General features: G+C 46.2%; 13 protein-coding genes, 1 long non-coding RNA gene and 4 pseudogenes across 42 annotated transcripts; 9 read left to right on the top strand and 9 right to left on the bottom strand.

Moving 5' to 3' along the window:
- Positions 1 to 7,522: 7,522 nt before the first annotated feature.
- Positions 7,523 to 83,696, top strand: ATP6V0A1 (ATPase H+ transporting V0 subunit a1). 21 transcript variants are annotated; one of them, XM_058284277.2, is made up of 24 exons: positions 7,680 to 7,788; positions 8,095 to 8,165; positions 9,623 to 9,787; positions 29,252 to 29,330; positions 32,116 to 32,213; positions 32,783 to 32,911; positions 38,462 to 38,565; positions 38,872 to 38,998; positions 43,949 to 44,031; positions 44,646 to 44,739; positions 47,026 to 47,238; positions 49,531 to 49,681; positions 50,556 to 50,695; positions 51,015 to 51,172; positions 52,263 to 52,353; positions 63,730 to 63,848; positions 64,482 to 64,698; positions 65,086 to 65,193; positions 66,009 to 66,083; positions 69,944 to 70,051; positions 70,979 to 70,996; positions 75,631 to 75,748; positions 76,056 to 76,227; positions 82,123 to 83,696. In XM_058284277.2, exons 2-24 carry the CDS (start codon positions 8,157 to 8,159, stop codon positions 82,214 to 82,216), a joined length of 2,670 nt encoding a protein of 889 aa, XP_058140260.1. In that variant the 5' UTR covers positions 7,680 to 7,788; positions 8,095 to 8,156; the 3' UTR covers positions 82,217 to 83,696. The 21 variants fall into 21 exon arrangements, 14 of the variants coding, with proteins under 14 accessions (XP_058140268.1, XP_058140263.1, XP_058140264.1 ...); XM_058284279.2 differs by having other exon boundaries at positions 38,483 to 38,565; XM_058284280.1 differs by lacking the exon at positions 8,095 to 8,165 and having other exon boundaries at positions 7,663 to 7,788.
- Positions 30,272 to 31,132, bottom strand: LOC139437222 (mitochondrial nicotinamide adenine dinucleotide transporter SLC25A51-like; annotated as a pseudogene).
- Positions 83,697 to 91,704: 8,008 nt separating the features above from the next.
- On the top strand, positions 91,705 to 97,732 carry NAGLU (N-acetyl-alpha-glucosaminidase). Of its 2 annotated transcripts, none has more exons than XM_012530620.4 (6): positions 91,705 to 92,132; positions 92,861 to 93,008; positions 93,851 to 93,997; positions 94,193 to 94,278; positions 95,253 to 95,509; positions 96,284 to 97,732. In XM_012530620.4, the coding sequence occupies exons 1-6, from the start codon at positions 91,747 to 91,749 to the stop codon at positions 97,492 to 97,494; spliced, it is 2,235 nt and encodes a 744-aa protein (XP_012386074.2). In that variant the 5' UTR covers positions 91,705 to 91,746; the 3' UTR covers positions 97,495 to 97,732. The 2 variants fall into 2 exon arrangements, with proteins under 2 accessions (XP_012386074.2, XP_058140270.1); XM_058284287.2 differs by lacking the exon at positions 91,705 to 92,132 and adding an exon at positions 92,292 to 92,390.
- Positions 97,733 to 98,221: 489 nt separating this feature from the next.
- On the top strand, positions 98,222 to 100,170 carry HSD17B1 (hydroxysteroid 17-beta dehydrogenase 1). Its single transcript, XM_004472460.3, has 6 exons — positions 98,222 to 98,348; positions 98,454 to 98,621; positions 98,773 to 98,952; positions 99,113 to 99,206; positions 99,655 to 99,832; positions 99,919 to 100,170. The coding sequence occupies exons 1-6, from the start codon at positions 98,252 to 98,254 to the stop codon at positions 100,156 to 100,158; spliced, it is 957 nt and encodes a 318-aa protein (XP_004472517.2). The 5' UTR covers positions 98,222 to 98,251; the 3' UTR covers positions 100,159 to 100,170.
- Positions 100,171 to 107,327: 7,157 nt separating this feature from the next.
- On the top strand, positions 107,328 to 111,459 carry COASY (Coenzyme A synthase). The gene is made up of 10 exons (XM_058284288.2): positions 107,328 to 107,404; positions 107,760 to 108,467; positions 109,086 to 109,300; positions 109,575 to 109,706; positions 109,829 to 110,018; positions 110,121 to 110,185; positions 110,367 to 110,451; positions 110,611 to 110,708; positions 110,815 to 110,961; positions 111,066 to 111,459. The coding sequence occupies exons 2-10, from the start codon at positions 107,771 to 107,773 to the stop codon at positions 111,123 to 111,125; spliced, it is 1,689 nt and encodes a 562-aa protein (XP_058140271.1). The 5' UTR covers positions 107,328 to 107,404; positions 107,760 to 107,770; the 3' UTR covers positions 111,126 to 111,459.
- A 591-nt stretch (positions 111,460 to 112,050) lies between these two features.
- On the top strand, positions 112,051 to 117,737 carry MLX (MAX dimerization protein MLX). 4 transcript variants are annotated; one of them, XM_004472466.5, is made up of 8 exons: positions 112,051 to 112,156; positions 112,517 to 112,595; positions 112,997 to 113,086; positions 113,378 to 113,484; positions 113,642 to 113,741; positions 113,914 to 114,013; positions 114,413 to 114,614; positions 116,636 to 117,737. In XM_004472466.5, exons 1-8 carry the CDS (start codon positions 112,115 to 112,117, stop codon positions 116,690 to 116,692), a joined length of 777 nt encoding a protein of 258 aa, XP_004472523.1. In that variant the 5' UTR covers positions 112,051 to 112,114; the 3' UTR covers positions 116,693 to 117,737. The 4 variants fall into 4 exon arrangements, with proteins under 4 accessions (XP_004472523.1, XP_004472525.1, XP_004472524.1 ...); XM_004472467.5 differs by having other exon boundaries at positions 112,055 to 112,156; positions 112,559 to 112,595; XM_004472468.5 differs by lacking the exon at positions 112,997 to 113,086.
- A 133-nt stretch (positions 117,738 to 117,870) lies between these two features.
- PSMC3IP (PSMC3 interacting protein) lies at positions 117,871 to 120,688 on the bottom strand. Its single transcript, XM_004472462.5, has 8 exons — positions 120,576 to 120,688; positions 120,385 to 120,485; positions 120,112 to 120,201; positions 119,116 to 119,227; positions 118,501 to 118,646; positions 118,320 to 118,373; positions 118,131 to 118,190; positions 117,871 to 118,049 (listed from the first exon to the last, which is right to left on the bottom strand). The coding sequence occupies exons 1-8, from the start codon at positions 120,607 to 120,609 to the stop codon at positions 117,993 to 117,995; spliced, it is 654 nt and encodes a 217-aa protein (XP_004472519.1). The 5' UTR covers positions 120,610 to 120,688; the 3' UTR covers positions 117,871 to 117,992.
- Positions 120,689 to 121,769: 1,081 nt separating this feature from the next.
- On the bottom strand, positions 121,770 to 145,149 carry RETREG3 (reticulophagy regulator family member 3). Its single transcript, XM_058284289.2, has 9 exons — positions 144,850 to 145,149; positions 131,892 to 131,998; positions 130,089 to 130,119; positions 129,033 to 129,159; positions 127,616 to 127,700; positions 126,646 to 126,783; positions 125,430 to 125,512; positions 124,323 to 124,455; positions 121,770 to 123,950 (listed from the first exon to the last, which is right to left on the bottom strand). The coding sequence occupies exons 1-9, from the start codon at positions 145,095 to 145,097 to the stop codon at positions 123,493 to 123,495; spliced, it is 1,410 nt and encodes a 469-aa protein (XP_058140272.1). The 5' UTR covers positions 145,098 to 145,149; the 3' UTR covers positions 121,770 to 123,492.
- A 53-nt stretch (positions 145,150 to 145,202) lies between these two features.
- Positions 145,203 to 150,167, top strand: TUBG1 (tubulin gamma 1). The gene is made up of 11 exons (XM_004484607.5): positions 145,203 to 145,545; positions 145,852 to 145,964; positions 146,161 to 146,328; positions 147,170 to 147,238; positions 147,491 to 147,570; positions 147,975 to 148,101; positions 148,467 to 148,553; positions 148,668 to 148,817; positions 149,185 to 149,337; positions 149,420 to 149,581; positions 149,776 to 150,167. Exons 1-11 carry the CDS (start codon positions 145,497 to 145,499, stop codon positions 149,971 to 149,973), a joined length of 1,356 nt encoding a protein of 451 aa, XP_004484664.1. The 5' UTR covers positions 145,203 to 145,496; the 3' UTR covers positions 149,974 to 150,167.
- A 12,834-nt stretch (positions 150,168 to 163,001) lies between these two features.
- LOC101443576 (putative protein-lysine deacylase ABHD14B pseudogene) lies at positions 163,002 to 163,528 on the bottom strand (annotated as a pseudogene).
- A 23,339-nt stretch (positions 163,529 to 186,867) lies between these two features.
- Positions 186,868 to 192,788, top strand: TUBG2 (tubulin gamma 2). Its single transcript, XM_004484604.5, has 11 exons — positions 186,868 to 187,300; positions 187,583 to 187,695; positions 187,892 to 188,059; positions 188,901 to 188,969; positions 189,222 to 189,301; positions 189,706 to 189,832; positions 190,198 to 190,284; positions 190,399 to 190,548; positions 190,919 to 191,071; positions 191,154 to 191,315; positions 191,436 to 192,788. Exons 1-11 carry the CDS (start codon positions 187,252 to 187,254, stop codon positions 191,631 to 191,633), a joined length of 1,356 nt encoding a protein of 451 aa, XP_004484661.1. The 5' UTR covers positions 186,868 to 187,251; the 3' UTR covers positions 191,634 to 192,788.
- Positions 192,719 to 201,222, bottom strand: PLEKHH3 (pleckstrin homology, MyTH4 and FERM domain containing H3). The gene is given in 14 exon segments (XM_004484606.5): positions 192,719 to 193,103; positions 193,668 to 193,724; positions 193,726 to 193,860; positions 194,183 to 194,641; positions 194,788 to 194,920; positions 195,236 to 195,372; positions 195,593 to 195,800; positions 196,264 to 196,570; positions 197,370 to 197,490; positions 197,601 to 197,758; positions 197,846 to 198,037; positions 198,146 to 198,225; positions 198,579 to 198,634; positions 200,586 to 201,222. Coding segments are annotated over 14 exon segments (2,382 nt in total). The 5' UTR covers positions 200,748 to 201,222; the 3' UTR covers positions 192,719 to 192,926.
- Positions 199,754 to 202,805, top strand: LOC111762197 (uncharacterized). The gene is made up of 2 exons (XR_009182476.2): positions 199,754 to 199,891; positions 202,635 to 202,805. It is a non-coding gene; the product is annotated as an uncharacterized lncRNA (long non-coding RNA).
- A 496-nt stretch (positions 202,806 to 203,301) lies between these two features.
- On the bottom strand, positions 203,302 to 205,474 carry CCR10 (C-C motif chemokine receptor 10). The gene is given in 4 exon segments (XM_058285003.2): positions 203,302 to 203,748; positions 203,750 to 203,845; positions 203,847 to 204,503; positions 205,313 to 205,474. Coding segments are annotated over 4 exon segments (1,218 nt in total). The 3' UTR covers positions 203,302 to 203,445.
- Positions 203,834 to 219,738, top strand: CNTNAP1 (contactin associated protein 1). 4 transcript variants are annotated; one of them, XM_071210672.1, is made up of 24 exons: positions 203,834 to 205,060; positions 207,175 to 207,276; positions 207,419 to 207,562; positions 208,016 to 208,163; positions 208,262 to 208,465; positions 209,046 to 209,230; positions 209,734 to 209,877; positions 210,557 to 210,818; positions 211,251 to 211,400; positions 211,653 to 211,824; positions 212,286 to 212,392; positions 212,540 to 212,659; positions 213,027 to 213,230; positions 213,454 to 213,610; positions 213,699 to 213,826; positions 214,122 to 214,307; positions 214,791 to 215,012; positions 215,250 to 215,489; positions 216,177 to 216,530; positions 216,702 to 216,829; positions 217,242 to 217,335; positions 217,534 to 217,779; positions 217,887 to 217,934; positions 218,406 to 219,738. In XM_071210672.1, exons 2-24 carry the CDS (start codon positions 207,238 to 207,240, stop codon positions 218,696 to 218,698), a joined length of 3,975 nt encoding a protein of 1,324 aa, XP_071066773.1. In that variant the 5' UTR covers positions 203,834 to 205,060; positions 207,175 to 207,237; the 3' UTR covers positions 218,699 to 219,738. The 4 variants fall into 4 exon arrangements, with proteins under 4 accessions (XP_071066773.1, XP_004484658.1, XP_058140273.1 ...); XM_004484601.5 differs by lacking the exon at positions 203,834 to 205,060 and adding an exon at positions 205,854 to 206,270 and having other exon boundaries at positions 207,369 to 207,562; XM_058284290.1 differs by lacking the exon at positions 203,834 to 205,060 and adding an exon at positions 205,969 to 206,270.
- Positions 219,739 to 220,057: 319 nt separating this feature from the next.
- EZH1 (enhancer of zeste 1 polycomb repressive complex 2 subunit) lies at positions 220,058 to 253,751 on the bottom strand. 2 transcript variants are annotated; one of them, XM_058284292.1, is made up of 21 exons: positions 253,559 to 253,751; positions 243,912 to 244,002; positions 243,215 to 243,342; positions 242,620 to 242,748; positions 241,512 to 241,631; positions 240,021 to 240,141; positions 238,404 to 238,580; positions 236,582 to 236,684; positions 235,952 to 236,115; positions 235,475 to 235,566; positions 231,827 to 232,007; positions 231,367 to 231,563; positions 229,916 to 230,007; positions 228,857 to 228,897; positions 228,269 to 228,394; positions 225,391 to 225,569; positions 224,152 to 224,247; positions 223,666 to 223,747; positions 223,119 to 223,199; positions 222,643 to 222,727; positions 220,058 to 222,358 (listed from the first exon to the last, which is right to left on the bottom strand). In XM_058284292.1, exons 3-21 carry the CDS (start codon positions 243,329 to 243,331, stop codon positions 222,298 to 222,300), a joined length of 2,244 nt encoding a protein of 747 aa, XP_058140275.1. In that variant the 5' UTR covers positions 243,332 to 243,342; positions 243,912 to 244,002; positions 253,559 to 253,751; the 3' UTR covers positions 220,058 to 222,297. The 2 variants fall into 2 exon arrangements, with proteins under 2 accessions (XP_058140275.1, XP_058140274.1); XM_058284291.2 differs by having other exon boundaries at positions 229,910 to 230,007; positions 253,559 to 253,643.
- LOC101439646 (5'-3' exonuclease PLD3 pseudogene) lies at positions 226,053 to 227,217 on the bottom strand (annotated as a pseudogene).
- On the bottom strand, positions 245,727 to 247,066 carry LOC101447622 (nucleosome assembly protein 1-like 1 pseudogene; annotated as a pseudogene).
- Positions 253,752 to 279,946: the final 26,195 nt, after the last annotated feature.

A 279,946-nucleotide genomic window follows, 5' to 3' on the forward strand; every position in this document is an offset into this window, starting at 1 on the left:
AAAAGACCTTTATTCTAAATACTCACAGGCTTTGAAAGAAAGAGCAGAAGGGTTGTTTTGAGGACCTCAGAATGAAATTCTAAAAAGGACTACTTCTATGGAAACTGCTAACCAACATTTCAAGAACAAGGGTCAAAGGTGATTAAAAAAAAAAAAGGTGATAAAAAGGTTGTGGTAGAAGAATTCTCTCTTTTTTTTAATATTTATTTTTTATTTATTTCTCTCCCCTTCCCCCCACCCCCACAGTTGTCCGCTCTCTGTATCCATTTTCTGTGTGTTCTGTGGCTGCTTGTATTCTTGTCAGCGGCACCAGGAATCTGTGCCTTTTTTTATTGCTGATCTTGCTGCATCAGCTCTCCATGTGTGCCGTGCCACTCCTGGGCAGGCTGCATTTTTTTTCACATGGGATGGCTCTCCTTATGGGGCGCACTCCTTGCGCATGGGGCTCCCCTACATGGGGGACACCCCTGCGTGGCACAGCACTCTGTGCGCTCATTAGCACTGTGCATGGGCCAGCTCATCACATGGGTCAGGAGGCCCTGGGTTTGAACCCTGGACCTCCTATGTGGTAGGCGGACGCCCTATCAGTTGAACCAAATCTGCTTCCCAGAATTCTCTTATTGAACACTCAAATCAGATCCTTGGTAGAATAGTTTAAGAATAGAGTTCAATTTTACATAAAAAGAAAAAACAAAAAAAAATTATTTGACTAGACACAGATGATCACTGAATTGAACTACTGTCATCTTAAAAAAGCACACAAACAGAAGGAAAATTTTAAAACAAAATTTTATCTTTTGCTGTCAGCCCCTTGCAGGTGAGCAGATGGAAACTGTGGACAGCAAAATTCCCTCCTCAAAATTAAAAAGAGAAGCATATAGAAGAGAGGGGCATGAGCAAATACATATCTCAAAACACTTGGTTTAACTTTTCCATTCTCTTCTAGGTCCTATCTAGGAATCTGAATTAGATGAGCAAACAGGATCTGATCCTTCACCAGTAGGAATTTGGACAATCACTGTGTGTGTGTTCAAACAAAAGTAAAGAAATGGAATTTTTAAAAAGGAAAAAAGCCAGGGAAAAATCCACATTCATTTGAATCATTCTACTACACTGATGAAACTTGTAACTTTTTTTTAATTTTGAGACTTCATAGATCACTTTCTCTGTTCTCTATTTTGTCTTAGAAGTGAAGAGCTAAGTTTTGTAACTGTAGACATTTTCATAAATGCTAAAGAAAAACTCAGTTTAGACACCCAGAACTACATTACTGCCTAAGCCTCCTATGGAATTGCTCACATCTTCTAGGACTTCTAGGTGTGGCAGCAACATTTTTTACTTGTTCTTGTGGGATATATGCTGTACTTGTGGTAATAATCTGATGATACTATCTGATAATTGTAACAAATGTTCTACACAATGTAGCGAGTTGGTGCAGGGGTGTTGTATGGGAATTCCACACATGTGCATGATTGTTTTATAAGTTCACAACTTCCCTAATAAAAATATATTTTAAAAATTATTTCAGTCACTTTTGGGCTAAGTTAATGTATTTCCTGACAGTGATGAAAACTAAACTAAATTTGATTTTAGTCTAAAATTAGCACCATTTCTGTTCTATTTTATTAGCCTCTTTACCCTTTCCTCCAAACAAATATCTATTCATCCTTTAATGCCCATCTTAAATGCCATGTTCTATTAAAGCCTTCCTTGAACCTAGACAGTATTAATAACTCTCTTTTCTGAGTATCCATCACCTTCCCTTCCAATCATTGGAGTATTATGTGTATCATGTTACATTTAGTGGCTTATTTGCCTCTCTTGATAGACTTTGAGCTTCTTATTCATCTTTGTGTTCCCAGTTTCTAGCATTATGCCTGTTATGTAGGATGCACTTACTAAATGTTAGCTGAAGGAATAATAGACTTTTGGTGACTGAAAGCTATTTTTTTTTTCAAAGATTTATTTTATTTATTTTGCTCCCCATCCGCCCCCCCGTGTCTGCTCTCTGTGTCCATTTGCTGTGTGTTCTTGTGTCCGCTTGCATTCTTTTTTTTTTTTAATATTTATTTATTATTTTTTTAAATTACATTAAAAAAAATATATGAGGTCCCATTCAACCCCACCGCCCCCACAGCAACACTCTCTCCCATTATCGTGATACATCCATTGCACCTGGTAAGTTCATCTCTGAGCATCACTGCACCCCATAGTCAATGGTCCACATCATAGCCCAGACTCTCTCACGTTCCATCCAGTGGGCCCTGGGGGGATCTACAATGTCCCGTAATTGTCCGTGAAGCACTATCCAGGACAACTCCACGTCCCGAAAACGCCTCCACATCTCATCTCTTCCTCCCGTTCCCCACACCCAGCAGCCCCCATGGCTACCGTTCCCACACCCATTCCACATTTTCTCTGTGGACATTGGATTGGTGTGTCCATTGCACACCTATGTCAAGTGAGGGCTTAGATTGCACATGGGTACTGGATGCACTCTTCCCGCTTCTAGTTGTAGACACTCTAGGCTCCATGTTGTGGTGTTTGACCTTCTTCAACTCCATGTTAGCTGAGTGGAGTATGAAAGCTATTTATAAAAGTATTCTTGAGAAGTGGATGTGGCTCAAGCAATTGGGCTCCCGTCTACAATATGGGAGGTCCAGGGTTCAATGCCCAGGGCCTCCTGGTGAAAGCACGGTGGCCCATGTGGCGAGCTGGCCCACGTGGAGTGCTGGCCTGCATGGAGTACTGCTCTACACGGGAGTGCTGCCCCATGCAGGAGTGCTGGCCCACATAGACAGCTGGCACAGCAAGATGATGCAACTAAAAGAGACAGGGAGGAGAGAGAATAAGAGACTCAGCAGATCAGGGAGCTGAGGTGGTGCAAGAGAATGATTGCCTCTCTTCCTCTCTGGAAGGTCCCAGGATCAGTTCCTGAAGCTGCCTAATGAGAGTACAAGCAGACACAGAAGAACACACAGCAAATGGACACAGAGAGCAGACAATGGAGGGAGGGGGGGAGAAATAAATAAATAAATACATCTTTTAAAAAAAGCTTACAGTTACAAGGCCCTAAAAAGTCCAACAAGGTTACTTCCCTACTAAACTCTGCTGCCATATGTTGAAGCAAGATGGCTGCCAATCTCTGTGACAGTTCAGCCTTCTTCTTCCCTCTTAAAGCTCCATGGATTCAGCTTCTTCCGATCTCAGCTATATGCTGGCAGAGGGCTCATCTCTCTTCCTGGGTCGCCTTTCTTTCTGGGCTCAGCTGCTCTGTTCTCTTCACAAGGTTAGCTGTAAACTGTCAGGTGGATGGCTCATCTCATTGCTCTGGGCCTCTGCTGTGTCTACGGAGCTGTCTTTCTTCCTCTGTGTATCTTCTTTGTGTATTAACTTCTGTGTTCTTGACTGAATGTCCATTTATGTAGCCCACCAAGGGGGCAGGGACTCAACCCTGCATACCCTAATGAAGTAGTTGAATCAAAGCCCTAATCTTAATTTAATCCAGTAAATGTAAAGTCTTTGAATTTCAACCAGTCAAAAGGTGTTATGCTCAGAGGAACAGACTAGTTTTCTAATATAATCAATATCTTTTCGGAATTCATAAATAATATCAAACTGCCACAGCAATAGAAAAAAAAAGTCAGATTGAAAGAACTGCATACCATGAAAGTGATAAAAAGTCCCAAGAGAGTTCTAGTGAGGAAAGTGAAGCTCATGGAAGTGAACTAACTTTTTCTTAATGAATATTATTATAATTATAGTATTAACTAAGTCCATGGTTTACATTAAGTTTCACTCTTTGTTTTACACAGTTGTATGGGTTTAATTTTTTTTTATTCTGGTAATATATATACAACATAAAATTTTCCATTTTAACCACTTTCAACTATACAATTCAGTGGTGTTAGAACTGATATCTATTCCTTTTACATTTGATATCAGGTAGACCAGATGAAGGAATTAGGATTCAAGGTCGTTCAGGCTGGTACAAAAGCTTGTGGTCTACTACACCACACCATGCTGCCTCCTAATAGACTATTCCTTTAGTTATCTGAGAGAGATGGAAAATGGACCTATGTTATGTCAGCAGCAATGAAAATAAAAAGGATGGGGTAGAGGCAAGAAATAATGCAGGATACACAATTAACAAGACAGGGCAGCTGATTAGATGTGGAAAGAAAGGAAAGGAAAAGAATGGAATTAAAGATGGTTTAGGTTTGGTACCATGGTAAGAGGGAAAACAGTGACATCATTAGTGGGATTAAAAATCTCAGGAGAAGGGACAATTTTCATCTGATAAAAGCTCTAAACCTTCAAAACACTGCTCAAATGTCACCTCCTGATGGAAACTTTTGTGACACCCTCAGGGCTATTATATAGTATTTTGTATCTCAACAACAACAACAATGATGATGATGATGGTGTCAGTTAATAGTTTTTGTTTTTGCTTTATTTCTCCCTCCTTCACCCCGCCCCCCGCCCCGTTGTCTGCTCTCTGTGTCCATTCTCTGTGTGTTCTTCTGTGTCTGCTTGTGTTCTTGTCAGCAGCACCCAGAATCTGTGTCTCGTTTTGTTGCATCAGCTCTCTGTGTGTGGGGCGCCATTCCTGGTCAGGCACTGGGCGGCTCTCCTTATGGGACACACTCCTTGTGCATGGGATCCCCTATGCGGGGGACACCCCTGCATGGCACGGCACTCCTTGCATGCATCAGCACTGCGTGTGGACCAGTTCATCACACGGGTCAGGAGGCCCTGGGTTTGAACCGCAGACCTCCCATGTGGTAGGCGGACACCCTATCCATTGGGCCAAATCCACTTCCCAGATAATAGTTTTTGAATGCTTACTGAGTGCCAGGCATATGACAAGTCCCTTTTATTCCTCACAATAACTATATGGGTAAGTACTATTATTAACCCCTTTTTACAGATGAGGAAAACTGAGGCATAGAGATTCCCAAGGTTATAGCTATTAAATAGCAAGTTAAGCTTTGAATTCAGGCGGGATTCAGAGATAGCACTCTTCAGAGAGGCAGGAATTGGGGCTAAACTGGCTGGGTTTGAATCCAGCTCTGTTATTTATCAACTGAGTGACCTTAGACCAATTATTGTGCCTCCATTTCATCATCTGTTAAATAGGGATAATATTACCTGTCTCCTAGAAGTGTACTGAGGATTAAATGAGTTTATATACATAATGCACTTAGAAAGTGCCTGGAACATAGTAAGTAGTAATCATTGTACTCCTCTCTCTCTCATGACTGTTGGAATGCTATTTCTTACTGAACTGTGAGCTCCTCTAGGAGAGGAAGTGTGTCTGTTTCATTTTCCTATGCCCAGCACGTAGCATCCCGTCTGGTACATAGTAGCTCCTCAGCAAGCATTTCTTTTTTTTTTTTTTAACTTTTACTTTTGCTTTTTTTAATCTTATTTTTTTAATTTAATTTAATTTTTTAATTATCTTTTTAAACAGTGAATAGATCACACAAAATCAGCAAGCATTTCTTGCCTGGAAGATAATATCCAGCAGACTGCTGAAATTCCATCCTGGAACCTTGCAGAAGGGAGATAGATGGAAAAATAGTCAAGATACCTACACGTAGACATTTAAGCCTGGCACAGACAAGACTGGCAAAGAAGAGAACATGAAAAGAAATGTTACACTAGGGAAGGGTTGATGGCAGGGGATGGAAGGACACAGAAAAGGGGCTCTGAGAGCATATACTTTCTTACCAGATTTTGTCTAGGTTCTTGACTATGCTGCAGAAATGAATTTCAAGAGAGCATTGGGTGAATTAGGCCAGTAATTTATTCAGGCAGGGAGGGACGAGAAATGGGAGAAGATAACAGAGTATAGGTCCCAGGTAGAGAGGAAGGGGCTGATTTACAGACTACAATTCCCCATTATAGGTTATAAATGCCCAGGTTTACTTGCGTGGCCATCATGGCAGAGGAAAAATGGCAAGAGCAGGGCGCAGAAGGCAGGCACAGGGGTCCAAAAGTGAGAGAAAGCATGCGAATTCAGGCCTTGCACCTGCTTTTTGAACCATTAATTGTTCTACCCCTTCGCTAATGGCAGGGGAGGAGTTTCAACAGTTTGCTGTTTTGATTGATTACCCCACTCATCAATCCCCTGGGAGGGTCCAATGATAAAGCTTTTGAGGAATTTCAGGGGCTTCTCCTGGCTTCCAGAGGAAGTCTTTGGTCTGAAGGGCAGAATCTTGGGGAGGGTCTTCCAGCCGCCATCTTGGGGGTTATTGATGTCTGCGTGGACTTCATGCCAGATTCCAGATCCATCTATTGATTCCCTATCTTACTAACCAGCTTCACTTTCAAGGAAGCCAAGGAAAGAGAGTTCAAGGCAAATAGGTGAGAACAGAGGAAAGGTTATCTTAGGAGGAGTATGAAAAATGTGTGGTTAGCAAGCAGCTGATTCTGAGGTTAAATATTTTTTCAGTCTCAGAGGAAGGAAGTGACGATCATTGTGTAATAGTTCTCTAAAACTTGGCAGGCTTTCAAATGTGGATCCCTATCTGCCTTGTTGAGAAAGATGAGACAGCTGGGCAGCATTTAAGATCCCAGGGTCTTTCCAAGGAGCTTCTCAAGAAAATCTTAAAGTCATGTTGTATCTTCAGTCATCATGTGAGGTAGAAACATTAAGTAAAACATCCATTCTTGTCCTTCATTATTTAGTTTAGGCTGTTAACACAGGATTGATGATGTTTCTGCCAGGGTGACAAAATTAGCATCAAGTTTTAAACTGAAATATCTATTACACTTGAATCTAAATAGGCTTCTACCACCCACAGACTGAGTAACCAGTTTTCCGAGTTTTTCCAGATACAGTTCTGGTTATTACAACAACCTGGGATCCCTACTGCTTCCTTAAAAGAAGGGGAAGAAAAGGGAATCAACAATACTTGAGGATGGGGTTTTTAAGAATAATGAGCATTACACTTGCATTTCTTAAAGTTTTGTTTTTTAACTTGAGGAATAAAAGTGTCTAATTAGTCAAATGTGTCCAAAGGAGTCCACCAAGCAAGGTGAAAATTTACTTTCACAACATGATTTTAAGAGGTTATCCCCACTATTTATCCGGGAAAAACAGACTCTGCGTTGTTGCTACGGTAATGAATCAAGTACTTTTTAGAGAAGAGTTTTCATACTTAAGTGAAAGAGATCCTATTTAAGGGCCTGTTTACGACTAGCTATATCACCGTAAGCAAGTCACTCCCTCTCTGAAGCTCAAATGTTCCCATCCGTAAAATTAAAAAAAAAAATTGTGTTTGGTGTGTGTGTGTGTGCGCGCGCGCGCTCACGGGCGCTCCCAGATCATTTTTACAATGATTTCTTCCTTTCCTTCATGCTACTTCCGAGGAGACAGTTGTGACTTAATTCTCTGGACATAACTAGAGGATAAAGTGTTACAGAAAGAGATTCTGAAAGGCCCAGGAACAAAAGGTCCCGACCACCTGCACCCCCAGCCCCTCCCACAGGCCCTTCCCGACTGCGAGCCACAGAAGCGGGAACAAGATGGCGTCAGCACTACTGTCCGCCGGCGCCCCTGCGACTCCGCACTGCGGCAACCCGGGCGAGGCCGTACCCGATTGGCCGACTGCGATGAGGTCATCGTGGGGGTGGAGGCGGCGGCGGCGGCGCAGGGACGGGGTTTGGGGACGCAAGCACGTAAGGCGGTGCTTCGCAGAGCCGCGAGGCTGGGGGCTTGTTCTGCCTCAGCTGGTGTGGCGGCGTCCGGGTCCGCGGCCGGAGCTTAACCGTGGGCTGCAGGTACAGCGCGGCAGGGACTGGCCTCCGAGGGGCGCAGGAAATCCTTCTAATAACCCCCTTGATTGTCAAAGGAATTAACAGAGATCTTAGGTCTCCGGAAGGAAATGAGGGTTTTTACCCCCTTTGGGGCACCCCTCCTGTAGGCAGAGGCATTCGAGGTTTACTTCTCTTTGGAGGACCTGAATCCGTTCCATCATTTAAGGGGTAGAAGAAAGAACTGAAGGTTATTGGGTAGACAGAAGAATTTGGGGGACATCTTAAGGCTCTCCAATTTGGGGATTTCTCCCATTTTATTTCCCACCCCAGGAGGTGTATCTGGACTCGGAGAAAAGAAGCAGCTGAATACCATGTTAGGAGGCGAGGATTGAATGGCAGACGTAAGATTCCTCGAGGCAGGGCCTCTGTTTTTGGACTCATATTTTGCAGAATTGCTGTTTCTTCGTATTTTGTTTTGTGGCCCCAGAACCATTTTGATCTAGTTTTCTTATTGGACCTATCGAAATAGAGATGCTTTAAGGAGACTTGTAATCATTAAAGAACGGGAGGAAGGGGGGCCACTCATTGGAGGCTGTCATTATTGCCAGCCCCTGACCTAGGCTGATCAGGCATTTTATGTTTTTAGAGGTTATGGAATCTGTCCTTGTCGAAGGGGCGATGAGGCGGCTAACTACTGTTTTGGATTATCCAGGTATAGACAATTTTAACGTAAAGCTAGATAATCTCTTGAGAGGTCGTTCTTCATATCTAAGCGTGTTGTTTTGCGGCCTTCAATATCGGATACACAAAGGTTTTGTCATTCAGATTTCTCAAATTATCTCCCAACCTTCCAGAAGATTAAATCTTCTTTTGATGCCAGTCTCACCTTATCAACAATGAATGTGGATGCTCTCATGGCACTAAAAATACCTGTTGTACATTATACGGAGTTCAGATACTGCAGTTTGTACCTTAGCTAATTGAGTATAAATAATTGCAGTTTCAGGACCACTGATAGCGCCGGTTGTCTTTCCTGCCCGGCTTCAGTACGACAGCCCTAAAACGAAACCATTATTGGCTAGTGCATGAGAAGATTTGACAGATGGAAGAATTTAATTAATCTTGAAGGTGGGGGAAAGACACAAAGCTGCAGGGGTGGAAAGCTTGTTCTCTGTGATGTGATAAAACTGCTTTGTCATTATCGATGTATTCTTTTTATGCTTCATTTGAAATTGAGCTTTAATATGCAAGTTGTCCTTTGTTTAAAATAATGGTATGTAAGTACCATTTGGGAGGAAATGGTGTGTTCTGAGGAGTTTGGAAGATTAACATCTTTAATAGTTTTAGGGAAGTGCCTGAACTTTGGCTGTTAGGGATGGGCATTCTCTGGAGAGGATAGAAAACTATGACGATATCCTTTGTGAGAGGGTAATTAAGGTCTCTTCCGTTTGTTTCCTGAATGTCAATGCCTCATAAATATTATCCAGGGTATTTAAAGAGCTCTTTTGGGTTTCCCAGTTCCTATCTTTAATCTGGATACAGTCTCATGATTGAGTTGTCCCAAAACATTGTCATTTGATTCTGATGTTGATTGTAAAGGAAGTGACTTTTCATCTGATTCTCTGTGGGACAGGATTCATTATCTGCTTTTGCAATTGCTCCCTTCCGTCTTTCTAAGCAGGATGTCAAAACAGTTGTTAAAGACCTGTCAGCAAAAAAAAAAAAAAAAAAAAAGGACCTGTCAGTATGGGGTGGAAGAAATCAAAATCTAAAATGAAAGAACCTTGCTGGGGTGTTTTTTTTTCCTTAGCCCCCTTGGTAATTCCCAGAGTCATGTAATTTTCCCTTTTTGCCTCAGGTTGGAGAGAAATCCAGGTACTCAGTTAATTACCTACCACCTACCACCATGGGGGAACTTTTCCGGAGTGAAGAGATGACACTGGCTCAGCTTTTTCTACAGTCCGAAGCCGCTTATTGTTGTGTCAGTGAATTAGGAGAACTTGGAAAGGTTCAGTTTCGTGATGTAAGTAGTTCTGGGGCTACTTCTTGATTACTGCTGAACTCTGTTTTTCTGGTTGTGGCCACTTGCCTTATGATGAATCTTTTGTTTTTTATTTGCAAAAATAACATTACAATGTGGCTTACTACTGGTAGAATGTACACCTTGAGTTGCCTTTAGAGGTGAGAATGTTTTGCACCAATCCTTCACACTTTTGCTAGCACCCTCTTTGTAAAATAATCCTAAGCATCTCAAGATAATTGCTTGGGATGTAGGTAGAGGACACTAAACTAACGTATTCAAGGCTTTCACCTTATCTTTTGGCACCTTAACATTTCACATAAAAAGAAATGATCTCAACTCTTCCATACAAAAGGGCATATTTATTACAAAATCTGAGGCATCCAGCCATAGATATATGGTATATATTAATAAGTAAGTGAATACTGAATATCCATTATCTTGGAACATTATACTGGATACTTGGAGAAGAGATTTCAATAGAAAATCTCATCAGTTGTACAAAGGTACAACACTAATGCAAAATATTGAAAATGGGGACAGGTATATGTGTATTTTCCACATTATCTTTCTGTAAACCTATGATTTCTCAAATCAAAAAAGAAGAAATGTACAATCTAAGAGTCAGAAATTATGCCCTATGGCACTTAAAGTCTGATCAGGAAGGCAACATATAAGGAGAGGGGAATTAATAATCAGTGTTCCCCAACTAAGTCACGTCCTTTTGTATATTGATCCTTTTTATGCATTCTCAAAACCCCATGTACCTCTCTTTCATAGCACTCATTATAGTTCTGATTTTACATTTATCAGTGTGAGTAGTTGATTAAAATATCTCTTCTTCACTTTGCTCTTAGCAACATGGAAACAGGGGCATTCTCTGTTTTGTAAATTGTTGTATCCTTAGTCCCTAGCACATATGAAGTACTTAATATTTGTTAGAATGAATGGATAAATGAAAGAAGATTGGTCAGAAAGAGGTTGAATTAATCAGTATAGGCTTCCTGGAATCAGTAAACTTTTAGGAAGTTTTGGGTCTGAGCAGAAATTGCACAAATATTATCCAGTGATGTGGTCTTATTCCTCATTCTCTTTGAACTGTTTTATACCATCTCTTTTTCAGATGTTCACCCTGACTCTGATTCCTCTCCTTACCTTTCTGAGGACTTATTATTTTCCACTAGCCTTTTATCTTTCCTGCCCTAGGTGTTTGTGTTTTCTAAGCTCTCTTTTCTCTGCTCTTTGGGTAAGCTCCTCTACACCCACATCTTTCTTTTATCACCTTGTTGGTGATTTTATCTCTTCTCAAGTCTTCCATCTTTATTCATTGACTCCCAAACCTGTATCTCAGGCCCTGACCTCTAAAATTCCTTCCCTGTATTTCCAACTCTCTGAGATTATTGTCATCATCTGGTAATTCTCTTTACTTCTTTTTTTTTTTATTTATTTAAAGATTTGATTATTTATTTATCTCCCTTTCCCCCTGGTCCCCGCCCCCCGCCGCCCCAGTTGTCTGTTCTCTGTGTCTATTTGCTGCGTCGTCTTCTTTGCCTGCTTCTGTTGGTATCAGCAGCACTGGAATCTCTGTTTCTTTTTGTTGAGTCATCTTGTTGTGTCAGCTCTCTGTGTAGGCAGTGCCATTCTTAGGCAGGCTGCACTTTCTTTCGCGCTGGGCGGCTCTCCTTATGGGGCGCACTCCTTGCACATGGGGCTCCCCTACGCGGGGGACACCCCTGCGTGGCAGGGCACTCCTTGCGCACATCAGCACTGCGCATGGGCCAGCTCCACACGGGTCAAGGAGGCCCAGGGTTTGAACCATGGACCTCCCATGTGGTAGACGGATGCCCTAACCACTGGGCCAAGTCCGCTTCCCTCCCTTTACTTCTTAAACTCAGTATTTCTAAATCCTAATACTTCACCTTTTCACATACTATTTCCTCATCCTGAGGTCCTTGATATGAGCTAATACACCAATATTCTTCCAGTTTTCTAGGCTTGAAATCTAAGTCAAAACTAAGTCACCCTTAACTTGGAATCCTTCATCTGGTCCTGTGGTATCTCCCTTTTTAATACCTACTTTATCTATGTAGCTTCTTTCCTTTTAGTTGCAAGGTATTCCAGTCATATGAAAATGGTAAAAGGAATAATATAATGAACACCCAGCCTCTACTACCTACTAGAAATAAACATTTCCAGGAAGCAGCTGTGGCTGAATCAGATGAGCTCCCATCTACCATATGGGAGGCCCTCAGTCCCTGTCCCAGGGCCTCCTTGTGAAGACAGGCTTGCCTGCAGGCGCCGCGGAGCGCTAACTCAGCAGAAGTGATGCAACAAGGAGAAGGGAGTCAAGCAAGAACCCAGAAGAGCTGACAGCGAATGAACACCGAGAGCAGACAGCAAGCAAGCCGTACGGGGGAGGGGAAAATAAAATACAGACACAGAAGAACGTACAGCCAAATGGACAAAGAAAGCAGACAGCATGCAAAAAAGTTGCAAGGGGGGAATATAAATAAATAAATAAATAAATAAATAAGCCAGCATCAGGAATTTATTTTTTAAAAAATAATAAATAAATAAATAAATAAGCCAGCATCAGGAATTTATTTTTAAAAAATTAATTAATAAACATTTCCCATGTAATTGAAGCCTCCTGTGTATGCTTTCCCTATGCCATTTTTCTCCCTCCCGCAAGGTAATCTCTATAATAATTTTTGCTTTTGTCAGTGCTATGTTGCTTTTTAACTTTTGCTGTGTATATTGATCACTAAATATAGAGTATAGTTTTGTATTTTTTAAAACTATTTGCATGATATCATACAGTATGTATCCTTCAGCAAGTACTTTTTTAAAAAAATAATTTTATTGACATATAGTTCACAAACCTTATAATTCACACATTTTTTAAGTGTACAATTCAGTTTTAAAATATTTTTTTGCTCATTGTCTGCTCGTTGTCCTTAGGAGGCATCAGGAACTGAACCTGGGACCTCCCATATGGGAGGTTCAACTGCTTGGGCTACATCCTCTCCCCTCAGCAAGTGCTTTGTAAATTCAACATTGTTTCTAAAATTTGATTATGTTGATACAGGTAGTTCTAGTTGATTTCTTTTATTATTATTTTATTTTTTATTTTTTAAAAGATTTTATTTTTCCCCTTTCCCCTCCCCCTCCCCCTGCCCTGCTGTTTTTGCTGCCTGTGTCCATTTGCTGTGTAATCTTCTGTGTCTGTTTCTTTTTGTCTTCTCTTTTTCGCTTTTTCTGCTCTATAATTCACCGGGATTTGATCCTGGGGACCTCTAATGTGGAGAGAGGTTCCCTGTCAGTGCGCCACCTCAGTTCCTGGTTTCTACTGCACTTCACATTGACTCTCCCCTTCGTCTCTCTTTTGAGCCATCATCTTGCTGTGTGTCTCACTTGCATGGGCACTAGCTCACAGCACGGGGACTTGGGCTCGCCACGTGGGCACGTGATTTACCACATGGGCACTGGCTTGCACAGGCACGCTTTCTCTCTTTCGTTTTCACCAGGAGGCCCCAGGGATTGAATCCAGGTCCTCCCATATGGTAGGCGGAAGCCCTACCCCCTGAGCCACATCCACTTCCCTTGATTCCTTTTAATTGTTATATACTTATTGTAAGTATATATGTAGTTTATCAGTTTGTCCTGCTGATGAACATGTAGGGCAATTCCAGTTCTTTGCTATTACAGTGTTACAGTGAAGATTCTTGAACATGTTTCCTGGTGTACATATATGAGCATTTCTCTAGGGCAGTGAATTTCAAACTTTTAATACTCATAAAAATTATTGAGGACTCCAAAGAGCTTTTATTTATGTGAGTCATAGCTATCAATATTTACCATATTGGAAATTAAAACTGAGAAATGTTTTAAATATATAGCTATGAAATCATTTTAAAATTACGATAATAAACCAACTACATGTTGTAAAGAACAAGTTTTTATTTTAAAAAAACTTTTTTTTAAAATTAGCAAGATAGGTAATTGTTTTTATGTTTTTGCAAATCTGTTTAATGTCTGTGACAGTTTTACGCTTTTTGTGGACCCCAGAGAAGATCACATCCTTGAAGCTAATTCACTCCTTTGGGTATGGGACCCTTTGATTGGATTGCTTCAGTGAGGTGTGACCCAGCCCAGAGATAGAAGGAGACGTCCTGGAGCCAGTGACAGTTATCAGCAGAGCAGAGAGGCATGGAAAGAGGCCCCCAAGAGGCTAGGCCTATGGAGCAACTTGAAGCTGAAGAGACTAGACCCAGAGGAACAAGGAGCCTTTGGCAGACTGTCATTTTGCCCTACTTATGTGCCTCATCAACCACTCTGAGCTCCAAGAGAGAGCATATTTAGATGATACCACCATGTGCCTGATTGCCCACACTGCAACTTGGTGAGACAGCATCTCTTGATGACACTTTTGATTTGAACACTTTCATGATCTCAGAACTATAAACTTTTAACCTAATACATTCCCATTATAAAAGCCAACCCATTTCTGGTATATTGCTCCCAAAAGCTTTTACCAAACTAAGACAATGTCTGAATAGAAGACAGCTGAATTCTTATATTTGCTTCTGCCTTCTGTGTGTTGTGATATCATACATCATGAGCCTCTGGAAAACACCACTGAACACTAGTGAGAAAATGAGAGTGAAAAATGCAAATGATGTCTTAGTGTTGTTATGAAAATAGTTTTGATCACCACTGCTCCTTTAGGGATTATAACTAGGAGAGGGCAGTGCTGAGTACTGTATGCATCTTTACCTTTGTTAGATGTTCCCCAAGTGTACTTCACAGACAAAGCACCTGTTCATCTTCCCATCATGTTGTTCCACAATTATGTCAACACGACTGTGCTCAGACTTAAAGAATTTTGTCAAAAAAAAAAAAAAAAAAAAAAGAATTTTGTCAATCAGATCAGTGTGAAGTGGTGTCTTGTTTTAAGTCGCATTTCCTTTATTATTAGTGCAGTTGGCATTGTTCCATTTGTTTATTAGTTATATGGATTTCTTCTTCATGAAATGTCTGTTTATATTATAACATCTGCCTGTTTTTCTATTGGATTGCTTGTCTCTTACATATTGACTTGTAGGATTGGTGAAAATGCGTATATTCTAGAAGCTAATCTTTTTTTAATCCTTTACCGATAACTTCTTCCAGGCTGTGGCTTTTCTTTTCTTCCTTAAAAAAAAAAAAAGTATATATATATATGTATGTATGTATGTATGTATGTATCAAATTTATTACCTAGTATAAAAATGTATGTACAGATAAATTAGGGTTATTTATTTTATTAAAGAAGTTACAGATTTACAGAACAATCATGCATAAAATACAGAATTTCCACATCCTACCCTGTTATTAATACCTTGCTTTGGTCTGGTATATTTGTTACAATTGGTGAAAGTACATTTTCATAATTGTGCTATTAATTATAGTCCATGGTTTAACTTAGGGTTCACTGTTTGCATTGTTTAGTTCCATGAATTTTTAAAAAAATGTATTCTAATACTGTATAAACAACTTAAAATTTCCCTTTTAACCATATTTAAATATATAATTAAGTGCTGTTAATTACATTTACAATATTGTATTACCATCATTAGTGTGGCAGTTCAATATTATTTATGAATTCCAAAAAGAGATATTGATTATATTTGTAAACTGATCTATTCCTCTGATACCCCTTTAATTGTATTAAATTCAGAGGTTTCACTTTTACTTTATTAAATCAAAATTAGGGCTTTGATTTAACCACATCATAAGGGTGTGCAGTGTTGAGTCCCAGCCCCCTGGATGGGCTATATAAACGGATGCTCAGTCAAGAACACAAGAGAAGTGTTTTCTTGCCATTTGTATTTCTTCTTTGGACAAATATCTATTGAAGTTTTTGCCTATTTTTCAATTGGGTCATTTGTCTTTTTATTGTTGTTGTAACATCCCTTTGTATATCCTGGATATTAAACCCTTATCAGATATGTGATTTCCAAATATTTTCTCCCTTTGAGTCAGCTGCCTTTTCACCTTTTTGATAAAGTCCTGTAGGTACAAAAGTGCTTAATCTTGAGAGGTCCCATTTATCTATTTTTTTCTTTTCTTGCTTGTGCTTTAGGTATAAGGTCCAAAAAACCACCACCTACCACAAGTTCTCTAAGATGTCTCCCTACATTTTGTTCTAGTAGTTTTATGGTCCTGACTTTTATATGGATCTCTGATCCATTTTGAGTTGATTCCTGTATAGAGAGTGAGATAGGGGTCTTCTTTCATTCTTTTGGTTATAGATAGCTAGTTCTCTGAGCACCATTTATTGAAAAGACTGTTTTGTCCTGTTAACATGGACTTGGTGTTTGTAAAACACCAGTTGACTGTTTAGGTAAGGGTTTATTTCTGGATTCTTAGTTCTGTTCCACTGATAAATGGGTCTGTCTTTATGGCAGTACCATGCTGTTTTGACCACTGTAGCTTTGTAATGTTTCAAGGTCAGGCAGAGAAATTCCTCCCTTGTCGCTCTTCTTTTTTAGAATGCTTTTGGCTATTTAGTTGCACTTTCCCTTCCAAATGAATTTGTTAATTGCCTTTTCTAATTCTGTAAAGTAGGCTTTTGGAGTTTTGATTGGTATTGCATTGAATCCATAAATAAGTTTGGGTAAAATTGACATCTTCATGGTATTTATTCTTCCAAACCATAAACATGGAATGTCTTTCCATTTGTTTACATCTTTTTTACTTCCTTTTGCATTATTTTGTAGTTTTCTGCATATAGGTCTATGCTTTGGTTAAATGAGTCTTTTTGTTGCTATTGTAAATGGACTTTTTGCCCTGATTTCCTCTTCAGATTGTTCAGTACTAGTGTACAAAAACATTACTGATTTTTGTGTGTTGATCTTGTGTCCTGACACATTGCTGAACTCCTTTATTACCTCAAGTAACTTTGTCATGGATACTTCAGAATTTTCTAAGTACAGGATCTTGTCATCCACAAAAAGTGAGAGTTTTGCTTCCTCTTTTCCTATTTGGATGCCCTAGCCAGAACTTCTAGTACAATATTGAGTAACAATGGTGACAGTGGGCATCTTGTCTTGTTCCTGATCATAGAGGGAAAGCTTTCCCCATTGCGTGTGATATTGGCTGTGGGTTTTTCATTTCTGCCTTTTATCATATTGAGGAATTTCCCTCTTTTTCTATCTTCTGAAGTGTTTCTATCAAGAAAGAATGCTGGATTTTGTTGAATGCCTTTTCTGTATCGATTGAGATGATCATGTGTTTTTTTTCCTTCAATTTGGTTAATGCAGTGTGTATTAGACAACCAAAGGGGTGCTGATGCAAAATACCAGAAACCTGTTGGCTTTTATAAAGGGTATTTATTTGGGGTAGGAGCTTACCGTTACCAGGCCATTAAGCATAAGTTACTTCCCTCACCAAAGCCTATTTCCACGTGTTGGAGCAAGATGGCTGCTGATGTCTCTGAGGGTTCAGGCTTCCTGAGTTCCTCTGGGCTCAGCTCCTCTGATTTTTCCACAAGGTCAAATGTAGACTATGAGGCTTTCTAGACCTTGCCTCTCTCCACAGGGTCAACTGTAGACTGTCAGGTGAACAGCTCTGTCTCTCTCCCTGGGGTTTCTGCTGTGTCTAAGGAGCTGTCTTTATTCCTCTGTGTTCTTCTCCTGGCTCAGGTCCTCTCTTTCCCGGGCTTCTCTTTCCTCTGAGTGCTTACTTCCTGGGGCTCCAGCTTAAGACTTCAGCATCACACTTCAACATCAAAACTCCAACATCAGAAACCCCTAACTCTGTCCTTTGCCATGCCTTTTATCCACCCCTGATGGGTGGGGACTCAATGCCCTAATGACGTGGCCCAATCAAAGCCCTAATCATAACTTAATCACGCCCAGGTACAGACCAGATTACAAACATAATCCAATATCTATTTTTGAAATTCATAACCATATCAAACTGCTACATGGTGTATTACATTGATTGATTTTCCTCATTCCAGGAATATATCCCACTTGGTCATGATGTATAAGTCTTTTGATATGCTGTTGGATTGGATTTGCCAGTATTTTGTTGAGAATTTTTGCATCTATGTTCATTAGTAAAATTGGTCTTTAATTTTCTTTTCTTGTGGTATCTTTATTTGGCTTTGGTATTAGGGTGATATTGGCTTCATAAAATGTGTTGAGTAATTTTCCCTCTTCAGTTTTTTGGAAAAGGTTAAATAGGGTTGGTGTTAATTCTTTTTGAAATGCCTGGTAGAATTCATCTGAAGTCATCTGACCCTGGACTTTTCTTTGCTGGGAATTTTTTTTTTAAGATTTATTTTATTTATTTATACTCCCCCCACCACCACCACATTGTTTGTGGTCGCGTTCAGCTCTCAGTGTCCATTTGCTGTGTACTCTGTTTCTGCTTATCTTCTCTTTAGGAGGTATTGGGAACCAAACCTGAGACCTCCCATATGGAAGAGGTGCTCAGTTACCTGAGTCACCTCAGCCCCCTGGTTTGTTGTGTCTCTCATTGTCTTTCCTCTTTGTGTCTCTTTTGTTGCATCAGCTTGCTGTGCCTGCCTGCCATGCCAGCTTGCCTTCTCCAGGAGGTACCGGGAACCGAACCCAGGACCTCCCATGTGGTAGGCAGAAGCCCAATTGCCTGAGCCACCTCCACTTCCCTACTAGGAGATTTTTGATGATAGATTCAATCTCTTTAAATGTGATTGGTTTGTTAAGTTTTTGTATTTCTTGTAGCATCAGTGTAGGTCGTTTGTGTATTTCTAGGAATTTGTCCATTTCATCTAGGTTGCCTAGTTTGTTGGCATACAGTTTCTCATAATATCCTCTTATGATCCTTTTTATTTCTGTGAGGTCAATCAAATATCCCCTCTTTCATTTCTGATTGTATTTATTTGCATCTTCTCTGTCTCTCTCTCTTTTTTTTTTTTTTTTTGTTAATCTAGCTAGGGCATTGTCCATTTTATTGATCTTTTTTTTTTTTTTTTAAAGATTTATTTAATTTCCCCCCCTCCCCTGGTTGTCTGTTCTTGGTGTCTATTTGCTGCGTCGTTTCTTTGTCCGCTTCTGTTGTCGTCAGCGGCACGGGAAGTGTGGGCGGCACCATTCGTGGGCAGGCTGCTCTTTCCTTTCATGCTGGGCGGCTCTCCTTATGGGGCGCACTCCGTGGGGCTCCCCCACGCGGGGGACACCCTTGCGTGGCACTGCACTCCTTGCGCGCATGAGCGCTGCACATGGCCAGCTCCACACGGGTCAAGGAGGCCCGGGGTTTGAACCGCGGACCTCCCATATGGTAGACGGATGCCCTAACCACTGGGCCAAAGTCCGTTTCCCTTATTGATCTTAAAGAACCAGCTTTTGGTTTTGTTGATTTTCTCTTTTTTGTGTATGTTCTCAATTTCATTTATTTCCACTCTAATCTTTATTGTTTCTTTCCTTTTGCTTGCCTTGGGATTGGCTTGCTGTTCTTTTTCTAGTTTCTTTAGTTGTTCAGTTAAATCTAAGTTTGGCTCCTTCTTTTTTATTATAGGTGTCTAGGGCTATAAATTTCCTTCCCAAGACTGCCTTTGCTCTATCCCACTTTTTCGCGCTTGGCGGCTCTCCCTATGGGGTGCACTCTTTGCACGTAGGGCTCCCCTATGTGGGGGACACCCCTGTGTGGCACAGCACTCCTTGCACACATCATCACTGCACATGGGCCAGCTCATCACACGGGTCAGGAGGCCCTGAGTTTGAACCTTGGACCTCCCATGTGGTAGGCAGATGCCCTATCCACTGGGCCAAATCCACTTCCCAGCCTGTATCTTTTGACTGGGGAGTTTATTCCATTCATATTCAGTGATATTACTGTAAATGCATTATTTACTTCCACCATTTTGTTATTTGATTTTCTTATGTCATATCATATTTTTGTCTGTTTACTCTTTTAGTTATCCTTTCTCTATTCTCTCTTCTATACTCTCCTCCAAGCCCCTCTCCTGTCTTTTTATTTAAGGTTCTAAGGCTTCCTTTAATGTTTCCTGCAAAGGTAGATTCTTTTTGCAAACTCTTCTAGTTTCTGTTTGTGAATATTTTATACTCACCTTCATATTTGAAGGACAACTTTGCTGATAAAGAATTCTCAGCTGGCAGTGTTTCTCTTTCAGGATCCTAATTGTATCATACCACTGTCTTCTCACCTGCATGGTTTCTGATGATAAATCTGTGCTAAGTCTTACTGGCTATCCCTTGTATGTGATAGTTTGCTCCTCCCTTGCTGCTTGGAGAATTTTCTCTCTATCTTTGACATTTGACATTTTGAGTAGTATGTGTCTTGGAGTAGGTCTATTCGGATTTATTCTGATTGGGGTATGGATGCTTCGTGGACATGTAAGTTCATTTCTTTTATGAGAGTTGGGAAATTTGCAGCTATTATTTCCTCAGAAACTCTTTCTGCTCCTTTTCCCTTCTCTTCTCCTTCTGGAACTCCCATGACACTTATGTTCTTGAGTTTTGTGTTGTCATTAAACTCTCTGAACCCCTGCTCAATTTTTTCCATTCTTTTCTCTCTTCAATTTCAGTTGTTCTGTCTTTGATATCACTTGTTCTTTCTTCTATCATTTTGAGTCTGTTGATATGTGCCTCTAGTGTGTTTTTTTTTAAAGATTTATTTATTTTATTTTTATTTCTCCTCCCAACCCCCCACCCCACCCCAGTTGTCTGCTCTCTGCATCTATTCGCTGCATCTTCTTCTTTGTCCACTTCCGTTGTTGTCAGCGGCACGGGAATTCGTATTTCTTCTAGCTGTGTCATCTTGTTGTGTCAGCCCTCCATGCATGCGGTGCCATTCCTGGACAGGCTGCACCCTCTTTCGCACTGGGCAGCCCTCCCCACGGGGAGCACTCCCTGCATGCATCAGCACCGCGCATGGGCCAGCTCCACACAGGTCAAGGAGGCCTGGGGCCTGAACCATGGACCTCCTATGTGGTAGACGGACGCCCTAACGACTGGGCCAAGTCTGCTCCTCTCTAATATGTTTTTGATCTCACTTACTGTGTCTTTCGTTCTCATGAGCTCTGTTACTTTTCTGTTCAGGATTTCAAATTCTTCTTTGCGCTTGCTCAGTGTCTTCTTTTTCTTTGTTAATTTTTCATTGTCTTCTTGATGTCATTTATCTCTAGCCATATTGTCCTTTAACTCATTAATTTCATTTTGGATGTGTCCATTTTGCTAATTCTCTCAAATCCTGCATCTCTTCTGGGGCTTTGATATATTCCTTTTCTTGGGACATGTCTTATATTTTTTTTAATATGGCTTGTGATTTTTTTGCTTACATTAAGGTTTCTGCTTAGGATGTAGTTTACTCAGATGCCCAATTTCTTTCTTGTAGGGATTTAGTGACAGGAGCTGTGTGTTACCACTGCTCTTTGATTTTTGGTTCAACCTAGATTGTTAGGATTGTTCCTGCTAGTTGCTCAAACTGGGCTCTGAACCCAGTAATTGGTTGTAGATCTGCTTCCTCGGGCCTTTGGGAGGGAGGCTATAGAGGTGGGATAAGGCCTCACTTGCTTAGTTTTTATTTTCTCACATGCACTTCCTTGGCCTGCCAGGAGACTATACTTTTTGGCAACTTTTAGGTCAATGCCTTGTCAGAGTGTATTTGTTGCAACACAGATTGGATCAATTTGATAGATCTTCTGCCTGGAGGCTAAGAGCCTTGTAATTCAAATTTTCTCTGAAACAGTTCTTCAGCCTTCTCAGGCAGCCCCCTCGCTTTTCCTGGGAAGGAAACATATCCACTCCCCTCTGAGTCCTCAACAAATCAATCCTTGTTAGTAGAGAAGGAGATTGGGAGGGTTATATATCTTTAGCCCCTTGTGGGCTTCCAAGGCAAACGATGATGTATCCCCACCTGGTTTGGCAGGTCTCCTGGGACACAGCAGACAAAATTTGTCAGTCAAAAGCTGAGTCAGCCTTAGGCTGTGTGTGTCTCTCTCTCCCCTTTTCTGGGGTGGTGGATCCCTGGAGACCCCTTTGTCTGTAGCCACAGATCCATAGTCCAGAGAATTCTAAAGTGTCTTTAGTGTGGGAGAAGGTGCTGGCAGTAGTAACTGCTGGTTTCAACTCACAGTTCTGTGGTCACGATTTCCCACCTTTGTCCCTCCTCCTCTGGGCGATGTCTAGCCTTTGCCTACTGCCCTAAACTCTAGAAGATTTTTTTCCGGGCTGTTTCAGCCTGCCTCTAGCTATTTTTCTATAGGAGAATAGAGCCCATGTCTTTCTAGTCTGCCATCTTCCTGGAAGTCCCCAGCCACCTTTATGAATTATCTTTTTTAAAATTCTAGTAGTTTGTCCTTAGAGGTCTTTGAATTTCTGTTTAATCAATTTATTGTTTACAATCTCCTTTGTTAATTTGGTGAATTTCATGTCTAGATTTTTTACCTACCATTCTCTTCTTAACAGCTTCATTGTGATATAATTCATATACCATATAGTTCCCCCATTTAAAGTATACAATCCAGTGATTTTTAGTGTAGTCACAGAGTTGTACAGCCATCACGAGTCAATTTTGGAATATTTCATTATCCCAATAAGATACCTTATACTCATTAGAAGTCCCCATTTCCCTTTCCCCACAGACGCTGGCAATCACAGTTCTGTTTCTGTAGGTTTGCCTATTCTGATATTTCATATAAATGGAATCATACAGTAGGTAGCCCTTTGTAACTGGCCAATTTCAATTAGCATATTGTTTTCTAGGTTCATCCATATTATAGCATGTATTAGAACTCCCTTCATTTTTATGGATGAATAGTATTCCATTGTATGAATATACCATTGTTTGCTAATCCATTATGAGTTGGTGGACATTTGGGTTGTTTCCATTTTGGGCTATTATGAATAATGCCGCTATGAACATTTGTGTATATGTTTTCACTTCTTTCAGTTGTGTACTTAGGAGTGGAATCATGCATACATGATTAAGCTCATTACTTGTGTCCACATTTTCTCTCTTTATTAATATTTAGTCGACTTGATCCATCAATAAAAAGATACTAAAATCTACGTAGGCAGATATGTCCGTTTCTCTTTATAGTTCTGTTAATTTTATTAAAAATATGTATTTTTATCATAGTAACATATATATAACATAAAATTTGCCATTTTAACCATTATCAAGTATACAGTTTAGTGGCATTAATTACATTTACAATATTGTATTACCATTACCATCATCTATTACCAAAACTTTTTGATCACCCCAAACAAAAACTCTGTACCCATGTTGTGGCATGTATCAGAACTTTCGGGGTCACATCATCTGTATATAGAGATAGTTTTACTTCTTCCTTTCCAATTTGGATGCCTTTTATTCCTTTTTCTAGGCTAATTGTTCTGGCTATAAATTCCAGTACGATGTTGAATAGCAGTGGTGAAAGTGGGCCTCTTTGTCTTGTGACCAATCTAGAAGAAAAGCATTTTATCTTTCACCTTTAAGTATAATGTTAGCTGTGGCTTTTTCATATATGCCCGTTATCATGTTCCCTTCTAGTCCTTGTTTTCTGAGTGCTTTTATCAAAAAAGGGTGCTGGGTGTCATAAGTTTACAACTTTTGCTATATATATTTATAGTTTATGTATGTTCATGTATAAAAGATAAACTTCAATTTTAAAAAAAGGTAAAAAATAAAAAGAGATGATGGATTTTTTCAAATGCCTTTTCTGCATCAATTGAGATGATCATGTGTTTTTCTTGCATTCCTGGAATAAATCCTACTTGTCATGATATGTAATCCTTTTAATGTTCTCTTGGATTTGGTTTCCTAGTATTTTGTTGAGGATTTTTGCATCTGTGTTCATAAGGGATGTTAATCTGTAATTATCTTTTCTTGTGGTATCTTTATCTGACTTTGATATTACCTTTTTTTTTTAAAGATTTATTTTCTATTAATTTCTCTCCCCTTCCCCCCCATTGTCTGCTCTCTCTGTCCATTTCCTGTGTATTCTTCTGCGTCTGTTTGCATTATCCAGCGGCACTGGGAAACCGTGTCTATTTTTTGTTGTTGTGTCATCTTGCTGTGTCAGCTCTCTGTGTATGCGGTGCCACTCCTGGGTGGGCTGTGCTTTTTTCATGTAGGGGTGGCTCTCCTTGCGGGGCACACTCCTTGCGCGTGGGGCACCCCTGCACAGGGGCGCCCCTGCGTGGCACAGCACTCCTTGCGCACAGCAGCACTGCGCATAGGCCAGCTTACCACACAGGTCAAGAGGCCCTGGGGATCGAACCCTGGACCCTTCATATGGTAGATGGATGCCCTATCAGTTGAGCCATGTCCACTTCTGATATTATCTTATATTTCATTCTTCACACACTTTATTATGCTTCAAAACAGTAAATCTTTAAAAAGTATTTTTTTAAAATCAGAGAACTTGATTTCTTATTGTTTATAGGACCAAGTTTTCTAGTACTTCCTGTTCCTTACATCCCTTCTCTATTCTATCATAGTACAGGTATATCTCAGAGATATTGCAAGTTCAATTCTAGACCACTGCAATAAAACAAATGTTGTAATAAAGCAAGTTGCACAAAATTTTTGGTTTCCTAGTGCATATAAAAGTTACATCTGAGAAAACAATGTACATACCTGAATTTAAAAATACTTTATGGCTAAAAAATGCCAGTCATCTTCTGAGTCTTCAGTGAGTCATAATCTTTTTGCTGGTGGAGGGTCTTGCTTCAGTGTTGATGGCTGCTGACTGATCAGGGTAGTGGTTGCTGAAGGATGGGGTGGCTGTGGCAATTTCTTAATATAAAATAACAGTGAAGTTTGCTGGATTGATTGATTCTTCCTTTCAAAAAATATTTCTCTGTAGCTTACAATGCTGTTTGATAGCATATTACCCACTGTAGAATTACTTTCAAAATCGGAGTCAATCCTCTCAAACCCTGCCCCTGTTTAATCAGTAAGTTTACTAGTGGCATTCTAAATCCTTTGTTATCATTTCAACAATGTTCACAGCATATTCACTAGGAGTAGATTCCATTGCAAGAAACCACTTTCTTTGCTCATTGCTAAGAAGCAACTCCTCATCCATTCAAGTTTTATCATGAGATTTTAGCAATTCAGTCATATCTTCAGGCTCCACTCCTAGTTCTAGTTCTCTTGCTGTTTCTACCACATCTGCACTTACTTCCTCCACTGAAGTCCTTTTTTTTTTTCTAGGAGGTCCTAGGGATTGAACACAGGACCTTGTATATGGGAAGCAGGTGCTCAAACCCCTGAGCTAAACTCCCTCCCTCCACTGAAGTCTTGAATCCCTCAAAGTCATCCATGAGGGTTGGAATCAATTTCTTTCAAACTGTTAATGTTGATATATTGCCCTCTTCCCATGAATCACAAATACTTTTCTTTCCAGAAGGTTTTCAATTTACTTTGCCCAGATCCACCAGGGGAATCACTATCTATGGCAGCTGTAACCTTATGAAATGCATTTTTTAAATAATAAGACTTGGAAGTCAAAATTACTCCTTGATCCATGGACTGCAGAATGGATACTGTGTTAGCAGGCATGAAAACAACATTAATCTCATTGTACATCTCCATCAGAGCTCTTGGGTGATAAGGTGCATTGTGAATGAGCAATAATATTTTGAAAGGGAATATTTTTTTCCGAGCAGTAGGTCTCAGCAGTAGGCTTAAAATATTCTGTAAACCATGTTGTAAACAGATGTGTTGTCACCCAGTTTTATTCCATTTATAGAGCACAGGCAGTGTAGAAATAGCGTATTTCTTAAGGGCCCTAGGATATTCAGAATGGTAAATAACATTGGTTTCAACTTCAAGTCACCAGCTGCTTTAGCACCTAACAAGAAAGTCATCCTATCCTTTGTAACTTTGAAGCCAGGCATTGACTTCTCCTCTCCAGCAATGAATGCCCTAGATGATATTTTCTTCCATTGTAAGTCTGTCTACATTGAAAATCTATTGTTTAGTGTAGCCACCTTCATGGCTAGATCTTCTGTATAACTTGCTTCAGCTTTCTACATCAGCACTGCTGCTTCCCCTTGTACTTTTATGTTACAGACATGGCTACTTTCCTTAAATTTCATGAACCAGCCTCTGCTAGCGTCAGACTTTTCTTCTGCAGCTTCCTTACCTCTCTCAGCCTTCACAGAATTGAAGAGAATTAGGGCCTTGCCCTGGATTAGGCTTTGGCTTAAGGGAAATCTTCTGTCCAGACCACTAAAACTTTCTCCATATCAGCAATAAGGCTGTTTTGCTTTCTTGTTATTCACGTATTCACTGGAGTAGCACTTTACTTTAATTTGGGAACTTTTCCTTTGCATTTACTACTTGACTAATTATTGCAAGAGACCTAGCTTTCAACCTGTCTCAACTTTCAATGTGCCTTCCTCATTAAGCTTAATCATCTCTAGCTTTGATTTAAAGTGAGAGACAAGCGACTCTTCCTTTCATTTGAACACTTAGAGGCCATTATAGGGCTATTAATTGGCCTAATTTCAATATTGTTGTGTCTCAGGGAATAGGGAGGGGGGAGAGACAGGGAACAGCCAGTCAGTCGAGCAGTCAGAAAGCACACATTAATCGATTAAGTTCATTGTCTTATATGGGTATGGTTCATGGTGCCTGAAAACAATTACAGAATCACTAGATCACTGATCGCAGATCACTATAACAGATATAATAATAATGAAAAAGTTTGATATATTGTAAGAATTACCAGAATGTAACATAGAGACATGAAATGAGCACACGCTATTGGAAAAATTGTATTAGTAGACTTGCTCAATGCAGAGTTGCCACAAACCTTCAATTTGTAAAAAATGCAATATCTGCTAAGGTATGCCTATAAATGTCTCCCTTTCTGTGAATTTACATGATTTCTTCATGTCTCTGAGTCTTCTGTTCTTTCATCTTAGCTTGATGAACTCCACCTTATCCCTCTTAGTCCCAGCTCAAGTATTACCTTTGTAAAATTTTTCTTATTTTTCCCCAGATAGAATTAGTTATTCTTCCTCCATGTATTCGTTCTTTATATACTTTTTAAAAAATGGAGGTAAAATCTATATTCAGTGAAATATACATATCTTAAAAGTACAGTTTGTTGATTTTGATATATTTATATACTTCTGTAACTACTACCCCAATCGAGATATGAGACATTTGCATCAGCCCAGAAAATTATCTTGTGCCCATTTCTGGTCAATCCCCACTCTCCATAAGTTACCTCTGTTTTGATTTCTAACATCATTTCTAATATTTCTACCATATTCTTGAACTTTGTGAAATGGAATCATATATTACAAACTCATATATGACTTGTTTCCCTCAACCCTGTGTTTTTGAGATTTTTCTATATTGTTGTCTCTATCAGTAGATCATCCTTTTTTACTGCTGAGTAGTAGTTTATTGTATGGATATACTACAGTGTCTTTATCCATTCTCCCATGGATTAACATTCGGATCATTCCTAGTTTGTGGCTATTCTGAATAAAGCTGCTATACAGAATTTTTTTTTTTAAGATTTATTTATTGCTCCTCCCCCGCTCCTGTGTCTGCTCTCTGTGTCCATTTGCTGTGTGTTTTTCTGTGTCTGCTTGTCTTCTCTTTAGGCGGCGCCAGGAACCGATCCTGGGACCTTCCTGAGTTGGAGAGAGGTGCTCAATCTCTTGCGCCACCTTAGCTCCCTGGTCTGCTGCATCCCTTATTGTCTCTCCTCTGTGGCTCTTTTTGTTATTTCATCATGCTGCACCAGTGTTCCTGTGCGGGCCAGCACTCCGCTCGGGTCAGCACTCCATATGGGCCAGCACTCCGCACGGGCCAGCTCACCATGCAGACCTGCTTGCCTTCATTAGGAGGCCCTGAGAATCGAACCCTAGACCTACCATATGGTAGATGGGAGCCCAGTTGCTTGAGCCATATCTGCTTCCCTGTACAGATTCTTGTACAAGTCTTTTTGTGGACATGTTTTTGTTTTTGTTACATAGTATTAGAATGCTCAGTTATGGGGTAGGTAGGCATATATTTAACTTCATAAGAAACTACCAACAATTTTTCATATCTTTAATTCAGCACTTACCACAACAGATTGTAGTTATTGGTTTCTGTCTTTTTCTTCTGTGGAACTGATAGCCCCTTGTATTAGTCAGCCAAAAGGCGCTGATGCAAAATACCAGAAATCTGTTGACTTTTATAAAAGGTATTTATATGGGGTAGAAGCTTACAGTTATCAGGCCATAAAGCATAAGTTACTTCCCTCACCAAAGTCTTTTGCCATGTGTTGGAACAAGATGGCTGCCGACGTCTGCAAGGGTTCAGGCTTTCTCTTCCTCTTAAGGCTCTGTGGTCCCAGCTTCTTCCAGGATCAGCTCTAGGCTGGGATAAGTCTCATTTCTCTCCAGGCTCAGCTGCTTTGCTGTCTCCACACGGCCAGCTGTAGACTATCAGGCTAACTGCTTGTCTCTCTTCCTGGTGCCTCTGCTGTGTCTAATGGAGTCTTCTCTCCTTCCTCACATATCTGCTTCTCTGTGTGTTTACTTTCTGGGACTCCAATCTCAAAACTCAAAACTCTCTCCTCTGCCATGTGGTTTTTTCTGGTGAGCAGGGACTCAAAATCCTACTGACCTGGCCCAATCAAAGCCTTAATCATAACTGAATCAAGTAAAAGTGAAACCTCTGAATCCAATACAATATAATATGCCCAGAGGAATAGACCAGTTTACAAACATAATCCAATATTTATTTTTGGAATTCATAAACAATACCAAACTGCTACACTCCTCAAGGATAGGACTTATATCTGTATTTGCCCCAGTGCTTAGTACATATTAAGTGCTCCATATAAATTGAGCAAATAACTTTATTTCTTTATTTGTATGATTTTTATGGAATTTATCACATGCTGTCTAACTGGTTGTGTTCATCTCTCTTCTCTGCTAGATTGCAGCCTCCTTAATGAATAGGAACTTGGTGGGGTTTTTTTTCTGTTCCTATTTCCCAGAATGTCTGTCTCACTGCTTTGAAAATTACTTGTGGTGTCTGAATGAATAAATCAGCCTGTTACAAAGAAGGTGAAGACCTTGAGACAGAAAGAAGAACAAGAAAAGTTTGCCTTTGCCTTTTCTCTCTTCTGCTTGGGAAGGAGAGAAGGAAAGCTAGGCAGAGCCCAAATTTTGGGTGGAGGGGGGCTCACTGAGACTTAGTTTAGGAAAAACACTGTGCTTTATCTAACTTGCCTCCATTTCCAATAATTTGTTACACCAATGAGGGGGTATCTTTTTTTTTAATTTGGTGTGACAGGCAGTTTACGTGGATTAATATGACAATTTTGATTAATGTTGCATCCTACATTGACACAAAATTAGGTTTTCACTTTGCAGGATGTGCTGTTTGCGAAATAGAATAAATCAATGCAGTATTTGAATATTTTTCTGGTATTGTGTTATTTTTCAGTTAAATCCAGATGTGAATGTTTTCCAGCGGAAATTTGTAAATGAAGTTAGACGATGTGAAGAAATGGATCGAAAACTTCGTATGTACAGTTTAGTTTGGTCTTGTGTAATGTTCCTGTCATTTGTCTTTGAGATACTAATCCTCTTAATAAAGGAAGAAAATGCTACAAGAGAAAAAGCAAGGGGGAAAAATCTTGCCATCTTGGTGTAAGATGAATTTTTTATATTCAATCTTGTATACAAAATTTTGTGGTGTTTGAACTAGGTAGTGCTTAATGGAGACATTGTGTGAGGTGACAAGGCTGTGAGCTGAAAACACTGTGGTTGGTTTTTCATGGGAAGGTTTTGTAGCAGAACTACGTTATAGAATTCTGAGAGATAGGACCCAGACTACCAATTTTAGATGTTAGCATAGCCACCTCTTATATTTGAGTTATTTATAAGGAAGGAAACAAACATGTATTGAGGTCTTATTGAGGCTAAGGCTTTCATATACCTTATTTCATTCATTCCTCACAACATTTCTTTAGGATAGGTGTTACTTTATTTAATGAAGAAGGATACCAAAAATCAGAGAGATTAAGGAATTTACCCAAACGGTTGTGATGGAATCGAATCAATATTTGAATGCAGGTTGTTCTGACTGGCTCCAAAACCCATGATCTTGCCATTATACTATGACAGCTATCATAGCTGGTAGGAGAATTTGGTCCTTACTTTTTTAAAAGTCAGTAGTTGTCACCTGAAACACTATTCTCTTCTGGTATTTTGGTGGGGTGAAAAACCTTATTCTGTGTTTTTGTTTTTAACCTAAATCTGACCTGATGGTTTTCAAATTTAATGAAATCCAATTTTTTCCCGCTATTGGAACCTTTTATTCTGGTGGTGGTGGTACTGAAGGAAACCAACTTGCCCATAATTTACTGTGCCCTAAGCCTATGACACCAAATGGTATGTGGCCGATTAGGAACCAGGTCGAAATGCATTCTTATTAGAAGGTCTATTCAGTTTATAAATGAACTTAACTAATGATTTCTTTCATACAACCTTTAACGTGCAACTCATAAGTCACTTCAATTATACCCCAAGATATGAGAGACTATGGTAATTCAGGTGGGCACCTCTGAAAAGGTTTGTCAGTTTCCTATCCTATTCTAGCCAGATTTTTTTTTAAAAGTTGGGGAAAGACTGAAATTCCCCCCCAATTTGAGACTGCATGTGAGTTTTAACAACATTATGTTGAAAAACAAGAATCCCAACATGCACTCAATAGTCCTCCACAGATAAAATGCTTGACCAAATGGTCACTGTGAATTATCACAGTAGGCAAATACTCCATAATGGGACCTTGAAGGCCAAAAAAAAAAAAAAAAAAAGACATTGCTTAATCTGTTATGGAAATGAAAAGGCACCAACCCTTGAGAATTCCAATTCTATGGGATTTAGTGCCTTGAAAGTCTGATAAGTGTGTCTAAATTTCTTATGGTCTTATAGTCTTGAAGCAATGTTTGAACTCTTTCAAATGGTTTGTCCCTGAATATAAATACTGTGATGCTACAAGTTGCAAACTCTGGAATGCTGTCATGATTATGGAGAAGGATGATTATTACAGACCAAATATAAGTGTCAGTCTGGTCGTCTTCTGCATTAACGGGGAAACGATTTTGGGATTCAAGTTTCAGAATCCATCCTTTTCAACTGAAGTATTGCATCCCAGGTTTTGATTCCAAAAGAGTTCTGAATAGGAAATATGATTGCTATATTGTTAAAAGCTGTAGGGCAGCCAATAGGTAATGCTTCATTTCACAAACATTTGTAATATGAGCTGATATACCTCATATTATGATTGGTGCCTCTTTTCATGAGCTTCTGAATCCATCATGTTGCTTAAGATCTTTCTTCCTAATGAAGGATTTTTTTTTTAACCTCTAATACCATCTGGGCCTGATGGTAGCTTTTTGATAACTTTCCCAATTTCATCTGTTGTTAACAGTCTGGGGAAACGGACTTGGCCCAGTGGTTAGGGCATCCGTCTACCACATGGGAAGTCCGCGGTTCAAACCCCGGACCTCCTTGACCTGTGTGGAGCTGACCCATTTGCAGTGCTAATGCGTGCAAGGAGTGCCGTGCCACGCAGGGGTGTCCCCCGTGTAGGGGAGCCCCACGCGCAAGGAGTGCACCCGTAAGGAGAGCCGCCCAGCGCAAAAGGAAGTGCAGCCTGCCCAGGAATGGCGCCGCCCACACTTCCTGTGCCCTGACGACAACAGAAACGGACAAAGAAACAGGACGCAGCAAATAGACACAGAGAACAGACAACCAGGGGAGGGGGGGGAATTAAATAAATAAATAAATAAATCTTTTTAAAAAAAACCAATCTGTTAGATTCTTTCTTCTGGAATCAGTTGTGGTAACTATCACCCCAGGTATACCAACCCATACCCAGTATAGCCCCCTGCCCTCAGGTCTGAGAGCAGGTGAGCCCTAATAAAATTCTTTTGATCTGGATTTGTCTCACTAGTGTAAGGAAATGCATTCTTCTTTTGCTCTGCTTTGCCAACAATATCTGTGACCAGAACTATCATACTTTGGAGTAGTAGTTGCATTTAAGGGTCAGTTTTAAGAACAGAAGAGGGAAAGAAGGCAGTTGTGGGATGACCTCTCTCTTTGGATAGTTATGCTTTGGACAGTGTGAGGTAGTAAAAGAGGAATACGAAAAAAGGGATTTACATGTTGTTTCTTTTATTTAAGTGTTTCTTTCTTAGGATGCAACGTTTTGTAGCCAACTTCTGGGTGTCATTATTTTTTTCCTCAAATACTTCCAGGCATGTGCAGTAAGACATGAATGTTTTGATTCTGTCATTTAAGGATTTGTTGAGAAAGAGATAAGAAAAGCTAACATCCCAATTATGGACACTGGCGAAAACCCAGAGGTACCCTTTCCCCGGGACATGATTGACTTAGAGGTAAACAATTTTCCTGAGAAAGCCAGATAAATTTCTTGCTACTTTTATGCAGAAATTGTTTTCTTGAGTGAATGGAGAATAGAATAATTCTGTCCAGGTTAGCCTTGTCTAGTGATTTTAAGTTTCTTGTAGGTGGGATTGAAGTGAATTCCATTTTTTATGATATCCAACAGTAACTTGAACCGAAGCATGTGCCACTACATAAATGTTTATTGGTTTATTGAAAACCTATTAGATTAACATCAATTTGTGTAGTAGTTTATTAATCTCATAGAATCTGAATGAATAGCCAGTGGGCCCCTCAATAATTATTTTATCCATTTAAAATTTCCCAAAAAAACTTACTGAGTGTTTAATAGAATGTATAGGCAAAGAAAGACGATTTTAAACAAAAAATTTTTTCATAAGGAAAATTGCTGTGATAAAATCACAGTATTTGGTAGGTAGATGTAAGATATTTTTGAACTGTCATGGCAGCAACAGTTCTGTGGGGTGAATTCTTAAAATCTTTCTGAGCAAGTATATATTGACCTCAGTTTGAATTAATAGTTTGATTTTTCCCCCTCTAGGCCAATTTTGAGAAGATTGAAAATGAATTAAAGGAAATCAACACAAACCAGGAAGCTCTGAAGAGAAACTTCCTGGAACTGACTGAATTAAAATTTATTCTTCGCAAAACTCAGCAGTTTTTCGATGAGGTCAGACTATTGTTTTTTTTGTATTTGAGCAGCTGATATTACACCCACACAAATGGGCCATATTTTAATTCCAATAATTATTTTTAATTTGCTAATTTGAAAACAATACCATTTTTGCACCCTATTTTAGTTGATGAAAGTTCCATTTTTCATGCAGTACACAGCCCACCATGGTTTTTGTATATTTTTACATTTTCTGCAATTTTTCATTTCAAGATGGGGAAAGGACTTTATAAGTGGTTGTAAACATACAGTTAGCTGAGATTTTTACTTCTATATTTTAAGGTAAGTATTTGCTTAAGGTTAAATTTGAAGAACCAAGGAAAGATTGGTTATACATGAAATTATAACCAAGTTTTAATCTCCAAAGTTTTTGTCATTAATTTTTTATTTTTATTTTATCCTCCATGTTTGCTTATCAACCTTTGAGCATGCTTTTAAGTACTTTGAACAACACATGCCACACCTTAATTTTATAGGAGTTTTTCTGTATATTGTGTGGAAATATCAGTAGGATGCTTCTTTGAAGCTCATGGATTCTTATATAACTCAACTGCATTACCTCAAAGGAAAAAGTGTTAAATTCCTGGGTTAAAAATGTAGATGACTAAATTGCCAGGTGACCCCATGGAGAAGATTTAGAGCAAGACTTTCAGAAGTCTTCTTTCTAATTAAACCTGGAAGGAGTCTTAACTTTCAGCCTGAATGTGGTTTTTGTGATGGCTTGAAATATAGGTAACTCTTTTTGACAGATGTCTTTGTCATCAGATTAGCAACATTAGATATTTCAGAAGGAAAGACCAAAAAAACCAAAAAAAACAGCAATGATATTTCAGAGATTGTTCCAGTCACTATTCCATGTGCTTTTCCATAAAGTTCCTTATTTCCTTTGCTCAACAAAAAACTTGGCAAAGCTTTTAAATACAAGGACCTATTTTAATTAGCATGTAATATATTCTCAGTTTATTTTAATTTCTGTCTTGTGGAGAGACCAATTCTCCAGAGTTCTCTAGCCTGGAGCAGGGGTTTTCCAGAAAACAGCACCTGCCTCACCTGGGAACGTGTTAGGAGTACATATTCCTTCACCCCAGATCAGCTGGGTCAAAAACTCTGGGGGTGAGACCTAGCAATCTGTTTTAACAAGTTGATTCTAAGACACCTTAAAGTTTAAGAAGCTTGGGCTAGAGAAAGTCTGCTGAAGATGTGACACGTTCCTCAGTAACTAAAAATTTGGTTCAGAGAGGCCAAGTTAATTAAAAAGATATACTGGGACAAGGAAAAGGGGGAAAGCTGGGGTGAATTTAATTGCCTGGTCCTCCCAAGAATCAGAATCTGCTTATATTTGTATGAATATTCAGTTTGCTTACTGAGTTGAGAATTTTAAGACTGATGGTAAATTCTTTCACCAGTCCTCAATATTATTGCATTAGAGGGTGTGAACTATTTATTTCCAGGTGTTCAAGGTTTTTTGCAACAGGCACTACCACTTAGGTTTAATGAACAAATAATTTGAAACTCCAGAATGTTCATTGCCTAAATAACATTGCATTTATTTTCATTAATTCATTGAGCCTTTCATGAGTACCTACTCTTCCAGACACATGAGTTGAGTGAGACATGTCCCTGCATTCAAGGAATGTGTCACTTAGTCATATCAAGAAACATACTGAGGACACAGTGCCTTTATGTGCTCACAGATGTGTCCAAGCTGCCGCCTACAGATCCAATATAAACTTGGCCTCAAGACCAAAGCCCAGCTACTTTTAGCATCATTTGGGGCTTAATTTCTTTACCTCTTCTTACTCTTTTCCCTTGGTATAGCCTTTAGTTTGGTGCTGGAAAATATTGCTGAGATATGTGAAAATGTCTAAGGATTGGAATGAGCTTTCTAGTCTCATTCATTCTGGGAGAAATTCTAGATAAAGATTGACAATGGGCTACCTTAAAGGAAATAATTACTTAAATTATTAATTTTTATAAATAAAAAAGTTAAAATAAGAATTTGAAAGAGGACACAGAATTTAAAAATTGCTAAATTGTTTTGTAATCTCTGGAGAGCCTCTCTGCTGCTTTCCCTGTCAATCCCTCTTTGGTTCCTAGCACCTTCAAAACAGTGTAGGAAGTCCTCCAACAAGAACAACTACTTTTATTTCCAAGTGTGCAGTCAGTGCCTTGCCTGCTCTCCCCACTAGTTCGTAGTTTCAGCCAATCTCATTAAACAGACTTTGCCCTGCTGCTGCTCAACAGCAGTGGCAGATGTCATTGCCGTGGCAGAAGATAAGGCCTCACCCAGTGAATGTCTGTGCATGTGGAATATACATTTAAATGATGCAAAAGGTGGGAAACTTGGGACCCTCACATCTCAAAGTTAGGGTTCCATGAGGTTTTCTTCCATGCCTGAAATTGTAATGTTTGCAAATGACCTAAAACAGTATCAATTTTAAATCCCTGTGCTTTTAAATATATATATAAATACATGTAAAATTTGGTGACTACAATCAGTAATCACAATAATGGGTTAGCAGAATGTGGCTAAATAAAAAAATTATACTATTCATCTTTTGGCAGAAGGTTACGCTTGGCAGGATGTATAGAAGGGGAGAAGTAAACAGATTGAATATTTTTGTAATTTAAGATGATTATAAATTCAACTTAGCCATTTCTTATCCAGAGCATTTAGAATAACTTGTTAATGATTATCCTTTTCTCAGTCTTCTTGCTTATGAAGAACTATAAGAGCTGGAGAGATTTCTCTGCATCTTTAACCATAAGCACCATAACATATGAGAACGTAAAGAAGACTGGAAAAGTAATGGTTAATGGCATGCAGATCCCTGCCTTCCTTCTAAGTTTTCCATCCATCTGCTTTCTTTTTTTTTTTTTCTTTCTTTCTCTTTTCCATCTCTCATCTCCTGTGGGGCTTTGGTGAACATGGGGCTTGGGTGAATATGGAGCTTGGGTGAATACTTTGAGTGATGAAATGTAATTTCTTTCTCAATATAGGTGGAAATAAAAGTGTTTGCTCTTGGTAATTGACCTAGCTTGAACTGGATGTGTTGCTTACCCTTAAGTGCTGTAGAATCAAAACTGCTGAAGTTCTGCTACTTCCTTTTTCAAGGCTTGGTTTTCCGTATTGTGGTTAAGGAAAGGGATAAACTAAAGGGCATAGCAAATAATTTAAAGGAATATTGGCAGTTTTGTTGTTAGAGAACCCAGATATTCCAAGATTAGCATTTAGGTACTCTAGTTTGCTACATGGTTTAGATGCTGCTTTAAAGTCCTAGGTGATTCTGGTAATCCTAATTTCCCATCAGGCACAATTGTTTTACTTAAAATTTTTTAGCTTTCTACTTTAAGACTTAGGATACTTAAGTACATAGTAATGAAATTAGTAATTAGAATATTGTTGCATTTTCTATTTATTTTTAATTCTGCTGATTTTTAAAAATTCACAGTCTTAGGTACAGTCTTTGCATCAGTCTACTTTCTAAGCACTATTTTCTGTCCCAAGAGGTGTCCCCTTTAGATTACATTTGTTTGCATTGAGTCTGATCTTTAGATTTTACTTTAATCAGGTCTTCTGAATGACACTGGGAAGTAGGAGGGTGTCATGTGAGGACTGATCATTTTCACTGGTTTTTGCAAAGGGATATGCAAGAACAAGTTGAAATGTTGTAGCCTTCTGGATCCTCAAAACAATTGTGTGGGGGGGTGTAATCAGCTGATTTGATTTTAAGTAGAAACAAGAAGAACCACCTTAAACCTCCTTTGGGCAGCAGGTAGTAAAGCTATGCCCCCATTATCTTATCAAAGTAAACTTTTCTAAGTCTCAGGACAATGTTCCCTGCCCTTCAGGTACCTATGCCTCCTTTTTTTATTTTTATTTTTTAATAAATCAAAGTTGATCCTGCTTCTGTACTTTACTTCCCAAAACAATTGCTTTCACTTTTTTTTAGACCTTCAAACATATCATCTGTTTATGCTGTTTCCCCCCCTCTTTTTGATTGTTATATTTATGGCCATATGATTTTTTTCCCCCCAAGTACTGGGGGCCAGGGATTTGAACCCAGAGCCTTGTATGTGGGAAGCCAGCACTCAACCACTGAGTTACACCAGCTCCCCTGAGTTGGTTTTTTCATTTATTTGTTTTATTGTTGTTGTTGTTGTTGTTTTTAGGAGGTACTGGGGAATGAACCCAGAACCTCATATGTGGGAAGCAGGTGCTCAACCACTTGAGCTATACCCGCTCCCCATATGGCTAAATGATTTTATTAAGCAAGGTTCCCATGTGGCATTTTTTATTAGTGTTTTGACAGGAGTGGAATAAAATTGAATTTGGAATGAAAATGATAGAGAAAAATTTACCTGACTTGTTTTGTTTTGCTTTTGAAAAAGGAAGATTATTCTGGCTTATTTCTAGTCTTTGGTCAAATGAATAATGTGTGGATATTAAAGTTGGGTAGCTCGGGCAGTGGAAAAGTCAGTCAGACTTTTTTTTTTAAGTGCAACTTTTTTCTGATGGGGGTTAAAGGGTGGTTGGATGAATTGGATAGAGAGAGGTTAGGAAGTATAGGCCTACATCTGGGAAGGTCCCTCTCCTCCATTTCATTGTATAAATTGTCATGGTGGAAATCATTTGCGATCTAACCAATCAGCCCAAAAGCTCTCTTTTGGCTTATCTGCTGCTTTTTCTTCACTTTATTTGATTTAGATTGTTGGCTTGAGCTGTAGTCTCAAGAATCCTTAAACTGTAAAATCTAATGAACTTTTTAATATTTCTAAATTCCTATTCAGAAAATAGGACATTCAGATATGATTTTACTTGTTCTTCCCTTTATGGATACAGAGGAGGTTCAGATCGGTCCAGCTATAGTGTTTCTTACCCCTTTGGGAAAAGAAATACTCTTTAAATCCCATGACTTGGAGTATTTTATGTACAGTAGCATGCTGAAAGTTCTCGTGTTCTGGACTTTCAAGGGCATGAAAACTTAGATGCCTGGAGGTGCCCCTTCCAGATCAGACTGCTCAGGACAGTGACAGTGCCTTCTTTCTAAAAAAGGAGTCTCCATCTTTCACATTCCCACACATGAAAATTCTAGTTTGTACCTGCTTGAAAGTTAAATGTTGAACGTATCTGCAGAACTGCCTTGTTTTTGCTCAAAGGGGAGAAACAGTCCAGCTTTCCACCCACATGCAAAGGTATTTGCTAATACTTTCACGACTCGATCAGGGAAACATAGGAGAGAGAAAAAATGACTTCCACCAAGTTACAAGTTTATACATGATACCATCACTGAATGTTTTTTCTTTATTCCTATTTCTAAAATCATTTCTCCAAATACTTTACTGGGACAATTATGCTTTCTTTACCTTTTGTTTCTTTCCCTTATTTTCTTGCCCAATTCTTTTTGTCTTCTCTTTGTGGGTGTGTCTTATCTTTTGATAGCTTTTTTTTTTCCTCATCTTTATTTTCTGACTTATCTCCTGGTTCCTCGTTCCCTGCATGCCACTAACTATTTTCATTAGATATTAATTGATTTGTGAATTCAGGCTGAATTGCATCATCAGCAGATGGCGGATCCAGACTTGTTGGAAGAGTCCTCATCCCTCTTGGAGCCAAGTGAGATGGGAAGAGGCACGCCTTTAAGACTTGGGTAAGCCCCACTTCAGTCCTTTGGTACTCCGTGAGGTCGTGTTTGATTTGATGTTCGGAAGAAGCAGTGAGGCTGGGGATTCACTTGTTGCCAGGATGTGCTCTCTTCTGAGAGCCTCAGGTGTTCCTGAGTCGTTCTGTCAACTCTCTTGGGTCCAGGAGTAAAGACTTTGGCAGCCCTTTGGACACAATGACTCACAGTCTCGTGTGTACAGTCTTAACCCCTCTCACTTTTCTTCTTTGTCCTCTTACGGCCACCCATCCATGACATGAAATAGAATTCCCAATCTGGCTTTTCTCCCCACAGCTTCGTAGCTGGCGTGATTAACCGAGAGCGCATCCCGACTTTTGAGCGCATGCTGTGGCGGGTGTGCCGGGGGAATGTGTTCCTGCGACAGGCTGAAATCGAGAACCCCCTGGAGGATCCTGTGACTGTAAGACAAGGAAATTGCATCCCGTGGAGTGGGTCTTGCAAAGGAGCCCAGAGCAGTAACACAGCATGGTGCACATGACCTGACCCTCCCACAGAGGAGTCCTTGCTTTGATCTGGGAATTCGAAGGGCTGCTCCTTTCCTCTAATTTCTGTCATATGTATACTTATGATGTATACATAGACATTTATAAGTTTTACCCATGTAGGTATTATTTTGATTGGAAATATGTTTTTTCCAATTATTTTAAACTTTAGCTTTGTATGTTTTCTGTTACTGATCTGGGACCTAAAAAAAATTAGTGTTTTATGAAAATAAACTTTAAAGCAAGACATCTGGTTTTGGGTTTGGTAATATAATACCCATATATTAAAAGAGCAGTAGAGATTTCCTGAACTGTCATCTTTATAAGATGATGAAATTTTAGTTCGTAAGGTTTTGTCTACTTGTTTATTGAAAAAATTAGAACTTTGGTTTAAAAATATATATTGTGCAAGATAAGATGATTATTCTTCCCCACCTAATTATGCTTTGGAAAGTAGGAACAGCTTAATATCTTGGAATTTGATATAAAGAGACAGAGTTCATAATATAAACAAAAGTAAGTATGGTGAGTCCTGAGTTCAGGGATCACGAGCAAAGAACTCTAAGTGTACTGCACAATTTTACTTGACTCTTTAACTTTTATTTGGAAATTATTTCAAATTAACAGGACACTTGCAAAACTAATACAAAACCCATATAGAGAATGCCAATATACCCCACCCCCACCCAGACACCCAGATCCACCAACTTCTAACATGTTTCCACATTTGCCTTATCATTCTATTTATGCTCCTTCCTTCCTTCCTCCCTCCCTCCCTCCTCTTTTTTCTAAACCTTTGAGAGTAGGTTGTACACATTGTGCTCCTTGAACACCTAATACTTCCATGGACATTTACTAAGAACAAGAATAATCACTTATTTAACCACCATAAGTATATTATCAAGTTTAAGAAATTTAACTTTGATGTAAAGAATAAAGTCTATATTACAATTTTTTCATAATGTCCTTTTGAGCTTTTTCTCCATTGTTAGATCCAGTCCAGGCTCATGTATTGTTTGTAATTACCACTGTCTCTGTAGTAAACCTTTTTTTTTTAAATCGTAAAAATGTATGTGCAACTTATACTTTCCCATCTCAACACTCCTAAGCATACCATTCAGTGGAATTAATCACAATCAGTGTTGTGCTACCTTCACTACCATTGATTATCAGACATTTCCATCACCTCAAATGGAAACTGAGCACTCATTATACATTAACTTCCCCTTCCCCCTCCTTCCCACCTCTAGTAACCTGTATGCTACTTTCTGTCTCTATGAATTTGTATATTCTAGTTACTTCATATACTTGAAATCATACAGTATCTAGTATCTGTCCCTTTGTATCTGACTGAATTTACTCAACATGTCTTTTTTTTTTTCATTTCTTTTTTTCTTTTTCTTCTTTAATTTTCTTTTTTTTTTTTTTCAGATACATAGAACACAAAAAATGTTACATTAAAAAATATAAGATGTTCCTATATACCCCACTCTCCTCCCACATCAACAACCTCTTTCATCAGTGTGGCACATTCATTGCATTTGGTGAATACATTTAGGAGGAAGGCTGCACTGCATGAAAGTTTACCCCCAGTCCATTCAGTGGGTTATGGCAGGATATATAATGTCCAGCGTCTATCCCTGCAATATAATTTAGGATAACTCCAAGTCCCGAAAATGCCCCCACTCAATATGATGTCTTCATGGTTCATCTATTTAGTCACGTGCATTAGAACTTCATTCTTTTTTATTTTTGAGGTACGGGGAGCTGGGGATTGAACCTGGGACCTCTTATGTGTGAAACCGGTGCTTAACCACTGAACCACATTGGTTTCCCTAAGTTATTTTTTTGTTTATGTTTTTGTTTTTTTGCTTGTTGTTTGTTTGTTTGCTTGTTTTAGGAGGAACTGGGAACTGAACCTGGGACCTCCCATGTGGGAAGCAGGTGCTCAACAGCTTGAGCCACATCCACTCCCCTCATTCTTTTTTAAGGCTGAGTAATATTCCATTGTAGGCATATACACATTTTGTCTATCTGCTGATGGACATTTTGGCATCCACCTTTTGACTATTATGAATAATGCAGCTATAAACATTGGTATACAGGTATCTATCCAATTCGTGTTTTCAGTTCTTTTAGGTATATACCTAGATGTGGGATTGCCAGATCATAGTACTCATATGTTTAATTTTTTGAGGGACTGCCAAACTTTTACATAGCGACTGTGCCATTTTCCATTCCTTCCACCAAGGTACTAATGTTCCTATGTCTTTGCATCCTTGCCAGCACTTGTTCCTTTCCATTCTTATAATAAAAACCATTCTGGTGGGTATGAGACATTTACTTCACTTTTGATTTACTATTACTTAGAATCCTGGAGTTGGTTTTTCTATTCTAAATTATCTCATGTATTTCTCTTTTTTTAATAGTCTCTTTTAAGCTTTCTTTTGTTTTATTTTTTATTTATTTCTCTCCCTTCCCGCCCTGTTGTCTGCTCTCTGTGTCCACTCGCTGTGTATTCTTCTGTGTCTGCTTGCATTCTTGTCAGTAGCACCAGGATTCTGTGTCTCTTTTTTTATTGCATCATCTTGCTGTGTCAGCTCTCTGTGTGTGCAGTGCCACTCCTGGGCAGGCTGCACTTTTTTTGTGTGGGGCAGCTCTCCTTACAGGGCGCACTCCTTGAACGTGGGCCTCCCCTACGTGGGGGACACCCCTATGTGGCACAGCACTCCTTGCACACATCAACACTGCATGTGGGCCAGCTCACCACAAGGGTCAGGAGGCCCTGGCTTTGAACCCTGGACCTCCCATATGGTAGGCGGATGCTGTATCAGTTGAACCAGATCTGCTTCCCTCATGTATTTCTTAACTCAGCATTCTTCCTCCACCTAAGAGAGATTGAATTTTGGGACTTCTCAGATTGGGTGGGTCATGAAGCTAAAAATGACCTGGTTATATGGCTTTTCTTCTCCATGCTGAGTAGGAATGTGGTGGCACAAGTTACAGTGAATCTGATTACCCAGAGGAGCAATTCTAGTCTTAGACGGCTGTTCTTGGGTTGTGGTAACACTGTGATCTGCAGTCACAACTAATGTGGAGCTGTTCTTAGAAATATGCAGTCATTTCCTCTTGGCAATAGAGACATTTTATCAACAAATCAGGAAAGGGGTCTGGATATCTCTAACAGAGCAGCTGCACATAGAATATGCTCCTGTTTATCTCTGGGGAATTTAGGGCTTTAAGACTCTGAGTCTTGGGAAGTGGATTTGGCTTAATTGATAGAGTGTCCGCCTACCACATGGGAGGTCCAGGGTTCAAAACCAGGGCCTCCTGACGCGTATGGTGATCTGGCCCACGTGCAGTGCTGCTGTGTGCAAGGAGTGCCATGCCACACAGGGGTGTTCCCCGCATAGGGGAGCCCCATGTGCAAGGAGTATGCCCCTGCAAGGAGAGCTTCCCCACACAAAAAAAGTGCAGCCTGCCCAGGAGTGGCACTGCACACACAGAGAGCTGACACAGCAAGATGAGGCAACAAAAAGAGACAGATTCCCGGTGCCGCTGACAAGAATGCAAAGCGGACACAGAAGAACACACAGCGAATGGACACAGAGAGCAGACAACAGGGGGAAAGGGAGAGAAATAAATAAAAATAAATCTTTAAAAAAAAAAAAGACTGAGTCTTCATTAGCTCTCGTGCATCTTGTTTTATCTACTCCTTATCCCCTTTTTCCTTCTAAAATTTGTTCATTTCTTTGTTTTTCTTCTTACAGAAGCAATACATAATACATAATATTTTGTATTACAGAAGCAATATTTTTGCTTACAGAAGCAATACATAATAATACAGAAAATGTAAACAACCAGACACATTGCTGGTTTTTTTTTTTTTGAGGTTTATTTTTTATTTATTTCTCTCCGCCTACCCCCGTTATCTGCTCTCTGTGTCCATTCATTGTGTGTTCTTCTGTGTCCACTTGCATTCTTGCCAGTGGCACTGGGAATCTGTGTCTCTTTTTGTTGCATCATCTTGCTATGTCACCTCTCCGTGTGTGTGGTGCCACTCCTGGGCAGGCTGCCCTTTTTTCGCATGGGTTGTCTCTCCTTGCGGGGCGTACTCCTTGCATGTGGGGCTCCCCTACACGGGGGACACACCTCTATGTGGCACGGCACTCCTTGCACGCATCAGCACTGCGCATGAGCCAGCTCACCACACAGGTCAGGAGGCCCTGGGTTTGAACCCTAGACCACCTTTATGGTAGGCAGATGCTGTATCAGTTGAGCCACATCCACTTCCCACATTCCTGGTTAATACTCCTTATTTTTCTGATCTTTCCTTCTATTCCTAGCATCAGACTCCAGGTACAAACTTAGTATTGGAATGGATTGCTTTCCTCCCTGCCCCATAAAATCAAAATCAGCAGGAATCATGAAATTGTACATCAACATTCTTCCCAACAATTCAATTACTTGTAGTTATTCAGCAGCCTTTTATCTATAAATTTCTAAGCATGTGAACTGGAATGGCTTCCTTCCCTTTCCTCCTCTCTGTACTTTTGTCATTCAGGGCAATATAAGATGTAAAGATAAATTGATAAATTGTGCTAAATAGCACTAAGAGTAGTATTGCCTTAGGCTCCTGGTCAAGTCTAAAAACAAATAAAGAAGGAATTTTATGAATTAGAGATTGCAGGGCAAATGTTCTTATAGCGAAGCTTAAGAAATGGCATGGGGGTAGTGATTAAATACAGGATTGCCATATCTTGAAAGGATTCTCTTGTTCCTATATCACCCAAAAAACAAGTTATTTAAAAAGTTTTCATCTGGCTTCAGAAGTCTGAACTCTTTTGGTTTTTGGTTCTGGGGCCTAGGGCGACTACGTGCACAAGTCTGTGTTTATCATTTTCTTCCAAGGCGATCAGCTGAAAAACAGAGTCAAGAAAATCTGTGAAGGGTAAGAGAAGCAAGCCTTCACCCACGAGAACACAGCCCTGCCAGTGTACCGAAATCTCAGAATAAAGAATAGTGAATCACAAGTCTCTGTTAGTCTACTTTGGCATGATAAATATATCTTTAAATAATGGTAGCACTCCTTTAAACAGAAATGGCCTGAGTTAATTCTTTAAAAATACCAATAAAACCACAGTTTCCTTTCCCTGGGAAAAAGCAATTAGCATTCATGGTTTTTAAATGGCACACTATTCTGGGAGGATGGGTCTGCCCAGCCAGCCTAATGTCATGGCACTGTCTCCTTAAAATTCTTTGAAATTCTGCCTGTAAGATCTTTTTTTTCCATGCTGTTTTTTTTCCTATAAGTCAAAATATAATTTGCTTTCCTTTTTTTTTTTTAATCTCGAGGGATTTAATAGCTACAGAGAATGTCAAGTTAGTTCCAATGTTATTACTCTTTCAGTCCACTCTGCATAAATAATTCTTGTTTGATTAGTACATCAGTCTGAACTAATACTCTTTGCTCCTTTCTAGTAAATTAGGATTACTATCAGCAATTATTTGAACTGGATAGTTGAGAAGCTTCAATGTTCCTCATCCTGTGTCTGTACATTCCAGGTTCCGAGCCTCCCTCTATCCCTGCCCGGAGACACCACAGGAGAGGAAGGAAATGGCTTCTGGAGTTAATACCAGGATTGATGATCTCCAAATGGTACACAGAGGGCTGGAGGGAATTTGTTTTTGTGAAATACTGTAAGAGAAAATAATTCTCCTTCCTTGAAAGACACTTGTAGCAGCCCAGGCTCCCAAAAAAGAAATGTCCATTGGTAATATGTCTACTGGGAGCTGGAGTATAGTCTCAGGGAATGACTATTAAAAATCACATTAGTCATCCCCAAAGGAGACAGGAATGCTCTGCATCTGCAATTGGTCACTTCTCTACCTTGTAAGTCTCAGATATTTTTAAATAATAAAAGTAAGTTTGCTTAGTTAAAAAAAATCAAATACAGAAGTACATATAAAGTAAATTCTGCTCCCTCTCACACACATCTATTCCAGATTCAGCCCCTCTTAACAGCTTTGTGTCACTTGAGATATTAACTATATTCTAACCAAAGAGTCCTGGTATAGTTCTTATACCCAAGAAAAGATTATTATTTTTTAACTAAATTGCAGCATGTGCAGTTTACAGATGCCATGGTTGTCATGGGGTTCTAAGGGAGGAGTCATGGTTATGTGTACATGGAAGGAAAAGGGTGGTAGGTTGGAGCTCTGCTCCCTTTTGAAAGAATTAATGTGATGATTGCCACCTCAACCCGTTAGTAAACATACTTAACCTCAGAGGCAGATCCTTTCTGCAGTGGCAAAATTGTCAAGGGGTTCCATTTCAACTCCCTTTATCAAAATCCTTCCCTCCACCCCACATTGTGTATGACCCACCCACTTGACCTATTGCCAACTCCTTTGAGATGTATGTATCTGTTTAGCCAGAGGAAGAGAGTTTTTAAAGGACTTCCAGTGGGTATTAGATCGTATTCTGGGTTCTAGGCCATCTTATCTCTCCAGGCTTGTAGATGGAGTTAAAGAACACATGCAGTTATCAAGGGTAAACGACAAGATTTGATTTCTAAAAATCCAGTGGTTAGGAACTGAAACTTTAGAAAGGGATTGAATTCCAAGGAGTAGATGGGGAAAGAAAAGCACATAAAACATTGCTTGAAAATTTATTTAGCATACTTCCTTTCAAAAATTTAATAGCAATTTGAAATAGTCAACAACCAGTAGGAGAGAGAGAGTAATTTTGCTCTTTCATTCTCAACTGACACCAGCATTTTTCCTGTATGGCTTTTTATTTCTTCTCTACAGAATTCATCTTCCTCTGCCCAAGATAATTTTTCAGTTAGTAGTTACTACTTTGTTCTGAAGACTCAGCTATAGTGGAGATTTATGATTAAAATAGGCAGTGTAGAGCTTTTTCCTCTTCAAAGAGATGTGGAGATTTAAGTAGACATACCATGCGCATCTCATGCAGAAATATGACTGGTTACTTGCCCAATTTCTTCCAATTAGAAGCAAGGGACTTAACCCCTCTTCTGATATCAAAACCTTCAATATTTGGCAGTAAAAAAGGCAATGGAATGTAAAATATTTTACCCTTTCCTCCAGTCCTAGTCTGGGTGATATGATTCCTTGGAGGGAAATCTCTACTAGTTTCCGACAGATCAAAATGGAAACTGTTTTCCCCAGGAGGCCTCATAGAAAGGGAAAGCCTTGTCTGTTCCCAGATGACAGTGGTAGGTGGCAGTTTTAAATCCACTCTGAAGACCGTGGATCCTCCTGCTCCCACAGTGCTTCCTGCTGTATGTTCCCCCAGCACGGGGTCTCTCCTGGCCTAGGCAGATAGTGGTGCTCAGTACAGCTTCGATCCCACTGTTCTGTGGTGCTGGCTTATATTCACAGATTCTTGCTGTTAAGTGTGGACTTGTTGACTTTGTCTGCTCCTGGACCTGTGATACCCACTTCTTTAAGTCTGAGTTACAGGCTCCATGTGGGAACTCCCTGCTCTTTAATGATCCAGGTAAAAGCCAGTGACCTACATTTGTTTTTTTGTTGGTGGTGGTATTTTGTTTTTGTTTTTGTTCTTATCAATTTTATTGATATATATTAATAAGGCATCAATCCATCCAAAGTATACAATCAATGCTTACATTTGTTTTGCTTTGTCTCCTCTGGATTGGTGATAAGATTAAATATAGAAAGAAGCTAAAAACCGTTTTTTTCAGGTTCCTTTTCAGCTTAAATCTAACTGAACATGAATGTTAGTGACTAGAAATCTACTTTCTTGTAATTTGGCCAAAAAAGAAGCCATTCTAGCCAGAAGAGAAAAACAGATATCCAACTATCCTTTCCAGAAAGCTATGTCTCTTTGCCATTCATATCCTGAAATCTAAGACTGGTGGTAGAAAGGTCTCTATCTTACTCTTTTTTCTCCCAAAAGGTTCTGAATCAAACAGAGGATCACCGTCAGAGGGTCCTGCAGGCAGCTGCAAAGAACATCCGCGTCTGGTTCATCAAGGTGCGGAAGATGAAGGCCATCTACCACACTCTGAACCTGTGCAACATCGACGTGACTCAGAAGTGCCTGATTGCCGAGGTCTGGTGCCCTGTCACTGATCTTGACTCCATCCAGTTTGCACTGAGAAGGGGCACGGTGAGTCCCTCACAGCCAGCGGCCAGGAAGAGAGGTTCCTATCAAAAGTAGCATTAATCAACTTCATTTTTATGGCATTTTTGCTTCCAGAGTTCTTTAATATACTCATCTTATATCCTGACAGTACAGTTCACATATAGGCCTAGAGTACTATCCTTATTTTATATACCTGGAAACTGTGGTTCAGAAAGATTGAATGAATTTGTCTTAGACCCACGATTCTCCAGGATAGCTCACAACTAAAACCTAGATTTCCTGATCCACTCTCTCTACCCAGTGGACCTCTTCTATAGTATAACCCATGCAACTCTCTGTCCAAGACACTAACATGGGCCTGGAAGAGTACAGAGATGTAAAAAAAAAAAAAACATGTCCTTCATTGTCTTACAGTCTATTAGGAAAGGCTGACATGCACAGTCCAAGAAAGTCTGTGCTAAGAGGGGTGTATGTGTGTGGAGGGAGGGTGCTGGTTTCTCCAGCTCCAACTAGGGTGATTAGAAAAGGCTTCAAGAAGTTGGCATTTGATCAAGGCTCTGAAAAATGGATAGGATGTTGATTGACAATGATAAGAAGAAAACATTGTGGACACAGGCAGGAAGTACAATGTGTTAATATGTGATTGGGCAAAAACAGGAATTCTGATAGGTTAGCCCAAAGAGTAGGAGATAAACCTGGATCAGGTGGCTTGGAATCTAACTGTGAAGGTCTTTCAATAGCAAGTTAGAGGATTTGAATTTTATTCCACAGGGAGTAGAGGGGCATCAGAAGTTATTTAGGGGAAACGGACTTTGGCCCAGTGGTTGGGGCGTCCGTCTACCATATGGGAGGTCCGCGGTTCAAACCCCAGGCCTCCTTGACCCGTGTGGAGCTGGCCATGCGCAGCGCTGATGCGCGCAAGGAGTGCCGTGCCACGCAGGGGTGTCCCCCACGTGGGGGAGCCCCACGTGCAAGGAGTGCGCCCATGAGGAAAGCCGCCCAGCATGAAAAGAAAGAGCAGCCTGCCCAGGAGTGGTGCCGCCCACACTTCCCGTGCCGCTGACGACAACAGAAGCGGACAAAGAAACAAGACGCAACAAATAGACACCAAGAACAGACAACCAGGGGAGGGGGGAAATTAAATAAATAAATAAATCTTTAAAAAAAAAAAAGAAGTTATTTAGCAGCTAAAGGACACTATCAGAGCTGTTTAAAGAGGTAATCTGTTGATAGTATCTAGGCTGGACTGAGGAATGGAAAGAGTCTCTCAGGAGATTATTGTTGGCAACTGTAGTAAGTTTTAAGGTCACCTAGGTTAGGACTTGACACTGAGAAAAGAAAATAATGATGGATTTGCAAGACATTCTAAAATGAAGAATCAACAGGTATACTGGGTTCCTAGCACGCTGCAGGAGAAAGAATTTAAAAAAAAAAAAAAAGGTTCTGAGGCATCAAAGTTGAGTGACTGGGAGAATAATGGTTCCATTAATGGAAATAGAAGTTCGTAAGAGAAGCTTATTGGGAAAGATAGTACATTCAGTTTCATTAACACTGAGGTGCTAGATAGAAATGTCAAGCAAGGGGGATTAGAGAAGACAAAACTAAAATGGGAGTCATGAAAGTAGAAGGTAGTAAGACCTTCAAGAGGAAGACTGTAGAGAGAAAATAGGGAAACTGAAGATAGTATGCAAGACTTGCAATGTGATGGGGTAGGTAGGGGAAGAAAAGCCAACAAAGAGAGAGCTTGGAGTGGCTGGTGATCAGGAGAGGAACTCCTAAGGAATAAAGATTTTCACCAAAACGAAGAGGAATATCTCCATTGTCAGAGGCTTGCCTGTGTGAGAAAAGGCCTTTGCATCTGATGATAAGCCAATCCAGCCAAACTTTGTGTGACTGGGAATTAATAGTAGGTGGGGAAGAAGGAAAGGCAATGAATACACTTTGTTTTCTCCATAAAAGGAGGAAGAAACAATAGTAACTCATAGACATAACTCACAGATGAAGATGTCTCCAGAGAGGATATTCCACGTTTTCCTTGGTTATGTATTTTAAAGTTTGATTTTTTTTCATGGTAAGGATGTTCTTCTTGAGATTTAATTTAAATCATTTTAAATTTTATACCTAGTCCAAGTTTCCCCAAAGATGGGGAAGATAACCTAAATTGTAAGTTTTAGTTTTATTGTGATATAAATTACATAAAAGAAAATACATGTATTTTATGTGTATAGTTTGATAAATTTTGATAAATATCTTCACCTGTGTAACCACAATTAAGAGGATAACCTAATTTTGATGTATGTGCTTAATGTTTCCTAGGAACACAGTGGTTCCACCGTGCCCTCCATTTTGAACAGAATGCAGACAAATCAGACTCCCCCAACCTATAACAAAACCAATAAGTTTACATATGGCTTTCAGAATATAGTAGACGCTTATGGAATTGGAACTTACCGAGAGATAAATCCTGGTAAAAAAAAAAAGCTTAAATCTTTTCCCTCTAGCAGATATTTACTTTTTAATGCCTCACTTTAAATGCTGTGACATTTAAATGTTTGAATAACTTTAAACGAGATGTTGTCAGACCTCAGCTCTAGTGTAATTCCTGTAGATGCATCCATTTGTACACGGAGTGAAGTTTATTGCTGGTAACACATTTTTAAGAGGTGGGAATAAGCTCATTGGATTGGATTCTTCCATGTGCCCTCATCACTATAAAACAATTGGCCTAACTCTAGCAAAGCATTTGCAGGAGCTGCTTTAAGCAAAATGTTTTTGATATTTGATATTTTAAAATGCCCTCTTCCAGGCTTCTTTATTCTAGGTGGGATAGAGGAAACAGCAGTTTTTGCCCATTTTAAGCACAAGGCAGATTTCTTCTCTGTTTGGAGAGTTAATTATTACTTTGAGAGTCTGAGAATCCATTTTCAGCTGGAGCCCTCTGCAAAACCTGCTTTTTGCTTCAGGTTAGGGGTTTCTCCCACCATCTGGCAGCTGTATTCATTTTGGAAATGGTTGTTACACAAGAGAAGAAAGCTGGCCTGCTCCAGGAGCAGTTTCCCAGTGGTTAGAAAAAGGGAATTAAAGGAAAAACCATGCTGTTTGCCAAGGCTAGCAACAAAACCTTCATTTCTTGTGTTCATTGTTTGAAATGATAGCAGTAACTCAAATTCTATTAGTATCAGAATATACTCTGATGGTGATTTTCCCTGATAGTCCATCTGACCAGCAGTTCAGGAATAAGTTGCCTTATACTGACCTTGGAGTATGGAGAAGAATATGATGTTTTAGAAATTATTGCAGTTTTCTGTATTAATCCTTTTCCTTATTTGGTTTCTTTTTAGCTCCATATACCATCATCACTTTCCCTTTCCTCTTTGCTGTGATGTTTGGAGACTTTGGCCATGGCATTTTGATGACCCTTTTTGCTGTGTGGATGGTGCTAAGGGAGAGCCGGATCCTCTCTCAGAAGAATGAGAGCGAGGTGATATTTAAGTTACATCTGCTTTGGACTAAAACTTTATAATTGCTTAAGTATTCATTGTGAAAATTATCATCTGTAAGTCTTTAATCCATGAATTTATGCAAAGGAAATAGAGACATTATGTTCATTTTAACACTAAAGAGGCCATGTGCTGTGAAAGGGAATTTGTTAGCATTGTATTTTGATCCTTGCTTCTAGCACTCTGATCCAGGATGGGGTAAAGTGGTGTGAAAGGAAAGGGCTAGTATATTCTAAATAGCATTGTCATAACACACACTGCTGTCAGTACATCCTTATTGACTTCTTTCTTCATTACCAGATGTTTAGCACTGTGTTCAGTGGTCGATACATTATTCTACTGATGGGCGTGTTCTCCATCTACACCGGCCTCATCTACAATGACTGCTTTTCTAAGTCTCTTAATATCTTTGGGTCATCCTGGAGCGTCCGGCCAATGTTCACTATATATAATTGGACGTAAGTTACAGAAGAAGCTAAAAGTCAAAGGTTATTCCTTTCATGTTCAGTTATGATTTTCAAGACAAGCAATAAACTAGCACTGCTTTAGGAAGTGGTTGACAATGTCTCTGTCTCAGGAGAATGTAGAGTCTCCTCTTATTTACGCTCTAACCTATGAAGTACTTTGTGACCTGATTGGCAGAGTCAAGGAATTGAGACTATGAATTAAGAACATTAATTAATTCTTTTTGTAAATTTAAAACAGATTCCCAGAATTCCCTATTTGGGTGTGTGAGTGTGTATTTAATTTTTCTTTTTGTCATCTCTGATTCCTTGTCATTCTCATTCTCAGCTGCAAGTCCCTCCTCTCTTATTGAAGAGACAAGATAACTATGTTTGGGAAAAGAGATAAATGTAGTAATTTCTTTGGGGGGTCAGGTTCTGGACCCCATTAATTTCCCTCTCAATCAAAAATAAATGACTTGAGGGGAGCAGATGTGGCTCAGTGGTTGAACCCCTGCTTCCCATGTATGAGGTCCTGGGTTCAATCCCCAGTACCTCCTAAAAGTAAAAATAAATAAATAAAAATAAATTACTTGGGAAGCAGATGTAGCTTAGTGGTTTAGTGCCTACTTGTATGAGGTCATGGGTATAATCCCCAGTATGTCCTAAAATAAATAAGTAAGTAAGTAAATAAATAAATAACTGGCTTAATGTTCTTAAGAAATGTACATGAAAGTGTTATGTGTTCACAGAGCATGATGTATACAATCTACTCTCAAATATTTAGTAGATAGGTAAATGGATGAATGGATGGATGGATAAGGGAGTGGGGCAGGACAAATGTTGCAAAATCCCCAGTACCTTCTAAAAACAAACAAATGAAAAAACCAACTCTCATTGGGGAGTGGATGTAGCTCAGTGGTTGAGCGCCTGTTTTCTATGTATGAGGACCTGGGTTCAGTCCCTAGTACCTCCTAAAAAAAAAGTTTGTGTATCTAGATATCTGGGTGGAGAGTATATTGGTTGTAATAATTTTTGCAACTGTCCTGTAAGTTTGAAATTATTTTTAAATAAAATAAATGTGACTTTTCTCCTAACACCATAGGGAGGAGACTCTTCGGGGGAACCCTGTTCTCCAGCTGAACCCAGCCGTCCCTGGAGTTTTTGGTGGACCGTACCCTTTTGGCATTGATCCAGTAAGTGTACTTCTTCCTTATATGTCCAGCCCCAAATTTATTAACTGTAACCCTGAAGTGAGAGAATTAAAGTAAAAATTAATAGTCATTTGGTTTTAGCTCACATATTTTTGGAAAATCTTAGTATACATGTCCAGAGCAAATAGAAGCCATAAGGAACCCAAGTATCCTGGGAAGCCAAATATCTTTTCCTATACTGAATATTTCTGTGGTGGCTAATAATATTGATTGGTTTTTTTTTTGTTTGTTTGTTTTTTAATATTGATTGTTATAGGTGAGGAGAAACATGTGCCAAAGCATAGAGATGGAATGTCAGAGTTATTTTAATTATTATAGTAGCTAATGTTTCTTAAATGCTTATCATGTGCCATGCACTGTGCTGAGTCCTTGGCATATCTGTCTAACCCTCAGATACTCTAGCGGAAGCTGAGGTGTGGAGAGATTTAATAAAATGTCAAAGGAGACGATCCAAGATGGCATCATAGCATCATAGCAGGTAGAGGGAAGGTTTGTTGCAAAATAGAGGAGAAGGCATACAAGTAGTCTGAGGGAGCCCTTTAGGAACCCCTGCAGGCCAGGAAAGTGTTGCAAACCTTATCCAGGAGGGACTGGGGACACAGAGACAGAGGCCAAGTGGGAAACTGTGAGTTGATACCCCTGCAGCTGAGATCGCTGCCCATTCTCTCCTCCCCCTGAGGCAAACAGCCTCTGTGAAACCTGCAGCTGAGCAGCCAACAGATGGGAAAGGACAGATTCCTCCCAGGGAAGAGGAAGGTGTGGTGGAGGGCTACTGTGGTTTCTTTTCAGTGAGTGTAACTTCTATAAGCTCAGAAGAGGTAGTGGAATTGAAGGATTCATTTCCGTGGAAGGGTTTGCCAAGGACCGCCATTTGCTGGCCAGCCAGGAAAGTGAAGGAAGACAGATTGGTCTATCTGATTCTTTCTCAGGAATGGTAGACCTGATCGGTCCCCATTAGTGGCTCCCTGACACAATTTTGACTACTTAAACAGGGTGATATTTAAGTTTTTTTTTTAAATTATACTAAAAATCAAAGAAGAGCTGTGATGATGTGGACCATTGACTATGGGGTGCAGTGATGCTCAGAGATGAACTTACCAAGTGCAATGGATGTATCACGATGATGGGAGAGAGTGTTGCTGTGGGGGGAGTGGGGGGCGGGGGCGGTGGGGTTGAATGGGACCTCATATATTTTTTTAATGTAATTTAAAAAAATAATAATAAATAAATATTAAAAAATAAAATAAAATTTAAAACAGTGAAAAAAAACAAACAAAAAAAAATGAGTATTAAAAAAAAAAAAAAAAGAAGAAGAGCTGTGAAATAAAACCACCAGGCAAGAGAAAGAAATTGATCAACAGAGCAAAATCATCAACATAAGCAGACATCTAGGTATCAACAAAAGATAACAACCCATTGTATGAAACAGGAAGATATGGTCCATTCAAAGGAACAAGCCAAAAATCTAGGTGAGACTCAGGATTTAAGACAATAGATGGTATTCAAACAAACCTCCTTAATCAATTTAAGAAGATGAAGAAAAATATAACTAAAGAGATAAAGGATATTAAGGTGATACTATGTGAGCATAAAGAACCATTTGAGGGAAACGGACTTTGGCCCAGTGGTTAGGGCGTCCGTCTACCACATGGGAGGCCCGCGGTTCAAACCCCGGGCCTCCTTGACCCGTGTGGAGCTGGTCCATGCGTAGCGCTGATGCGCGCAAGGAGTGCTGTGCCACACAGGGGTGTCCCCTGCGAAGGGGAGCCCCATGCGTAAGGAGAGCCGCCCAGCGTGAAAGAAAGTGCAGCCTGCTGAGGAATGGCACCGCCCACACTTCCCCTGCCACTGACGACAACAGAAGCGGACAAAGAAACAAGACGCAGCAAAAAGACAGAAAACAGACAACCGGGGGAGGGGAATTAAATAAATAAAAATAAATCTTTAAAAAAAAAAAAAAAAAAACCATTTGAAAGCCTGCAAAAAAAAAAAAAGTAACAGAGCTTGTGGGAATGAAAGACACAATAGATGAAATTAAAAATACATTAGAAGGGGGAAGCAGATGTGGCTCAACCGATTGGGCTCTTGTCTACCATATGGGAGGTGCTGGGTTTGCTTCCCAGGGCCTCCTTGTGAAGGCAAGCTGGCCTGCACCTATGAGAGCTGACAGCCTGCGCCCGCAGAGAGCTGACGCAGCAAGATGACACAACAGGGAAACGGACTTTGGCCCAGTGGTTAGGGCGTCCGTCTACCACATGGGAGGTCCGCGGTTCAAGCCCCGGGCCTCCTTGACCCGTGTAGAGCTGGCCCAAGCGCAGTGCTGATGTGCGCAAGGAGTGCCGTGCTACACAGGGGTGTCCCCCGCGTAGGGGAGCCCCACTCGCAAGGAGTGCACCCATAAGGAGAGCTGCCCAGCGCGAAGGAGGGAGCAGCCTGCCGAGGAATGGCGCCGCCCACACTTCCCGTGCCGCTGAGGACAACAGAAGTGGACAAAGAAACAAGATGCAGCAAAAAGACACAGAAAAAACAGACAACCGGGGGAGGGGAGGGGAATTAAATAAATAAAAAATAAATCTTAAAAAAAAAAAAAAGATGACACAACAAAGAGTGACAAGCAGACACAGAAGAACGCGCAGCTAATGGACACAGAAAGCAGACAGCAAGCAAGTGGCAAGGGGGGGGGAATAAATAAAAATAGAAATAAATCTTTAAAAAAAAAATACATTAGAGGGGAATCAGATGTGGCTCAACCAGTGGGGCACCTGCCTACCACATGGGAGGTCCTGTTGCCTCCTAAAGAAGACAAGCAGATGTCACACCTGTCACAAAAGCAACAGTGGAGCAGATGTAGTTCAGTGGTTGAGCAAGGACAACATACCCTAGTCAGAATAAATCCTAAGAGACCTATACAACACATCTGCTATTCAGATTGTCAAATACCAAAGATAAAGAGCCTTAATAAGACTAAGTGCCAATCTCTGAGAAACTATGGAGGCAAGAAGGCAGTGGTTTGATATATTCAAGGTATGGAGAGAAAAACTGCCAGCCTAGAATTATTTACCTGAAAAAAGTACCTGTCAGAAATGAAGGCGAGTTTAAAGTCTTTACAGGCAAAAACAGTAAAAAAAAAAAAAAAAAAAAGGCAACAACAAAAAGTAATAAAGTAATTTACAGACAAACAAAAACTGAGAAAGTATGTTTCCAAGAGACTGAATCTATAAGAGATATTAAAGGGTGTGTTATAGCCTGATAGGAAAGACAAGGGAGAGAGCCCTGGAGAAGAGTGAGAAATGAAGAACAAAAGTAAGAGAAATTGAAAGGGTGAAAAGACAGACTACAGTAAGATATGACAACAGAAAGCCAAGGGATAAAATGGACAAAGTAAGTAATGCCTTTATCATAGTAACACTGAATATTAATGGATTGAACTCCCTAATTTAAAAACATAGAATGACAGAATGAATAAAAAAACATAAGCCATCTTTTTGGTTTCTACGAGAGACTTGCCTTAGATGCAAGGACACAATCCGGCTGAAAGTGAAAGGTTGGAAAAAGATATTCCACACTAATCGCAATTTAAAAAGAGCAGGTGTGGGAAGTGGATGTGGCTTAAGCCGTTTGGCACCGACCTACCACATGGGAGGTTCTGGGTTCAGTTCCCAGTGCCTTCCTAAAGAAGATGAGCAAAACAATGGGCTTACACAACAAGAGGACGCTATAAAGAGACACAATGAGGAAGCACAATGAGATACAAAGAGCAGGAGTGGCGGTGGCTCAAGACATTGGGAGTCTCCCTCCCACAAGGGAGGTCCTGGTTTCGGTTTCTGGTGCCTCCTAGAAAGAAGATGAGGAGGTGCAGCAGTGCTCAGAGATGTATTCACCAAGTGCAGTGAATGTCTCATGATGATGGAGAGGTTGTTGTTATGGGGGGAGGAGTGGGATGAGGGAGTGAGGGAGGTGGGGGGTATATGGGGACCTCATATTTTTTTAATGTAACATTAAAAAAATAAAGACAAAAAAAGGAAGATGCACACACAATGAACAGACAGCAGACAGCGAGTGCAACGCAGTGGGGTGGGGGGGGATAAATAAATAAAATATTGTTTTTAGAAAAAGAGCAGGTGTAGCAATCCTAACATTGGATAAAATAAATTTGAAAGATAAAACTGTTATAAGTGATGAAGTTGGTTACTATATATTCATAAAAGGGACAATTCACCAAGAAGAAATAAAAATAACAAGTATTTATGCTCCTAACATAGGTGCCCCAAAATACATGAGACACACGCTGGCAAAACTGAAGGGAAAAAGAATCGTCTCTACAATAATAGTTGGAAACTTCAATACTCCACTCTCAGTGTTAGATAAACATCTGGACAGAGGATAAATAAGGAACCTGACAGCTTGAATAATATGATAAATGAACTAGATCTAATAGACATTTATAGAGCATTATACCCCAAAACCGCAGAATAATACATTCTTCTCAAATGCTCATGGCTCTTTCTCCAGGATAGACCATATGTTGGACATAAGTCGGATCTCAATAAATTTAAAACACTGGAATCATACAAAACACTTTTTCTGATCATAATGAAATTAAGTTGGAAATTAATAACAGGTAGAAAAAATGAAAATCCACAAATACATGGACATTAAACAATTTACTCTTAAATAATCAGTGGGTTAAAGAAGAAATTACAAGAGAAATCAGTAAATACCTCATGATGAATGAAAATGAGAACACAAAATACCAAAACTTACAGGATATGGCAAAGGCAGTGCTGAGAGGGAAATCTATAGCCTTCAATACTTATATTAAAGAAAAAAGAGCTTAAATTCAAAGACCTAACTGCACACCTAGAGGAATTAGAAAGAACAACAAATCAATTCCAAAACAAGTGGAAAGAAAGAAATAATAAAGATTAGAGCAGAAAAAATGAAATGGAGGGGGAAAAAAAACAATAGAGAAAATCAACAGAACTTAAAGTTGGTTCTTTGAGAAGATCAATAAAATCAATAAACCTTTAGCTAGATTAACAAAGAAAAGAAGAAGATGTAAATAAATAAAATCAGAAATGAGATGGACGAGATTGCCACTGACCCAGCAGAAGTAAAAGAGATCATAAGAGGATACTATGAACAACTGTGTGCCAACAAAGTAGGCAATACTGATGAAATGGACAAATTTCTGGAAACACATGAACAAACCATACTGACCTTAGAAGAACTATAAGACCTCAACAAAACAATTACAAGTAAAGAAATTGAATCAGTCATCAAAAACCTCCCCAAAATGAAAAGTCCAGGACCAGATGGCTTCACAGGTAAATTCTACCAATAATGTAAAGAAGATCTAATACCAGTCTTGCTCGCACTCTTCCAAAAAACTGAACAGGATGGAATGCTACCAAACTCATTCTGTGAAGCTAACATCACCCTAATACTAAAGCTAAATAAAGATACTATGACATGCAGCAAATAGACACAGAGAACAGACAACTGGGTTGGGGGGAGAAGGGGAGATAAATAGATAGATAGATAGATAAGATACGATGAAAAAAAAATTACAACCAGTTTCTTAAATGAATATGGATGCAAAAATCCTCAACAAAATACTTGCTAACAAATCCAAAAACACGTTAAAAAAAAAAAGTTATATGTCATGATCAGGTGGACTTTATACCAGGAATGCAAGGGTGGTTCAATAAGAAAATCAATCAGTGTAATATACCTTGTTAATAAATTGAAGAAGAAAAATTACAGGGTCATTTCAAGTGATGCAGAAAAGGCATTTGGCAAAATACAGCATCGTTTCTTGATAAAAAAACACTCTGAGAGATAGGGATACAAGGAAACTTTCTCAATATGATAAGGTGCATATATGAAAAACTCACAGCTAACATTAACTTAATAGTGGAAAACTAAAAGCTTTTACACTGAGATTGGGAACAAGACAAGATTGCCCACTCTTCCCACTGATATTCAGCATTGTGCTAGAAGTTCTAGCTATAGCAATTAGGCAAAAAAAAAAAAAAAAGAAAGAAATAAAAGGTACCCAAACAGGAAAGAAGTAAAAAGTAAAAGTTTCATTATTTAATAATGATATGGTCCTATACTTAGAAAATTCAAAAAAAATCCACACGTTCTAATTAGAACTTATTGACAGTTTCAGCAATGTGACAGGATAATAAAATTAATACACAAAAATCAATAGCATTTCTATACACTATTGTAAATGAACAATCTGAGGAGGAAGTCAGAAAAAAATTCCATTTACAATAGCAACTAAAAGAATCAAATACTTAGGGATAAATTTAACCAAGTACAGAAAGGACCTGTATTCAGAACTATAAAACATTTCTAAAAGAAACCAATGATCTAAATAAATGGAAGGCTATTGTGTTTTCATGGACTGGAAGACTAAATATCATTAAGATGTCATTTCTACCCAAACTGATGTACAGATTTAATGCAATCCCAACAGAAATTCCAATTTCCTTCTTTGTAGAATTGTAAAAGTCAATTATTAAATTTATCTGGAAGGGTAAGGGCCCCCAAATAGCCAAAAATATCTTTAAAAAAGAACAAAGTTGGAGGACTATCAGTTCCAGACTTTAATGCATATTATCTAGCTACAGTGGTGAAAACAGCATGGTACTAGCATAAAGATAGACAGATGGACCAATGGAATTGAATAGAGATTTTAGAAATAGACCCTCCCATCTGTGGTCAAGTGATTTTTGACAAGGCTGTCAGACCCACTCAGCAGGGTCAGTATAACCTGTTCAACAAATGGTGCTGGGAAAACTGGATATCCGTATCTAAAAGAAAGAAAGAGGACCCTTTATCTCATACTTTATATAAAAATTAATTCAAAATTGATCAAGGACCTAAATATAAAAACTAGAACCATAAAACTCTTAGAAGAAAATGTAGGGAAACACCTTCAAGATCTTGTGCTTAGTGGTGGCTTACACCTAAAGCATGAGTAACAAAAGACAAAAATGAATAAATGGGACTGCTTCAAAATTAAATAAATACTTTTGCGCTTCAAAAGACTTTGTCAAGAAAGTAAAAAGGCAACCTACTCAATGGGAAAAAAAATCTTTGTAAATCATTTATCTGATAAGGGACTGATCTCCATGTTATATAAAGGGACCACACAACTTAACAACAAAATGACAAGCAACCCTATTGAAACATGGGCAAAAGAATTGGATACTTATTTTCCAAAGTGGAAATACAAATGGCCAAAAGACACGTGAGAAGATCTTCAGCATCACTAGCTATTAGGGAAATGCAGATCAAAGCTGCAATGAGATTCATCTCACACCATACAGAATGGCCATTATTAAAAGAATAGAAAACTTCAAGTGCTAAAGAGGATGTGGAGAAATGTTTAACACTCTTTCACTGTTAGTGGGACTGTAAAATGGTGTAACCTCTGTGGACGATGATCTGGTGGTTCCTTAGGAAACTAAAACACAAAACTACCATATAATCCAGCAGTCCTGCTACTGGGAATATATTCAGAACTGAAAGCAAGGACGTGAACAGATATTTCCAACTGATGTTCATAGTAGCATTATTCACAATTGCTAAAAGATGGAAACAACCTAAGTGTCTGTCAGCCAAATAATGGATAAACAAGATGTGATATATTCAGTGATGGAATATTACTCAGCTGTAGAAAAAAATCAATTGAGGAAGCACACAACAACATGGAGGAATGTTGGTATTTTGAGTGAAATAAGCCAAACACTGAAGGACAAATATTGTTTGGTCTCACTGATAGGAATTAAGTATAGTTAGTAGACTTATGGAGTTAGACCATGAAGGTATAGCTTGGTGGGAGATGGAATGTGGGATGAGAAGTGGAGAAGATCCTGGATTTATGTAGAATGTTTAATAAAGTCAAACATAAATATGTGGTAATGGTTGAACTTGATAATACATTATAATGAATGTAACAAACACTTGATTTATAGATGTGATTATGGCTGAAGAAGTAGTCTAGGAAGATTAATGTTAGTTGGAGGACAGCTGAAGGGTAATATTGGGAATGTATAACAATGATTTTGGACGTAGATGAGGATTGTGGTAAATAACATAAATATAGGAATGTTCTATTACGAGGTGTTAAGAATCTGATGATATATGGGGAAAATGTAACTTATGGACTATAGTTAACAGCATTGTAATTTTTTTTGTAACAAAAGCAAAGTTGGTACTGTATTAATTCTAAAGGTAAAAAAAAGAATATGGAGTTTGGTTTGTGAGATATCAATAAGATTAAACATTTTTTTCTCTTTTTTCATTAATAAGAAGACTTTGTCATTTAACTAATCTGTGTTCATCTGTGTATCATTCTGAGCACTAGAGGAACAACTAAGTTAGCAGTTAGAATTAGATGAGATAAAAGTGTCTGAAAAAGAGCTTTTTAGGAATAATGATTCTATAACTTGTTGAGCTGCCTTTTTCTGTTCTTTTATTTTTGTGAATTTGAAATAAAGTTGCTAATAAAAAATAATAGTTCACATACTCATTTAACAAATGCTTATTGACTCTCTCTTGTCTGCAAGGCATAGTGGCTGCTGGGGGAAATGATTTTAAGATAAAACTCCTGAGCTCAAGGAGCTTGGAGTCAAATAATAATATTACCTTACATGATGTCATGTTCTGTAGTTACAACGTTTTTTTTACAGGCTTCTCACTTGATGCTTTCAGGGTAGATATTAAGTTTGAAGTGCCTCTGAGACACCCATATATAAATGTCCTTTGGGCAGTTAGAGTTGCAGAACTGAATTTCAGGCAAGGCTGGGGACCGGAGAGAAAACTAGTCACAAATTGTCAGGTTAATGCTCACCGAGGATGAACTCATTGTGAAGAGGCCAATTCAGAACAAATTGATGCTGGGCGTAGAGATGACAATGGGGCTTCAAGGGCAGTTTTGGCACAGGGAATTGACTGGATCAGAGTCAAGATTTAGGAGGATTAATCTAGTGGCCAAGTTGAGAAGAACTACCAGGAAAATATTACAGTGTCCAGGCCTTAGGTGACAAGAGCTTGAGGCAATTACTATTTAAAAATACGTGAGGTTGAGATGGTCACCTACCACACCAGGGAACCGAGAGTGCCTACAACTGCAAGCAGGAGAATCACATCCATCAGCCATGTGGGATCTAAGACCTGTTTCGACTTAGAAGTGGAGTGGACATCATCATCCCAGGGTCCATAGGATGGAGGAATAAAATATGGATTAGAGTGGACTTACTGGTATTCTACTATAGAACTATTGTGATTCTAGCAATGGAAGAAATTGTAGCATTGATGGGGAGGCAGTGGCCACAGTAGTTGGTGAGGGCAGGGAGAGGGAAGAAAAGTGATGTAGGGGTATTTTCAGGACTTGGAGTTGTTCTAAATGATATTGCAGGAACAGATGCTGGACATTATATATCCTGTCATAACCCACTGAATGGACTGGGGAAGAATGTAAACTACAGTGTAAACTATAATCCATGCAGTATAGCAGTGCTCCAGAATGTATTCACCAAATGCAGTGAATGTGCCACAATGATGAGAGAGGTTGTTGATGTGGGAGCAGTGTGTGTGGGAGCCTCTAATATTTTTTAATTTAACAGTTTTTGTGATCTATGTACCTTTAAAAAGAAAAGACAATAAAAAAGGATAAATAAAAATAAAAAAATAATAAATAGATGAATAATAGCACCACAGAGTTACAATCAGCAAAACACAGATTGTGGGAAAATCTACAGTATAAATAAGCCAATTTCTTCAAAAATATTTTGTAAGGAACAAAAAAAGAGAGTGCTATATCAACAATCACAGTAAATGGACTTTATCTGGACCCTGGTTTGAGTAAATAAATTATTCAAATATTTCATGATATTAAAGAACTGTTATTAAAGCTTCTGAGTATAATAGTATTGTGATAAAGTTTTTAAAATGAGTCTTGACCATATTTAAATATTTACAAGTAAAATGATAAGATATCTGGACTTTGCTTCAAAATAATATGGTGATAAATGGGGAGTTAATGCTTAAGTTATATGGAATTTCTATTTGATTTGATTGTAAAGTTTTCGTAATAGATGGTGGTGATGACAGCGCAACATTGTGACTGCAGTTAATAGCACTGAATTATAAATGTGAATGTAGTTGAAAGGGAAAATACTAGAATACTAGAATAAAACTGTACACACACCGAACCTTATTGTAAATGATGGACTACAGTTAATAATACAATAACAAAAATGTCCTTTCATGAATTGTAACAATATACCACACTAATACAAGGTATTAATAACAGGGTGGTAGATGGGAACTTTGTATTTTCTATAATTATACATGCTATTTCTGCAAACCTACGACTTCCCTAACAACAGCAAAAAAATTAATAAAAAAAGAGTGATCCGAATCAAAAATAAAAATATTGCATTTTGCAGTTTATAACACATGTACAAGTGGAGGAGGAAAATAAAAGTATATTGTTTTAGGGAAGCGGATTTGGCTCAACTGATAGAGCATCTGCCTACCATATGGGAGATCCAGCGTTCAAAGGAGGTCTAGGGTTCAAACCCAGGGCCTCCTGACCCGTGTGGTGAGCTGGCCCACAGGGAGTGCTGATGCGCGCCAAGGGGTGCCATGCCACACAGGGGTGTCTCCCGTGTAGGGGAATCCCACACACAAGGAGAGCAGCTCCATGCAAAAAAAAAAGTGCAGCATGCCCAGGATTGGCACTGCACACACTGAAAGCTGACGCAACAACAAGATGACACAACAAAAAGAGATGCAGATTCCTGGTGCTGCTGACAAGAATGCAAGTGGACACAGAAGAACACACAGTGAATGGACACAGAGAGCAGGCACGGGGCGGTGAGGGGGGGCAGTGGGAAGGAAAGAGAAATAAATAAATCTTTTTAAAAAAAGGTATATTGTAAATTGTTTTAGGGGAGTGGGTGTAGCTTAATGGTTGAGTACCTGCTTCACATGTACGAGGTTCCAAGTTCAATCTCTGGCACCTCCTAGAAAAAAAAATCATGTGAAAAATATATTGTTTTAAAGTTCTTAAAAAAGAATACAGTGGTGATAAGCTGGTAGGGAAATGGTGAACCAAGATTGACCATCAGTCAATAAGTTAATAGTAATTTTTGAAGCTGGGTGGTGGGTACATAGGTGTTCTTTTTCTACTTAAGATATGCTTCTTTCTCTCTTGAGTATATGTTTGGAATGTTCCATAATTTTTTTAAAAAAACAACCTTTAAAATAGATGAATAGTATTTTTCCATCTCAGACCTCTTTTTGATACCTTCTTGATTTCTTCTGTTCTGACAGATTTGGAACATAGCTACCAATAAACTGACCTTCCTCAATTCCTTTAAGATGAAGATGTCTGTTATCCTTGGTATTTTCCATATGATGTTTGGAGTTACCCTCAGCCTTTTCAACCATGCGTGAGTTTCTCTGTTTCTGTCATAAGAATGCAGATAATTTAGATAATGTTTTTGCCCAAAGAAATTATAACATCTTTGGGGAGGGATTAATTAGTAAGTCAAAACCTCATTCCACATTGAGAAATACTTTTATAAAAATCTCATATTCTTGGAACAATTGAGTTTGTTTGTAGGATTAGATGAAATAGAAGTGCCTGGGCAGAAAGAAATAAAATCTCATGTTCTTAAATGAGGCTTAATAATGATTCTTTAAGGGTTTACAACTGCAGGAAAGCTCTTTGAAAATAACTTGCGCAATTTTTAAAAAAATGAGTGAGTTAATTTTCTTTCTTGACATGTAACTCACATAAAATTGTGAACCGTGGACTCAGAATGTACTAGATTTTCCAGTCTCCTTCTCCCAGGAGAATGGTGGGGGTGATACAGGAGCCGTTCAAGGTCCAAAAGTTTAGATATGATAGTTAATCCTGTTGTGTCTCTGTTGCCTGCAGTGTGGCTGGCTGCTGCTTCTTAAAGTGATAAAGACAAGAATTGGGGGAGCATTAGGGAGAAAGGTCGAATGAGTACTCCACTCAGTTTGGGAGTGGCCCTGTATCTGCTCACTGTTAATATTTTTTCTCTCTCCCTTTTTAGCTATTTCAAGAAGCCCCTGAATATCTACTTTGGATTTATTCCTGAAATAATCTTCATGACCTCTTTGTTTGGCTACTTGGTTATCCTCATTTTTTACAAGTGGACAGCCTATGATGCTCATACATCTAAGGCAGCACCAAGCCTTCTGATCCATTTCATAAACATGTTCCTGTTTTCCTATCCGGAGTCTGGTAATTCAATGCTATATTCTGGACAGGTGAGTCAAAATAGACGCAGGCTGTCCTAGATCAGGAAGCCAGATATTTTTTTTACCCTGAAGAAACCTAGGCAAAAATACTTCCATAGTATTTGGTGTTCATCCCGTATATCCAGATCAAAATCCATCCTACCCTCTTTAGCTAGAGAGGGTCCTCTTAATTTCTGTATCCCAAAAGGGGTAGAATTTATAACTCCCATCTTTAGGGGCAACTCCTGAGTTTTGCCATGATATCTGCTAGTCATTTTGAGAAACTGGTTAGTGTTTTTTGTAGATCAGTCAGAAAGTACTTTACCTGCTTTGGGGAAAATTAGTGCTGGGGTTGGAAACTGCATATTTGATGAATGGACTTTTCTGTGATGTGTCTTGTCCTTCCCTGCTCTGCAGAAAGGAATTCAGTGTTTCCTGGTAGTAGTTGCACTACTGTGTGTACCTTGGATGCTGCTGTTTAAGCCACTGGTCCTGCGCCATCAGTATTTGAGGAGGAAGCATTTGGTAGGTGTATTTCTGTTACTGAAAGTTGCTAAGTTTTTTTTTTTTAATATCAAGACAGTTCCCCATCGGATATAATTAATTGTGCACAAGTCTTGTATATACTTGAAATTCATTTGCATCACATAACCGATTATGAACACTGGACATGTTGACGCCAGAGGAATATGTATTTGCTGCTTAGATGGCAGGATTCAGCTTTGAGTAGAGAAAACAAATTATAAGTTTTTACCTTTCTAGGTTATCATGCCATGTTCAGCAAAATCCAGGCCTGGACCTGTCTAGGTGCAGCATCAGCCAGAGCAAGGCTGCAAGAGCTGCAGACAGGTAAAGCCACTCATGTGGTTTGCCTGGCAACCACAGGGCTGACACCGAGACACTTTCTTTACATGAGACCATGATACTTTCACCAACCAGAACATCCGGGAAAAGGTTTTGATTTAAAAAGCATGTTTTTTTTTTTCTTTTAAAAAAGCAGCACACATACATATGTTTACTTAATGTATGTGTACTTATGAGTTTTCCTCACACACACAAAATTAAGTTGCCAAATGTTCAGTGTTGTACGTGATTTCTGGCTATCCACTAATGCTTGCTTATTACACTGCCTGGGAAAATCCACAAGGTCTTGTTGCATGACTCTTGTACATCTGTTAGGTTATTACTCCTCTTGGAGAGCAGCTGAGTTACAAGACCCTCCTTCTCCCTTTTCTGACCATCTTCATCCTCCCATGTACCCTCCATCCATCTCCCCCTTCACTCCCTTCCTCTTTTGTTTTCTTCTCCCTTCCTTCCTCTTTTCTTCCATTCACTATCAGGAAGGGCAACCTGTGGAGGTCCCAGTCAGCCCAATCCCGAGCCAACAGGGACTAGAGGCAGCAGCGGCTGCAACAGTGAGTGAAATTAAAACCAACAAACCATCACATTATGTTTAAAGAGGTGGCAAACAGTGCAGCAGAATTCTTTTTAACTATATTGAGAGCCTGAGATATTTGTGCTCTTGAGAAGTATATCCTTGTTACTCAGGAGATGATGACAGAAGAGATTTCCACCCCTTACGAACAGATTCTGATATCATCTTTACCATTTTTCTTCTAAGTTTCTATTCAGATATGTAAGTACAATCATGTCCATGGAAGCAAAGTGGCTGTTGTACCTTCTCTGAGTCCCTTTGTCTTAATACAAGATGGAGGCTCTTGGACTCATCTACTTTCATGTCTGTATTTTGTGACCATTTATGGATGGTTTCTCAGCATGGAATGAGAACATCTCTGTGATTCTTGAATTGATTTCTCTGCACTTTAAAATTCTATTTCATAATGATGTTTGGACATTGGTCCTTTTGAGCAGTGTTACTTATGCTCTTTCCAGTGGAAGCTTATACATGTCTACTTTTTTGTGAGAAACTTGGAAGCCTTCTTGTCTTTAGCTGTTCCAGTGAGACCTCCACTCTCCTGTGTGTCTTGTGTGTACTGTTATCTAGTGTAATAACCAAAATCATCTTCTATTTTGAGCTTTCCTTTTTCCACTACTAATTTATGATTCAGCAATACCCTGAATTTTAAGCACTTGAATATTCGTCCTTAAAAGTTCTCTTAACCAAAATCTTACACTAATAATATCCATATTACCACAATATATTCTAGATGATGAATCTATAAGATTTTCAAATTCTCAGCAGTAGTGATTACCCACATAGTTCTATGTTCTAGCAGTACCATATACTCTTTTAAAGAGAGCAAAATATTTAGATGGATGAATATTTCCTTCATTAGGCATTTCTGACCATTGTAAAGTGGGGAAACTACCTGCAATTATCCTTAGAGATCTAGTCTAAAAGAGCTGATAATTTGAGTCAGAAGATATTTTAATGTTGCTGCTTAAAATTAGTTTCAAGTGGGAACTTACCCTCCCCTTACCTAGCCAAATAAATAAGTAAATAAATAAATAAATCCTTAAGGCACACACTACTGATATTCTTTCCATGTTATTCTTCTTTCTGCTAGTCTTAGTATATGTAAGGTGTGCTTCTTAGAAGACCTTGATGCTTTAAATCTGCATCCTCTTCTAGGATAATCTCCAAATATAAAGTCCCCAGCCTGGAAGGCTGCGCTTCCTTAGCCGGCTGGTTCTTTAGCCAAGCATCTGTTTCTGGAGATCAGCCCGAAGGCATCAGGTGATCATTCCACAACAAGGACCCTGGATTTCTCACCTTAAGGGCTCAGGATTTGAACACTGATCTGCTTTTGTTCCGTTTTGTGTCCTCTTGGTTGTCTCTAAGTGTTTTATCAAAGTTTAGTGGTGGTGGTGATGTTTTTCTTTTTAAATCTGCTGGTTGTGTGTCTCTCATCCCTCTTCCTGTAACTCTCATTTCCTGGATTCTGAAGAGATACTTGTTAGTGTCTCCTGGGGAGGTTTCACCTGTCTGTCCTCACTTTATCTGCTGGTTGGGGAAAAATTCAGAAATGGCCTTCTGCTCTAGGAGTTTTGAAGCCTGAAGCCTGCCCTTTCTACCCCATAACCCAGCCCAGGGTACACTGGAGGCCCTGCTGTTACCAGGGCCATTTTGATGCATGTCCAGGCTGCACTTTTTGAGGGTGATCCTGTGTAATATGTTTGTTAACTAGTGATGCTCCAGGGCTTCAGTGGTTCCTGAATCTGACCACATCAGAATCACCTGGTGAACTTTAAAATTTTTTTCTTACCATATTAAAAAACAGATAAGTAGAAGAAAAAACAAAAATGGTCCCTAATTCCATGGCCCAGACATTCCCCTACTACCACTCAAAAATAAAAGTCACAGGTGGGCTTGGTTAGAGAATGCAACTAGTACTAATCGAAAAGCAAAAGCCTCATTGTCCCACCACAGTTCTTCTCCTCAAAAATAGTAACAAGTTTGGGTTTTTTTGTCTGCAAATTTTTTTCTGCACGTAATAGCATATGTCTGTCTATATCTATTGACACAAATATGTATATATGTGTGTACATTATGTATATACACATATATACACATGTATGTGTGTATATATAACACATTAGGAATTGTGCCCTTTAGTTTATTATTTTTTAAACTTAGTACATTTTGGAGATTGTTTCATACTAATACATGTAAAGCTTCTGCATTCTTTTTTTTTTTAAAAAAAAAAGATGTCCTGGGGATTGAACCCAGGACCTCATACATGGGAGATAGGCACTCAAACCATTGGGCTACGCCCATTCCCGTACCTCATTCTTTTTTATGGCTGCCTGGTATTCTAGAGAACATTCTGTTAGATATACCAAATTTATATAATCTCTCTCTTATTAATGAATGTGTTAGTTGTTCCCAGTTTTTTACTATTTCAAATGATGCAGGGCACATCCTTGGCCATGTATCTTAAAATTTTGCAAGCATAGGTGTTCCCAGCAGTAGGAATGAGTTTTACGTTTTGGTAAACCCTTCACAGTGATTATACAATTTAAACTTGGGAAAATATTGTTAAATACCAATTTCCTGGGCCCCACCCCAGACCTATTACATTTACAATTTCTGAGGATGTTATTTGAGAATCTCTATTTAAAATTCAGCTTTCAAGGTGATTCTGATGCAACGGGTTCTCTGACAGCCTTTGAAAACTACTATTGGAAGAAGAGGGAGAATTTGCCCAAACCAGGTCTGAGCTAGTCAGTAAGCTGTGGTAAAACGTACACACCCAAAGGAGAAGCCAAGAACAGGGCCTCAGGGAAGTTAAACAAACCTGCCTGTATGCTGTTTGTACTGCTGCTGGGAAGACACTTTGCTGGAGACCAGTTTTCCAACTCTTGTCTTGTTTGGCTCCCTGGACAGGAACCATGTGAAGTGGTTCTAAGGGCTGTTTCTTCAGCTGCCTTCCCTCTGCCGCAGATTGGCTCTAAATGACTCCTGTGACTTAATCCCAGTTCTACCTCTGTTTTTGTACCCAGAGAGTCCTTTTGCTGCAATAAACCTGAGCTACTCCAAATCAAGTTGATTTCGAATTTCTGTTTATGAACACCCTGCTGAAATATGCACCTTTCAGTGGGAAGGAACAAATACCCAACTTAGGGTCTGCCCACATGCCTATAAAAGAGTTGTTTTAACATTCCAGAAGGTTAAAGGAAAAGATTCTCTCTCTCTGTTTTAACTTGGAATTCCTCTAGCCACAAGCTGATGTACACTGAGTTTGGTTTTTTTTTTTCCTTCTCTGTCCTAGGAAGTCCTTTGTTCCCAGGCAGAGATGGTTACATTTCTGGGAGAGGTTGCTGGAACTCTTGGGTCCCCATTGAAAGCTTATCAGAACAGGGTACAATCCTGTGACAAACCATGTCATTGGGTTCACTTCACTCTTAGAAAGTCTAATCTTTAGTTCCAGAAAAGCTTGAGCCCTTGCAGGCTCTATAGCTAGAGTTACGCTTGTTATGAGAGTCTGTTGTCTTAAGCTCTTCATTCAAATAGGATTCACAGTTAGTGTTGGCTGAGGCAAGTTAGGTGTCTCTCAGTGCAGCAGGAAGGACTGCGTATTTGCTTTCAAGCAGGATGAGGCAGGAAATGTAGGTTGGGTCCTGGTCTGGGAGGTGGTGGTTGGGGTAGGAAGCAATTTGTTTTTACTTAGCCCTTTGATCTGTGGGTTTGGTTTTTGTTGTTAGAATATATGCTTTTCTGAAGTTTGTATTTACTAACCATCACCCTTCCCCACCTCACAGAATGTCACATTAAAGCCCAGGCAAATTCTACTCTTTCTGTTCATCTGTGTAGGGAACTCTCAACTTTGGTGGGATCAGGGTGGGCAACGGACCGACAGAGGAGGATGCTGAGATTATTCAGCATGACCAGCTCTCCACCCATTCCGAGGACACAGAAGAGGTAAGATCCAGTGGTGTGGGCTTTCTCTCCTTCTATCTCAGGCCAGCCCTAGTCTTATATAACATCTAAGAGGCCTCACCCCATTCTTCTTGAAAAATGCTCATACTCAGCCTGCCTTCTGGACTTCTTAGGGCATCACAGCTTTTTCCAGTGGGCCCCTGCTCCAGATTCCAGGAGTGTCTGTAGAGCCCACAGCAGTTTTGTTCTGTTGTTTAACTTCTTAGATTCTGTGTGGCCTGCAGTACTCTGCATGCTGATCTCAATCGCCAGCTCTCCTCAGGACCAGGCGGAGTAAGCCCCAGCACCCCAACTCATTACCAGAAGCACAGGCCATTTATGATAGATCGCTTCTTCATCCCTTGCCCCTTCCAAGAATCCTTTTAATTATGTAGCTGTAATTGCTGGTGCTTTGAAGTCCTGTCCCACTGATGGGCTCTTGTTCCAGATATTTTGTTTGAACCTTTTAAAATAAGTTAATTACCTACTTTTTACAGGGACGGTGAAAAGTAGTAAGGCCAGGCTAGAGTTTTCCTTAATATACCACCTCCAAGCTCATTTTTTAAAAAATCCAGTCTCCTTGCCTAACGACTCATGGCACAAAGCCTCTGAACTGAGCTTTTGCATTTCATCTAATTGTTGTGTTCTTTCTAAAGCAGATAGAATAGGAGTTGAGGACCCAAGTGACTGGACATTTAAGTCTGTCTAACCACTTGCAAGGGTTGGGATACCTTTTAAATAGATATCTTAATGCTCTAAATTGCTGCTGAGTTTGCTTTCCGTGTATGCTGAGGAGGCCTGCCTCCAACAATGCTAGCCCCATTTTACTTTAACAGTCTTCCCCAAGAAGCGGTTGCTAACTTTGTGCTCATGACTTATAACCTTGTGTGTGGTGCAGCTTCCCACTAAGTGTAAACTTGTGTTTTCAAGCCTACAGAGGATGAAGTGGTAAGACAAAGGCGGCTTTGCCTTCATGTTTTTCTGGGGTTTCTCTTCCCATCTTTGTGATCACTCTGCTGACCCTGTGCACCCTGGGGCCACACACATGACACCTGCACCTTGCATCTCACTGGCCATGTCTAAGCAGTTCATGAGCCTGTGTTATGAAAAAGTTCATCTCCATTAACTGCATCTCATGTTGGTCACCTCTGTCTTTGTTTCACTGACCTTGCTGATCTAACACCTCTGAGAATGGCTTTGAAAGGAGCTACAAGTAATGTCTGCATTGGCATTCTTGAAGTGACTCCCTTTGGGGTTTCGATCCCACTGGCCCTGCCTTCCTCTCCTGTGATGCTGTGGTTGCTCTGCCACCGGGAATCGCTGTGTTTCCTCCCTGCTCCTCTGAGCTTAGGAGCAAAGCCACCCTTCCTCCCCGTCAGAAAGGCAGCCAGCCTCTTCCTGTTGTCCTCATCGGCTTGGTGATGCTTGAAGTTAAAATTGCTGGACCCTTGCTTGGGGTCAGCTGTACCTCCATGTGACGCAGGTGAGAGAACTAGGCAGCTTTCAAAAGGAGGCTTTGCCTCTCACGTGCATCTCAGAAAAAAATAATCCATCTGTGTGAGAGGAGTTCATATTATTCGGCCACACATAGGGAGTAGAAAGAAAGTTGGCTAAATATTCAGACCTCATCTGGAGTAGAAGGCCTGATAGTTTAACAATAATTCATTTAGTGAGACACAGCTTTTGAGCTAGGTTTTTAAAAGGCCTTGCTGCACTGTTTGCATCTTCCCCCCAAACTTGTCTCTAAAATACCTAGACCCATGAAATATATACTTTTCCCATCCCGTTCTCCTAGTCCTCTCTGAGGGGGTAGTGGAATATGAGTGGGAAGACCTTTACCGTCCTGTATACAAACAGGTAAAAGCAATTCCTGAAAGCTGGAGAGGCCCCTTTGCTAGCATCAAGGAACCTGTCTTCCCCTGGGTCACCCACCTGTGCACAGATGCTGGCCAAGTTTCCTGGAAGGACAGGATAGGTGCATGCTCCAGGTTAGTGAGGAGCCCAGCCCTCCCCCGGTACCACCACCTTTAATGACACTGCTTTCTAAATGTCTTTTTGGTCCTTGCCAGAATGGTCCTGACTGACCATCCTGTACCAATATCCTCATTTGTAGCTGTATCCCAGGGGGATTGGCCAGCCAGACAACATGGACTGTAATTCAGCTACCCAGTCTCTGGCCATCCAGCTCACTCCGGAATTCAGCTTTCATTGGCTGCATAAGTAGTCATAACATTTTATGTTTATGTTTATCAGGCACACACAGTCATTTCTCTACAGCCAAATTTAGATAATGATGAGATTACCTAAAGATTTCAAACAACCAGGCTTTAAAAAAAAAAAGTTCAGCATACTTCTAGAACTTCCCCCATTTTGCTTTGATTGTGAAAACCTGTTTGCCCCAGGCAGGCTGTTGCTTCAGTTCAGTTGAAGCAACAGCCCCTCTCCCTGGAGGCCACTCAGTCCGTCTGCAAACCAGGGCCAGACTAGTTAATTCTTGGGACATTTTTGAAAGGCGTTAACCACCGAGCAAGGGTCAGCAGCACCTCTCCCTCCCACTGTTTCCTCCCTCCAGGTGTGTTCATCCCCCTCCTCCATCCACTCTCCATGTGTCAAGTGCTGTTTAGTGCTGCAGAAACCTGGAGAGAAAAACTACAGTCCTTGCCTTCAAGGAGCTCCCAGACAAACTAGGGAGACAGTCTCAGCAATAGATGCTGTGATAGAGGGGTGCCCAGGATGCTGTGAGAGCACAGGGGACACGAGGACACCTGACAAACACTGCAGTGGGGTACAGAAGAGGAGGCCAGGAAGGTTGTTCCTAAGCGCAGTTTGATCAAGCAGGATTTTCTGGGGAGGGAGGGGTGGAAAGGCAGATCAGCGGCATGTATAGTTATTATGAAGGGTCCATGGCCCATCATGTTTTGGAGATGAGCAAGTAGTCAGTTTGGTTGGAGCACAGACTCAGAGGTTGGGGGCCTGGTGAGAGGTGAAACAAGGGGTTGGCAGAGACCAGCCATAGTAGAGCGTTTGGGCAGCAAGGAGCCATAAGAAGGAGATAAAGCTAGAAGTGATGCAGCTATGTGTGCACTGCTGAGATACCCCTTGTGGTGGTATTGGGTATATCGGATTGGGGAAGGGGCACAGCCTTCAGGCATGGAGACCAATTAGTCCAATCTGATTCAGGAAAGAATTGGGGGTACGGAGGCTAGTGAAGTAAAGTGTGTGCAGAGGAAGCTGGAAAGGAAGGGACCTCTGTGAGGTCAGAAGGAGGTAAAACTACTCCCTAGTGCCTTAATGGATGCAGGGGTGAGAGCGACCAAAGATTCAAGATTGACTTCCAGCATGGGTGCCTGGGGCCCTGGTAGTGCCACTCTATTAGACATGGGGCATGAAGTAGAAGTAGGTCTTGGTGGGTCAGAGAAGAGCAGTTAATTTGGCTAGTTTCAAGGACATTGAGTTTGAAGTGCCTGTGGCACACCCAGGAGAGTTGTAGCCTAGCCCATGAGAAATAGGTAACACAAATGGGCTGGAGATATCCACTGGGGAGTCACTCCTGGGATGACCGTTGAAGCCCCGAAAGTGGTGATCCCACAGGAAAGATGTAAGGGTTGAGGCTGGAATTCCAAGGAACACTAGCCATTTAGGCAAGGAGAGCCATGGCTTCATGAGCAGGAGTGTTCAGAGAAGTAAGAGGAGAACCAGGGAGTGGCGAGTGTCTCAAGAGGGAAGAAGAGGCAATGGTGCCAAGGACTGCGGTGCTTCAGTCAGGACAGAGTGCCTCTTAACAACAGGAGGGGTTCTTAGCAAGGGCGACCTTGCTAAGAAGGGCTGACTTGGCACAGAGAGGGGAGAAGCCACAGTGCAGTGGGGGGGCAGTGGGGAGAAGGGGAGGAGCCTACGGTGGGGAGTGGAGACCAGGAGTCTGCAGGGTTCATGGTCAGAGGTGTACATTGGTCATATACTGTGACCCCTTCTAAGTGCTCAACTGGATTTCTCATTTAATTCTCACCTGTGAGGTAGGTACCATTTCTTTTCACTGTAGTATAGCTGAGTAAACTTCCCCAGAGTAATAAAGCGTGATGCTGGGAATGAAGGAATTTCTTCCCTCTTCTCCTTTTCCCTTTTTAACAGGAGAAGCTTGAGGCAGAATAAAAATGCTGAAAGGGGCTGGTCCAAACGACCCTGAGCAGTCGCTGTCATTGCCATTGCCGCTCTTAGGGGTAAAGAGCTGCCCCCTTGGGGCCTTCCTTCGAGGACAGCGTCAGGGCAAAGAGCTCCTCACAGGATTGTTGGGACTGAGGTTTTTCAGGGAAACTAGGAGGCTTTGAAGAGCCCGTTCAAGGAGGAAAGTCCAGAAACACACTATGTGTGGCTGGTTCAGAGGCCAGGGAAAAGGAGGCGCTGGCCCAGAGGTGGTGTGTTGGAGCTGGCCCCTCTCCTCTGGCCTGCCCCTCTCTGCCTCCTGTCTCCATGTGATTTCCCGAGACATTTCTGGTGTCCTTTGGAAGTGGAGTCATGTGAGTCTAGAAAGAAATTGCAGTGCAAAGTAGACTGTGCCCTTGGTCCTCAGAGGCCCCAGCCTAGAAGGAGGGGAGGAGAGGATGGAGAGTGCCTGGAGGCTTATCAGGCCTGTGCCCTCTGGCTCTGGGGAGGAGCTGAGAAGGGGAGCTGCCTCCTGTTCTTTCCTGGGCTGTCAGGAGAGAGTGAGGCACTGTGAAAAGCACCCTGTGCTCCTGGGGTCACGGAGGCGCTTTCCCAGCAGAGGCCTGTGCTCACTCCTGGCTGTGCGGGCAGCAGCTCTGAAAGTGAGCTGTGGAGAGCTTGGTCCAGCCCCACCACTGGGTTCTGGAAATAATTCTTGGTATTAAAAGGAAAATGGAAATAAAGGGCTAGGAAAACAAAACACAGAAGATAATCTCTTTGGCCTTAATGAAATTTCCTTGTAGGAATTTGTAAAAATTTTCCCTGTGTGAACTTTTCAGAAGTCACAAAGGAAAAGGAGTGTATCTTGCTCCCAAAAGGCTGTAAAAATAATAATAAATACAGTGGCTCTGGAGGGTTGGTGTCTTCTGCCAGCTATTCCTGACCTGATAGCCTGTCTCCTAAAGCACATTCTGGGGTAAATCCCTTCCTGCTCTTCTGTGGGTTGTTTAGAGCAGGGATGCTTTACTCCATGGCATCTGCAAGGTGGGAATCGGCTAGAGCAGTGCCTGCCAGCAGCTCCTTATAGTACCAGTCCTGGCCATTGTTTACTGAGTGCTGCAACTCAGCAACCCTTCACTCAAGCTCACCACCTACCAGGGAGGAAAAACAAATGCGCTGAGAAAAATCGAATTAAGATGTAATTTATTAAAATGTAGTGTACTGAGGGGAATGCAGGTGTCCAAGGTGGGCTAAGGCAGGCCAGACTGGGGGAAGGCTGAAAGCACCTCCTGAGTTCCACACCAGGTGCTCTGGGCCCCTCCAGAGCCGAGGCACCAGCTGTGAGAAGTGCAGCCCCTGCCCTCATCCGGGCAGCCATCATTGGCTTCTAGTGTATTCCCTTCCCACCCTCACCTCTTCTCTCTTCTCTCCTCCCACAACAGTTTGACTTTGGGGATACCATGGTCCACCAGGCCATCCACACCATTGAGTACTGCCTGGGCTGCATCTCCAACACCGCCTCCTACCTGCGGCTCTGGGCCCTCAGCCTCGCCCATGCACGTGAGTATTTCTTCCCGACCTAGAACTGTGCCTGTCCTTTCTCTGGGCCCTTGGACCCAGGTGGGGGGCTTAAATAGAGTGGAAATACATAGAGGTTCTGGAATTCTTCAGGCTTCTGAATCCAGAGAGGATGTATCAGGTGGGAGGATCAGCACCTTTGCCAGGTTAGCACGGCATGGTGGTCCAGCCAAGGCCGCAGGAGGCAAGGTGCAGCGAACCCTACAGGGAAGGGATGGCAGGGCCAGGTACAAGGCCCCGACCACCTCTTGCCCGGCAACCCAACCTCGTGTCTCTCCGTGTTCCCCAGAGTTGTCCGAAGTGCTTTGGACCATGGTGATCCACATCGGCCTGAGGGTGAAGAGCTTGGCAGGAAGTCTGGCGCTGTTCTTCATCTTCTCCGCCTTTGCCACCCTGACGGTGGCCATCCTCCTGATCATGGAGGGCCTCTCGGCCTTCCTCCACGCGCTGCGGCTACACTGGTGAGGGGCCCCAAGCTGCACACAGAGGGCACCTTTACTCTCCTGGCGGAATCCCAGAGTCCCCTTACTAGAAGGGGGTTTCCAGCAAGGCAGGAAGTACCTGCTTCCACATGCCACACCCCAGGACTCATCCTAGTAGTCAACAGCCAGATGTGTCCTGGGAAGGGAAATCACAGCTCCCTCTGGAGGTGAGCTCCTCTTTTCATAGCCTCCGGGGAGAGTTCTCAGGTTCTCTCCTGCCTTTAGCAGTCCTTAGTCCTCTTGGTGTGGCTTGAAAGAGTTGCTGAGGTTTGGGGGTTTTGTTTGTTTATTTGGGTTTTTCGGCTCTGGCATGTGATTTTCTTCAGTCTTCAGAGCAGTGAAAGCAGCCCTGGATTCTCAGTCCAGGAAAGTGGTAGCACACACTGCATCCCAGCTTTGTCCCTTAGTTCTGTCTTTGTGCTTCGGGAGGGCCCTGGCAGCTTGTTGTGGGGGTGGGAAATGGTGGAAGGGATTCCTGGATCCAAAGTGTGTGACTCAGCACACTGAAGCAACTCTTCAGAAGGGCCGGTTTTGTGTTTTAAACGTGTTTGTTTATTTGCTTTCTTTAGTGGCTCTAAATGGCTCTGCACGAGAGCCTAGTCTCAGAGAGGGGGCGAGCTGGGTGACTGGAACTTTAACCTAGGGTTGTCACATTTAGCCATTGAAAGGGCAGGTTATATTTGAATTGCTGATGAACAGCAGATAACTTAGTAAAAGTGTGTTACAAATGTAGCCTGAGGCATAGTTACACTAAAGCCTGGGTGTTCCGTATTTTATCTGGCAGCTGTACCTCCAATAGGTCACTCTTTGGGTCTCCATTTCCTCCTCTATACTATGATTCTTCCTCTTTTTTTTGTTTCTCAGATCCTGTTCTCTGAAAGTTCTGGGCCCTCTTCCCAGAGAAACACAGACACACACCCGATAGGTGCACACAGTTTACGCCTGCGGGGTTGTGAGCTCATTCACCCCACCTTAGAAACCCCTAGACTAAATGATCTTTGTGGTATTAAAGATCCAGAGGCCAGAAGAGGGCTTTGCTTATCATCTTCCAGCAGCTCTCCGTACCTGAAAGAACAGCCAAAATCTGAACTTGAGAAACCCCTTCCATACTGGGTAGAGGTTGTCTTCCCCTTGTCTTTGATTTTCCTCCTGGCTTGGTTATAGCAGAGCCTCCCCAAAGATGCAGCTGGATTTTACCCCAAATTGTGGAGGAGAAAGGTGAGGCATGCAAGGGTGATACGGCTGGGCCTTTCTTTTCCTTAAAAAGCTCCTTTGGAAGAATCCATCCTGCCGAACACTGAAGTCTTTGCTTTCTAGGGCCTGGCTCTCTCTTCCCATCCAGCTCTTGTGTTTATTGTAGAGCCAGAGAGGGTGGGAGGGGGGTTGTTTCAGGCGGCTGGCGCCCTACGAGGTTCTCTGCTTATCAGCTGGGTGTGAGGGAACGTCTGAGTAATCAGCCAGTGGTGACTCACTTTTTCTTGCCCTCTCAGCTTCCTTCTTTTCTTATTCATTTCTCTGTTTCCTGAGCGGCTGGGCTTGATGGAACAGTTAACCACTTTAATTCCAGCCCACACGGGTAGTGGGTGCCTCCTCCCTGGGCAGGGTGGGGAGCAGTTAAAGAGCTGGACAGAAACCGTCTGGACGAGCTGTGAGCCAGGCACAGTGGGAAGCAAGGAAGGGTTCCTGGGTTTGGGCCTCATCTCCAGAGGGAGCTGAAGTAGTTTTGGAAGTGTGTTTTCTTGCCAGAAGGATGACTGTCTCGCAGGCTGGCCGGTGACCGTCAGGTGAAGGTGTTTTCCTGCATCCTCGTGAATGGCCCTAGGAAGTGATAAGTGACAAGAGAGCAGGCTTCAGAATCATGCCAATGTGGGTTTGAATTCCAGTTGTGTCAGCACTGCCTGGATGACCCTGAGCAAAGGGGGCTCACTGAGCCCCCTTCCCCTCATGTGAAAAAAAAGAGGATAATAGCCACATCACAGAGTTACTGTGATCAAATAGGGAAGAGTGAACGCACCAGAGGTCTGTCACCAAGCCCTGGCCCATTGTAAACGGGCTTAGGTACAGAGCATGGCGGCCCTGCTTTAGATCAGATGGAGAGGGCATCTGACTGTGGGCCCCTGGGAAGAAACTTTATCAGGGAAGGCACATGATAGCCTCTGAATGCCTCTGAATGCTGCTTGGATATTGTTTGCAGGGAACTGGCTTTCCAGACAAAGTATGTGTATCTACCTATATATCTATATATATATTTTTGGTAGCAACCGTATTGTGTAGAGCGGGGAAAAAATGTGAAAACATCTTTTGTGCAACTCCCCATCTTGGGAGGGGTGTGGCCTGTGATGCGGTTGGGACATCTGTTAAACAAAACTGGTGCTTGGACACCCCCTCCTGGCTGACTGCAGACTTCCAGGAGGCGGCCCAGGACTGGGAGAGGAGTTGCCCTGTGGCCATCTAGGGGGCAGGGAACAGCCCAGTCCTGCTAGCAGTGGGGACGTTGCTGTTTCCCAGCATCCAGCCCGGGCATCATCACGTCCCTTACTTTATCCCTGGCTTTCAACTAGTGTTTCCTGGTTCTAATGCAAGGGTTGGCCATTACACGAGCTCTAGGTCTCTACTGGGGACAAGAGGAAAACCATTTCGTTCTATGACAAATATAAACCACTAGTCTGAGATTTATGTGGGAGCATAAGAAGGTGAGTGAAATATTTGAAAACTGTAGTGAGCAAAACTATAGTGAACTGCTAATTCTGCCTTCTTCTAAGTTATGTCTGTCTCTCACTTTTCCTCTCATCTACTATGTAAAGCGTGCTTGGCTCTCTTGACTACCATAATTAGATATCTTTTCCTCATTCGAGAAGGCACGAGGCAGGGATATGTGATCTGTAGTTAGAACTGTGGACACCGAAATGATTTTATGCAGTAAGGCTGTCCTCCCATGGCCTTCCTTCACAGGAACACAATCCCTTCTTATTTGTCATATTTCATATATGGGTGGATGTACACACACACTCACAGGTTGTCCGGTGGTTACAGGGACAGAATTAGGGAACCAGTTGTAAGGCGTTCAGTGGTGCCATAGCATAACAGTGTGGGGTAGCTGAGGTAATGGCTGCCCCAGGAGATGGGAGAACCCCTAAAATGAAGTCCCGGGCCAACATCATGACCCTGACATTTGAGCCATCAGATGGATGGGTGTTCTAGGCCCTGAACTGCTCAAAGAGTGGCAGAAAGGGCCGGTGAAGCAACTCAGCACACATTTTTTTTCCATTGCTGCCTTCACTGTGTCACACCTCCACCAGGAAAGGGAGGAGGCCCCAGAACTCCTCCCCCCTTCACCCACTCAAGGAAATGAAGTTTCCTGTTACGTGCCAGGAGTAACCTCTCTGTGGCACCCCAGTTAGTCCCTTTAGGTCACTGTGGCCTTTGCCAAGTGCTGCCACTGGAAGGGATGACTCAGAAACCCATCTGACTTCTGAAGCTCTCTTCCCAATCTCTGGGTGCTTCCGGTGCGTTTTAGCAGCATTGGGCATGGCGAGGCCTGAGGCTTCCTGAGCAGAGCATGCCCTAAAGAAGGAAGAATTTGCAGGGCGGCCGCAGGCTCTGCTCCACCTCAGCACAGAATTTCATGTTTGTACTTTCTCAGGAAGCACATTTCCCTGGTTGGGGGGAGAAGAGGGTGGGGAGGATGACGGGGAAATTGCTTTTCAGCTTTATGCTGGGAAGGGAGCCCAAGATGTCCCTGGCTGTGGCCATCCTGAGTCCCTGACCTCGAGCAGCAGCTGGTGGGGAAAGGTGATATTCGGTGGCATTTCAGAGGGACCAGCCATCATCTCACACAGCTCTGTGGGTAGAGTGTACCTGCCCCCATCCCAGGCATGTGACTCCCTTTATCCAGGCCAGACTCAGCTGTGGATGAGGCACTCGGAGGGGTGCCAAGAGAAGGGTGGTGACCCCACAAGCATCTGAAAACAAAGCCACTGCTCCGTTCACCCAGGTTGGAGTTAGAATTGTTTGTGTAGTCTCGGCTGTTAGTCAGATGGTCAGAATTCTGGTCAACCTCACTGGGATTGGGGCGTGGGGGTCATACCTCTAAAGGCCGACATTGGTCCCTAAGTTATAGACTAGGACCCTAAGGTGACTTGTCTTGTGTCTGGATCTATATCATTGAACAAAAAGGGGGCATATAAATCTATCTTCTGTTGCTCAGAAATAGCCTTGCCATAGGAGAATACAGCCTACCCAACAGGAAGAATTCAGACCCAAAGGAGCACGTCCTTATCCCTGCCTTACTCCCCCAGTCGGCTTTAGTGGCTGGGACTGTCGGGGAAGGACTTTTCAGGATACTGGGGCCTGGGGGTGAACCAGGCCCTGGTTTGCTCTTTGAATAGCTTTAGCTTGTGTCTCCTTTGTACATGCTCCATCTCCTGTCCCTTGCCCAGATCCTCTGTTCCCTGTGGGGAGCTCTGCCCAGGCGCTAATGGGAATCTTGTAGGGCCTGCGAGGCTTTGGGACCTAGACCAGCTCCTGCAGAATGTGGGGAGAAAGCAGCGTACACAGAAAACTCTGCTTCACTGCCCTCCCCAGGGGGTGGAGCTGGCAGCTTTGCCAGCAACTCAGAACTGAAGGGGCAGCTGAGGAGGGCTCTGAGGATCGCTCAGCGCCGTGGTGGGCAAGGCCTTCTGCTCCGTGGGCCCCAGACCACCTCCCTCCCCTTCCTCTCGTTCTTCCCTCCTGGGCTTGGAGTGTGGAAGCTCTTCTGAAGGCTGAAGGGTGGGCAAGGAGACTAAAGGGGCGACAGCTTCCTAAAGCCTTCTTCCTGCATGAGCCATTCCCTGGAGGCGGTCACAGCCCCTGCTCTGGCTCTCCTCAGCAGGGATGTGGTGCCGCCAGGGTCACACAAAACCAAGTGGAAACTATTCCTCAGGGCAGCTCTCCTTGGCTTTTTTATCCTCTGAATCATGCATTTTTCTGTCCATATTTGGTGGTAGTTTGGTTGCTGGGCAGCCATCCAGGACAAGTTCGCGGGGGGAAGCACAGCCAAGCAGCCTCACAACTGCTCTGCTTACAAGAGGAGTCTTCTTTCCTGCCCCTTCTGACTTTTGAAGGGTCCCAAGGAGACTGTCAAGGATGGATGCTGAACTGCTGGGGCTGGGAGTTGAGGTTCTGTTTTTCCTTTTAGTCCCCAAGTGAAGAAATCTTTCTCTCAAACATTTTTGTGGTTGGCAAGTATTTTTGCCGTTGCTTTAAGACTTCCCCTCCAACTTCCCTTCTGTCCTGCGAATTTCCTCCCCTAAACCGAAAGCCTCCAATATTCACTGGCAATCCCCCATCTCCTCTCTTCCTCCAAGAAAAGAAACACCACACAATGGCGTTTGCCCAGGATCTCATGCTGGGTTCAGACCAAGCTCCAGGGCTTCTCTTCCAGGTCTGCTCTGGGAGCCAGTGGCCAGCGAGGAGGTTTTAGATCAGCTGCAGATTAGGAGGATATACAGAGGAAAATCCAGAAAAATCTGAGAAAGGGAATTTTTTTTATTGTTATTAAAGATTTGAGCTAATGTGACTTTTTACACATGACTCGACCAAGAGTGTTGGATAAACATGCTCTCGGCTCAGCAGCACAAAGCAGGAGCAGAGACCACTGAGGGCGAACAGATTCCTTCCTCTCCTCAGCGCCCTCACTCCCGCGGGGTCAGGCCCTGGGCTTTAAAAGCAGGAGCTGTGGGTCTGAGGGAAGTAGGCCCAGGGAGGCCGAGCTGCTCAGCTGCGGAAAGGGAGGCTGGGGTGGGGATGGGGCCTCTTTCTGGCCCAAACATGATGTCCCAAAAGATTTCATTTGTTTCTGTGGAATGATGACTTTTCTCTTTCTCTCCCCAGGGTCGAGTTCCAGAATAAATTCTACAGTGGGACTGGTTTCAAGTTCCTCCCCTTCTCCTTCGAGCACATTCGGGAAGGGAAGTTTGACCAGTGAAGCCCTCGTGGGCTGTCACGCTCCAGGCCGCCCTCCCTGCCTCCCTCCACAGTGCTCTGCTGTGCTCCTGTCGCCTGTGGGCTGTGAGCTTGGCACCAGGGCATTTGCGTCGTCCCTGACGCCCCTCCCGCAGCTGACTGAGAGTCCTTCCCAGCTTTGTGTGCAGTGTGTTTCTAGGGAGAAGCTGATCTTTGGCTTTCACTCAGCCACCTACTGGGCACTAGCCTTGCCCTCCCGGCTTTGTCAAAGCCAGCCTCTTCTCCATCCCCTAGTGGTAGCCCAGTTTGTAAGTTCACACAGGGCCCAAATCCCCCTCGGGCTTTCCCTGCTCACCTTTGATGGAAGGAGCACCTGTGCCCTCCCACACCCATACTTTGAGCCCCTGCTCCTGCCCTGTGATTACTGGTTTAGAATGCAGAATGGGTGCTTGCGGGTTTTCTCCCAGAAGAGGAAACTGACAGGTTGGGTCCAGAAAGATGGTACTTTTGTCCTCCCTCACAGTCTTCAGAGTCCCTGTTAATCAGGAATTCTGCCAGGCCCACCTGGACCATCGTGGCTAGCTTCTCCCTGTCCCCCCACCCAGGGGTCCCAAGATACCCAACACCACCATCCTAACTGCCCCCACACACACACTCGCCCTCTCCTCCCTCCCACATCTCTCCCTGTCTGCACCCAGCACAGCAGAGCCCGGCTGGGCGTGACCCGAAACAGAGGTCCTGGCTCCTGAGCACACGGCGCTTCCTCCCTCCGGCTGACTGCGTCCTCGCTCTTCCTCCCCCAGGCCCTGCAAGGGCTCTGCCCACAGCGTGCCCTCTCCATGGAGGTTCAGACTGACGCTTTTTCCTGGTGGAGACCCTGAGACCCTTCCCCACCCCCAATCATGATGTCATGGAGCCAGGGATTGCGCCATTGAGGGCTGCAGGCCTGCCTTGCTCTGCCCGCAGGGCCTCTCCCCACTTCTGCACAGATCCCAAGGCGAGGGGGGGTGTCCTGGACAGGGAAGGTCAGCAGCATGGACGGTTTGCCGATTGGCAGCATCTGGCTGTGCTGCCACAAGTTGGCAAGAGGTGCCCAGCCCCGGCCCCGGGGAGCGCCTCCAGGGGCCGCCCTCTGCCGCCCCGCACTGGTTGTGGTCGGGTTCAGGGCCCTTTAATCATGTGTTGGTGCAGCGGCCCTGGCTGCTCTAGCTAAATTGATACCCACTGCCTCGGTGGTGGTGATTCCCTGTTGGCCAGGCTGGTGCCCTCTGCTGGCCCTGGGCACGGGCCACCCTGCCCCAGCTTCCCCAGTGCTCAGTGCTGACCGCTGTGACCCAACGCAGCCCCTGTACACAGCCCCCTCCCTTCTTGTCCCTGAGGTTTACTTGATGGCCTGAGCCCTGTTTACAGCAGGGTTTGAAGTGCAGTTCTTTGTCCGGGTGCCCTGCTTGAGGCCCTGCTGTCCAGTCATTCCCGTGCTGAATAAAGTGTGTTGGACTCCACCGGTCGCTGCCTGTCTGTTCCCACAGCCCTTTGGTGCTCCGGGCTCTCCCTCTTGAACCCATCTGGCCTCCTACACCCTCCACCTCCCTCCAGCATTTCTGCTTTTTTTTCTGATCAAAGGCCACAGCTGCAGTGGCCCTGTCTGGGCCATTTGTGAAATTCTCACCTTATCTTAAGTTTCCCAGGCACTTCCCACCTCTCTGAGCCTAGGCAGCTTTGCAGACACTACTTGGGGTGGGGATGGGGAGAAGTGGGGGCCCTGTCTTCTCTCCCCTTTCCTCAGTGTGCACCCCACTGCGGGGAATAGGGAGTCTGTCTGGCCATGGCCCACCCGCCTCTCCTGCAGGCATGCTCGCCAGGGCGTAGGGGGCTGGCTGTTTGGAGCCCTGATGCCCTTGGCTTTGGTGTAAGTGGAGGCTCAGCGGCCGTTCCTCGGGGCAGCGGGGGAAGCCAGGGGCTGAGGTAGGCAGGTGGCTGAAGAGGTGGGGGGAGGGCGCCTACTGCCCTCCTGACTGCCACTCCCCCCTCCCTCCAGGGGCCCCCAGGGCAGGGGCTGGCAGGAGTGAGAAGCAGGCTGACAACTGCTTCCAAGGGGTGAGGAGGGGCTGAATGCCCAGAAATAAATCCTGATATCTATGGTCAATTGATTTATGGCTAAGAAAATTAAATGGGAGGAAAAAAGTCTTTTCAACAAATGGTGCTGGTACAACATACAAAAGAATGATTGTGAACCCCTATTTCACACCATAGACAAAAATTAACTACACTTAATATAGATTTTATTTTTTTTAAAGATTTCTCTCCCCTTCCCTGCCCCCTCCCCCAGTTTTCTGCTCTCTGTGTCCATTCGCTGTGTGTTCTTCTGTATCTGCTTGTATTCTTGTCAGCAGCACCCAGAATCCGTGTCTCTCTTTATTGCGTCATCTTGCTGCGTCAGTTCTCCATGTGTGCAGTGCCACTCCTGGGCAGGCTGCACTTTTTTCACACTGGGTGGCTCTCCTTACGGGGCGCACTCCTTGCACATAGGGCTCCCCTATGTGGGGGACACCCCTGCGTGGCACGACACTCCTTGCGCGAATCAGCGCTGAGCGTGGGCTAGCTTGTCACATGGGTCGGGAGGCCCGGGGTTTGAACCTTGGAGCTCCCATGTGGTAGGCGGACGCCCTATCCATTGAGCCAAATCCACTTCCCTAGATTTTAATAATAGGTTAAATGTAAGAGCTAACCATAAAACTCTTAGAAGGAAATCAAGGGGGAAATCCTCATAGGCCTTAGGTTAGGCAATGATTTCTTAGATGTGACACCAAAAATAGAAGCAATAACAGAGAAGATAAATAAGTTGGACTGGGAAGCAGATGTGGCTCAAGCAGTTGGATGCCCACCTACTACATGGGAGGTCCCAGGTTTGGTTTCTGGTGTCTCCTAAAGAAGATGAGCGAGATAGCGAGCTGATGCAACAAGATGACACAATGAGGAAAAAGACAGGGAGCAGAGGTGGCTCAAGCGGTTAGGTGCCTCCCTCTCACACAGGATGGTCCTGGGTTTGGTTCCCAGTGCCTCCTAAGAAGAAGACAAGGAACACACAATGAACAGACACAGCAGAGAGCAAGCACAAACAATAGGGGATGAGGGAATAAATATTAAAAAAAAAAATGAACATGTGTACACAAAAGTTTGTACATGAAAGTTCATAACAGCACTATTCATAATAGAGTGGAAGCGACCCAACTGTCCATCAACTGATGAATGGATACAAAAGGTATATCCACGCAATGGAATATTATCTGATACATGGTGCAATATGGGTGGACCTCAAAAACAGGTAAAGGAAGCCAAACATGAAAGACCACATACTGTATGATTCCATTTGTGGGAAATATCCAGAATAGGCAAATTTATAGAGACAAAATAGATTAGTAGTTACCTAGGACTGGACGAAGGTGAAGGGGTAAAATGGGGAGTGACTACTAGTGGGTATGACATTACTTTTAGAGATAATGAAAATGTAAAATTAGATTATGGCAAAGGTTGCACAACTCAATATACTGAGAACATTGAATTGTACCCTTTAAATGGGTAAACTTTATGATATTCAACTATTGCAATCAAGCAGTGGGGAGAAGGGAAGCCTCCCTTATCTGACTGCCAGGCTACTGGGGAGGAAGCAAGGCCCCAGGGTCCTTGGCTAAGCTTAGCTTTCAGGGTCTTGTGGCCTTGGGCTGCTTCCAGCTAAAGATGGAACTATCTAGTGTGGGGAAATCCCAGGGCCCAGTGGGAGTTGGAGGAGGGGTAGTGGGCTGGCATGATGGATCCACTGGCCCTGTTTTTAAGGACCTGCCCTTTACCCTTCTTGTGGAATTCCTGGACCCCAGACATCTGCCGAGTGAGTCTATGCCCCTGTCCAAGGAGCACCCATCATCTTGAGGTCCTGGAATCACCATGGGAGATAGTGGCTTCTCCAACTCATTTGGGGAGTCAACCTTCAGGACCCCTCTCTCCTTCAGTGGAGACCCTGGGTGGAACTGCACTCCTGCCCACTGGAAGTGTCTGCCTGCTTCCCCAGCGCCCCTGCCTACCTTACGCTTGTCCTAGGCATGGGCTGCTCCCTGGTGGCCAGAGAAGGAAGAACTCATTCCTCCTCAGACAAGGTGGGCTAGGCTTCCAGCTGGGCTGCCATAGCTCTGGACAGGCAGACGGAGAAGCCATCCTGGAGGATTCTCGAGTTGATACTCAGGGGTCAGGCTGGCCAGGAGCAGAAGACCAGATGGGCAGGAGATCCCAGCCAACTCGTCTCATACACATGAGTTGAAAAAGTAATAGAACGTGTGCACAGAGTAAAAGGGTCAGAGTACAGAAGCCTATTCTAAACTTAAGTCTTCCTCCTATCCCAGTCCCAGTACTCCCACTCAGGCAGCCACGTTTACAAGTCTTTAAACACACACACACAAATGGGAGTTACTGGGAAATGGACTTGGCCCAGTGGTTAGGGCCGTCTACCACATGGGAGGTCCGCGGTTCAAACCCCGGGCCTCCTTGACCCGTGTGGAGCTGGCCCATGCGCAGCGCTGATGTGCGCAAGGAGTGCCCTGCCACGCAGGGGTGTCCCCACACGCAAGGAGTGCACCCTGTAAGGAGAGCCGCCCAGCGCGAAAGAAGGTGCAGCCTGCCCAAGAATGTCGCCACCCACACGGAGAGCTGACACAAGATGACACAACAAAAAGAGTCACAGATTCCCGTGCCGCTGACAACAACAGAAGCGGGCAAAGAAGCAAGATGCAGCAAATAGACACAGAGAACAGACAACCGGGATGGGGGGGAGGGGAGGGAAATAATAAATAAATCTTTAAAACAAACAAACAAACAAAAAAAAAAAACAAATGGGAGTTACTATACTCACTAGTTTGTATAGTAAAATATTAAAATTTTAATATTGTTTGCAGAACATTCAGCACAAACATTTTTTTTTTCTTACTTCTTTTTAGCAAATGCTTGGTATTTCATCCTATAGGTGTACCTTAATTCCTTCATCCTGCATGTCATCCCATTTCCTTTCTGGAAACTCGTTGAGGAGAGTAGAGGTGGAAGCTCTTGTGCTGATTTGGAACGACAGCGGGGGGAATGAGGACAGGAGAGGGCAGGAGGGTTTAGCTTCCGCCCCAGGGCCCATGGACTCAGGCGACGCAGGTGCTACTACCTCCGCCACGCCACCAGTAGTCCCAGCCTTCTGCCCCTGCCAGGAACCCCGCCACCACTCTGCGTGGATTCAGAGCCAGCAATGAGGCGCCCTAAGCCTAAAGTGGCCCCTCAGTCAAATCCCCCCACCCATGTGTTCCCTAAAATCCAGAAATGCTGGTAAAATGGACAGGGCCGGGGAGGAGAGCCTGACCAATCTCACCAGGAGCCAAAGGATTTTTGGAAGGGTAATGGCAGGGGGCAGGGGGTGGCAGGGCCTGCAGCTATAAGCGTGGTTCCATTAGGACACATTTCTCTGGGCCATCCTTGGAGCCAGAGAAGGCTGAGAATTTTCAGATTCCTGGAGGAGCTGCTAACAGAGCCAGGACTAAGGTAGGGGCGTGGCAGCTGGTGTCTGCAGCTGGGGGCAGGGGGCAGAGGAGCAGGGCAAACTCAGGGGATTCCCACATATTCTTTTAGTCCAGGCTCTGGATTCTCTGGACCAGACAACCCCTACCCCTGCCCCTCCCCTGTCCCCATGCTTCTTCACTCAGGCCTGGCAATCTGGAAAAATCTACACCTGCCACTAAAAGGACTTAGAACTCCTTTAGGTCGCAACAGCCAAAAGGTGGAAACAGCCCAAGTGTCCATCAGCAGATGAGCAGATAAACAAAATGTGGTGTAGGAGAGTGGATGTGGCGCAAGAGATTGAGCACCTACCTCTCACATGCGAGGTCCCAGGTTTGGCTCCCTGTGCCTCCTAGAAAAAGCAAAAACAAACAACAAGCAAAACAAATGAGAAAACCAACTCAGGGGAGCCAATGTGGCTCAGCAATTGAGCACCGGCTTCCCACATCCGAGGTTCTGGGTTCAATCCCCGGCCCCTGGTACCTGGAAAAAAAAAGTGGTATAAACTTACAATGGAATATTATTCAGATGTAAAAAGGAATGAGGTTCTGCTACATACTATAACGTGGATGAATCTTTAGAAAAAAAAAAAGATTTATTTTAGTCTACAATTGCAAGCAGAATTCCATCCATCAGCCATGTGGGATCTAAGCCCCCTCTTGAGTTAGACGTGGAGTGGACATCACCATCCCGGGGTCCTCAGGATGGAGAAATAAAATATGGACTAGAGTGGACTTACTGGTATTCTACTATAGAATTATTGTGATTCTAGCAATGGAAGAAATTGTATCATTGATGTGGAGACAGTGGCCATGGGAGTTGCTGAAGGCAGGGAGAGGGAAAAAGAGGTGTGATATATAGGCATTTTCAGGACTTGGAGTTGTCCTCACTGATATTGCAGGGATAGATAGATGCAGGACATTATGCATTCTTTCATAGCCCACTGAATGGACTGGGAGTATAAACTACTACATAAACTATAATCCATGCGGTGTAGCAATGCTCCAAAATGTACTCATCAAATGCAATGAATGTACCACACCAATGCAAGAAGTTGTCAATGTGGGAGGAGTGGAGGGTGTGGGGAGTGGGGTATACGGGAACCTCTTATATTTTTTAATGTAACATTTTGTGTGATCTATGTAGCCTCAAAAAAAAAAAGATAGTAAAACTTTTTTAAAAGTATTTTACTTTATTTATTTCTCCCCACCCCCTCATTGTTTGTACTTGCTGTATCCTTCATCTTCCTTGTTTCTTTAGGTGCCAGGAACTGAACCCAGGACCTCTGATATGGGAGGGAGGCACCTAATTGCTTAAGCCACCTCCATTCCCTGCTTTGTTGTGTCTCTCATTGTTTTCCTTCTCGCATCTCTTGTTGCATCATCCCATTGTGTCTGCTTGCCACACCTGCCCGTCACATCAGCTCGCTGTCTTGCTCGTCTTCTTTAGGAGGCACCCTGCTTTGTGGTGTCTCTCATTATGTTTTTCTTTTTGTGTCTTTTGTTGCATCAGCTTGCCACTCCTGTCACACCAGCTCGCTGCCTTCTTTAGGAGGCACCAGGAACCAAACCAGGGACCTCCCATGTGGTAGGCAGGAGCTCATTCACTTGAGCCACATCCACTACCTGTGGATGAATCTTGAAATCATTATGTTGAGTGAAATAAGCCAGGCACAAAAGGACAAACATCATAGGATTCCACTTCTCTGAGGTATCCAGAATAGGCAAATTCACAGAGACAGAAAGAAGATTAGGAGCCAGAGGGAGGAGGGAATGGGGAACCATTGCTTCGTGCGTACAGAGTTTCTGTTCGAGGTGATGAAAAGGTTTTGCTAGTGGATGGTGGCAGTGGTAGCACAACATTATGAATGTAATGATAACACTGGATTGTATACTTAACACTGGTTATGTGGGATATTTTGTGTTATATATGTTACTACAATTAAAAAAAATTTTTTTAAAGGCTCCTTTTAGAAAGAGCCACCTTTCCCCACCAACACATGACCCCACGTGCTCTTTCCCTGCCGCTGCAGAGAGGCAGCCTGAAAAGTGACATCAATTGGGGAATAGTGGAAACACTGGTCTAGGCGTTAGGAGTCTCGGGATCCTAGTCCCAGACCTGCTCTCCTACTGGTCATGGATCTTGCCCATGTCACTTCCTTTCTCTGGCCCTCAGTTTCCCAATCTGTAAATGAAGACAGCACAGCTCCCCAGGCCATGCCCCACCGCCAGCTCCAGCTCGCACCACCCATCCCTCCTCAAATCTGTGCCTGGCCTCTAGTTTCTCTAATCTGCCAAGCTCTGACACCTCCCTGGGGACTTCATAAATGCCTTTCCTCTGCCTGGAAGACTCTTCCCCTCCCTCTTCTTCTGGCCAACTCCTGTTCAGCCTTGATGTTGCAGATGAAAGGTCACTTGCTTTGGGACTAGATTAGGAATCAATAGATAGACCTGACCTGGCAGAAAAACCCCTGCCATTAAATCCACAAGGCCATGAACAACTCCACAAGATGGCTGCTGGAAGAACCTGCGAGAATTAAAATTGGGATGAGATTTCCTCCAGAATAAAGAAGCAGCCCTGGATGGGAAGTGGATTTGGCTCCAAGGATAGAGCATCCTCCTACCACATGGGAGGTCCAGGTTTCAAACCCAGGGTCTCCTGACCCATGTGGTGAGCTGACCCACGCGCAGTGCTGATTCGCGCAAGGAGTGCCATGCCACGCAGGGGTGTCCCCTGCTTAGGGGAGCCCCCCGTGCAAGGAGTGTGCCCCGTAAGGAGAGCCGCCCAGTGCAATAAAAGTGCAGCCTGTCCAGGGGGTCAATGCACACATGGAGAGCTGACGCAACAAGATGACGCAACGAAAACAGACACAGATTCCCGGTGCAGCTGACAAGAATACAGGTGGACACAGAAGAACACAAGAACACACAGCGAATGGACACAGAGAGCAGACACCCGGGTGGGGTAGTGTGAAGAGAAATAAATAAAATAATAATCATAATAAATCTTAAAAAAAAAAAGCTGTAGCCCTGGATATTCTCCAGGTGCCTTATCATTGGGCCCTCCCAGGGGATTGAGCGGTGGGCTAATTAAAATAGCAAACAACTGGGATTCTTCCCTCTACATTAGTGTGGCAGTTCAACTGCTGCATTCCTTAGGTTGCACATTAGCAAAGGGGCAGAATAATTGCTGGTTTAAAAAGCAAGCTGGAAATCAAAACAACACTGTTCTTGCCTTTCTCCCCTGCTGGAACAGCATGCAAGTAAAACCAAAACTTGGCCATTTGTAATCAGTAGTGGGGAATTGTAGTCTGTAAATCAGCCCTCTCTCTTTTCAGCTCCTTGCTCTCAATCTGGGACCCTTAGTCTGTTATTTTCTCCCATTTCTCTTCTCTCTATTCTTTAATGCACTACTGGTCTAACCTAACTGGCTTGCTCTTGAAATGCATTTTTTTTGTAGCTTAGCCAAGAACCTAGAGAAAATCCGGCAGCACTAGGCTGGGCATCACAACTAGGTCAATCTCTATTTCTAGAAGTTTCTAGGTGTCCCCCAATAGGGGCGGTGAAGAATGTCTATCCCCTTGCTCGATACCCCAGTAGCTAAGGTAGTGCCTGGTACATATTAAACTACAAAAATTCTTGGATGGCTGGATATGGATAGAAGGAAAGGGATTTGCGAGCGGAAGCGCGTTGTGTCCGAAGGCGCTTTGTGAAGGACAGTGGGTCACACCCAGCCCCGGACGTTTGATGTTACTGGGGTCACGCGCTCCCCTACCACCCGCGGTCAGAAGGCACCCTCCCGGGGCTGCCCGGGACCCGGAAGCTGGGTCTCCCGGCCGAGAGCCGCCAGGCCATCAGTCCCACGTGGCCTGAGGCCCGCAGCTGATTGGCCACGGGCCGTCCCACCCCTTGGCCCGGAGCCCAGAATCGGCGCCCCGCAGCGGCGCGGCGGGCCCGAGACGGCGGGAGCATGGAGACGTCGGCGGTGGCCGCGGCTTTGGGGTTCTTGCTTCTGGCCGGGGCGGCGGGCTCGGCCCGGGACGAGGCCCGGGAGGCGGCAGCCGTGCGGGCCCTCCTGGCCCGGCTGCTGGGCCCGGGGCCGGCGGGCAACTTCTCGGTGTCGGTGGAGCGCGCCCTGGCGGCCGAGTCGGGCTTGGACACCTACCGCCTGAGCGGCGGCGGCGCGGGGACGCGGGTGCGCGTGGCCGGCTCCACGGGCGTGGCGGCCGCCGCGGGGCTGCACCGCTACCTGCGCGACTTCTGCGGCGGCCACGTGGCCTGGTCCGGCGCCCAGCTGCGCCTGCCGCAGCCGCTGCCCGCCGTGCCCGGGGAGCTGACCGAGGCCACGCCCAGCAGGTACCGCGCGCCCCGCGGCTGCCGCCCGCGTCCCGGAGCCGGGCGCCCGCCCCCTCGCCCAGGCCCCCGCCCCACGTCCGCGCTAGGCTGGTGGTCCGGGAACGAGGGCCACTGAGAAGGGCGCGCTGGCCTTCCGGCGACCAGCCGTGGCTTCAGTTCCGAGCCCTGCTGTGTCCTTGAGCAAGTCACTTAGCCCCTGGGAGCCCCAGTTGGAGTCACCTGGAAAATGTTAACAGCCATCTCTACCATGCAGTGCAGGTCCTGAAGGTTTCCCCGAGGATGGGGGTAGAATCGGTGGGGCCTGGTGGGTAAATTGTCCCACCTGCCTCGCCCCACCCTCTCTGGAAGAGGAACTCCGCCCGCCCCTTCTCCCCCGCCCCTTGTTCCAGCACTTGCCACCTTGGAGGAGCTCCATCCACACACTGGGAGAAGAGAGCCCCTCTCCCTTTCCAGGACAGAGACCATCTTTGCCCCGTAACCCTTACTAAGGCTGGGTGAAAGTGAAGAGGCTCACACAAGAGGCCCTGGAGGCGGCTGGGGCAGGGGGGCGGGACCTCAGGAATGCAGTGCCCAGTTGGGACCCTTCCCTCCTTAGGGAGATCCTGGGGCGGGAGCGCTGGTTCCCGGGCGGGGCCTCCCTCTGGCTCTTCCAGGGCCCTTGAACCCTGCGGGGATGGGGGGCCTGCCCTCTGCCCCAAGGTCTCAGCCCGGCCCGGCCCTGCCCGCAGGTACCGCTATTACCAGAACGTCTGCACGCAAAGCTACTCCTTTGTGTGGTGGGACTGGGCCCGCTGGGAGCAGGAGATCGACTGGATGGCACTGAACGGCATCAACCTGGCGCTGGCCTGGAGTGGCCAGGAGGCCATCTGGCAGCGGGTGCGTGCCCACCGGGCCCCTCCACACTCTCCTGCCCGCCACACTGGCCCGCAGCTGGGTGAGCTGCAGGGGCCACCCCAGGGGTCCCCTCCTGCGCAGCGTCAGCACCAGGTGCCGCATCTGGCACACAGAATAAGGGCGCCAGAAGTGGTTTGGTAGTGCCTGATGGCTCCAGCCCTCCGGAAGCTGAGGCATCGGTGCTTGAGACACGCTTGTGCGCAGCACTTCCCGTGCTAGGCCCCAGCCCCCCAGGGCAGGCCCCTCACTCCCCACCTCGCCTGGTCCCGTAGGTCTCATGAGCAGCTCTAGGTCTGCGCCATCTTCCCCGCCCTTACTCTTGGCCTCGGTTCAGGCTCTCACCCTCTCTTTGGATCCCCACAAGAGCCTCTGAACTGGGCTCCTGGCTCCCCAACTTCCTCTGGTGTCCCTTCAGAAATGCAGATCTGGCCGTGACCTCCCACTGCTCACCCCCCCCTCCCAGGAGTCCCCCTCTTGGCCTCAAGCTTTGCCTGGGGCCACCTGCAGCCTCCAGCACCTGGGCCTGGAGTCCCTGGGCTCCAGCTGTCCTTGCCCATCCATCAGGCCAACCTTGTTCCAGGAAGGCCCTGACATGGCCTCTCCGGCTTTGTGCCCCACCAGTCACCTACCTGCCAGAGGTGACACATCAGTGAACTCACCTGTTTACAGGTCTGTTTCTCCTGGACCATGGGCTCCTTGCAGGCAGGGCTCATATTTTGTCTTTGGAGCCCTAGCACCCAGCACAGAGAAGACATGAGTGAATGTTGAATGAATGAGTGAATGGAGATGAATTTATTTATGTGTGGTTGTCACCACCTCCTCAGGTGTACCTGGCCTTGGGCCTGACTCAAGCAGAGATTGATGATTACTTCACTGGTCCTGCCTTCCTGGCCTGGGGGCGCATGGGCAACCTGCACAGCTGGGGTGGCCCCCTGCCCCGCTCATGGCACCTCAAGCAGCTTTACCTGCAAGTAAGAAGATGGGGAAGGGAAGGGGGGCAGAAGAAATGCGGCACAGCCCTTAGCCCAGGGACAGTGATGTCTGGCCAGCCTCAGGGCTCGTGGGTACGGCGTGCCCTGGGTGAGGCAGGGGCCTCACACCCTGGGGGTCGGGTCATGGGGGCTGCAGTGGTGGTGTCACCGGCTTCCCCCTCCCGTTCTTCCCAGCATCGGATCCTGGACCGGATGCGCTCCTTTGGCATGATCCCAGTGTTGCCTGCCTTTGCGGGGCACGTGCCCAAGGCTATCACCAGGTAAGGGGCCCCCTCACCCCCCACCCAGTTCAGAGAAAGACGTTTTTTCCCCTGCAAGACATGATTAAGAAAAAGTTAAGCTCCGAAATTAGTTCTGGGTTTCATTCCTGGCTCTGCCACTGATGGGCTGTGTGACCTTGGACACATTGCATGACTATTCTGTGCCTCCCTTTCTTCGTTTGTAAAACAGGGGTGCTTACGCTTACCTGCTTTGCTGTAAGGGTTTGTAATTACACATATCTGTATTTAATATATCCGGCCTGACACAGTGTTAGCAAATGGCAGCTCTCGTTAGCGGTAGTGGGGCTCGCTGGTCTCCTCTTTCCTTTCTCCCCTCTGTGCCACCCACTCTTGTCTGCCTGGGGAAATTCTTCAAGGTCCCACTGAGACCTTCCTCCTTCAGGAAGCCTTCCCAGTCACTCTGACATTGGCCACCATGTCCTTTATGCCTGTGAGAACCTGCACTCGTCACATCGCTCAGCACAGGCTGCTTCCTTGCTGGCTGCTCCATTGCTCCCCCACTGGGCTACAGGAGCCTCCTTCATTCGTTCATTCGGTGAACATTTGTCCAGCTGTGTAGGGCGAGACCCACCTCTCGGCTGGGCCCAGGGCAGGAGGCAAAAAGGTGCCCTGAGCCCCTGCTCCTGATAGGAGACCCCCTGGCACAGGGTTACAATAAGTGAGAAGGGTGAACTAGATGTGGGCCCACCTTGGGGTCACTTCTGAATGGGGAAGAGGGTCAGAGAGGGCTCAGAGCAGAGGCAGTGTCCAGCCAGGTCTTGAAAAATGAGAGTTGTTTGTTTAGGCCAGTGGGGGGCTGGGGGTGGGGTAGGGAGAGAGAGAGCAAAAGTTTTCCACGATAGGCGCAACTTAAGGTGGGCCAGGAGTCACCGGGTGGACGGCAGGGAGGGACACAGGACGCAGCACGAGCAGGAGCAAGCGAACATCTGAGCTGTCACCCCCCCCCCCCCCAGGGTCTTCCCTCAGGTCAATGTCACCCAGCTGGGTAGCTGGGGACACTTCAACTGCTCCTACTCCTGCTCCTTTCTCCTGGCACCGGGGGACCCCATGTTCCCCATCATCGGGAGCCTCTTCCTGCGGGAGCTGACCAAAGAGTTTGGCACGGACCACATCTACGGGGCCGACACTTTCAACGAGATGCAGCCCCCCTCCTCGGACCCCTCCTACCTCGCCGCTGCCACTGCCGCCGTCTATGAGGCCATGATTGCAGGTAGGGTGCCCGGGCAAGCTCACCGTGACACAGCACTTTACAGTTTACAAAGCCCCTTCTTCACACTCTGTCTGAGAGCATGAGCTCTGGAGCCAGACGCCCAGTGCTGCCCCTTCTGCCCATCCGTGCAATGGGCAGGTAGAGGGCTGCCTGGCCCACCTAGGAGGCCCCTCAAGCGTTGGTATTGAAAATGCTGTGTTTGGTCTCTCCCGCGCTGCTGAGTTAGGTAATGGAGAGCAGGAATTACGGGATGCCCAAAGCCAGTCGTGTTCTTCCTGCTGCACAAATGGGAACCCAGCGCTGCTTCCTGCCACTTTAGCGGGGGGCCGGGGGGTCAGGAATGGCTTGGTGGGAGGCCCCTGTGTCAGCCTGGCGCCTGGCACCATAGTGGCTCAGGCGTCCTTGAGCAGGGCTGATTGAAGCCGACGCAGGCCCGCACATGCAGTGCCAGCATCACCGGGGAGCCTGAGGGACATGCAGATTCTCAGGCCCACCCGAGACCTTCTGAATCAGAACGCCTAGGGCCGGGGCCTGGGAACTGGTGATTAAGACCATGGGGTACTTCTAACGCACCAAGCAGCTTGAGGAATACGCTCCTGGAGCTGCCAGCTGTGGGTCAGGGGTTGGAGAAGATTTGTGTGAGAGAATAATGCCCACTGGCAGGAGGGAACAAGGCAGGGGGTAGGAAAAGCCCTGTAACTTCTCCGGATCTCTGCTGCCTCGTCTGTTCCCCCGGGCCTCCCCTCACCCCTCTTCTCTGCACCCCCACCACAGTGGACCCCGATGCCGTGTGGCTGCTCCAAGGCTGGCTCTTCCAGCACCAACCCCAATTCTGGAGGCCTGCCCAGGTGGAGGCTGTGCTGGGGGCCGTGCCCCGCGGCCGCCTTCTGCTCCTGGACCTGTTTGCTGAGTCGCAGCCCGTGTACAGCCGCACGGCCTCCTTCCAGGGCCAGCCCTTCCTCTGGTGCATGCTGCATAACTTCGGGGGCAACCACGGCCTGTTCGGGAGCCTGGAGGCCGTGAACCAGGGCCCCGCAGCCGCCCGCCTCTTCCCCAACTCCACCATGGTAGGCACGGGCATGGCCCCTGAAGGCATTGGCCAGAACGAAGTGGTCTATGCCCTCATGGCTGAGCTGGGTTGGCGCAAGGAGCCAGTGCCAGATTTGGGGGCCTGGGTGACCAGCTTTGCTGACCGGCGGTATGGGGTTCCCCACGAGGACGCAGAGGCAGCCTGGAGGCTGCTGCTCAGGAGTGTCTACAACTGCTCCGGCGAGGCCTGCAGGGGGCACAACCGCAGCCCGCTGGTGCGGCGGCCCTCCCTGCAGATGGACACCACTGTCTGGTACAACCGATCCGATGTGTTTGAGGCCTGGCAGCTGCTGCTGAAAGCCGCTCCCGCCCTGGCTTCCAGCCCGGCCTTCCGCTATGACCTGCTGGACGTCACCCGCCAGGCAGCCCAGGAACTGGTCAGCTTGTACTACGGGGCGGTGAAGACCGCCTACGTGAACAAGGACCTGGTTGCCCTGCTGAGGGCTGGAGGCATCCTAGTCTACGAGCTCCTGCCCGCCCTGGACGAGGTACTGGCCAGTGACAGCCGCTTCCTGCTGGGCAGCTGGCTGGAGCAGGCCAGGATGGCCGCGGTCAGCGAGGCCGAGGCCCTCTTCTATGAGCAGAACAGCCGCTACCAGCTAACCCTGTGGGGACCAGAGGGCAACATCCTGGACTATGCCAACAAGCAGCTGGCAGGCCTGGTGTCTGACTATTACACTCCCCGCTGGCAGCTCTTCCTGGAGGCGGTGATTGAGAGCCTGGTCCAGGGCACCCCCTTCCAGCAGCACAAGTTTGACCAGAGGGTCTTCCAGCTGGAGCAGGCCTTCGTCCTCAGCACGTGGAGATATCCCAGCCAGCCGCAAGGCGACACCGTGGACCTGGCCAAACGGCTCTTCCTCAAATATTACCCGCGATGGGTGGCTGGCACCTTGTGAAAGACCTCCCACCGCTGGGCTGTGTTCTGCCAAGACTGCAGCCCGGGGCAGGTTCCCGGGGCCTGGAGCTGAACTAGCACACAGATGGTCCCCAGGGGTGGGAGAAGGAACCTGACACCTGCTGGAGGGATCGGGCTTGGGGGAATTAGGAGGGAGGAGCTGCCCTCCACCACCACGCGGAATATGGGATCAAAGTACTGTTTCTGTCAAATCAATAAACTGATGAATCAGCCCTGTCTTTTGGGCCTGTCTGAGTGACGATGCCTGGGAGGGCTCAGGGTGACAGAAGGGGCCCTGGCATTGGGCCTGTACTCCCAGCCCCCTGGCTTCTCCCCTGACCTTTGAACTGAGAGTTCCCTCCTAAAGCATTTACTTTCACACCCTCCGGGACAAACTTTGGAAACACTTATGCCTGTGGGACAAATGCAGTGCCCTGTACCCAGGGTGACGCCCCTCAGTGCCCAGGGGGGAGCCCATACCTTCTGCTTGCAAAGCTAACACCCTCCGCCCCTCCTTCTGACTAGCAGCCAAGGCCGGTGGGTGTTCCAAGCTGTCGCCTCATCTCTGCCTTGACCCAGAGGAGGATGGGGAGAACCGGCCAGCAGGGACCCGCCGCCGACTGGCTCAGCCTTGAGATTGCGCGGCAGACACAACAAGGGGCGGGCCCGGGCGGGCGGGGGCGCGGCGAGGCGGGTGATGCTCGGCTGCGCCACCGAGGCTAGCACTCGGCGCGCGGCTCCCCACGCGGCTGGCTCCCATGGACCGCACCGTGGTGCTCGTCACCGGCTGCTCCTCGGGCATCGGCCTGCACCTGGCCCTGCGTCTGGCGTCCGACCCGTCCCGGCGCTTCAAAGGTGCGTGGGAGTCAGAGATAGAGAAGGGAGCGGCGCCCCCTCGGAGCCGGCCTCGGTAGGGCTAAGCAGGGAATGGAGACTGTCGACCTTTCCCCAAACCTCCAGTGTACGCCACGCTGAGGGACCTGAGAGCGCAGGGCCCGCTGTGGGAGGCGGCGCGGGCCCGGGGGTGTCCTCCCGGCTCCCTGACGACGTTGCAGCTGGACGTGAGGGACTCTGATTCTGTGGCCGCCGCCCGGGCCAGCGTGACCGAGGGCCGCGTGGACGTGCTGGGTGAGCCTCCCAGCCACATGTGCAGGAATCTACACACACACACACACCCGGGTCCAAACCAGGATGCCCCGAGGCCCAGGGATCCCGAGGGGACAGCTGCCCAGCTGCGGGCGGTGTGCGAGGCGGCGGGGTCGGGCCTCTGTCCCCGCAGTGTGTAACGCGGGCCGAGGCCTGCTCGGGCCGCTGGAGGCGCACGTGGCGGGCGCCGTGGGCTCCGTGCTGGACGTGAACGTGGCCGGGACGGTGCGGACGCTGCAGGCCTTCCTGCCCGACATGAAGCGGCGGCGCTCGGGGCGCGTGTTGGTGACGGGAAGCATGGGTGGCTTGATGGGTGAGTGGCCGAGGGCGCGGTCTTCGCGCACCACCCGCGCCTGCAGGCGGGGCTCGCGGCCCTGTGGTGGGCGCTGCGGGCTGGGGCTGCCCTGGCTGGCGCCGGGGAGGGGGTCAAGAGCTGCGCCCACGCCCCTCCTCAACCTCCTCTCCCCTCCCAGGGTTGCCCTTCAATGCTGTTTACTGCGCCAGCAAGTTCGCGCTGGAAGGTTTATGCGAGAGTCTGGCTGTTCTGCTGCCGCCCTTCGGGGTCCAGTGAGTCGCCCCCCAACCCGCCCTGGGGAACCCCGGCGCCCCGGGTGGTTGGAGCCACTCTCAGGCGTGCTCTCCAGCCCCGCCCCGGCTCCCACTTGGTGCGTCCCAGGCGCTGTCCTGGGCACTAGGGCTTCGTCTCACCTCCCGTGCCAACCCGCCGGCGCGGGGTGGGGACTGTCCTCGCGCAGCACAGTCGTGGGCGGTTAGGTGACCGGCCCAAGCCCGCACAGCTGTAAGCGCGGCGCCGCCAGGCTCGCCTTTTGACGCCAGCGTGTCCCGCACCTTCGAAGGGTGTGGAGACGGTTTCAGGGGTTCTGGTTGTGCCCAGCGCCCCGCTGCCCGCTCACAGACCGCTCTCAGTCCTCCCTCCCCAGCCCCGCGGGCCGCTTGGGTGGGCGGGGGGCGCTCCGTGGCTCCCCGCGCCCACCCGCCGCTCTCCCGCCCGCAGCGTGAGCCTCATCGAGTGCGGCCCGGTGCGCACCGCCTTCCAGGAGAAGCTGGAGGGCGGCCCGGGCGGGGCACTGGACGGCGCGGACGCCGAGACCCGCGACCTTTTCTCCCGCTACCAGCGCCACTGCGAGCGGGTCTTCCGCGAGGCGGCGCAGGACCCCGAGGAGGTGGCGGAGGTGGGCGCCGGGCGGGGCTCCGGGCGCGGGGCGGGCCGCGGGCCGCCCTCCCCGCGGGGCCAGCGCGTGTCCTCCCGCCGCCGCAGGTCTTCGTCACCGCGCTGCGCGCCCGCAGGCCGGCCCTGCGCTACTTCAGCACCGAGCGCTTTCTGCCCCTGGCGCGGCTGCGCCTCGCCGACCCCAGCGGCTGCAGCTTCGTCGCCGCCATGCGTCGCGCCGTGTTCGCGGATGAGACCACCCAGGGCCCCGACGGCGCCGAGAGCAAGACCAGAGTCGGAGGACCGGGGGGGCCTGAGCTCAGCGCTCCTCCTGTCGCCCCGCAATAAAAGATTCGTCTCCCGCGGTCTCCCGCGCCTACCCTTTGCGTCCGCAGGGGTGGGGTGGGGGCCCCGGCTGCAGCGCCCTTGCGCGGCGGGTGGTTGTGTTGAGGCTTCCGAGCGCGCGCGGCTGGTCAGGTTAGACCCGGTTATACCTGGGCCCAAACGCAAGCCCAGGGAGCGGCAGGCGCTGGCCCGGGGAGACGCCGCAAGGCCGCCGCAGAGCCAGGACGCGAGCAGACCCTGCATCCCGAGGGCGTCTACAGCAGCAAGTTAGTCCGACCTGGGTGGGGAGGGGGCCAGCCCGTGGCTTGGCTCCATCAGCCATGGGACCTCAGGGAAGCTTCTTCTGTTTTCTTCTCTGTAAAATGGGTATAACAGTACCTACCCCCTGGATTACAATAAGGATTGAGATAATGCCCCAAAATGCTGGTAGAGCAGTCTTCTTAGCTAGCAACAGCTATAATTATTACTAGAGTTACTATTGTTAAGAGTCCCATGCAGAAGCCAGATGTGTAAAGGAGGAACAGGACTAAACGAACCAAAGAAAGACAGCCCCCCGCCCCAACAAAACTCTCAGCAAGAGAGACCCCCACCAGTTCTGGAGCTACTGCTGACTGAGGGCTTCAGCTGCAGCTCCAGGCCTGGCTGATTTGCCCGGTGGGCTGACCCCTTGCCTTGACCCGCAGCTGGGGCTGGGGTGACAGAAGCCATTGAAGTGGGTCTGCAGGGCTGTGGAGCCAATCCTTGGAGCCAATCTCTGGTGCCTGAGAAGTAGTGGCAAACAACAGGCTAGGTGGAAGCAGAGGAGGGAGGAGAGACCCCGGGGGAGGGGGGTGCTGCTGAGGTAGCGAACAGGATGTGTGGGGGAAGGAGAGGGGAGGAGGGGAGATGGTCATGTGGGGTAGGCAGGGCCTGGCCCAGAGAGCCTGGAAAGTGGGGAGAGGAACAGACCAGGGTTCTTGAGGCTCCGACCTGCCCTTACTCTGGAGAAGAGGCTTCCTGGGCCTGTTGGATTGCCTGCTGCCTCTATTCTTGGGGGAAAATCAAGAAGGGGCCTCATAGTCATCCATCCAGCCCTGCCCTGCCTGCCTCACTCTGCTGGCCCAGACTGATCTGCTGTTGCTCTGCCGTCTCTGCGGCATCCAAGAAGGCTGCAGGAAGGGGAAGATGGCCTGAGCCTCGGAGGCGTGGCACCTACTCTCAGAGCTGGGCTCTTCTCCCAGAGGCTGTTGCTTTGGACCTCTTCATGACAGACTCACAAAGTCACCCCTGGGGAGGGACTGCAGTGATGAGAGAGACCAAGTGTGACCCATCTCTCTTCTATACGTTCACACCCGCAATAATTTCATGGAGTCCCATGACTTTGAGTACCATTTACAGGCATGTCTTGAAGATATTATGGGTTCAGTTCCAGACCGCTGCAATAAAACAAGTCACATTTTTTTTTTAGTTTTCCAGTGCATTTAAAAGTTATGTTTACACTATACTGTAGTTTTAACTTTATTTTGTACATTTAATGATTGAAAATCTAAGCAATTAAAAACTAAAAAAACACAAATAAAAACATTTCTTAATTAAATGTACTGGATACACATAAATTTTTTTTTTTAAGATTTATTTCTCTTCCCTTCCTGCCCTCCCCCCGCCCCGGTGTCTGCTCTCTCTGTCCATTCACTGTCCGCTTGCATTCTTGTCGGCAGCACTGGGAATCTATGTCTCTTTTTGTTGCATCATTTTGCTGTGTCAGCTCTCTGTGTGTGTGGCGCCACTACTGGGCAGGTACACTTTTTTTGCATGGGGTGGCTCTCCTTACGGGGCACACTCCTTGCATGTGGAGCTCCCCAACGCAGGGGACACCCCTGCATGGCACGGCACTCCTTGCGCACATCAGCACTGCGCATGGGCCAGCTCCACATGGGTCAGGAGGCTCTGGGTTTGAACTGTGGACCTCCCATGTGGTAGGCAGACACCCTATCAGTTGAGCAAAATCTGCTTCCCTATAAAAAAATTTTTTTGAATCATAAAATGTTACACAATATATTTGGTTCATAGTAACACAATCATACAGTATTTGTCCTTTTCAGTCTGGCTTGCTTCGCTCAACATAATGCCCTCCAGGTTTATCCATGTTATCATATGCTTTACAACTTCATTTCTTCTTACAGCTGCGAAACATTCCATCCTGTGAATAGACCACAGTTTGTTTATCCATTCCTCTGTTGATGGACACCTGGCTTGCTATGAATGAACATTGGTGAGCAGATGTCTTTTCTTGTCACTTCTCTCAGTTCTTCTGGGTATATACCCAGTAGTGGTATTGCAGGGTCACATGGCCTCCATGTGATGGGCCCTGCGCTCTCAGCCTCCACAGTGGCTGTACCATTCTGCATTTCCACCAACAGTGAATAAGTGTCCCTATCTCTCCACATCCTCTCCAACACTTGTAGTTCTCTGTTTTTTTAATAGTGGCCATTCTGATAGGTGTGAAATGATATTTCATTATAGTTTTGATGTACATTTCCCTAATGCTAGTGATGTTGAGCATTTCTTCATGTGTTTTTTTGCCATTTGTATTTCTTCTTTGGACAAATGTCTATTCAAGTTTTTTGCCCATTTTTATATTGGGTCATGTATTAGTCGGCCAAAGGGGTGCTGATGCAAAATACCAGAAATTGGTTGGTTTTTATAAAGGGTATTTATTTGGGGTAGGAGCTTACAGATACCAGGCCATAAAGCATAAGTTACTTCCCTCAACAAAGTCTATTTCCACGGGTTGGAGCAAGATGGCTGCTGATGCCTGCAAGGGTTCAGACGTCCTGGGTTCCTCCCTTCCAGGGTCTTGCTTCTCTCTGGGTTCAGGGTTCCTGTCTTCCTGGGGCTTGCGTCTCTTTCCTCTGTGAGCTTACTTTCCAGGGCTCCAGCTTAAGGCTTCAGCATCAAACTCCAATAACAAAAACCCTCCAACTCTGTGCCATGCCTTTTATTTGTGAGTCCCCACCCACCAGACTCAATGCCCTACTGGCACAAGAGGTTTACATAATTACTTAATCAAGTAAACCTATGAATCCAATATAATCTAATATGCCCAGAGGAAAAGATCAGTTTACAAACATAAACCAATATTTCTTTTTGGAATTATCAATAATATCAAGCTGCTACAGGTCGTTTGTCTTTTTATTGTTTAGTTGTAACATCTCTTTATATATCCTGGATATTAAACCCTTATTGGATATGTGATTTCTAAATATTTGAGTTGGCTGTCTTTTCACCCTTTTGACAAAGTCCTGTGAGGTGCAAAAGTGTTTAATTTTGAGGAGGTCCCACTTATCTATTTTTCCTTTAGTTGCATGTGCTTTGGGTGTATGGTCAAAGAAACCACCACCTACTACAATGTCTTGAAGATGTTTCTCTACATTTTTGTCTAGTAGTTTTATGGTCCTGGCTTTTGTATTTAGGTCTTTGATCCATTTTGTGTTGATCCTTGTATAGGGAGTGAGATAGGGTCCTCTTTCATTGTTTTAGTTATAAACACCCAGTTCTCCCAGCACCATTTCTTGAAGAGACTGTTTTGTCCCGTTAACATTAACTTGGTAGGGAAGCAGACTTGGCCCAGTGGTTAGGGCATCCGTCTACCACATGGGAGGTCCGCGGTTCAAACCCTGGGCCTCCTTGACCCATGTGCAGCTGGCCCATGCACAGTGCTGTTGCGCGCAAGGAGTGCCCTGCCACACAGGGGTGCCCACTGCATAGGGGAGCCCCACGCGCAAGGAGTGCGTCCCATAAGGAGAGCCGCCCAGCGTGAAAGAAAGTGCAGCCTGCCCAGGAATGGTGCTGCACACACAGAAAGCTGACACAGCAAGATGACACAACAACAGAAACACAGATTCCCGTGCCGCTGACAACAGAAGTGGACAAAAAGAAGAACACACAGCAAATGGACACAGAGGACAGACAACTTGGGGGGGGTGGTGGAAGGGGAGAGAAATAAATAAAATAAATCTTAAAAAAAAAAAACATTAACTTGGTAGGTCTGTCAAAAACCATATACTGTACTTTTAAAGTGTGCAAAAAACAATGTATTAAAAATGTAGTGGGAAGCAGACTTGGCCCAATGGACAGGGCATCCACCTACCACACGGAAAGTCCACGGTTCAAACCCTGGGCCTCCTTGACCCATGTGGAGCTGGCCCACACACAGTGCTGATGCATGCAAAGAGTGCCATGCCACACAGGGGTGTCCCCCGCATAGGGGAGCCCAATATGCAAGGAATGCACCCTGTAAGGAGAGCTGCCCAGTGCGAAAAAAGTGCAGCCTGCCCAGGAATGGCGCTGCACACATGGAGAGCTGACACAGCAAGATGACAAAATAACAACAAAATACGAGACACAGATTCTGGGTGCCACTGGCAAGAATACAAGTGGACACAGAAGAACACACAGCAAAAGGACACAGAAAGCAGACAACTGGGGCGGCAGCGGGGAAGGGGAGAGAAATAAATAAAAAATAAAATCTTAAAAAAAAATGTGAAGCGGATGTGGCTCAAGCATTTGGGCGCCTGCCTACCACATGGGAGGTCCTGGGTTCAGTCCCTGGTACTTCTTAAAGACGATGAGCAAGACAGTGAGCTCACACAACAAGATGACACAACGAGATGATGCAACAAGGAGACACAGAGGGGAAACACAATGAGACACAAAAAACAGGAAGTGGAGGTGGTTCAAGCAATTGGGTGCCTTCCTCCCAAATGAAGGTCCCAAGTTCAGTTCCTGGTTCCTCTTAAAAAGATGACAAGCAAACACAGGGAACACACAGCAGACAGAGAGAGCACACAGTGAGCACAAACAATGAGGGTAAGGGAGAAATAAAATATTTTTAAAATGTACATAACTTAATTAAAACGTGATAACAGAGACATGAGGTGAACGCAGGCTGCTGAAAAAAATGGTGCTGATAGACTTGCTTGACACAGGGTTGCCACAAACCTTCAATTTGTCAGTAGTGAATATCTTTGAAGTACAACATGCAATAAAACAAGATATGCCTGTATATGCTAATGACTTCTTACCAACAAAACCTACATATCTCCAATCCCATTCTCTCCCACAAACTCCAGGCTCGTTTTTCCAACTGCCTACTCAACACCTCCACTTGAAGTTTAATAAACTTAGACCCCAGTTCCTCATTATCACCCATCCCACATGCTTCTCCAGTCTTCTCCATTTTAATATGCTACAACTCCTTTCTTCCAGTTTCTCAGCCTAAACTTTTTGGAGTATTCCTTGATTCCTGTCCCTCTCTCATCCAATCCATCAGCAAATACTGCCAGCTCTACCTTCAACCTTCTGTACATATTCAGAAACCACCCTAGTCTATGCACCATCATCTCTCTCCTGGATTATTAAAGTAGCCTCCTAAATTGGTTTCCCTGCTTTCACCCTTGCCCACCAACAGTAAAATTTCCAGTGCAACAAAATGTGTTTGTTTTTTTAACTGAAAGGCCAATCATTTTATACATCTGCTTAAAATACCTCCTGTAATTTCTCATCTCAGTAAAATTCAACGTCTTCCTCATGGCCTTCAAGAATTTCTTTAATCTGGCCACTGTTTCTCTGACCTCATTTCCCACCACTCTCCTTCTGGGTCATCTGATTCAGCCCTACCAGCCTCCTGCCTCAGAACATTTGTACTTGCCGTTTCCACTGTCTGATTCACTTCGCCCCAGATCTCTAAATCCATTTCTACCTTCAGGTCTTTGCTGTTTTCCTGGACCACCTTATCTAAAATAGCATTCCTTCTCTTCCACTAGAGTTCCTGACCCTGCTTTATTTTCCTTTATAGCGCTTATCACCACCTGACCTTCATGTTCATTGACTAGTCGTTACCACCCGATCCCCTGCACAGAGGACTAAGCCCAAGAAGGCAGGGATCTTGTTTTGTTCACAGGTCTATCCCTTGTGCCCATGACTGTGCCTGCACATAGGAAGCATTAAATACAATTTATGGAATACATGTGATGGTGCGTAGGTATATGAGATGTGCGTCCTGAAGTTTTGGAGCACTTCTTGATAGTCCTTGCTGTTTGCTTCTTCAAATCAGGCCTTCTCTTTAAAATCCAACCTAAGATGTCTCTTGCTAGAAGCCTGCTCCATTAATGCTTCTGTGGCTCTACAATTCTTGGTTCCTTGACTCCAAAGGCAGATCCAGGTTTTTTACATTTTGGGGGGTCCTCTTTAAGAAAACACAAAAGACAAACACAAAAGTAAGTATGAAAGTGAGTATTTTCTTGTAGTTCGGGAGAATAAATCACAATCCATTACTGGAGTCTTGGAGACTGGTTTCCCTTTCGTCTGAGATCTCTGTAGACAATTTACCTGGAATGTTTCCTGGGGACAATCTGGCTTCCCCTTCCTACCGAGAAGACAACTCCAACCTTTCCAGCATTCATTAGCTTCACTATAAACCCTGGCCACTTATTCAGAGCCGTTCAGTCCCCTGCCCTGAACCCCTTCCCCGGGTTCTCAGAGGCTGTCCTGTGGTGGACCTCCTGTCCTCAGCTCTTCTGAGTTCACACGCACAGCCCTTCCTTTGCCCTTCCCGGCAAACAGGCGCATCACTCGCTGGATCTGGGTGGTACAGAGGGCATCCCAAGGAGGCCAGGAGACCTAGCCTCTGTCATTACTTCCCCCCCCCTCTTTGTCCCTCGACTTTACAGGGTTTGTTTTCCCGTCTGTGAGACGAGGCTTCGGGAACTGTCCTGTGGCCTCTCGAGTGAGGATCCTCCAACTGGCAGGGCGCTAGGTGGGCTCCAGGACGCAGAGCCATGGTTCATGCACAACCCTGTGATACCACCCCGGTTCTGTTCCCGGAATTTAAAGCCCGGTGTTAGATCCGGCTTTGCTGTTATCTCCTGTTTGAGCTGGCTAAAATCAATCTCTCCTCTCCAGACACGAGGGGCAACTGGGAAATGGCTTTCAAACCCTATTGTCCTTTTCCGCCCAGTCCCCGAGTGACTGGGATCGGGGACTAAAGACCCATTCATCCCGGGATCCTCGCGGCTAAACTCCACCCCATCGGCCGAACGCACCCGGTCCCAAGAAAAAGCCAGCGAGAAGCGCACGCCCAACCGAAATGGAAAGTTTGACCTTTCTCCGTTTCCGTAGGTCCGAGTCGTGATTCCCGAGCTAGTGGTTCCGGGTTGCAGTTCGCGCAGAGTTCGCGACGGCGCAGGCGGAGCCCGAGCTAGAGGATTCAGTGAGTAGCAGCCCGACCCGAGCCTGAGCACCTTCTTTTAGTTCCCTCCTCTGATTTCTTGACGTCTCCGGTGCAGCTTAGCAGGAGAGCTCAAGACCCCTGGATCCCCAGTCCTGTGACTCAGCTCCTGCCCAGTTTTCCTGTCTCAGCATTTGATTCAGTTCAGGTTCAGCACCCAGACTGAGATTGGAGGAAACTAAGTCTCAGAGGACAGCCCCGAGGCGCGGTCTGCTTGGCCCCGCCCCTTCCTCTCGCTCAACACTGAGACCCCATCTCTGCCCCCCAGGTCCCCGCTCCTGGGCCTCGGCTCCATCCCCTTCAGTCACCCTTTCCTCGTCTCCCTAACTGTCCGCAGGCCGGGGCAGCATGGCCGTGTTCCGGTCCGGCCTCTTGGTGCTGACGACGCCGCTGGCTTCCTTGACCCCTCGTCTGGCGCCCATCCTGACCTCCGCGGCCCGACTGGTGGATCACACGCTCTATGTCCACTTGCAGCCAGGCCTGAGCCTGGAGGGCCCGGCTCAGCCCCAGTCCAGCCCCGTGCAGGCCACGTTTGAGGTCCTTGACCTCATCACACATCTCTACGCTGGCGCCGACGTCCACAGGCACCTGGACGTCCGAGTCCTGCTGACCAATATTCGAGCCAAGAGCTCCTTTCTCCCTTCCCCACCCAGCTCTGTCCAGAACCTGGCTCACCCACCGGAAGTGGTGTTGACTGACTTCCAGACCTTGGATGGAAGCCAGTACAACCCAGTCAAACAACAGCTAGAACGCTATGCCACCAGCTGTTACAGCTGTTGCCCTCACCTGTCTTCCGTGCTGCTAAACCCCCAGTATGTGCCTGAGGAGCTGCCTAAGCCCCTGGATGACCCCTTATCTTCCACCATCAGGCCAGCCTCCCCTGTGGCCAGGTCTCCAAAGCAGCCCGTGCGTGGCTACCACTGTGGGGCTGTGGGAGGCACATTCGACCGCCTGCACAATGCCCACAAGGTGTTACTCAGTGTTTCGTGCATCCTGGCCCAGGAGCGGCTTGTAGTGGGAGTAGCGGACAAAGACCTGTTGAAGAGTGAGTGAGAGGGACCCTGGATTAGGACCCTCAAGTCTCCTTGCCCTCCCTCTTCCCCTCAAGATTGAGGAAAGGTGGGCATGGTTTACTTCCCATTCCTCCCCAGTATGGTGGTGCCTGGCACTCACTTGGTGCTAAGGAGATTTTGTTAAACGAATAAGTGCAGCTTTCCCAATGTACGGTTTGTCACAACTCAGGCAGTATCTCCCAAATGTGGAGACAGGGAATCTGCATTTTGACAGGCTCTCTAGGTGATGAACCCTAAAGTTTGAGACCCTGGGAGTAAATAGATATGTTGTAGGTAATAATGAGGATGGCGTTGATTCTTGGAATTCTCTTTCAGACACTGATTCCCACTGACTTGCCTAGTTCTCTGGGGTAGTTTCCTGGTGAAGTAATTTCCTTGTTCTCTGGGTACACACCAGCCCTTCTCAGCCAGTGTTGTGCTTGCCTGTTCCTCAGCCCCTTCCCCCTGAAAGACCACTTCCCAGTTTAGCCCTCTCTTCCTGCCATCCCCTCTCAGCACAGATACAGTGCTAAGGGACATGGCCCTAAGCTGTCCCATACTCCTCCTCCCCAGTAAAAAGATCTTACTGTTCTTTTGGGCTCCTTCCCCAGGCAAGTTGCTCCCTGAGCTGCTCCAACCCTATGCAGAACGTGTGGATCATCTGAGTGAGTTCCTGGTGGACATCAAGCCCTCTTTGACTTTTGATATCATTCCCCTTCTGGACCCCTATGGCCCCGCTGGCTCTGATCCCTCCCTGGAGTTCCTGGTGGTCAGCGAGGAGACCTATCGTGGAGGGCTAGCTGTCAACCGCTTCCGCCTTGAGAACGTAACCCCTGAGGGAGACTGACAGAGGGACTGGATGGGAATGGGGAAGGCCATTGTGGGGGACTATTGCAAATACCATGGCCCAGAGGAGGGAGGAGAAGGCTCAGGGTGGTGGGAAGAGGCAAGGGGGACCTGGTTTCCAGAATGCCTTCTGAGTTGGGGGAGGAGGCTTGGGGTGGGTAGGGGAGGATAAGGGGGCAGGTTGAGTGCCTTCTTCGTCTCACTCCCTCTTCTTCATCTCACTCCCTCTTCTCACTTCTCCCCTTTTACTTCAGGACCTGGAAGAGCTCGCCTTGTACCAGATACAGCTACTGAAGGACCCAAGTCACAGGGAAAATGAAGAGGACAAAGTCAGCTCCTCCAGCTTCCGCCACCAAATGCTGGGAAAACTGCTGCGGCCTCCATATGTAAACCCCACCCCTGCTTGCATGGCCTGGAAATGCTGGAGGGTAGATACAGAGGGGTTCAGCCCCAAGCATGAGTCCAAGGGCCCTAGTAACTGGGGGTTCCCTCTCTCGTCTATCCCTAGAAAAGACTAGAGCTCCCCCAAGGTCTCTACGTGCTCGGGCTGACAGGCATTAGTGGCTCTGGGAAGAGCTCAGTAGCTCAGCGGCTGAAGGGCCTGGGGGCATTTGTCATCGACAGTGACCAACTGGGCCATCGGGCCTACGCCCCGGGCGGCCCTGCCTACCAGCTTGTGGTGGAGGCCTTTGGACCAGGTAATAACTGGGGAAAGCTGGAGGTGGCCTGAAGTGAGGAGATGGCCTGAAGTGAGGAGATGGCCTGAACTCCTTGCTCAGAACTCCATGTCTGTCATCCAGATATTCTCCATAAAGATGGAATCATCAACAGGAAGGTCCTAGGCAGCCGGGTGTTTGGGAACAAGGTAAACACTATGCTGAGAATTCCTCAGCTGCTGCTAGGCCCAGGGTCGGAACCCAGTGGACTGTGGTCTGGCCCAGAATGCTGATTTTTCACTCATCTGCTCCCAACCACCACCTCCATCAGACTAGCTTCATCTCTGAGGGAAGGTAACCTCTGCCTCCTCCCTCCATCTCCTTCCCCAGAAGCAGCTGAAGATACTCACGGACATTATGTGGCCAATTATAGCAAAGATGGCCCGAGAGGAGATGGATGTGGCTGTCACTGAGGGTGAGTGGAGGATGATGGGAGTAGCTAAAGGGCACAGCTAGGCAGAGTCTCCCCCTGGGAGTTTCTCCACCCCAAGCTAGACCGTCTACTTTCTTTGGGACTATGTTTTGTGGGCTTTTGTGACTGGTGGCCATGGCAGTGACTGGGGTCTTCCCACAGGAAAGAGCGTGTGTGTGATTGATGCCGCCATGCTGCTTGAAGCCGGCTGGCAGAACATGGTACATGAGGTGTGGACTGTTGTCATCCCTGAGACTGAGGTATCTGGACCTCATCTCCCCACCCCCACCACAGAGTGCATCCTGCTCTGAGCCAGTGGGCAGAGCTGAGCATGCTTCCTGACAAAAATGCCTCCTCTGTGTCTAGGCCATAGAGCGCATTGTGAAGCGGGATGGCCTGAGTGAAGCTGCAGCGCAAAGTCGGCTGCAGAGCCAGATGAGTGGACAGCAGCTAGTGGACCAGAGCCATGTGGTGCTGAGCACATTGTGGGAGCCACATGTCACCCAGCGCCAGGTTGATGTCTAGGGAAAAGCTGGCTTGTGGGGAGGGAGTCTCCAGTGGGTGCCTGCCTGACACTGTCCTCTCTTCCTCCTTCCAACACTCTGGCCTGCTCAAAGGTGGAGAAAGCCTGGTCCCTCCTGCAGGAGCGCATCCTCAAGACACCATCAGGCCCTTGATTGACGATAAGGTCTCTGTGGGGTCAGACTGTCCTCTGGAACTGACGAGATTCAGCAGTAAGGATGAATGGGGGGCCTCAGTGCTCACCCCAGCTCGGCCCTAGAGGGCTCTGAGCTAAGCTAGGCAGGACAGGGATGTGCCTGGTGGATGCAGGAAGCCTACCCACATGCCAGTATTTGGCCAACTGATGTGGCTTATGGAGAAACTGGTCCTTTGGGCCTTCCATCCCAACTCTTGCCCAGGGGTGTCCTTGATTCTCGTAGCTTACTGGGGCCAGGGCAAACACTGGAATGTGTAACGGAATTAAAGATGAATGTTTCCAGGTGCTGGCCATATGGTGTCTGCCTCCTGCTTTAATGCCCTTGGGTATTTCTGGAACCCTTGAGCCGGAAGCCAGAAAGTGTAGTGGTTAACAGCATGACCTTTGGAGCGATCCAGACTGAGGTCAGCCTTGGTCCTACAACTGATTACTGTGTATATCTGGATAAGTTACAGACCTAGGTACCTCAGTTTCTCACAGGCCCTCTGCAGTGGACTGATCCCTAAACAAGCCAGATTGGGCCTCCTCCCTCACAGAGCTTGCAGCCTGGTGGGGTCAGAAGCCAGGACTGGAGCGGGTAGGGCCGGCGCCTGCCTGACAGGGTGGGAAACAGGCCTTGTGAGAGCGCGTGCACACACCTGCCCGTAACATACTGAAAACCTTTTTGAGGGAACCCCATTTCACAGAATGCGCTTCAGGTCGTCGTCATTCCAGAATGCCCAAGCTGAGGTCGGCGAATTTCACTGAAACGCTGCTTTCGTTCGTTCCAACCCCGGCGGTATTCTACTGGGCCGGCTGTTTGTGGGCCCTCTCGGGTTGCGCATGCGCAGGATGCCTCAACCAGTCCGCGTCGTGGACTGGTGGGATTGGGTCACGTGGTTTCACTGCCCCGCCTCCTCGCCGTAAGGCGCCTGTCCGCGGGCTTATTTCCGGTTCGGTGGGTCGGAGATGACCGAGCCGAGCGCCTCTCCGGAGGACCCCTGGGTCAAGGCAAGCCCCGTGGGCACGCACGCTGGCGAGTGGTGGGCGGGGCGGGCTCGTGCTCGTAGGGGGCCTAGAAGAGGAGCGATTGCCTCCTGTTCCCAAAGCCCTCCCCTCATCACCAAGCCCGGGGGCTGCAGAGGATACAGTTCTCGCCCCGCTCGTGCTAAGAAGGGGAGGCGAGTGAGGTGTGTGGGCGCGAGTATGCGAGAACGGGACTTGAGGGGTCGGGGAAGTGGAGCGGTGGCGAGAACGCCGCCTATCCAGTCTTGACTTTGGGCGGATCACATCGCTGCCCGCGCACCCCAGGTGTGTGTGTGTGTGTGCGCGCGCGCTCGCATTGTAAATAGAGTCACTTCCCCCCCCCAGGGGCCGGGGTCTTACGGGCTTCTCCTTTGCCCGGTGCCGCAGGTGGAGTATGCCTACAGCGACAACAGCCTGGACCCCGGTGAGTGCCTCCCCATTGCCGTCCCCACTGTGTAGACGCGCATGGCCTTGCCAGCCACACCTGAGCACAGTACACTGTCCCTGAGCTAAGCTTTTGGCTTGACGCAGCAAGGGAGGAGCTTGAGGATGGGCAGGAAGCAGCCGAGGGTGACACCCAGTTCCATCTGCTCTGGGGCAGGGAAGTGATGAAAATAGTGACAGCTGGTCATTCTTACCCTCATGGCATCCTGTTGCTTTTGTCAGCCAGTGGGTATCACTGCAGTTTATGGAGCATTTAGATGCCAGGGACAGCTGCAGTGCAGCATGGGCAGCAAGCCAGAGGCCTAGGATAGCTGGCTTTGGGTTTGAAGGAGAGAGGTGAGGCAGCTTCCCACCTTTAGTGACTAGGCCTCTCTTTTCCAGGGCTTTTTGTAGAAAGCACCCGCAAAGGGAGTGTAGTGTCCAGAGCTAATAGCATCGGTTCCACCAGTGCCTCTTCAGTCCCCAACACAGGTAGGCAGCACAATCCCCCCACCGGGGAAGGGGGGGCTCAGATATGCCATCACTTTAGTAACTTTCCTAGACAGGGAAGCTCCAGCCATATCCACACTGGGGTGCTGGAGCCCTAGTGCTAGACTCAGGGTCTCACCCTCTTCCACCTCATCTAGGATATTAGGTTCTTCAGTCCCTCTGCCATCCCTGGGCACCAGATTCCTCTCTTTTGCCCATCTAGGGAAAGGTGGGCTAGCTGGGCCCCACTGCACCCCCAGGATAACCTCTCCCTGCCCCCAACTCTGAGCATAGATGACGAGGACAGTGATTACCACCAGGAGTCCTACAAGGAGTCCTACAAGGATCGGCGGCGGCGAGCACACACTCAAGCAGAGCAGAAGAGGAGGGATGCCATCAAGGTGAGCAGAGAGGCCAAGGCAGAAGGGCCCTGCAGTTTTCAAATTCACTCTGCTCTGCTCCATCGGACAGTGTTTTAGTCCCTGAACTTGAACACCTACCTCCGTCCAGTTTCCCACCCCCCTAAGTTTTATCCCATTTCTCTTGCTGTCTCCACAGAGAGGCTATGATGACCTTCAGACCATCGTCCCCACCTGCCAGCAGCAGGACTTCTCTATTGGCTCCCAAAAGCTCAGCAAAGCCATTGTTCTACAGAAAAGTATGGCCAGGGAGAGCAGGGAGGGGATGGGACCAGCAGGGGCTGTGAAGAGGCTGGGGCCTCACACCTCTTCAGCCTGGCCCTCTGTAGTTGTGATGAGATGGGTGGGGGACGGGGAAAGTGGAACAAAATCAGCTTGTTGGGACTGAGACCTCTTCTGTGCCCTCTCCAGCCATTGATTACATTCAGTTTTTGCACAAGGAGAAGAAAAAGCAGGAGGAGGAAGTATCTACCCTACGCAAGGATGTCACAGCCCTAAAGATAATGAAAGCGTAAGGCGGGTGCTGAATTGGGAACCAGAACTTCTGCGGGAACTCTGCATCGGATTTCAATTTACACCCTCCCTTTGTTCCAAGGCCACAGCACGTCATATACCACAGTATAGATAATACTCTCACTTCATGAGGTAGTCCTGTCACTTACAGACAGGCCTCTGTATCCCCAGCAGTTCCTTATTCACAGCAGACACTCAGGAAATGCCTGTCAGATTAATGGAGGAAGGTTACAGAGAGGGTCACCATTTCTAGCTGATGTGGAGTGCATCCCAACAGATCTCTGGGATATTTCAGCAACTGGGAATCCCCTCTCTGGGGAGGTGCAAAGGATGCCCCCATCGTTCTTGTGCTGGTACACCTGCCATGGTACCTCAGCCCTGACCTTCTCACTTTCAGGAACTATGAGCAGATTGTGAAGGCACACCAGGACAACCCCCATGAGGGGGAAGACCAGGTCTCTGACCAGGTCAAGTTCAACGTGTTTCAGGGCATCATGGACTCCCTGTTCCAGTCCTTCAATGCCTCCATCTCTGTGACCAGCTTCCAGGAGCTGTCAGCCTGTGTCTTCAGCTGGATTGAGGAGCACTGTAAGCCTCAGGTATGGGGGAGACAATGGTCAGGTAGAGGCTCTGGGGTCTTCTCCCTACTTTTAGGCAAAGTAGCCCAGGACATTATTTGTGCAGAAAAGCAGGGTCCTAGCCTTTAGGGTTTTTGAGGGTGGTTTCTATAGCTTTCATGACTCTTCTGTTTTCCCCCTTGCTGTCTAGCCCCAATTTTCCTGGAATGGTTTAATGTGGCAAGTATGGTTTGAGCCGTCATTTACTCAGTGAGCTGGCTGTTTAGCTCATGTTATGGCCACCTCATCAGGCACTCTGTGGCTGCCCAGCATGTAAGCCCTGGTCATGTGCAGCAGAATTACTCGGTACTTTTGGAAACATGCAGGTTCCTGAGTCCCAATGAAGTCATCTCACCAGAGGCTTTGTTTTATCCTCAGGAGCAGAAGTCATGGAAAGGGACATTACTAATATTGTACTAGGTCTTTGCTCTTGAGGCTTGGTTGCTTTTTCTGAGGCTTGAACTTATAACTGAGATTCTTGCCTTCTTTCTTTCCCAACTTAAAAAAAATTTTTTTTACATACTTTAGTTGAAGTAAAATTCACATATATAAAAACGCAGAAATAAAAGGTAAATCCAGTTACATGATCACAAAGCTACCTCCCATCCCACACCACTCAGGCCAAGGATTAGGACATTTCTAGCACCCCATGAGCATCTCTCTGGTGATGGTTCCTCAGATGTGCAGATAATGTCAACTGTTAGAATGTGCGTTGTGAAAGCCCATTCAGTGGCATCAGTTTTCATTTTCTTAACAAGGCAGTACTTTTTGAAGAGCAGAAGTTCTTTTAAAAAAAAATTTTTTTTTTTTTTTTTTTTAAGATTTATTTCTCCCCCCATTCCCCCCATTGTCTGCTCTCTGTGTCCACTGGCTGTGTTCTTTTGCGTCTGCTTGTATTCTCATAAGGCAGCTCCGGGAACCGATCCTGGGACCTTCCAGAGTGGGAGAGAGGTGATTACTCTCTTGCACTACCTCATCTCCCAGTCCTGCTATGTCATCTTTTCTATCCTTTGTGTCTCTTGTAGCGTCGTCTTGCTGCACCAGCTCTCCATGTCGGCTGGCACTCCTTTGCAGGGCCACATTCCCACATGGGCTGGCACTCTGCATGGGACAGCTCGCCCTCACCAGGAGGCCCTGGGCATCAAACCCTGGACTTCCTGTATGGTAGATGGGAGCCTCATTAGTTCAGCCACATCTGCTTCTCCATAAGTTCTTCACTGTGATAAAGTCTAATGTGTCCATTTTTCACTTTGTTAGTGCTGTCTTCTTTCTAGGATAGGTTTACCTAACTCCAGGATCACAAACACTTTCACTCCAGGGAAATAATAGCTCTTGCCTTCACAAATAAGGCAAATTTCAAGTTTTTGGTTTTTTTTTTTTTGAGGTACTTGGTCTGGAGATTGAACCCGGGACCTTGTATGTGGGAAGCTGATGCTCAACCATTGAGCTATACTGGTTCCTCTGAGTTGCTTTTTTGTTTGATGTTTGTATTGTTTTTAGGGGGTATCAGGATTGAACATAGGACCTTGTATGTGGGAAGCAGGTGCTCAGCTGCACAATCTATATCTGCTCCCTTAAGTTAAATTTATTTTTTCTTCAAGTTAAATTTAGGTGCACTAAAAATAGGAGTCAAAGTTTACCTTTTAAATACAGATATCCAATTATTTCAGCACATTTGTTGAAAAGTTCTAATTTCCCTATTGGCAATTCTGTCAAAATCAATTGACTAGATGTTTCAACTTTTTATTGTGAATTACTTTAAATACACAACATTGTTTTACAGGAAACATTCCCATACCTACCACCTAAATTCTGTTAACATTTTACTGCCTTTGCTTCACCACATACCAAGATCTCTTCATCCCTTTTTCTATTCTGTTTTGGAGGTATTTCAGAGTAAACTGTAGACATCAGTATGCTTCCCAGGGGCTTCTTTTAATGCACTCTAAAGAGCATGCCTGGCCTGGGCAGGCACCATCTGAGACAGTTCTTTGCCCTGTCAGACCCTCCGGGAGATTGTGATTGGTGTCCTGCACCAACTGAAAAACCAGCTTTACTGATCAGCACTTGGAACCTGCAGAACAGTCTACAAGAAGCCTTGCTGAGTCTCCTTTTACTTGGCCACAGAGCTGGTGGGCCTGAGATTGGACTCTGCCACCTCATACCAGTCAGCAGTTTCTACTTGTTCTCTCAGTCCCACCCTGTCCTCAGTGGGCCTGGGGTGTTTGTGTTGTGAAAGCTTCTGATTAATTTATTATTTTGACCATAAAACTCAAATGTACCCAGTCTCCTCCTCTATTCCCCCCCTTCCATGGAAGTCCTCAGGATGGAGATCTGTTCTGGGCACCCCCAAAGAGCTCCTAATATCTCAGTCCTTTCTTTAAACCTTCAGTTTTTGCTCACAATCTATGTATAGTTGGAAACTACTGTTTATTTCTGTTTTGGTCTCTTGGGCAGCATTCAGCCCAAGTTTGGCCATTGTGGCAGATGTAGTTGGATGGGGGAGAGGCAGCCTTATGCCTAGTCTAGGGCTGCCTAGGCAGTCCAAGGAGGCCAGGGCTTCCCAGCTAGCCCAGGGCAGGGCTCCCAGGTTCCTGCCTTTATCCCATGCCCTATCTCCTGTCCTTCCTCCCTTTCCCTAGGCAGTTGAGAAACAACTTCCCCATTTATTTCTGTTCCTGTTCCCACAGGTGGAGCACTGAACAGCCAAGGCAGGTGTGACACAGCATTATATAGTTTTAACATTTTTATTTTTCTAAACACCAACAGTGCAATTTTGCTAAAGTCAGAATTTTGGGAAACGAGCTGGGCGTTAGCTAAAACCACTCCCAGCCTCTATCAAGTTCATCTGTCTCCACCTTCTCTAAGTGCTCCCAGGACGTGGGAGTTGGGTGATGGGGTGCAGAAGCTATGCTAAGGGCATCCTGGGCTGCATAAGCCAGGAAAGTCGTGGATACAGCCTTGGGCTCCTCAAATGCTAGTGTATAATAATCTCTTCCTACCCTCTCCTACCCCCCAAGCTCTCTTCTGCCTTCCTCAGATTTTGACTAACCAGAGGAAATTAAATATTTTTCTATCACATTACAATAAATATTTCCAAATGTGTTCCTTTTGCATTGCTCATAGTCTTAAGTGTTAAACTCAACCAGCTGCAATGTGGACGATGAAATGAGTATGACTGTCCACGCAGGACCACCAGTCTTCACTCCCACCACCTGACACTCTGGTGTGTGTCCCTCTCCCAACTGCTCTGCTCAAGAGTGGAAAGCAGCAGGAACAGCAACAAAAGAAGCCAACCTCAATGAGGCAGCCAGTCCGGGACATCTCTCTGTTCCTGTCCCCCAGTCCTGCCAGAAGGCCTCAAGGGTCAGGAAGTTTGACATTGTAATCTTCATCTGTCTCTATGCCAACTTCTTCCTGTGGGGCAGTGATACAAGTGAATGAGACCTCCCTGGACAAAGACCCCAGGGAGTTGGGAAGGGAGAGAGTACCACTTACAAAGAACTGCTTCTTGTTCTTGGGGTATCCTTCAAGGATTGCATCAGACAGTTCTGTCGCCTGACAAGAGACAAAACCATCTCTGTTCACATGGGGCAGTACTGGATAATGCCGGACAGCTCCATACTAGGCAGCAGTTTCTCTGGTGGGTGCTGTTTTCCAAAAGCCTTGGAGTTCCCCCAAACTTACCATCCTCTTCCGCTTCCTCCATTCCTTATGGTACTTCTGCCTTTCTCTGTATACCTAGACAGAAAAAACAGGTTCCTCTACCTACCTCAGCCCCATAGTACCCACTGGGGTTCAACCCTCATCTTCACACTGGATCTGCACAGGGAACCCTCCCACCTCCTACCCCTTCCTCACAACTCGCCTGCTCTTTCTCTTCGGGAGTCACATGGTTGGTGGCTGCCTTTATGTTCTTCAGTCTCTCTGTGTAGCCAGCACATTCCTTCTTTAATTCTTGGACCTCTCTCTGCATCTCCGGTGTGGTCAGGGCACTAGTTAACTCCTTCAGCTCTGAAACCACACCTCCCTGGGGTCACTTGCTACTCCTGAGGAAGGGGTTCTTTTCCAGTGGGTGCTCCCTGAAGTGGGAGACCAAGCCTCTACCTTGTTCTGGGATGTATGCATAGCATCTAGAATAGGGCCCAACATTCTAGACATGCTCAGGAAAATAAGGCATTCAGAATTACCACTTTATTATTCTATTTTTTTTCCCCCTCCACCTATAATCTGGTGGGGTTCAAAGTTGGGCAGAGCATTAGCTGTAGCCAGCTGCAGCAGGAATAAAGGGAAATGTGGGAATAGTATAATGACCGTCATGGTAAGGGAAAGCATATGCATGTTTTAACCATTTGAATTCAGAACCCAATAGAAAGGGATCTTAATAAGACACTGAAGGCAACAAGCCATACACTTTAGTAATACCTAACCTCAGGACTGAACTGGACACTAGGGGCACCAACCAGGAGCCACCCAGTCTTACCAGTCTCCATGTGGCGGCAGCTCTGTTGCAGGCTCTGCACCCTAGCAGTGAGGGCCACAATTTTGGCATCCAGGTCTTGGAGGTCAGCATCACTCACCATGTCAAACTGGTCCTGCCAGAGGCAAAAGGGAAATTGTAGGTGGGGCTGATGTGAGGCACAAAGATGACAGCACACGTCCAGAAAAGCAAGACTCAAATACACTCATACCTAGTGGTACTTTGCAGAACCCCCAGAGGGTCAGCAATTTATACTCGTCCCAGTAAAAAAGTGTAAAAAAAAAAAGTTGAACCCTAAAGAACATTCTCCCCAAGGTGGTGAGACCTAAATTGCGGTTTCAACAATAGAATCTGAACAGGTAAAAAGGCATGATGGGAGCTATTTTGATAAGGGACTCCAGTAAAAATCTAAGGAGCCCCTCCCATGAGAGACTATCTGCTGGAAAAGGGCTGTGTTGGGAGTCTCATCAGTTGGAAATATTGAGCAGGTTATAGAGGACTTGAATGCCAGCCTGGGCAGTTTGGATTTTACCCCTAATAAGGGAGTTGAACCTTCAGAGCAGGGTCCAGCCAAATCCCATCAGATACATGCTTTTGTAAATAAATTTTAATGAAACACAGCCAAGCCTACATGCTTTTATACACAGTTAAGTAGTTGTGACCAAATGGCAGGGCGTAGACTAAAATATTTACTATTTGGCCTTTCACAGAAGTTTGCCGACCCCTGCTTTAGGGGGTCCTCAGCAGAGTAATAACCGTAATGAAACCTATTTTAGAAAAACTAACCTTGATGGTATTTTGGTTCAGCTAAGAGTACTTAGTGTCTATTGGATGTTAGATAGGTGGCGGTGCAGAGTAAATGGAGATGAAACAGTCTGCCCTAGGAGCTTCACTCGTGAGTCCTGGGTACCTCCGTGCTCCCAGGAAGGTGATACAAGGGTTTGACTCACCCAGCGTCGGGCTCTCACACGTGTGATAATCTGCGCAGTGGTCCCTCACCTGATCCGCAAAGTATATCTTCTGTTTGCCATACGTCTTCTCTTTGATCTTTCCTTGCTGGGCCAGCTGCTCCAGCGCCTTCACCACCGCCTAGCGGGGGGGAAAGGGTGGAGCAATCAGTATCTTTGGGCCTGGGTAGAGACATTCCAGAGAGTGAAGGGGAAGCACCCGGCGAGCCGAGCTCAAAGACAGAATGGCAGCCTTGAGAGGGCAAAGCCCCCAGCCTGATTCGAGGGGTCCCAGAGGACGGGAATCCCGGAAGGGGGTCCTTACCGCCTTTCCCAGTCCATGTTCCCGTTGCAGATTCCCAAACACATCCTGGGCGCTGTAGGGCCGGTTCTGCTCCTTGAGGTACCTCAGGAGAAGCCCCGGGGCTGCGGAGGCGGAGGCGGATCACTCAACCGACCTCCTCACCCGCTACCCTCCGGAGTATTCTCGGTGCCCGCAAGCCCGAGCCGCCTTACCTCCCGCCGCGGCTTCCGACCGGCCTTTGCTCATGGCCTTTCCCGCCGCCAAACTCAAAAAGCCGGACGTTGTAGTGGCTCTGGGTAACGGCCTCTTCCGGCGACAGGACGGGAGGGCCTAAAGCAGTGATTGGCTGAAGGTGAAACCTCCCCAACGACCGAACCGACCCTTCCGGGACACCGTAGATACGCGTTCATTTCAACCCTGAGTTCGGGCTTCAGATGGCAAGCACTAGCCGCCGAGAGCCTCGGCTGCTGGGCTTCAACTTCCCTCTCCTTCTCCTCGGAACGACGGCTGTAGTAAATGATGCCCTGAGGTTTGGAGACCTAGTTCCAGCCATTGCTTAGCTAGACCCAGCATGTTCTAACGGGAAGAAACTTCAGGGATCAACTCGCACTGGACAAGCGACCTACTCTGGGTAACAAGGCTAGTTACCTAAGGAGACGTGTCCTGACCCCACGATCGAATTCTCTCTTCGTCAGTTACTATTATCATTTATATGTGAGGAGCATTAGGTATTTGCATAAGTATGTGAAAGGGTAATAGAAGCCTAAGCCTTCCCGTAGTATAAATTCTATTTCCTTATTTGCCAGTTACCGAATTTCGCACATAGGGGGCGCTCGACACACGCTGTGGTTTGAATGCCAAGGAAAGGTACAGTTGGGAAGGGGCTACTCTTAAGCCACACTTGTAGAGAAGTTTCCTTTTGGCCCAAACTCACGGCAGCACCTGGCAGGTGCTTTCCACTCCTGCCCACAGTGGCCAATGGGACAGAGCCTGAAATAAATATTTCTAGTTTCTGCGGTCAGCCAAAGACCAAAAAGCAGCTGTGTCTGCGGCTCAAACAATCCAGTGGAGGAGCATGGTACGTTTTAAAGCCTTCTGCTACCTAAAAATCCCTTTACCTCCAGAAACACGTGCATGTGTTCTTACATTTAGGGGACATTAGGAAGTAGAAGTCATGGAATTGCAGGTCAGATGCCAGGCAAGAGGGCCAGTTACTATGCTTATGGCTAGGCTCACCTCATCCTATATTGCTTGTTTTGGCTATCAAGAAGGAAAAATAGGGATGGGTGGGTGGGTCTCTCACACCTGGGCTTCCTCTTCTGAGGCTGTCACCTCCTCAAATTACTCAGATCTCAGATTAATGAGAAGACAAATTAAAGAGTAGGACACCATTCTACACCAGTCTCTTTAAGATTGTTCTCATACAAGATTTATTCCACAACACCCACCCACCCACCCCCAAGTCACAGTGGAGGACTAAGGAGATTCAGAGCAGGATCCCCCAGGTACAAGAAACACCTTCCAAAGATTTTGCTCTTTCTTCTCTCCCTCTTGCCAGTTCCCAAGGCCTGAAGCTATACGCACTCATGCACACACACAAAATCTCACTCCTTTCCCATACCTGTTTTTTCCACATCAGAGCTTACCTGTAAGAATGCAGGCTCTGAGAAGGGAAAAGGTGCCCAAAGTCTATTTGAGAACCCTTAAACAAGGGATGCCATTACCTCTAACTAACCTTCACATAAAGTGACTGAAAACAGACATCTAGCTCTTGTCCCTTCCTATTGTTAACTATTTTCATTTCCTGGCCTCCGTACCTTGTCCAACAACCAAGAGCAAAACACGATAGCAACACCCTGACTTGCAGCACATGAAAATGGGCTCTTTCCAACATCCCTCACCCAGGTATAGGGGTGTTGGGGGAGTGGTCCCTGAGGATCAGCAAAGGGTTAATACAGAGGAAAGAGTTTGGCTTGAGCTCTGAATGGGAAAGCAGAGATAGACTACGGACTGGCACAGGTTTAATTATCACTTTGTATTTTGTCTTACATGATTTTACTAGGGGCATCAGAATAGACCCCTTTCAGATGGGTCTATTCGGATTATGTATTTTTGCTAAGTGGGCTCATTCTTAAGGGGGAACCTGCCAGGGTAGAAAGTGGTTGAAAAATAAAAGCAGTAAAGCTGCTGAATAGAAAGAAAGAACAGCTGGTAGCAAGAGGAGCTGGTGGCTCCTGGGCTGAATGCCATGGAGCCATTTGTAAAGTGCTACTTTGCCATCCCCCAAGGAGTTATTGCTTCTCCAGAGGAGGAGCAGGGGAAGGAACAGGAACATAGAAATGGGTATATTGCTTTGCTCATTGCTCAGGCTGATGTTCAAATGGAGCCAGGGGTTAGCAGCACCATAGACAACTTGGCAGCTCCAGAGGCTTCAATAAGACCAGGAGATGTAGAGATACTCCCTGTACCTCCCAGTCATCTGACCCCTATGGCCCAAGGTGATGTAGAAGACGCCCATCCCTACATCATTTTCACATTTAAATTTCACAAGCAATATTTTGGAGCTCTGGGGGTCAGGCCTCAAGAAATAAGGATAGGCTGGGAGAGAGGGAGCAGGCCTGCTCTACAGAACCAAAGGACAAACTGGCTTCAAAATCAATAAACCAAATCATGGTTTAAGATTTAACAAAAGAGGAAGACAACACAACTCGTCCAGCTGTTGCCTGACTTTTAGGGTTCTAGGAAAGTGATGAAGGAAGGAGGTGACGGGTTCTTCTATCAGGTTAGGGCCCCTAAATGCCCATACCTAGAAGTCATATACCTTCAAAGGGGAACCAATACCCTGACTACTTTGTTCCCCAAAAGTACCATCTTGATGGAGAAAAGCCTCCCCTGGGGAACACACTCTAACTCCAATGTCTAAGCTCATAAATGGGTGTCCAGCTGGTAACAGGGGAGTGAGTATCCTCTTTAAGCAGGCCTCTAAGCATCAGCCAGGCCACCGAGTATACAGAAGTAATTCAGGGGCTAGGTTGTGGGATTTTCCCTTGCCCTCTTCACTTTTAAGTGGGATGGAGAGAAGAAGAAAAAAAACCTAAACCATAGTGCCCTCCAAAAGGAGTCTCTGCCTCAATGGTTCCTGGAACTGGCAGGGTCCATCTGATTCAGCTCCGACTGGTCAAGAAGTTCAAAGTCATCCCCCTCAGCATCAGTGTCCAGATCTGAACTGGGGGCTCGGAGGAAGCCTCTAGTTGCCCTCCGGGGAGGGAGACCAGAGGGGCCTGGCTGGGAGGCCCCTGACAGGGCCAGTTGGATCATGCCCTGGGAGACAAGGCTGGCAAAGTTGCTGGTGAGGTTGGATCCTGCAGGCAGGGCACCAAGCAGGAGCTCCGGCAGTACAGCTGCTTCCCGGCTAGCAGTGGGGGCCTGGGGCTCCTCAATCCCCAGTGGGGAACGACATATCAAGCTGGGCATCCCTATGCTGGTGTCGTCCTCATCATCCAGGCCAGCAGGATCCACATTAATGGAAGGGAAGTCTGGAAGATCTCTGGCAAAGGATTCCTCTGGATCACTGTGACCATCTAGGTCTGGGAGAAAAATGGATGTGTGAGACACTGTAGCCACCAGGCCCAATGAACAGCCAGCCCCACATAACCAGACATTTCCCATCTTGGATTTCTCAGGATGAAACAAAATCTGTAGGACTGTTCAACCTCTCCCTTCCATTTATTCCCTTCCGTTTATAGACTCAACCCACCCATGAGGCTAGAACCTGAGGCTATTGAGGGGCTGGGGGCTTCAGGGAGAACATCAGTGCCTTCCTGTCTGTAGGTAGACCTTAAGGCTGTTCTACTACCTGATCCATAAGCTCAGAAAACAGGAGAGGTGGGGCATCAGTATCCCCTCTGCCTGGGGAAGCTGAGAGGCAATAGTCAACTTAGCTGAAAGGTTCCCCTCACCTTCAGAGCCTTCCGTCAGAGGTGTTTGGCCCCTTGAAAGATTGAATGTGCCATTGTCTGTACAGGAGACCTCAGCATCTGAGTGTTCAGAGTCTGTGATGGCCAGTTCCCTGGCAACAGCATTATCATCCAGCTTAGGAAAAGAAAAGACCAACAAGCCTGAGGAGATGATGGTATTAGGAACCAGGTGCAGTCCCCAGGTATAGTTATACTAATTAGCTGGCCCTAACAGCTACCCCAGGGCCATCAGTGTAACCAGGTATGGATGGGAATGTTAAGTCAAAATCTTGCCCCCTTTTGGGCTGTTTTCCGTAGGAAAACTCATTTGTCAATCTCCATCTCTTGAGAATCACCTAGTCACTTATTCTTAAGCTTTTCACGTACTGCCCAGCTCTAAGAATAGACTGGGCTCTTTAAAAGATCATATTCCAGAGGTTTTACCATTATGGTAGGGGTTAAAAGGAAACATGGGATACCCACAGGAATGTAGATAAAGACCAAGAAGAATTCAATTCACCACAGCTAGAGTTTGTATATTTTGGAAATGAACACTTAGGTGTTTTAGTATCAAGGTTTAAAGAGATCTCAAAATATCAATGATGAGGTCCTGGCTCCTGCTCACTGGAGGCTCACCACTGTAAAGAAGAGAAACTAATTCAGAGATCTCCAAGATTCAGGGCCACTGCTCGAAGTTAATATCAAATCCATGAAAGAGATAACAAATTTTCAAATGACAGTGTGGAAGACACTAGGAGTTTTCAGTCTCCTGCAATGGAAATAAAAAAAAAAAAAAAAAAAAAAAAAAGCCCACAACAAAAAAACCATCAAACCTGGATGATGTCTCAAAAAAAAAAGGAGATATGGAAGAGGGTATGCTGTTTGATGCTGGCCATAGGCTAACAAATTGAAATTTATCTAGTTATAAAGTCATAATATAACACGAGCTTTTCTCTTTGTCACTGTTCTTGGTGCCAAGGGATGTTCCATGATGGGCTCTCTGAATCATGGGCTCTCAAAACCTGGTAACTACCTAAATGAGAGGTATCAGATGGTTAACAGGGAGCAAAAGAAAACTGGCCAGTGGAACAGGTTCCACTCTCAAGATACCTGAGGACAGAAGGCAGCAAGCTCCTCTTCGCTGTCACTGTGGTTGTCCATGGCCCGTTCTGAGTGTAAAGCTCTGCAGCGCACTATGTGGAAAGAGCAGATAGCCTTGACACCTTCCCTTGAGGGGAAAAAATAACCTTTTGGACTTCAAAGCATAAAACTAGAACACGAGAGGAAAAGCCACTCCCAGTGGCCCTGTGCCTACCTAACTGCATGAGCGTAGGGTTGCTGAGCCTCCACGGTGGGGTAGCTGGTAACACAGGCAAGAAGGTCTCTTCCAACTGGTCTCCCTCCACCAACCCCCCCTACCAGATTTGTCAACAACCTCAGGATCTGCTGGGGGTAGACCCAATGTCAAGGTGGTTAGTGAACACCATCTTGGAGCAAGGGAGACAGCCCACCTTGGTTAAATCAAGCTTTAGATGGCTGATTCTATTCAACTGGCTGACCCAGGGGAAGCTCGGTCTTGTGACCATGTGCAGGTCTCTCTGAAGGCCAGGGCTTAATGAAACACCTAACCTGACAAGACCACAGAAGAAAGGAAAAAACCTGAACCACTGACTTTCCTGTGTTAGATAAGCCTTCAGGCTAGTATGCTTCTGGCCTTTGGCCTAGAAGTTTTTATTTATTTATTTATTTTTGGCAGGTGAGTTGTTACACAGTCCTTAGCAGATTCCGCCTTCAATGGCCACTGTCCTGCTGTCTATACGAGCTAGCAGTTTTTAATCACCTTTGGAAGACAGCTTTCTGTGATGAAGAGGCCAGACTTTGGGGCTGAAAAGACCTGCCATTTACTAACTGGAAGCTTTGATTTCCTTAACTGTAAAAGAAGGATTAATACCATCCACTTCTCGAGGTTGTTGTAGAGGTCAAATAAGCAAGTTTATTTAGAGCAGCCAGAAGCATGCTTGGCACATGCAAAGTGCTTCATAAATAGCAGCTAACTCTAGGGATGTATTCGCGGCCTGCCTTTTATTCAGCTTGGTAGAACTGTTTTCAAATATGCTTAAAGTGGGAGAATCTAGAATTTCATGGGGAAATTTGGTAAGCCTGCACAGGTTTCCCTGGAATAAAATATCACTTTCACCTACTACCTTCCACCTCATGTGGAGAACCCCCTCCCACTTTCAACAACTTACTCAGTATGTTAGACCCTATAGGTTTCTTTTCTTCCCCAAACTGCCCAAGTGGAAGTAAGCCTTCCCAAGACACTTACGTTGTCTCTCTCTCTGCTTGGACATCATGTAGCCACGAACACTGAAGTCTAGCCGCTGCAGAGCTGGTTTCAGCCATACATATGCTCGATCCCACAGCCGGTGGTACATGGCAAGGGGCCACATCATGACAACGACAACTGAGAGCAGGAAATAATGGCAAAATGGAGGAGCTGCATGAAGCAATCTTTACTGTCCCTCTGTTATTGTGTCCTTAGGACCTGAATACTTCATGTGGAACAGTTCTGCTTAATTCTGCTGATCATCCTCACTAATCTCCCCTACTATACTAGAGGGGTTTTGAGGGCAGAGACTTCTGCAGCCACCCAAAGAGCCAAGAACAGGGCTCTGTGTCGCACAGACATTCAGGATATGCTGCTCACAGACCAAGTGCAAAACCAGGCAGTATAGTCATATTTGCCTGTGGATGTCACTGACTCATAAATGAGGCCAAACGGTAAAAAAGCCTCAGCAAGTACACAAAAAATCATGTGAGGTCCTGATATATCATTGCTACAGCCATAACTGAGCAGAGTACAAACCAAAAGGAAGTAAATAAATTTATAATGTGCCCCAGGTGGGGGAGTAGGGGAAAAGACCTGGGGGAAGAGTGCTCCAGGAGACGAGACACCCTAGTAAAGGATCCCCTAAGAGTTATGTTCTACTGTAATACAATACACTGACTCTAAAAAGTCCCTTAAATAGAACAGACTGTCCTTTATAGCCAGTAATACAGTATATACTAGTGGACCCTCATCAATTTCTAAAACTGACTTGCTAAGAAAAGTACTTTGTATGTGGGAAGCCTATTAGAGGTGAAAAGAAAGATCTTTGCATGATACTAACCAGGTCATGAAAAAAGAAAAAGCTAGAGAATCAAAATATAAAGGTCTCCCTAGACCCAGAGTTGGCTGTGGTTGGAAAAGCTATGGGTAGGGTCAGTGTATATATAGAGGTATATGCCATACTTACGCAATAAGTAGGACAGCAGGAGCCCAGGGATATAGCGGCCCAAGACAGCCAAAAAGGTCAGTGTCCCGCAGCTTAGTAAGCAGAACTGGGGGATTAGGAAAGAGTATTAAGTTTCTGCCACAGGACAGGGGCCTGGGATGGTGAAGGCTGAAACCTGATTGAAATGATTCTTTACAATCTCTAAATCAAGCACAGACATGTCAGAATAACAAATGCAGTCACTTTGCATCTAATAGTGATTCTGTTTGAGGGGGAAAGGTGGATGTCCGCTTCTATTCAAACTCCTTTTATGTGGCTAACCCCATAGGGCTGCACCGTTCATGATGGTTTGAATAGGACTTAGCCAAAATTTCTCTCTGAAAGCAGGTGTTGGGTTTTTAACTCAAAGTAAAAAAAATACATACAAGCAAGCTTGCTTTTTTTTTTTTTTTTTTTTACTTTTTATAGTTTTATTTATACAAGCAAGCATTCCTGCCCAGCTTGGGGCAAAAGATGGTCTAATTTAAGCGGCAAGCACACTAAATAAGGAGTTGTCAAACTCTTGCCTTAGTCCTAGTGGCTTGTCAGAAGCTTCCTCCTACAACAACTTCTTTTTTAATATAATTCCATTTTCGCTGGCTTTGTTGTTTCAAGTGAAAGAATAAGCCAGTAATTTTTTTTTTGAGGTACTAGGGGCTGGGGAATGAACCCAGGACCTCATATGTGGGAAGCCAGCACTCAACCACTGAGCCACATTGGCTTCACTGAGTTTTTTTTTTTAAGATTTATTTTTATTTATTTTGTGCCCCACCCCCCACCCCCACCCCCTTGTCTGCTCTCTGTGTCCATTCGCTGTGTGTTCTTCTGTGTCCACTTGCATTCTTATCAGTGGCACCAGGAATCTGTCTCTTTTTGTTGCATCATCTTGCTGCATCAGCTCTCCGTGTGTGAGGGGGCCACTCCTGGGCAGGCTGCGCCTTTTTTGTGCAGGGCGACTCTCCTTGCGGGAGCGCACTCCTTGCACATAGGGCTCCCCTACGTGGGGGACACCCCTGCATGGCACGGCACTCCTTGCACACATCAGTACTGCACGTGGGCCAGCTCACCACACACATCAGGAGGCCCTGGGTTTGAACCCTGAGCCTCCCATATGGTAGGTGGACACTTAAGTTGAGCCAAATCCATTTCTCTTCCCTGAATTTTTTTTTTCATTTTTTTTTTTTTCAGGAAGCACCAGGAACAGAACTTAGGACCTCCCATGTGGGAGGTGGGTGCTCAACCACTTGAGTCACATCTGTTCCGACAACTTCCTTTTGTCTCTATAAATATCACAGCCTTTTCTTTCTCAAATGAGGATTCATAGTAACTGGCCTGTTTCAGTTTAGCATAGACTGAACTGAGAGGCTAGAGATGAAAGTGAAAAAGGGAAAAGTCTTACCTTGCCTGGGTTTTGCTTTTTGAAAAGCAAAAGATTCCTTATGAAAATGGTCCCACTAACCCAGACTTCAGCTACATGGTAGCAGAGCTCAGGCACACTGAGCAACCGAGGATGCACAAAGCCCCAGCTATGGAAGAGAGAAAGGGGAGCTGTGAAAGGAAGGTGTTGAGGGCCTCCAATCTTGCTGTGTAGGCAGCTAATGCTTCTAGGTTTAAATAGGGGGCTGGGGAGTGGCTACTCCCAGGTGCTTTGGAGGTGAAGCATGACTTTCTTCTTGGCTCACCAGGTTGAAACTTGAATTTAGGGACTAGGAGGGCAAACTTGTTCTGACAACTCCACCCTATGAGCAAGCAGCCCAATCCACGTGTGTAAACCTGCCACCAGCTCCAAGGCCCTTTGTGTTTAGAAATATCTTCTTCCTTGCACTCACACCACTGCAATTCATTGTGATTCAATCTATGGATAAAAGTAAAGTAGTCTAACACCACTGCTGACGAGAAGGAGGCAATGGTAGATGTGCCCCTCAGAGAAAAAATAAATAAAACCAAAAGGAACCATAACAGAGAAAATTCCTTGGCTCAAATGTATGGGGGTGAATGAACTAAGAAATGAAAGCAGACACTGTAAGACACAAGAGGAATTTTTGGCTTGCTGATGACAGGAACCAATGTGTTTTCTGACCAGGAACTTTAGCCAGAGGACACAGAACACATTAAATGATCTGGCACAAAAGCGAGGAAACAAATGAAGTTATTAGTTGGCTATAAGTTTTCATGCTGGGGCTAAATAATGCAGTTAATTCCCCTGCCCTGGCATGTCAAATTACGTGGCACTGTAATACTGCTTTTTCAAAAACCTGTCTTGCAAATATCAAAGGATACTGGCCATTGCAATATATTGTTGCTTGAACATTAGGATTTGTTAAAATTATTATTTGGAACAGAACAGGCCTAAGGTTCTAACTTATACTTTGTGTCCAGAACATGGAGTTAACATGTAACAAGCATATTACAAGAGAATCAGAGCAACAAAAAGGGATTTAATTAGGTTCCATACCTCTCATTGTCTAGTTCGTCGGGTCTTGGCACTACAATATTAAAACAAACATCAGCATTAGTTGACAGGGAAAACTAAACATGAAAATGTTAGGCTGTTGGTCTGATGGTTCAAGTCTTAATAGGTTTGGAGAAAAGAAAACAGTAATAGTCAATAAAAAGGAAACACCAAGTTATACTGCCAGAATTACAGAGCTGCAGACTAGGGAATAATGGTTTATGCCTGCTTCATTTCTCCAAAGGGGAGTTTCAAATGGACCATTATGGCCCCTTCTAATTACTACAGCTAAAAGTCAAATTCTACAAGAGGAAAAATGGTTCATCCCACCCCTGAAGTATGTCAGGGTTGCTCATTTATATTGATGTAAGACAGGTTACAAAGGCATGTTATAACTACTCCAACCCTAGAAATTTGCCTATTCTCTTTAATAAGACACCCATTATCTTCCCTGAATGATGTAAAGTCTTTTGACATTCATCAGCCATAAGATAGGCTGGTGAACTACATGATTCTTTGAAGTCTCTGTGTGAAATAACATGGGAATGTATTTAAAAGTTGTACACTCTGGTTTGAATATCCTGCCAACACTTCAAAATTAACATGTCTAAAACCTACATCAATTTTCCTTGCTCTCACTCCTACCCAAATCAACTTCCTGCCTGACTCTATATATCTGCTAACTACAGTACTATTCCCCCATTCTCCCAGCTTTGAAATTCCAATGCCAGCTTTTATTCCTTATGCTTCTAACCCTATATCCAACCATTTATCTTTCTTCACGGCTCTCCAAGCCATCCATCATTTGTTTCCACCAACACCTTTCACTACTCACACAGATCCTGCCATAGTTTCCTAACAGTCTCTGATCCTTCCCCTTTTTCTCCTTCAGATGGCTCAGCAAAATGATGTCAGATTAACCTTTAATAACATCTCGGCATATAGCCCTAATTTAAAAATAAACAAACAACAACAAAAAAACTTCAGTGACCACCCATTACCTATGAAGATAAAGTATAAACCCCTAGCCTAACTTCAAGACCTCACAAAATCTAATTTCAACATATTTTCAGATTTATTCCTTAGCATTCCCTTTAATAAACCCTTCACTCCAGCCCAAATGATAAATTCCCTGCTCTCAGGAGACACTTTATAGCTTCTGGTTTCCTTACACTAATCAAGCTATTGGCCCCTCTAGAAAACACACTTGTCTCTCTACCTGTCCAAATCTTTTGCTTCTTTCAAGGTAGGGAACTTTCAAGGTAGGGCCCAAGATACATGACAAATATACTGATCACATACTACACTGTGACATGTCTAGTATTCTATAATTACCAGTTAACTTTTTAAATTTTGTGTCTTATGACCCAAAACACAATGTATGATCTTTAAAATAAGGAACTGCATTTTAGGGTACTTCATATAAGTCATAATGGCTTCCTTACCGCTTTGCAAATAGCAACTTTTTTTTTTTAATCCTGAGAGGTAAATCGATACTACCTGAGCAAAAATGTAATATCCAATGAGAAGAATTATTTAAAAACTTGAGGACTATTTATTTCTCAGGCCAATTTTAAGGGCAAGAATATTTCAGATGGTGGATACAGATTTCCGGAGCTTCATGGTAACAGAAAGGGCAAATCCAGCTCTAAGGAACTACAGATACGGCACAAGCCCCTCAAGTGCCTCCTAAAGCAAATAATTCAGATATCAAAAAGAAATGCCCCATCACAGACCCCCACAGTAAAGGTAAAAATTAATAAAGTCCATTTCCAGTTCAGATACACTAAACACTATTAAACTCACCTTTTATTTCAGGCCAGATTTTGTTTTTCCATTGATCTACACATACAATGATCATCAAGCTGAATGCAAGTAAAAATACAAGACGAAGGGATGTCAGGGCAAAGAACCTACAGAGAAGGAAAAAACAGAAGAAAGTTCATTATGCAACTAAGCTAATTTGAGAAAAGACCATATATATACTACTGGCTAAGTGGTAAATGACTTGAGTTCTAGTTTTCTGTTCTGACATTAACTAGTTACATCACCTTGGGTTAAATCACTGCAAATTTCTGCACCTTGATTACCTAAGGGGCAGGGATAATAATGAGCTTCTATAAAGGCAGAGGACTAAACCAAATAACCTTGTACAGCCATTTTCACTTTTAAAAATCTATGATTCCAAAAAGAACTTTATCCTGAGTAACAAGTTTTTATGATGAAAGTAAACATCTTTCTGCCAAATTAGAGCCAAGCGTAGGGCAACAAACTGATAAGAGATGCATTAGAAAGCATTTAATTCAATTACAGATCCTTTTACGGATGAAGGAACCAAGGCATAAAAAAGTAAAATGATTTAATCAGTCATATAGAAAGTTAGGAATGAAGCTAAAAAGCTAGTTCTTCTTATTTGAAGGAACCAAGCATATAATAACATTTCTGAACCATCAGGAAATCTGAACCTGACAGCACATCTGACCATTAATGGTAATTTAGGAATTACCATTAAGTTTTTTTTAATACGTGATGTTGTGATAGTTACAATTTTAAAAATCCTTATTTATTTATTTATTTATTTAAAAAGATTTATTTATTTATTTAATTTCCCCCCCTCCCCTGGTTGTCTGTTTTCGGTGTCTATTTGCTGCGTCTTGTTTCTTTGTCCGCTTCTGTTGTCGTCAGCGGCACGGGAAGTGTGGGCGGCGCCATTCCTGGGCAGGCTGCACTTTCTTTCGTGCTGGGCAGCTCTCCTCACGGGCGCACTCCTTGCGCGTGGGGCTCCCCACGCGGGGGACACTCTTGCGTGGCGCGGCACTCCTTGCGCGCATCAGCACTGCGCATGGGCCAGCCCCACACGGGTCAAGGAGGCCCGGGGTTTGAACCGCGGACCTCCCATATGGTAGACGGACGCCCTAACCACTGGGCCAAAGTCCGTTTCCCAATCCTTATTTTTTTAGATACACACTAAAATATTTACAGATGAAGCGATAAGACAACTAAGATTTGCTTCAAAGCAATACAGGTTGGCAAAGGAAAAGTGTTAAAACAGATAAGGTAACATTGATCATGAAGTCGATAATTGCCAAAGCTGTGTTACAGGTACATAGGAATCTTTTTTTTTTTTAAGATTTATTTATTTCTCTCCCCTTCCCCCCGCCTCCCGGCACCCCAGTTGTCTGCTCTCTGTGTCTATTTGCTGCATCTGCTTTGTCCGCTTCTGTTGTTGTCAGCGGCACGGGAATCTGTTTCTTTTTTTTTGTTGTGTCATCTTGTTGTCAGTTCTTTGTGTGTGAGGCACCATTCCTGGGCAGGCTGAACTTTCTTTCGCGCTAGGCAGCTCTCCTTACAGGGCGCACTCCTTGCACGTGGGGCTCACCTACATGAGGGACACCCCTGTGTGGCAGGGCACTCCTTGCGTGCATCAGCACTGCGCGTGGGCCAGCTCCACAAGGGTCAAGGAGGCCCGGGATTTGAACCGTGGACCTCCCATGTGGTAGATGGACGCCTTAACCACTGGGCCAAGTCTGCCACCAGGAATCTTTATTCATGCTATTCTCTCTACTTTTGGGTATGCTTAAAAGCCTTTATGATAAAATATTTTTAAGAAAACTAGATCTTATGACCCTTATACCACCCTAAAGCCTCTCCAATTCTAAGGTAGTGCCCAGCAGAGTGGTCTGTAGTCCAGTGCTGGCTTGCAAATAAATTTTACCAGTCTGTGGGGAAATGAGCATAGAACTTCAAAAAAAGCATTTAAAAGTTTTTCTAGAAATATGACCAAGTAATTTTGAATCTAATAATATAGGAATTGTATTTTCTTTTTTTGTCTTTTTAAATTTAATTTTTCTAGTAGCTTGTTTATATTGTATTTTACAAAATATTCAGGGAGTGGAGGTGGCTCAGGCAGTTGGGTACCTCCCTCCCACATGGGACGTCCCAAGTTCAGCTCCTGATACCTCCTAGAAAGAGAAGACCAGCATACAACAAACAGACACAGCACATGCAAACAACAAGGGGGTGGGGAGAAATACATAAATCTTAAAAAAAACAGGGGGAGGGGCAGATGTGGCTCAGGTGACTGGGCTCCCACCTATCACATGGGAGGTCCCTGGCTCGGATCCTGGTACCTCCTAAAGAAGAGAGTGAGCTGGCGTGACGGGTAGGCACAGTATGTTGCCACAACAAGAGACACAAAAAAAAAACATAATGAGAGACACAACAAAGCAGGGAGCAGAGGTTCCCAGTGCCTCCTTAAGAAGATAACTGACACAGCAAGATGACACAACAAGAGATGCGGGGAGGAAAAACATAAGAGACAGAACAAAGCAGGAAGAAGAGGTGGCTAAAGTGATTAGGCACCCTCCTCCCACATCAGAGGTCCTGAGTTTGGCTCCCGGGCGCCTCCTAAAGAAACAAAGAAGACAAAAAGATACAGCAAGTGCAAACAACAAGGGCGGTAGTGAGGAATAAATAAAATAAATCTTTAAAAAAAATGTATTGGTTGTAACAGATTTGGGGGGAAAGGGGGGAACAACATTAGTCCTTCACCACAGTTGGGTTGAGAAGCATGTTCTAAGATACAGAGGTAAGCCATATGCATCACCAGAAAGGTGATACAGCAGGGCAATAAGGCATAGCTTTTAAAATTAGACTGGCCTGATTTTGATTCCCTGTACAACCAACTGTTTATTAGTCTATGACCTTGAATAAGTTAGTTCAACCTCTTTAAGTATCAGTTTTCTCATTTATAATGCAATGTTAACAATAACAAGTCTTACAGGATTGCTTGTGGGTATTAGAAACAATATACCTGCACTTAACCAACTATAAAATATCATACAAAAAAGCCAAGAAGTAAAATTTACACAGAATACCTAACTTAGCATATAGTTCTATTCAATTTTACAATACAATAGTGCTATTAGCTATTATTCTAGCAACTTATCAAACAGGGTAAAGATGACCACAGGTTGGCTATAAATTACTCTAGAATATCTTTTTTTTTTTAAAGACTTATCTATTTATTTTAAATTTCTCTTCCTCCCCCCCCCAGTTGTCTGCTCTCTGTGTTCATTCGCTGTGTGTTCTTCTGTGACCACTTCCACCCTTATTAGCAGCACAGGGAATCTGTGTTTCTTTCTGTTGCGTCATCTTGTTGTGTCAGCTCTCTGTGTGTGCGGCACCATTCTTGGGCAGGCTGTACTTTCTTTTGTGCTGGGCAGCTCTCCTTACGGGGTGTACTCCTTGCACGTGGGGCTCCCCTATGCACGGGACACCCCTGCATGGCAGGGCACTCCTTGTGCGCATCATCACTGCGCACAGGCCAGCTCCACACGGGTCAAGGAGGACCAGGGTTTGAACTACAGACCTCACATGTGGTAAGCAGACGCCCTATCCATTCAGCCAAGTCCGCTTCCTGTAGAATGACTTCTCTTAATGCAACACATGACCTAATGTCATGACATAATCACAGAACAATACTAAGAGTATAATTTCTGGGGTGCAAAAGTGGCTTAAGTAGTTGAGCACTTGCTTCCCCCATAAGGTCCCAGGTTCGGTTCCTGATGCCTCCAAAAAACAAACAACAAGCAAACAAATGAAAAAACCAACTCAGGGGAGCCAATATGGCTCAGGTTGAGTGCCGGCTTCCCACATACAAGGTCCCAGGTTCAATCGCCAGCCCTGGTACCTCAAAATAAAAAAAAAAAAACAACAAAAAAACATAATTCCTATTATATTAAAAAACACACACAAGGGAAACGGACTTTGGCCCAGTGGTTAGGGCGTCCGTCTACCACATGGGAGGTCCGCGGTTCAAGCCCCGGGCCTCCTTGACCTGTGTGGAAGCTGGCCATGCGCAGTGCTGATGCGCGCAAGGAGTGCCGTGCAACGCAAGGGTGTCCCCCGCGTGGGGGAGCCCCACGCGCAAGGAGTGCGCCCTGTGAGGAAAGCCGCCCAGCGTGAAAAGAAAGAGCAGCCTGCCCAGGAATGGCGCCGCCCACACTTCCCGTGCCGCTGACGACAACAGAAGTGGACAAAGCAACAAGACGCAGCAAATAGACACCAAGAACAGACAACCGGGGGAGGGGGGGAATTAAATAAATAAATAAATCTTTAAAAAAAAAAAAAAAAAAAAACACACACAAGAGGTAGGTGTAGTTCAGTGGTTGAGCACCTACTTCCCATGTATGAGGTCCTGGGTTCAATCCCTGCTACCTCCAAAAACAAAAACAAACCCACAGTATGTGTATATATAAATACGTAGGAATTGGCAGAGACATTTTTTGTGCTTTTCCACTAAACATGAATTCATGTTTTATAATAAACTTTTTAAAACTATGCATAGAATGAGGAATGGAAAGAAATAAGAGGAACTCAGAAATCCAGTCACAAGTGACCTTTTTCCAATTATTCCCACTTCACCACTTAAAAGGAAACTGTAATTATATATGAGATTAAAGAATGAAAGCAGCTTAACAGAAATAAGCCTCTAGAGCTGTCCAAGGTCATTAATCTTCTCTCAAAAGCCAGTTCCTCATCCCAATAAACAAGCAAATTTAACAAGGCCAAGGATAAGGGCTCTGGAGTTTCTTGTTCCCTATGTCCCAGCAGCATGTGACATGACTGCTGTTTTCTCCAGAGTACTTGGTAAGGGCTCTCTAAGGAGGCAATCTTTACCATCTCCCCCTTCCTACAGAGTGATTAGTAACACACACATAAACCAAGGAAGGGGAAGGATATTAAGCTCTCTAAAGAAAGGCTGTTTTCCAAAGATGATGGCAATAAAAATATTGTTTCTCCAAGACCTGGAGTTTTTAAAAATAGCCTGTTACAGCCCTCTTCTTCCACGCTCATAAGCTATGCTTCAACTCAATACAACAGTCATCGAGTGCCTATGATATGCTGAGCCTTGTGGCTAAGCAGTACAGACACAGAAAAAGTTTAAGATATGACCTTACTCTCAAGTGTATTTGTATGTGTTTACAATGTAACATGTCAAGGTAAAATTAACAAAGAAGAGGACATCCAAACTGAGATTTGAAATATAAATGGTAAGAAATCAGGACAAAGGGTACGGGGGAGAAGGAGAGGACATTCAGATAGGGAGAATGTAGAGGTAGTGTAATATATTTAAGGAACTATAAGTAGTTTGATAGAACTGAAACTTAAAGAACAGAGGAAGGAGATGAGTAAGAGGCAGGAATCACATCATGAAGACCCCTTTCTGACAAAGGGATTTGATCCAGCAGATGACAGCATGCCAGTAAAGAATTTTAAGACAGGTGTTATTTTCTGAGTAATGAAGACAAAAACTGACCATTTTCTTGAACAAGATTAGCCATGGTCCATAAATCAATGTTCAGCCCAGTTAGAAATGGTTATTATGTAGTATTCTAAATAGACAGGGACTTCAAAGGAAGAATTTTTCTGTGTGAAATAACATTTCTTGAGAAAATAGCTTCTTCCAAATAGACAAAAATTTAACTAATGAAAGATCATGTGAAAACACTAATGTTAACCCCTCCAAGGTAACTAGACAATTAATAATATTAATGTTCCCTTAGGAGTGTGACTATCAAATATACAATAATATGGTCAAGTGTGTTCCTCTTTTCCTTCCAGCCCTAAATACTAAATAAAAAGGGAATTTCAATCTCAGATTGGTGTGTTTGGGATATACTGAGATCACATCATCCTTGTCATTTTATGGAGGTAACCTGGAAGTGGACCTGTAAAAAAATTCTGCAACTATGTGGAGACAAGACATAATTGAAGACAAAGTACTCTTGAGATTGGTATAGGTCAGAGATGGAAGTAAAACAAAGGAGGATTTTTCTGGGTTAGTTTAGTACTACAGTGTCTACTTATACAGGCCAAGAAATTCATAAGTAGATATATCAGTATAGAAGTTTCACAAGACCACATGCAAAACATTTTTCAGTTAGCAAAAATAACTCTGGGGAAGCAGACGTGGCTCAACTGATAGAGTGCCCGCCTACCATATGGAGGGTCCAGGGTTCAGTACCCAGGGCCTCCTTACCTGTGTGGTAAGCTGGCCCACACGCAGTGCTGCCGCGTGCAAGGAATGCCCTGCCACACAGGGGCGCCCCCACGTAGGGGAGCCCTATGTGCAATGAATGCCCCTGCAAGGAGAACCGCCCCCCAAGTGGGAAAAAAAAAAAAGTGCAGCCTGCCCAGGAGTGGTGCCACATACATAGAGCTGATGCGGCAACATGATGCAACAAAAAAGAAATGCAGTTTCCCAGTGCCACCTGACATGCAGTGGACACAGAAGAACACACAGTGAACAGATACAGAGGGCAGACAAGAGAGGGGAAGGGGAGAGAAATAAATAAAATAAATCTTAAAAAAAAAAAACTCTGAATGCTGTCAATTCTTAACATTCACATGTGAATTATTCAACTTAGCGGCTGCCATATCCCATTACTGTTCCTACTCATTGTAGGCTCATGATCTACATTTTTCTTAATGGTATTGATCTTTCTGATTTGTGAAAGCAAGTATGTTTACTGGAGAAAATTAAGGAATCATAATAATTAAAGAAAAGATACTAGAATGTCACTATCTATAAAATAAGTCTTGCCAAAAAAAATTTTTTTGAACCTGAATCTGATCAAGCATCTAGATCCAACTACCAATTTACAGGAAATACAGAATACAGGGGAAGATGTTAAACCATGGGAACACAATCAGCAAATCCAGTCTGTGGGAAACTTTATAACACAAACTGCTTTCATCATCAAATAAACTGCAAGGGCAAAGAAGATGGACAGGGAACCTACAGAGTAAAAGAGTTGTAAAATACGGAGTAATCAGTAGCAATATGTGGACTTCATTTGGATCCTGATTCAAATAAACTATTTTTTAAAAGACCAACATTTATGACTTTTATAAGAAAACTGGAAATTTGAAAACTGACTAGAATCAATTTTTTACATGTGATAATGGTAGTAGTATGTTAAAAAATCTTTATTCTTCAGATATACACTGAAATATCTGGAAGTTGCCTCAAAATAATAAAGGAAGAGGAAGAAGAGATGGGGTACAGAAGAAACACAATTGGCCATGAGTTGAAATTTTCAAAGCTGGGTACATGATATTATATAATATTCTGTCTACTTATACATGTGTTTAAATTCCCCATATTAAAAAGTTTAAAATTTACCACCTACATACATGGACAAAAAATAAAGGCTATTCCCTTCATTTTAAAAAGAGTTCACATATATATATATAAACATCATAGAAGAACATAGCATATCTGCACTTCATTCTTCACTTAATACATAGACAGTTTTCCCATATTACCAAAAAAAGCATTTAAAACTTCTAAAATGATTGCATCATGTGTATGTGTGTGTGTATAGGTACCATTAGTCTTTTAAACCTTTCCCTAGTTGGAATTTTAAATGGTTCCAATTTTTTATGCAATAAAGCTGAAATATACATCACTGACATGAATCTTTGTCTTTACCAATAACTGACTACTTTCAGCGGAATAACTGGTCAAAAGGTATGAACTTCTTTTAAAATAGCTTTATTGATTGTAATCACATACCATAAATTAGCCCTTTAAGCTAATTCAACAGTTTTTAGTATGTTTGTAGAGTCATGTAACCATCATTACTACCTAATTTTAGAACATGTTCATCAACCCAAAAAGAAACCTGTACCCATTAGTGATTATTCCCCATTCCTCCTGGGTCAATGAAAAGAGTAAGTTTTTGAGTATTTTAATACATGTTGCCAAACTGCTTTCCAGAAAGGTATGTTATGTTCCTATCAGCAGTATTAAAAAAAAAGAAAAGCCAGTGTTTTTCATATCGTCCCCGGAATTAAAATTTATCATTTTTAAAATTTAAGCAGAGGGGAGCAGATATAGCTAGTGGTTGAGTACCTGCTTCCCATGTATGAGGGCCCAGGTTCAATCCCCAGTACATCCTAAAAAAATAATAAAACAATTGAAATTGGAATTGGATGTGGCTCAAGCAATTGAGCTCCTGCCTACCACAGGGGAGGTTCCAGTGCCTCTTGAAAGAACGAAAACAAACAACGGGCAAAACAAATGAAAAAACCAACTTATGAAAGCCAAGAGTGCCAGCTTCCCACATTCGAGGTCCCAGAATCAATCCCTGGGCCCTGGTACCTAAAAAAAAAAAAAAAGTAACTCATTGCCATTTACATTGCAAATTTTTTTATTACTTGTGAGAGTGAAATTTTATACATGCATTTGATTATTTGCATTTTTTTTCTTTTATAAACTGTCCATCCCCTTTGTTGGGAGCTAAAATCCAATTTAATTATCAGTCTAAATCAAATCTCTTGGTCTATCAATCTGGTGTCCAGAAAGATCATGAAAAAATTCCAGAACCAAATATAGTCTTCTTGAGGTTAACTATACCATGGATCTTATTAGTACAGGAAGTTAGAGTTTGCCATACAATATAAACAAAGTATGACCACATGTCTATTTCCAATCAAAGATACAATCTCTAGATTCTTTTCTTGGTATAGAGTAAGCTTGTCTCAAAGATACTTCAGAAGAAAGCATTCCATCCTACAGGGACAGAAAGCCCATTATTGTTCAGCACTTGCAGATGTCATGTTAATAAGCTAGTTACAGTTAAATTATAAGGAAAAATTAACCTACCCTACATCATGCAGTGAAAGTTGTTGTCTGCACAAAACCAGAAATGAAACCCATTGGTTGCTAACATATGCTAATAGTAAGAACGCACACAGCCTTACAATTAGGACAGATAAAAACTGAAGGCAAGAGAGGCAAAGTCAACCAGGGTATACTTGAGAATCTTCTTGGCCGCCAAAAGCAGCAGAACCCTCCAAAGATTCATCAGAAATATCTGCTCAACAGATTTCACCTGATGTATACATTTAAAACAAAATAAAACAAACATCTCAACTTAAGTGGGCCTCTTCTACTGTTTTACTCAAATTCTAACCTTTTAAATCAGAATTGCTGTATACCTTTAATCACTTCTCTGGTCATTTTTTTGTTTTGTTTTTGCGCACGTGTTTTTTTGTTGTTCATTTTTTTGGGGGGGCGGGCAGGAGATAAACACCTTTTTTTCATCTGTGAAACAACAGATTCCATAATAGCCCCCAGGAGCAAAGTATGATTAACTTAGACTAATGACTGTAAAAGCAGATGCCAACAAAGATCTCAATAAAGAATTAGCTTGTGAGTTGATCTGAATCAATATCCCAAAAGAAGTGGATGTGGCTCCTGTCTACCATATGGGAGGTCCAGGGTTCGATTTCCAGTAAGCTGTCCCAAGTGGAGAGCTGGCCCATGTGGAGTGCTGGCCTGCACAGCAAGCTGGTCTGAGAGGAGTGCTGGCTAATGCAGAAGTGCTGGCCCATGCAGTAAGCTGGCCTGTGCGGAGAGCTGGCACAGCAAGATGACACAACAAAAAGAGACACAGAGGAGAAACAATAAGAGACTCAGCAGACCAAGTAGCTGAGGTGGCACAAGGGTTTGAGTGCTTCTCTCCCACTCCAGAAAATCCCAGGATCGATTCCCAGTGCTGCCTAAAGACAAGCAGACACAGAGAAGAACACACAGCGAATGGACAGAGAGAAGACAATGAGGGGGTGGGTAATAAATAAATCTTTTTTTTTTTTAAATGGAGAGGAAGGGAGCAGACTAGCTTAGTGGTTGAGTGCCTGCTTCCCATGTTCAATCACCCATACCTCCTAAAAAAAAAATTTAGGTGAGTGGGTGTAGCGCAGAGGTTGAGTGCCGGCTTCCCGTAGTACCCACCCCTCAAAAAAAAACTGGGAGAGGAGTGCAATAGTCATGTTGCCCTGCTTGAACCATGGGTGTGGCTGGAGTTCACATACATTTCCAGAGCTCCTTTACTCTTTCCTGACCCCTACAGTATGAGTTAAACCAAACAGCTAACTGAACCTGTTCTTTTCTGATCCTGTCAGGATATAATCTTGCTGACTCTTAGCTTCAAATCACTCATTTACAGAAAGGGTCACTGCTAATGAAAATACAAGCTATTAGAAGGAAAAGCCTGACATTATTATTATCCTCAAGATAATAACATGTCAGGGAAGAGAAGCCATCTAGGCTGGAAGATCTCTGGTATGGGCACCATGGTTTCTCTGGAATCTGGAAAAAAAAAAAAAAGCCTTGAAATATTACAAGGGCAGGGTATCTCCATTTATATCTATCTTTTATGTTTTCCTTTTTTAAAAAAAACAAGAAGATATAAAAGGACACATTCACAGGTTCAGAAAAAATATGACTGAGAATACTGAACACTGAAAGTTGAGTTACCTACGTGCATTCAAACAATTTTTTATACTCCTATCTAGACTTCTAAAACCTCAAATGTATAAAATATCTCAATTAATGAAGTACCATTATTCAAAACAAATGAAAGAAAATCTCTAACCTCCCTTTCCTAAATATTTAAGACTAAAGACTCAAGAGTCACTCTTTGCCACCCCTAAGTGAAATGTCAATGTGTATATTATCCAATATGACACTACTGGAATGTGAAGTCTAACTTTGATTTTGAACCTCCAACTACCCTCCAAGGAAGCTCATTTCCCAAAACTAACAATTCTGTGAATTCCAATGACAGACCACCTTAAGTTCTGAGGCCCTACCATCAGCTCAGTCATTCTATAACCCTTCTCAGGTATGAGACCGCTCCATAATTGGCCTCCTTCCCATAGCGTATCTGACTGCTCTTTGCAGTCTGAAGTCACATCCTCATTTTGCTATATCTCACCCCACCTACTTAGAGTGTGATGGGAATGTAACAAGAGTTAACTGTGTTCTGGAAACACAGCAGGCAAACTACCAGGAAATACCACAGATAAAGAACAAGCACAATGCTTTAAGAAACCCAGAGTACAAAAGGGGGTTCTAAGTGAGATTCTAAACATAGAATTAGTAATATATAATATACACGTAAAATAGTAATATTACCTATCAGTAAACCTAAAAATTGCTGGGGTCCAGTAAATTAAAGCTAACTGTAATATTTAAAGACATGTCCTAGTCAGAGCAGCACTTTTTGTATAGACCTTAACCCTGCATTCTGTCTGCTTCACAAAACTCTCTCAGGTAATGGGCAATTAGACAGGCCCTTCCTCAAAAACAAGAATGCCACCAACTGATTTGCATTTTTTAAATATCTTGGATTAAAATTCATGTAAATTCTGATAAAAAGTTTTTGTGTAACCAGCTAGTCATACTTTGATACAAAAGGTTTAATGAGAATCAACTTGCTTTCGTCCTAGGGGTATCAAACCAAATGAAGTTTTGACTAGATGTGTTTGGGTTAGGGGTTGGAATGAGGGAGGGTGGAAAGAAAGGAAGAAAAGGTCATTTTGGAAAACATCCCTGAATGAGGTGCTATGGTGAGGGGCTTTCGACAGAGCGCAATAGGAGGGAAATAGGTACATGGGGATCAAGAAGCACTACCAGAAAATAAGAGAAGAATGCAGTAGTATGAAAAGATTATCATGAAATTTGCTAAAGACTCTGGAAGCAACAAATGCCAGAGACTGCTTGTGACACCTTAACCTAGGTTTTCTTCGAACAGAGAGGATTAACTTATTAGCTGAACACTGTATCTTCCTATCCATTAATCTGGAATTATTTGTTCTGCTCCAGCTCACCAAATATCTTCCAGAAAAAGCATAACAAATGTTTTGTTTTTTAAGAGCAAGAATTTTGAGAGGAAGTCTGTTTTTTTAGAGAAAAAAAACAAACTTTGTTCTAGTTCAGGATAATCCAGAATAGGTTTATCTCATTCAAATTTAGAAGGGCCCAATATGTCTGTCCCATTTGAATTTGACCAGTAATAGTTCATCAGTTATGAATAAATAAAAACTATTTTTGACAGATCCTATTTAGTCCTGAAGTCGCTTTAGGCGATGACAAGTAACAGCAGTTTAATTTTCACAGAGCATGCCACACACAGATTCTTAAAGCATAGTTATAGTGCCACTTTTCCAGTTGAGGTAAATTCATAGACATTTTTTCTAATCCTCAATTTCCTTGCCTATAATCCGTGACCAAAGATGTCTCTCTAATTCTTTGGGTCAGGGAGGAGGTGCAGTAATAAATGGCTTTGAAACGGGTGAAATTTTACAACCATTACTTCATAACTGTTCTTAAAAAGCTTGTAATATTCTTTCAAGTTTCAGCTTTGGAGGCTCTTAATTGACGCTCAGACTTCACAAATTTCCTTGACTGGAAGAGAGGAAACCTAATCATGCTAATTCAGATCGCTCAAACTTTTGCTTTTTATTCCACCTACGGATAGCTTTGCAAGACCATACGTCTCTATGACAACAATAATTACCAAAACCTCTGGAGAGAGTCTTAAAACTACACTTCAGTAGACAAAAGAAGGAAGATGATGGCCTTAAGGGGACTGAACTTTCTCTAGCTAAAAAAAAAAAGGCGCTTTCGACCACCGTGAACAGCTCAAGATGTTACCAGAAGTCCTGCCAGATGTCCAGGGCAGGGCGGCCGGGAGCAGGTAAAGCAGGGAAGACAGCTGGAAGGCCCAGGGAAGAACTGGGGTGCCGAAGCCCGGAAGCGGGATAAGGTGAAAGGAGGTGAGGCAAAATTAGGCAGGTACAAGAAGAAGTCAGTGCAGCGAAAAAACAGGAGAGGCGGGAGGTACAACTCTAAAGAAACCTGGCGAATTCGCGACTCGGAGCGTTTCCGACCGTCCAGTTCTCTCACCAGAATGCCGCGTTCAGCACCAGGCACCACAGGGCACTCCTGGCCGGTCGCTCCCATACTAGGGCTGCCTGCACCCGGCTCAGTAGAGGCTCGTAAGGCCCCAGCACCTCCACCAGCGCCCGTTGCGCCGCCTCAACCTGCTGGTCCCGCTCCCAGGAGCCTGACATAGTGCGGCGACCCCGGAAAGTCGGTCCCAAACCCGGGCCTGGGGCCGCGGCCAGCCCCTCAGCCTCCGCCATATCCCCCATGCAGCCACAACATCCGGGGCCGTACGGCCCGACGGTCACAATAACACCAACTGCGCAAGCGCGCGATTAGGCGGGAGAAGCCGCTTCCCTCCACAGCGCGCTTGCGCAGAGGCTCAGGTACGCTTCCACTCAGAGGAAAGCGAGGACAGGCGTTAAGAGACACTCTCACTGCCCGAGCGTTCTGAGCCGGTTCCAGAGAAGCGCACGCGCAGTTTGCACTGTTGAAGCCAAAGGAATAAGGAAGCGCTATCGCCAGAACTCATTGGAGCAAAGAAAGTTCATTGGGCGGGGACCGGGAGCGGTGGGGAGGTTGTTTAGCGCCTGCGTCTTGCAGCAAGCGGGCTAGCGGGTAGCGGCCTTGCTGCTGGTAGCTGCTGCAACGCGGGTACCTGAGGAGCGATGCCGAGGGAAATCATCACCCTACAGTTGGGCCAGTGCGGCAATCAGAGTGAGCGAACCTCCGGCCCTGCCACCAGCCGGGTTCCTTAGATTCTATAGGATCTCGCTGTGGAACCGAGATTCATTCTGCCTTTCCCAGAATCGCCGTTCTCCTAAATGCGGGACATCCCTGACCCGGTGTCCACTTGCCCAGCCCCAAGGGGTCCTCTCCTGCTCAGTCCCCCACATCCAGTTTCTCAGACACGGCCGAGTCCCGAGGCTTGAATTACTATCCCTGGGCTCAGACGCCTAGTCCTAATCGCAAACTGCCGACACCCACAGGCTCTTTCTCTCCCGCCTGTCCCCTCCCCCATAGTTGGGTTCGAGTTCTGGAAACAGCTGTGCGCCGAGCATGGTATCAGCCCCGAGGGCATCGTGGAGGAGTTCGCCACCGAGGGCACTGACCGCAAGGACGTCTTTTTCTACCAGGTGCCCCAGAGACTTGGCCAGGGCTGGCAGGGGGTCAGGGGGCCTGAAGGGAAGGGCAGCGGCCTGGTACTGGGAAACACGCTTGGGCAGAGGGGCCAGGACTTGAGGAGAGAGTGCGGGGCGGGTCCAGAGTGTGGGCGAGTGTAGCACTGGGCAGGCGCCAGCTGACTGGGCCCCCCTGGACTCCCCTGGACAGGCAGACGATGAGCACTACATCCCGCGGGCCGTGCTGCTGGACCTGGAGCCCCGGGTGATCCACTCCATCCTCAACTCCCCTTACGCCAAGCTCTACAACCCGGAGAACATCTACCTGTCTGAGCACGGCGGAGGAGCTGGCAACAACTGGGCCAGCGGATTCTCCCAGGTCATTTGCTATTCCTGGGGAGGGCCCACAACACCCTTCTTCTGTGGGGATAGCCCTCTGACTTCCCAGAGAGAGATGGATCCAGATCTAAGGTGTATTAATGCTGGAGGGAGAGAACGATGGCTGAGGGGATTTCAATTTTTTAAAGTTAATTATGTAATATTATTAAGCTAGTGCTGTGTGCCAGGCATTCTAAGAGCTTTACATATATTAACTTATTTAAACTTTCCAGCAACGCTATGAGGTAGGTACTACAGATCCACAGTCTCTGATCTACCTTTCCAGAATCCAAAAATATGAAACCAAAGGAAGTCTAACTCATTTAGCAGCAAACCCAAATCTCAGTGGAGAAGAGGTTATTTATACATTCTATTCAACATATTGTGAATACTCATACTTTTCATTGCAGAAATGGTAATGCATTTGATTAACATGCCTCAGATCCCCACTGCAGGTATTGCTTAATGTGTATCAGATGTACCATATCTCCTTTCTAAAATCTGAGATATCTTGCCCCAAGGATTTTAGATAGAGTCCAGGGAACTATATTATCACCTTCATTTTACAGATGAAGAAACAGAGGCATAGAGTTTAAGTAACCTGTCCATCGTCACCCAGATAAATAGAAATAGAGCTAATATGTGAACCCAGGCAGTCTGAATGTGGAGTGCCCACTTGTAACCACTCTGCTATACTGCCTCTCAATGCAAATAAAAAGACTGATGATGTTCCAGAAAAGGACTTTTGGGTACTATTAAGGAGAATCAAGAGAGGCTATTCCGAGGTAAGAGTCCTTGTCCTTTGGTTCTGTCTCACTCTGACCCTCCCCATGTCTCTAAAGGGAGAAAAGATCCACGAAGACATTTTTGACATCATAGACCGGGAGGCAGATGGCAGTGACAGTTTAGAGGTGAGTGTCCCAGGAAAGCCAGTGGGAGCCAACATAGAGAATTCTTGGTAACATCCTTTAGAAGCCACCTATTAGGCATAGGACCCTTTGCAGTGGGAAGTCACTGGGCCATCTTCTAAGTTGTATGTATATGGGGGGTGGGAAGGATGGGGGAGAAGCTAGAGAAGATAGTGGTCTAAGAAATTGGGGGATGGCCTAGTTTGAAATCTTGCCTCCTGATACCTGGACACTGACTGCCCTTCCCCCATGCAGGGCTTTGTGCTGTGTCACTCCATTGCTGGAGGGACTGGCTCTGGCCTGGGCTCCTACCTTTTAGAAAGACTGAATGACAGGTAAGTCTGTATTTGGGGGGCTGGGAGGAGACAGGACTTCCAACTTGGCCTTCTAAGTGTCTGGGAAGCCCTTCAGATAGTTCTGTAGTGAGGAAAGTGAAGCCACAAAGACCAAGAATCTTTTCACACTCTCAATGGTTGGAACCAAAGCCTAAAATCTGGACCCTAGATGAAGGTCCATGGAGTATGACCAGGCTTAGAGTTATGACCCTAGATCCTAAGATCTCTGTCCTTCCCCCTTTGGGGTTACAGACTTCTAAAACTCAAGTCTTCCTTTTCTACTCCAATTACCCCACCCAATTTTCCCATATAGATTTAGCTGCTTCCAGATTATTGTTAAGGGAGCCCTATGCTCACCAAGTCTCTAATCTGTTGACCTGAGCATCTTCTTTCAATACCACTAGGTACCCTAAGAAGCTGGTGCAGACGTACTCAGTGTTTCCCAACCAGGACGAGATGAGCGATGTGGTGGTGCAGCCCTACAACTCGCTGCTCACGCTCAAGAGGCTGACCCAGAATGCAGATTGCGTGGTGAGCCCTAGGTTCTACCTTTCCCTACTTCCAAGCCCCTTGCCTATTTCCTCATCTTCATACAATAATTAAAATCCATTTTGAGCCCTCCTATGGCACAGGCTTGTGCAAGCCCCTTTTGGATGTTTCTTTCTGCCGTGAGGCTCAAGGGAAGTTAAGCTTCAGAGCCACTTGGATGGGTCCGTGGTTGTCAGAGGATGTGGAGACCTTGAACGCCTGTGCACATAGGGCAGGTTCAGTCCCTGGCAGGAGAGTGAGGGTTGGCCTCAGCTGGCTTTAGGTGCAGTTGCAGAATGTCCCCATCACCCAGGTCAGGGTAGCTGGCAACCTGTCCCCACAGATCCATCACCTCTTCTGTCCCCCAGGTGGTGCTGGACAACACGGCCCTGAACCGGATTGCCACAGACCGCCTGCACATCCAGAACCCGTCCTTCTCCCAGATCAACCAGCTGGTGTGCCCCCACTCCTGGACCCCTCTGCACTGGGACCCTCCCTGCTCAAGGGCTGGCTGGGGAAGGGAGGCCCTGCCCAGGCTGAGACCTGTGACATGCCACCCCCGCCCCCAGGTGTCCACCATCATGTCGGCCAGCACCACCACCCTGCGCTACCCTGGCTACATGAACAATGACCTCATCGGCCTCATCGCCTCGCTCATCCCCACGCCGCGGCTGCACTTCCTCATGACCGGCTACACCCCCCTCACCACAGACCAGTCGGTAAGAGGAGCCCCGGCAGGCCCTGACCTGGCCTTCTCCCCACTGCCCCAGAAGCTGTCCTTTGCTCAGGCACTGGTGCAGAGCACGTGGCTCTCCTGCTGCCTTGCTCGACACCTGCCTCTGCTTTGGCCCCCTGCGGGGTGGGCTGTACACGGGCTGCTCGTTCCTGCACAAGAACCGAGGAGGGCTAAGATCCCTGGTCCTACTGCAGATGCTCGGCGTAGACCTGTCTCCACAGACCCCCCACAGAGGGACCAGACGACCCCGAGTCTGATGGGCACGTGTGTTGACCGCTCTTCTTTTCTGTCCGTGTCTCTGGACTGCGTCCTGAGTGCTGGCTGGTCCCTGTTCTCCACTCCCCCCTCAGGTGGCCAGCGTGAGGAAGACCACGGTCCTAGATGTCATGAGGCGGCTGCTGCAGCCCAAGAACGTGATGGTGTCCACAGGCCGGGATCGCCAGACCAACCACTGCTACATCGCCATCCTCAACATCATCCAGGGAGAGGTGGACCCCACCCAGGTAGGTGGGGCCCCTTCAGTCTACCCCTGGGCCCGCAGGGGTAGAGGAGAGGCTACCACCACCACTCCTGTGCCCTCCCCAGGTGCACAAGAGCCTGCAGAGGATCCGGGAACGCAAGTTGGCCAACTTCATTCCGTGGGGCCCAGCCAGTATCCAGGTGGCCCTGTCGCGGAAGTCTCCCTACCTGCCCTCGGCCCACCGGGTCAGCGGGCTCATGATGGCCAACCACACCAGCATCTCCTCGGTGAGTCTGCTTGCATCTTTTTACCTCTAATCAATTTCCTGATTGTGCCTCACCACTCAACATCCATGCTGCCCCTGCTTTTGGCTTTTTTGCTTGGGGAAGGGGAAGGTACAAAGGGACAGCCCAAACTTGGTTCTCTACGCCTTATTGTTCCTTGAAGTTTTTTGCAACCCTTGCTTTCTACACACCCCAAGCTCTTCGAGCGTACCTGTCGCCAGTATGACAAACTGCGGAAGCGGGAGGCCTTCCTGGAGCAGTTCCGCAAGGAGGACATCTTCAAGGAGAACTTTGACGAGCTGGACACATCCAGGGAGATTGTGCAGCAGCTCATCGATGAGTACCATGCGGCCACACGACCCGACTACATCTCCTGGGGCACCCAGGAGCAGTGAGTCCCTAGGACAGGGACCCTCATCTGCCTTACTGGTTGGCCCAGGCCCTGCCTGTCTGACCACACCCTCAGAGCACAGATCAGGAACCTTGCCCATCTCTTTCTCATACACACACACTCTGTTGGCCTGGGGACACGTTTACTTTTCCTCTTATGGAACTATTTATCTTTAATAAAGCACTGGATATAAATCAAGTCAGTGGTCTTATTGGAGGGTGTAGGGCCTGGGGAAAGGGAAGTGCCTTTTGTTTACTCTGACAGGGTCTTCCCCGACTTCCAGCATCTTTATTTTTATTTATTTATTTTTTTAAAGATTTGTTTTATTTATTTATTTCCCCCCCTCTCCCTCGATATTTTGCACTTGCTGTGTCTGTTCATCTTCCTTCTTTCTTTAGGAGGCACCAGGAGGCACCAGGAGCCTCCGATGTGGGAGAGAGGTGCCTAATCACTGAGCCACCTCCATTCCCTGCTTTGTTATATCTCTCATTATGTTTTTCCTCCTCATGTCTCTTATTGTGTCATCTCGTTGCATCAGCTCACTATCTTCTTTAGGAGACACCAGGAACCTCTGCTCTCTGCTTTATTGTGTCTCTAATTATGTTTTTCTTCTTACTGTCGCTTGTTGTGTCAGCTTGCCATGCCTGCCTGTCGCGCCAGCTTGCTGTCTTTAGGAAGCACTGGGAACCAAACCAGGGACCTCCCATGTGGTAGGAAGGAGTTCAGTCACTTAAGCCCCATCCGCTTCCCACTTCCAGCATCTTTAAACTCTGGGCAAACAATCACCCCCTGGCTTCTCTTTATTCTGCCTAGTTTTCAAGAACACAGGTACGGTTGACATGCCTGAGAAATTCCTTTTGAGGGTAAAGAAGGCCCGTAGTTATTATTTCACTCTGTGTCTAATACTCTCTGGGTTCCTCCCCTCACCATATCAGGTGAACATTCCCCAGTTTCTTGTTCCCACATCAAAGTGGGATGGTGTTGACCATTACAACAGCAGGCCTGAGGCCACCGCTTCAACCAACAGGCTGTTGGCAAGCAATGGAGTCAGGCCAAGCACTGTTGAAGCTTCTTGCCAGTAGAGGGGGCAGGGGCTAGAGTGCTAGTGCAGTGAAGCCACTGGTTCAGGCAGCTGGAGTCCAGAAAAATCATATTAGGAGACCAGATCCGAAGCCTATACTGTCAGCAGGGCCAAAATGTGCCCACAGCTAAGTCGTCATAATTCTCTTCTCAGGGTTTCCAGTTATTGAAAGCGCTAGTGCTATTCACTTTTGGTAGCAGGTTGTAGGGAAAAGTAAATATATAGAGGCCTAAATCTTCAGGATCAGAAGGGCAAGATAGGTTCTCCTTAGACGGTGGTGGGATGTCAGTGCCCATCTTAGGCTCCCAAGCACCTGCAGGCAGGGTTAGGGCAGCGATGGCAAATGTGTGCATGTGCACACTGCCAAGGACTTCCGCATTATTTTGTTTAATCCTCACAATGATATATTATCAATAATCCCCTGTTATAAATGAGGAAAATGAGGCCAAGAGTGGTTAATTTACCAAGTCACCCTGTTCCTGAGTGGCAAGTTAGATTCAAATGCTGCTTTGACAGACCAGCATCTGTGATCCTGAGCATTGCACAGGATCTTGCCAGGGTGGTATAGAGTCAGCCCACCTCTGAGGTCCTTTGGAGCCACTAGATGGGCCTATTTGTCAGAATATGAGGACCTTGAAAGCCTGTGCAGATAAGGCAGGTTCAATCCCTGAGCGGCTGGGGTCCGCCTCAGCTGGCTTCAGGTGCACCCACCATGCTGGTTAGAGTAGTCAGGGACTTGTGCCTGCCCTTTCCTTACCTCACCACCCTAGGACGCCTGGAGCCAAAGCCAGAGGGGTGGGCGCAGTGGAGCAGGAGGACTGGTGCTGGCGGAGCTCAGAGTGAAGGTAAGGTTGAAGGCTTCTGTGGCTCCTTACGCAGACTGAAGAACACTCACCGTGCTAGCGTTCACCCAGGAACTTTGGGAAAATGAAGATTTGTTTCCCTCTTCCATTGGAAAGCATATTTACTCATTATTGACCTGGGGACACACTCCTCCTCCCCACCATGAACCTATGTATCTTTTTTGTTTTGTTTTTTAATCAATTTTATTGATACATTTTTTAAACAAATCAATTATATTGGTACATGTAAATAAAGCATACAATCCTTCCAAAGTGGACAAGCAATGGTATTTGGTATAATCACATAGTTGTGCATTTATCACTTCAGTCATTAGTAGAGCATTTTCATTATTCTAGTTGTAACAATATTGATAATAAACAAAAAAAAGATGAAAAGAGTACTATCCCTTAATAATCCACCTCTCAAACTCTCTGCTTTCTCTGCAGTACAGTATGTATTTTATTATTATTATTATTATTATTATGACGTAACAGACATTAAACCCAGGACCTGGTATATGGGAAGCAGGTGCTCAACCACTTCAGCTACATTCGCTTCCCTATGTATTTTTTTTTAAGATTTATTTTTTATTTATTTCTCTTCCCCCCCCCACCCCATTGTCTGCTTTCTGTGTCCATTCGCTGTGTGTTCTTCTATGTCCACTTGTATTCTTGTCAGCGGCACCAGTAATCTGTGTCTCTTTTTGTTGCGTCATCTTGCTGCGTCAGCTCTCTGTGTGTGCGGTGCCATTCCTGGGCAGGCTGCACTTTTTTCGTGCAGGGTAACTCTCCTTATGGGGCGCACTCCTTGCGCACGGGGCTCCCCTACGCGGGGGATACCCCTGCGTGGCTCAGCACTCTTTGCGTGCATCAGCATTGCACGTGGGCCAGCTCAACACACGGGTCAGGAGGCCCTGGGTTTGAACCCTGGAACTCCCATGTGGTAGGTGGGTGCTCTATCAGTTGAGCCAAATCTGCTTCCCCTCTATGTATTTTTAATAAAGCTCTGGACATGAACAAAGTGAGGGATTCCCTGGCAGGACCAATGTGTCGTTAGAAGCCAGGCCGCGGGTTACCTAAGGGGAGACAGGGAAGCCTGTCACCATCACAGCCCAGCAGTCAATCTGTCCCTATGGGTCATAATGGTCTCCAGAGGGCTGACTGGAGGAAGAGGCAGCCTGGCGGGTGTCCACTTCTCCCAGTGGGGAAGGCGCTTTCAGTGAAAATCAGTGTGCCCCTGGTCTCTCAGCTCTACCAGCGACTCCTGCACAGCTGGGCACCTGGCCTCAGGCCTCCTGTACTGCTCCTGTCCCTGTACCAACCTTTCAAGTGGCTGGTGCTAAGTGGGGGATGATGAGCAAGACGTGGCAAGGCTGCACCTCCACGCCACAAGCAATCCCAGGGCGCTTTCTTGCAGGAAGGCTCCAGTTAGAACAGAGTGTGGCTCAGCCCAGCAGACCAGAGTAAAAGCCTCGGGGCTGGTGCTCTACTCCCAGACAGGAACACCGCCAACCCAGAAGGGGGAATAACCCTGGGCATTTGGGCCTCCCTCGAAGGAAGAGCTACATCTCCCAAGTGACCTCGTTTTTCTGACTGCTCAGCACCAGGCATCCTAAACCCAGACAACACCTCAAGCCAGCTACAGAGCCAGGCCCCTCCCCCAAGGCTATTTCCAGATCACCCCTCACCCCACCCCAGGCAGCCCCTCCCTGCTCTTGGCCGGCTGCAGACTCCAAAGGGTGTCAACTAGAGGGCAGCGAAGAGGCCAGGTGGAGAGGACGGGAGGCCTCTGGGAATCAGGGCAGCAGGTGGTGCTGGTGGTGAAAAATCCCGGCAGTCTGAGAGTCGAGCAAAGCCACAGCAGTAACTGTGCCACGTGAGAGACAAGGGCTGCCAAGGAAAAGCGGACAGAGAAGAGAATGCTCAAACCAGGACCAGGAACCTCTTTCTGACTAAGCCAATAAAAGAAAAGCAGCCATTTAAAGGTCATGTCCCCCGAGCACTGCAGTGCGCCCTGACCCTCGAACACGCATGGGTCAGAGACTAGCAGCAGGAAGCACATGGTCAAAAATAGACCGTGTAGGCCAATCGAAAACTTAGGGATGTTCAGTGTGGAAGGCATATTGAGTTGAGGCGGAGGGGAAGAGGCCTGAGCACAAACAGTGGGAAGCGATGGCCTGGTAAGCCCAGAGACCTGACAAAAAGAGCTGGCAGGTGGGTCTATGAAGCCTGACCTGTGGTCTCCAGCCACAAGTATTAGCTCTCCCTAGAAATAGGCATTCGGCAGTGCAGAGCCAGGTAAAATCCAGCGTACAATACACCCTCCAGCGATGCCTGCCTGCGCTTGCCAGCCCACGCCCTCTCTGGTATCTTAAGCAGGGAAAGGGTTGACCTGGAAAAGTAACGGGAATATTTTGAAGTAGCATTCTGACTTTCTAATCCACCTTTTATAAATTTAATTAGATTCTGTAGGGCCTGATCACTGTAGGTGAACCAGTGAAAATCTAGTCTCTCGCCACGCCACAGCCACGTCAGTCAGCGTCTAACACCCCGTAAGTCTCACTCCAGTGACCATTTCTAGGGTTAAATGAATTAAGGCCTGGAAGACTTTTATTCATTTTTCATTTATTAAGAATGTAGACCAAGTAGCCCGGCACTAAGTTTCTTGACAGTCCCTACCTAAGGAATTCCCAAGTTTATGTGGGGGGTAGGGGTAGGATAACAATGGTAACATTTTTTTTCCTCCTTGAGATGACTCCCTCATCTGTTCTGCTCATTGTTTTTGCTCATTGTTTGTGTTCATTGTCTGCTTGTTTTTTGTGGGGTTTTTTTGCTTGTTGTGTGTTTTTGTTTTGTTTTGTTTTTTCTTTAAGAGGCACTAGAAACCAAACCTAGGCGCTCCCATGTGGGAGGCAGATGTTCAATTGCTTGAGCCACATTCATTCCCTGCTCATTTTTGTTTTTGCTTGTTGTCTGTTCGTTGTTTTGCTCATCGTCTGCTTGTTTGTTTGTCTTCTTTAGGAAGCACTTGAAACCAAATCCAGGACTTCCCACATGGGAGGCGGGCACTCAATTGCTTGTGCCACATTTGCTCCCTACAATGGTACCATTTGTATAGCATGTTACCCTTCATTATGCACTTTCACATGCTTTAATTATCTGGGCCCTCTGAGGCAGGGATTTTTGTCACTTATCATCACAGGGAAATGGGTTCAGAGAAGTTAAGTAACTTGTCCAAGATCATGGAGCTATAAGCAAAGGACACAGAACTTGACCTCAGGTCCTCTGGCTCCAAATCAATACCTTCTTTCCACCATGCCCAACATCTAAGAAGTGCTCAGAGGTGTGCTGCAGCCTGAATTGCAATTGCAGGTTCTTGAGCTGGAAAGTGAAACGAAGAAATATGTGTTTTAGGACAGCTAGTCTGGAAATGGTTTGAAAAGTAAGTTGGAATCATTTAGTGTTAAGTGAAAAAAGTACTTTAAAATATTATAATATATTCAATTGTAGAAAGGGAGAGGGAGAGAATGAAGACTGAAAACAAGTGTAATAAAATATTAACAGGGGGAAGTAGATTTGGCTCAGTGGATAGAGCATCCATCTACCACACGGGAGGTCCAGGGTTCAAACCCAGGGCCTCCTGGCCTGTGTGGTGAGCTGGCCTACGTGCAGCGCTGCCGTGCAAGGAGTGCTGTGCCATGCAGGGGTGTCCCCCACGTAGGGGAGCCCCATGCACAAGGAGTGCGCCCTGTAAGGAGAGCCACCCCGCGCAAAAAACCTGCAGCCTGGTTTCTCAGCAAAGAGAGACACAGATTCCCAGTGCCACTGACAAGAATAAAAACGAACACAGAAGAACACACAGCGAATGGACACAGAGAGCAGACAACTGGGGTGGGGGGGGGCGGCGGAGAAGGGGAGAGAAATAAATACAAATTTTAAAAATTATATTAATTGGAGTTATCTCTAGATAGTGGTATTATGTGTATTTTTTCTTTGTGTTTTCTATATTTTCCAGTGATCTACAATGAACTTGTATTACTTTATATAATGATTAAAAAATAAATTTTAGATGTAAATTAATAGAAGAATGAACAGGAAGAAAAACCAAAGTAAGGAGCCCGATAAGTGGGTTTTGACAATTGGGTAGGAATGAAAAACAATATAGAAGAAGAAACCTAATTGCTTGGGGGTAGGGACCAATACACGCCTCTATCTTACAGATGTTTACTCTCGATCTGAAAACTATGGGAGGCATGTATGAGAGTTTAGGGTTATTTCATAAGTGGATATATTTGATTCAAGTTTAGAGCTATAGAAGAATAGCAGGCAAGGCAGTAAACTTACTATTTTTCATGTCCATAAACAACAACAAAGTTAAAATTCTAAACGAATGGTCTACAATATATTAATTGTATTAACATGCAATTATTATACAAAATACATTTACAATTAGTATACAATATGGAATATTAATATACAATGAACACACAATAGAAATGGACATAAAGTGTTTTAACAAAACTCTAAGCCATGGGTAGTTAAACACTTGAAAGGCTGGGGATGGAATGATGAACACAAATTTGGTTATATATTTTCTGTTTTGGTTTTTTAAATTAAATAAAATGCCTCAAATTATAAGTTGTCCATCTCAAATGTTCAAAAGATAGATGATAGATAGATAGATAGATAGATAGATAGATAGATAGATAGATAGATAGATAGACAGACAGATAGACAGACATAGATATACATGATTAGAATGATATGGCAAATATGGCAAAAAGCTAAAATTGGTGGATCTGGACATATGGTGGTGGGGAGTATGTTGGTGAGTTCTGTATGGGTTTTGTAATATTTTTGCAACTGTTCCGTAAGTTTGAAATTATTTCAAAATAAAAAGTTTAAAGCAAAAAGTTGTGTTATATGTAAAATGTAATACAAAATAATATGAAATTATTATTAAGCATTTATTATACCAAACGCTTTACATAGATGAACTCCTATCATTCCTACAGCAATCTTATAGGTAGGTAGAAATGGGGAAACTGAAGCTCAGAGGACAGAGAGGCCCAGGTCAACCAGCTAGCCAGTGGTGAAGGGAGGTTTTAACATAACCTGGAAAGAGAAAACTCAGGAAGAGGCACAGTACCTGCAGAGTCTATGATGGGCATCAACTACCCGAGGGGGTAGACTTGCTCTGTGACTCACCCAGGAGCAGAACGAGGACCAGTGGAGGGAACTACAGAAAGGCAGGTGCCCGCTTGGCACCAGGAAGAACCTCCACGTTGCCAGTGCTGTCCTGGGGTGGGATGCACAGCCGCGTGGACACGAGTCCCTCCACCAGGCTTGGTCAGGCAAATGCTGGGCGATGGCTTGCCTTGAACGGGCAGATCCCAGGAGACAGAGAAGGTAACTAATGTGCCTTCCACCTTATGGATTTAGGAACGTCTCAGAACCCAATTTCCTTTGAAGTAAAGCTTGTTCATGCTTTCAACAAATATATTAAGGGTTTACTGTGTACCTGAACTCTTTACCAGAACCAGAACTACCTCAACAAATAAATTAAGGTCCTGAATCTAAAATACCTCATAAGGCTCTGAGGGAGCAAGCCCTCTACACAGACTTGCGACGGTCAAGGTGCTAAGTGTACACCACAGGACCATGGCAGAGCAAGCTCAGTAAATATTTGCTGAATATCTGAAAGAATGAAAGGCTGTGGGGGTTCAGCAGCAGGAGTCACTGGCTCTGCCTGGAAGGATCAGGAGGCTTCACAAAGGAGCTCTCGTTTGACAGGGTCTTGAATTAGGAGGAAGCGTTTTCCAAGTGGAGATGTGAGGGAAGATAGCGGTGCCAGCACGTGCAAAGGCCCAGGAGGGGGTGGGGTGGAGGTGGCGTTCACTTTCCTTCGGCAGCTCAATCGTTCCCTTTACATTGGCTGGGGAGGGGCGCACTCACGCCAGCAACAAGGCCGCCAGGGCTGAGAGAAGGCCCACGGCAGAAGGAGGAGGGCAGCCCCCCGCTCTGGATATGGCCACAAGGATTCACTGAGCCATAGCAGCAGGGCCTTGTAGGCAGGGGAGCAGCTGAGGTGCTGACAGGCAAAGGAAGGAGAGCCTGAGAGAAGAGGGAGGCCTAAAAACAGGAGCGTGCCTTCTGGAAACTGCGGTGGCTCGGAGGGTGCCTTCTAGGGGAGGGCAGGAGAGGAGGTTGGGAAGGGACTCCTAGTCGAGATGGACGTGGAGGCCTTGGATGTCATGTAGCATCTGGACTTCATCCTCTAGCCAAGGGGAGCCTCTGCCCATCCGCTGGCAGGTCTCCAGCCATCAGCCTGCTCTTTCTGGACTTTTCTCCAAAAATGACACTGCCAATTCCCAAACTCCCACCTTCTATTTCTTCCTGTTCCCAAACTCTTTCTCCAATCAATATTTGGCAAAATCTGTTATCAATACTCTTGTCTATGCCCTGCTGCTCCATTCTGCACCTGCTTAAGGTGCAGTCTTAGACACTGTTGACTGCACGTAGCAGCCTGCCCTTTACTTTTTCTCAGGAATCTGGGCTGCCGTGCCCTGCCCTGCCCTGCCCTGAGACATCCTGACCCAACTCGGACCTGCAGATACTTCTTTCCCTCCCCCAAAGTCCTCACAGATCATTCCTGACTGAGCACGGGTGGGGTCTCCTCCCCACCCTCAAGTCCACCAGGAGTCTAATTTCACATTATTTCCCTACTGTTATAATTATATATTTGCGTATATATATTATGTATTCTATTTGTATGTATTGTTATGTAGCTTGTAGAATCCCTAATTGTGATCAAGTTCCAATTAACTGCAAATTAACAGTTAATTCTAAAATATACTGAAACAGTTTTGTTTTTTAGGAGATATTGGAGCTCAAACCCAGGACCTCATACGTGGGAGGCAGGTGCTCAACCACTGAGCTACATCTGCTCCTTCGTTTTTGTTTTTGAACATAATCAAGACCCATGGGTATGAAATTTGGATGTTCTCTTTCAATTAGGTAAAAAATGGAAAGGGGGATATTAGGGCACAAAACTCTAGCCACAGCCCGATATTTTTAAAAACAAAACTGTTTATTTTGAAATAAGTATAAATTCACAGGAAGGTGCAAAGAAATGTACAGGGAAGTCTCCTGCATCCTTCACCCACCCTTTCCCAATGCCAGTATCTTGCACAACTATGATACAATGTCAAAACCAAGAAGTTGATATTGGTATAATCCATAGAGTGTATTCAGATTTCACTCACTATACATACACTTACTTGCATTTATGTGTGTAGCTCTATGCAATTTTATCACATGTGCAGCTTTGTATAACCAGCACCACAATTAAGGCACTTAACTGTGCCAACATCACAAGGTCCCCTAGTGTGTCCCTTTATAGTCATACTTGCCCCCCCCCCCACCTAATCTTAAGTATGAAAAAATAGTAAATGTAGCACAGAAAAATTCCTCAGAGAAAAACGCACCAAAATGTTTATCAGTAGATTTCTGGATTGTGGAATAACACTTGAGCTATTTTTAAATTTATCTTTAAATTTCTCAGTATTTTCCATTTTTCTTCAGTGAGAACACGTTATTTTATGAAAGAAATATTTTGAAGAAATGTATAACATAAATGATAATATTTATAACACAGTAAGCTAAAGTGTTTAAAACTGGAAAAAGATCTGGTAGATTTGTAACTCATCTTATTAACTTCAAGTTTACTTTACCAACAGATTAACACAAGCCTTTCCGTTCCATCCATAAGATTTTTTCCACAGAGCAATTTACAGGGCAAAACATCCAAGCACTGATCATAATTCTATTTGAGCTTGATGTTAAGCTTAAATTTGAGCAAGGTAAAAAAGATAATGTTTCAATTATTACCGCATAAAAAATCACCCCCAAACGTGGTGGCATAAAACAATCATGATTTCTTGTTTCTCTTGGTTCTGTGAGTGACTGGACAAGTCCGCTGCTGTCTCGCCCGGGCTGCCTTGGACGATTACAGTCAGGTGATGGCTGGAAGGGCTGGACGGTCCAAGCTGGCCCCATTCACAGGCCTGGCAGTCGGTGCCGGCTGGTGGCTGGCGCACCTCCGTTCCTCTCCACGTGACTGCCCCAGCCTCCAGCAGACTGGATCTGGCTTCCTGGTATAGCAGTCCTGGGCGGGTGCTCCGGGAGGCGAGCCTCAGGCGCCGGCACTGAGCCTTCTGAGCTTGTGTCATGTGCACTGGCCAAGGCAAGTCACGGGCTCAAGTCCAGCCTTAAATTAGGAGAGAGCTACACGAGGGCAGGAGTGCAGGGAGGTGTGAGCCCTTTGGGCCTTCAGGGTCTCAAACTACCACAGATTTGAAGGCTTCCCCTTTATTAGAACCTAATTATGGATTAAATAAAATATTGGTTTGGATCCAATGGAAAGGTCAAGCAAGGCAATTAGAAAGCGTGGGTTTTTTTTAAGACTTGTTTTCTTATTTATTTCTCTCCCCTTCCCCCCGATCCCCGCCCCCCGTTGTCTGCTCTCTGTGTCTGTTCGCTCTGTGTTCTTCTGTGTCTGCTTCCATTCTCGGTGGCACCGGGAATCTGTGTCTCTTTTTGTTGCGTCATCTTGCTGCGTCACCTCTGCCAGTGTGCGGCGCCACTTCTGGGCGGGCTGTGCTTTTCTCATTAAGGGCGGCTCAATGTGGGGTGCACTCCTTGTGCATGGGGCTCCCCTACATGGGGGATACCCCTGCATGGCACGGCACTCCTTGCACACATCAGCAATCAGCACTGTGCGTGGGCCAGCTCACCACACGGGCCAAGAGGCCCTGAGTTCGAACCCCGAACCTCCCATGTGGCAGGCGGACGCTCCATCCGTTGAGTCACATCCACTTCCCTAGAAAGCATTTTTTAATCTGCATTTAACAGGGATTAGATTAAGATAATAGAAAAGGACTATTTCGTTATAGCTAATTTAAGAACTAGAGCCCTATAAAGTGAGTTGAATAATATGATTATATAATCGATTAGCTGTTGCATTCATTTTCACACCATGGCCTAAAATTCACAAATCTATTTTCATATATAGAAAATAATGAATAAATAAATAAATAAACAAAAATGTTCTTAACATTCCTCAAACATAACTTAGCTCTATAAAAATAGATTATTGCTTTAAAACAAATATGTCTACAGACTATAGTTAATAGTATAATTATAATATTATTATAGTTTCATCAATTGTAATAAAGGTACTGAACACATGCAAAGTGTTAATAATAGGGAAAACTGTACTTTCTGCATGCTTTTTCTGAAAACCTACAACTACTCTAATTTTTTTTTAATCCTAGCAAATAAAGGAGATAGGGGAAAAGGAGAGGAAGGACTGCACTCTTCAAAAGTATCACAGAAAGCCTGCAGAAATGTTCCAGATTAAAGAAGGCTGAAGGAACTTGACCACTAGATTTAATAATTGACCTCAACTGGATCCACACTGAAAGGGAAAATTGTCATAAAAATAATTTTGCCAACTGACAAAATTAAAATGGCAGATTAGATCAAGATAATATCTCATTAAATAAACTGAAATTGATAATTTCACTGTAGTTATTTAAGAGAGTATCCCTATTCTTAGGAAATACCCACTGAAATGTTAGGTGTAAAGGGCTATGATGTACATATATAAATCTCAGATAGTTTTGGAAAAAAACATGTATGAAAGAAAGAGCGAGAACACAAATGAAGGAAAATGTTAACTATAGGTACATTTGAAAAAAGAGTATATGAGTGTTCTTTTTCTTTTCTTTTTTTTCTCTAACTGCATCACTTAATTTCACCACTCTCCACCTCCCCATCCCCTAAACCTCAGAGCAGGAAACAAGCCTGGCTGAATGACCAAGACCAGATAAACTTGGAGAAGGGGGAGAACTCAGAAGATGGGAAAAAGCAGGGAGATCTGGGAGCCTTCTCTTTTGGGGGACAATTCTAGGCTGGAACCAGCAAGCTATGGGATAGTGGAGTCCAGGGCTGGCCATACCCCATACCCAGGAAGGAGTTTCCCTCAAGGGCTGGCCAATGGGCTCCCCATTTTCCCAGCATTTCCCAGACAAATGCTGCATAATTGGGAGCATACACGTACCTGCAAGGGCTTGTGTGGAGGCGCATGTATGCGTACGTATGTGCAGGTGTGCATAGGGGCACGTGAGAAGAAGCATGTCTGTCGGTGGAGCTGCGTTGGGGAACAAGGATGGTTCTAAACGAGTGAGCGTGCATATGGGCATGTATGTATCTGTGACCTAAGAGCTGGGGGTGACTGGCCCCACAGGGTAGCCTTGGGAGTTGGTGAGAGGGGAAGATTTGGCAGAGGAAAGAGAAAAGCAGGAAAGCCTAAAGGAGAAGCTCATCTAATGGATTACCCTCCACCAGATTTTTTTTTAAAGATTTATTTTAAATGCACAGTGAATGGACACAGAGAGCAGACAATGGGGGTAGGAGTGGGGATAAATAAATAAATCTTAAATCTTAAAAAAAAGATTTATTTTCTCTCCACCCCCTCATTGTTTGCATTTGCTGTGTCTGTTTGTTGTGCGCTGTTCTTCTTTTGTTTTAGGAGGCATGGGGAACTGAACCAGGGATTTTCAGTGTGGGAGGGAGGTGCCTAATCACTGAAACTACCTCTGCTCTCTGCTTTGTCGTGTCTCTAATTATGTTTTCCTCATGTCTCTCGCTGTATCATCTCACCGCATCATCTTGCTGCATCATTTCTCTGTCTTGCTTGTCTTCTTTAGGAGGCACCGGGAACCAAACCTGGGACCTCTCATGTGGTAGGGAGTAGCTCAGTCACTTGAGCCATATCCACTTCCCCTCCACCAGATTTTATCCCTTTTCCAAGCTTTTTTCTCTTGGTTTCACCTCCTTAGCCCATCACTGCAAGAGAAAGAGGAAGAGGAAAAGACAGGTCGAACAGAAAAGGACACAGATGGAGGGATAAGCGCGCGCACACACACACACACACACACACCTGCTGCAGGTGCATGATGAGCCAGTGTCCATGGAGGGCGGAAAAGAGAGAGAGACCCCAAGGCAAACAGGCAGCCCCCACCCCACAACTGGCCAGGCTGGGCCTCATGCCAAGCTCTGTAGAAACTCTAGCAGCCCCGCATGCCACTCCTTGGGCTTGTCCAGGTAACAAGGGTGCCCTGTCCTCTCCATGGCCAGCACCGGTGGACGGACAGCTGCTTCAGGCCCATGGGGTCCTGGTCTTCAATTACAGTCGAAGCCAGCGTCTTCACACTGGCATAGTCAGCAACATTGATTTTGTCAGTGCAGATGGGGGCCACTGGCACACAGGCCTGGAGCTGCGAGCCAGGGGCCAGAAGAAAGGGCAAAGAGTGCATGCCGCTCAGCGAGGGGCTGATCACAACCGAGCGGTCCAGTGCCAAGGCCTCATCACAGTCACCAGGAAGCTGCCAGGGGCCAACTCCAAATAGGAGCAGTGTGCCCAGGTTCTGCCAGGTCGTGGAGGAGAGGCGGAAACCATGCACTGGCAGCACTGAGAGGTGGGGAATCTGTCCACTGCCCAACCACACCTCACGGAAAAGGCTTCAGCCCTGCACCTGGATGGTGCCCACATGCCCCTCCACGCTGCCCATACTGTGCTGCTGTGCTGGGGAAGGATCTGAGGCTCCAGGCCTATGAGTGCTCTTTTTACTGTTCTTATTCTTGAAAATTTTCTGTATATTTGAAGTTATTTCCAAATTAAAAGATCTTTTTTAATGTCAAAAAAACCACACACAAATATTTGTGAAAGGTCTAATTCCTGAAGCTATATATTAAACCAACTTTTAAAAAATATATTTTTTATTTATTTTTTCCAACCCCCCCCCCCAACTTTGTTTTGTGCTCGCTGTCGGCTCTCTGTGTCCATTTGCTGTGTGTTCTTCTGTGTCTGCTTGTCTTCTCTTTAGGAGGCGCCGGGAACCAATCCGGGGACCTTCCAGAGTAGGAGAGAGGTGCTCATCTCTTGAACCACCTCAGCTCCCTGGTCTGCTGTGTCTCTTATTGTCTCTTTTTGTTGCGTCATCTTGCTGCACCTGCTCTCCGCATGGACCAGCACTCCTGCACGGACCAGCACTCCACTCGGGCCAGCTCACCACTCAGACCAACTTACTTTCACCAGGAGGCCCCAGGAATCAATCCCTGGACCTTCTGTATGGTAGACAGGAGCCCAATCGCTTGAGCACATCCGCTTCCCTAAACCAACTTTTGCCCCAGAACTAATTTCTGCAAATACAGGACATATAAAAATGAATATGTTTTTCTCACTGTAACACAGGATCATATTATGCAATAGATTGTGTGTGTGTGCGTGTGTGTGTGTGTGTTCCCCCCAAAACCTAACTGGTCCAATGGCTCTCCAAAGCATACAACACTTAGATAAATACAACTTAAGATCCACTGGGAATTGGAGGATCAGATTTCAACTGATCTTGAGACTTCAGTATTTCCTCAGATTTTTTTTTTAAGGTTTATTTATTTATTTATCCCCTCCCCACCCCCAGCCCCATTGTCTGCTCTCTGTGTCCATTTGCTGTGTGTTCTTCTGTGTCCACTTCTATTCTTGTCAGTGGCCCGGGAATCTGTGTCTCTTTTTTGATGTGTGTATTATCTTGATGCATCAGCTCTCCGTGTGTGTGGCGCCGCTCCTGGGCAGGCTGCACTTTCTTTCACGCTGGGCGGCTCTCCTTATGGGGCGCACTCCTTGTGTGTGGGGCTCCTCTATGCCAGGGACACCCCTGCGTGGAACGGCACTCCTTGCAAGCATCAATACTATGCGTGGGCCAGCTCCACACAGGTCAAGGAGGCCCAGGGCTTGAACTCTGGACTTCCCATGTGGTAGGTGAACACCCTATCCATTGGGCCAAGTCCGCTTCCCTCCTCACACTTCTAAGGTGACTCTCTTCTCTGGAAGATGCTGCCTCCAGAAGATGTTGAGAACAGAACCCGCCAACCTCTGAACCACACCTCTCCTCAGTTATCTTACTCCAGCCGCACTGGGCTTTCTTCAGATCCTTCCACAAGTGACACACTGGACTCCCAGCCTTCACCCGCACGCTCCTCCTCTGGGGTCTCTCCTCCTCACCCCACACCCTCTACCTGGCTAACCCCCTCCTCATCCTTCAGGTCAGAGCTGAAGAGTCACTTCCAAAAGAAGACGTCCTGCTCCTTTGACTGACCCCATACAAGTTCTCGTAGCACCCTGTACTTTCCCCGCCATGAATGTCACCACAATTTACTGCTTTGCATTTCTGGTTCTGTCTTTGCCCACTGAGGACAGGGCTTGACCTTCCCTAATATCTGGCACATCATGGGCACGCATGAACATTCCTCAAATGAATGGAAGAATCAGACAAAAAGAAAAGGACAGAATAGGGCGCTCTGGGGAGTCCGGTTCATATGCTTAAGATTATGTACATTACTCAGAGATGAGCCCATTCAGCTTGACTCAGGAGTCTACTTAACCTTGTTTTAAACAAAATTCTAACCTGTTCAGATGTATGAACTCCCAGACTAACAAAAATTAGAAAGAAGAAAGGAGAGGGCTACTGGGAATTTTAAAATAAAGACAGGGAGTGGCAGTAGCTCAGTGGTTGAGCACCTGCTTCATGTGTATGAGGTCCCAGGTTCAATCTCTGGTACCTCCTAAAAACAAATAAACAAACAATTTCTTTTTTTTTAATAGATTTTTTTTCAGAATCATTTATTTACTTATCTATCTCCCCCCCACCCTTGTGGCTTGCTTGTCGTCTGCTTTCTGTGTCCATTCACTGCGCATTCTTCTGTGTCTGCTTGTCTCCCTTTGCTGTGTCATCTTTCTGTGTCAACCCTCCGTGGGCACAGGCTCACAATCGACTCTTTGCAGGTGCAGGCCAACTTGCCTTCACAAGGAGGCCCTGGGACACGAGCCCAGGGTCTCCCATATGGCAGACAGGAGCCCAAATTGATTGAGCCACAGCTGCTTCCCAACAATCTTTTTAAAGTAAAAAAAAAATTTTTTTTAAGGGAAAAAGAAAAGACAATAAAAGGCAGGTAGGATCGTGCTATCATCCAATAAGAAGAGAAAATATAGAAAAATTACCAAAAGCAACTAGGGGCCATTTGGCTTAGGGATGGACATAGCTCCAAAATAGCTTATGGGCAACATAGAAAAATACAAAGGCTGGTGTTCATAGCACACACCTTGAGACAATAAGAAAAGATTGAATTTTGTTCAGTGTACTCCATTTAAGAAATGACAAATGTAAATAAAGCATTTTAGAAATATTTCCATCAAAAAATCATTTTTAAAATGTTTTAAGTTATGGGACCTAGCCTGGTTATCTTGAAAATTCATGTTTCTACCTGAAAAATCTATTTTCTCAACAATGCTGATAAAAATGGAAGGGCGGAAAGTGGATGTGGCTCAACCAGTTGGGCGCCCGCCTACCACATGGGAAGTCTTGTTTCTGGTCCCAGTGCCTCCTAAAGAAGACAAGCTAGATGCTGCACTGCCACAAGGAGCAGACACCTAAAATGAGCAGATGCCACAAGCAAGCTGATGCAGCCCTTGGGGAATGGATGTGGCTCAGGCCGTTGGGCACTCCCCTCCCATGTGGGAAGTCCAGGGTTCGGTTCCCAGTACCTCCTGGAGAAGGCCAGCAGACAGACGAGAGAACCATCTAGGGGACAGGGGGATAAACAGAAAGTAATAGTTATATGGTAAAATAAATCTTTTTAAAAAATGGAAGGAGTAAGGCAGTGAAGGGCTACTGCTTCTCCACTGTAAGAGGCAGTGATCTTCTCCCACCTAGCTGGCCCCCAGTTCACTGTTTCCTGGTGATTACACCTTTATATTGTAACTAATGATCTACTTTCCTACCTTCCCTACTGGTCAATGTACTTATTGGGGGCTTGGAGAGGGCTTTTATCTCTTATGATATCTACCATAAGTCCTGGGCACATTGTGGCTGTTCAACAAATATTTGTGGACTAAGTGAAAGAATGACATTGTATTAGTCAGCCAAGGGGGTGCTGATACAAAATACCAGAAACTAGTTGGTTTTTATAAAGGGTATTTATTTGGGGTAGGAGCTTACAGACACAAGGCCATAAAGCATAAGTTACTTCCCTAACCGAAGTCTGTTTGGAGCAAGATGGCTGCCGACGTCTGTGAGGGTTCAGGCTTCCTGGGTTCCTATGTTCCTGGCGTTTGCTTTTCTCTGGGTTCAAGGTTCCTTCCTTCCAGGTGCTGACTTCCCCGGACTTCAGCATCAAACTCTAACATTAGAAATCCCTAACTCTATTCTTCGTCATGCCTTTTATCTGTGAGTTCCCACCCACAAAAGGGTGGGGATGCAACGCCCTAATCATAACTCAATCATGCCCAGGTACAGATCAGATTACAAGCATAATCCAATATTTCTTTTTGGAATTCATCAATTATATCAAACTGCTACAGACATCAAGGTCATAGCTTCTATTCCCCACTTTTCCTTTAACAAGGGGACATTGAAAGACTTGCTGCAACCAAATAATAGTATATCCCAGGACAAAGTCACATGTTCACCACATTGTCTCACAGATTAGGAATACTGTGACTTTAACCCTACGCAGTTTCCAAAGAGAAAAGGGGAAAAAAGATGACGTTTCTGCAGGCAGAAATGAGTTTTTCTCAACTCCTTTTATGCATGACATAAGTAAAGATATCCCAAGATTCTTAGCACTGAAGAGCTTATGGTATCAGGAACCTAATGGACTGCTGTAACTGAATTTCTGATACTTGATACTTCGGAAAATTTCCCAATGGATATATTATACAAGGTGCCATTAGCATCTGAATGGAAATAGACTAATGGATACAAATATTTTATCTCCTACAAGATTAAATAATAGTCATGAATCCTGAACTGGATCTGTAGACAGTAAAATGTAATTTCAGCACAAGGTATGGCAATTCCAAGGTCTGACCTGCAAAGTTACGGTATTTGGCAAAGGGGGATAGCAAGAACTGACCTGACTAGAAGCTCACCTAGAGGGTAAAACAAAGTTGCCAACTGGACATGCTCTTCTGAGACAACTTGGCAGTGGCTTGCCTAGCTCAGGAAGCACAGCCCCCGCTGCATATGGTCAGAGCAGGTGGTAAGGGGAGTAAGAGGTCCCCGGGATCACCAACCACAGCTGGGCCCATGAGAAAAACACACGGCCAAAGAGCCCTAAAGTTTGCCCAAAGACCTGAAAATGATTCCTCCTCCTTTCTCTAACCCTCAGTCTTCCCTGAGGATTCCCGCTCCCCCTTCATCCCATGCTCCTTGTTATTCAGCCACAACAAGGACTAAAGTTCTGATACATGCTACAACATGGATGAACCTTGAAAACATTATGTAAGTAATAAAAGCCAGACACAAAAGGACAGATATTGTATGATCTCATTGATATGAAATATCTAGAATAGGCAAATTTATAGAGACAGAAACTAGATTAGAGGTTTAGCACGGGCTTTAAGGAGGGAAAAATGGGGAGTTTCTGTTTGAGGATACAAAAAAGTCTTGGAAAGGGAGAGGGGTGGTGGTTGCACAACATTGTGAATATAATTAACTCCAATGAATTGTACACTTAACAATGACCAACTGCTTTAATTAAAAAAAAAAAGTGGATGTGGCTCAGGCAGTTTGGCACCTGCCTCCAGATGAGAGGTCCTGGGTTTGGTTCCCAGTGCCTCCTTAAGAAGACAAATAAACAACGAGCAGACCATGAGTAAAAACAATGAGCAAACAGACGAGGGAGCCATGGGGGGGGGTGGCATTTTAAAGATTAAGGTGGAAAAATTTTATGTTTTATGTTATATACATTTTACCACAGTAAAACCAATTTTAAGTGCAATACTGTGTAAGCAAGAATTACATAAAAACAGCCTCCAGCTATTCTCTCTCTCTCTCTCTCTGTCCCCCCCCACACACACACATAAACTGCTTCTTCCTTTCCCTTTCTTTAGAGTATTCTACAATATCATCAATATCATCGTTTTCTATGTGAACTTTGTGGGGAAAGGTTGGGAAGGCCTAATTAAGAAATCATGTCTTGGGAAGCAGACTCGGCTCAGTGGTTAGGGCGTCCGTCTACCACACGGGAGGTCCGCGGTTCAAACCCTGGGCCTCCTTGACCCGTGTGCAGCTGGCCCATGTGCAGTGCTGATGCATGCAAGGAGTGCCGTGCCACGCAGGGGTGTCCCCCACATAGGGGAGCCCCACGCACAAGGAGTGCGCCCCGTAAGGAGAGCCGCCCAGCGCGAAAGAAAGTGCAGCCTGCCCAGGAATGGTGCTGCACACACACGAAGAGCTGACACAACAAGATGACGCAACAAAAAGAGACACAGATTCCCGTGCTACTGACAACAACAGAAGCGAACAAAAAACACGCAGCAAAATGGACACAGAGAGCAGACAACGGGGAGGTTGGGGGAGGAAGGGGAGAAATAAATAAAAAATGAATCTTAAAAAAAAAAATCATGGGAAACGGACTTTGGCCCAGTGGTTAGGGCGTCCGTCTACCATATGGGAGGCCCGCGGTTCAAACCCCGGGCCTCCTTGACCCATGTGGAGCTGGTCATGCGCAGTGCTGATGCGCGCAAGGAGTGCCGTGCCACGCAAAGGTGACCCCTGCGTGGGGGAGCCCCACGCGCAAGGAGTGCGCCAGTGAGGAAAGCCGCCCAGCGTGAAAGGAGAGTGCAGCCTGCCCAGGAATGGCGCCACCCACACTTCCCGTGCCGCTGACGACAACAGAAGTGGACAAAGAAACAAGACGCAGCAAACAGACACTAAGAACAGACAACCAGGGGAGGGGGGGAAATTAAATAAATAAATAAATCTTTAAAAAAAAAAAATCATGTCTTTGTCCTGTTCTAGCATGTTGTCACTGTACCTCCAATAAATCAACATCCTATTGCACAGAGACAAGGCAAGCAGAGAGTATCTCTGTATGCAAAGGAAAATAATAGGGAAAATAATAGATAATGGAAATGACAGAAACATTGCTCTATCTTTCTAAAAGCTTCTTTTCTAAAAGGTACTTTTAAAGTATATCAAGATTAAAAAGTTAAATAAATACATCTTAAGGAAGGAATTTACAGCAAAATGTGTTTCTGAGGCAGACTGAAAAGAAAGCTAAGGTCATGTATTTTGTGGCTGAAACTAGCTATTAACAAGTATGAAGATGGACATGGCATTAGGGAAAATACATATATGAACTAAGGACAACCACTGAAATGCCATTATGAAATACATAAATTCCAATAAATGGTATTAAAAAGTGGAAGCAAAAAAGTACATAAAATCAAAAATTTTAAATTGTCCCCTATCCTTCCTCCAAGGGGTTTAAAGATATTAAAACAATCTTTTAATTAAAAAAAAAAAAACTAAAACATCGAGTGATTTCTTTTGCTGAGCACTGTCATACCAAATTTGTCTTAGCCTTCAAGTGGCTCCCAAAAGAATGTTCTCAAATTTATACTTGAGATAAGTTTTTCATTTAAAATCAAGAGTGAGATGCATAGGGTGCAATTTTACTATCTACTTTTTATAAATTTTTAAAAATCCAGGGAAGCGGAATTGGCCCAATGGATAGGGCGTCCGCCTACCACATATAAGTCCACGGTTCAAACCCAGGGCCTCCTGACCAGTGTGCTGAGCTGGCCCACGCGCAGTGTTGACGCGTGCAAGGAGTGCCATGCCACGCAGGGGTGTCCCCCGTGTAGGGGAGTGCCACGCGCCATAAGGAGAGTTGCTCAGCGTGAAAAAAGTGCAGCCTTCCCAGGAGTGACGCCACACACATGGAGAGCTGACACAGCAAGATGACTCAACAAAATGAGACACAGATTCCGGGTGCCACTGACAAGAATACAAGCGGGCACAGAAGAACACACAGCGAATGGACACAGAGCAGACAACTGGGGGAGGAAGGGGGGGCGGGGAAGGGGAGAGAAAGGAAGGAAAAAAGTCCACAATCAAAAGTATGTAAGTTCAGGGAATTGGATTTGGCCCAACAGATGGGGTGTCTGCCTACCACATGGGAGGGCCAAGGTTCAAAACCTGGGCCTCCTGGAACCCGTGTGGAGCTGGCCCATGCGCAGTGCTGCCGTGTGCAAGGAGTGTTGTGCCACGCAGGAGTGTCCCCCGCGTAGGGGAGCCCCACGTGCAAGGAGTGTGTCCTGTAAGGAGAGCCACCCAGCACAAAAAAAAGTGCAGCCTGCCTAGGAATGGCACCGCACACATGGAGAGCTGACGCAGCAAGATGATGCAACAAAATGAGACACAGATTCTCGGTGCCACTGATAAGAATGCAACTGGACAAAGAAGAACACACAGCGAATGGACACAGAGAGCAGGAACTGGGGGCAGGGAAGGGGAGAGAAATAGTTAAAAAATAAATCTTTAAAAAAAAGTATATAAATTCAATTGTGGATTACATCTTTTGAATTTTTAAATGTTTAGATTTTATTATGTAGAATGTAGTGCATAGTTGATTCCTTAATGTGTAATTTCAGCATGGTCAGTTATGTATCTTGTCAGAGTTCTTGCTTCAATAGGAAAATAAATAATAAGAAAAACAGCTTTCCTTAAACTTTAATGTGTATACAAGTAACCCGGGAATCTCAAGAGATTCCAACTCAGTAAGTCTGGGTAAGACCTGAGGTTCTCATTTTGTCTTGTTCTGTTTTCCAAATTTACTGTGGTAACATAAATATATAACAAAAAGTCCAGCCTAATTTAATTATTTTCAGTGTACAATTCAGTGGCATTCCTTTTACAATTTTGTGCTCTATCACCACCATCAATTACTCAATCTTTACCATCACCCCAGACAGAAACTCTGTACCCATTTAGCAATAACTCCCCAGTCTCCCTTCCCCCACCCCACCACCATTTTCTGGTAACCTCTAAAAACCATTCTGTCTCTGTGAATGCGCCCATTCTAGGCATTTCATTTAAGTGAAATCATATAATATTTGACCTTTTCTATCTGGCTTATTTCACTCAACATAATGATTTCAAGATTCATCCATGTTGTAGTATGTATCAGAACTTCATTCTTTTTAATGGCTGAATTATATTCCGTTGTACGAAAGTGCTGCATTTAGTTTATCCATTCATCTGTTGACAGGCACCTGAGTTGTTTCCACCTTTTAGCTATTGAGAATGATGCTGTTATGGACACAGGCATATAAGTATTTGTTTGAGTTCCAGTTTTCAGTTATTTTGGTTGTATACCTAGTAGTGGAATTGCCAGGTCATATGATAATTGTATGTTTAACTTTCTGAGGACCTGCCAAATTTTTCTAGAGTGGCCATATGTACCATTTTACATTCTCACCAGCAGTGCACAAGGGTTCCAGTTTCTTCACATCCCCATCAACACTTGTTAATTTTCTGGGTTTTGTTTTAGTTCTTAATAATAGCCATCCTAGTGTGTGAAGTGGCATATTGTGTTTTTTGTTAACAGATACTTGCAGTTTGTTACTTTTTTTGTTGTTAATCATGTTGTAAACTTTTAGTTCAAATTAAAAATGAGGTTCTTAAAAATCTCAACTTAACCAGATATGAAACAATTTAAAAACCTTTAAAAGTGTATTGAAAAAAACAGGCTTTTAAAAAACCAAACAAAAAGCATGTTTTTTCCCCCCCCAAAAAAAAGTTTTTCAATAAGAAATGTGCCTTTCTTCTTTTTTTGTTTTATTTTTTGTAATTTTTTTGTCTTTATTTGATTTTTTAATGTTACATTAAAAAAATATGAGGTCCCCATATACCCCCCACCCCCCTCACCCCACTCCTCCCCCCATAACAACAACCTCCTCCATCATCATGAGACATTTATTGCATTTGGTGAATACATCTCTGAGCACTGCTGCACCTCATGGTCAATGGTCCACACCATAGCCCACACTCTACCACAGTCCATCCAGTGGGCCATGGGAAGACATACAAGGTCCGGTAACTGTCCCTGCAGCACCACCCAGGACAACTCTAACCCCCAAAAATGCCCCCACATCACATCTCTTCCTCCCACTTCCTACCCCCAGCATCCGCCATGGCCACTTTCTCCACACCAATGCCACATTTTCTTTGATTACCAATCACAATAGTTCATGGATAGAATATCAGTAAGTCCACTCTAATCCATACTCTATTCCTCCATCTTGTGGACCTTAGAATGGAAATGTGCTTTTCAAGAAATTCTAAAAGGGAAAGCGGACTTGGCCCAGTGGTTAGGGTGTCCGTCTACCACATGGGAGGTCCGTGGTTCAAACCCCAGGCCTCCCTGACCCGTGTGGAGGTGGCCCACGTGCAGTGCTGATGCGCACAAGGAGTGCCGTGCCACACAGGGCTGTCCCCCACGTAGGAGAGCCCCACACGCAAGGAGTGCGCCCCATAAGGAGAGCCGCCCACTGCAGAAGAAAGTGCAGCCTGCCCAGGAATGGTGCCGCACACATGGAGAGCTGACACAGCAAAATGACGCAACAAAAAGAAACAGATTCCCTTGCCGCTGACAACAACAGAAGCAGACAACAACATGCAGCAAATGGACACAAAGAACAGACAACTGGATGGGGAAGGGGAGAGAAATAAATAAAATAAATCTTAAAAAAAAAAAAAAGAAATACTAAAGGGAATGCCGTGGGTTAAAATGGAAAAAAAGAAAAGAAAAAAAGAAGAAAACTGGAGAAAGAGGATTGGAAGAAAGTGGAGAGGGGAAAATTATAAGTAAAAATAACTATAAAGATAAAAATAGAAAGAAAAACAAAATATGACATATATAAACCCACAACCAACCAACAAACAAAAAACATGTTTGTCATTACCAGAAAGGACCTCTTTAGTTTAAAAAACAAACAAAAAACCCTGCTGCGTAGGTAATGCAGGTAGTTCTAGTTATCTGGTCAGTGGAGAAAAAGCAAGCAATAAATTCTTTAGCTCCAATCTTTTGTCCATTTTTTATTGCTGGAATTTCATATTCATTTCTTCTTCTAGGATGACTAACCCAGATGGTAAGCCCGCATTTGCTCAGTCCCACCCTGCTCAGCCCCCAGACGGATGAATTCTCAGCCGGTAGACAGGCTGCTTTGGCCTCTTTGCCTTCTTGTGGTTTAGGGTTTTCTGAATGTCTGCGTCAGTAATTGACGTTGAGGTGGTGGCTGACCTGGGGCTCATCTCCTTGATTTTCCTTATCCCCTTCATTGCCGACCCCTTGACCCCTCGAAGCTGTCATCAGCGAGGAGGGCCCTGCGGTGTCGTGGTCTGTAACCCAGTACAGATTCTGTCTGACTGTTCTGCCCTTGTTCTCCTGTTCCCTGGCTGTCAGCATCCTCCATCACTCCTCCCTGCACTGGAGCGTCGGAATACTGTGGCCAAACCCCCGGGTCTCAGCGTGGAGTAGGGTGGGAACTGCAGCCTGCCCCAAGGATCCCTCACTCTTTTTCCCACTCGGTTCACTGTTCTGGTGATACTGCAGGTGATTGAGAGGACCCCTGCGACATGGATGTCGTCTGTAATGATTCTGGTCTGTAATGACTCTGGTCCGTTGCATACTTGTGGCCTTGCACTGGAGCCCCAGCAGAGCCTGGAACATTTGCTACCCCACATCTGCATTCTTTTCTCCTTCAACATCAGACTCCACAGTCTCTCCACCTTTTACCTTGCGAAGGGTCTTCCTGGGATTGTTTTTCTCTATTCAGTTAGATACACACATATCTTTCCTGGGGTCTTTCCTGTTGATGAAACCATATCATTTTCTTACAGGGAACTATTTTACCATTCCCAAACCATCAGAGTCATGATGGTTTTTTGTCCTTGCTGGCAAGAGCCACCAGTGGGGCTCCTCCCAGAATTAGATGGTTAATTAGGCCAGGCAGTGGCCTTGGGGCTACTCAGGGCTCTCTGGGGTCCACTCTCTTCTCTGCTACAGTGAAACTCTTTGTGGTTTTAATTTGCATTTCCCTAATAGGTATTAGTGTTGAGCATCTTATTGTGTGCTTCTTGGCCATTTGTATATCTTCTTGGAGAAATGTCTATTCAAGACTTGCCCATTTTTAAATTTAGTTCGTTTTTTTGGTTGATAATGAAGAGCTATTATTTGTTCTGGATATTAAAACCTTGTGGAGGGAAGCGGACTTGGCCCAATGGATAGGGCATCCGACTACCACATGGGAGGTCCATGGTTCAAACCCTGGGCCTCCTTGACCTGTGTGGTGCTGGCCCATGCGCAGTGCTGATGCGCATAAGGAGTGCCCTGCCACGCAGGGGTGTCCCCCATGTAGGGGAGCCCCACGCGCAAGGAGTGCGCCCCGTAAGGAGAGCTGCCCAGCGTGAAAGAAAGTGCAGCCTGCCCAAGAATGGCACCTCACACACAGAGAGCTGACACAACAAGGACGACGCAACAAAAAGAAACACAGACTCCCGGTGCCGCTGATAAGGATAGAAGCAGAGGAACACACAGCGATTGGACACAGAGAGCAGACAACTGGAGGAGAGGAGGGAAGGGGAGAGAAATAAATAAGAAAATAAATCTTAAAAAAACAAACAAAAAAAAACCACCTTGTGGTTTCCAAATATTTTTTCTCATTCTGTAGTTTGTTTTTTAAATTTCTTGATAATGTCCTTTGATGTACAAAAGCTTTTCGTTTTGATGAAGTCTCATTTATGTATTTTTCCTTTTGTTGCCTGTGCTTTTGGAGTCCCGTCTAAGAATCCATTGCCATGTCCAAGATCCTGAAGATTTCCCCCTATGTTTTCTTCTAGGAGTTCTATAGTATTAGATCTCACATATAGGTCATAGATGCATGTTGAGTTCCTTTTTGAATATGGCATGAGGTAAAGGAACAACTTCAATCTTTTGCATGTGGATTTGCAATTTTCCCAGCAACCTTTGTTGAAGAGACTATTCTTTCCTCATTGAATGGTCTTGGGACCCTTGTCAAATTCATCTGCCACGATGGTGATGATAGCACAAGAATGTATATGTCACTGAATAGTAAGTATGGGAATGCTTGGGATAGGAAACTTTTGTTATATATATGTCATCACAGTTTAAAGAGAGAGAGACTAAAGAGACAATGACAATTAAATGCAGTACGTAATCCTGGAATGGATCTAATAATGGAGGAGAAAATGCCCAAAAGAACATTATTGGGATAATTTAAAAAACTGGAATATGGATTGTATGCTGTGTATCATTGTTAAATTTCTTAAGCTGATTTTTTTTCTCCATCTAGTCCATTTATTTGCATATTTTTGGCCTTGCACTGGAATTATACTCAAGGTGATTACATAAATCAGTGTTCCTATTCTAAGGGAATATACATGGCAGTGTTAAGTATTAGAGAAGAATGATTAATGCAACCTACTCTCAAATGCTTTAGAAGATAGATAGACATGTAGATGACAGATCAGGTAAATAAATATAGATACGTAAATAAATATAGATGATAGGTTGATGTATTAGTCAGCCAAAGGGGTGCTGATGCAAAATACCAGAAATCTGTTGGCTTTTATAAAGGGTATTTATTTGGGGTTGAAGCTTACAGTTACCAGGCCATAAAACATAAGTTACTTCCCTCACCAAAGTCAGTTGCCACTTTGTGTTGGAGCAAGATGGCTGCTGGTCTGTGAGGGTTCAGGCTTCCTCTTTTTTTTTTTTCCCCTCTTCCTGTTAAGGCTCTGTGGTCCCAGCTTCTTCCAACCTCAGTCGCAAGCTGGGACAAGTCTCATCTCCCTCCTGGGGCTCGATTCTCTCCGGGCTCAGCTGCTCTGCTCTCTCCACAAGGTCAGCAGTAGACTACCAGGCTTGCTCTCTCTTCCCAGGGCCTCTGCCAGGTCTATTAGCATCTCTATCCCCTGTGTACTTCCTGGGCTCCAATACCAAAACTCCAGCATCAAAACTCCGACTAACTCCCCTGCTCTGCCATGTGGTTTTCTCTCTCCTACTGACGTGGCCCAATTGAAACCTCAGTCTTTACTTAATTAAGTAAAAGTGAAATCTCTGAATCCAATACAATCGAATGTGCAATTAGGCCAGTTTACAAACATAATCCACTATCCATTTTTGGAATTCATAATTAATACCAAACTACTTCAGTAGATATATTAGATCAAATGACAACAAACATAGTAAAATGCTAATAGTTGGTAAATCTGGGTGTCTGCGTGGAAGGCATTTGAGTTCTATGTATTGCTTCTGTATTCTTTTTGCAATTTTCCCATAGAAGTTTTTTTCAGGTAGGGTTTATGCCTGGATTACCATAGGTATACTCTTTTCTTTACAGAAATAGTATTGTTGTTGTTGTTGTTTTGAGGTACTGAGGCTGGGGATTGAAACTGGGACCTCATATGTGGGAAACTGACTCTCAACCACTGAGCCACATGAGTTTCCCTGAGCTGTTTTTTTTCATTTGTTTGCTTGTTGTTGTTTGTTTGTTTGTTTGTTTTTTAGAAGGCACCTGGGATCAAATCCAGGACCTCCTGTGTGGGAAGCAGGTGCTCAACCACTTGAGCCACATCCACTCCCCAGAAACAGTTTTTAATTTTAGAATTAACTTTTTAATTCCTCAAATAAATGGCCTAAATGGAGAGGAAAAAAGTCAATTGGCCACAGTTTCGTTATTTTTAACAAGCCCCCAGGCTTACTGATCCTGCTGACCCAGGACCAAACAGTGAAGAACAAGATTATAGAGAAGTGGTTCTCAAACTTTAAGTGCACAAGAAATATCCTAGAGGGTTCATTAAAAATAGATTGTTGGGGGAACAGATGTGGCTCGGGTAGTTGGGCACCCACCTCCCACATGGGAGGTCCTGGGTTCAATTTCTGGTGCCTCCCAATGCAGGTATTGAGCAAAAACAATGAGCAGACAATGGGCAAAAAACAAAAAGCAGACAGCGAGTAAAGACAACAACAACAACGAAAACAAGCAGGGGGACACAGATGTGGCTCAACGGATAGAGCATCCATCTACGATATGGAGGGTCCAGAGTTCGATCCCCAGGGCCTCCTGACCCGTGTGGTAAGCTAGCCCATGTTCAGTGCTGCTGCACGAAAGGAGTGCCATGTCATGCAGAGGTGCCCTTGTGTAGGAGAACCCCACGCACAAGGAGTGCGCCCCATGTGAAAAAAGCACAGTCTGCCCAGGAGTGGTGCCGCACACACACAGAGCTGACACAGCAAGACGACGCAACAAAAAAGAGACGCAGTTTCCCCGTGCTGCCTGATAATGCAAGTGGACACAGAAGAACGCACAGGGAATGGATGCAGAGAGCAGACAATGGGGGGAAGGGGAAATAAATAAATAAATAATAATTCCTTAAAAAAATAAAAAATAAAAACAAGCAGGGAGCAGAGTTGGCTCAAGCAGTTGGGCACCTGCCTCCTACATGGGAGGTCCCAGGTTTGGTTCCCAGTGCTTCCTAAAAAGAAACAAGCAGACAGTGAGCTATGACAGTGAGCAAACAGACGAGGAAGCCATCTTGGGCAGGGAGAGATTAAAAAAAAAAAAAGATTGTTGGCCATTACCATCAGGGTTTCTGATTTAGAGACTCTGGGGTGGGATCTGAAATTCTGCATTTCTAATAAGTTCCTGGGTGATGCTGATGCTGCTTGAGAACCACCGTTGTAAAGAAATGAATTTTATAGATTGTCAGAGAGTAAGTCTGGATTTTAGCCTCAGTTCTGTTACTAATTGGCCCTATTACTATTTGGTGGGAATGCATTCACCTGCAATTAACAGTTGCTTAGAAAAATAGCTTATTTTTTTCACTTGAAAAATCCAGAGGGAGACAGTCTAGGCCTGGGGCACCATCATTATGTGTGGCTTTTGTATTCATGGGCACAAGGTGGCTGCTGAACCAAGTTCCAGGGAGCAGGGGTATGCCAGCTTCACTTGTCTTTTTTTTTCTTTTTTTTAAGGTATTGCCGCTGGGAATTGAACCCAGGACCTCATATATGGGAAGCTGGCACTCAACCACTGAGCCACATCAGCTCCTCTCACTTGCTCTTTTGAAAAATCTTTCCCAGGGGTCCCACTTCATGACTTTTTCTTACATCTCATTATCTAGAAATGTGGCAATCATAGACCAATACTGGGAGGTGACTAGGGAGAAGGGATTATACTCTACCCGACCAATATCATCTGCCACTGTGACTGCAGTCATAGGCACAAAATCTTAATACAATGTTCAGGCAATAGAAAGTCTAAAAAGTAAGTACACTTCTCAACTCTCTGGACCTCAGTCACCTTATCTGTAAAATGAGTGAGATACACTACTGACATTTTGGTCAGGACAAGTCATCACTGTGTGGGACTATTTTGTGCACTGCAAGACATTCAGCACCTCCAATCTCCAGGTACCAAAAGCGAGTATTGCCTATGCCCTTCATTGTGATAAAAACCAAAAAGGCCTTTGCTGGTTTGCAAATACCTCCTTATTGCTACATTTAAACCATTGAAAAACCCTCCTCCTCCTTTGAGGCACACGGTACCCAACTTCCCAACACTACTACTTATTCCAATGATCTACCTCCTCCCAAATCACTCATGCACATTCTCCAAAGACTTTCCTCTCCACGCCAAGCCTTGCCTTCATCCAAGGTGACTTTCATATTCAGAGATGGTCTTCCAGAACCCTGTCTGACCATTGCTTAACCTCCTTATCCCAATGCCCTTTACCTCTTCTCTAGGTGAGCCTCCCACACTATGGTCAGCCATTCTACAGAACTACTCCTGAACCATGAACTTGACAGGCTCACTCTTTCACCACCACTTCATGCACCTCCACTTTCTCATTCCTTTTGTCCCATTCTTCTTCCCACTGTTTATCTCACTCTCCCAAGTTATCATTCCCTTCCTAGCTTCGCATCCTTCTCCACGGAGCCTGGACATCCAGTCCATCCTTCCTTTATTTCCCTAATCTTCACTTCATCCTCCTGATAAAAACCCCCAGCCCTGGCTCTAGCTGACTTTCAGCTCTCTTATCCTACACTTGGGCAGCTGAGCACTGCTGGAGACATTGCACATCCAGGCAGACTGCTGGTGGCCTCTAACCTCCCCTACCCCTTCCCACTCCCTGGGCTGGTAGTCCCTTTGCATGTCTTTGTCAGCCCTCTCTTCATTCCCTACCTTTATCTACTTTCATTCTCATTCTCACTCTTGGCAGATAACTTCACTCCTACTTATCAGTGAAAATAGAAGTCATAAAGCAGAAGTCCCCTCAGCTTCCTGTCCCTGACTCCTACCCTACTGAAACACTTATTTTTATCTACACCCATCCTTTCCTCCCTTTTACTGTGGGAAAATTTCCTTCCTCTACTTAATCCCTCCACCTGAGTCCTGGATCCCAAAAGCCTCCTCAAGGACATAGAATCTCAAAATTCCCTTTCTGTCCTTTCAGTATTTCAACTTAGAAGTGTCTCCTGTGTTCTGCAAAGCAGCATTCCCCAGATGCAACATTCCCATCTCCACCTAAAAAATCTTCCCTCTTTCCTTTTTTCACACCATGGTTCCCTTTGGCAGTCTGGTGAATAATGTTTTTAAATGCACAAAATAATATATGTACAATTACAGTGAAACCAATTATATTGAAATACAGTTGTTATAATATTTTTTAAAAATGTGATGTAGTTATATATGTGCTTTTAAAAAAATTTGTTAACATATATAAAATATAACATTTCCCATTTTAACCACTTTCAAGTATTCAATTCAGTGGCGTTAATGGCATTCACAATGTTTACTCCCATCACCACCATCCATTAACAAAACTTTTCCATCACCCAAAGAGAAACTCTGTACCCATTAAGCATTAACTCCCAATACCCCATGTGTACTCTGCCCCTATTGCCCTATAATCTGCCTTCTGTCTCTCTGAATTTGTATATTCTAGTTTTTTCCCAAATAAATGAGATCATACAGTGCTTGTCCTTTTGTGTCTATCTCATTTCACTCAACATGCTATCTTCTTTTAATTTTATTTTTGTGTATCCTTTATTAATGTATTAACTAACAAGATCTCGGAGTAGGTCTAGTAACTCCAGTGATTTCAAAGCAGTGATGATTATAAACAATATTTCGAACATCTGCATCAAAGTCACAGGTACTGCTAATACTACCAAAATGTGATGCCACAGTCATAAATGAAGGAAAAGCTAAATTTCAGTTTGAGTGAAAATCAAGATGTAATTTTTCCCATCCAAATTCATGGATCCCTTGAATTCTATCCAGAAGTCCCTTGGGGGGGGGGGGGTTGGGCCCCATATTAAAACTCTGTTTTGATGTCATACGCCCAGCCCATTTCCTTGTCTTCTATTCATGTCTCAATCTTATGATTTCTCAAATATCCCTTGAGTTTCAAACTGTGTATAAGAGTAAGCCACCTTTTGGCTTTTACCCTTATGCCAAGGTCACTATTTTTTTTTAAGATATATTTTTTATTTATTTCTCTCCCCTTCCCCAGCCCCCCTCTCCTCCTCCCCCCCAGTTGTCTGCTCTCTGTGTCCATTTGCTGCGTGTTCTTCTGTGGTCCGCCTGTATTCTTGTCAGCGGCACCCGGAATCCATGTCTCTTTCTGTTGCATCATCTTGCTGCTTCAGCTTTCCATGTGTGCAGCGCCATTCCTGGGCAGGCTGCACTTTTTCGCGCTGGGCAGCTCTCCGTATGGGGCACACTCCTTGTGCATGGGGCTCCCCTACCTGTGTGGCACGGCACTCCTTACGTGCATCAGCACATGGGCCAGCTCATCACACGGGTCAGGAGGCCCTGGGTTTGAACCTTGGACCTCCCATGTGGTAGGCAGAAGCCCTATCTATTGGGCCAAATTCCCTTCCCAAGGTCACTATTTTCTCACCAAATTCAAAGGACCTTTTCTCAATCTCTCATTACCCCATCTCCGCAGCTTCCAATGCCAAACCATTCCCTCCCTGGAACATTCTCCTTCCTAGGCTTCGGTGATACCCTTTTTAGGTCTGTGCCTTCGGATGCAAGTAAAATCTGAATTGATTATTCAAATCCAATAGCTTAAACCACAAGGAAAATATATCTCATATTTTAAGAGCTCCAGGTATGATTAATCAGGGACCCACGTACCTTCCACTTCCTGCTCTGTCACCCTCAGCATGATGGCTTGTCCTCAAAATGCTCTCAATATGACTGAAAGACAACTCTAGCAGATCTGGGTGCCGTATCCAAAAGGGACAACATGCAGCTAAATAAGAGAGTTTTCTATTTCTACTGGCTCTTTATTTTTAATCAGCGAAGAGACCTTTTGCCTTAGGCCCCAGAAGTTGTTTCTTCATAACTCATCGACCTGAATTTCATCACATGTCCCTTCCTAAATCAGTCCCTGGCAAGGAAGTTGTGATTACTCTGATCGACTTGGACTAATCAGGATTTACCCATGAGCCACTTGGAGGAAGGGTGGAATACAGAACAAAATCAGAGCTCTGCCAGAAATTAAGAGGGCAGATAACCAAACCTGACTGATACACACTCGTTTTTCTCCCTCTTTTCGGCTTGCTCCTTCGTTTTTCTTTGCCATAAAATCTTCCTTTCTACCCTTTAACTGTTGTATTCTACCAGGTTGTATTCTGAGTCCTCTGCCAATCCAAGACCATCCCCACACCACACATTCTCCCTGGAGGTCGTATGCATGCCCGCGCCTTAACAACTGCCTGGGTGCAGCTGACTGTCCCACTAGATCTCTCCTTAGCTCGAGTCTTGTGCATTCTCTATTGCCTCTTGGATTCCAAGTCTATCTGGAGGTTCCCACACCCCCTAAAACTTTATCTGTGCAAACATGCTCCTCCTGAATTCCCTGTGTCTCAGTAAATGGCCCTACCTTCACCCAACAGCCCAAGATTATCCCCAGTTTATAGCAGTGTGTCTAGCATATTATATGTGCACAAGAAAAGAATGAACAAATGGGCTGCAAACAGCATTACTTTTAGGTTTGTTTATTATTCCTTGAGAAAACAGCACAGAGCAAAGTAGTTGTTTCATTCTATTTCATAACAAAATGTGAATTTAGCACAATTCCCCTCACATAAAGAGCTTCAGGGAAAGCAGACGTGGCTCAACTGATAGAGCATCTGTCTACCATATGGAGGGTCCAGGGTTCGATCCCCAGGGCCTCCTGACCCGTGTGGTAAAGCTGGCCCATGTGTAGTGTTGCCGTGTGCAATGAGTGCCCCTACATGGGGGCGCCCCATGCACAAGAAGTGCTCCCCGCAAGGAGAGCCGCCCTGAATGAAAAAAGCCTGCCTAGGAGTGGCACTGCACACACGGAGAGCTGACACAACAAAGAAAAGACGCAGTTTCCCAGTGCTGCCGGATAATGCAAGCGGAGGCAGAAGAACACACAGCGAATGGAAACAGAGAGCAGACAATGGGGGGAAGGGGAGAGAAATAAATAAAATAAATCTTGAAGGAAAAAAAAGAGCTTCGGTTCTTCCTCTTCACTGGTTTAATTTTCCCTTGCCTTCATTTTGAAAATTAAACCCCATGAGGCCATAGAATCCCAGTCTCATGCCTAGAATGGGCTCTAACTAGCTGCTTTTCCATGAAATGCACACCACTCTTCCCCACAGGCAGGTCCTGAGATACACCCTTGTTCCATCACACCCCTCTACGTACCTCCAAAATATATACCTGAGCTCCTGTGCTCTTGACATTGTGCATGCAGGCAGCCAGGAAAGGCCAGAAATGAAGGTACATCCATAAAAATGTTTTATTCAACCTGGAGTGCCAGTCAAGATTCTGGGCATTTAGCAAACTTCTGAGTTATTTACCAATGCTGCATTTATTATCAGAGGCAGACCAAGGCCTCAAACAAAGAAATACCACATTCCACTACATTGTCATAATCTGAGTCAGAGAACACAGAGCTAAGAAAATTAAACTTGACCATTAACCTATTGGTAATGACCTCGAGACCTGGGATTTGAAACCCAGGAGATGACGAACTGGTCGTTTTGCTCAATCTCAATGGAAGTTAGATCTGAAACTGAATCTGCAGAATCATGACAAGTAATTGGTTGTTATTGTTTTTTTAATGTGCTTTAAGCAAACACTCATTTTGCTTTTACCTTGAATAAGATCTTTCATCCGTAGTAGCAGTCAAGCTATATTTCAGTGCTGATTGCATCTAGCGATGATGACAGCGGCTGAGGTTTGTTGAGTGCTTGCTAAGAGCCAGGCACTCTGCGAAGCACTCATGCATCATCTCATCAAACTGATATGGACTGGTCAGTTCTCTGCAGAAATGGAAAGCCCTAATCTGCTAAGAACTGGGAGGATTTGCATTCACCTCTGCAAATGTGCAGAAGCATCTGCATTTCCAACCTATTTCTACTAGACTGAGAGGAGCCTCCAGCTCATCAGAGAAGACTTTTTACACAGCAACTTTTCCAATTCAGACAAATGCACACATTCTAACCTGCTTACCTATAAACCGGGATTTGAAGGTTTTCACAATTCTGGGGGACCAGGAGGAGGAAGGCACTGTTAGTAATCACAAGAAAAGGTGAAATTTAACTCTCATGATCTGCAAGTGTTCATAAACTACTTACAGCTTTTCATTATTTTGAAGGAAGCAGACTGAGCCTTACAAGTCACACAAGGCAGGGAGGCCTGGCAAGTTTGCTGTCATCTCTGAAGGTTCCCTCTTCATCCCGGGGCAGAATCCCTCTGAAAAGGTCCTGTCAAAACCTCTGAAGGCAGCCAGCTCTTAAGAAGCCGTCCTGTAGCGGGAAGGGAGTCGGTGAGGTTTATAGAGTAGCTCCAACCCCACCCTTAAACTTCAAAGGGAGTAGTCAGAGCTGGGTCCTCCAGAAGGACGCTAAAGACCTTCCACAGCGGGCCCAAGGTGGAGGAAGTGGGCTGGGACGTCCAGGTTGGGTGAGGGGAGGGAAACTGAGCTGAAGCCAGGGAGGGGCGTGTGTGGGGAGAGCCAGAGCCTTCTAAAGAAGCCCTGAGGATTCCAGGCCTGCGGGGGTTGGAAGGCAGCCTAGTTCTCATTGAAAAAAAAAAAAGGGAGCGAGAGAGTGAGCAACCAAGCGAGAAAACAAAAAACTGGGTCTGAGCATGATTTTTGCCAATAGTACTTTCGCCAGCGCCTCTGCAGGCTCCCAAAGAAAGTCTGCCAGACAGGGACAGACAGACAGACCAACCAAGCGGAAGAGGCTGGCCCACGTCGGCTGGGGTTTGGAATGCTTCAGGGGGTGGAGGAGGCTGCATCGACTCTTTAATAATTGGTTCAGAGACAATTGGACATCCACATGGAAAAGATGAAATAGATCGCTATCTTACAGCAGGCCTCCAAATAAATTCCAGATGAACTAAAGACCTACACAGGGAACAAGCAAAACTATTATGGAGCTTTAGGAAGAAAACATAAAAGGACAGCTTATGACACTGGGTAGGGAATGGTTTCTTTAACAAGGAATAAAATGTTCAAAATATAAAGGAAAAGACAGTTAACTTTTTCCACATTAAAATCTCTGACAATCTCATATGACATCATATGCAAAGTGAAAAGACAAGCCACAGACCAAGACACAATATTTGCAACCCGTACAACCAAGGCAAAACTCAGAATATCGTAAAATCCCTACAAATCAATATGAAAAAAGAAAAAGAAACCACCCAGGAGAAAAATGGGCAAAAGATCTGAGAAGACAATTCACAGAGGAAGAATCTCGAAAAGCCAGTAACAAAAGAAAAGCGAGACAATGACAATTAAAGGTAATACACGATCCTGGACAGGTTCTAAGGAGGGAGGAGAGAAGACTCAAAATGACATTATGTGCCATATGAATACATTGGAATATAGACTGTAAGCTTTATATCAATGTTAAATTTCTTGAACTTGATAATTGCTCTTAAGGTGGACACATCAAGTGGACTATGCTTCTTAGGAAATGTGCATGACTGTATTAAGTGTTCAAGGAGCATGATGTATTCAACCCATACTCAAGTGTTCAGAAAACGGATTTTTAAATAGATAGGCAGATGGATTGATAGATTGATGGACAGATAGAATGATACAGCAAATGTGGCAAAATGTTAAAACTGTTGGATCTGAGTACATAAGGGGATAGGGAAATGTTGAATTTCTCTGTGTGAGGTTTGTATTATTTTCATAACCATTTTCTAAGCTGGAAGTATTTAAAAATAAAAAGTTTTTTAAAAGAAAGAAAAGCTAATCGACTTCATCAGTGATAATAACTGGAAGTATCAACCATTAAATCACATTCAGCATATGTGGAATTCACAAAAATTAACATCTGATAACCCAAGGGTAGATGAGAGAGCAGTAGGACAGAGATGGGAATTCTATTGTTAGAAGAGGGTAAATTGGTTTGACCATCTTGGAGAAAATATGCAAAACCTGGTAAAGTTGAAACCCTTCTAGAGACATTTTCCCTCATGTTCACAAGTGGACAAGTCCTATGCTTTCTCTATCTACTAGAGAATAAGTGGTGGAAACAATCTAACTGCCCCTGTTTGGAAGCATCCAAATGAAATACTATTCATCCAATGAAATACTATACAGCAGTTAAAAGGAGTGAAATAAATCTACACATACTAGTCTGGCTAAATCATAAAAACCTAATGAAGGGTGAAAAAAGCAGGATGTAAAAGGATATATACCATTTATATAATTTTGTAAAAATTTATTGTGCTTATATATATATATAAAAGTTTAGCCATTCTAAGTGTACAATTCAGGAATATTAATTACAATTATATAAAATTTTAAAATAAAAACTGTAAAGTTACAAAATCATGCTTGTATGTCTAAAATTCTTCATAAAATAAAACTAAAATTTAAAAGGAGAAAATTGCATTAGATCCAGCCGCTCTACCTAGCAGATCCCTCAGAGTCGCTTCCCGTGGAGCGGGCTAGCTCGATACACCTGGACCGCTGCATAGACCCGGCCGGACCTGCGAGGCCGCCCCGGGACGGCCCCGCCCCTCCCCTCTCTCCTACCGGCGTCTGGACCCTGCGGGCCCCCTCGACTCTTAATGCGCAGGCGCAGAGCAGGGTGACAGCAGCGGGAAGGGTGTGTCCTCACTCTGCGCAGGTGCGGAATTCCAGCTGTGCCGGCGGTGAGAGAAAATGATGCCCAGGTTCGGCTCCCAGGCCGGCGGGCCCAGAGGAGGCCCGTACTGCACACGCGCAGAGCGAGCACCCGCGTCAAAAGACCGAGAGAGTGCACTGCCCACGTCCCGCGGGCCCCGCTGCCCAGCACTCGTCTCTGCTGTGACTCCCTCCCGGCGGGGCTGAGCGCCCAGGTCTGAGGAGCGATGCCCCGGGAGATCATCACCCTGCAGCTGGGCCAGTGCGGCAACCAGAGTGAGCGAGTGCCGGGCGCCGTCAGGCTCCGGTTCTGCCCCTTCGGGTTCCACCCAAGTGCTTGGCACCCTGCCATCCCCCTTTCCCTTCCAGGAACCCCTGTCCTCATGCGCATGATGAGCTGAGCCCCAGAACGAGCGTAGGCCTCCAGCCCCAGGCTCAGATGGCTCCCGGACCCAGGCGTCTTGGGCCCACTCTGAGGGTGACAGCCTCTGACCCCGGCCCTGGGCTCCTGAGACATTATGGCTCTAGCAGACCCAGGCGTCTCCTCCCCTCCCCCAGTTGGGTTCGAGTTCTGGAAACAGCTGTGCGCCGAGCATGGTATCAGCCCTGAGGGCATCGTGGAGGAGTTCGCCACCGAGGGCACTGACCGCAAGGACGTCTTTTTCTACCAGGTGCCCCAGAGACTTGGCCAGGGCTGCCAGGGGGTCAGGGGGCCTGAAGGGAAGGGCAGCGGCCTGGTACTGGGAAACACGCTTGGGCAGAGGGGCCAGGACTTGAGGAGAGAGTGCGGGGCGGGTCCAGAGTGTGGGCGAGTGTAGCACTGGGAAGGCGCCAGCTGACTGGGCCCCCCTGGACTCCCCTGGACAGGCAGACGATGAGCACTACATCCCGCGGGCCGTGCTGCTGGACCTGGAGCCCCGGGTGATCCACTCCATCCTCAACTCCCCTTACGCCAAGCTCTACAACCCCGAGAACATCTACCTGTCTGAGCACGGCGGAGGAGCTGGCAACAACTGGGCCAGCGGATTCTCCCAGGTCATTTGCTATTCCTGGGGAGGGCCCACAACACCCTTCTTCTGTGGGGATAGCCCTCTGACTTCCCAGAGAGAGATGGATCCAGATCTAAGGTGTATTAATGCTGGAGGGAGAGAACGATGGCTGAGGGGATTTCAATTTTTTAAAGTTAATTATGTAATATTATTAAGCTAGTGCTGTGTGCCAGGCATTCTAAGAGCTTTACATATATTAACTTATTTAAACTTTCCAGCAACGCTATGAGGTAGGTACTACAGATCCACAGTCTCTGATCTACCTTTCCAGAATCCAAAAATGTGAAACCAAAGGAAGTCTAACTCATTTAGCAGCAAACCCAAATCTCAGTGGAGAAGAGGTTATTTATACATTCTATTCAACATATTGTGAATACTCATACTTTTCATTGCAGAAATGGTAATGCATTTGATTAACATGCCTCAGATCCCCACTGCAGGTATTGCTTAATGTGTATCAGATGTACCATATCTCCTTTCTAAAATCTGAGATATCTTGCCCCAAGGATTTTAGATAGAGTCCAGGGAACTATATTATCACCTTCATTTTACAGATGAAGAAACAGAGGCATAGAGTTTAAGTAACCTGTCCATCGTCACCCAGATAAATAGAAATAGAGCTAATATGTGAACCCAGGCAGTCTGAATGTGGAGTGCCCACTTGTAACCACTCTGCTATACTGCCTCTCAATGCAAATAAAAAGACTGATGATGTTCCAGAAAAGGACTTTTGGGTACTATTAAGGAGAATCAAGAGAGGCTATTCCGAGGTAAGAGTCCTTGTCCTTTGGTTCTGTCTCACTCTGACCCTCCCCATGTCTCTAAAGGGAGAAAAGATCCACGAAGACATTTTTGACATCATAGACCGGGAGGCAGATGGCAGTGACAGTTTAGAGGTGAGTGTCCCAGGAAAGCCAGTGGGAGCCAACATAGAGAATTCTTGGTAACATCCTTTAGAAGCCACCTATTAGGCATAGGACCCTTTGCAGTGGGAAGTCACTGGGCCATCTTCTAAGTTGTATGTATATGGGGGGTGGGAAGGATGGGGGAGAAGCTAGAGAAGATAGTGGTCTAAGAAATTGGGGGATGGCCTAGTTTGAAATCTTGCCTCCTGATACCTGGATACTGACTGCCCTTCCCCCATGCAGGGCTTTGTGCTGTGTCACTCCATTGCTGGAGGGACTGGCTCTGGCCTGGGCTCCTACCTTTTAGAAAGACTGAATGACAGGTAAGTCTGTATTTGGGGGGCTGGGAGGAGACAGGACTTCCAACTTGGCCTTCTAAGTGTCTGGGAAGCCCTTCAGATAGTTCTGTAGTGAGGAAAGTGAAGCCACAAAGACCAAGAATCTTTTCACACTCTCAATGGTTGGAACCAAAGCCTAAAATCTGGACCCTAGATGAAGGTCCATGGAGTATGACCAGGCTTAGAGTTATGACCCTAGATCCTAAGATCTCTGTCCTTCCCCCTTTGGGGTTACAGACTTCTAAAACTCAAGTCTTCCTTTTCTACTCCAATTACCCCACCCAATTTTCCCATATAGATTTAGCTGCTTCCAGATTATTGTTAAGGGAGCCCTATGCTCACCAAGTCTCTAATCTGTTGACCTGAGCATCTTCTTTCAATACCACTAGGTACCCTAAGAAGCTGGTGCAGACGTACTCAGTGTTTCCCAACCAGGACGAGATGAGCGATGTGGTGGTGCAGCCCTACAACTCGCTGCTCACGCTCAAGAGGCTGACCCAGAATGCAGATTGCGTGGTGAGCCCTAGGTTCTACCTTTCCCTACTTCCAAGCCCCTTGCCTATTTCCTCATCTTCATACAATAATTAAAATCCATTTTGAGCCCTCCTATGGCACAGGCTTGTGCAAGCCCCTTTTGGATGTTTCTTTCTGCCGTGAGGCTCAAGGGAAGTTAAGCTTCAGAGCCACTTGGATGGGTCCGTGGTTGTCAGAGGATGTGGAGACCTTGAATGCCTGTGCACATAGGGCAGGTTCAGTCCCTGGCAGGAGAGTGAGGGTTGGCCTCAGCTGGCTTTAGGTGCAGTTGCAGAATGTCCCCATCACCCAGGTCAGGGTAGCTGGCAACCTGTCCCCACAGATCCATCACCTCTTCTGTCCCCCAGGTGGTGCTGGACAACACGGCCCTGAACCGGATTGCCACAGACCGCCTGCACATCCAGAACCCGTCCTTCTCCCAGATCAACCAGCTGGTGTGCCCCCACTCCTGGACCCCTCTGCACTGGGACCCTCCCTGCTCAAGGGCTGGCTGGGGAAGGGAGGCCCTGCCCAGGCTGAGACCTGTGACATGCCACCCCCGCCCCCAGGTGTCCACCATCATGTCGGCCAGCACCACCACCCTGCGCTATCCTGGCTACATGAACAATGACCTCATCGGCCTCATCGCCTCGCTCATCCCCACGCCGCGGCTGCACTTCCTCATGACCGGCTACACCCCCCTCACCACAGACCAGTCGGTAAGAGGAGCCCCGGCAGGCCCTGACCCGGCCTTCTCCCCACTGCCCCAGAAGCTGTCCTTTGCTCAGGCACTGGTGCAGAGCACGTGGCTCTCCTGCTGCCTTGCTCGACACCTGTCTCTGCTTTGGCCCCCTGCGGGGTGGGTTGTACACGGGCTGCTCGTTCCTGCACAAGAACCGAGGAGGACTAAGATCCCTGGTCCTACTACTGCAGATGCTCGGCGTAGACCTGTCTCCACAGACCCCCCACAGAGGGACCAGACGACCCCGAGTCTGATGGGCACGTGTGCTGACCGCTCTTCTTTTCTGTCCGTGTCTCTGGACTGCGTCCTGAGTGCTGGCTGGTCCCTGTTCTCCACTCCCCCCTCAGGTGGCCAGCGTGAGGAAGACCACGGTCCTAGATGTCATGAGGCGGCTGCTGCAGCCCAAGAATGTGATGGTGTCCACAGGCCGGGATCGCCAGACCAACCACTGCTACATCGCCATCCTCAACATCATCCAGGGAGAGGTGGACCCCACCCAGGTAGGTGGGGCCCCTTCAGTCTACCCCTGGGCCCGCAGGGGTAGAGGAGAGGCTACCACCACCACTCCTGTGCCCTCCCCAGGTGCACAAGAGCCTGCAGAGGATCCGGGAACGCAAGTTGGCCAACTTCATTCCGTGGGGCCCAGCCAGTATCCAGGTGGCCCTGTCGCGGAAGTCTCCCTACCTGCCCTCGGCCCACCGGGTCAGCGGGCTCATGATGGCCAACCACACCAGCATCTCCTCGGTGAGTCTAGTCTTATTTTGGTGTCTGTTCCAGTAGCCACTTTCATCACCTCCCCCTGTCCTTCCCTAACCCTCTATCCTTGGCCCTGGCACCCACGAAGGGGATTTCCATGTCTTTCAGCTGTTTCAAAGTTCCTGCCAGCAGTATGACAAGCTCCGAAAGCGGGAGGCCTTCCTTGAGCAATTCCGCAAGGAAGACATCTTTAAGGAAAACTTCGATGAGCTGGACAGGTCCAGGGAGGTTGTACAGGAGCTCATTGATGAGTATCATGCAGCCACACGGCCTGACTATATCTCCTGGGGCACCCAGGAGCAGTGACATTCCTCCCCACCACTGCCTTGGGGACAGTAATGATGGCTCCACCATGTTGGTTCCTCTGACCCACTTTCCTCTCACCAACAACCTTTCTAGGTTAATTGCCAGCCTAGGAACTGACCCTGCTTCCTTCTCCCTCCATGTCCTCAGCCTTGATACACTTGTTTAGCTCCAATGAAGTCATACAGCCCTGGTTTTGCATATAGCCAGAGCTTAGTCTGTGAATACAAGGACCATGATGGGATCTCCAGGTTCCCTCCCAATTTTACGGCATGTGATAGCAGAGTAGACTTTACCTGTTCTAACTTTTAACAACTTAATCTCAGTCTTGGTGTGTCCACTGTTTCCATTGTCATCTCATTGTAGTGCACCAGGCTGTTTTGCTGGGTCAGTCCCATCCAAGGTTACAGAGGGTTACTGAGGTCTGCTGTCTCCTCGGTGCCTAAGCTCCTGCTCCAGGGTGGAGCAGTGTAGCCCCAGCCTTCTCCACTCTATGCAGAGGATGCAGGGGCTATTTAAGGAAGGTCCAAAGCATTCTGAGCACTTCAGGAAAGCCCAGAGCTGTCAGAACCCCAGGAACTCAACCCAGTTCAATCCAACCTGATAAGCAGGAACAGAACTCAGGAGGAGGGTTAAGCCCAATCTGAGAAGCACCTTTTCTGTGCCAGAGAAGCTCTTGGGTCTGTATCCTGCATCCCAGGCTTGAAGCAGTAGGCACACAAAAGATGGACCTGACTGGGGCCCAGAAGGCTGGACACTGGGGTAGGAACTGGGCAGTGCCAGACCTGATGACTCACTGCCCTCTGGCTTCAGGGATGCCAGGAGGCCACCCCCACAATACCCAGTGGAGAAGGGAGGGTGAGTAATTGCCAGCTTTCAAAGCTGCCCTTTTGCCTGCTCCACTTACCACCATATAGCAGCATATTGGCCATGTAGAGGTTAATTCCAGAAGGTCAAGGAGGGTGGAGCCCTGTGGTGTCCAGACTTCCCTGTGCCTGATAAAAGCCCAGAGTGTGGGCGGTCACAGAGGCAGGGTTCTGAACTGTGGGGTTCCAACTTGTCCACTGACAACACTCCAACAGGAAGAATTTGTGTAAATAAGGATTTTTTTTTTTTTTGCTTCTCTTCTACAAATAAATTAAGAAACAAACTAGAAAATTGTCCACAACCATTGAAGCCCTTGGGTGTGGGGTGCCCTGTCCCTGCAGGGCCAAAAGGGTCTATGGTTCCCTCAAATCTCCAAGTAGTCCAGGCCCAAGCTGGAGACAGGAGGGAGGTCGTGACCTCTTGGCAAGATCAGTCCTGCAGCTGCCCCATACTGCCAGACTGTCCCTGGGGCTCATCCAGGCCCGGGTGCTGGCTGGAAGGGGAGGTGTCTGGCAGGTATTGGCATGGAGGAGAAGGGCTGCCACAGGGCCCCGCAGGGGAGGGGTTGGCCAAGTAGGCGTTCACCAGCTGCATGATCTCTTCCACCTAAGAGAGGGCAGAGGGCAGAGGGCATTAGAGGCCACCAGGCTCTCCTTGTCTCACCCTCCACCCAGACTCTGGAGCTCCAGCTTCCTTACCAGGGCTCTACATGATCTGGTCTCTGTGACCTTTCCTCCTATCTCTACTCCCTCACTTACTCTGTGTCAGTTGCACTGGCCTTCTTTCTGCTCCTCTAGCATGCCAGGTTTATTGCCATCTAGGGGCCTCTGTGCTGGCAGTTCTGTCTATCTGGAATGCTGTTCCCCCAGATCTTCCCGTGCTAGCTTAAAAATGTCACCTCCTTTGAGAATCCTCCCCTGGCCATCCTACCTAATGCTATGGCCCTTTCCAGCTACTTCCTTTTGTTACTCTGTCCTTTGTAGCATTACCACTCTCTAAATAATCTTTGATTCCTTGTTTATTGTCGGACTCCTACACTCTTATGTAAGCTCCTTGAGTTTGTCTGTGATCACCCAGTGTTTAGAGCTGTACATGACCATGCTAGATGTTCAGTAAATGTTTCTTGACCTCCCCTCCCCTTCTCCTTCTACAACCCTTCTTCCCACTCACCTGGGGGCTCTGCAAGAGAAGCTGGCTCTCTCCCACCTTCAGAGCCAGGAGGTGGGGGGCCCATTAGCTGGCAGGCGGCCACATGGCCATAACTGACACTGTGGATAGGCTCTGTCTCACCCGGTCTGGAGAGGGACATGGCCTTGGCTCCCAGGCCCAGGCATAGTTTCTGTGGAGCACCCCCACCAGGGTCCTGCAGACAGACAGGCAGAGTCAGGGTGGAAGGAGGGAGCCCTGCAGCACTTTTCAATTTTTTTGGTGGTGGTTGGAGAGAACTGTGGCGGTGAGCAAGAAATTTCCCCATCCTCCCTATAACCCACCAGGCATGTCTGGAGGGGGCTAAGGCTCCAGATAGGTGAGGGCCCCAGGGGCAGTTCTTCCTGAGGTTTGAGATGGGCAATGGTGCTGGGGTCCCCATAGTGTGAAGTGAAATGACCCATAGCAGGGCCCTGTGGTTCTGGAGAAAAGTGTGGGGCTTGGGCCGCCAGAGTCCCCTTCTCCCTTCTCCCCCTCACCGTGCTCAGCTCCAGAACGTCATACCGAGCAGCGCCGAACCCCGGACACTGCGCCGCCAGAGCCAGGTAGGCGGCCATGGCTTCAGCTCGGCCCATGCCCCGCAGCCGCTTCCAGCCGCCTAGCACAGCAGTGGCTGTGCTGGCGCCGCCGCCTCCGTCGCGGGCTCCGTTTTCCGCCGTGCGGCAGGCCCCGCCGCGCCGGGCCCGCTCCGCCCGCCTCTTTGCCAGGCCTGGGCTCCAGAAGGCCCCGGCCAGCAGGGCGGCGGAGTGGGGCGGCCTGGGGGCCGTGCGGGGCGGCTCCTCCCACGGCGGGGCGGGGGCCGGCAGCAGGCGGTCCAGGCGAGGCAGCGGCGCCAGCGGGGAGAAGTCCCGGTGCAGGCTCTGCAGGCGCAGCGCCGCCAGGGCGCGCAGCGTGTCGTCTGGCGGGGGTGGCCGGCCACGCAGCAGCAGAGCGTGAGCCTACGAGGGAAAACACCCGGGACGTGGAATTTGAGGAGGCCTGGGTTCAAGGGAAGCCCCCCTCAAGGTTGCCATGACAATTAAATGAGGTGGCCTAGAAAGGGTGGTGTTCATAGAGTCGGGGCGTGAATATCCGAGATCCTCACTTGTTCAAAGAGGAAAGGCAGTTCGTGACCCTCTGGGGACAACCCCTCAGGGTGTAGAGGTCCGTGAAGACGCAGACATAGTCTCCAGCCCGAGTCCAGCAAGTCCTCCAACCCTGCTTCCTCGGCGGTCAAACTTCAGAAAGAAAAGGAGGCGATGCGACGGCAAAGCTAGGCTCCCCAAGGCACGTGAGCCGTGTGGGAAAAGGACGGGACCAATCTGGGCTGGGGCCAGACTTCCAGATTTTGGGGGCTGGAGCCTCCCACCGCCTGGGTCCAGTCAGGCTTTAAAGCAGACAGTAACCCCCCGCAGGCGGGGGCAGGTCTGCGACCCTCGCAAGCCTCACTGGGCAGGGAACGCAGTAAGCGCGCGATAAACGTTTCTTTAATGATTGTCCGAAGCAGAGAGACAAAAAGCTAACGGAGAGCAGGGCTGGGGCTGGACAATTACTTCTCAAACCTGGTGAGCACGTCGGCCACGAGGGTCCCCCCAGCCAGGGCTCGCTCCTGGGCCCCTCGTTGCTCGTACAGCGCGAACGCATGGCGGCTCCGGGCCAAGCCCAGCCGAGCCACCAGCTCGCGCGCCACCTGCAGGGAAGGCGGGGGAGGGGGAAATCAGGCCGCGCAGGGAGGGGCCGATCCTATTGGGGAGGTCTTTCAGGTCTCTTAGTTCCTCCACCTTCCCCCCTTTACCCAAAAGATGAATTTGAGCCACTGACGAACCGGGGACTCAGGCACTGGAAGAGCCGGGCATGGGAAGCTGGAGGGGGGCGGGGTTGAAGGTACCAGGACCTCCCTCTGACCTCACCTCCCCCGCCGTTGTGTGGGAGTCGATGGCCACCGGGCAGGTGCCAGCCCCGGGACAGTGCACCGTGCACAAAAGCTCTTGCCGCCGGCTCAGCGCGGAAATCTCCGCCAGCGACGGCACCAGCTCTCGGCCTCGTGTCCGGCCCAGCGCTCTTCGGATGAAGCGCGCATACTCAGCCAGCTCCGAGTCCGGCAGCGCCTGCTCGGTCCTGGGAGAGGGGTTATCCATGGATCGGTGCTCGCAGGGTTTCCCTTCTCGCCTCCCTCCCGACTTCTTGTATTATAGTTTCTTTCATCTCCTCGAGTTCTTCCTTCCAACTCTAAGCTCCTTGGAAGCAGTGGCCAGCTCCTCTAAATCTGTCCCTGTCACTGTACAAAGCTGAATTACATTTTAAGTCCCCTGGCAGCTCTCTCCCAACAGTCCCCTTCCACTTCCAAAAGTGTCCTGTGATCCACCTTCAGGCTAAAATCCAAATTCCAGCTTTCCAACCTAAAAATCCTGGCGCCTGAATCAGCCCCAAGGAAAAGAAGGCTATTTTATAACTCCTCTGCCCAAAGGGGGCGCCATTTTCTAATGCTTCTGCCCACAAATGGGATACCACCTCATAATCCCCATAAAGGTGCTATATATGCTAGCAGGGGCCCTGCCTTCTTGGGGCCTGCCCTTCTCACCTCTCCAGATGCCCCAGGAGGTGGCCCCTAACGGCTCCCCCAGGTCGGAAAGTGCAGCTCATGCAGGTGAGGAGCTGCCAGTACCGCAGGGCTGCAGGGTCTTGGGTAGCAGGGGGCCCTGGGGGGCCCGCGGGGCCTGAAGTCTGCTTAGCCAGCTGCAGGAAGAGTTCGTCCCTGAGTGCAGGCAGGTCCCGGCAGGTCTGGAGCACACCCTGCATCAGGGGCTCGGGGCGCCGTGCCCCCTCCAGGGCCTGCAGCGCCAGGAATAGCCTCACTGCCTCCTCCCGCAAGGATGAGTAGCCAGGACCTGTGGGAGGGTGGGGGAGGAGGGACGGTTTGGAGGGAGGAAAGAGAGTTGGGCCCTGGGAGGAAGGCATGAACCAGAGGAAGGTCAGAGGGAGTATAAGGGGACAAGGGGTGGTGAGGTGAGGAGGGTATGAATGACAGACAGAGTGAAGGGAAAGCAATGGTCCCCAACAGTGCCAAACTCAACCCCAGCCTCCCAGGAATCCCTGCTGTTGGATGCTGCTAAGTCTGAACTTTGGGTTAGTACAGTAGAGGAATAGACAAAGGGACAGAGATTCAAACCCCAGATACTGAGGGCCATGACCAAGGGCCAGGAAACAGGTGAGACTGGGAATCAGAAAGCCAGGGTTCTCCTTCCAGCTCCCCTTAACACTCTAGTTGTAGGACTTGGGAAAGTCACTGTCCTCTCTTGCAGAGAAGTATAAGCTGGATGAGGGCAGCTGCTCTTCCAGCATTTTCTCCCAAATTGGTGGCTTTCCCACCACATGTAAAGGTAATATGGCATGGTCTTAAGAATATGATGAAAAGAGTGGAAGAGAGTGTAAAACTCATGAAGGAACATCTGTGGTCAGAATGAGACCCGTAGGGAACATGGCCAAAGGGGACCCTTTCTTCTGTGCTGGCAATCCTTCCTTGGGTATCAGTCTTGCCAACTTTGGGTTTCGCCTTCATCCATGGAAAAGTGAGGGGCTGGGGAGGCCCCCTGAGAACGCCAAGGTCTCTGCCAGGTGAGACATTCAGATTCTTATCTCTGATCCACCCCATCCAGACCTGGGAACTTGGGCCACGGGAGCACTCACCTGGGGCGCCCACTCCGTAAGGTAGGGGCAGGAGTGGGGCATACAAGGCTCCGCTTGTGTGCCTCAGAATCGGATTCCGGCGGTAAATGAGGGCCACTGCCTCCGGGTCTCGGCAACTCTCCTAGACACGCAATGAGAGGGTCACTTGAAGAGAAAGATGGTTCCACAAGATCCAGGCAGCTTCTGGGTCCACCACCCTCCTTGCTCTCACTGAACTCCCTTCTCTCGCACCTGAATGTCCCTGAGCAGCAGCTGGGTGGGGGTCTCCAATGGTGCCTTTGCTGCAATCACTTCACGCAGCGCCACCCCCCAGCGCTCTGCCTCTGCCTGGCGGGGCGAGCAGAGGCGGACGCTGTGCTTCCGGCCAGACACTGTCACTGACCACAGACCTGGGGAGAAGAGAGACCGTGGATGGCCACCAGGGCTGGCTGGGGTCACTGCCCAAGGGAGGTAGGAGAGTCACCACTGGGTCTCACCAGTCTCCTTGGGCCTGCGCTCCGGGCCGGTCACTGAGCACAGGCTAGTGAGCACCAGGCTCCCGAGCCGCCGCGCCCCGTGCCCGCTGCTGCTGAACTGGTCCAGGGAGTCCCGGGTGAGCACGAACCAGGCCCGGCGCGGGGACAACCAGGGCCGCGCCCCTCCTCCTCGGGGCTCGCGGTACAACCAACCTGGGGGGAGGAGGGAGGAGTAGAAGGACGGAGGAGGAATCAGCAAGAGGAGACGTAATCCCCCCGAGGGCTAGGATTGGGGATCTCCAGACTGCACGGGGGTCCCACCTTTCACGACGATGTCCGGATCGTCTTCCCGCGGCCCCTTCTCGGGGATGAGGCTCCGGGTCTCCTCAAAACTCTGCAGCCTGGGCCAGGGAAAGGGAGGGTTGGGCAAGGCTGCTGGGCCCCCACCCCACCTTGAGGGGGCGCCTTACTAGAGGGTCCCCAGACCTTGAGGGTCCTGGCTCCAGAGCTGGTCACCCCTCCCCCAGGCTGTGGGAACCGCCGAGCTGCTCTGACCTCGCACCAGAAATAGCCCGGACCCCCCCTTTCTCCCAGCGCCCCCGGCTGGACCGCCCCCAGGGACCCCGGCCAAACCACAGCGTCCGGCACAGGGCCTCTCCCTTATTGCACAACCGTGGGAGGGAAGACTGAGAGGATGGGGGTCGCGAGAACTGGCTGGGGTCTCCAGACCGTGGGGGCGGTGGTGGGGACTCACCTGTTGGAGACTGGTCCTCCCCTCACCGGCTGAGTCAGTGTCACTTCCAGGGGGCCCTGGAGAAACAGGCAGGGAGGTACTCAGGGTCAGAGCCCTCCCCACGCCATGCTTGTGGCTTCTGGCTCCAAGACAGAGCGTCTCAGGGGATTCAGGCATCAAGGAGCAGGGTCGTGGCTGCGGCAGAGCGAGTTAGAGCCTCTGGCCCCTCCCCTGTCCACAAGGTCTACAGAACAGGTCCAGCCAAGAAGCTAAGGCCAGCACCTTACCTCCATTATACTTGAAGATGCAATCAGCGGTAGGGTAGGGTAGGGTGGATAAAAGCACTGGGCAGAAGTCTGGAGAGGTGGGTCTAGTACCCGGCCAGCCACTAACTCTCTGTGGAACCGTGGGCAAGTCCCTTCCTATTTTGGGGTCTCAGTTTCCCCATCTAGAAAACAGGAAAGTTGGACAAAGTCCTTTCTTTCCCAGCAGGCTCCGAGTCACCCCGTCCTCTTCATTTTTCCTTTCCAGCTCATTCCCGCTTGCTGCCAAGGGCAAGGGGCAGCGCAAAGGTAAGGGAAGGAAAGGTATTTTTTTCTCCAAGAGTTTCGTATGCCCTCCACAGATGCCCCTGAGGCTCAGCGGTGAGCCAAGACCCTGCCCCTCGGCTGGGGCTCAGGAAGGGCAGACCAGGCTGAGGACTGGCATGTTCCAGGCAAAGTGTAGTCTGGATTTTGTCCACCCTCCACCCACCCCCCATGGCCCTGCAACTTCAATCCTAGACTGGGGTCTGAAAGAGGCCCCAAACTCACCCAGGAGCCAGGCCAGGCAGGAACTGTGCCACCATCCCATTGCACCCAGACTGCTAGAGCCAGAGGGGGGAGGTGGGGGAAAGGGGCCAGGGACACCTGTCCCCAAGCTCCAGGGAGGGGTAGTGGTGGAGGTGGAGCATGAGGGAGGCAATGGCGTGGTTGACAGAGCTGACCCTGCCCAGGCTGGAACCTTGGGAATGCCCAGGTCCTGTTCCTTCTTACAGTGCAGATCCACCCATTTTCTGGAGGTTTTGAGCAGGGCTGTCAACCACAGGGCTACAGGGGCAGGTACTGACCGCCCTCTCAGAACAGCTCTCCTAATCGCAGTCCCCGGGTTCCCTCCCTCTCCCCCCTCTATATTTATCCGCCCTCCGCCTCCGCCAGGTGCTGGCGCCTGCTCCGGAGACAGCAGCCCGCCCCACCCGGGCATTGAGCCACCGGGCCTGCCGGGGACCCCTGAGCGGGGGATGGGAGCCTGGCCTGGGCCACAGGACACAGGAGTCTGGCCACCGGTGTGCAGAGGTATGGGGGGGGGGGGGGGGACTCAGGGGCTAGAGATCTCCCACACCAATCGTGCCTCAGTTTTCCCACGAGGAGATTCGACAAACCCGGGAGTCGAGTGTCCCTCGCCATTCCCTCAAGGATTCCCCCAGGAGCCTCACCAGGGAGGGCCGAGTGTTCTGTTCCGAGTGGCAGGGTAATGAGGAGGGGCCCTCGAAGAGCCGTGGCCCGCAGCTCCCTCTCCGTGGAACCCCTGCCAGGGACCCCAATCCTAGGAGACCTTTTCCCCCCTCGCCGAGGTCCCCACTGCGGGAGCTTCTGCATCTGGCCCCAGTGCTCACGAACTGGGAGCTGAGCGGACCCCGGAGTCCGAGCCGCCCAGCCGGCCTCGCCACATTCCTCGGCGCTGGCGGAGGCGGAAGGAGACGGGATGAGACGCAGACCCGGCGGAGAAGGGAGAGGCAGGGCCAGGTCGCGCCACGAACGACGCCTCTCTTGCCTAAGGGCCCCAGCAGGTGGACAGCGCCCAGTGAGCGGCGCGAGGCCCACAGGCACATCCCGAGCAGGGCTTCTGGCCCCCAAGCCAACTCCCGCCCCCCAGGTTCCCAGTCCGCCAAAAGCGCGGCGTTCTCCTCGAATCTGGAGCGGGAGCAGGCGTGATGGCCCGTTGGGGTGAGAGGGATCAAGACGAGGCTGCGAGCCCCCCGGGACTTACCCTCCCGCCGCCCTCTGGACTCGAAGTCCGTAGCTCAAAGGTCTCCTCGTCCTCGTCCTCGTCCCCGTCCCCGCTAAGCTCGCCGTCCCCGAAGTCCCGGTGCAGAAGAGTGAAGCCTCGACGGCAGCAGAGGAGCCACCATAATCCCCCGGGGAGAGGCATCCGGGCGGGCAGCCGGGGGATGGGGGCGCGGGCAGCCTCCGCGGAGCAGCAGGGGGTCGGAGAAACTGCAGGGCTCCGACCCTGGCAGGGTGGGGGGGGAGGGGAGGCTGGAAGAGGAGGGAGAAGGAGAACAGGGAGGGGGCAGTGCCCTGCGCTGGGGTGCAAGGGGACGCTGGCTAGAGCCTGCTGGGGCTCAATGTCTGGGGCCCCCCGGAGGGGGGAGGGGGAAGAGCGCCCAGGGCCGGGAGGGGGGGGTGGAGGGGAGGAGGAGGGAGCAATGTCCGGAGCTGGGAAGTAGTGTCCGTTGTAGTGTCCAGCCCTGTGGGGGGGCAGTGTCCGGTGCAGTGTCCGAGGTGGGCAATTGTCCAAGCTTCAGGGAGGGTCGTGTCCGGTGTGGGCGTCCGGAGGCCGGGGCCCGGGCGGCGCGCGCTGGCGCTCCCTGCAGCCCCGGGGACTGGCGCGCTGGGGGCGCGAGGCGCAGCGCGCGGGACCCCGCCTCCCCAACTCCCTCCCTCCCGCCGGCTCCCCCCCTCCCACCTCCCGCTCTCCTCCCTTTTTTACAGGGCAGGGTCCAGGTTTCGTCACAGTCTCCTCTATCCAATCTCTGTGCCTGGCGCCGGCGCGGCCACCAATCGGACGGCTGAAGTGGCGGCGGGTTGCATCATGTGCCGCTGGCTGGGTGACAGCGGGGAGGAGCCGGGGAAAAGGAGGGAGGAGGCGGGGCGACGGTAGCCACGCACCCAGGCCCTGAGGTCGGACGCGGGGTCTAGTGACGTCACGGAAGCCCCGCCTTCAAGCTGGCCAGGCTTTTAACTCTTGGCTCACCAATTAGATAAATTGGTGAGAAGGGCGCTCCGGAGAACGAAGGGTGCAGAAGTAAACGTCGAGGAAGGTGCAGCTGCGGCCCTCTGAACCCCTGTCTCGTCTCAGGGGTCCTGAAAAAGGAGAAAGATTTAGCTACCAAGAGGGTGTCGACTTGCACCCTGATACAGTTCCAGAGGTGTCCGTCCGTCCCGGGGGTGAAGAAGTCCAGTTCTTGATCTGAGTCACTTCCTTTTGAGGTGGAAGAACTGAGGCAGGGACTCCGGGAAGACTCAGAGCTAGGCCGGAAATAAACTCGGGTCTACGGTGCATAGCTCACTGAACGCAGGTGGATAGAGTGTCTCGGGATCCTAGGTGCTGGTCGACTAAATAGAGTAGAGGCCTCTCGGGGCCACTCTGCGGTTCTGGAAAGGAAGGGGTTAACCGAGGCGCCTGGCGGGCGGGGCGGGGCCGGGAGCGGGGCGGGGCCGAGGCGACCGCGGGCGCGCGCCTTGCTGACTCAGCGGCGAATCCCGCGGTCTCCGGTGGAGGATTCCAGGTCGGCCCTCCGTGGCTGGGGTGCTGGACCCTTTGAGGATCAGCGCGGTCTCCCTGCCTTCACGAGATCCTGGCCCCTGAAGGCCGTGACTCGTGATCCCAGCTGCTGGAGGCTCTGGGGAGGAAGGCTAGCCCGGGCTGGGCGGGGCGGCACAGGGCGGGGACGTCAGGCCACCGCCTCCCTAGAGACCTCTTCGCCACGCCACGCCCCATTCGCCCTGGGTCCCCAGACTCCGGGCTAGAACGGCCAGGACAGCTTTGCTGACCGGATATTAAACTGCCAGGGTTGTTGCACGCACGTGAACACGCTTCTGCGGGTCGAGACAGTGTAAAACAAAGACCAGGAATCAATGAGACCTTCTCCAGAGGCCTTCCGGGCCACGCCGTCGCCCCAGGCGATAGTGCCCTGCACTGCGATTTCCTAGGAATAGAGACGCCGCAACTATTTGCTTTCCTCTGGGTCTGAATCCCAGGCCCTTAACCTGCAGAGAGGTTCTTGCTGATGTCTGACTTCCCTCTTTCCTGCAGGCTCAGTGCATTTCCTCGGATCTCCTCCCCAGGGAGTAAGAAGAACAGCAAGTCCTCCAGTCCAGCCCTACCATGCCCGTTGATAATGGCTCATTGGAGAGCTGCAAATTGCAATTCCCTCCCTGTCTTTGTTTTTATCCAAAGTGAAAAACTCTGGCTCACCTTTTAAAATTACTTTTTTTCTTATCGTCATAGAACCTTAGAAGGGACTATAAAGTGGTAATCCAATCCCAACGCCTGCCCAAAGCAAGAATATCCCGGCCCTTGCCCCTACCCTCACCCAGGGGCACAGACAATACACAGCCCTCCACAGCCACAGCCCGAACATTCCAGAGACAGGGAACTTGGTACTTCCTAAGGTAGCCATTACTAGACAGCTTTGGTTGTTAGAAAGCTCTTCCTTAAGCTCTTTCAAGGGGAACCCCTGTCCCTCCTCACCTAACAGCTTTCCCACCTCACCTCCGTTGGAGTGAAAATGGAGGGAGTGTCAGTGCCTAGAACGTTAGCAGGCTCAGTAGCCCCCACCCCCGCCCAGTCTCTCAGCCTCTTCTACTCAGAGCCAAGTGGGAGGGGGACGACCTCCGAGCTCTGCCCTGCTACAAATCACAAGTCCGGGACTCAAAAATAGTAAGAGTTGGCGAGTTGCATCTCATTTTCATGTTATCGATTTAATGTGGCACGGCACAGAAGCAATCCCTTTAGATCTCTACATCTTTCTCAGTATTCCTCTACCTACTCCCCTTTCCCATTACCCTCCCTGGAATAGTTTCCTCAGCCCGCCCCCTCCTCTAGATTCTCGGCCCAGGTTATCCTAGCCAGAGAAACTGTGGGTCTCAGTGGGAGCCGAGCAGGAAGACAGGCGGGGCGGGCGGGGGCAGCGGCCGCGGGGACGAGGCCCTGGGCTGCAGCCCCCACCGCGCAGCAACCTCCGGAGGTCCTGGCGGAAGCGCAGTCCCAGAAAGGCGTAGAGCACCGGGTTGAGACCGCAGCGGGCGAGCGCCAGTCCGCCGGTCACCAGCAGCGCCAGATCCTTGCGTTTGCTGGCGGGGCAGCTCCGCTCGCGGGCGCCCAGCAGATCGGCCGTATCCAGCAGCAGGGCGAGGCTATACGGCATCTTGCAACACCACGAAGGCCGCCACCAGGGCCACCACGACGCGCAGCGCGCGCCGGCGCTCGGGCCCCCTGGCGGCCAGCAGCGTGCGACCCAGGAGGGGCGTAGCAGGCCGCCATCACGCCGAGCGGCAGCGCGAAGCCCAGTGCTACCTGCGCCAGGGCACTGCCCCCCTTCACTGTCTGCGTGAGGCTCTCGGGGAAGACGAGGCGGCAGCGCCGCTGGCCATCCCGCTGCCGGTCCCGGCTGAAGAGGAGAGCAGGCAGCGCCAGGAGCAGCGATAGCAGCCACACCATGACTGTGACCAAGCGCGCACGGCCCGACGCAGAGGTTCGCGGCCCTGCCGGGAGGGCCCGCGCTATAGCCACGTAGCGGTCGGCGCTGATACAGGCCAGGAAGAGGAAGCCGGCGTTGAAAGAGGCCGAGTAGAGGCCAGAGATGGCACGGCAGGTGGCACTGCCCAGGCTCCAGCCCTGCAGAGCCCCGGCTGCTGCAAACGGCAGGGTCAACGCCAGCAGGAGGTCGGCCAGGGCCAGCTGGAGCAGGTGGGCAGAGGTGGGGGAGCGCGCTGCACTTCGGGCCGCCAGGTGAGTGGCCAGAACCAGGCCATTGCCCGCCAGCCCCAGGGCAGCCACTGTCAGGGAGACAGTGGGCTGGAAGGCCCGGCTGAAGGCCTGGACATCCGCTTTGTAGCAGAGCTCCGGTAGTGGCTCAGATGAATATGCCTCGTAGTCCCCGGAGTAGGGGCCCCAAGAGACCTGGGAAGGTCAAGATCACAGACTTGATGAGACACTTGCCACACAAGTTCCCCTCCCACACATGCTTCCAAGCTGAGAAGTGTGTGACCAAGTACAACAGTACAAGTGGAGAAGACATGAACTCTTCTCTAAACTCTTCCCCTACCCCCTTACCATGCCTCCAACTCTAGGAAAACCTGAGCTTCCCTTGCACCCTCCTGCCTCTGCCTCCAACTTCCTGGGTGACCTTGAACAAGTTACAGGCTCTTTCTGACTTCAGTTTCCTAATATGTAAAGTCAAGATTAGAAGTCCTGACCAGGACACCTGACAGCATTTGCAATGAGGATTATTTGAAATAAGGAAGGTAACCGATGAGAAGCATCTGTGCTATCCATAAGCTAAACACTTGTATTATTAATAAATCTCGGAGCTTCAGTTCCCTTTGCAGCACCCTCTCCTGGAAGGATGGCCAGATGCAGATTTGCCCACAGATCAAGGACCCTGGATTCAGTGCCTCATTTCCCTTCTTCCTCCAGGACAGCCTCACTCAACTACCCATGCCAAGCAGTTCTCAAAGGTTGGAGCTCAGGTTCTTTGGGCGGAGTCGGATTTTGGGCCTCCAGGTTCAACCCCCTCTTCTCCCCAACCCCCGCCTCACAGCACTATTCCCAACCATCTGGAGGGCACTGGCGCGGAGGTGGCTCCAGGCATCCTGAATGGGGCTCTAGAATGGCAGAAGCCTGTAGCCAGGTGGGGAATCCCAGGCCTTCCTTACCCTCCCTCTCTGTAATCCCCCCACCCCCACTCCAAGCCCTGCCCGGACTCCCACCTGCTCTGCGGGCTCAGTCCCATCTCTTGCTACACAGGTTTCTGAGGTGTAGCCGCAGGGGGAAGTAGTTAAACTAGTGGGACAGGAAGGAAGGGGGTGGGGAGGGGCCAAGAAGGAGGTGGGGATTAGGGTCTGTGTGCCCACTTTACCTAACTTTCCCATTCCATCACACCATCCCCCCCCCTCCCCCCCCCCCCCCCCCCCCCCCCCCCCGCAATGAACTTCTTTCTACCCCGCTAGTGGGAAAAGAATGGATTTGGGAATATCGTCATTTGCTAACCGTCTGTGTGATTTTGACCTCTCCGGGTCTCATTCTTTTTTCATATGCAAGGAGGAGTAATTTTTAAAATGCTGATTTCACAGGGTTTATAAGGATACCCAGCGAGGTGCCTGAAGCGAAATTTGCCTTCAGAAAATGTTAAATCATTTTACTTACCCTTTCCTCCATCTCCTGGCACCCCCCCTCCCCCTTTTTTTAAAGGACCTCCAGGACTTTGCGACCATTCTGCAAACCCTTTGGCCCCATCCCGCTGACAGCCTCGGGTTACTTGGGGTATTTCCTAGTGGTTGGAGGCTCTCTACCCCCGCCCTTTCTCAGCAGGCCTAAGGCGCGCGCTTGCGCGGGGTCCGGGAAAGCAGCGCGTGTCAGGAGAGTCTGGGGGAGGGGGGGCGGTGAGAGGAGAGAGGGTGGAAAGGAGAGGAGAAGAGCGGAGAGCCCGGAAAGAGAGAGGGGGGGAGGGGTTGGGGGAGAGAGGGAGAAAGAAGGGAGGGGTAGGAGAGACCGAGGTTCGCCGCGAACCCCAAGGGGAGAGCTGGGAGTCCGAGCCGCAGCTGGAACCCCAGCCGGAGCCGGGCGCTGGGGGGCGGCCGCCGGGGATCCGTCAGCTCTGCACAATGCGTCTCCGGCTTTTCTGCATCCTACTCGCCGCGGTGTCTGGAGCCCGGGGCTGGGGCTATTGTGAGTGCGGGACTCGGAGGCTGGGGGAATTGGGCGCGGGAACCCAGAGGCTGCAGGGCGGGTCCCGCACCGCATTGCGGCTGGGTGGTCGCGGGTCCTTTCCCGGCCGGCGCGCGCCCGCTCACTTCCATGGTTTCCTGCCTCTCCCCCGCGCTCCGCAATGCAGCTCCAAGGCTGGTGCGCGCGCCCGGGTCTGGGGCTGGGCTGGAAGCCGAGGATGGAGTCGGGCGGGACCGGCATTTGGAATTGGGATCCAAGCGGGAGCTGGTGCTTGGGTTTGAAGCTGGGGGTGAAGATGCGGGTAATACTAGTGACCCGGGCTAGGATTAAGCCTTTCCCGGGGGCGCTGGGGTTGGAGTTTGGAGCTTGTCCGGGAGCTAGGGTTTGGGGCTGGGGCTGGGTTTTGTGACTAGGATCCAAGCAGGAGCTGGTGACCCTAACTGATGCTGAAGTTGGAGATGAAGCAGGTGATGGTGCTGGAACTGGCTAGGGTTGGGAAAGGTCTGGATTTGGGGCTTGAGCATGGATTGAAGGCTGATGAGGAGGATCGAGGCTATGGCTGGGAGAATAGAGAAGTGTATAGGGCTGATTCCAGTTCTGGAAGATGCTGAAGTTTCGGATTGGCTTTGGGGGAGTATTGAACCCAAAGTAACACCAGGGCAGCAACTGGTTTAGGGAGAGCCTGGTATTGGGCCAGTAAGCAAAGCCTAGAGGTCTGCCCAGAGTGAGAAAGCAGCCTCCCCAGGACGTGCAGCTGTTGCTGCAGCCCAGGTCGAGTGGATGGTGTTAGGTAGGGTCAGGTCTAAGGGGCAGAGAAGGGGGAGCTCTAGTTGCTCCGTGGGTCCAGCCTTTGGAAAGGCCTGGGAGAGACCCGTGCGACCAGCGCGTTGTTTCCCCTCCACAGACGGCTGCGACGAGGAGCTGGTGGGGCCCCTGTACGCGCGTTCGCTGGGCGCCTCCTCCTCCTATGGGCTCTTCACCGCGCCGCGCTTCGCCCGGCTGCACGGTGAGCCGGGTGTGAACAGCTGGGGGCGGGGTGGCGGTAGGGGGCTGCGGGAAGAGGGAGAGCAGGCAGTGTAAACCCCTGCCCCTCAAAAGGTATAAGCGGATGGTCGCCCCGGATCGGGGACCCGAATCCCTGGCTCCAGATAGACTTAATGAAGAAGCACCGGATCCGGGCCGTGGCCACGCAGGGCTCCTTTAACTCGTGGGACTGGGTCACCCGCTACATGCTGCTCTACGGCGACCGTGTGGACAGTTGGACGCCGTTCTACCAGCGAGGGCACAACGCGGTACTCCGGGCGCCCCCGTGCACACCTGGGAAGGCCCCTCTGTTCTGGGTCCTGGGCCCTGCACTGGCCGAAGAGGGGAGGGGCGGTGGTGGTGGACTCAACAGATGAGGAGCAATGCCTCCACTTTGGGGACTCTGTCCAGCATGACTGTCAGTTCACCATGTGTGCAAGACACTCCGCTATCACAGGGTTTAATAGACTTTGGGGTGAAATCTAGGAGGGCCTCCCGAAGAGGTGAAATTTGAGTTGATCTTTGCGGAAAGAGTAGGATGGTGAGAGAGGACACTCCAGGCCAGGGAAACTGCTTGTGCACAGAGCCACGAAGGCAGGGAAGATCATGGAGGTCTGCTTTCTGGAAGTGGAGGTTACCTGGGTGTGACAAGGGTGGGGTGGGAGGCTGTGGGGAGGAAGCAGAGGATGAGGACGTGGTCGCTCCTCTGTCACCTTACGCAGACCTTCTTCGGTAACGTGAACGAGTCGGCGGTGGTACGCCACGACCTGCACTACCACTTCACTGCGCGCTACATCCGCATCGTGCCCCTGGCCTGGAACCCGCGCGGCAAGATCGGCCTGAGGCTCGGCCTCTACGGCTGCCCTTACAGTAAGGGTGGGGGAGGCGTCTCAGAGGGGCCCTGGACCACGGGGGGGGGGGGGGGGGGGGTTACTGGGGCCCCCGCCCACCTGCCCTCTTTCTCGCAGAGTCCGACGTGCTCTATTTCGACGGAGACGACGCCATCTCCTACCGCTTCCCGCGCGGGGTCAGCCGGAGCCTGTGGGATGTGTTCGCCTTTAGCTTCAAGACCGAGGAAAAGGACGGGCTCCTGCTACACGCCGAGGGCGCGCAGGGCGACTATGTGACGCTCGAACTGCAGGGGGCGCACCTGCTGCTGCACATGAGCCTGGGTGAGCTCCGCCACCCGCGCGACCCCCAGGGCTCTCCCACCGCGCCTCTCCCGGCATCTCCTCTGCGCCTCCGCGCGCATCCTCCCTTTCCTCACAGTCCCGGCAAAGCGCCTTGTTCCTGTAGCATTTGGTTCTAGCAAAGCACTGGTCTTGGAGTCTGGAGACATGGATTTCAGTCTCAGCTCTGCCAACTACCAGGGGTGTAACCTTGGACAAGGCACTTCCCTGAATTTTAATTTCCTCATTGTAAAACATGTATATATATATGATATACATGCTATTATTTTGACTCTCATTAGCTTCTCCTAACAGCCCCGGGACATAGCTAGAAGGAGCTACCATGGCCCCAGGTCTCCTGAGGCTCAGAGGGATTAAATGGCTTGCTCCACATCACGCTCTCGCCAAAGGCGACAGCTCCAGCCCAGGCCCTCCACCCGTTCACCTTCTGTCTCTCGTCCCCGCGGCTGTGCTGGGCCCTGTGCAGCCCCTCCGCGGCGCTGCCCTGCTCCTGCGACTGGCGGCCAGGGCTCGCGGGGATTCTCGCAGGTTAAGGCCCCCCCCCGCCCCACCCCACCCTCAGGCAGCAGCCCCATCCAGCCGAGGCCCGGCCACACCACCGTGAGCGCGGGGGGCGTCCTCAACGACCAGCACTGGCACTACGTCCGTGTGGACCGCTTCGGCCGAGACGCAAATCTCACCCTGGACGGCTATGTACAGCGCTTCGTGCTCAACGGCGACTTCGAGAGGCTGAACCTGGACACCGAGGTGAGTGCAGGGGGAAGGCAACGCTTGACGGGGGCAGAGAGGAGCAGTAACTTCTCCCGGGGAGCTAGGGACCTCCCAGCTCTCGAGTCTCCTAGCAGCGCTTGGCAAACGTGCTGCTCACCAGAAAGGCTGGGGTTTTTATTGTTGCTGTCAGCATGCAGATTCCCAGGCGCCCACCCCTTCCCCCCAACTACTGAGATGGGGCCTGGAAGTCTGGATTCTGGGGATCAAGCATGATGAGAACATGGTCCTCTTGGGCCCTCCCACAACTCAAGAGTTGGTAAAGACCCCGGTCCCAAGCTGCAGATGAAGAGTCCCAGATAGATTACATAACTTGCCAAGAGCGGAGTCCCAGTTTGTGGGCTCCAACCCAGGCCTCGGCAGGCTGTGCTTCCAGCTTTAATACAGACACTGGGGAAATGGGAATGTCGATAACTGTGGAATGCGAGAAAGGCGTGTGGAGCGGGGCGCGCGCAGGGAACTCACCCCCCACTCGCCTGCAGATGTTCATCGGGGGGCTGGTGGGCGCCGCCCAGAAGAACCTCGCCTATCGGCATAATTTCCGCGGCTGCATAGAGAACATCATCTTCAACCGAGTCAACATCGCCGACCTGGCCGTGCGACGCCACTCGCGGATCACCTTCGAGGCCAGTGCGCAGGGGGATCTGGGAGGACGGGACCCCAGGACCATTCTCTCCCCAGCCAGATGCTCAGGTGGGGGGTATCACCGACTTCCAGGAGGTGCAAATCCGCCTCCCATCCCCACCCCCGGGAAACTGGTCGGGTCCAATCACCTTCTCAGTGAGTAGATAGGGGGAGAAGGCGGAGAGGAGTAGGAGGGGCTTGATCGGGGGTCACTCAGTGAGGCATTGGCTGAGTAGGGACTCGAACCCAGGGCTCTCTTCAACTGTCTCCTGCCCACTGTCGGGTTTAGGAACGCACACACAGGCAGCACTGCCGGGAAGGGGGCGGAAGCCGGGCCTGTGGCCCTAAATTGCCTCTCCATGCCGGGAGGAAGCGAAGGCGGTGGTCGCCCTGGAGACGGTGCAGATTAGCCTATAGCCAGGGAGCGGAGTGAGCAGAGTCCCGAAGGCCGATTCGGTTGGGGTCCCCCTCCACAGCTGGAGAGATGTTTCCGAGAAGGGAAGGTTGTGGGGGGAGGTCTCCTACCAACCCCGCCCTCACCGAGGAAGTGCAGTGAAGAGAACCTTCGATTAGTTGGAGAATCAAATTCTGAGCAGAGGCATGGACAGAAGCAAGGGCCTGGAGAGGGTGCACCGCCTTCCTCGGAGGTGCTGATGGGTCCTCGCTCCTCTCTTCCCCCAGGGTAAGGTAGCGTTCCGTTGTCTGGACCCGGTTCCGCACCCCATCAACTTCGGGGGCCCCCACAACTTCGTGCAAGTGCCTGGCTTCCCGCGTCGAGGCCGCCTCGCCGTCTCCTTCCGCTTCCGCACCTGGGATCTCACGGGGCTACTGCTCTTCTCCCGCTTGGGGGACGGGCTGGGCCACGTGGAGCTGATGCTCAGTGAAGGGCAGGTCAACGTATCTATCGCGCAGACTACCCGCAAGAAGCTTCAGTTCGCTGCCGGTGAGGGAAGCGGGCACCAAAAAGCCAGAGAAGGGCAGAGGGGCGCCAGAAAATTGTAGGCCTGGACTCAGACCCAGGGGACAGGGAGCGAGAGAAGCAGGGCACAGGAGTCCCAGGGCACTGGGGAAAGGTGAGAGTGGCTGGAGGAGTTAGGGAGGGAGATCTGAGAGCCTGGGAGAAGCTGGAAGTCTGAGTCCTGGCATTCTTCAGTTTCAGAGGGTCTCTGGGGTGGTTGGATGTTTGTGGCTTTGCAAACTCTGTCAGTTGCGGGGGTTATGGGTAGCAGAGAGCCACTCAGGGGTGTTAAGTGTAAGGATGGGGACACAGGCTGCTGCTGGTGTACAGAGTAGGGTTGCTGCTGCCTCACACAAGACACTCTTCCTACTCTAGTCACTGCTTCCCCACCCCAAATGACCCTCCTTTCTCATTCAGGGTACCGTCTAAATGATGGCTTTTGGCACGAGGTCAATTTTGTGGCACAGGAAAACCATGCAGTCATCAGCATTGATGATGTGGAGGGGGCAGAGGTCAGGGTCTCATACCCATTGCTGATCCGTACAGGGACCTCATACTTCTTTGGGGGTAAGTGGGGGCAACCTAGCCAGCCCCCTGCCTCTGAGTGGGAAGGCCTCATCTACATCCACTCAGATGGGGCTACATGGAGAGTTTTGTAGGGATCCCTTTTGGGGCTTTGGGGAGTGGATAGTTTATTGCCATTGTCTACCCTTTGGTTCTAGCCCCCTTCCTTCATATCTGGCTGTCCCTTGGCATCTCCCTGGGGGAGGTTCTCTGGGATCTTCTTTGGGGAGGGCCTCACAGGGGTGGTTGCTCCAGGTTGTCCCAAGCCAGCCAGTCGATCGGGCTGCCACTCCAACCAGACGGCGTTCCATGGCTGCATGGAGCTGCTCAAGGTGGATGGTCAACTGGTCAACCTGACGCTGGTGGAGGGCCGGCGGCTTGGATACTATGCTGAGGTCCTCTTTGACACATGTGGCATCACTGATAGGTATCCAGAAGCCCTTCTCCCTATAAGAGATGCCCCCCTTCAAAGCCTTTTCCCATGGTCTCCCAGTGGGAGTGGCCTTTCTCAGTAATCCTCTACTCCATTCTCATCTGGGCTCCTCAGTTCCCCACCTTGGGATACCTCCTTGATCTCTAGCCTGTGATTTCTTCCCTTAAAGTGACACATGCTTGGGATGGGTATGAAGCATCTGCTTTGGGTCCTGGAGGATTTTTTCTTTTTTTTGGGGGGGGGGGGAGGGGGAGGGAAGGGGATCAGGCACTTTGCGGAAGGGGGGACTGCCTAATGCCCCAGCATCTGGGCATTTACCTGGCTAGTTTGGGGATGAGGGTAACCCACGAACTTCTGGTGCTCCCAGGAGCTGAGAATGAAGCTTGTGGGGATCATACCCCACTCTCCAGCTGGCAATGAGGCCCCCTTCCCCTGGTGCTAACCCCCTTTCCTAGGTGCAACCCTAACATGTGTGAGCATGATGGCCGTTGCTACCAGTCTTGGGATGACTTCATCTGCTATTGTGAACTGACAGGCTACAAGGGGGAGACCTGCCACCAACGTAAGCCAGATGGGGTATGGGGGAGTCAGGGACAGGGGAGGTCAGGAGGAGGAGCTGGGTGTCATGAAACTGCTACAGATGGTGGGGCTGGGCCTCCTAGCCTTCTAATCCTATAATTGCCTTTCCCCCCACCCCATCACCTACCAGCTTTGTATAAGGAATCTTGTGAGGCTTACCGGCTCAGTGGGAAAACTTCTGGGAATTTTACCATTGATCCTGATGGCAGTGGCCCCCTGAAGCCATTTGTAGTATACTGTGATATCCGAGGTAAGTGGCTCTAATGGGTGACAAAGGGACAGCTGACAAGGCAATGGGAGCTGTGGGAGGAATATGGAAGGATTCAAGGGCAGGTGGGGGCCAGTGAGGTTAAGCTGTGGTGGGGATAGAGGAGTGTAGAGGGGGAAAGGGGACACTCAGGAATTCGTAAACTAGCCTTGCAGATAAATTCCAGCTTCTTGATCCAATCCAGCTGTCTCATCTCCAGCCTACAAAGTAGGGGGTCCACAGCAGGACTGGAATAATGGAGCTGCAGGCCACATTTGTTAATCCTGGTTTTCAGCAGTGGTAGTGGAGGTGGGAGGGAGATGGGTAAAGAATGCCCATCACCAGCCAAGGCTGCACCCCCCCCCTCCAGAGAATCGGGCGTGGACGGTTGTGCGGCATGACAGGCTGTGGACAACCCGGGTGACAGGTTCTAGCATGGAGCGGCCATTCTTGGGGGCCATCCAGTACTGGAATGCCTCCTGGGAGGAAGTCAGTGCCTTGGCCAACTCTTCCCAGCACTGTGAACAGTGGATCGAGTTCTCCTGCTACAACTCCCGGCTCCTCAACACTGCAGGTTACGTCTGGGTTCAGGGAGGACAGAGGTGGAAGAGTAGGAGGACAGATGGCGGAGGGGGGCAGGGGGACTAGGAGAAGGAAAACAGAGGGTTCAGCTGGAGCTCTGGCCTAGAGAATTCAAGCAAGGGTGAAGGCTGGTTGGAAGAGCTAGAGAGGAGCCTAGAGGCTCATGGAGGGAGAAGGACTGGAGGACTGGGAACTATTCTGGACTTCTTCTCCAGGAGGCTACCCCTACAGCTTTTGGATTGGCCGAAACGAGGAGCAACACTTTTACTGGGGAGGGTCACAGCCTGGGATCCAGCGCTGTGCTTGTGGTCTGGACCGGAGCTGTGTGGACCCTGCCCTGCACTGCAACTGTGATGCTGACCAGCCCCAGTGGTGAGGGGTGCAAGGGAACTGGGTTCCATCAGGACTCCAGGGGGAGCTGAGAGCCAGAGGGCTGAGCCATTGCATCCTTTTCCCACAGGAGAACCGACAAGGGACTGCTGACCTTCGTGGACCATCTGCCAGTCACCCAAGTGGTTGTGGGGGATACAAACCGCTCCAATTCTGAGGCCCAGTTCTTCCTGAGGCCTCTGCGCTGTTACGGCGATCGTGAGTGGTAGACCCCCTTTGTGTGTCCTCCTGGGGTTAGCTCTCCAGTTTCCAAAATCTAGGCCATGTGACCTACTGGGGGTGTGTAGGACACACTGCTAGATAACCCAGCTCCTGCTGTGCCAGGACCCTCGTACTTGTTCCTCTGCATCCTACCATTCTTTTATTACACTCATCAGTCTCCCTTTGGCCTTGTGTCTTCCTTACCCCCAATTATCCCCCTTTGTCCTCCCTTACCACTCTACTCTCCAGTCTCCCCCTCCCTAACAAGACCTCCCTCTATCTGGTTTTGTAGGAAACTCCTGGAATACCATCTCCTTCCATACTGGGGCTGCCCTACGCTTCCCCCCAATCCGAGCCAACCACAGCCTTGATGTCTCCTTCTACTTCAGGACCTCAGCTCCTTCAGGGGTCTTCCTAGAGAACATGGGGGGTCCTTTCTGCCAGTGGCGCCGACCCTATCTGCGGGTGGAACTCAACAGTGAGCAGGCAGACACTGGGAGGGACACAGGGTAGATGAAGGAACTCTCCGGGAAGACACAGGGTTGATGGAGGCTGGGGTAAGAGACAAGGACAGACCCCTTTAGAGAGGAAGCATGGAAGGGCTTTAGATGGCTGTGGATTCTAGACCTAGCTATCTTGATAGCTGGCTATGTGACTTTGGGCACTCACTTGGCTTTATTGGGCCTTAGACCCCTTATTTTTGAATAAGGAAATTGGACCCTCCTGAGGTCTCTTTAGCTGATTGGCTATGATTCTAACCTGAGAGGAGGGGCTAGGGAGCTGGCTCCAGGTATCTGCTAATTTTGTTGAGAGCAAGGATATGAGGGTTTTGTCCCAGGCTGTAGACAAGTTGGAGGGACATTCAAAGAGCTCCAAAAAGGTGAGGAAAAGAGGTTGGATGGGGCAAGAAATCCACGAGGGATCTTGGAGATCCGAGTCGTCCCCCCCTCACATTGTCCAGCATCCCGGGATGTGGTCTTCGCCTTTGATGTGGGGAATGGGGATGAGAACCTGACAGTGCACTCAGATGACTTCGAGTTCAATGATGACGAGTGGCACCTGGTCCGGGCTGAAATCAACGTGAAGCAGGCCAGGCTGCGCGTGGATCACCGGCCCTGGGTACTGCGGCCTATGCCCTTGCAGACCTACATCTGGCTGGAGTATGACCAACCTCTCTATGTTGGTGAGCAGCAGCCTCCTTTTCCTTCCCACCCTGTTAAAGCTGCTCTGCTTGTTCCCAGGAGCCCCCTGTCTTAGGTCCCAGTCCCCTCTGCCTCTGAGTGAGCCAAGATCCCACCTCTCCTCTCCAGGTCCTAGTATCCTATTCCATTCTTCTAGCCCCCTTGGCTCCCTTTCCAACCTCAAGACTTATTGGGTTTCTGGCTCCATACCCATTTCTTGACCTTCCCTCCCTTCCCAGGATCTGCAGAGCTAAAGAGGCGCCCCTTTGTGGGTTGCTTGAGAGCCATGCGTCTGAACGGAGTGACTCTGAACCTGGAGGGCCGTGCCAATGCCTCTGAGGGTACCTCACCCAACTGCACAGGCCACTGCATCCACCCCCGCTTCCCCTGTTTCCATGGAGGCCGCTGCGTGGAGCGCTATAGCTACTACACATGTGACTGTGACCTCACAGCTTTTGATGGGCCATATTGCAACCAAGGTCAGTGCTGCTGGTTAAAGGGGTTACAGGCACTCATAGGGGTAGTGCTTGTAGGGAGAGCAGAGAAGGAAGGAGGGATGTTAAGTCAGCATCAGGGAACACTAGAGCTGTCACCGGGTTCTTGAGCTCTGAGCTGGAGGAGTCAGGCATTTAAAGATGCTACATGGCTCCAAAGGCATAAAGTGGGATGAGGAAGGTATGATACAGCTAGTCGGTACTAAAAGAAGTCAAGAGCAGGAAGTAACTACCTTCCCCTTCTTCCCACCACCACCATGGAAACACAAAGTTATGCCCTTACCAGCACAGCCACCTCAGGGCCACATAATACCTCTCTATGCCATTTCCTACCTGCTAATTGCTAGACTCCTGAAACATGTCTAGCATCTGATTTTGGTTAAGGCAAGCCTTGACATTCTCCACAGCAAGATTCTGCACATATACCCGACCTATATCCTCCCTATGGCTGACCTGGGGGTGGGGAGGCAGGTGGGTTACTGGGGGGAGAAGCCTGGTGAATGAGAGAGATACAGGGACTCAGAAGACCTCTGGTTTGGTTTGGAAGTGTGAGTAGTGGCAAAAGGAGAAGAGAGGGTCAAGAGGCCTTGAGAGCAAGTCCCAGGGGTGTGTGGACGTCATATAAAATCTCTGAAAGTGGGCATGCGGTGTCTTCACTGCTTCTGCCTTCAGATATTGGTGGCTTCTTTGAGCCTGGCACCTGGATGCGCTATAACTTGCAGTCAGCACTGCGTTCCGCTGCCCGGGAGTTCTCCCACATGCTGAGCCGGCCGGTGCCCGGCTATGAGCCCGGCTATATCCCTGGCTATGACACTCCTGGATATGTGCCTGGCTACCACGGTCCTGGGTACCGCCTGCCTGACTACCCCCGGCCAGGCCGGCCTGTGCCTGGCTACCGTGGGCCTGTCTACAATGTTACTGGAGAGGAAGTCTCCTTCAGCTTCAGCACCACCTCTGCCCCAGCTGTCCTGCTCTACGTCAGCTCCTTCGTGCGTGACTACATGGCGGTGCTCATTAAGGAAGATGGTGAGCTCCCACAGGCTTTCCTTTTCAACTCCAGCTTCCCCCAGCACCCTTAATTCTAATAGCTCTTGATTCACTAATATAGGGACCTAGGCACTCCTAGGAGATGGAGATTGTGGGAGCTGGGAGGAGAGTCCTGTCGTGACAGTCCCTCTTTCTCCTCCCACACCACAGGGACCCTGCAGCTGCGCTATCAGCTGGGCACCAGTCCCTATGTGTACCAGCTAACCACCCGGCCAGTGACTGACGGCCAGCCTCACAGCGTCAATATCACCCGGGTCTACCGCAACCTCTTCATCCAGGTACATGTAGAGGGAGGGAGACTAACTCAGATCACCACCTTGTGATCTAGGTTGTGGCACCCAGGATGCTACCGATATTTAACATTTGTATAGCATGCTTCAATTTACAGGATTTTTGCATGCATGACCTCACGTGACCCTCACAACAGCTCTGTGAGGGAGTTCAGATAGGCAGGTGCTATCTGACCTATCTGACCCAAAGTCAAACTGCTAGTAAGCTGGAATGACAGGACTCATACAGTTTTTGTGTTTGTTCTGACTCTAAATCCTACATTTAGGTCCAGGGGTTGCCAATGTAGGAATGAATTAGGACTCACCCCAACTGGTACCTAGTCTGGACAGAATGAGGGTGCCTGCATGTTCCTGACTGCGTCTGTCTCTGATGCTCCCCCCTCCCCACTCCCAACCTCAGGTGGACTACTTCCCACTGTCAGAGCAGAAGTTCTCACTGCTGGTGGACAGTCAGTTGGACTCACCCAAGGCCTTGTATCTAGGGCGTGTTATGGGTAAGCTGTGGATGAGGGTTAGTGCTGAGTGAGGAGTTGTGGGCGAAGTCCTCGGAGCCTGCAGATTAGAGGAACAGTGGGCTGGGAATGTAAAGTGAAGGTGGTGGTAAAGATGAGTGGGAAAGCTATGGACTGTGAGGGCATCAGGGCTCCTGGGTAGTCCAAGCCCCTTTCTTTCTGGGTCTGCTTTTCCCTCAGAGACAGGAGTTATTGACTCAGAGATCCAGCGCTACAACACACCAGGTTTCTCAGGCTGCCTGTCGGGTGTTCGATTCAACAATGTGGCTCCTCTCAAGGCCCACTTCCGAACCCCTCGCCCCATGACTGCTGAGCTTGCTGAGGCCCTTCGAGTTCAGGGAGAGCTGTCAGAATCTAACTGTGGAGCCATGCCACGTCTCTTCTCAGAGGTGCCACCTGAACTTGACCCCTGGTACCTGCCCCCAGGTGCATTCCCGGGACAAGAAGAGGGAACGGAGGGACAGCAGGGAAGGGAAGGGATTCTTAATGTGGGGGAGGTGGGATTCTCCTAACTGGTGTTTTCTCTTCTTCAGACTTCCCATACTACCATGATGATGGATGGGTTGCCATACTTTTAGGCTGTAAGTAGCACTGATCACCATCCTGATTTCCCAATTCTCCCCTCTGGCTATCAGCCTTCCCTCCCTGGGCTAAGGGGTGACAAAGGCCCTAGGTATATGACGATGCAAAGAAGGATAAGATAGGCTCTACTAACATAGTATATAATTGTGATATTTATCTAAGGGGCTGGGTATTGTTAAATGCTTGAGGATGCTATAAACCTTCAATTGAAATGAAATATTAAAATGGGGCTACAGCTAAGGGATAAGGAAATAGAGATGAAGTAACATCTAGGGAGATGACGAACTAGAGAAACTATCAGGGTATGGAAACAATATTAGAAATGGAAGAAGGTAGATGAGCCAAGAATTCAGACCTACCAGACTTGGGGCTATTGTTGTACAACTGTGTTGGTCAGAACTACATGTGTGTGTCTGTATGGAGGTAAAAGTCCAAAGATCTGCCCTGAATTTTTCCTTATTTCCTCCCAGTTTTGGTGGCCTTCCTGCTGCTGGGGCTTGTGGGAATGTTGGTGCTCTTCTATCTGCAAAATCATCGCTACAAGGGCTCCTACCACACTAATGAGCCTAAGGCCACCCATGATTACCATCCTGGCAGCAAACCTCCTCTACCAACTTCAGGCTCTGCTCAGGCTCCGGCGCCCACGCCCGCTCCCACCCAAGTTCCAGCCCCAGCCCCAGCCCCGGCCCCGGCCCCAGCCTCAGCCTCTGGTCCCCGGGACCAGAATCTACCCCAGATCCTGGAGGAGTCCAGGTCTGAATGAATTAGGAGAAGGGTTTCAGGGACCAAGTCCTTCTCCCCTGAATTCCCCCAATTCCTACTTCCACCCCACCCTGCAGGGACATGTGGCTCCTCTTAGCTGGCTCTGCCCATCCATAGGATACCCCTCCTGCCGAGTTTGGTCAGCAGAGTTACAGATGGGACCAAAGGAAGTGGCTGAGCCTCACTGCCTAGACCAATGCCCTGCCCATCCCTGTTTCTCCAGGGGCAGCCTCATGGGGGTAGGACAGGCCCTTCCTGCCATCCCTGTCCCAGCTGCTGCCAGGGATTAGCAGCAGAGTGTACGGGAGATTAACTGCTTCCCTTCAGATGTACAATCTCAGCAGGGACAGATGTGTGGAATTGCAGGGATGCCCAGGGTATGGGGGGAGGAGGCTGCTAAATCATATCCCAGCCTCCCCCCTGCCCTGCAGAATGTCTTCCATCTGCTTCCACTCAGCTGGGGTTAGGGAGGACTTCATTGCTGTCCCCCACCCCTATTTTTGTTTTTTTACACAGAGACCAAGAGGCCTCAGTTTAGCACCTTAGTACCTCCGCTGCTTCACATGCTTTAGCCAAAGCCATAAACAAAAACTTGCAATGTAGAGAAAATAATGCAGATGCCCTGACTAGCCAGCCCTTTACTCTTCCATCCTCTTCCAAGATATGCAATAGCCTTGGTGCCTGTCCAAAGGCTTGGCCCCCTCTCCAATGCATGAGGAGACCTCTTTCCTCCGCTCAGAAATGCTGCTTCATTGCCCAGGAGGTCATATTCTTTATATATATTTTTTGTTTTAAAGTCTCTGAGGAACTCTATACACTACTCTAATTTTTTAATTATCAGTTTATATATAAAAGAGAAAATCAATTGACTGTCCTATTCTGTACTGTGCCCACAGTCTGTGGTTTGCTTTTTCTGTGTTGGAAGTCTCATGAGTTCTGCTGGTCACTCACCCAGCCCAATCCAGACTTCCACTCTGAGTCAGGGCTGAGCCTGCTGTGCTCTCAGACTTGGAGCTGTTCCAATAAAGTCAGAGTGGCAGAGCCCCAGTCTGTGTGTGGTGCTGGCGTCTTGGTAAGGGGGTGAGTGGGATGATTTTAAGGGCACTAATTTGAGAGCTAAGGGATATCTAGGGGAAGCCCTCAGAATCCTTGATTCATCTGCCAGGGGCCTGACTAGATCTTGCCAAGCCTTGTCCCGCTGCCTGCCTCACACGCACAGTATCTTGGCCTTACCTCCCTGAACCCAGACCTCAGTGGAAAAGTGGGGACCAGAATACTGAAGCTACAATCAGAGCTGTTCCTCTACCACTATCCCTGGGTCATTTCAACCCCAAAGCAGACAGTGCACAACTTGCAAAAATGGATTCTACCACTTTATTCAGATAAGAATTCACAAGCCACAGGACTTTAAAGTGCGTGAGATTTGCTGGCAATAAAGCCACACATATACCAGCCTCCCCCAGTCCCTGCCACCGTGTTCTATCCATCATCGCATGTCTTGGGGGAGGTATTGAGACTTATCATTAAAGTGGGGGACAGCAGGGGAAACTGTGGAAATGCTGGAGGAACAGGAGTGGTAGTGGTCTCAAACAGGGGAAGGAGGGTTTGACCATAGTGATTCTGCACACTGAGGAGAGGGTGGGGTCAGTTTAGCCTCTCAAAGGCTGGATAGAATTTCTTCCCTTTTTTCACCTGTTTATCATAGCCAGCTCTTGCTGTTTCAGACAGTGCTAACTCCACCTTCATCTCTGGTTTTCCCCTATAATTTCTGAGTAATTTAGGGCCTACAGTCCAACTTCAGGTGTCCCCCCATGCACACAATTAATGCAAACCACAGCAGAAGCAGGTTTCATAATCATGGCTGGGGCTGGCCCATTCAGGTGGGAAGACAGCTTCTGTCAGAGCTGGCTGGGAGTGTACTAAGTGCAGGGCGCACGTGTCCACAAGTGTGGTGAGTGAGCATGAGTGTGTGTGCACGTCCCAGAGGAAACTCTGCTCTGCTTCATGGACAACCAGAGGGGTGGGAGGGAGGGAGTGCTCCGCATAGATGGGAAAGAGGCTCTGGTTCCCTAGAGAGAAGGGAGAAGCCGGCTCCCTATTCCTTAGCCCTGGGCCTGTATGAGTCCTTCCTCCACAGCCCGACACTCCTTATTCCCTGCCGGCTCAACAACCCAGCCAAAGACACAGGGCAGCTCTTGTTGGCCCCATTCTCATTAGATTCTTTAGTGTCAAGCCAGCTTTTCCTGTCTCCCCCAGGAGATAAGGCAAGAACTGGAGGAAAATCTCTTTCCCATTCCTTCTCCTCCTTCAGGGATAGGATTTGGGCTGGGGTTCCAGAGACCTTAGCTTGAACTCCATCCCAATTTCCAGACCTAAAAGAAATAAAGTGCTTTGCTCTGCATGACTCAGAGATTCAGACCAGCACAGGTGGTCTGTCTCCTTCTCGACACTTCAACTAATTCGCTCTGCCAGTCTGCACTCCACATGTGATGCCATCCTATACACATGCAATTTGGTAGCCCCTCACCCACCTCCAAACACACTGTCAACTCACCCTTGCTAAACAGCAGCAGGTGCTACAGACAGGAAAGTAGATCACACCAACCATCTTTCCCCTCTCTAGTCCAGGCCTCAGCCCTGACAGATAAGCCACAGTGACCCCTTGGGCCTTTGTTTATGGGGAACAGAAGGCCTGAAAATCCAGGGAGCCAGAGCACCCTCACCCAATCAGTCACCCACACCCTAACGTGTCTTCACTAGCAGCACAATGCCCATCTGGAGTTGCTAAACCAGAACCTTGGAAGGAGCTGGCAGGGCACTGGGACCTGCTCCCAAGAATCTGAAAATAGATTCTCCAGAATATACAGAGAAGGCTTTCTCAAAGCCCCCTGGGTCCCAATTCAGTAGATTAACTACTGACGTCAGGCTGTTTTCTCCCTCTGCCCATGGATGGATGGCACTTGGCTTTCCTTCTCCCAGGCTTGAATATCAGTGTACTCAGAACCCATACTCCCTCAATTTAATCCCTGCCATGAGGGAAGAGGTAGTGAGGTGACCCATCTCCCCTCTGAATTCACTCTGTGCTGCCTGCCAGGCTCATCTCTAAGCCAGACCACTCATAGGCTTAGGCACCAAACTTCACTTGGCCTGTCCTCTCCAGGTCTAAGACCACAGAGAGAGATGCCTCGCAATCCAATTACATGAGGACCCTTGATTTGCAAAGTTAAAATTACAGGGTAATGCTTGTTAGGAATTGCCTAAGTTTCTTCCTGAGGCCCACAGTCTGGGTAGCTGACAAGAAACCAAGCATAACACATTCACCCTGGGCTCTCAGGGTGAGCTCTCTTCCCCTAAGGCCTGAGATGCAGTCTCCTGCTTCTGCAACTCTCTCCTGGGAGCCCAAGTCCTAGCTGCTGCTTGTCTCCCTTCTTGCTGGGAGAGTTCTTTCCTCACTGGACACAGCTGAGGCCTCACTACGGAGGGCATGGGTAGGGGATTTCTCGGTGTGGAAGACAGTGCAGGAAACTCGAGCAGCAGTGGTGTGTGCATGAAAGCAAAGACAGTGCCGCTACCAAAGCGCTGGTGTGGGGCCCAGGAGGGCTAAAGGACATCGGTCTCCCTCTCGATCCCCACGTACTTGAGGGCATCAGCTTGGCTGTACCTGTCCCAGAGCAGGGAGGAAGAACTGGGTTACTACCAAGCTTCTGTGATTGAAAAGGTGGAGCCCCTCCTGTTTCACTTCCCCTCCAACTCCCTAACAGCCGTTCACAATGCTGCCACTTCTGAGGCAAGGCACCTGAGATCAGACCAATGCACCAGCCTCGACCACTGTGCCAGCCATGATCTTTCATCCATTTCACCCATCCACACCCCCCAAATCCATTCCAACAGCCACCCCTTCTGCCTCTAGGGCCATCTCTCTAGGGCCGTTATTGGCTACCTCACCTATAATCAAAGAAGAGCTCTTCGCCAGCTTGAATTGCCCTCTTGGCAAAGATTCCAATCCGATGATCTCCGTTCACCATGACCACTGCAAATAGGATAAACCCAAGGCTAGCTTCCTAATCAACTCCAAATCAATCCCTTTAGATCCGCAGTATGATTTGGGGCTGATTTTTTCCAAATTCCCAGTGAAAACATAAATGAAGTAGAATTAGAAAGTAGTCAATGAAGGTAGTTGTCCCTACCTAGTGATATGGACAAAGAATTCCACATGAGTATGGAAAAATGCTCATAATACTCTCAGTGAGAAAAGGAGATTATAACACTGATATAGAAAGAGAGGATAAAACATTATCATGATTAATCATGATTACCTTTGAACAAAAAATAACTCAGCTAGTAAAAATGTAAGCAATGGATAGAAATCATAGTAAATGAGGCTTCCATCCTCACCACTCCCCAGGTGATTAGGAACTCACCTTTAGCATAACAGTTGGGGTTCACTGAATGGTTTGCAAATCGAATTTTGTTTCCTTTCCGGGTAGCATCCACTACAAAGTCTATGTAAAGTAAATGAAGGAAGACCATGAGCACACCAGGCAACTCTCACAGCTTCTTTAGCCTGAATTTAAAATCAATCCCTAGTGAAAGAAATAATTCAGTCTGATGAAGATTTTGTACTAACAGGATATGGGGAAAGCAGGCCCTGTGAGAATTCAGCCCAGTGCAGGACTGTTCCCTTTCAGGTCTCCCCTCTTTGCTTCAACTATGGATCTCTTCCTCACAGTTTTGAGTAAGGAGATTTCCGAGGTATAAGTGCTCGGTGCTCCTATTACAAACACAATTCAGAAATGGAGGTTCTTACAAAACAAGTGAACCATAGCATATGGGTCTCTGAGTTCTATTTCACTACCTCACTCTGTGAGTCTGTTGCAAGGTTCAGAGCTGATCAAAACCTGACTGTGGCACGGGCAATTTGGTAGAAAGACCTGCCAAGACCACCTCGTGACAAAAAAGACTCCATACCATTGTTGAGGTTGAAGAGGAAGCTGGACATGTATTTATCATAAACTTTCCCTCGTCGATCAGCCTCATCCTGAGAGATGAGCTAGAAGAGAGAGACAAGGAACAAACAGGGCTTATTGGGTTGTCTGCTCAGGGCATGGTACCCTGGCCCCAGAAAGGGCTGAGAGGGGACAGTGGCACGCATAGGTGCTTAATGAGTATAATGAGAATCGGAAAAGATAGAGCACAGGGTATCCGTTCTAATCCCCACCAAGGCTGACCAGTATTAAGGCTGAAGAGGGTTTCCCCTGCCATCCCCCTTGTGTAGGTTGAGTTGCAAGAGTGGTTTGTTTCAGGATTGGAAACAGTTCTGTGGGATCCCCCAGAGAGGCCACATGAGAACTCAGCTGTTAGAGATTAATTCATAGCGGCCTGGCCCACAGAAAATCAGGGTTTCTCATCAGTATTTTCCACAGTCAGAATGTGGGCCAAGCCTATAGTACTCACCTCACCACAGTACTCAGAAATGAATTCGTTCTTCTGCACAGACTCTTTAATGAAGGTGCCCCATCCGGCCACATCTGAGGGGGCCAGTAGCAGGTGCTGGGGAAGAGGCACAGGCAGGGCGTGTGTGAGTGGGGGGATGTGTGTGCTGTGTGTGCACGTGTGTGCAGGGGGTGGGGCAGGGTGGAAAGAACTAGCAACTGCCAAGAGGATCCGAAAACAGAAAAAAAAGCCTAAGCCATTCTATTCTGGTGGGAGGTTAAAAAAACAGAGGGAGGTGGTGAAAGGAAACATGACATCTTTCTCTCTAGACTTGGGAACCTGTACCAGTGTCTACAGGAATTCATCGGTCTCTGAAGTAACATCAGCTTCTACTTCCCTGTTCCTCTGTCTAGCCAGCTCAGGGGTCAATGCTTTGTAATATTTATCAAGAGTGAATCCTGGGAAGCGGACTTGGCCCAGTGGTTAGGGCATCCACCTTCCACATGGGAGGTCCGCGGTTCAAACGCCGGGCCTCCCTGACCGTGTGGAGTTGGCCCATGTGCAGTGCTGATGCATGCAAGGAGTGCCATGCCACGCAGGGGTGTCCCCCACGTAGGGGAGTCCCACACGCAAGGAGTGCACCCGGTAAGGAAAGCTACCCAGCACGAAAGAAAGCACAGCCTGCCCAAGAATGGCACCGCACACCCGGAGAGCTGACACAACAAGATGATGTGACAAAAAGAAACACAGATTCCCGGTGCCACTGATAAGGATAGAAGCGGTCACAGAAGAGCACACAGTGAATGGACACAGAGAGCAGACAACTGGAGAGGGAAGGGGAGAGAAAGAAATAAAAAAATAAATCTTAAAAAAAAAAAAAAAACAGTGAATCCTGGGAAGTGGCTGTGCCTCAAGCAATTGAGCTCCTGTTTACCATGTGGAAGACCTGAATTCGAATCCTGGGACCTACTGGTGAAAAAAAAAAAGGCATCTCAGACCTGTGCGAGGCAGAGAGGCACAGGCCCCCATGCAGCGAAGCAATGCACCAAAAAGACAATGACAGAACCAGATGGGAGAAAAAAAAGTGAATCCCTCTCTGGAACAGGAGACTATTAATTCAATAAACATGTGTCTTTTAGGGTTTACCCAGCACTTTCAAGCACAACAGACCAGGGGAAGCAGAGGAAAGATAGAGTACTTGTGACTATTCCTTCTTTTCCATGCCAGTATCTGGGCCAGAGCCCTGAGGAAAGGCCTCACCTTCTTGAGGCCACGCTGGATGCTGCAGTTTTTACAGGAAACCACCTTGCAGTCCCAGTGCTCTGAGGCCCCACAGGTGAGACACAGGTCGGGGTCGCACTCCCGCACTGCCAGGTAGCAAGGACACTGCTTGGTGTTGCACTGGGTCTTACAACGACAACCAGGGAAGCGATTCTGACCTGGGTGGGGGGACAGCTAAGGTTAGAAGGAAGAGCAGGCAAACGTGGAGGAGCAGGCAAACGTGGAGGTTCAGGTTTGACTCAAGAGACAGCAGGGAAGTAAATGTTACATGTTCAAGGATGTTTGGCAAAATGGGAAAGAAGCCCTCTTCTCAATAATCATATACTCGAGGTTTTTTTCCCAGAGAAAACAAAGTATCACCTAATATTCATGTCCTTGAGTCAAAGAAAGCAGGTTTCACTATTGAGATGTGTTTCCAAAAGATTCCCCAACAATGCTCTCCCTCCCCCTTGTTGGTGGGATTTGGAAGGGAGGTGTATAGTGCCCCAGTGAAAATGAAATCAGTGCTTTTCACTGGTAAATCCTCACCATCAAAACAAGTATCATTTTGAGAACAGAATGTATCCGTTCTACACTTACCCTCCACCCACTGCCCTCTCTACCACAGGCACCTCTTTGCTGTGGCTCAGATTGAAATCTGCTACACAAGGAAGTATTTACACCACAACTGCCTGAGCACCAAGTTCTGCAAGCTTTGGGGACTGCCATTAAATTGTTCAGCCTTGAGTGGTAAAGGGCATGGTGGGCAGGTAGTTGATGACTGTGATGTTGATAAAACTCTGTCCACCACATTGAGCAGAACCTTCAGGTCTGGGGTGTGACCCACTGTGTAGCGTGGGAGAACAAGTGCCAGGTAATCCAAAATAAGGCCATCATTGAGGCAGATCTCCATGGGTGTCTTGATTGTAGTGCGTTTCGTAGAGCTGGGGTCTGGCTGATGTGACAGAGGTGCCCTCCTGGCTGAGGAAACCAGTAGGCCTTGAAGATCATGATCAGGTTGCGAGCCAGGCAGCTACAGTTGTACATGACCACACCTAGATCCTTAACCTGGGTAAGGGAGCACCAGTCCACACTGGTATTGATTAGGCAGAAGTGGGTCTGGTCTACTACCCGGGACTTGTTGTACAGGATGCCATGGGTCAGCCTCTGCATGTCTACCATGCAGACCTGAGTACCACTTTATAGCAGGGCCTGCAGGTCTGCCTGTGACTGGGGTCTTGCTCAAAGCAATGCAGACTTTCACATCTCAGGGTGCCAGGGTCTGTAGCTACCAGGGGACCTCCTTGTCCTTTTGGGCAGAAGGCTTCTGGTATGATCGCCACTGTCAGTGAGGCTCCAGGAGAAGGAGGCAATGTCCAGGCTGCTGTGGGCACTGGTGAGCAGGCCAAGCCAGGCCTTTCTGGTGGAGAGGTTGCCCACAGATGCAGTGGGGAAGTCCAGGCCCTTGGGAAGGCTCTCTACCAGCACTGCTTTGCAGGGGTTGTAGCAGGGGGCTGGGTGCTGATGGAGCCAGAAATGATGCAAGCCACTGTATTCCCACAGAAAGAACTGAGTTATCAGGGCTCCAAAGCCCACAACCACCAGGACAGGGAGTAGTAGGATCCAACGAGTTTTCACCTCTGCATTTTCCCTGCCTCAATCTCATTCATCGGCAGCTTGTTGGTGGGCTCCTCAGCAGATACTTCAGCTCCTGGTACATCTATTTAGGCTTCATCTTGCTGGGGGCCCATAGAGCCAAGCTGGGAGGGTGGTTATATCAGCAGATGGCAGCTGCTACCTTTATGGGGCCCCAGCTTCTGTCCCTCTACCTGATTTTAAAACCCCAGATCCTGAACTAAAAAAGACATATGCAGAATAGTACCCCTAAAAAAAAAGTTCTGAATTAATTTTTTATAGGAACATCCTAAAGAGGGAGACTGTAGCATTTTGATATGAATTCCAAAAATATATATTGGATTCTCTTCATAAACTCGTCTGTTCCTCTGAGCATATTAGATTGTATTAAATTCGAAGGTTGCACTTTTACTTGATTAAATAATGATTAGGGCTTTGATAGGGACACATCAGTAGGACATTGAGTCCCTGCCCCCTTCGTGGGCGAGGACTCACAGAGAAAACGACATGGGAGAGGAGAGAGTTTGAGTTTTGATACTGGAGCCCCAGGAAGTTAACACACAGAAGAGGAACACAGAGGTACAGAGCTAGCTCCATAGACTCGGCAGAGGCCCTAGGGGGAGAAAGAGCCTGATAGTCTACAGCTGACCTTGTGAAGAGACCAGAACAGAGCCTGGAGAGAAAGGAGCCCTGGAAGAGAGACAAGACTTATCCGAACCTATAGCTGATATTGGAAGAAGCTGGAACCACAGAGCCTTAAGAGGAAGAGGGAGGCCGAATCCCTGCAGATGTTGGCAGCCATTTTGCTCCAATACATAGCAACAGACTTTGGTGAGGGAAGTCACTTATGCTTTATGTCCTGGTAACTGTAAGCTTCTACCCCAAATAAATACCCTTTATAAAACCCAACAGTTTCTGGTACTTTACATCAGCACCCCTTTTACCTGACTAATACAGAGACTATAATTGTACTGAAGGAAAGAATACCATTTTTTAAAATTTTACCCTGGAAGATGACATCTGATTTCTGCATAATTGTTGCTTTAGAATCATAAAAAAAATTTTTTAAATGACTTTTCCAGATCTTAAGTTATCTTATTCTCTCTGTAAAATGCCCACAACATAGAAAAGAGAGTATCAGAAGGCCAACAGCAGTAAAGAGTGCAGGAGAAGGGAGGGAAACCTAGGATGCCTGGAGACAAACTGTTCTGGTAGACTGTAGGGGAAAACGTGGAAGGCTCACAGTCTGGGTTGCACTGGCAGAACTTTTCACAGAAATTCTGAGTCATGATGCAGGGGCAGGTGCTGTCACAGGGGCGGTCTGGGTGATCGCAGGGTTGGTAGTTGTATACTTGTGTGGAAGAGTTATCTAGGAGAGAACACACAGGACACCACTGTGACCATACTCTCAAACTGCTCTCCACCCTAAGTGTCCAATTGCCTTGATTCTAAGGAGGCCTGTTCTAGCCACAACCTTGGATATAGAGTTTAGCACCAGAAGTGAGAAATCATAGATGACTGATTTTTGTAGGCTACACTGGGGGGATATTTCGTGGGGTGGATGTGGCAATGGTCCATACCTACAAGGCAGCTATTCTAAACTTTAAATGAGGTCTGGAACCTGGCAAATGGCGCACTATGATAGTTAGAGACCAGAAGGCCTGGAACTCTACCTCCTAAGAGGTCTTCTCAATCGCAGAAGTAATTGCAGAGAAATCCGCAATCTGCAGAAATGGCTCAAGGTCAGCAAGTGAAGCTGCAGGTGGGGCACGGAGATAGCCATAAGGGGAGACCTTGAACGGAAAGGGCAGAAGAGCCTGGTGAAACTGACCTTTTTTCAGCTGAATTTTCCTGCAGTGTGCAGCCCACAATCTGAAAAAGAGAGAAGGAAAGGGTCAAGGCCATGGCCTTAGGGAGTTCTGCAGATGCAGGATAATGAGAGCATAGTCTACTCCAAGGGACTGTGGCTTTTTATCTTTGATCACTGGGGTATATAGCCCCAAATCCCTTAACAGGAGGTCCCTACTCTGGTACCTAGAAGCTAGAGTCCATCCAAAATCCAGTTGGTCTATGCTTCAGAATTTAAACTTACACAATAACATAAAACCCTCAAACTAAAAAACATACAGGAACAAAACAAAAACCAGTCCTCTGTGAATTTTAAGGTTGTTGTTTCTCTCTCCCTCTCCCTCTCTGTGGGAAGTTGGAAATGTGAAGGAGTTTGAAGATGGGGAGGTGGTAAGGCCTTTTAGGGGTCTGCTCTGAGTAAAGTGAACTCAGAAAGTGAGAGGGAGAAGGCACAGGGATTTCCTTCTATATCTAGAGCTGGTGTCAGTGTCTTCCTCTGACAGGTGATAGTCATGAGGGAACCAAGCCAGGCAGAGTGCTGATTTTTTTTTTTTTTTTGGTTGTTAAAACTTCCAGTGCTAAGTAAAGGCTAGCTAGAAGACAGTGTTATTATGCAACAGAGAGAAAAACAACATAAGTGCAAAAAAAAAAAAAAAAAAAAAAAAAAGAAAAAGAACCCTGGCCAGAGCTGAGAAATGAGTAAGGTGTTAAGTAACCACCCAGGAAGGAGAAAGAAATGGTCCTCAGGGTTGGGCCATGAGGCCAGCGCATGTCCTATTGGCCAGGAATGTCAGCGGATAATGAGACCAGTTATCTTGTGGTCCACACTATCTAGTGGGGGAGGGTGGCAGAAGAGCTGGTCCAAAGCCTAGACCCTCAGGGAGCATGAGAGAATTCTGGCCATCAGTTGTGCAATGCTAAACTGATGGACATCACAAAGCCTTGAGCAATGGGTAAAGTGGGAAGCAGATGGGAAGTCAAAGTGGGAGGTCAGAGCACAGGGAACAGCTTGGCCATAAGAAGTTCTTTGTCTAACCCTTGCCTGTGCTTTCTTTTCTTCTTCTGTGAAGGGTTCATAAGCTCATCTGTCGGCAGCTTCAGGATAAGTGATTCTTTGACTGCAAACTGGAAGACCTGAAAGAGAAACCCAACAGGACCTGAGCTAGGTAGTCAGGTAAGTTACACCAGCCAGATGCTGGGCTTGGGAGGTTCTGGAGCACTCACAGGCAGCTGATTGAGCTGCACCTGGGCATCTCTTCAGTTAGGGAGAAACAGACTGCCATTGGGACATCAGGTCCCTGGCTCTGAAGTTAATCCTTAAGAGTTTATCCACACTTGGAAAGGGAGAAATACTGAGCACAGAAACATCTTCCCTGGTCGGCAGCTTTCATCTATTGTTCTTTCTACCAAGCCACGAGTGGGCTGCCCCTGACTCTTATCAACAGTATCTCCTTCTTACAAAAAGCAACTAAGTGCAACTAAGATTAAGACATGATATGAATGATACCACTGGGCTCTAAGCACTGGCACCCTCTTTTGGTATAAAGATGTTACAGACACTTGACCAAAAGCTGGTTCCCCTCCCAAGTATTTTTTTCCCTTTTGGCACTGGGTTTCAGACATTTTTCTTTTTGGTTCTAGGGTCCTTTGAGTCTGTGAAAACTATAAATTCTCTTCTCTGAAAAATACACATACATAGAATTTTCATACAATTCCACATATTTTTAGGTTAAGAACCCACGCCTTAGGGAAATAGGTATGAGCTTCAAAATGACAGCAAAGGGCACTTCAACTCATGTTTCTACTATTTAAGTAAAGGACCCATGGAGAAGAAGAGGCCAGAGGCATCCCCGGATCTGAGGAGCTGTGTGGCATGGTTATAGCCCTGGTGTCCTTTCTTGTTGTACAGATTGGCTCTAACTCCTAACTCCCTGTCCCTGTCTTCAGTTTGTCTTTCCACTGCGGTCTTTTTCTGCCTCTAGAGCATCAGTGGCTGCTATCAGACTGTGTTTCTTGTGATGGCATGAGTGAGAAGGGAAGAGACCAGGCCCTGTAATTAGGAAATCTAGTGATAGAAAATTTGGAGAATAAAGCAACTGAAGAGGTTGATGGGGGGAGCAACTGCAGCAGCAGGCATGCTCTAGAAACTAAGATCTGCAGAAAGACCTGGAAGACCTCAACACTTAGAAAGAAAGGCATAAAACAAAGAGAAGCTTAGAGAACAGAGAAACATATGGAATAATTAGATAGTGACCAAAGAGAGAAATAAAAATTCATCAAGGAGTAGAGCAGTTACTCAAGCGTTGGTAGACTGGCATTTGCAGAAGGTTCCATGTTAGGAGAAAACACTTCTCAGCACAGGTGCACAAGGGACTGAACCTAACACAACCCCTCTCCAGATATGCAGCCTTAGAAAATGGCAAAGGAATAGACAGACAAATGGATGACTAGAGGACCCATCCCAAGCTTGTTCCTGCTACTTTCAGACTGTACCTGCTTGCATGTCTTAGTCCCAAGAAGCCTGGCTATTGAACAGAAGTTGTTGAAGTAGGTACCATGGAAGACTCGAAAAAGAGATTCTTCGGCCCCTGTCCATTCCACAGGTTCCGAGGGTGCTTCTACTACACAGAGCTGAGGTGGGGCCGGACTAGCCTTCTGTTTTGTGGGGGTCTGACAGCGAGAGTTAGCCTCTATGAGAGGAAGCAATATAAATCAGAAAATGGAAAGTAACTGTCATTAGTACTTTGCCACAAACTCAGAAGTACTTCATTTCTATTTTAAAAGGCAGAATAGTTAAAGACAAAAATATTCTGTCTCCAGTCCTTATAATAAACCTGTGGAAAGAATTAACAATTTAAAAAAGACAGCAATGTTAAGTGTTAGGCAGTATTCACAGGTTTACTAGTCTCTGCATGGAAAGGAAGAAAAGATCTTGATTTCCTGCTCACTGTACCTGAAGAACTGGAGGCCCAGTCATTGCCTGTGTCCCTGTCACTGTCCCCTTCTTTAGTCTCAGCCACAGCAGAGGCTGATGTGTTAGAGCAGGAAGCACTGACCATGTGGTGACGTCGCCGGCGACGACCAGAGCACTTGGAGCGAGGGTTGTGGAGCATGGCATATTCCTTTGCTCCTTCCTGCAATGGACAGGTCACAGACAGGAAACAGGAAAAGGCCCAGAGTCATCATATTGATCCTACCATCACAAACCTGTGCCTAAGGACAATAAAATAGGTATGACCATAAATAATGAGATGGCCATTTAACAAACGTAGATGGCCTAACACTAACTTAGATCTCTTCATAACAGAGTTGTCCGATAAAATAATCTTAAAAAAGATTCAACCTAACTTTTTCAATTTCCAAGTGAGTTGTATCTAAAATTCATCTGCACATTACCTATTTGTAATTTGAGACTGAATTCTCCTACAGATGAAGAAATGAGGCTCAGAGAGGAGAAAAGACCTGCTCAAGTGTATCGAGCTGATTGTACCAGGATGGGTACCAGAATGAGGGTTCCTTGTTTCATGGCTACTGCTCATAACACTACCGACTACCTCTGATTCAGTAATAAAATGCCTATTTCCAGAATTTGTACAATATAACTACTTTAAAAAAAAACAACTGTAGGTCTTTTTTTTTTTTTAAGATTTTATTTATTTCTCTCCCCTTCCGCCCGCCCCAGGTGTCTGTTCTGTGTGTCCATTTGCTGCGTGTTCTTTCTGTCCACTTCCGTTGTTGTCAGCGGCATGGGTATCTGTATTTCTTTTTGTTGCGTCATCTTGCTGCATCAGTTCTCTGTGTGTGTGGTGCCATTCCTGGGCAGGCTGCACTTTCCTTTGTGCTGGGTGGCTCTCCTTATGGGGCGCACTCTTTGCATGTGGGGTTCCCCTACATGGGGGGGGGGCACCCCTGCGTGGCAGGGCACTCCTCGTGCACATCAGCACTGCGTGTGGGCCAGCTCCACACGGGTCAAGGAGGCCCGGGGTTTGGACCTCCCATGTGGTAGACGGACACCCTATCCATTGGGCCAAGTCTGCTTCCCACAATATAACTACTCAAACAATTTTAGAACTACTTTCCAATCAGTATATAAAATTCAGAATATTGTTTCATGACTTCAACTATGTCCCTTTTTTAAAAAAAAAGATTTATTTTTTCTTTCTTTCTTTCCCCCCCACCCGCCCCAGTTGTCTGCTCTCTGTGTCCATTCACTGTGTGTTCTTCTGTGTCTGCTTATATTCTTGTCGGTGGCACCGGGACATCTGTATCTCTTTTTTGTTGGCGCCGCACACACAGGTCTCTGTGTGTTGTGTGTGGCACCACTCCTGGGCAGGCTGCACTTTTTTTGCACGGGGTGGCTCTCCTTATGTGGTGCACTCCTTGCACGTGGGGCTCTCCTATGTGGGGGACACCCATGTGGCATAGCACTCCTTGCGTGCAGCAGCACTGTGCGTGAGCCAGCTCACCAGATGGGTTGGGGGCCCTGGGTTTGAACCCTGGACCTCCCATATGGTAGGTGGACACTCTATCAGTTTAGCCAAATCCATTTCCCTATGTCCCTTCTTTATAAAAAGAAATAATTATATCATTCAATTTGATCATTATCTTCTCATTTAGACTTGATTTGTACTGAAAACAAAATGCACTTATAAAGAATAAAGGTTTACTATCACTAAGGACAGTGAGAATAACACACTGTAGGCTCCAAAGGAAATTCCAGAAGAGAAGCTTTGAAATTAATTGAATTTGAGATTATATGCCTATGCTACAGTATGAAATACAGAGCATCACTTATAAAGTATTCTTACCCAAAATGTTTAATGTAAATGTAATTAAGCTTCCAGAGCTAATTTCTAGCTTGTGGGAATAGGGGATAGAGGAACAAGTTAAATAACACCATGAGGAAAGAACATATAAATTCAGAATGTGAGACTCCTACAAGACACCCAGCCTGGACTTTTCAAAAAGAAAAAAAAAGTGGTGGGATTACATGAGATTAAAAGAGACTAAAAAGACAATACAATACCTGACTAGATAATCCTGGCTTGAAAAAAAACATAGCTATTCTTGGGACAACTGAAAAAATTTGAATATAGAATGCATAAGAGATGATATGAAATTCTTATTAATTTTCTTAGTTGTAATAATGTGGTTGTATAAGGGAATGTCTTTATTTTTAGGAAACATAAGCTGAAACTTTTAACAAACAAGCATCATAATGCCTGCAATTTATCTGCAAATAGCTTAGCAAAAGAAACACACACATGGATAAAGCAAATACGAAAAAATGTTATTAAATCCAGGAACAACGTACCTTGTTCAATTAATCTTGTTCAAGGTATTTTGAACAATTAAAAATGTTTTTAATAATGGCTTTGGGGAAAAAAGTTCAGCATTGTATTTAATTATGTTCTCATAACCAAAAAGATAACAAAAGAAAAACTGTGCCTATACATCTCTGTAAGTTGAAAGAAAAAAACAAAAAAGGTTTGGGCACTGACATCACCTTTGTAGTAATATATGTACAGAGTCCCAGGGTGACTACTTAGAGGACAACACCCTTCTGATTTATATAAATGCTGGTGTTAACATAATGTAACATGGTGTAATTAAAAAAAAAAACAGGCAGGAACCGTAAAGTTAGACCAGGACTTTAATTTCATCTTTGCCCACTAATTTGTTAACAAATTTTGAACAAGATACGTAACCTTTAGAACCCATAGTTTCTCTTCCTGTCACCACTGTGGTAAGGATAAAAATAAGCCAATGTATGGTAAGGGCTTTGCACGGTACCCAGCACATAGGAAGGAGTAATACATGTCAGGGAAAAAATAAATCAGATAACGTCTATTCATTCTATTTATTCTCTTGCTAGTACTATATGGCCCATTTTCCAGAGGTATATGCAACAATATCCCTACCATGTTTCCATCTATTAATATTATCCCATGAAAGATAGTCCGAAAGGTATTTGTTGTGTAATTTAATTTTACTCAGTGGTAGAAATTTTATCAATATACAGATCTTATCAAGGTACATTTATTCTCTACCTGTGTTCACCCTGGTGTTCCAAAAGCAAAACTCTGTCTTTGGCAAGTCCAACTGACCCATTCTCAGTTTCTCACAGGGTCCTGCCTTCCCCCAGGTGGCCAGGACAATTCATGCTGTCATATAAGATCTGTCCATCAAGGAAGGGTCCATCTGACTGATTACCTCATAATAAGACATGTATTATTCCTCCTAGGGGTATCTGCATTTAAAGGAAGATAGCAAAGAAAATGGAGTGTATAGCACACACAATTTGCTCCAATTCTAACAATACAATTTCAGACTCTGAAATCTGAGTAGATGATATTTAGAATAGGAAAGCCTTTAAAGCTTTTCAAATCTCATTCCATAAGACTGACTTAACAGTCCTGCTGCCCCAGTATCTGCGGAGCTCCTTAAAAGAGTAGAAGCCAAGTTTTATTTCTACTTTATGATCCCTAGAGTTCTATGTACCAGCTTACTTGGCTTGTGTTCCTAGGCGCAGAAAGCCCAAGGACCATTTCTTGTTCAGCCTTCAAAAAAGTTAACAATGCAGAACAGCTTAAGGACATACCAGCAAAAGGAAGCAGTCTGTCCCACACGGTTCTGGTTCAATCTTGATTTCTTTGTTCTTGCGTTTGTATACATTAGGAGTTGCATGAAAAGCTGGAAAACACAAAACTGTCCTGTTTCCAATGGTCCATCCATTTGACATAGTAGAGGGGAACAAATTTTAATTGCAGCTATTGTAGGAGTTAGAATTTGATATAAATAGCTACCATCAGAGTGTACAAAATTTATTCATTTCTGACATCAAAATAATCCTTTCAAAGATAGGAGATACTGACAGACAATTCTGTTGCTGGTTGTTCTGTCCTATTATGCAAAGCATGTTGCTCTATAACTGAACAAGTGAAAACAGAACTGTCCCTTTGTAAAACTATATCAGATCAGAAACTGAGAACTGTATATGATAAATTAGAACAAAGCAGGAAATTGTGGCTGAGGATGGGAAAGAGAAGAGCATTTCAAACAGAGTAGCCCCACTCACGGTGAAGGAAGCAGTCGTATTTAAAGCAGCGCCGGCAAAAAAGTGTGTGGAACGAGTGCAGAGATTGCTCTCGTTGCACAGACTTGGCATTGGGGCCATCGATGTTGGGTGTGCACTGAGGTGGAAGTGCATTGGGATCTGACATCTCTGTTAGCTCTCGATACCTATTTAAGAAAAGAGAGATAAGAGTTCCTTCCAAGGGAATGTCTCCACTGAGAAAATACAGATTGAGCCCTGATAGTCACCCAGGTATGGCCTGCCAAGGTAGGGTGGGTGCTTTTTATGGGCCTTGCTCATGTATGACTATGTGGGTACACCATTGTAATTATGCGGGGCATGTCTGAAAGAAAGGGGAGAATGAGATTTGATAAAGTATGGTGCTGGAGTAACTCCCCAGAAAAATGGCAAAATAAAAGTTCTATGCCCAGACTTTCTCAAAAGCCAGCAAACAATGACTCTTAATATGGGAAGGGACATTTAGAGGTAAGCAATTAGGCAAGAAATAATCAGGAGTGCAAGCAAACCATAACGTACTTACCATAAACAAGGCTTTTTATTAACTAAATAGGCTTGAATATGAGTTTTGTCTAAGCATTGTGCATATGGCCTGAGTCGGACAGCATTCCCTACCTCTCCTTCATGTCATCCGGGACACCGTTCTCAGGGAACATCGAGGCAATTGCACTGAAGATCATGTCATTAGGGAACTGTTTCTTGGAACTCTTTTTGTTGCCTGAATTGAAAATGACAAAAAGCTGAGTGCTATTATCAGAACATGAAAATAAAGCTGTTTTCTCTTTTTCCCATTTGTGACAACATTTTGATTAGAGCTGTTAAAGTTAACCTAATAAAGAAACAACAAAAATGAAAAACAAACAAACAAAAAATAAAGTTAACCTAAATACTGACTGTTTGGGAATGGTACCTGGACTTATCTCATATAGACTACCAATAAATCAGGAAGTCAGAGTCATCTACATGTTAACAACAAAATTCCCAGTCCCAGTTAGAATCCGGAGATGGAAGCAGGAGTCTGCATGGAGAGACCTGAATATAAAGAATCCTATCATAGCGCTGATGATGGAAAACAAGAACTGATATATAATATATATAATGAGGTTATAAAAGAGAGACACTATGTCCCTGGAAAATAGAATTTAACATATAATTTTATTCACAATGTAAATGATAGAGAAAAATATTCATAATGTAAGTTTAAATAAAAAGGGATATAAAATTATATATATGGCATGATCCCAATTTTACATAATATATATAACTATGTTGATTTATATATGTACTTTATTTTTTTTAAGATTTTTTATTTATTTCTCTCTCCTTCCCCCCACCCCCCACCAGTTGTCTGCTGTGTTCATTTGCTGTGTGTTCTTCTGTGGCCACTTGTATTCTTGTCAGCAGCACCAGGAATGTGCGTCTCTTTTTGTTGCGTCATCTTGCCACGTCAGCTCTCCATGTGTGTGGCACCATTCCTGGGCAGGCTGTACTTTTTTCACGCAGGGCAGCTCTCCTTCCAGGGTACACTCCTTGTGCATGGGGCTCCCCTATGCGTAGGTCATCCTTGAGTAGCAGAGCATTCCTTGCACACATCAGCACTGCATGTAAGCCAGCTCAACACATGGGTGAGTGAATGTGGCTTCCTTGTACTTTTTTTAACAAATCATTTTTATTGATACCTATTAATAAATCATACAATTTATATGTACTTTTTAAAAAAATTTATTTCTCTCCCCTTCCCTGCCCCACCCCAAGTTGTCTGCTCTCTGTATCTATTTGCTGTGTGTTCTTCCGTGTCCGCTTATATTCTTGTCAGTGGCACCCGGAATCTGTCTCTTTTTGTTGTGTCATCTTGCTGCATCAGCTCTCCGTGGGTGCAGTGCCATTCCTGGGCAGGCTGCACTTTTTGTCGCGCTGGGCAGCTCTCCTTACGAGGTTCACTCCTTGTGTGTGGGGCTCCCCTACATGGGGGACACCCATACATGGCATGGTACTCGAGTGCATCAGCACTGCACAAGGGCCAGCTCATCACATGGGTCAGGAGGCCCTGGGTTTGAACCTTGGACCTCCCATGTGGTAGGCAGACGCCCTATCCGTTGGGCCAATTCCACTTGCCCTACATGTACATTTTTTAAGTTTAATAGTACTGTTTGTTTCTAGGTCATGGGATTGTAGAGTAATTTTCTTCTTTACAATTTTCCATGTTTTCCAAACACAGCACTCATAATTAGAAATGAACAATGATGATTTTGTAAATTTCTCTATTTTCTTCTTCAGCAAGGTTACAGCTATCTTAAGCCATCAATGACCATATTTTCCTTTTAATTGGACCAATGAGAAGCAACAACAGCCTTAAGTAAGCAATAAATCTTTCTGGTGTTTCTTCTTCCCTATCCCTGTCACTTTCAAAGTGGAATAAGGAAGCATCACTATTTACCTTCAATAGTGTGTCGTTTTCTCTTTCTTGTTACTGGCAGATCTTCTTTGCTGTCATCCTGTTTTCCATCTGAGATGTCATTGTGCCCTTCATCCTCCTCATCTGAGTATTGATTCAGGGCATCTACCAACTCCAGGAAAACAGCATCACTAATCAGGACAGATCCAGGAATCATCTCTGAAACAGAAGGGTTAGATGGATGAGCAGTGGTGCCTCCACACCCCATTAGTCCTCTTAGAAAGATTTTCTCACATTCACTGCTGAGGTCCAAATAGGTAACATAATTTTTATATGGACAGTCAGAGAATTACAATCATTTGACTGGCTCTTATAATCGTAAGAGTTCAAGTGACTAAAGTGGGTCTAATAGAGTCCAGTTACAAGTTTTATTCTTACTGGGATATCTCACTTCCTGAGCTGCAGATAAACCTTGCTTTTATGGTCCAAAATCTCAAAAAAAGTGTGCAAACAATCATAAGTGAGAGAAATAATGATAAAATGCAAATTCACTTGGATTTGCTACCGATGGGTTAGTGGTGACTTCTGTGAATCAAAAGAAAACTTTTTTGGATGGTTGGGTGGGAGAACCCCTTATATTTTTTAATGTAACATTTTGTGTGATCTATGTATCTTTAAAAAAAAGACAATAAGAAATTTTCTAAAATTAAGAAAAAACTTTTCCTCTCTAAAATCATACTATATAAGGTTATACTACAATTTAGGAGAAAGTCTTTGAACACCAGGGGGGGCTATGGACCAATAATACATTTCCACAGCATCACAACAGCACCAATGTCAAAAGAGCAAGTGGGGCTTTGAGGTTGCAAATCCCAAGAGTCTCTCTCCATCTTCCTACTCCTTACACACTGTGAGTCTTTTCTAGAACTACAAGTAACAAGTGACTTGCTTTTAGGAAATTCAAGATATTGGAACCAACTTCAGGGAGATCCAAGGGATCAAAGAAGTATGAGAGGGGACAGACAGATTGTGGCTCAAGTGGTTGAGCGCCTGTTTCCTACATGGGAGGTCCCAGGTTCAGTCCCCAGTGCCTCCTAAAAACAAAAAAAAACAAACAACAAACAAATGATAAAACCAACTCAGGGGAGCTAATTGGCTCAGTGGTTGAGAGCTGGCTTCCCACGAGGTCCCGGGTTCAATCCCAGGCTCCAGAACCTCAAAACAAGCAAACGAACAAAAAGAAGTATGAGAGGTTATGCTCATTATCATTCTAAGAAAAAGGGAAATGAAGAAAAAAACGGCCTTGGATGCACTTATGAAAATCAAATTTATTTGTACATTGAATTTTCTCCCTAGCTACTGATAACAATATAATCCTTTCATGTCCCAACCCCTTAAAAAAAATTTTTTTTAAAGATTTATTTATTTCTCTCTTCCCATCCCCCCATTGTCTGCTCTCTGTGTCGATTCGCTGTGTGTCCCTTTTAAAATTTAACTAGGGTATATCTAATACAAAAATTTAACTCCTAGCCGTGTGATGACATAGCAATATTCTCTAGCATTTACCCCATGGGGCAGCAGATAAAAACAAGGTGGTGATGTACCAAAGATGAGGCATTACTCTAACAAATTTTCTCCCAAAGAACCCAATACAACTACCTTCTTCGCCATGGACCTTCCCATCATAATTATTGATCAGCTCCTCAATGAAAGTTTCATCTTCTTCTTTCACTTCATCTCCCATATAGGGAATATTGCACAAAACTGTCTCGTCTTCTACCTGAAATCAAACCAGAAGTGAGTCATTCCATGAAGCTAGAATGCATCTCATCTTTCCTGTTTAACAGATTCTTTGCCTTTTGTGCCTCAAACTTCTAAAAATGCCTTTAGTCACAAAGTTTCCTTCATTCTAAAGATCAGCCATTTTGTTTTGCCAACACAACCTCAAATGGAAGTTAGCCACACTACTCTCAAGAGGAAAAAGATTCAGTTTAACTACTTGCTGATACTAACTACCATATGTTTAGCTTGATACTAACAACGATATTTCTACCAAAACCTAGACTCTGACAGTATGCATATTTTTCAGTGTTTTCATCTGCTATCTTACTTTATCCATAAACTTTACTGCAAAATAGGTATGAATATCACTCAAACAACAGTCTAAAAAGTCTTCAATTCTAATTCTTTGCTTAAGTGGAGACAGATAAATGAAAAGGAAGGTTTCCAAGAATATGATTTGCAATATAACTGGACAACTATAAAACTTTTGACTATAACCTGCCCAATAATAAAAAATTATAATTATGGTTTATGCCTATCAGAGGGAACCTAAAGTTAGCCACAGTATGGGTTATGGATATTTCCTGGAAGTAAACAATATTAAAGGATTTTTTTTTTTTTTTTTTTTTTTGGCTCAAGAGAATATAATCATCCTCAAATCCCCAAGTATGAAGTAGAATTACTCTGAAATTTTATTCTAAGACAAGATTCCTTTCTGTAATCCTATTTCAGTTACCAGTGTTGCTGTCACCAGGCAAATAATAAGCAATGGCAGTATTTAGAGAAGACTGATTATCAGACTCACAGACAATCCTAGTGAGAGTCAGCATAAAAGCCCAGATAAAAGGATTGCGGATCCATGTGCAACTCTGTTATCTCAATTGCTTTCAGAGCATCTTGTCTTTAGGGGATTCAGAAAGGATTGCTCCATCAGCAGGGAGTGCCAACCTGTTTAAGCCTTGGGTCTGATTTAAACTGCATTTAACTACACATAATGTTACAAAACTGGGCCAAGGTAGTAAAAGAAAATTGGAGTCTTGTCCAGTTTCATTCATTTAAAGAAGAACCAGAGTTAATTCAGAAGTATACATCAGGGAGCACAAAATCTAACAAGTTATAACAACGTACAATATGTATGTTTTAGAGTAAATAAGTTATAACAATGTCCTACACTTCATGTCTAAATTTTGTTAAGTACTCCAGCAATCTTTACCCTAAAAGGAGTTCTGGCATATCAACATAAGATAATCAAATAAACAAAGGAATAAAAAAATAATAAAAAATCTTTAAGATTTAAAAAAACCAAATAAACAAAACATAAGATAATCATACAGTTTAAACAACCATCACAGGGCTTTCAACGCATACCATAAAGTTCTGCTGGAGAGGAGACCAGGAGTACATGATGGGAACCAATGCAACTGTGTTCAGAGACCGCATCAACATATGTTGGCTCGCAAATCCTGGGAAAATGCTCTCTATGGTACACTGAAATATAAGCAATGGCATGGAGAGGAAAAGATAACCACACAACCCAAGACAGAAATGTAGAATCCTTCCAAAATGATCCCAAGTAGCCTTTTAACTCTTACAAATTAATCAGCTGAGGGTTTTGTAACAATCAGCTCCTAAAAGGAACCCCTAGACTGTAAACCTGTGAAAAGCAGGAACTGTCTCTTATTCACCTTTGTTTCCTCTACAGAGTCCAGCACAGTGCCTCCCACCCTCAACTGATGTTTACTTAACCTAAAAATGTTGGTCTCCTTAGGGTGTACATAACAGCAAAAGGCCTCTGAAAGTCCTAGGAGATGAAGGTGAAGATGATAGATGCTAAGACAGTGGACATCAAGTCAGCTGCATGAGTAATGGTAACAGTACAGTAAAGTAGTACAGAAATAAGTCATATTTTGTTTTGGGAAAGACAATCAGTCTCAGTATACTATCTGCTTTTTATATTTAAAAATATATAAATATATTTTTAGGAGGCACTGGGGATTGAACCTGCAACCTCATATGTGGAAAGCAGGTGCTCAACCACTGAGCTATACCTGCTCCCCTAAAAATAATACCTTTTTGAACTACAATGCTCTTTTTACACTCCCAATAAAGGGTATTTCTTCCCTTTGATCAATATACTTCTGTCTATTATTCAAGGCACTGCTTTCCCAATATCAAAGTGTCTGGTAAGCCAAACAAGGTATAAGAAGATTGCCTTGCAGATTGAATGCAGAACCCAAGAAAGTAGATAGTAAATGTTTTGATTTTCTAAGATCAACTCATGATTATAATCACTAACTGTGGAGAAAAATAGTTGAAAGGGCTCCTCTTAAGCTATAGATTTACCATTCTAATTTGTTCAAAGTTGGCTCTAATAGCTTTATTCATTATCTATACTTATTTATTTTCTATTGTCACAAATATAGGAAAGAAAACTTTAGCTGAAGGAATAGAAGAAGGCTGAGCTTAGACAAAGTACCTTTTTGAGGAAAGGATGCCCACTCACAGGCTTCATCAACTGAACAGGTTGAACACGAAGCTTCTTCCATTCTTCATTGAGGATCTGGGTTTTTTCTTGAACCTTTGCAAAATTTGCCACATACAGAGCCTAGCAAAGCCAAGAAAAAGACTGTTAAGATATCAAAAGAACACTTTTTAAAAATCCACATCAGATCAGTATATTAAAATATGTACTCGGGAAGTGGATTTGGCTCAACTGATAGAGCATCCACCTACCACATGGGAGATCCAGGGTTCAAACCCAGGGCCTCCTGAACCGTGTGGTGAGTTGGCCCACATGCAAGGAGTGCACCCCATAAGGAGAACTGCCCTGCAGGAAAAAGTGCAGCCTGCCCAGGAGTGGCGCTGCACCCACAGAAAGCTGACGCAGCAAGATGACACAACAGAAAAGAGATACAGATTCCTGGTGCTGCTGACAAGAATATAAGCGGACACAGAAGAACACACAGCAAATGGACACAGCGAGCAGACAATGGGGGGTGGGGGGTGGGGAAGGGGAGAGAAATAAATTTTTTTAAAAAAATGTACCCTTTCACTTGGGAATTAGTTTTTACCTTTGCACCCATATTTGCCTGAAGACGTTTAAGTTGTCGAAGTCTCATATATTCAGATTTAACTTTTCTTTTCCAATAAGTGATACATTTGGAAGTTGGGGGATTTGGTATATCCATTTTGCTGTAATCTAAAAGACAAATTAGGAATAACATTGTACTGCCTGGAAATGAAACACTCCTAAAATTCAAATAAACAGTCAATTATCCTTTTATCTCTATTATTCTTAAAAATATTAATGTAGAGAACCCCAATACATGATTCCAATAAAAAGCTTCAAATTAAAATCTTTCACACTGGCCATTCCTGATCTGGTTACCAGGGAGCTTAGCCTCCGTCTTCCTGAGGTACCCTTATTTTTAATGCAGTACTTATGAAGTTCTCTCACAGGTAAAAGAACTTGGATGACTTGGAAATTTGGGAGTCTACTCACTACCCTAAGAGAAATATTAAGCAAAAATGAAATTACTATTAAAGAGTTTCCGTAAAGACTCCCTCAGCTACAAAACTGTACCCACCAAATTGCCTACATTTACCAGATGCCCAGCAATAAAGGTAGGATGTGACAACAGCACAACCTCATCTCTATGTTAGCAACAAGACATATGAAAATATAATACTGCAAATCACTTCTTCTCCAGTATTTGAATTAAGGTTCAAAGTTTGAAAGAAGTATTTATTGTAAATCACACTACCTACCTCACAAATGCACGGGTAAGTGTCAGATTTTATGATGTGCCTTCTGTTCTTCAGAGGAATGGCAAGACACAAAGGCAAAGCAAAATTCCAGCTTTTCAAAAGAGAACAGACAGTGGTTTTACTAAGTCAGTAGAGCCTATTTAGACTCTGATACCCTTAGTAGGATGCTCTCCTAGAACTAAGAAGACTCCAGAGGTCTCTGCTAACACTATTTTTGCATGTAGGTCAGGCCCCAATAATCCTTCAGGACAGCCCTTTATTTTATTAAATTCTATCATTCCAGTCCTTTGTACAAATATATTCTCACAATTAACAAGTTAGCAGTGCTTTTCTGATCCAATTTCTAGGCTCAACCAGTATGTCCCTCAATTATATTAATGAAAGAGCAAACATTAAATACATGTATAAATCTAACAACACCTACAAGGTGATGTCATTACTTCTACATTAACTACTTAGGTTTTTTAAATTTCTAAAAACATTAAAGGAGCTTTGAAAGAGCCAAAATTTGAAAAAGAAATTAGAGTTTCTTTTTTTTTATTATAGATTTCCTACAAAATACTTTTTTTCTTTTGGAGTTTAATATCATACCTCTAATGAACTATCTTTAAGTTACCTATTTTTTCCCAAAAGAAATCACAACACAAGCAAAACAGCAACATTTAACCCACCATCACACATAGGCTACAATCAGATCATGATTATAATATCCCATGTGCTAGACTTTCAAAGGACTATCCATGATGTACCATTGAAAGAACCGGATGGGTCCATGTAATGCTATGTTAAATTTGGAAAATAAATAAAGGAAGGAAGGAACAGCAAAGAAGCAGAGACTCACTGTGTTTACTATTAAGTCAATGAAGTAATTCAAGCCCTGGGAAACAGAATTCCCTGTAATTTAAATATTATCTCTCTGGGAAACAGAAGTTGAAGAATTTGAACCTCTAAATGCTAAGGTTCTGGGTTTTAAAAAAAGTAAGCAGGCTTAAATTTCTTTCCTCAAAACTAAATGATCTCTCTTCGTCCTACATCCTTAAATGCTTCTTATTCATCTACATGGAATGGAGGCCAAAAGAGACGCTGTTCAAATGATAAAACTATTTAAGAACATACTCTACATTCAAATGTACATTAAGTGGTTGCTCATATAATTTATGCCCCAAAGAATCTTAATAATAGTCTATTCTAGGTAATGCAAAAATGGTTTGAATTAAAGACAAAACTGCCTCCCTTGGAAACCTTAGGTCACCCTTACTGAGACCCAAATTGCCCAAATATTGTATAATCAGCAGATTACAACTCAGTGAGATGTCATAACCTCCCTTTCCTTTGGGAACTCATTTCCCTTTTTTGAAATAGTAAGTTCAGGGCTGGTTGAATGTAATCCATACCTGTTCAAAAAAAATTTTTTTTTGACATTTTTATTTTAGGCTGCAAAAATGAAAAAAAAACAAACAACAACAAAACAAACTTGAAATAGGCTTGTTAAATGATGTAAATTCCTCCTTTTTAGGGAAGCAGAAGGTAGTCCAGTGCAGGTACCCTCGGGCCACACACCTCCTGCTTCACTGCTGCTTGTACCCTCCTGAGCTTGTTCCTTCTTGCGGTCATAGTCTGGGTCATTTTCCTCATGTCCTTTTTCTTCCCTTTCCTCATCTGCTTCTTCATCATAATCATCATCATCTTATTCAAGTTTTCCCAGTAAAGTATAAAAACTGATCTTGGAATTTTACATTTATGTAAAAAGTGACCAATTTCAAAGTCTGCAACAAGAATAGCTTCAGCAGCAACATGTAGATCTCCACTCTCCGGAGCTTCAAGAGCAGCAAAAAAAAAAAAAGTAAAGTCATTGGAAATGGTTCTAATCATGGTACCAACTATCCCAAATCCCTTGTGTTTCTGCTGCTTCTTAATGGTTTTCAAAGTGAGATTCTTTCCTTTTTTCGCTTCTTAATGGTTTTCAAAGTGAGATTCTTTCCTTTTTTCCAATCTATCTAACACCCTGTACAATTCATAATTTCTGGTCGATCAAAGAAAGGAAAAGGGATCAGAATCATTTGGTTCTGACCTCATCCTATATGTCTTTGTCAACACTTCATCTGTGAAATACTCCTTGGGTCCAAACTCAAAGTCTCTGACAAAACTCATAGGCTGGCTTTCAAGAACTTCAGAACAGGTTCCTCACATTCCTGAACCGTATCAAGGAGCAAGCCAACATTCTTAAAAATAGTTAACCAAAATTCAAGAATTCCTTTGGGGTCTTCTTTTTCTTCATCCTTTTTCTCATCTTCAAGCTTGGCCTCTTCTTTCAGTTCCTCCAAAATTTCATCTTCCTTATCTGGATTCCATTCACATTCTTCTTCCATAGGATCATAACTTGCATTGATGATCTCAAATGGCTTATCAAACAGAGGTTGAAAGAGAGCACTGTATTTTCTTTCAAGATCATGAACTGCTTCATAGAATTTGGCTTCTATCTGTGCACATTTAACTTGAAGGTTTTTGAGGGCATTCACTTATCTTTTAACTACCCTAGGCAAGCTTTCAATTTTTGAAATAGTTCAACTGTTGGTGTTTCTACCAGACCATCAAGTTTTTCTTGAAGGGCTGTAAAAATTTGAGGATTTGCATCATTTGAACAGTCAACTGATGTGCTTTTATGTTTTTCTTTACAAGTTTCTTCTACTTCTACTTCTTTCTTTCTTTATTTTTTTTTTTTTAAGATTTATTTATTTATTTAATTTCCCCCCCTCCCCTGGTTGTCTGTTCTTGGTGTCTATTTGCTGCGTCTTGTTTCTTTGTCCGCTTCTGTTGTCGTCAGTGGCACGGGAAGTGTGGGCGGCGCCATTCCTGGGCAGGCTGCTCTTTCTTTTCACGCTGGGCGGCTTTCCTCACGGGCGCACTCCTTGCGCGTGGGGCTCCCCCACGCGGGGGACACCCTGCGTGGCAGGGCACTCCTTGCGCGCATCAGCACTACGCATGGCCAGCTCCACACGGGTCAAGGAGGCCCGGGGTTTGAACCGCGGACCTCCCATATGGTAGATGGACGCCCTAACCACTGGGCCAAAGTCCGTTTCCCATACTTCTACTTCTTTAATATCATCCAAATCTTGATCAAGCTCAGACTGTTCTTTGTTGTCAATGTCTGCCATGTTGTAAGAATTCCAAATATTGGTAGCTAGTACAGGGAGCCTGGAGGCCGAAGCTGCATAGGCAGTGACTTGGGGTGGCAGTAGGAGCTCAATATTTTTTATTAAGGAAAGAAGTTATAGCTGAATTGTGACCTCCTATAGTCTATCAAAGGAGAAGATGACAGTAAACACATAGAATGGCACCATTTCTCATTGTAATCAAAAGTTTTACCTGGCCAGAATATATACATATATACAAAAAATGCCACTGAGTTTTAACCAATCACAGTGTAAAATAAGCCACATGTCCTCCTTTTACAATTAAAGTGATATTTGAAGCCCATGTGTCCCTGGGCCAATATTTATTTCACTTGGCTTTTTAATGAGTTTTCAATATCTCTAAAAGTTTATTTGGCAGTTGGTCAGTCTCCACAGAGTGTATGAGGAAAACATGACATAATGTTTGGAACAGATAAATGTGACTAAAATAAACACCTGAAACAGTGTTCTCACAGTAGCTGGATCCTAACCAACTATCACTTCAAAGATTTTTTAAAAGGCAAATAAATAAAAAAGCTCAGCATTCACTAGAACAAGTTTGGACACGTGGTTCATTAATCTTAGGCAAAGAAAATGACACAAAAAACACTTTATATGTCTACTAGAGCTATTCTTTAGTTACTTGCAGATGAAAAAAAAAAAAAACACCCACTTATTTTCTATTAAAGTACTAAGCTAGTACTCAGGAACCTTTTATTCTGTTCACTTATATATTGAACACAAATTCCAAAATAGATGTTTTGGCTGAACAATTTTAAAAATGAGTCTTTAGATAAATAGCTCTTATAACTCAATAAGACTACAAACCACATAATAAAAATGCAAAGAATTTGAAGACAATTCACCAAAAGACAAAGAATGGCAAATAAGCACCCAAAAAGATGCTCAATATCATTACTAATTAGGGAAATGCAAATTAAAACCACAATGAGATACTATTATACACCCACTAGAATGGCTAAAATAAAAAGATCGATAATACCAGTTGTTGGTGAAGATGTAGAGCAACTAGAATCCTAATATACTGCTGATGGGAATACAAACTAGAGTTTGCTAGTTTCTTATAAGATTAAATATATACACCTCCATACAATCAGACACACAATTCCTATTTATCCAAGAGAAATGAAAAGCTATGCCTCCACAAAGAGTTGTACACAAATGTTCATAGCAGTTTTATTCATAAAAGCCAAAAACTAGAAATAATCTAAATGTCCAGGATTGTTGAACGAATACAAATTGTAGTATATATATACAATGTATATACTCAGCAATAAAAGAAAAGGAATGGTGCCAATTCATACAACAATACATCTCAAAAGCATTATGCTAAGTGAAAGAAACCAGACACACAAAATCTATATACTCCGATTTCATTTACATGACATTCTTTTGTTTTTTAACTTATTTTTTTAAACAATAGCTACACATTTGAAATTCCTGGGCCCTGTTCTGCACCCAGTTGTAGCAATAATAGCCTGTATCTTTTTTTTTTTTTTTAAACTATTGTATTTATTTATCCCCCCCAACCTGGAGCTTGCTGTCTACTGTGTTCATTCACTGCATGTTCTTCCATGTTTGCTTGTCTTCTCTTCTCGCCTTCTCTTTAGGAGGCACCGGGAACCAATCCTGGGGCCTTTCAATGTGGGAGAGAGAGGCACTCAATCACTTAAGCCACCTCAGCTCCCTGGTTTGTTGTCTCTCTCATTGTTGCATCAAACCCGGGTCCTCCATATGATAAACCAGAGCTCAATTGCTTAAGCCACAGCCACTTCCTTATAGGAATTCTGTTATCTTTACAACTTTTTTGGTAAATGTAAAACTATTCTAAAAAATAAAGTTTATTTTTAAAAAGATTACTCATTAAAAATAAGAAATGGGAAGCAGACTTGGCCCAATGGACAGGGCGTCCACCTACCACATGGGAGGTCCGTGGTTCAAACCCTGGGCCTCCTTGACCCGGGTGGAGCTGCCCCATGCTCAGTGCTGATGCGTGCAAGGAGTGCTGAGCCACGCAGGGGTGTCCCCCGCATAGGGGATCTCCATGCACAAGGAGTGCGCCCCGTAAGGAGAGCCGCCCAGCACAAAAGAAAGTGAGATCTGCCCAAGAATGGAGAGCTGACACAGCAAGATGACACAACAAAAAGAAACACAGGGGAAGCGGACTTGGCCCAGTGGTTAGGGCGTCCGTGTACCACATAGGAGGTCTGCGGTTCAAACCCCGGGCCTCCTTGACCCATGTGCAGCTGGCCCACGCACAGTGCTGATGCGTGCAAGAAGTTCCCTGCCACGCAGGGGTGTCCCCCGCGTAGGGAAGCCCTACGTGCAAAGAGTGTGCCCCATAAGGAGCTGCCCAGTGTGAAAGAAAGTTCAGCCTGCCCAGGAATGGCGCTGCACACACGGAGAGCTGACACAAGATGACGCAACAAAAAGAAACACAGATTCCCGAGCCGCTGACAACAGAAGCGGACAAAGAAGAACACGTAGCAAATAGACACAGAGAACAGACAACTGGGGAGGGGGGAGGGGAGAGAAATAAAATAAATAAATCTTAAAAAAAAAAAAGAAACACAGATTCCTGGTGCTGCTGATAAGGATAGAAGTGGTCACAGAAGAATACACAGCGAATGGACAGAGAGCAGACAACTGCCCGGGGCGGGGGGGGGGGGGGGGGGGGGCGGTGCGGGAAGGGGAGAGAAATAAATAAAAAATAAATCTTTAAAAAAATTAAATAAATAAAATAAAAATAAGAACTATCTTCTTTACATGTCAACTCTCCACAAGAAAATAGCTTCCTTGTCTTAGGGGCAAGTTCAGTGTCTTTGCTACTTTCTATTTTTTAACAAATAATTTTACTAACCATCGGGTTAAGGAAGGCTTCTGTGGCAGCTGGCATGGTAGGTTTTTAAAATTTTACATCTCATTCTTTCCTTTTTAATTCATGATGGAGTTTGAAACATGAGTAGGGAGTAGGGGTGAGCCTATACCTGCAAAGAGCTCTAGCAGACACATAATTTCAGTCATTCAGGTGATCACCAATTTCATCAATGTTCCCATTAAAATCAACTCTGACTAGGTACACAGCCTGGCAGATCCCTCAACTGATTATTAAGTACATTTTTAATGTACTTAACCCTCCCACTTTTCCAAGGTATTTATATTTGTTCTCAGTTTGAGCTGCTGGGCACTATACACATAGAAAGAACCTTACATAAACCTGTGACCCTGAGTTCTCTTTTAAAACAAAATTACTGCACTAATATTTTCTTTCACTGCTTAATTAAAGGAATCAGGTCAATTGCAATTGAGACAATGGTGATAAAAATCAAAGCAGGATTAAATTTTAAGACTCAGAGGAAAATGCTGGCTCTTAGGCTATACAATGCTGATTCATAAGAGTTAACAAAGCAATCTCCTAACAGGCTAGAACCCTACCTTGGTGGTTCTGTACTAAACAAGCACAAAGCTTAATATTTAGGGACAGTTACTAGACATTGTATGTCCTCCCATGGCCCACTGGGTGGACTGGGGGAGAGTGTAAACTATAATATAGACCATTGACCATGTGGTGCAGCAATGCTCAGAGATTTATTCACCAAGTGCAATGAATGTCCCATGCTGATGGAGAAGGTTGTTGTTATGGGAGGAGTGAGGTGAGGGGGATGGGGGGTATATGCGGATCTCATATTTTTTAAACGTAACATTAAAAATAAAGACAAAGAAAAAAAATATTTAGTGACAGCTCATTATGATTCAATAAAAATAAGACTGTTTACTGCGTTTTGAATCAAGGTATTAGGGCATGTTTATTAGAGCATACCGGAGGCACTAAAGGCCAACCATCAAATAAATAACTCACGACTTTAAGGTTGAGGCACTGAAGTCTTAACTAATGATTGACTGACAGACTAAAGAAGTAGGAAAGAACCCAATATAGTCTGGACAACACACACACACAACAAAAACCTTGGGACTTTCCATAATGGAACAGAGAAATCACTCTCCATTTACCTTCCCTTCATTCCCAATTTATCTGACTTCTTGGTCTAATTATCCTTACCTTCCTTCATACTTTTTCCCTCTCTCTTTTACCTTTAGTTTAACTACCCTATGCAGAAATGTAATGTATTCTTAATGTTGTCTCACACCTTTTGGGAATTGCTGGTGAACAAATTAGTAACAAATTTTTTAAACTTAGCCAAAGATGGGGGAGGGTAAGGGGGATGCGTTGGGTGGGTGGTTGAGAACATACTTAATGAAATGATTGTTACATGTTTCCTTGTAAGACACAAATCACCAGCAGGGACTGTTACCAATGGGCCTAAGGAAGCTGAATGTTTCAGATTCGAAGAATTAAATAGACAAAACTATTTTTTTCAAAAAGATTTATCTTCTTTTATTTATTCTCCCCCTCTTGTTTTTTGCACTCACTGTCTGCTCTATATGTCCATTTGCTGTGCTCCATTTTGTCTGTTCATCTTCTCTTTGGGCACCACCTGAAATCTCCCATGTAGGAGAGAGGTGCTCAATGCTTGAGCTACCTCAGCTCCTTTCTTTGTTGGTTGTTTCATCGTGTTTCCTCTTTGTTGAGTCATCTTGTTGCAGCTGGCACCCATCACCTCCAGGAGGCACAGGGAACAAACCAGGACCTCCCACGTGGTAGACAGGAGCGCAATCACTTGAGCCACATTCACTTCCCAAAACTATTTTTAATATTTGTTTAAGCAGCATGCTAATTCAATGGCCAGTATAAGAGAAACAAATCCGACTATATTTTCTCAACTTTTGCATTCTTACAAAAGTCTTCTTGGGAGTAAGCTTTCATTTGTAATTTCAAGCTCTTTATTCTAGGACTGTTTCAAAATACATTAAAGAAACCATCATAATGAAGCAGTCATTTACACCTCAGGGTGTTTAAAAGCTGTGCCTTAGCAGCATGTTCCTTTGGACAGTTAGTTGCAGAACTAGGATCTCCATCTCCTGATTCTCAGTCTTGGGGACCTTTCCACTATTTATTCATTCAACAAATATGTACTGTCCACTTATTACATCTCTGGCACTGGTTTTAGGTGTTTGGGGTAGGTACATCGGTGAATAAAATAGACACATACCTCTGCTTTCCGGCAGTTACTACACACTGTCTGTGATACACACACTCAGTGTAAACCTTGACAATAACAATATTATTACACATTTATAGATCCTCCTTTCCTCTACTGTTTGTTTGTTTTAAAGGACGTCTCTCCTAATACACACACATTCCTCTTCTATGTAAGTAAGTAATCTTTGGAATCCTGGGGATTCCAAAGCTTAAAATAGACAAACTCTCACGGAAACCTCAGCTAGAGTTAGCACCTCCTCACCTTGGAAACTTCATTCAATACAGTTTCCTTTAACTTGAAAGCTCGTGGAGGTGGGGGGTGAGGGGGATTTTTCTGTTCAAGATCGTGGCAGGAAGAGATCCTCGTTTTCAAAACCATCCTCGCACACAATTTGTTCGCCTACCTCGGCTCCTTTCTCTCATCCTCACTCCTCCAGCCCTAACCTAGGTATCTAGGCTACTCCATTTACAATTCGATACTTCACCTTTCGAAAGCTCACCCTCCGTACGCTGCCGAAGCACAACCATCCTTCCGAATCCCTTACCCCTCCCCGCCCCCGAAGCAATTTCTCGGTAGTCACTTTTCACTGAAATAAAAGTTTTTCCCCACATTTAGTAACAGGCAGATTCCAAACACAACACCTTGTTTTTGCTTCAAGGCGCTTTCACTTTTACTATTTGGTCCTCGGGAGAACTCTGGGGGAGGGCAGGGATCCGGACGAGACCAAACGCGGAGGGAGGAACGAGGCCTCTCCCTCGGCCCGGGACTCAGGTGGGGCGAGGGAGGCGCAGAAGGTGAGGAGGCACCCACGCTCCGGGCCAAGCAAATGCAGGAAGAGCCCCTCCGAGCCCGAGACGCCTCACTTGCCTCACCCTAGCCCCGGCCCTGCTCTTACTATCACCCCTTCCTCAACAGCTCCCCGAAGCCAACGCAGGCTGAGCCTCCAATCTCAGGCCCTCCCTCGCACAGCCCCAGGTCGCGGAGTCGGCCCCCGTAAGGCCCCCGCAGGCGCCACCGCCCAAACGCCCCACAGGGCGCGGGGGCCCCCGCCCACCCAGCCCTCCAACGGGCTTCCCCAAGCCCGGCCCGCCCCCGCTGCTCCTCCTCCCGGACACGCCGCCCTCCGCGCCCCAGACGCTGTCTGTGCGGGGGGCGCCCTAGTCCCGTGGCCCCCTTTCCCGCAACCCTCGGAACGGGTAGGGGGCGCACCGCTGGGCCCGCCCAGGCAGGCAGTGTATCTCCGCTTCTTCCCAATTTCCTGATCCCTTCGTCCCTCCCTCCCCCAAGGCCCCGGACAGCCAAGTGCCGAGGCTGGGCCCCACCGCCCGGCGGGGCTTGTTTACTCACTCACCCTCCATCCCGAGCCGCAGGGACCCGCCGCCAGGACGCCTGCGCGCCGCGGACCCGCCCCCGAGCCGCGGGCCCGCCCCCGAGTCTCTTCCCTGCGCGTGCGCATTGCGCCCCTGAGTCCTGCTGCTCCATCCGCCCGGGCATCCTTCGCACGTTTGTCGTTTGACGCCAATGACCAGGACTCCAGTGTCCGTGGTGGTGCAGCGCGACGCCAACGGTTTCCAAGGCAGAGCTGTCCAGGGAGAGGAAGGGTTCTGGGGAAGACTCTCGCTGAGCCAGTAACATCTTCCAGAAGACCTTATCTGGTAGTCGCACCAATACGACACTCTGGTCACAACGCGTGTCTCCCTGCAGCATTTGACGCCAACCTGGAACCCCGTAATACTGTAGCTTCATACATAGCAGTACGCCAAGTACCCGTCTGTGAGCTCTAAGTTACACTTCTTGCTTCATTTGCACCTGACTTCTAATTCTGTCAAGTTTTTCCAGTCACCTCAATTCAGAATGAAGACCTTGTATCAAACTATTTCCCTATTAGTTACAAACGGAAAAATAGGATCTTTACAGGGGAGAAATCTGGCAGATATCACCTTAACCAAGTGATCAAAGTTAAAATCAGTAGAAATAAGGCATATTCTTAGGTACTTCCCAATATGTTACACTAAGAAGGGTACAAAATCACTTCCTCAATATATTTTTTAAAAGGCACAACATGAATTTAATCATTAGAACACATCAGACAAACCCCAACTAAGGGGCAAGCTTCAGAATAACTGCCCAGTGCTCTTCATAAGACTAAGAAAGGGCAAAGAACTGTCCCAGACTAGAGGAGACTGAGGAGACATGACAAAAATGTGATGTGTAGGCAAGCAGATGTGGCTCAAGCAATTGGGCCCCCATCAACCATATAGGAGGTCCAGGGTTGGATGCCCAGGGCCTCCTGGTGAGGGCAAGCTGGCCCATGCGGCGAGCTGGCCCATGCAGAGTGCTGACCTGTGCAGAGTACTGCCCCACGCAGGAATACTGGCCCATGAGGAGAGCTGGCACAGCAAGATGATGCAACAAAAAAGAGACACAGAAGAGAGATAATAAGAGACACAGTAGATCAGGGAGCTGAGGTGGCACAAGAGAATGATCGCCTCTCTCCCACTCTGAAAGTTCCCAGGATCAGTTCCTGGAGCTGCCTAATGAGAATACAAGCAGACACAGAAGAACACACAGAGAATGGACACAGAGAGCAGACAATGGAGATGGGGGGGGGAGTAAATAAATAAATAATAACTAAATCTTTTTTTTTTAATGTGATGTATGACCCTGGATTGAGTCCTAGTCTGGAAAAAGAACAGGAGTTCTTTTTCATAATGATGAAATTAGCATAAAGTTTATAGATTAGAGTTTTATCAACATTAATTCCAATATTTATAATTGTAGTATGGTTATATAAAATATTAACATTTGAGGAAGTTAGGTACCAGAACTCTGTGTACCATAGTTACAAGTTTGTTTTGTATGTGGATAGCCAACGCTCAACCACTGAGCCACATCACCTCCCCAGAGTTGGTTTTTTCATTTGTTTGCTTGTTGTTCATTTTTTCTTTGTTTATTTTTAGGAGGCACCAGGGACTAAACCAGGGACCTCCCATGTGAGAGGCAGGCACCCAACCGCTTGAGCTACATCTGCTCCCTATAACTTTTTTTGTAAGTCTGAAATGATTTCAAACTATAAAGTTAAAAATTAAAGATTAAAATACAAAATAATAATGCCTTACATTTATCTTAAAGTGAAAAATTACAAAAGTCTTTCATATCCATTTTTTTCAAATAATCGTCATCACAACCCTATGAAATAGGGCAGACTTCAGTTTTACACACAAGGCTAGACAGGCATAAAGGAGTTAAAAGACTGCCCTTGAGCAGATATATTGTTCTGTTGGGTCTTAAACTCAGGTCTCTAGATGACATATTCATTGCTCTTTTCCTTGTATCAGAAACTTTGACTTTGCTGTTTTACCCTCACACCCATCTGATCAACTACCAAATCAAGGCAAATAAATATTCCTTTGTATTTGCCAATACCAATATGCAATAATGTTCCTTTCCATTCCCTCTGCCTTCTAATAAGAGGTTCTCAAACTTAGCTCACATCGAAATCACCTGGGAGCTTTAACAACCATTGCTGCAAGGTCCCCAACCCCAGAGAGTCTGAATAATTTGGTCTGGGATATGGCCTGGGCTTCAAGAGTTTTAAAAGCACCCCAGCAGATTCTAACATGTAGCCACGTTTGAGAACCATTGTGTTACCGGATTTAATCTAGGTTCTTGGCTGTGCTGCCGGAAATGGATTTCAAGAGCACACTGGGTGAGTTAGGCCAGTAACTTATTCAGGCAGGGAGGGACGAGAAATGGGAGAAAATAACAGATTAGGGTCCCAATTAGAAAGGAAGGGGCTGAAAAGTGGTTAAGCGGGCTGATTTACAGACTACAGTTCCCCATTATAGGTTATAAATTCCTAGGTTTACTTGAGTGGCCTCATGGCAGAGGAAAACCTGCGAGAGTGGTGCGCAGAGGGCAGGATGGGTCCGCAGGTGAGGGAACGCAGGAGAGAGCAGTAGTTCAGGCCTTCCAGGTGGCTTTTTGAACTGTTAATTATTCCACCCCTTTGCTAATGGCAGGGTCAGAGTTCCAGCATTTGCTGTTTTGATTGATTACCCCACCCATCAATCCCTTATGAGGGCCCAATGATAAAGTCCTTGGGGAATATCCGGGGCTTCTCCTGGCTTCCAGAAGAAGTCTTTGCTCTGGATGGCAGGATCTTGGGGGTGGGGGTCTTCCAGTAGCCACCTTGGGGGTTACTGATGTCCACGTGGACTCTCTGCCAGGTTCCAGATCTATCTGTTGATTCCCTATCTTAGCAGCCTGCCTCAATTGTAATACATAAATAATGGTTGTAAGAAAGAAAATGAATTTTCTAAGGAGAGGTGTTCAGAGAATTTGAATGTCAGGCGAAAGACTGGTGAGAGATTTGTGAATCATCAACATATTAATAGCTGAAGTCCTGGGAGTGGATAACATGGCCTTAGGAAAGACTGTCAAGTGATAGGAGAGATGCAAAGAAATTTTGAGATGAAAAGGGAAGTATAGTTACAGAAATATGTTGAGGTAGAAAGGAAGGAAGGTAAGGAAATTTATGCCAAAGGTGCAGATTAGAGTTGTGTGGCCCAGTGCAAGCTCCACGCCCTCTCCAAGACTTCCAGCCTTCATGAATGTTCCAGACACTTCAAGTCCAATAGCACTTTATACTCAGTACCATGCTGTATACCCATTTAATACCCACCATAATACCTGGCATAGTCGTGAGTGACCTCAGCTACTGTGGATGGAGCACAAGAACTGTCCAATAAGCCCAGTCAAATCACAAAGTAATAAGAAGTAATAAATCATCATTGTTTTACGATGCTTAAAAAAAAAAACCTGGCATAAGACTGAACACAAGGCCTAGTAATCCCTGCTCACTGAAGGAGTATAAAAACAACTTTCTGCATCACCAATAAACTTGGAACTCTTGGGAGAACTTTGTTTGCCAGTTGGTTCCTCCACATTGTAATGGGAGAGAATTTTTCCTGAGAGGAAGTTCTTAGCTGAGAGTTCCATGTGGAACCTTTGTTTGGCTAGCTCTTCCCCTACAACTCTTTATTTTCCAGCCCTTTAGGTCTTTGTCCTGTAAATTCGTAGAAAAACTGTTAGGAAGTTGTCAGCAACTTTCGAAAACAGTACCATCACCCCTGTCCCACTCTTCCCCACCCCACCCCCAGGCAGTTAATGGGAGAAAGGAATAACTGTGTCACTCCTGGCTTCCAGTTGCTCATCTTGCTTTTAAACTGGAGGCCTCTGGGGCTAAAAGAAAGTGGACAAAGTGTGCTGAGTAGACTACTAGGGTTGGTTCTTTTTCTCAAAGTTCTCTATTGCGGAAAAATAAAAATTATGTGTTTAATTTCTGAAACCCGATGCCTGATTTGCCTTGGCGGTCATTCTTCCAGCTTGGCCAAGAGTCTAGCAACTCTAGTATACTGATTAATATCAGCTCAACTTGCTCCCTGGAGAAGAAAGGCATATTTACTTGACCATTTTCTTAAATCCTTTTTTAATTTGCGTGCATTTGGCATGATCTTATTGGCTCTGACATGCTGTATTTCTAACCACCAGTCCCAAGGAAGGCTCAGGGAAGACTGTTTTGCTCTTTGCACTCACATCCCCATCACAAAGTGAGATTTTGTTCAATGCAGTGATTAGAAATGACATGAACATGTTCCATTCCTTCTGGGATGGGTGAGTACTAAGTGTACTTTTGTCCCCTGCTGGTCCTTAGGCCACTGACAGAAATGAAAAGAAATGACACTTCCCAGAATTCAAACAGCGCTCTCTGCACTCTCCCTTCTTCCCTTCTAACCTGAGTCCCCTTTAAACTGTGACTCCTGTCCCATTCTGCCCCTCCCCTGGGTAAAGCCCACGAAGATAGCAGACAGCCATTTTCCAAGGGGATACAGAGGCCTGAGGAAAGGTTGGGCCCCAGACAGTTCCTGACAGGGAAATGTAAACACAGCTGTGGGGATGGGAGTAGAACAAACTAGTTCCCTCTCCCAGTTCCCACCCAGAAGCAGGGAAAGGCCACCCTGTCTTGAGGCAACAAACAACAAAACAAAGCAAAGCACAATCTAAAAGCCTGCAAGAAGGTCACCAGAAACTGGGGCTGCTGCCCAGGTCTTGGTGGGGTCAACTCAAGTGCCAGACCCCTCCCTGAACACTTAGAGGCAAAGGCAGATCCAAAGCAAGTCCAGGTCTGGGCATTGCTGAGCCTGGAAACATTGCTCAATTTCAAAGCCTCTCCACTCTCGGGCACTTTATCCTCTGATTTCAAAAACCCAGTTTTCTGCCCTAGGTACTTAGTTCCTGACCCCTAGTTGCTTAGGGATTATAATAACGCATTCAACTCAGCAAGTAAGAACAGGCCTATAATAAACCCTTGTCCATTGCTGTTGGAAATTTAAACTCTGAGCCTCTGAGCAAAATATCAGGAAGGGCCTACTGGGCTTTTGTTAATTACGAAATAATTCCAGCAGGAAGGGACTTACTCTTTTGCGGATTACTTGGGTGGGGTTCATGCCTTGATTTGCACACACTTTAAAAACTCCAACCCCTTAGACAGGGTAGTGCTGCCCACTCTCTCTCCACACGGTTAAGGCAGTGCCTTCACCCCACAGGACATGCTTTTGGCACAGCCTGCCTGGGAAGTAGTCTTGACTGGGTGAACAGCTAATGAGCTGTGTTTCCTTTCTGGCCATCAGGGTCCTCAACTGTAAAAACAAAAAGGCAGAACTAGAAAAATAATAACAGCCTTCACATACTGAGCACCATTACATGCCTGGCACTGTGCAAAGTACCTTATGGATCCTTTCATTTTATCTGAAATCGGCAATATCTTATCCCCATTTTACAGCCGAGAAAACTAGAGCTTCAAGAGATTCTGGTCCTATGAGTCTTTACTTCAATAATAAAAAGTTTAAACTTAAAAAAAAAAAGAGAAGAGAGAGACTCTGGAACTTGCCCAAGGTCATCCAGTTGGTAAGTGGCGTGGCCAGGGTTTGGGCCCAGTCAGTCTGAACCACTTCATTATACCTCCTCCTTTCTCTGAGGTTTTCTAGTTCTGACATCATGATTCTGGATTCTCTCCATGGCTCTTTGCTCTCACCAGTGGCGCCAGTGAGAGAAACATCTTTGCGACTCTAGTCTGCAAGTTCAGAGGAAAACAGTTCCTGAAAGTCAGGGGGCTCCGTACTTCCTCTGTACTGGAGATGCCAATCAAAGCTGGACACTCAACAGCCCCCTGTATCAGCAGGGCACAGCCTGTGTGGAAGACAAACAAATCATAACCAGACAGGAAAGGGGAGTTCCCCTTGGTTGGTGACTTCCTCTCCTCTCTCTCCTGGCTTATCAGCAGGGCCCCACGCTGCTGACGCTAAGACCCTTTCCATCCCACTGTGGCTAGGATGAGGCGCCAGGCTATAGAGACCCTTTTGGAAAAAGAGAAGTGGCCACTTTACCCACAAATACATCTAGAGGTTACATCCATGGTACTGTACGTAAGGGAAGAAAAAGAAGTTATATTTATTCATACATTTAACAAATTACATTTGGCATTCCTGTAATCACTAGACGTGGCACTGGGTGTGTGCCTACATTTCGTGCAATCCTGTGAGAAAACCTGGGAGGTAAGTATTGTTTACAGAGAAGGACATTGAGGCTCAGAGAGAGTGACAACAGTGTCCATGGCCACACGGCTGGTAAGCAGCAGAGCTGTAATTCAAACCCATGCTAGGTCTGTCTGACTGCAAAGTCTGTCTTCTCTTCAATAAAAGGAGTGTTGTGGAGGGTTAGGGTTTAGCTCAGTGTCTGCTTCCCACATACGAGGTCCTGGATTCAATCCCCAGTAACTCCTGAAAAAAAAAAAGGAGTATTGTGTAATGAGAAGAACAAAACTGTGAAACTGGAAAGATCTCAGAATATCTTGGAAATGTAGTTGTCATAACCATATGTGTAACATATGATTGCAGTAATTACCATTACTAGCATGCTTACTAGTGCCAGGCCTTGTGCCAGGTGCTTTACATGTATTATCTCTATGACTCAGTGAAATACATGCTGTTAACCCTATTGTTCAGATAAGGAAACAAACTCTGAGGAGTGAAGTAGCTTGAGCAAGACGACATACAGCAAAACAAATAATGGAGCTGGGAATCAAAGCCAGGTCTACTCAACTCCAAAATGCATGCACTTAACCACCAAAGCAATAGAAATAATAATAAGTAATCATAATAAGCATTGACTGACCATGGGCCAAGTACTGTTCTAAGTGCTTTATATCTTAAAACTTACAGTTTGGGAAACGGACTTGGCCCAGTGGATAGGGCATCCGTCTACCACGTGGGAGGTCCGCGGTTCAAACCCTGGGCCTCCTTGACCCGTGTGGAGCTGGCCCATGCACAGTGCTGATGCGCGCAAGGAGTGCCCTGCCACGCAGGGGTGTCCCCCACGTAGGGGAGCCCCACGCGCAAGGAGTGCACCCGTAAGGAGAGTTGCCCAGCGCGAAAGAAAGTGCAGCCTGCCCAGGAATGGTGCCACACACACACGGAGAGCTGACACAACTAGGTGATGGAACGAAAAGAAACACAGATTCCCGTGCCGCTGACAACAACAGAAGCGAACAAAGAAACAAGCTGCAGCAAATAGACACAGAGAACAGACAACCGGGGTCGGGGGGGAGGGGAGAGAAATGAATAAATAAATCTTTAAAAAAAACTTAGAATTTTACCTCCTGTCCCCCTCCCCCCCCTGCCCTCCCCCCTCCCCCTGCCCTTCCACTCCCCTCCCCTCCCCCCTCCCCCCCTCCTCCTCCCCCTCCTCCTCCCCCTCCCCCTCCCTGCTGTTTTTGCTGTCTGTTTCCATTTGCTGTATGATCTTCTCTATTTCTTTTTTTTTTCGGTCTTCTTGTCTTTCTCCTCTAGGATTCACTGGGATTTGATCCTGGCGACCTCTGATGTGAAGAGAGGCTCCCTGTCAATTGTGCCATCTTAGTTCCTGGTCTCTGCTATGCTTCATGTTCACTCTCCCCTTCATCTCTCTTTTGTTGTGTCATCATCTTGCTGTGTGACTCACTTGCATGGACACTGGCTCACCACTTGGGCACTGGCTCACTGCATGGGCACTGGCTCACCATGTGGGCACTCACACGGACATTCAGCTCACCATGTGGGCACTTGGCTCGCCACACAGACACTTGTGTGGGCACTCAGCTCACCATGTAGGCCCTTGTGTGGGCACTTGGCTCACCAGTGGGCACTCAGCTCACTGCGCATGCACCCACATGGACACTCGGCTCGCCGCGCAGGCACTCGGCTCACCACCTTGGCATGCGGCTCACCACATGGGCAATCAGCTTGCCCCATAGGCACTGGCTCACCATGCAGGTATGCTTTCTCTTCTTCTTTTTCACCAGAAGGGCCCAGGGATCGAACCTGGGTCCTCCCATATGGTAGGCAGAGGCCTTATCACTTGAGCCACATCCACTTTCCAGTATTTCTTTTTTAAAATTTATTTTTATTTTATTTATTCCCTCCCTTCTTGCGGCCTGTGCTTGCTTTCTGCTCTGTATCCAATTGTTGCACATTCTTCTGTGTCTGCTTGTCTTCTCTTCTCATCTTCTCTTTGAGAGGCACTGGGAAATGATCCTGGGACCACCAGTGTGGGAGGCACTCAGTCGCTTAAGCCACCTCAGCTCCCTGGAATGCTGAGTCTCTCGCTGTCTCCCTTTGTTGCGTCATTTCGCTGCGTCAGCTCTCTGTGGCACAGGTCAGCTTGCCTTCACCAGGAGGCCCTGGGATTCGAACCCAGGACCTCCCATACGGTAGACGGGAGCCCAATCATTTGAGCCACATCCGTTTCCCATAACTTAGTATTATTATCCCCATTTTACAGATGAGAAAAATGTTACCTTTAATAATATTACTTAAGTTCACATTACAGACACCACACATGTTAAAAACACATGTGCTATTGGTGTCACATTTGCTTCTTATGTGTTAGATCCTTGTCATGTCTAGAGAATAATTTTTATCATAATATCGTGGTTCTGTTTCAGTGTCCATCTAATTTATTAAGGTCTTGGGAGAAAAGATGATATGAAAGGAGACTATAGGGAAGCGGATTTGGCTCTACTGATAGAGCATTCGCCCACCACATGGGAGGTTCAGGGTTCAAACCCAGGGCCTCCTGACCTGTGTGGTGAGCTGGCCCATGCGCAGTGCTGATGCTCACAAGGAGTGCCCTGCCACACAGGGGTGTCCCCTGCATAGGGGAGCCCCACACGCAAGGAGTGCGCCCCATAAGGAGAGCTGCCCTGCACGAAGAAAGTGTAGCCTGCCCAGGAGTGGCGCTGCACACACGAAGAGCTGACGCAGCAAGATGATGCAACAAAAAAGAGACACAGATTCCCAGTGCTGCTGGCAAGAATCCAAGCAGACACAAAGAATACACAGCGAATGGACAGAGAGAGCAGACAATGGAGTAGGGGGAGAGAAATAAATAAAAACACAAATAATTAAAAAAAAAAAAACACAAATAAAAAAATTTTTGAAAAGTTTCTGGTAAAAAGAAAAAAAAAGACACTGTAGGTAAAGCAGGCATGGTCAGGAGGGGGGTAGTGCTACGTGCATGAGGATTCCTGTCTGGTTGCCCTTTGAGCCAGACTTCCTCATTACTTCCTGTTTGGTTCTGCCTAGCAGGCTGGCTTCCATCAGGTATCGTGGAGCAGAGGTTTAGTGCTTAGGCTTTAGCGTCGAGCTGACCTGGATTCAAATCCAGACTCACCCAAAACTAGTCACATGACCTTAGACAGGTTACTTGAGCTTTCTGAACCTGTTTCTTCATCCGTAAAACAGGTTGTGAGGATACCTAATTTGAGTAGTGAGTTTTAAATGAGACAATCTGTATGAAGCACTGAGTATCAGTCCTTGGTAAATGAATGTGAGCACCCCATGTTATGCAACATCCAGGCTCCTGAGGTGGTGGGAGAGGGTAGGAGGGTTCCTGGCGATATGGGATGGTTTCATAGGACAGCTGCGGAGAGCACACCGCATCCTGAGGAATGGAGGAAGGGTGAAAGCAATCCTGGCATCTGGCATTGGGTCCCAACAACCATGAGTCAGCCCCAGGTGCCGAGTGAACAGTCATGCTCTCAGCGCTGCTGGGTGTGTGCTGTGGTCACTTGGCCATGGTCATCTTCAGTCATGCTTGTCTGAGCATTGGCCTTGTGAATCTGGCCTGGCTTCTCAGAAAAACAACCTCTGCCATATGATGTCATGGGTCAGGGAAAGAAGGGGGAAGGAGAATGTGTGTACTTAGTCAGATGAAGCCGGATCCTCTCATTCTGTATCCTTCTTCCCTCCTTTCAAGATCTAGCAAGGAATCAATTATCTGATCTGGAGTGAGAGGGAGGAGGAAGATGATAAATCATAATGGTTGAGGTATGAACCTTAGCATTGAGCAGTCCTGAGTTCAAATCCTGACTTTGCCAATGATCAGCTCTTGGACCTTGGGCAAAGCACTTAACCTCTCTTATCCTTTTTCCCCATCTCACTCATGAGAAGGATAACTCAGATCTTATGGGGTAGAACTTTAAGCAATGTATGCCAAGGGGAGCCAATGTGGCTTAGGCAGTTGGGTGCCCACCTCTCACATGGGAGGTCCTGGGTTTGGTTCCCAATGCCTCCTAAAGCAAACCAGTAAATGCAATGAGCTGACACAATGAGCAGAGAAAGCAAGCAGTCAAGTGGACAGATGGGGGAGAAATGTTTGCCAAGCACTTGGCACATGTGTCAGAGAACACACTATGAGAAACATAGTAAGTCTTCAATAAATGACAGCTATTTTAAATCCCCAGCAGTTGATGAGAAATATGACTTACCCATTTTCTCTGCTTCTTTCAACTCAAGGACAATTTTTTCTTTGATAACCAATCTCTCTTGAGAGGTGGTCAAGCACATCTCAATCTGGAGATGAGTCTGGGGAGAAATGGACTAGTTGTGTCCCTACCACTTTGCCTTCCCTCCCTTAGCCAGCTGACATGCAGGCTGCAGCAATTCTGATCCTCCCTTCTGCCTTCCTTCCCTTTGAAGAAGTTTGTCTCTCTTTCCTGTTGGGAAGGATCAGCCCCTCCCAGCTGGGACTTCTGGCTTCCCAGACCCTGACTCTCCCCCACATCTTCTGCTCTTCATTTTGCAGATAGCTGGGACAGAGGCCAGCATGTGTGAATGTCTCGACAAGGTAAAGATGCTAATTGCAGGACGCTCTGCGTGTAATGTGCATGGTGTAGGAGGCCCCCAGTGCATTTTACTCTCTCCTCTGTTGTTCTAGATTTGGGGAGGAGAGATTGAGGATTAGAAATGGCACTCCTTCTAAGGGTTGAGTCAGTTCTCCCCTGCGGCAGGCAGGATAGCCCTTGGCCCATAATAAGAAAGGAAATTTACATGTCAGTGGGATCTCTGCCCAGAAGGAGTCAATCTAGGTTGGGGCCAGAAAGCTCAAGACAATGACCAGCTGGACCAGAATCAGATCCCTCTCCTCCCAAGCACTGGTGGGGAGGAGGGGGAGGAATATAAGGAAAAAATTTCTGCCCACTGGATATAAGGGGGAAAAGAACAAAACTAAAAGCTATTCTATGCTATGTTGAAAGGAAAGAGGCACATTTACATACAGTATCATCGAAAAATATGCAAGACATATAAAATTTTTAAAGTCCCTGAAGAATAGGGCTGTTAAATCCTTTCTTTTTTTTCCTAAATCCAAAATATGGCGTAGAGTTTTCTATGTTTTAAAAACATTTTACAACTACTTAAAGCCAACCACAGGACCTATTAACCCTTACTCATTGTTGTAACTGTATACTTCCTTGGCCTTCCTGTGGCCTCCCTGTAACCTGAACCCCCTTATGGTTTCCCCCAGCCCAACTAGCTTTTCCTTTTTTTTAGGGATTCCCGGAGACCCTGTTGGTGCACTCCCTACTAACTGTGACCGAAAGTAACCTACCCAAGGAAACACCTCTCCCTTTCACATGCATAGGCCGCCATTTTCCCGCCATGCAATGTATGACTTACAGTGCAGAGCATCTGCATATGCCCCATATACTTAAGCTTAGCATATGGTGCTTTGAGACTCCCTTACTAATTTTGAGGAAAGAAACAGCACTGGGAACAGATGTCTTTTGGGTGAGTAAAAAAGTTTCGTTTGTTTGAATTACAAGGGCTAGCTATAATTGGCCTAGACTGACACATCACTGTAAGATCATCATAAATATGGGCAATGTTAATGGTACACCCAACTGCAGTCCTTTAGGACGTATTTTATTTTATTTTTTATTTTTTTTTTAAGATTTATTTATTTATTTATTTTCCCCCCTTCCCCCTGTTGTCTGTTCTCGGTGTCTATTTGCTGTGTCTTGTTTCTTTGTCTGCTTCTGTTGTTTCTTTGTCTGCTTCTGTTGTCCTCAGCGGCACGGGAAGTGTGGGCGGCGCCAGTCCTGGGCAAGCTGCACTTTCTTTCACGCTGGGTGGCTCTCCTCACGGAGGCACTCCTTGCGCGTGGGGCTCCCCTACAAGGGGGACACCCTTGCGTGGCAGGGCACTCCTTGCGCACATCGCAGTGCGCATGGGCCAGCTCCACACGGGTCAAGGAGGCCCGGGGTTTGAACCGTGGACCTCCCATGTGGTAGACGGACGCCCTAACCACTGGGCCAAGTCCCTTTCCCTGGGACGTATTTTACGTACTTGGTCTACATTCAGCTCTGAACCAATGAAAAGGAAAAGAATGATTTTCCTTTGTAATGTTGTATGACCCCAATATAAATTGGATTCAGAGGAACATTGACCTGAAAATGGATCCCTAAATTTTAATATTATTCCACAGATAAATTAGTTCTGCAAACAAGAGGAAAAATGGGATGAGATCCCATACATTCAGCCTTTTATGTCTCTATATCAAAATAAAACCTTGCAAAAGAGATGTAAAATTATGATACAAAGGGGAGAAGCTCAGACAAATCAGAAGTCTGTGCTGCCAGACTCTCAACCCGATAATGATTTAGCACTACTATACCTAATGCCTCCAGCTCCATCTCCGCCCCATTTGCACCTCCTCCATGTAAGGGAGTGACACAGTGGGAGTCACTGGGAATTCGTGAATCTCCTCCAATTCCCAATTAGGAAGGAATGGTCTTCCCTCTCATACCCGAAGGGTACCCAATTTAGACCAGGAACCATTCAACCCTTGGCAGGGCAATTTCCACTAAGGCAGGTGCCAGTAGGACTAGATGACCAAGAAAAAACCCAGAGGATTTATTTAGGTAAATTCTCATTTTCCTATGTCTGACTTACACAATTAGAAAAATAATATGCCTTCTTATTGAGATGACCCTAAGAAGATGGAAAATCTCTTTACCTATATTTTTGCTACCCACAACCCCAACTGAGCAGATATTCAACCCCTTATGAATACCCTCCTCACTCCTAAGGAACTAGGATGGTCTTAGAAAAAGCTCGCCAAGAAACCAACATGAATTAGAACCTAATAACTGGATTCCAACAACTGCAGCTTTAGCCATCCCAGGGACAGAGCCTGAATGGTATCCTAGTGACCCTGGGGACCGAGCCAGATTGGACCCATTATGAAGAATGTATAAGAACAGAGATGTAAAAGGGGGGTCCAAGACCAAAAGAAATTCAACAGGAGCCAAAAAAAAACCCACCCACATTTCTTTTTTTTTTCTTTTTTTTCATTAGAGAAGTTTTGACCTTACAAAACAATCATGCTTAATGTGTAGAATTCTTATACATCAGCCCTCCACTAAAACCTTACATTGTTGTGGAACATTTGTTACAGATTATGAAAGAACATGATCAGACTATTACCACCAACAATGCTCCATAGCATACAGTTGGTATATTTTTTCCATACATCCCCTATTATTAATATCATATATTTGTATTGTACATTTGTTATAGTTCATGAGGGAACACACTAATATTTGTAGCATTAATCACAGTCCATCTTCCACCACATGGTTCACTGTGTTACGAAGTCTTCCCATCCATGAACGTGGACTATTCTTCCATTTATTTAGGTCTTCTTTTATTTCTTTTAGCAATGCATTGTAGTTTTCTGAATACAAGTGCTTTACATCCTTGGTTAAGTTTATTCCTAAATGTTTTATTCTTTTTGTTGCTATTGTAAATGGAATTTTTTTCCTGATTTCCTCCTCAAATTGCTCATTACTGAAGTATAGAAACACTACAGATTTTTGCATATTAATCTTGTATTCTGACACTTTGTTGAATTCATTTATTAACTCTAGTAGCTTTGTTGTGAATTTTTTGGGATTTTCTAGGTATAGGATCATATCATCTGCAAATAGCAAAAGTTCTAACTCTTTTTTTTTTTTTAAGATTTATTTTTTATTTATTCCTCCGTCCCCCAGTTGTCTGCTCTCTCTGTCCATTCACTGTGTGTTCTTCTGTGACTGCTTCTATCCTTATCAGCGGCACTGGGAATCTGTGTTTCTTTTTTTGTTGCATCATCTTGTTGTGTCAGCTCTCCGTGTGTGTGGCACCATTCTTGAGCAGGCTGCACTTTTTTTCGCACTGGGAATCTCTCCTTACAGGGTGCACTCCTTGCGTATGGGGCTCCCCTACACAGGGGACACCCCTGCGTGGCAGGGCACTCCTTGCGCGCATCAGCACTACATGTGGCCTGGGGTTTGAACTGCAGACCTCCCATGTGGTAGGCGGATGCCCTATCCATTGGGCCAAGTCCGCTTCCCAAGTTTTACTTCTTCCTCTCCAATTTGGATGCCTTTTATTTATCTTTCTTGTCTGATTGCTCTAACTAGAACCTCTAACGCTATATTGAACAATGGTGGTGACAGTGGGCATCCTTGCCTTGTTCCCAGTCCCAGTGGGAAAGCTTTCCATCTTTTACCATCCTTCGACCTTTTTTAAGAGAACATTCAAGGCATATAGGCAATGCACTGATTTAGACCTTGAGCATCCAGATAATATAAGGCTAATTAATATGGTCTTCATTAGTCAGAGTGCCCCAGATATAAGAAACAAACTACAAAATTGGAAGGATCCTGAGGATCCCTCTGTCACAATTCATTGAGATTGCCTTTAAGGTTTTTAATAACTGAGATCAGAGTCAGGAAAGACAGAAATAACAAGATACGTAATGCCAGTTGCTCTCCTAGCAGTTACACTAGACCACACTGAGTTGCCAAAATGGAAGAAGACACCCATGAAGAGAGGCCAACAACCCAAGGGAAGGCCCCAAGGGTCTCAAATCCCCAGAAGGAAGGGTTACCCTAACTTAGGGCTACAGCAATGTACCTACTGCAAAGAAGAAGGGCACTGGAAGCAGGACTGCCCACAGGCACCTTGAAAAAAGATGTCTTATCATGTCCAGCAGATAAGTGCCCAAAAGATTCTAAATCCTCCTTACAGCCTCAACTCATTGAAGCCGAAAGCAACCAAGACTGACAAAGCCATGGGGCTCCCCTTGACCCAACTGGTCCCATTCACATTTCCCACGAGGATCCCTGAGTAACGATGATGGAGAAGAAGCTTACAGACTTTTTAATAGACACCAAAGCAACCTACTCCATTTTAAATAAAAAACAGGGCCCCTTTCCCCCAAGGACCATGAATGTCACCAGAATGTCAGGAAAAAATGACTCTGAACTCCTTCTTATAATCCCTTAAATGCCAATTGGGTGAAAATGATTCCACACATTGTTGGAGAAAAGGCAGCACTCTCTGGGACAGAGAGACTGATGATTGCAGGCAGAAAGTTTATTGGGAAGCTCTCTCAATGGAGGGGGTCTGAAGAATAGACTTTAGCCTGCCCCTGGAAAGGGGGGTTTTGAATTTGTACAGTACATTCCTAGGTAGGGAAAGGAAAGTCGGTGGGAGGGGTCGAGGATCCGAATGAGGTGTAGGAGCCAACAGGAAGCCCTAGAGGCAAAAATTTTCCCTTGTATGGCTACAGGGTAGTGGGTTAGGGAGTTATATTTTCGTGGAATGCTGGAGGAGCAGGTGGTGCTTTGATCTGGAGGGAGTGAAGGTCTCTATCTCACTTTACTCCTGTCTCCACATGATTCTTTTTTTAACTTATTTTATTTTTATTATCTTTTTTAAAAAGTTAATAGATCACACAAAACAGTACATTAAAAAACATAAAAGGTTCCCATATACCCCACTCCCCACCTCCCCACCCTTCACATGATTTCTTTGTTCAACCTTTGGGGAAGTACAGTGCTTTCAGACACGTAGGCTATGGGGGGTGCTTGTCTTTCCTCAGTGCGTTCGGGGGAACTGACTTACAGCTTGTTAATTATTGCAAACCTAGTGAGGGGGAACCTCTAACACATCTTTCCCTGCATGCCAGAATGCTCTATACCCTTGCTGAGGTGGGACTTACTGAATAAGCTAAATATAAATGTGCCCTCCAAGCTGCTTTACTACAGCTAGAGGAAGAAGAGCCACTCAAAATTCCTGATGAAATCTTACAAAAAATTAAGACTAAGCCACAAGGCGGGGGGATAAATAAATAAATAAATAAATAAATATAAATAAATCTTTTTTTAAAAAGTTAAGATCGAGATATGGGCTGATGGGGTGGGGAGAGAATGCCAGGAAAAGCTAAAATGGCCACATTGATTAAGTCTCCATCCCAGGGGGAAAATTCCCAATCTAAAACAGTACCCTCTGAAGAGGCAAGCCAAAGAAGGCATCAAACCATTGATCGGCTCTTTTCTTTTATTTCAGTTGATTCGGCTAGTCAATCCCCATACAACACTCCTTTTTTTTTTTTTTTTTTTTGCCAGTCCAAAAACCCAGTAACAACGAGTATCACTTTGTGCAGGACTTAGAAGCAACTAACCAAATAGTAGAAAACATTCACCCCATAGTGCCAAATCCTTGCACTCTGCTCACCACTTTACCAGGAAATTTCTGTTGGTTTACATACAAGATTTGAAAGTTGCATTTTACTCTATATCTAAGAGTCCAGAATCTCAAGAACTGTTTGGTTTCAAACGGGAAGACCCCAAAATGAATGTAAAGCAACAGTATTGTTGGACTGTGCTTCCCCAAGGATTTAAAAATGCCCCCACTATATTTGGAGTAGTGCTAGCTAAGAATTTGAGGAAACTCCAACTCCAGGAGGGAATCCTACTGTACCATTTGGATGCTAATTGCCAGTAACACCAAGGAAGTTTCAGATCAAAATACTACCTTAAGTCTCAACTTCCTGGTCGATAGAGGGTATAAAGATTTCAAGAAAAAGGCCCAAATTCCACAAGCCAGCCATGAAATATTTAGGGTTTGCACTGTCAAAAGGTCAAAGAAATTTACTGCCAGAAAGAAGAAAACGTTAGCCAGGGTGGCAGTACCAATCACTAGGAGGCAACTCTGGGAATTTCTAGGAATGGCTGGGTTTTACCAAATCTGGATTTCAAATTTTGGACTTGTAGCCAGACCTTTATATGAGGCCCTTAAAGGAAAAGACATTGAGCTACTAAATTGGACTGCTGAGGTATGTTCCACACTATTAAAGAGAAATCCTTTTCTGGAGAAATCCCCAGTCCTTGGCCTCCTAGATCTCAGAAAGTCTTTTTTTTTGGGGGGGGGGTACTGGGGTTGGGGATTGAACCCTGGACTTCCTAAGTGGGATGCCAGTGCTCAACCACTGAGCCACATGGGCTTCTCTGATTTGGTTTTCTCATTTGATTGCTTGTTGTTTGTCTTTGTTTTTAGGAGGCACTGGGAACTGAACCCAGGAACTCCCATGTGGAAAAGCAGGTGCTCAACTGCTTGAGCCACATCCACTCCCCAGAAAGCCTTTTGATTTGTTTGTACGTGAGAGATAAGGGATAAGCCTTGGGATACTAATGCAAAACTTGGTTAGCATACTAAGACTTGTTGCCTATTTTTCCAAATGATTAGATGTACTCAGTGTTGGTTGGCCAGTATGTCTCTGCGCCATAGCCACCACCTGTGACCTACTACAGGAAGCTGAGAAGTTTAGTCTGGTACAATCTACTAGAGTGCACACTCCCCACGGTGCAGTACCCCTTCTTGAACAAAAAGGGGGATATTGGCTTACCTCTGGAAGGCTGGGCAAATATTAAGCTATATTATTAGATAATCCAAATGTAAAATTAAAAGTCTCTTCCTTGAACCCTGTCACCCTACTCCCCAGTATGCAGGAAGAAACCATTCATGACTGCATACAAATAATTGAAGAAGTCTATTCCAGCCGACCAGACCTCACAGACCAACCCCTACTGAAAGCCAATCTCAAAATGTTCACACATGGAAGTAGCCTCATGGACCAGGGACTCAGAATGGCTGGTATGCTATAGTCATCCTCCACAAAGTCCTAGAGGCGAACGTACTTCCTCCAAGTATGTCCACCCGCAAAGCAGAATGTATAGCCCTTACCAGGGCCTTACCTTTAGGAAATGGAAAGGTTTTTTTTAAGATTTATTTTATTTACTTATCTCCCCCCCCTCATTGTTTGCACTTTCTATGTCTGTTCATTTTCCTTGTTTCTTTAGGAGGCACCAAGAACCAAACCCAGGACCTCTGATGTGGGAGGGAGGCACCTAATTGCTTGAGCCATCTCCGTTCCTTGCTTTGTTGTGCCTCCCATTGTGTTTTCCTTTGTCTCTTGTTGCATCATCTTGTTGCGCCTGTCCTTCACGTCAGCATGCTGTCTTGCTCATCCTCTTTAGGAGACACTGGGAATCTCCACTCCCTGCTTTGTTGTGTCTCTCACTATATTTTCCCTCTTGCGTCTCTTGTTGCATCAGCTTGCCATGCCTGCCTGTCATGCCAGCTCGCTGTCTTCTTTAGGAGGGACCGGGAACTGAACCCCAGACCTCCCACATGGTAGAAGGGAGCTCAATCACTTGAGGCATATCTGCTTCCCTACACTGACTCAAAGTATGCCTTTTCCATGGTCCATGTACATGAAACCATCTGAAGAAAGATATTAACCTCAGTAAAAAAGGAAATTAAATACACACAAGTTATAGTAGTGTTGCTAGAGGCCATTAACGTTGCCATTTTTCATTACCTGGGGCACCAGGAAACCAATAACTTGGTAGCCAAAGGAAATAATTTCATCATTTGGATTGCTAAACAGGCTGCTAAGACACAAGAGGCAAACAATAACAGCTGTCCTAATATTTGACATAGATCTGGACTCATTTAAGCCCCGTTATTCTGCAGTAGATTTAAATAGAGCTAAAGAATGGGATTTCAATATTGACTCCAGAGACCCAGAGGGAAAAATCCCTACAGTGCTATGAAGCAAGGATGGATTTATAATGAACAAGGGATTGTCTTAATATCTGAACATTTAACGGAAGAAATCATTACAAACTTACACCAAGGAACTCATTATGGTAGAGACGCCATGTGCCAATAGCCATGAAAATTCATAGTTGGTCCGAATGCATAGAGAATCATTAAAAAGGAAGTTAAGAGGCCCAAGTGCAGTGCTGATGTGTGCAAGGAGTGCCGTGCCACGCAGGGGTGTCCCCCGCAAAAGGGAGCCCCACGTGCAAGGAGTGCGCCCCGTAAAGGGAGCTGCCCAGCGCAAAAGAAAGTTCAGCCTGCCCAAGAATGGCGTGGCACACACAGAGAGCTGACACAACAAGATGATGCAATAAAAAGAGACACAGATTCCAGGTGCCACTGACAAGAATACAGCAGACACAGAAGAGCACACGGCAAATGGACACAGAGAGCAGACAACTGGGGGGGTAGGGGCAGGGGGAGAGAAATAAAATTTTTTAAAAATCTTTAAAAAAACAAAAGGTAGTTAAGAATTCCTTGATCTGTGCCAAAAGTAATCCAGAGATGAGACCTCCACCTCTCCTTAAGGCAACTCAAACGAGGGGTATCGAACCAGGGGAAGATTGGCAATTAGATTTTCTTATGCCAAAGGCCAGGGGAAATGATAAACACCTATAAGTGTTCGTGGGTGTCTTCGATAGGTAGAAGTTTTTCTAGGTAGGATGGAGAAAGCCTCCAAAGTAACAAAAACTTTATGAAAGAAATTATCTCCTGGTTTGGACTGCCTTATTCTATGCAGAGTGATAACGCGGGAGCTTTCACAGTTAAAGCAACCCAAGAAGTTGCTGGAGCCCTAGGAATGCATTGGAAGCTTCTTACCTCCTGGAGGCCACAATCTACTGGAAAGATGGAAAAGCTTAAAGAAGACCTTGGCAAAGATTTGCCAAGAAACTAACCTGACTTGAGACAAAGCATTGCCCTGCTTAGGCTAAGAGTGGCCCCCAGTAGCAAGTTCCAATGGAGAAATGTTACATAGAAGACCTTTCCTTAAAACTAAAATGTACTGTGATTTAATAGTCATATTGTCAAGGAATTAGATACTATAAAATATGTACAGTCCTTAGGTGCTATTTTTTTCTTCCCCCCTCCCCTCTCCCTCTCTCCCTCCCCCTCCCTGCTGTATTTGCTGTTTATGTCCATTTGCTGTGTGATCTTCTGTGTCTCTCCTTTTTGTCTTCTCTTATTGTATTTCTCCTCTAGGATTCACCAGGATTCGATCCTGGGGACCTCTGATGTGGAGAGAGGTTCCCTGTCATTCGCACCATCTTAGTTCCTAGTTTCTGTTGCTTCTCACCTTGACTCTCCCCTTCGTCTCTCTTTTTCGTTGCGTCATCATCTTGCTGTGTGGCTCACCACAGCTTTTTAAGAGGAACCAAGACCCAAAGGCTAAGTTACAGGTTGCTGTCACAATGTTTCCTCTCCTTTAGCTCTTCACTGTCCTGTCGGGTTATATTGGCCTTATCCACTCTCAGTGAGCCCCTGAGAGTAATGTTTTCCTTCATTGGACACAGTCCTGTGCCATGTCTGTGAATCAATCTGATTGTTGGATATGTAGTCAGCTCCCACTTTCTGGTGTTTCTGGCCTACCCTGGTGTACCTCGTCCCTCCAGGAAAGAGTCTGGATAACCTTAAAAATCTTAATTAAGGAGGAACAAAAGCAATCACTGACCTTTAGCCCTATAGACATAATTAACACCAACACAAACAATTGGCCCATTGATTTTTTTCTTTTTTAAGACTTTATTTATTTATTTTCCCCCTCCCCCTCCTCCTGCCCTGTTATTTTTGCAGTCTGTGTTGTCTTCTCTTCTCATTTCCTCTTCTCTAGGATTCACCAGGATTTAATCCTGGAGACTCCTGATGTGGAGAGAGTTTCCCTGTCAATTGCGTGACCTCAGTTCCTGGTTTCTGTGCTTCACCTTGACTCTCCCCTTGTCTCTCTTTTGTTGCATCATCATCTTGCCACATGACTCACTTGCATGAGCACTGGCTCACTGTATGCACACACGCGGGCACTCACGCTCACTGGCTCATCACGTGGGCACTCACATGGGCACTGGCTTCTTTTTCACCAGGAGGCCCCAGGGATTGAACCCAGATCCTCCCATATGGTAGGTGGAAGCTCTATCACTTAAGTCACATCACTTCCCTGGCCAACTGGTATTAATGCCCCTGGACATATGGCCAGTTTTTCCTACAACATGATTATCAAAATGGCTACACAACAGACAAAACAATCACCTAGGGATAAAAACTTAACTGTTAGGGAAAAGGAAGGATACATATAACTCTGGGATGGCATGAGATGGTTGACCCCTGGGTATGTCAGCTGAGTCAAAAGTCCCCCTTTTCCTGGGAACCAAAAAACCATTCTAAGTAGTAGGATCCTTATAGTATAGAAAAAATGGGCTGACTACTCCCTAAACAATGCCACTAAACTATGGTATTTCGAGAGACTGATTTGTTTGGGAAAGATTGATCAAGACGTCCCGGCATTTATGAGACTTCAAATAGAACCAATGGGCATGCAGCACCAATCCATGGCCCTGGCTGCCTCCAGACTGACTAGGATGAGGTACATTTGGCCTGCCATGGACCCATGGGACTATTCATAACACTCTGCCCCCTTCTGCTAATTTACTGTGGCAGTTTGACATTATTTATGAATTCCAAAAAGAGATATTGATTACATTTGTAAACTGGTCTGTTCCTCTGGGCATGATAGCCTTTGATTGTATCAGATTCAGCTGAGATGCCTTTGATTAAATTATGTTAAGATTAGGGCTTTGATTTGACCATGTCATTAGGGCGACTCACTTTGAGTCTCCGCCCCCCTGTAGGCTATATAAATGAACACTCAATCAAGAGAACAGACAAATGCAGATACACAGAGGAATAGCAAGAGCTCCAAAGACACTGAAGAAGAGAGAACTTGTCAGCTTTGATCCTGTGACCCCTGGAAGTGAGAGGAACCTTTCACCTGATAGTTTACAGCTGACCTTGTGAAGAGAACAGAGCAGCTGAGCCTAGAAAGAAACGAGCCCTCCAGCCTACAGCTGAGATTGGAAGTAGCTGGGCCAGTGGAGCCTTAAAGAGGAAAGAGGAAGACTGAACTCTTCACAGATACCAGCAGTCATCTTGCTTCAACACATGGCAACAGATATTTGGTGGGAAAGTACCTCTTATGGTAACTTGAGTTGGATTCTTTAGGGCCTTGTAACTGTAAGCTTCTACCCCAAATAAATACCTTACGTAAAAGTCAAAAGATTTTTGGTACTTTTCATCAGTGCCCCTTTGGATGACTAATACATTTACCTTTTTTAAATGCTAAATGGGCACAGTGTCCCACTAGTACAATCATCTTGCAGCCCTGTTTGTTCCATCAATAGGCACTGAAGATGTCATCATTTACAATCAAGGTCCTTAATAGATTTACTCAACAAGCCCTAAACGATAAAAATAATCTCTATAGTAATTCCCTGCCAAATGCAGAGGTCACCCTCAAGTATAAAGCTGCCCTCCAAAACCAAATGGTCCTAGACATCCTCACTGCTTTCCAGGGTGGGACTTGTGCTATAATCAAAACTGAATGCTCCCATATGATGAACTGGCCCAAGTTCAGTGCTGATGCGTGCAAGGAGTGCCCTGCCATGCAGGGGTGTCCCCTGCATAGGCAAGCCCCACGCACAAGGAGTGCACCCCGTAAGGAGAGCCGCCCAGTGTGAAAAAAGTGCAGCCTGGCCAGGAATGGCACCGTACACACGAAGAGCTGATGCAGCAAGATGACCCAGCAAAGCGAGACACAGATTCTGGGTGCCGCTGACAAGAATACAAGCGGACACAGAAGAACACACAGTGAATGGACACAGAGAGCAGACAATTTGGGGGGGGGCAGGAAAGGGAAGAGAAATAAATAAAAAATAAATAAATCTTAAAAAACAAAACATGGGAAGTGGACTTGGCCCAGTGGTTAGGGCGTCTGTCTACCACATGGGAGGTCTGCGGTTCAAACCCCGGGTCTCCTTGACGGGTGTGGAGCTGGCCCATGCGCAGTGCTGATGCGCACAAGGAGTGCCCTGCCATGCAGGGGTGTCTTCCGCATAGGGGAGACCCACGGGCAAGGAGTGCACCCCGTAAGGAGAGCCACCCAGCAGGAAAGAAAGTGCAGCCTGCCCAAGAATGGCGCTGCACACACGGAGAGCTGACACAGCAAGATGATGCAACAAAAAGGAGACGCAGTCTGCCGGTGCTGCCAGATAACGCAAGCAGACACAGAAGAACACACAGCGAATGGACACAGAGAACAGACAACTGGGGCTGGGGGGAAGGGGAGAGAAACAAATAAAAATAAATAAAAAATTTCAAGTGAAAAAACAAAACAAAACTGAATGCTGCACTTTTATACCTGATAAATCTGCTATTGTTACAACAATATTATTTCATATGAAAAATCTGATTAATGACATGAAAACAAGCTCTCTGTCACTTAATTTGTTTACTTAGCTCCCCTCAGAAATAAGTTTTTGGTTCAGAACCATCTTACAGACAGGACTTTTCATCCTCATTATAATTATTATTGGGGTTCTCCTCTTTAAACTTTTTTTTAAGATTTATTTATTTATCCCCCCCATTGTGTTTTTTTGTGCTCAATGTCTGCTTTCTATGTCCATTCACTGTGTATTTTTCTGTGTCTGCTTGTCTTCTCTTTAGGCAGCACCAGAAACCGATCTTGGGACCTTCTGGAGTGGGAGAGAGGTGCTCAATCTCTTGTGCCACCTCAGCTCCCTGGTCTGCTGCTTCTTGTATTGTCTCTCCTCTGTGTCTCTTTTTGTTGTGTCATCTTGCTGCGCCAGCTCTCCATGCAGGTCAGCACTCCTGCACAGGCCAGCATGCCACACAGGCCCACAGGCCCCACTCTGCGTGGTTCAGCTCTCTGCTCAGGCCAGTTTGCCATGTGAGCCAGCTTGCCTTTGCCAGGAATCAAACCCTGAACCTCCTGTATGGTAGATGGGAGTCCAATCACTTCAACCACATCCACTTCCCTTGAGCCACATCCGCTTCCCCTGTAAACTTTGTTTTCATGTCTTATCCCAACTTTGCCAGAAGAAGACAACCAATAAGATAACGATGACTCAGTCAAATCCTGGGAGCAATGAATGCCTTCAACTGCAAGCAAAACCATTCCTCTGCCCCATGCTATTTACATCCCTCTACAGCCCTAAGCGGTCAGAACAGTTATCACCCCAAATCCCTCTGTTGAGGAATGAACAAAGATAAGAGCTTCAGGGAAGCAGACTTGGCCCAATGGATAGGGCATCCGTCTACCACATGGAAGGTCCGCGGTTCAAACCCCGGGCCTCCTTGACCCGTGTGGAGCTGGCCCATGCGCAGTGCTGATGTGTGCAAGGAGTGCCCTGCCACGCAGGGGTGTCCCCCGCGTAGGGGAGCCCCACGTGCAAGGAGTGCGCCCTGTAAGGAGAGCCGCCCAGCACGAAAGAAAAGTGCAGCCTGCCCAGGAATGGCGCCGCACACACGGAGAGCTGACACAGCAAGATGACGCAACAAAAAGAAACACAGATTTCCGGTGCCACTGATAAGGTTAGAAGCGGTCACAGAGGAACACACAGCAAATGGACACAGAGAGCAGACGACGGGGGGAGGAGGGAAGAGGAGAGAAATAAAAAATAAATTTTTAAAAAACAAACAAACAAAAAACATCAATCTTGGCCCCAACCCCAGTCCTAACCCACAGTGGGCTCAGGGGCTTCTGGCCCCAGGCCAGTGGAAAAGTCTGGTTTTGCTTTCTACCTCTTGTTGCTCTTTCCTCCCATCAATAACCTAGAAATGTCCCTCTTGACCACATTTCCTCCCTGAAAAGGGCACTCACGGGTGAGAGGGAAGGGATAGCACTCAGTCCTAAGTGGCTCTGAAGCTGCCTCTTCTCTACACTGCTGCAGAAGACCCTGCCATTGGGCACCTCCCGTCTCTCTCTGCATGCCTTGTTGAAGCATCCTCCTACCCCAGCCACGGAGAACAACAGGTTTTCAGGAGCCAGGAGTCGAGAGTCCGAGACCCTGTGACAGAGATTTAAGAACAAGAGATCATGAAAGATTATTTGTGGTGGGCTGGAATCACTAAACTGAGAAAATAGCAGCAGCTGAGTCCAGAGGCCAGTAGTGTCTGGGAGTAATTTAGGAAAGTGCAGTGCTGACAGCTGTGTCTGAGAACTGAACGTCATGGCCATCCCGGCTCCTGGGCTCTTTGGCTGTTTCAGGCTATTGAAGCTCTGGTCCAGGACTCAGACACAGCTGTGGCCTATGGCCCCAGACTTGGCCTCGCTACTTCTTAGCAGCATGACCTTAGGCAGGTCACTTTAGGAAGCTAGCATCTCCTGAGTGAGTTCAATGTCCTTTTGCATGTTTCATGCTCACTAGTTTGTTTGGTGAGGGGTGTAATGTCCCTGTTTTCCAAGAGGGGAAACAGTGTCGGCGAAGGTCAACAGTCAAGGCTCCAGAGCCAGGTTGTGAGAAGGTAGGGACTAGGACCTAACCTTCTGACAAGTGCTGGGCTCTTTCTCTGAACTTCAGCTTCCATCTCTGTGAAAAGGGGATAATAACATACTCACCTCATAAATGAAGTTGTACAATGTAGGTTCTAAGCCTGGACTCCCTCTCTCACAACCTTGGTCCCTTAGAGTTGTATTTACCTTCTTCCTGGGACTGTTGTAATCTCACTTTTTCCCCTCCCACCCCCTTCCCAGTCTGTGGGCTTCGAACCAAGGTGTGCTTTGAAGGGAGGGTATTTGGACTTTGGTTTCCCCTCTCTCCCTTACCCCCAGGCCTTCTCCCGACGCTGGAGGGCCAGTTCACTCTTTTCCTCCCCAGCTCTGGCAGGCAGGTCGATATCAGTGGATGTTCCCCTGGAAAAGGAACCCTGAGCTGCGGGACCCAGCTCCAGGCACCCCTTCTCCCATGGCCCAGGCCAGCTCCAACTCCCTGCCTCAGGTACTGCTGTAGCGTCCAGAGGTCCTCTGCCTCCAAGCCCCTCTCGGCTTCTCCGGCTCTCCCACCCCCACCTGGCCACACTGCCCCGAAGAAAGGGGGTGACTAGAGTCCAGGGAGCGGATGCCGGGAGCCCCGGGCGAGTCCTGGACGCCACGCGGCCAAACCCAGGAAATGTTTCTAGGTTCTGGGGTTACGAGGGGAGCTGTCCAGCCCCTCAGGGTGAGCTAGAGGAAAGGGTGGACCAACGCTGGAGAGGCGGCGGGAGCGGCGGGCGCCAGGGGCGGGGTGCGGCTGCGACTCCCCCCTTCAGCTCGCCGGCCCGGGGCGTCGCCCCCGCCCCCCACGTGGCTGCAGCCGTCCCGG

The sequence above is a fragment of the Dasypus novemcinctus genome, chromosome 21, assembly GCF_030445035.2.
Source record: "Dasypus novemcinctus isolate mDasNov1 chromosome 21, mDasNov1.1.hap2, whole genome shotgun sequence".
NCBI classification, from domain to species: Eukaryota; Metazoa; Chordata; class Mammalia; order Cingulata; family Dasypodidae; genus Dasypus; species Dasypus novemcinctus.

What these genes read in the sequence shown, in the direction of transcription:
- RETREG3 (XM_058284289.2), bottom strand. Translation starts at nt 145,097, where the DNA reads ATGGGGGATATGGCGGAGGCTGAGGGGCTGGCCGCGGCCCCAGGCCCG. An exon ending in GACGAACTAGACAATGAGAG is followed by an intron (nt 129,160 to 130,088) that starts GTATGGAACCTA and finishes TCTCTTCCATAG; the next exon opens with CTGGGGCTTTGTGCATCCTC. An exon ending in TCTGACGGAAGGCTCTGAAG is followed by an intron (nt 123,951 to 124,322) that starts GTGAGGGGAACC and finishes TTTTTCTCCCAG; the next exon opens with ACCTAGATGGTCACAGTGAT.
- MLX (XM_004472466.5), top strand. Translation starts at nt 112,115, where the DNA reads ATGACCGAGCCGAGCGCCTCTCCGGAGGACCCCTGGGTCAAG. An exon ending in CGGAGGACCCCTGGGTCAAG is followed by an intron (nt 112,157 to 112,516) that starts GCAAGCCCCGTG and finishes TCCCCCCCCCAG; the next exon opens with GGGCCGGGGTCTTACGGGCT. An exon ending in AGGAGCACTGTAAGCCTCAG is followed by an intron (nt 114,615 to 116,635) that starts GTATGGGGGAGA and finishes TTGCCCTGTCAG; the next exon opens with ACCCTCCGGGAGATTGTGAT.
- TUBG1 (XM_004484607.5), top strand. Translation starts at nt 145,497, where the DNA reads ATGCCGAGGGAAATCATCACCCTACAGTTGGGCCAGTGCGGCAATCAG. An exon ending in GGGCCAGCGGATTCTCCCAG is followed by an intron (nt 146,329 to 147,169) that starts GTCATTTGCTAT and finishes ATGTCTCTAAAG; the next exon opens with GGAGAAAAGATCCACGAAGA. An exon ending in ATGGCAGTGACAGTTTAGAG is followed by an intron (nt 147,239 to 147,490) that starts GTGAGTGTCCCA and finishes TCCCCCATGCAG; the next exon opens with GGCTTTGTGCTGTGTCACTC.
- EZH1 (XM_058284291.2), bottom strand. Translation starts at nt 243,331, where the DNA reads ATGGATATACCAAATCCCCCAACTTCCAAATGTATCACTTATTGGAAA. An exon ending in ATACGACTGCTTCCTTCACC is followed by an intron (nt 235,567 to 235,951) that starts GTGAGTGGGGCT and finishes TGTGTTTTCCAG; the next exon opens with CTTTTCATGCAACTCCTAAT. An exon ending in CCTCTTCAACCTCAACAATG is followed by an intron (nt 223,200 to 223,665) that starts GTATGGAGTCTT and finishes TACTTTACATAG; the next exon opens with ACTTTGTAGTGGATGCTACC.
- ATP6V0A1 (XM_058284277.2), top strand. An exon ending in CAATGCTATATTCTGGACAG is followed by an intron (nt 64,699 to 65,085) that starts GTGAGTCAAAAT and finishes CCTGCTCTGCAG; the next exon opens with AAAGGAATTCAGTGTTTCCT. An exon ending in AGGCAGCAGCGGCTGCAACA is followed by an intron (nt 66,084 to 69,943) that starts GTGAGTGAAATT and finishes TCATCTGTGTAG; the next exon opens with GGAACTCTCAACTTTGGTGG.
- COASY (XM_058284288.2), top strand. Translation starts at nt 107,771, where the DNA reads ATGGCCGTGTTCCGGTCCGGCCTCTTGGTGCTGACGACGCCGCTGGCT. An exon ending in GGACAAAGACCTGTTGAAGA is followed by an intron (nt 108,468 to 109,085) that starts GTGAGTGAGAGG and finishes CTCCTTCCCCAG; the next exon opens with GCAAGTTGCTCCCTGAGCTG. An exon ending in GGTGGAGGCCTTTGGACCAG is followed by an intron (nt 110,019 to 110,120) that starts GTAATAACTGGG and finishes TCTGTCATCCAG; the next exon opens with ATATTCTCCATAAAGATGGA.
- CNTNAP1 (XM_004484601.5), top strand. Translation starts at nt 206,207, where the DNA reads ATGCGTCTCCGGCTTTTCTGCATCCTACTCGCCGCGGTGTCTGGAGCC. An exon ending in GAAGCTTCAGTTCGCTGCCG is followed by an intron (nt 210,819 to 211,250) that starts GTGAGGGAAGCG and finishes TTTCTCATTCAG; the next exon opens with GGTACCGTCTAAATGATGGC. An exon ending in GGGGGAGACCTGCCACCAAC is followed by an intron (nt 212,393 to 212,539) that starts GTAAGCCAGATG and finishes ATCACCTACCAG; the next exon opens with CTTTGTATAAGGAATCTTGT.
- TUBG2 (XM_004484604.5), top strand. Translation starts at nt 187,252, where the DNA reads ATGCCCCGGGAGATCATCACCCTGCAGCTGGGCCAGTGCGGCAACCAG. An exon ending in GGGCCAGTGCGGCAACCAGA is followed by an intron (nt 187,301 to 187,582) that starts GTGAGCGAGTGC and finishes CCCCTCCCCCAG; the next exon opens with TTGGGTTCGAGTTCTGGAAA. An exon ending in AGGACGTCTTTTTCTACCAG is followed by an intron (nt 187,696 to 187,891) that starts GTGCCCCAGAGA and finishes TCCCCTGGACAG; the next exon opens with GCAGACGATGAGCACTACAT.
- PSMC3IP (XM_004472462.5), bottom strand. Translation starts at nt 120,609, where the DNA reads ATGAGCAAAGGCCGGTCGGAAGCCGCGGCGGGAG. An exon ending in GGAGGAAGCGGAAGAGGATG is followed by an intron (nt 118,191 to 118,319) that starts GTAAGTTTGGGG and finishes GTCTCTTGTCAG; the next exon opens with GCGACAGAACTGTCTGATGC. An exon ending in AGAACAAGAAGCAGTTCTTT is followed by an intron (nt 118,050 to 118,130) that starts GTAAGTGGTACT and finishes ACTGCCCCACAG; the next exon opens with GAAGAAGTTGGCATAGAGAC.
- NAGLU (XM_012530620.4), top strand. Translation starts at nt 91,747, where the DNA reads ATGGAGACGTCGGCGGTGGCCGCGGCTTTGGGGTTCTTGCTTCTGGCC. An exon ending in ACCGAGGCCACGCCCAGCAG is followed by an intron (nt 92,133 to 92,860) that starts GTACCGCGCGCC and finishes CCCTGCCCGCAG; the next exon opens with GTACCGCTATTACCAGAACG. An exon ending in GTGCCCAAGGCTATCACCAG is followed by an intron (nt 94,279 to 95,252) that starts GTAAGGGGCCCC and finishes CCCCCCCCCCAG; the next exon opens with GGTCTTCCCTCAGGTCAATG.
- HSD17B1 (XM_004472460.3), top strand. Translation starts at nt 98,252, where the DNA reads ATGGACCGCACCGTGGTGCTCGTCACCGGCTGCTCCTCGGGCATCGGC. An exon ending in GGGCCGCGTGGACGTGCTGG is followed by an intron (nt 98,622 to 98,772) that starts GTGAGCCTCCCA and finishes CTGTCCCCGCAG; the next exon opens with TGTGTAACGCGGGCCGAGGC. An exon ending in CTGCCGCCCTTCGGGGTCCA is followed by an intron (nt 99,207 to 99,654) that starts GTGAGTCGCCCC and finishes TCCCGCCCGCAG; the next exon opens with CGTGAGCCTCATCGAGTGCG.